General features: G+C 48.4%; 1 protein-coding gene and 2 long non-coding RNA genes across 12 annotated transcripts in view; 2 read left to right on the top strand and 1 right to left on the bottom strand.

The window, feature by feature from the left end:
* Slc39a11 (solute carrier family 39 member 11) overlaps nt 1-13,728 on the top strand; it is a 441,489-nt gene extending 427,761 nt beyond the window's left edge. For all 5 annotated transcript variants that reach the window (XM_076543667.1, XM_015993764.3, XM_006970449.4 and 2 more), the window contains exons 8-10: nt 7,625-7,723; nt 10,225-10,383; nt 12,127-13,728. In XM_076543667.1, the coding sequence (XP_076399782.1) occupies nt 7,625-7,723; nt 10,225-10,383; nt 12,127-12,205 (337 nt within the window). In that variant the 3' untranslated portion in view covers nt 12,206-13,728. The remainder of the gene's footprint in view (nt 1-7,624; nt 7,724-10,224; nt 10,384-12,126) is intronic.
* A 43,245-nt stretch (nt 13,729-56,973) lies between these two features.
* Nucleotides 56,974-220,730, top strand: LOC143267030 (uncharacterized). 6 transcript variants are annotated; one of them, XR_013041957.1, is made up of 4 exons: nt 56,980-57,515; nt 172,600-172,663; nt 189,652-189,697; nt 210,467-220,730. It is a non-coding gene; the product is annotated as an uncharacterized LOC143267030 (long non-coding RNA). The 6 variants fall into 6 exon arrangements; XR_013041953.1 differs by lacking the exon at nt 172,600-172,663 and adding an exon at nt 142,838-142,974; XR_013041954.1 differs by lacking the exons at nt 56,980-57,515; nt 172,600-172,663 and adding exons at nt 126,144-126,531; nt 142,838-142,974.
* LOC143267029 (uncharacterized) lies at nt 111,765-115,951 on the bottom strand. The gene is made up of 2 exons (XR_013041951.1): nt 115,730-115,951; nt 111,765-115,202 (listed from the first exon to the last, which is right to left on the bottom strand). It is a non-coding gene; the product is annotated as an uncharacterized LOC143267029 (long non-coding RNA).
* Nucleotides 220,731-288,358: the final 67,628 nt, after the last annotated feature.

Here is a 288,358-nt window from a genome sequence, read left to right as displayed (position 1 = left end):
CTGGCCTCCAGCCTGAGGCCTTAAAATGATTATCTTCTATCCATTCGAGGACCCTGTAAAGGAAGTTTTCCAGTATTTTACAGATAAAGTAGTGGCTGGTGCTGGGTCACAGTGTCCCTGGGACTTTGAATTAATTACTTTTTCTCATTACTGTGACAAAATGCCCAATGAAAGCAACTTAAGGGAACACAGGCTTATTTTGGCTCCCAGTTTGAGAGGAGACAGGCCATCCTAGCCGGGAAGACATGGCCGTAGGAGCTTGAGGTAGCTGGTCACATTGTATCCATAGTCAGGAAGCAGAGAGCTATGAATCCTGGCGCTCGCTCATTTTCTCCTTTTTATTCAGTCTAGAGCCCCAGCCCACGGGATAATGCTTCCCACCTCAGTCAACCCAGTCTACAGACTCCCTAACAGACATGTTCGGAGAACTGCATCCTGGGTGACCCTGTCAATCTGGTCATCAACTGGCACAGGTTCCCACCCATGTGCATTTGACTCCTTAGGTCATGTGACCTCCAAAGGCAATGAACTTGCCCACATCTCTGTTTTCTACCCTGGTGGTAAAGGCATCAAACAAGGCCCCCTGCGGGGCCTCTGCCACCCGAGTTCTCTGATTTGTAGCGATGAGATGTGAGGCTAGCATTAGGAAGACATGGAGGGTAGAAGGGCAGCCGCCGTTGGGAGGTTGCCGGAGGAGAGCCAGGCTTCTGGCTGTCCCTGGGTTTTTAAGGAAAAGACCAAACAATGGCCAGCCTCTTAGGATGAATGGCCTGTGATGAGAAGGAAATGGAGGCTGTTGTTTGCCTGGCAGCCTGGAAGGACCCAGGCCACTGCCTCTGCACCTCTACCAGGTTGCAGAGCAAAGGATGACAGAGACAAGGTGGAAAAGACGCCCCCTGCAGGGGCAGGGTTTCTTCTGCTATTGCATCCAGACTGAAGAGGCCCAGTCTGTGAATGGGCACCCTCGAGGTTGCCTGCACCTCCTTGGCGCCTTGCATGGGCCTGGCTGTGTCTGCTGAGAGTCAATATTTGTGAGTGAGCCCAGGCCCTTACCTGCCCCCACCCATTCTTCCCACCCCTGGGGGTTTTCAGCAGCCTCCTGGCCCTACGCAGCCTGGATTGTTCCTTTGGACGCCTGCCCAGCCTTGGAGCACAGGATCCATCGCCTCTGCCACTGCCGCTTTGAAGTCCCTGCAGCAGCCCCTGGCTAGCCTGAAAGTGTTGCTCAGCCTGGGTGGAGACAGGAGCCTCCAAGAACTGCTCTGACATCCCCAGGCTGGTGGAAGTTTTAGGGAGCTGGTTGTGTCATGGGAGGTAGCCTGGGCTGGCCTCAAACTTGTACCTCAAACTTAATGACCTTGCACTTCTTATTCCCCTGCCTAAGTGCTAGGATTATGGACATTTATTCATGAGATTTATTTTGGTGTTGGGGCTCAAACCCAGGGCCTTCAGCATGCTGGGTCCCAACTGAGCTATATCCTCAGCCTTTACTTTTTTAAGTATCTGTTCCCCCTTCCAAGGTAAAAGTCCTCTCCTGGGATTTGTCTCTGTTACCTACCCTTCCAGGGTAACCAGCTCACCCCAGAGTGTCCTGGGGTAGTCTGGAGTTTGGTACTGCCAAGTCCTCCATCCCTGAAACCCCTCAGCTCTGGAGTATCCAGATTCCCACTAGGAAAGTTGTGAGTACTCAGGAAATTCCGATGCCTGGGCATTGGCAACACGCACTGGCCAGTGCCTGTGGTTCCATTAGTCCCGCTGCTCACCTCCACCCCCAGGCCAAAGAGTAGACTGTGCTGTTGTCTTCTTGCTTGCCTTTTTTAATTTTTTGTTCCAGGGCTGTAACTTTACTCATTCTCCTCTCTCTCTCTCTCTCTCTCTCTCTCTCTCTCTCTCTCTCTCTCTCTCTCTCTCCTTTTCCCTCCTTCCCTCCCTCCCTTTCTCTCCAAATATAATGTGAAATAAATTTTAAAACAAACCTAATTTTTAAACCCTCCCAAGGCTGGGTTGCAGGCAGCCATTTCTCTGGGTCTGGTCCACCCGGGGAAATCCTGACTCCCCAAGAAAAGGAAAGCAGAAGTTTGGGCACTGAAGCCAAAGCCAACTCCTCTGAGAGGCAGCCCTCCCACACAGAGCCTTGGCTCACCTTTCCCAGCAGCTGCCTCCTCGTGCTGCTCCTGACCCTGCGGTTGCAGCCTGGCTCCCCGGGAGCCACTTACCTGCCCTGGCCTCCAGTGATACCCTATCCTGTAAGCCTTTTCCTGGCCCTCTGGCAAGGTCCCCTCTCTCATACCACCCAGCCAGGCCCTGGTGACTGCTCACTAGGAGGCATGGCTGCTCAGGGAAGGGACACCACTGTCCCCATACTCATGTGGGCTGGTAATTGAGTCTTGGTTTTGGAGAGCAGGAGAAATAAAACCCAGCAACAGCAATTTTGCAGGGCTCTGAAGGGTGTGGTGACAGGGTTAAGTGTGTGTGCCATCCGGTCGTCCGATGCCCCGCCCCCTTTTGAATACTGCTTGCAATTTTGTGGTAGGTCCTGGAAAGGAAACCCCTTGTCTCGGCTTTCCCTTCCCCAAGGTCAGCCAGGCCTGCCGACCCAGGAATGCCTTTGTAGAGTGCTTGGTTAGGTCAGAGATCGTGGATGACTGTTCAGTGGGACTGGGGTGGGAGCCTCCTCTAAGCCATCAGCTCTGCATTAGGCACATTCTCCTCCTCACATTCTCCCATCCCTGCCAGCACGTCTAGGAGTAGGCTCAGAGTTGTCCCCTGAAGACCCTCCCTGACAGCCAAGTCTCTCCCTCCATCCCCTCAGGTGTTCATTAGCCCCCTGCTTCTGATTCTGCTCAGGAATCCCCACTGTGGCCACAGCTGCTTTGTTGGGCCTGCCCTTGTTCCCCGGAATCCCCTCCAGGGCCTCCCATGTCAGAGTCTATGTAGAATGGACACCCAGTCTGCAGAGTCTCCATGCACACACAGCAGCCCCTGGCGCCCATGGCTCCCAGTCTGTGTTGGGAATCAAAGCAGAGGAAAACAGGCTCTGCAATGGAGGTGGGCTCAACCACTACCTCCGTCCGTCTTCACACCTGCTGCTGCTGCTGCTGTTGATCCACAGCCATAGCGTTTTCTTCCGACTTTGAAGGCACAGGTCCCATACCTCGTCAGTCTGCAGAGTGTCCCAGGCAAGGCCTCTGGTAACGCTCCCTGGTGCCTGGAATGGAGAACTGGTTCTGAGAGCTGGAGACTCAGATCTCAGGGCTGATGCCAGTGATAAAGAAGAGACCCCTTCCCTGCCCATCTGGCATCTGCTGTGCTTTGGATATGGAGTGTCTCCTAAAGACTCATGCACTGAAGGCTTTACCCCCAGCTGATCAACCCAGTCATTGACATGTGATCAGACTGTAATGGCGCTGACCTCGTTTTTTACATTATTGATGAATTCATGATTCAATGGCATTTGGGGGAGCTGATGGACACTCACAGGGGTGGGACCTAGTTAGAACTGATCACTAGAGACATGTCCTTGGATGTTGTCTCTTGTCCCAGGACCTTCCTCTGTGTCTCTCTACTTCCTTGATGTCATGTGAACAGCTCTGCCATGTGCTCCCTGCCATGATTCTCTGTCTCACTGTGATTCAGACACAATGGAGTCATGTGACCACAGACTAAACTTTCTGAAACTGTGAGCTTAAGCAAATCCTTCCTTCCTTCATGTGTCTGTTAGGCATTTTGTTAGAGAAATGAGAAATAAACATGATGTACAGCTGGGAATGGGAATACAGCTGGCCTTGTGTGTGTGAATGCATGCGCCTATATAAAGGAGAGCTGGATTTAAAAGGTTGTGTAGGAAGAGGGAAGGCAGAGAGGCTGTAGTCTGAGCCCACACCGTGGTCTCAGGAGCCCAGGAATATTCAGAATAGACTTCCTGATCACACGGCAAAGCAGTACCCTGCAGAGAAAGACCTGGCAGGATCTTGGGGTGTGACTAGAAACCGTGTGCCAGGGCTAGGGCAGGGCATCAACAATGAGTCTTGCCAGGGATGGAAGAATGGGGTTTCTGTCCTGCTTATCAGGGCTCAGCTCTGGGGCAGGATGTGGAGGAGGCTTCCCCAGCCTGACTAGTGGATGTCAGGACTTTGGACAGGAAGTGTCACTTTGGACATGCCAGTGACACTGGGTTGGTGGCTCCATGTTCACTCCTAGGATAGGTCATGCTCCTGCATGGCTTTATGGAAGGGGAGATACTAACAGTGGACTACAAGCTAGCCTCCAAGCTCTGCTTCTGTATCAGAGAAGAGACATAGGTAGGACCTAGTTTGACCCTAGGCCAGTTGTTCTCAACATGTGGGTTGTGACCCCATGGGGGGCGGGGGTGGTCACATATCAGATATTTACATTACAGTTCATAACAGTAGCAAAAAATACAGTAATGAAGTAGCAAAGAAATATTTTTTTGTTTGTTTTATTTTTGTTTTTTGAGACAAGGTTTCTCCATGTAGTTTTGGTGCCTGTCCTGGATCTCCCTCTGTAGACCAGGCTGGCCTCAAACTCACAGAGATCCACTTGGCTCTGCCTCCCGAGTGCTGGGATTAAAGGCATGTGCCACCACCGCCTGGCGGCAAGGAAATAATTTTATGGTTGGGGGTCACCACTACATGAGGAACTGTATTAAAGGGTTGCAGCATTTGGAAGGTTGAGAACCACTGCCCTAGGTTGATCTCTTTGGGAAAAAATCCTTGGTGTTGGGGTCTGTGAAAGGCCAAGAAAACTGGTCTTATTTGACCATGATTTAGGGAGAGGCAAGGAGCCACTGAATGGTGTTGAATGTAAAGGGTGCTATGGAGAAGACAGTGTGGGGAATGCTAGAACATGGGCAGGAACTTGTTCTTAAGGTTTGTTTCTTCCACAGAAATGTATGCCCAGTGTTTCCCACTCCTGGATAGGAGCTCAGGGTCTTCTTGGACATAAAACTGGTAAAAGAAGCTTCTAGAACAAACTGTAGTTGGGTCCTCTGTCTTGATCAGAAATCAACAAAACTTCTATATAAGTTTCTTTTCTATTTCTGAGATAACCATGACCAAGGCAACTTATCAAAGGAAGTGTTCAGTTCAGCTTATGGTTTCAGAGGGTCAGAGTCTGTGATGGCAGAGTAAAGGAACAGCTGAGAGCTCAGATCTCAAACCGAAAGCAGGAGGCAGAGAGCACACTGGGAATGGCACTAGTCTTTTGAAGCCTCAAAACCTGCCCCCAGTGACACCTCCTCCAAGAAGACCACACCTCCTAATTCTTCCCAAATAGTTCTGCCAAATGGGGACCGAGTATTCAAACATGTGAGTTAACTAAATGGAATACATACTAACTAAATGTTCATAAGTTCGATTCTGGTAGGGTTGGTCTTTGTCTAAGAGACTCCCTGAAATGGTCCCAGAACACAGGGCCATTGAGCCTCCTATGAGATACATGTGCATATGTGGTGATGGTGGGTGAAGGTAAGCGTGATGATGAAGAGGAGATGAAGCCCCCCCAGAACAAAATGGAGTCACGATATTTAATACTGAGTGTTATCCCTAGTGCTCTTTGCTAGAGTCCAGACTGGAGGGCCATGGCCAGAGCTGGGCTGGTAGGCTTTGAAGGTGGCAAATTATGTTCTGATCCTGGAACCTGGGCACAAATGTGGAATGGCCCCGGGCTCCAACTGCTGGCTGTAGCCCTCCCTTGTATCTGTCCAGAGCTAAGGGGCAAATTCCTACTGGGAGCAAAGCGGACAGACAGGAGTCAATTGACCGGAAAGCCAAGCACGAGGCAACTTTCCCTTTTGCAGCTAGACCACCTCCAACTCCTTCAGCCACAGGCCAGCACTGCTAGTTGCCTGATGCCCTTGAAGCTGTGTATTCAGAAGGGCCCTCCATGGAGGCTGCCCCAGACCTGTCTAACCAAGGTCAAGTCTTGTCCAGGGAGGTAGTTTCAAATTGCCTTTCTGTTGCCCTCAGACTGGCCCTGTTCCCTCCTGTGGCATCTCTCCTTACTTTGCAAGTTGGCATGAGGGTTCATGTGTGTGCATTATAAATTATAATCGTGTGTGTGCCTCGTCTCCCTTGGTCAATTATGGATTGCCCGTGTGCCTACCTCATTCCAATTCTCCCTTTGCTGTGATCTAGCCTCTGGCTTCTACACAGAGCTGCCTCTCACGGACAGGTCCCTAGCATCTGACTCAGGTGCACAACACAAACTCCTAGGCTCTTGCAGAGGCAGAAGACCAGAGGCTCTCACAGTGAACACCACCCAAGCCCAGAGAAATGCAGCAAGAGTCCGTGGGAAACCTGAGCCTGGAGCCACACCAGTATCACCTTCATTCTGTATATTTCCTTCCTTGTGCTGGTTCTGATGTCCCATCTGGATAAAATGAGACACACCCATCTCTGCACTACAGGAAACAGAAACTCAAGTGCACAGACCATCTCCCTGTGTTAAGAACTTTTCAGGCATTGTTAGGCTGATCTGTGACACATCATTATCTTCATGTTGTGCATTAGACACACATGTGTGAAAGTCCAGTGATTGACACAGACTTGTATAGCAAACTTGGGCCATCCTGAGTTGGAGCCCGCATGTTCTCTGATGCACTGTGGCATACTGGAGACAGAATATGACAAGGGACTCAGGACAGGAGGACAGCAAGGAGGAAGATGTCACTCCCTCCTGTGATGCCACCTACATGTGGGCCCTCTTTCTTCCTTTACCCACAGATCCATGCCTGTCAACTTAACACCAAAGGAGGCCTTGACAAGGGCCTCTTTTTTGATGAGTACATGTGTAATAGGGTTTCTATTGCTGTGAAGAGACACCATGACCACAGCAACTCTTATAAAGGAAAACATTTATTTGGGGCTGGCTTACAGTTTCAGAGGTTTAGTCCATTGTCATCATGGTGGGGAGCATGGTAACATGTAGGCAGACATAGTGTTGGAGACTATGACATAGTGAAGGAACTAAGAGTTCTACATCTCGATACACAGGCAACAGGAAGTGAACTGTGGCACTGGACATAGATTGAGCATAGGAGACCGCAGGGCCCACTCAAGACCACAATGACACACTTCCTCCAACAAGGTTACACCTCTTAATAGTGTCGCCACTCCCTATGCGGGCCATTTTCTTAAAAAAAAAAAAATAGTACATGATTCTAGACAAGACTTTTTACATGTTATTCTAATTTCTTTTCTGTTACTATGATTCAAACACTCTGACCAGAGTAATTTAGGGGAGAAAATGGCTTATTTTGGCTTACAGACTATGCTCCATCACTGAGGGAAGTCAGGCATTACTGAGGGAGGTCAGGAGAGAAAAAGAATCAGGAACTTGAAGCAGGACCATGGAGGAACTCTGCTTGCTGATTCGCTCGCAGGCCCACCCTTAGCTAGCTTTCTTTATATAGCCCAGGACCATCTGCCCAGGAAATAGTGCAGCCCACAGTGGACTGGACCCTCCTAATCAACGTAATAATCAAGACTGCCCCCCAAAGACATTGCCCACAGGCTAGTCTGACCTAAACAATTCCTCTCTAAGATGACTCCAGGACATGTTAAATAGTCAAAGCTAAGTAGGACTTTGCCTTCTTGTTTTGTAGGAATTTGGCCATTGGAATTGGGATCCAGAATTTCCCCGAGGGCCTGGCTGTCAGCCTCCCTCTGCGTGGAGCAGGCTTCTCTACCTGGAGAGCTTTCTGGTGAGTGTACCAGCCCATTGGCTCAGAGGAGAGTGGTGTAGGCTATAAATGACTTGGTGTGAATTCTGTTTTGCAAGGTCAAGCTCATGTTGGAAGCCATTGTGAGGCTTCTGGAAGAACACCACAAAGGTGGGTGAATGTTGTACACACAGTGGAGACCCCCAAGACATAAGCTCATCTCTTGACCTTTGACCTTTCATAGCCAGTTTGAGTGGCTGTGTCCCTTTTCAAAGGCTTCTGTGGAAAGCAACCCATGGCCATCAGCACTAGCCACTTCCTCCATTACATGTCTCCTCTAAATGTCACAATCTGCTCAGCCGAGGCTCACCTGGCCACCACCTGGTTCAGCGGGTCATTATGATAGCTCTTCTTGTATGTCCTCCACTTAGGACACGGGCCTCCCACATGTCATTGCTAAAACAATCACTGCTCTGCAACATAAGGTCACAGCACTCATGCAGACCGCTAATGGGACAATTTTAAAACGCCTTCCATTGTGTAAGGTCCTGTGACTTGCAAGTTTGCGCAGGTACTTAGGTGATTGTGTTTCCACCCTCTACAGATCCCTTTCTCCATTGTTAAAGACCCTCACATAGAGGATTTGGGAGAGAGGGAGGTGGGTGGCCTTAGAGATTTTCATAACCTACCAAAGCCACAGCTGTCATTTCTAATAGTCACGGCACCAGGGAGAAAGGAGGGAGGAGATGAAGAGATTTGTGGTCAGCACCAAGATCGAGAAGGGAAGCTTTGTTCTCCTTCTCAAACTCCAGTCCGGGCTTGATGTCAACGCTACATTTCCCAGAGACAACAAGGCCATAGGGAGGGGGTGGATAAACCAGAGGGCTGTCTGTCCTGCTCACCCGTTTGTGAAAACATAAGGAGCCAGGGCGCGCTATCTACTCTAAAAGATTCCACAGCAAAAGAGGGTCTCCCGGTGCCCACTTCTGAGAGAGCGGCTGAGCTCTCACACACGTTGCCCTCCTTCTGGGAGGCTGGAGGTGGGCGATGTCTCTCACCCCCGTGACACAGATTCGGGAGGACTGAAGCTCCGAGGCTGTGCATCTTCCCAAGCACCCACTTCAAGAAAGGGGCCCAACCCTCCGCTGGTTGGTGCTGTCCTGCAGCAGGGGCTTCCGTCTGCAGGGCCCGCCTTACCACTTGCCTTTGCCGTCCTCAGCGCTCACTCATCTGTGTTGCTCTTTTGATCAGAGCGCATCTGTTCTGGAGCAGCACACACCTCCTCTTCCTAGCTCCAAAAAGGACTTCCTTAAAAGGAGAAATCTCACCTTCAGCCAAGATGGTGCTTCTGAGGGTGGGGAGTAGAGAACGTATAGTCAATACACAAATGTCCAGGTGGGCCCATCTCTGACACAGTGACAGCCTAAACCCCCTAACATGCCTCCCACAACTGTCCTTGGCATACACTGAGACCATTCCTAATCAGTGTCCTGTCATTCAACATAGGAACAGAGATGAGCAGAGAGATGGCCTGTCCAGCCATACAGTGACTGTTATTCATTCTTAGAAAGATATATTCTACATAGGCTGGGACCATAGCTCAGTGGAAAGGAGACTTGCTGTCGAAGCATGCGATCAGATTGGAATCCCCAGCGCTCCTCTAAAAAGCCAGGTGTGACCATGTGTGCCTGCAACCCCAGTATTATGGAGATGGGAGGTTCAGGCACAGGAGGATCACTGGGAATTTGGCTCCCTGCTTAGCTTCAGTGAGAAGCTTGTCTCAAGGGAATAGAACAGAGAGTAAGCGAGCAGGTAACCCCCTTCTTCTTCGGCCTCCTCACAGGTGGGTGCTTGCATGTACATGTGCATGCACACACATACACACACACACACCCGCACATAACACACACACACCACACATAACACACATGTGCACACACACTCCAAACATGCTACAGCATGCTCCAAACATGCTATATGCTACAGCAAGGATACACCTTGAAAACATTATGCTAGGAGAAATCAGCCACCCTCACTGCCCCACACCCCACAAACCATATATGATTCTGTTTGTAGGGAATATCCAGAGGCAGCAAACATAGAGAGAGAAAGAGATGGAGAGATTCATGTTGACAGGGACGGGGAGGAGGAAGAAATAGAACATGGCAGCTAATGGCCATTGGCTCCTTTTTAGGGTGATAAAGATGTCGGAATTGATGGTGTTGTTCACTTAACCTTGTAAATATACTAAAAACAATTGGCTACACAGTGAATGTTACATGGGATGCAAATTATGTCCCAATAATTGTCAGTGTCCAAAGACAACATAGGCAACTCAAAGATCCAAAGGACATAAGAGGTATGAAGCTACCATAACTGCTTCTGGGAGAACTGGGCAAGGATGGAGAAGTGCTTCTTAGAACATGGCCAGACAAGATGCCCACAACGCATGTCTGTTTTCTAGGGTTGGATCAGCAGTCTGGGCAAGTGGCACATCTGCTTGTGTCTCCGTGCATTGGTCAATGTCTCTGTTCCCTCCTTAGGTATGGACAGCTGAGCGGCATGGTGGAGCCCTTGGCTGGGGTCTTCGGAGCCTTTGCTGTGGTGCTGGCTGAGCCTGTCCTGCCCTATGCACTGGCCTTTGCTGCTGGTGCCATGGTCTACGTGGTCATGGATGACATCATCCCCGAAGCCCAGATCAGGTGGGGAGTTGTCCAGCTGTCTACCCCTGCTCCAGGCCTAGTCTGAGACACCCCTCTTCACATCTGTCCTCTCTTCCTTTCTCTTTCCTTTCCTTAGTCTCCAGATCCTTCTGCCCCTTCCCACAATTGTTCCTGTCCCTCCTCTGCTTGCTAAAACTGAAATAAAGAGAAGGAAGGTGACCTCATGCAGTGATATAAAGCAGTGACCCCTGGCCCCTTGATGAACTAGACAGCCACCTTTAGACTCTGTCTCTCTGTTTCTGTCTGTCTCTGTCTCTCTCTCTGTCTCTCTGTCCCTCTGTCTCTCTCTGTCTCTCTGTCTCTCTCTGTCTCTCTCTGTCTCTCTCTCTCTCTCTCTCTCTCTCTCTCTCTCTCTCTCTCTCTCTCTCTCTGCTGGAATGAAGAGAGCAGTGGCCAGACGGTGGGCAGGGTATGGGCCTTGCATGGTTTCATTCAGGTGTTTATAACAGAATAATTGTACAGCTGCTTTATCATGTCAGGTCAGTGTCTTTAAGGATAGTAACCAGGACTGGGGAGATGGCTCGGCCATCACTGTGCTTGTCACTCAACCTTGAGAACCTGAGTTCAGTCTCCAGAACCCACATAAAAAGCCAGGCATGGTGGATGTAGTCCCCACACAGGGGAGGTAGAGACAGGTAGATTCCTGGGGCTGCATAGGGAGGCAGACTAGCCCAATCAGTGAGTCCCAGGCCCAAGACAGTGCCTTCAGAGGAATGACTCCCAAGACTGACCTGTGACCTCCACATATATGTGCACACATGTGTACCTGTGCCCATATACACATGTGCCTATACCCCTCTCCCTATGCACATGAAGAAAACGTAAGAAACAGTCACTAATTTTTAGAAGGAGGTGTGTGTGTGTGTGTGTGTGTGTGTGTGTGTGTGTGTGTGTGTGTGTCCGTCCCCGTATGTGTCTGTAGAGGCCAGTCAGATCCCTGGAACTGTAATCATAGGCAATTGTGAGCCGACTGCTGTGGATGCTGGAAACTGAATTCTGGTCCTCTACAAGAGAAGCAAGTGCTCTTTACTGGTGAGCCATCTCCCCAGACCTCCTGTACTGGATGGTTTTGTGTGTCAACTTGACACAAGCTAGAGTCATCAGAGAGAAAGGAGCCTCAGTTGAGGAAATGCCTCCATGAGATCCAGCTATAAGGCATTTTCTCAATTAGTGATCAGTGGGGGAGGGCCTAGTCCATTGTGGGTGGTGCCATCCCTGGGCTGGTGGTCCTGGGTTTTATAAGAAAGCAGGCTGAGTAAGCCATGAGGAGCAAGCCAGTAAGCAGCACCCCTCCATGGCCTCTGCATCAGCTCCTACCTCCAGGTTCCTGCCCCTTCAAGTACCTGTCTGACCTCCTTCAGTGATGATCACAATGGTGAAGTGTAAAACCAAATAAACCAGTGTTTCATTGCAGTAACAGAAACCCAAGCTAAGACACCTCCTGATCACTACTTTGTTATTCAAGCATGAACTGGAGAGTCATGGTCAAATGATTTCCCTGTGCTGCGACAGCCCCAAGAATCACAGGAAATAATGGGACCAGCCTAACGAGGGCATTGCCTGGGGTTAGGACAGAACAGTCGCTTGGCCTGTGATGCCCACTTGTCAGCGTTGCCACTGTTAGTAGATTACTTCCTGTTGCAGTTGGGTATTTCAGAAGGGGGCCATCAGCCTGGAGAAGCATCAGTTAAGCCTTACCATCTTCCTCTTCTTCCCTCCTAGTGGCAACGGGAAGCTGGCATCCTGGGCCTCCATCCTGGGATTCGTGGTGATGATGTCTTTGGATGTGGGCCTTGGCTAGCTCTGACAACCTTCGGACCCCAGGAAGGCAAATTCCAGGCTTCTGCAGGACCATGAGCCTCTCTCTTCACATTAAAACCCTGTTCTTTTCTCTCCTCCCCATCTCCTTACAGATCAGCTCTGATTACACTTTGACTTTTCATTTTGCTTTGGAGGGAGAAGCTGGTTTTCTTTGTAATCTCAAGGCGTCATAGAACTGTAGATTTGTGTTTGGGCCATTGAGTGGAAGGAATCTTTCCTCGGTGGGATTGTCAAGGCCAGCCATTCCTACTGTCCCACCTCCAGTCTCCCTTACTAGACTCAATTTCAGCTCCTCGAGGTCACCTCCAGAAGTCAGCTCTTGGCACACAAGTCCTGAGCATGTTGGCCTAGGGTCTTAGAGCAGGTGGCCTGAGTCCCTTGTGCTCTATCATCATGGGTCTTCTGTCCACCCAGAATGCCAGGAGAGAAGCATCATGAACACAGAAGGCTGCTCTCCAAGGCTGAGCCAGCTTCAACAGTGTCTGCTTCCTCCAGGGAGGCATGCACGGAACGGCTCCCACATGAAGGGAAGGGGGTCAGCTCATCTTTCTCTTCTGTCCGAAAGCAAAGATTGGCATTACTGAGGTTAGAGAAATTTGGAAATTAGGGTGACTGTGAACACACAGTGTGCCCTGTGGAGAGCGGTGTGAGGATGGTTTTGACCTGAGGCCTCTGCTCTTGGTAGGTCACAAGAACAGAGCACTTGGTCATGGTTCCCAGATCTCCTTAGCTATTAATCTGGATGTGTTTACAGCCATTATTTTTCTGAGACTTATGAATGCTAGCGAAGTGCAGGTACTCAACCCCCTCGTTTACTACAGGAGTTAAGTTAGCTCTAGCGAATGAGTGACCTTTGGAGTCTGCTAAGGCACTTGCTCTGCTGGCCACTTGGAAACATCACCCCATCCAGAGCCCCTGAGCTGTGGTAGGCTTTGTTGGAATCTGGCCAGAGGGCTTCGAATGAGAAAGGAAAGGGGGTAGGAAGATGTATTTTTACGTTTCCTTTCTTTGAAAACTTAAAATTCTGAGATGACCCTGAAGAATGACTGGACCTAGACTATATGCTAACCTGCTCCATCATACACGTAGCCCGCCATCAGCTCTCCCAACACATCTGAGGCCCGAGCCCTCCATGGTCAGAGGAGGTGTGGGACTCAGAGTGGACTCTACCTGGGACCCAGGCATTCAGGTACTGGGTTCTCAGTGTCTGCTCTCTGTGTTCACGTGTTCCATCCCTCTGAGGGTGAATATTGTAGTCTGTGAATGTTCAAGATCCCAGAGGCCAATCTCAGCTGGGCATAAGGCTGTTCTTCTGAAGCACTGGTGAGCAAAATTGAAGACTCCTTCAATTTGATTGGTTGAGGCTAGCTGGGTTGGTGATTGGCACATGTGTATATTTTATCCTTACGTCTTTGTATGTAGTTCTGTTACTGCAAATCGTCCTTTCTGCTGGATAAGACCTGTAACTGTGATTAATATCAATAAAGGGAATTTTGTTGTGCATGTGCTGTGTTATATTTGATCCTCAACACCGCTTCTTTCCAGAATGGGTAATGCCCTCTCTCCCACCCAACACCAGCAGGAGTAATTAGATGCTCACAGCAGAATGACTAGTCAGCTTAGAGGTTGCAAAAAACAGCATCCAACTCCAGCTTGTTTAAACAGAGCAGATTGTTGGATGGTGTTAAGAAACTTGAAGGATCTAGTGGAGAGTTGGGCTTAGATATAGGGTGGATTTAAGACAGCTAGATCTGGGCTGTGGCCTGATGGCATTCAGAAAAGAGCTCCATGAGATGCCATGGCCCCTGGTGCTGGTGACTAAACGCTGGCACCTCTGCTGAAACTCCTGTTCCCGGGTACCGCCAACAGCATCAAGAGAATTAGGCTGTACTGGCCCAATGCTTCAGGTCCTGGAGAGATAGGTCAAGTAGCAGAGGTGCTCACGTGACTTTTACATGCATACACATACAGACCCATGTGTAACACACACACACACACACACACACACACACACACACACACACACACACACACACACACGTGTGCTGGCCAAACATCCATCTAGCACTTTGATCCTGTGCCCATGAACTGGCTGGTCTTACCCCTCCAGGTCTGACATGACAGTTGATTTTTCCAGACTTGGGGTGGGTTCAGATGATAGAGAGCCACATGAAGAGACATGGTTGACTCGGGGTATCACAGACTATTTTGTTGTAACCCTGTTTTCACATTTTGCAGAGGTCATTCATTGTAGAATATTATTTGAAGGTGTGTTACTTTTGTTTATGTTGCATTTGTTTAACTCTGTGAAGCTGTGTTACTGTGCCTTTCCAAAACACCTGATAGCCAAAAGAAGGTTAAATTTGATTGTCAAGGTGACTGGGTTAAAAGATCCCCTAGAGGAGAGGTTCTCAACCTGTGGGTCTCAACCCCTTTGGGGGTTAAATGGCCTTTTCACAGGGGTCACCTAAGACTGTCAAAAACACAGATATTTACATTATAATTCATAACAGTAGCAAAATTACAGTTATAAAGTTGCAACGAAAATAATTTTATGGTTGGAGGTCACCACAACATGAAGAACTGCATTAAAGGGTCACAGCTTTAGGAAGGTTGGGAACCACTGCCCTGGAGCATTAGTGAGATACAACTTTGGGTGTGTCTGTCGGGGGAGGGTCCAAGAGCCAATAAAAGTGGGGCGAGGGGCAAAGGCAGTTGAACATCAGCCTGCCTTTTTTTTAAATGCCTCCTGGCGGGGTCAAATATGAGGAGTCATACATGTTCCCACCATCATGAACCTTGCCATGTCTTCCTTACCAGGTCCTGATAGATACCCCCTCTCAAACAGAGAGCCAGAATAAATCCTTTCCCCACCAGGGCTGCTTGTCAGGCGTGTGGTCACAGGAGAGAAGGGTAAGTAGTACAGGCCGCAGCCTGCGGGCCTCCCCACTCCTGGCACACATTGAGGGGTGTGAAAGACAGAAGCTCATGGGCCTGTGGGGCGGGGGGGGGAGAGTGCTCTTTCCCTTTCCTTTTACATAGAGGCATGTCATCCATGCAGCAAAGACACAAACCTTTATACGTGCTTACATGGATTTTACCCATGCATCCCTGGGACACACCCTGCCTGGGCGTGGGAGTCATCATCCCAACTCACAGACATCTTGGTTCCTTGATCTGGAATCTTCTCCCTCTGGCTAAGGTCCTGGGTGAACAGGCTGCAGGTGTGGGCAGACTCCACGCAGCCGGCCTCAGGCCAGGTGATGTGGACTGCTTTCACCTGCACAAGTTTCAGAGCCCAGCTCTGAAAGCCTTTGGCATGGCTGTCATGGGGGATGAGGGCTGGGTAGAGAAGGACATGTGCAGGGAGAGCCACATGTATGCCCCTGGACCCTACTCCTCCAACCTGCCCAGCTGCTAAAAGATGCAGTGTGCCAACCCCAGCTGTCACCTGCTTGGCTTCGATGAGACAGGACAGATGCCCTGAAGTGACCTCTGGCTCCCCAGGATCCCTGGAGGTCCACTGTGCTGTACTCCCTGACTGTCTTTTCTAGGGGTAAGTCTGGGGAGCCCCAAAGGCAGAGAGTATACAAAGTAGGAGTGCTCTTTGAGGAAAACGGAGACGTGCCAACAAAAATGAAGCTCAAGGCCACTAAGGGGGCCACTGAGTGAGTGCACACTTCCGAGGCTCAAGTATCATTGGCTTTGGGGTGACCTGACCTCTAGTGCAGGACAGGGGGCCCGAGGTGCTTAGGAACATTTAACAGACTGGCTTTCCTGACATCTTCCTATGCACATCCGACCAGTAGCTAGAGAAGAACTGTGTTCAAAGGTGGAAAGAACATTGCTCAACATGCTCCCCTCCCTGCCTGCCTTCCCATATAGGAGGAAGAGTTAAACCTCCCTCCCTCCCTGCTCACCTGAGCAGCCAGAAGTTGCCATTAGAAACAGCAGCCTTGAAGGAAGTTAGGTCACTGGGGATGTCTCTTTAAAGGGGATGTCACAGTTTGTTTTAACTGTCAGCTTGGCACAGCCTAGACTCACCTAAGAGGGGAATCTCAACTGAGGGATGACCCAGATTAGATTAGCCCATGGGCATGTCCATGAGGAATTGTCTGGATTGTTCATTGATGTAGAAGGACTCAGTCCACTGTGGGTAGTACCATTCCCTAAGCTGGTGATCCTGAACTGTATAAGAAAGCTAGGTATAGGCTGGCTTGTGGGCCAGCTAGCAAGCAGCACCCTCTGTGGTTTCTACTGTACTTCTTGTCTATGAAATGAGTTTCTTGGTCAGAGGTGATGTGTAGAATAGCAAGCAGACCTGCCCTGAGCCCCTGCCTTGACTTCCCTTAGTGAATCATGATTTACAAGTATAATCCAAACGGATCTTCCCTTCCCTAAGTTTCTTTTGGTAATGGCGCTTGTCACAGCAATAGAAAGGAAGCTAGAAGAGAGGTTGTTGTGTGACAGTTTCTTTGTCTTTGTCCCTCTTCTGCTCCCCACCATCATGTTCTTTATCACCACAGGCCCAGAGCGACTATGGTCTGAACCCTCTGAAACACGATCAAAAAAATAAACAACAACAACAACAAAAAAAAAAAAACCATTTTCCCCGTATAAATTAATTGTCCCAGGGATAGAAATCTGACACAGTTGGGGGACCGTGACAGCAGAAAGAGCTCCTTAGCCAAAGTTCAGTTTCTGCTTGTGCAGTAAGGGTGTTAGGAATGTACCCCTTTCTCTGGCATTGGCCTTTCAGGGAGAGGACTCAACGCACACCTGTGTCTGCAGCCTGCCTGACTTCCAGCATTTCCTGGAGGGTGTCCCGTGGAAAAGTACAGTGAACCATTGTAAGGTTAATACAGACATGTACATTTTTCCAAGAATTTCTTTGGTGGGGACCTTTACCCTTACCAAGTGTCTTAGTTAGGGTTTCAGTCACTGTGAAGAGACACCATGACCACAGCAACTCTTAGAAAGAAAACATTTAACTGATGGGGCTCGCTTACTGTTTCAGAGGTTCAGTCATTATTGTCATGGCAGGGAGCATGGCGGCGTGCAGGCAGAGGTGGTGCTGGAGCTGAGAGTGCCACATCTTGCAGGCAACAGGAAATCAACTGACTCACAAACCTCAAAGCCCACCCCCACAGTGACACACTTCCTCTAGCAAGGCCACACCCACTCCAACAAAGCCACACCTCCTAATAGTGCCACTCCCTTTGGGGGCCACCGAGATTTTTTTTTTATTAAATTTTTAAATTTATTTTACATACCAACCACAGTTTCCCCTCCCTCTTCTCCTCCTGCTCCCTCCTCCAACCTCTTTTCTAACCCCACCCCCCATCCACTCCTCAGAAAGGGGGAGGCCTCCCATGAGAGTCAACAAAGCATGGCGTATCAAGCTCCTCCCCCTGAATCAAGGTTGAGCAAGACATCCCACCATAGAGAATAGGTCCCCAAAAGCCAGCTCATGCACCAGGGACAGATCCTGCTAGGGATCTCATAAACAGACCAAGCTATACAACTGTCACCCACATGCAGAAGGCCTAGGTCAGTCCCATGCAGGCTCCCTAGCTGTCGATCTAGAGTCTGTGAGCTCCCATGAGCTTTGGTCAGCTGTCTCTGTGGGTTTCCCTGTCATAATCTTGCCCCCCTCTTGCTCATATAATCCCTCCTCCCTCTCTTCAACAGGACTCCCAGAGCTCAGCCCAGTTCTTGGCTGTGGGTCTCTGCATCTGCTTCCATCAGATACTGGATGAAGACTGTATGATGACCATTGGGGTATTCACCAGTGTGATTACAGGATAAGACCAGTTCAGGCACCCTCTCCACTGTTGCTAGGAGTCTTAGCTGGGGTCATCCTTGTGGATTCCTGGGAGTTTCCCTGGCACCAGGTTTCTCCCTAACCTCATAACGGTTCCCTCTATCAAGATCTCCCTTTCATTGCTCTCCCTCTCCACCCCTCCCCCGATTTAGCTACCCCAGTCCCTCATTTCCACCCCCCATCTCCTCCCCTTTACTTCTCCAACCCCACCCCCAGTTTGCCCAGGATATCTCATCTATTTCCCCTTCTTAGGATGATCCATTTATCCCTCTTAGGGTCCTGCTTGTCACCCAGCTTCTCTGGGGGCTGTGGATTGTAGCCTGGTTATCCTTTGCTTTACATCTAATATCCACTTATGAGTGAGTCCACACCATGTTTGTTTTTCTGGGTCTAGGTTACCTCACTCAGGATATTTTCTAGTCCCATCCATTTGCTGACAAATTTCATGGTGTCATTGTTTTTTTTTTTTTTTTATCACTGAGTAATACTTCATTGTGTAAATGGACCACATTTTCTTTATCCATTCTTTGGTTGAAGGGCATCTAGGTTGTTTCCAGGTTCTCGCTATTATGAATAATGCTGCTATGAACATAGTTGAGCAAATGTTCTGGCCACACCGAGATTCTTATGGACTGTCATATGATCACAGAGTGACATTCTATCCCTGTTGCTCATTAAACCAAGGCCACCAAATTTGATTTTCAAAGGTTCAGATCATCACTTTTACTCATCAAGGTAAAGATGACACAACCAAGTACATGTGGTTAGGAGAGAGTTCTGTTCTCTTTGATGTGGACACTTCAGAGTAGAAGAAGAATGGTGGCAGAGACAGGTGGGCAGGTCAGGATAGGTACCAAGGCTACCCTCTGGGATGACTATCTCTGATCCATGAGCCCAAGCCCAATTTTTATGCCCTCCTCTCTGGTTTCCACAGGCTAGTCTCCAAAACTGTGAGTCAGGGGTATAGCCAACACTTGGTCCTTCGGGGATGCTGAGCAGTCAGGGAGTCCTATCCGCACAGATGCATCTCTCACTTCATCTTCTCCCACCTTCTCTGTGAGAACAGTGGTACTGAGTACAAAGGAGCTTCCGATCCAAGTTGCTGTTTCCACAGAGACACACAAGGAGGTCTTAATTTTGGTCACTACGTTTATTGAGGTCCTTTAAAAAAATAAACTCCAAGCCGGGTGGTGGTGGTGCACACCTTTAATCCCAGCACTCGAGAGGCAGAGCCAGGTGAATCTCTGTGAGTTTGAAGCCAGCCTGGGCTACAGAGTGAGTTCCAGGACAGGTTCCAAAGCTACACAGAGAAACCCTGTGTCCAAAAACAAAACAAAAGCCTCAGTTGTGTATTGTCTGTAGCCAGGAAGAGTGGGTAGGAAAAGGACTAAGGGATGCAGGGGTGGGGGGTGGGGTAACCAAAGTGGTGTCATCCCTAGACCTGTGAAGTGTTTTAGCTTACTGTCTATGGCTGTGATAAAACACTGACCAAAACCAACTTGGGGAGGAAACTGTTTGGCTTCTACATCCCAACTGCAGCCTCTCTGAAGGGCAGGCAGGCAAGGCAGGAACTCTATTAGGACAGAAACCTGGAGGCAGAACCCCAGGGAGTGCTTGACTGGCTTTATCTCTAGTCCTTGCTCAACTTGCTTTTGCGTACAACCCATGACCACCTACCTGGGGGTGACACCACCCCCAGTGGGCCAGGCCCTCCCAGGTCAGCCATCAATCAAGAAAATGCCCCTACTGACCCTCCCACAGGCCAATCTTATGGAGGCTGTTCCTCAATAAAGATTATGTCTTCCCAGATGACTCCAGTGTGTATCCAGTTGACAAGAATAAACAAAGCAGCACAGAGGATATAGCCATAAGTGTTTCCCAAGGCTTTAAAAGTATGTGTGCTACTTAATCAAAGCCTGCCTAATAGAAGCAACAAAAATCTTGGAGGTCAAAATGAAGCCTGAACTTTCTCATTTGGGGCTCAGATTTCTGTAGCAAGAAAAACTTGGGCGGAACTGGGTTTCAGGTCCTCTGTTCTGGAAGCCAGCGAAGCCATGAACCCACGTTGCCCTCCTGACTGGAAGCTGGTTCCTTTTTCCAGTAGGTTCTGCTTGTTTGGGAGGAGGGGTGGTGTAGGTGTGTGTGTGTGTGTGTGTGTGTGTGTGTGTTTGTTTAATGCAGAGTTCTTGGCAAACCTATCCAGTTGGCAAGTGCTGACAAGTCAAATCCTCCTTTTTTCCAAACCAGAAAAGAAAAAACCAACTTGAAGGTGTCAGTTTCCCGTCCTCTCCCTCACAGCCCCACAATCCCTCTTTGTTGTGGGTGTGCCTAGACACTGGAAACAGTGACAGTCTCTGGCTGAATGCTACAGCTCTCAAGGTCAAAAAGGTGTTGCTGTTTCTCCTTCACGGTCGCTGTCATCTGGAACATTCCCTCCCCAGCTGTGGAAGGCAAATTTTTGAGTCAAAAATTGAGTCATTTTTGTCACTGTTGTGACACATGGACCTAACACGAGCAACTTTCAAGGCCTATCTCTCAGATGACTCCAGATCCTGACAAGTTAACAGTCACAACAAAATGAAAACAGGTTGACAGCCTCGCCACCACTTAGGGTTTTAGACTGGGGTGGTAGAGATGGGTTTAGCAAAAACAAGGATGGATGTTGACAGGGAAATGCAGACCAGCATCCTGGGAATCCTTGTGGAAGTGTGCCTGCCATAGGCATGCTGAGACCAGCATCGCGAGTAGCCCTATAGAAACGTGTCTGGACTGCAGATAAGCATGGGCATCTCTATGAAAATACAGCTGGACCAAGGATGTCGAGACCACCATTGTGAGCAGTCCTGTAGAAGTGTACCTTTATCATAAACTTTCCTGTGAAAATATATTTGGACCAGGGATGTTGAGACCACCTTTGGGAGTAGTCCTATAGAAGTGTGCCTTTATCATAAACTTTCCTGAGAAAATATACCTGAACCAAGGATGTCGAGACTACCATTATCATAAACTTTTCTGTGAAAATCTATTTGGACCAGGGATGCTGAGGCCAGGTTTGTAGGCATTCTTGTGGAAGTGTGCCTGGATGAACAGGTAACATGGCTTCGGGAAAAGGCAAACTCCTCCAGGGTTCATCCTCAGAACGCACAGCACCCAGTGCATGTCCATGTAAGAGATGACAATGCTGATAACATGGCCGATTGGGATCAGCCTTGGCAGGAGCTCCCAGAAGAGCTTTGTGGTTTGGAAAGTTGCAGCAACAGCCAGGGCACCAGCTGCCTCTCAAACACACCTTTCCCTGATCAGGCCAGCTACCACGCCCACACCCAGGCTTCTCCCGCTGGAAGCTCAGCTTCCATGTCCTGTCTACTTTAAATGGTGTAGGATAATCGTACCCAGGGGGTATTATCCACGAGCATCCAGTACCCTGCCTCTTGTGGGAGTGTGGACTTCCTGTGCTACTTATAGCCCATAGAGATGACCATTATCGATTTAGGATCACTGGGCAAGAGGGTTTAAGCCATCCCAGGGGATTCAGAGCTTGAGTTGAGAAGGAGGTTAGGTTGCTTGCTCAACAAAGGAAAGACTTCCTAAGCAGGTGGATGTGACTGCTTTGCATATTACCTCTCTGATCTTAACCTCCACCAGCCCAGATCTGCTAAGAACAAAACAGCAAGAAAACAATAAAGTGAAGCTGTGGTGTGGTGGCGCACGCCTTTAATCCCAGCCCTCTGGAGGCAGAGGCAGGCAGTTCTCTGAGTTCAAGGCCAACCTGGGCTACACAGAGAGTTCCAGGACAGCCAGGACTACATGGAGAAACCCTGTCTCAAAACAAACAAGCAAACAAAACAAAACAAAAACAACAAAAGAAAAAATAGTGACCTGGGCCTCAGCTATGCACCTGTTAAAAGTAGGATAGCCGTTCTCTTGGACAACATAGTCCATACAGTATCCTTTCGACCATGCCACTGCTTTTTCCCGGGGCTCTAGATGACTACATGGATCATTGTAAGCCATTGTCCAGACCACTCTCCTCTTCTTTCTGCCTGCATAAGTCTTTGTGACAATCTTCTTTGAAATAATAGCTAACACAGAGGCTTGAGGGATGGCCCAGTAGCTAAGAGCACTGGCTGCTCTTCCAGGGTCCCAGGTTCTATTCCCTCACATGGTAGCTCACAACCATTTCTAATTCCAACTCCAGAGAATTCAAAGCCATCTTCTGGCCTCTAAAACCAGGCATATGAGTGGTGCATAGATATACATGCAGACCATGCACATAAGAGAAAACAAAAGTAATAATAGTAGCTGAAGCAGGGATCAAAATGTACCCTGTGTTTAGTGTCTACCTAGAAGTCAAAATTTTCCACCTCTCTAACTTTGTGACATATGTCTGGCAATACCACCAATACCACTCTAGTGTTCTGAGTACATTCTACTACATTCTGCTTTGGAACCTCATCAAAAATAGTGACTGGTTTACCAACCAACGCTGACTGGAACTTACCCACATTTTAAACAATTAAGTGTGTGTGTGTGTGTGTTGTAAATTCATGTGTGTGGAATGGATGTACATGTGTGTGCATGCATGTTGAGGCCAGACAGGTTCTGAGTATCTAACTAAAGTTCCCCTTATGTGGCAAGCACTTTGCTGATAGACCATCTCTCCAGTCCCCATACTCATCTTATTGCCTGGTTATAAAACACAAAACAAAATCTCTCTTAGCTGCTACAAGTTAAAAGCAAAGATAGTTCTGATCACTTACTTCCTAAGGCTCACATGAGTTCATGTACATGGCACTTTAATTTTTACTCCACTTTGCTCTTTAAATTTTATTTTTGTTCAGCTCTTTATTATGAAGAATTTCAAGCCTATGTTCAAGAAAACAGAATGGTATCATGAGCCTCATAGAACCATTACCCATTAGCCTCATAGACACATCACCCATGAGCCTTTATGGACCCATCACCCATGAGCCTTCATAGACCCATCACCTCTGAGCCCCCATGGGCCCATTGCCTATCAGCCCTCACAGGCCCATCACCCTGGTCCAATGACTGTCTAACCCAGCCACATCCTTACTCTGCCTTTCCTCTTCCTACAACTAAAACAATTAAGGTCTGAGGAGATGGCTCAGTGGGAAAGTGCTTTGTTGCACCAACATGAAGGCCTGTGTGTAGACCCTCCACACTCTGTGAAAAGCTAGACATGGTGGTCCATGCTAGTGAGCCCAATACTGAAGGGACAGAGATAGGTGGGACCCTGGGGCTCCTGGCCAGACAATCTAGTAGGAAACAAATGGTGAGCTCTAGACTCAGTGAGAACCCCTGTACCGATCCGCTCTGGCCTCCACGTACACAACACCGGTAAACACACTCTCTAATTAAAAAGATACACTGTCATTTTCTTGTTAAACAGGCCAATATGAATCTCAAAAAGAAAGCCCCAAGACTTTAATATGTCCCCCAAATTTTGTGTGATGGTAACAGTTGTAAGTTAGTTATTTGGGGGTGGGACCTTTGGGTCATGGTTGATTACCAACCTAGCCACTTCTGGCTGCTCGTTTTCCTCGCCCTGTGGTATCTGCTATTGTGTTAGGATGCAGCGTGATGGCCTGCACCAGAAGTCCTAGGGATACTGGCCCCATACCTGGAGCTTCCCAGCCTCCCAAACCGTATCTGCACAGACCTTCATTCCTTACAAATCATCTAGTCTCTGATAGTCTGTTGTAGCAACAGAAAACAGACCCAGGCGTAAATGACCTCTCTTCGATATGACTTTGATGTCATTACCATGCGCATGCAAAGTGACATTATATAATTTGCTATATGACTATAATTTGCTATATAAATTTACTATATAACTATAATTTATAGAAGTTATATATCATATATTCTTTATTGCCTTCCTTTTTTAGTAAGTAGTGGCTTTTGGCTAAAAGCAATAAAATCTTACTTTTTTTTGGCTCAACTGTTCTATATTTTTAAGGGAATTTGGGCTTCTTCTCAAAACTCATTCATTAGCTCATTCCATGACTAACCCTATGAATTCAGTCTAGGAATGGACATAGAGAGAATGGTTCAACCACAGCTAATCTCTGAACCCGCCTTGCCCATGTGGCCTAAGCAAATCAAATCATACCAATGACCCCTACCGCAGGATACTGCAGACTTTGACCACACCCTCCTCTTCTGGCCCCTCCCCGCTTCTGTGTTGAGTGCCAGGAACAATGCAAGTGTAGGCAGAGGGAGACTCTGTTTGCCCAAAGAAAACACTTGTAATGTTCCTGTGCTAGTGGCCGGCGGTGACATGGCTGGAGGGAGGGGAGGAGGGAGGGCCTGACCACTAAGGACACCAGGAGATCCACAGTCCAGGGGCTGGAGGTCTGGGGGTGGCTCGATAGAGGGTGTCTAGCATGTACAAAGCTTAAATTTCAATTCTTAACACCACATAAACTGGGCATGGCCGCTCACCCTTGGAATCCCAGCTCCCTGGAGATAGAGGTTGGAGGCTTAGGAGTTCAGGGCCATCTTCAGCAATATAACAATTTTGAGGCTAGCCTGGGCTATGTGAGCACCTGTTCCTGTCAAAAGAACGAGGGAGAAGAAGGAAGGAAAGAAGGAAGGAAGGAGGAAGAAAAAGAAAAGAGAAAGCAGGCAGGTGAGCGGGAGGGAGGGAGGGAGGGAGGGAGGGTGGGAGGGAGGGAGGGAGGGAGAGAAGAAATGCAAAGAATAATGTGAGCAGCCTCCATGGAATCTACTTCCGGTTTCTGTGGCCACAGCAGCCTCAAACTTCTGCAGAGCCTCCCTACCGGGAGGAAATTCTCTTTTGACTGGGATAGCCTGATAGGACATAATATAATATGACTGGCATTCCCAACCCCCACTCTGTCCTTTAGGCTGCTGACCTCATGAGCCAAATGTGTGCACCACCTGGGCCCACAAACTTGCTCAGTAACCCAGAGCCTCTGCCAGTGCAGAGACATGGTTTTCCTTCACCTAGCCCTGTTGGGCTGTTTTTAAGAAAGAATGCGTCAGGGTTTCAGAGTACTTTCTTTGGCCCTTGGCTTCTGGGAAGGAGAAGCCAGCCTCCCTGCCCCCCTCCTTTGGTGGGTCCCCACCCTTAGCTCTGAGAAGGTGACTGACAAGTTGCGTGTCAGTCAGAGCTGCCCGGGGCTCAGCTGGGGAGTGTGGAATCACAGCTTGCATTGTGTACATCAAGGGCTCTGACAGGTGCTGATGGATTTGGCTTCCTTGAGGCTCCCGAGCTCTGGGAGGGGACAAAGAGGAGCATTGTTTGGCAGGGCAGGCCTCTGCCTGTGAACCCACTCATTTGCCTGATGCTGGAGACAGGTGTATCACGCTGAGTGTGCCAGAACTATGTTGGATGATAAAGATCTCTGCTGCATTCCCTAGCACCAGCTTCATGCCAAGGATGCTGCATGAGGTGCAGCCCCTGGTCCCTCTCTCCCTGCAAGCCAGCCCAGCCTTTCCTTTCCCTGGTTTGCAATTCTGAGCTCTACTCCTAAAAATGAGGACTTGTCAAGAATGGGGAGTGGAATTCTGCCTCAAAGTCCCACCCTTTGGAGCCGAGCTGGCAGTGGGGCACAGGGCACGCTTACCAGTGAAGGCACATTTACTCAATTGTTGAGCGAAGGCTCCAAGGTCAGCTCTTAGCCAAGCTCTCCACTGACACGTAGAGTCTTCCTGGAGACTCATCCAGCCTGATGCATGCCAGCCAAGGGCACCCTGTGGCTTGGCATTTTCATTATCCCTTCTGGGTGGTTGCTATAGACACTCCAACCATGTGCATCATTTTTAAATTAAAAAGATATTTCTTGGGCTATGGGCTCAGTGGTTGAGTGCTTACCTAGCAAATAGGAGGTCCTGTGTTCAATTCCCAGCAAACCTCCCCCAAACCCCACCGCCTGATGTATGTTTCTCTCCTAAAATTTTTTCTTTTTTCTTTTTAGTTCTGTGTACGTATGTGTAGGAGGGTATGTACATGTGAGTGCAGGTGCTTATGGAGACCAGAGGAAGGCATCAGATCCCCCAGAGCTAGAGTTAGAGGTGGATGCTGGGAACCAGCCCTGGTCATCTGCTAGAGACATACATGCTTTTAACGATGGAGCCATCTCTCCAGCCCTCACAGAATATACTTCTTATTAAGTAAATACAACACTGAATAACTTGAACAGGACGGTAATGACTTTAGAGGAAGTCACTCTGCCATCCCGAATCTCCACCTCTCCCATCACCTCTCTGAATTTCAATTAAGATGTTTTGATTGGGACTTATCTCTGACTTCCCAATACAGTTTTTGCCCTGGCTTTTCTCCTTACTTTGGCATAAGATGTGAGCTTTTAACTTCTTAGCTGAAAAGCACCCATCTTCTTAGGCTTGCGTTTAGCTTTTTGCAATCAAAATCTCCCTCCATTGGCTTTGCCTGAGCAGGGTCTGTTCCTCTAGTGAACTCTACAGTATAGGGTTGGCCTGAGATTGGAGCAACTGCCACATGCTGCCATGGGAGTCTCCTGCCGTCTTCCCACTCCACAATCCTGCAGCTGCATGCCTAGCATCACTCTTCCTTTTAGCCTAAGACAAAAACCACCCCGATTTTGCACACAGCTGTCACATGTTCAGGATGAGTAGATGGAATAAGGGCTTCCTGAAGATGTCTGAGGCCCAATCCCCAGCACATGGGAACACGGTGTCACACGGCAAAGGGACTCCAGGTTACAGATGGCAATGGGGTTTTAACAGCCAGCCTGTAAATGAGATTATCTTGGAGTTTCCCGATGGGCCATTGTCATCAAAGGGTCTTTGTTTCTAAGTGGGAAGGGAGGCTGGAGAGGGTGGGTCAGGGTGATTGATGTGAGAAAGACTCACTGCAGATGAGGAAGGGGCCGTGCTGAAATTCCATGGTGCTGTGGTTTGTTTCACTCATTGACCTGGACCTTTGGTAGCTGTTTTTTTACCTGGAAACTTATGTCGTTTTTTGTTACAATCATCCCCTCATTATTTTACTATTGCTCTTTTGGAATTATTTTGTGAGTATATATGTGTAAGTGTGTGTGTGTGTGTGTGTGTGTGTGTGTGTGTGTGTGTGTAAAAGAGAGGGGGGTTGTTCTTGCCTGCTTGTCAAGGGGATATTGAATACACAGATGTGCACAACTGTGTCTGGAGGTCAGAGGTCAGTCTCAGGTATCATTCCTCAAGGCCCTCTACCTCATTTTTTGAGGCAGTCTCCCTGAGACTTGACGGTCCCTTTGCAGCTAGCCTGGCAGACCATCAAGCCCAAAGGATCCACTTGGGATTATGGGAGCCAGCGCTACACCCAGCTTTATACACGGGTGCTGGGGTTCAAACTCAGGTCCTTGTTATGTGCAGCAAGCCCCTTAGCCACAGAGCCCCCCCCCCCCCCCCCCCCGTGAACTCCCGTTGTTGGAATCACTGGTTTGGTCCTCTTTTTCCTGTTCCTCTTTACTTCCCTTTCCTCCTCATGAGCTGACTAACACTGTACCCCATTTCTACCCCCAACTTTTTCTTTGTAATTTCTGATATCATGTTTTCAGTTTCTAAAATCTCTAATCATTATAAAATCCCTTCTCAGGACCTCCTACGGTCCTTCCTTCTCTCCAAGGAAAATCATGGAAGGTGTGGATATATTTTGTTTTGTTTTTTTCCTATTCCATGCACTGTTTCCCCTAGACCTATTGCTCTCCTTCCCTCTTCCCCCTCCTCTTTCCCCTTCTTCTCCCTCTTCCCCCTCCTCTCTCCCCTCTTTCTCTTCTTCTTGGTGTGTGCATGATGCACATCTATGTGTGTTGGGGGGGAGGTCATACATGTGCCATGATGCTCATGTAGAAGTCAACCTTGGGTCCTCATCTTCCACCTTATTTGAGGCAGGGTCTCTTTTCACTGTCTGCTTAGACTCCTGTGCGTTTCCTGGGATTCTCCTGTCTCTGCCTCCCGTACACTGTAAGACTCTGCCTCCCGTACACTGTAAGAGTCTCCGGACAAGCTACCATATCCAGTCGTCCGTGAGTTCTGGGGATTTGAACTCAGATCCTCGTGCTTTCACAGTAAGAACTTCACTGAACCATCTCTCCAGTCTCTCCCCTGGGTCTTTTTCTTTTTTTTCCCCACCCCACAATTTTGTAGTTTGAGTCTCCATTTTTCTTAGGAGGGACTTTCCCCAAATGTATGGTGAACACCCTGAATATTGGGATATGGGGAGAGGTACTGATACGTCACAACTAGTGCCCATCATAATTGTAGGGTTCAGAGACAAAGACTTGGCTTTTAAATGAGCACCTCTGAATGTTACTTTTTTGTTTTTGTTATTTTCTGTTTTGCTTTTTGAAATGAACTGACCTTGAACCTGTAACATAGGGGCATTTGACCTTGAACTTTGGATCCTTCTGCCTCCACCTCCCAAGTGGTAGGATTACAGGTATAAGCTATCTTGTTCCGAAGTTCTAGGGATTGAACACAGGGCTTCGTGGATGCTGGGCAAGCTCGCTATCCACTGAGTTGCACCACCACCCTTCCCAAATATTGCTCTGTGGGGCTTTTATCCCTGGAGACCTATTTTACTGTGGAGGAATAAGATGGTCCTGTTAGATATGAGGAATTAGTTAGTAACATTTAAAGAGCCAGGTAGATGTGGAGGTATGTAGATCTTTTTCTAATGTGTCTGCCTCAGTCTTCTTAATTTACCCTTGACCTCTACCCTCCTGGTTCTGAATGCCTTCACATAATACCCTGCTCCTTCACTGTGGCACTTTGTCAAAGTGCTACCTGAATAAGACTATAGCCAAAGTGTTTAGAGTGGCTTGTGACACAACATAAGGGCTGGTTGTGATTTACCATGCTACACCACCAGACACAGCTCTAGGTGACCTCAGGGCCACATGTCCTCTCCCAGGCCTCTCCTTCACGGCACTCCTCTGCCATTCCCAGCTCTCCAGGGTCTGGTGGTGTTTTATTGCCAGCCCATCTCCCAGCTACACAAAGGGGGTCATTGTCATTGTCCTCTCCAGATGTTGCATGTTTAGAAGACACTCTGGCCAGAAGAACTTGTCCTCTGGATGCCCTTAGAAGAGAGGAAACATCCAGGAACAGATGAAGGAATGGTGGTCCTTGGTCTCAGAGTAGGGGGTTCCCCCAAGGTAACTGAGGGAAGCCATGGGCACTTAAGAGTCTCATGATGCTATAGTCATTAACTTCATCTCCATTGTTCCCTCAGCACTTCCCTGATGGCCAAGGAAAGGCTGCACACCTTGGCCCTACCTTATACCTACACATATATGCTTATGAATTGACTAGGCTTGGTCACCTATCTGATTGGATCCTCCTGAGAACAAATGAGATGTTTAAAACAACACTTATAATTCATACTGGAGTGAGACTTTGGATTAAAGAACATAGGTAACCTTCATTTTCTTCTTCACAAGTTATAGTATATAAGTTATGTGTCTATTTAAAATGTACAAACCTTTATTTTTCTTCCTCATTTTTATTAGCTATTTTGAGAAGTTTGTACAATATATTTTGATTATATTCACCCCTCTTCCAACTCTTCCCATATCCATCCCTTTCCTAACCAGTCAACTCTGTGTGTGTGTGAGAGAGAGAGAGAGAGACAGGGAAGAGAGAGAGAGAGAGAGAGAGAGAGAGAGAGAGAGAGAGAGAGAGAGAGAGAACTCAATTTTAAAACCCACCACATTCAATTTGTATTGCCCATAAACTCTTAAATGTATGGTCATACTCCATCATACCATCTCTGCTCAAGGCTTAGGGATCATCGTGGAAAGAGGGGGTATAAAGGCCAGATATGATGAATACCTACAAGGAAACAGTATCTTCCATACAGAACAGGACAGCTGTTCATATGAACTTACAGCAATTATGACAGCCTGCACATACCTCTGCAGACTCAAACCAGACAAAATCCCAGCATGGAAGAGAGAGGTGGACATGAAGTCCCACCCCTAGCTGAGGAGCTATTGGCAGCTGAGCGCTGCTAGGAGAGGAGGTGTCAGTTTTATTAAAGGGTGTGACTCACAGAAGAGGGGTTAAGCAGCAGATTGGGATTAGAACCCAGGATTCTGCCTCCAAATCTAGTGATCTTCCATGACATGCCATATTATCATTTGCCGGGAAGAGGCAATAATCTGTTACTGTTAGGATTTACCTGCAAGGTGGTTATCTAGAATGGCACCTAGCACTAGGGATTCTCACTCACTCTCTCAATGGTTCAATTGGGAAATCAATAAATCTCAGTCCCATTTATGTTGCTAGGACAAAATGCTCCAAGATGGGTAATTTATGAAGAAAGTGGTTTGTTTAGTTTACAGTTTTGGAGATTTTCAAGTCCAACATCAAGGCTCTGGCAATTAGTAAAATCTTGCTGTTCTAACATAACATGGTAAGTGAAGCTTCACATCCTGAGCCAGACCAAAAATATCAACCCAGGTCTTTTTTCCTCTCCATCTAAAGCCACTAATATCATCATCAGGGCCCCACACTCAAGATCTCATCATGACCTCAGTATCAATCCTAACCATCTTCCAAAGACAATTTCAAAATATTTTGATTGGTGAATTTGAGGCTTAAGTTTCCAACCCATGAACTCTTGAGGGAAACATTCAAGTCATAGAAGTGATCTGTAAATGAAGAGATGGAGATCCAAGGAGGTTGGACTACCTTCCCCAGAATCATACAGTCAATGAGTCTGAGACCAGGGCAGAATTGGGATCCATGGCTACTGAGTGTGGTTATTTTCCCAAGACTCAGAGTCATGGGTTAGCCATCCTCAGCAGAGCCCAGCCAATGACCAAGCCCCATGGAGGCCTCCCAGAGCAACTCTCTCCCTGCCTTTCAAGGCTTTATCCAATTGTGGGCTAGCCCTTCTGCTTCCTACATGTAGGCACTGTTCCAGTCTGAATGGAACACTCAACATCATCATTGGCTAGTGTCCACTTTAACCTCTTCAAGGCTCAATCTCTCTCCTTACAAAGCATTAAATTCCCTCCCTTCTGTGGGGTTATGACAAAGACTGGGGAGAGCCACATGGCATGTGTGGGCTATGTGAGGACAGCTGCTTTGGGGTCCCAGATTTAAATAGTGACTATTCCATGGACTTTCTATGTGGTTGCTAGAAACTTGCTATGAAGTGGAGCTCATCAATGTAATCATCTCCATGGCGGCTGGTGAGAAAGCCAGTCTAACAGAGTAGAGAATCAGAAGCCACACAGAAGAGGGATAAGGAGTCCCAGTAAACATGTAGTACCAACGACTGTGCAGGTGATTAAGGCTCTTGGGACTCAAGCCATAGGAGTGAACCCAGGAAGATTAGCAGAGAGCATCCGAGTGAAGCCAAAGAATTATGAAAAATCAATCACTGGTTGAACCATTGAGTTCTGGATCCAAGCTCAGCTACAGAAAACTGCAAGTTACAGGGCTTGATTGAGAGCCATCCTGGATTGCAAAACCCCAGGCAGCCTAAGTATAGGAATGAATGCCTGCTATTGTGAGCCACAGAGTGTGTGGGTGGTTTATTTGCAATGCTATCCAATAGGTGATTAATACAGGGGATTCAGACCTGACTCCAAAGCTCATTCTCATTCTCTCTCTCTCTCTCTCTCTCTCTCTCTCTCTCTCTCTCTCTCTCTCTCTCTCTCTCTCTCTCTCTCTCGTGTGTGTGTGTGCTGTGTGTGTGTGTGTGTGTGTGTGTGTGAGAGAGAGAGAGAGAGAGAGAGAGAGAGAGAGAGAGAGAGAGAGAGAAAGAGAGAGAGAGAGACTATCTACCAAATGTAGGACAGAGGAGGAGATCAGGAGTTCCACTCTGTCTTCTATACTTTATTCCACTGAGATAAAGTCTCCCATTGAACCCAGAGCTAGGCTGCCATTCACTTTCAGCCATCCCCCTGTTTCTTCCCCATTGTACTGGTTATACAGCCATGCCCAGCTTTTTATTTGAGTGCTGAGAAATTGAAGTCAGGTCCTCATGCTCACAAATAAAGCTCCCATACCACCCCCAGCCATCTCCCAACCCTCAGTGCTCACTTACTGTCTCATTACAATATTGTGTTGTTATCCAACAAAATACATAAGAAACATGAATCTTGGTGCCCAAACACACCTCCAGGCTTCTCAGAGAGGCCAAGAACCCTGTGTTGAACATGGGTCTCATTGTAACAGGCTTTCAGATTGCTTGAAAAAGGAGTGGGGATCTGTGCTAGAACCAGAAGATGGGTGAAGATGAGTTTGTAAACTCTTCAATACTACACAGATAATTTATTCTTAAATGTAAATTAAAACATCTTGGATTATACCCAGGAGTTCTGTGGTGGTGCAAAAGCTCTGTATTGGAAGGGCAGAGAGAAAGCCATAAGGAAATACATTCATGTCTTTGAGGGAGAGAATGTGCAGACTCCGGGTGACACAAGGTCATTTGTATGATGTCCCAATCTATAACTGAGCAACATGTTCTTCAAGGAGACAATTCACAATGAAAATAAAGAAAACAATGAACCAAGTTCAGGGGAGGGAAAGGGTGCCTGTGGAGGGATACACATGAAACTCGAGACTAGTCATGTCCTAGATCTGACACTGATGGATAGGGATGTAGCTCAGTTGGCAGAGTGCTTGAATAGCATGAACAAAGTCCTGGGTTTAATCCCCAGTACCTTGTAAACCATGCATGGTAATCCATGCCTGTAATCCCAGCACTTGGAAGGTGGAGGCAAGAGGATCAGAAGGTCATGGTTATCAGTTTCTATAGTAAGTTTAGAGCCAGCCTTAGCTATATGAGATGCTATCTCAAATAAACAGGCTGTAGACGTGTGCTGAATTCAAATTTGGATTTGCCACTCATCAGAGCCCTGTAATTTCAACTCTCTAAACTTTAATTTCCTTCTTTATAGGATGGTCACTAAGAGAACTTTTTTAAAGCAATGCCTGATGCCTAAGAGCAGTAAGTCCCCAATGCTGTCTCTCAAGTGTCACTATGTAGATATGTTACAAGGCTTGTCCTGTATAGCAGTTATGTTGCAACCACACAGATGGAGATGGGAGAGAGTACAGGCATGCGATCCTTTACTAACCCCACATTGGTCAAGCATGTGTCTTGCCAGGCACTGTTGCTCATAAGACGTGGTGAGTTCGGCAGCATCTAAATAGCACTGAGCAGCTCCCAAGGGCACAAAGTGGCCACGTTGTTATAAAGACCCTTTTTTACCGGTGTCAAGGACAGATGGTGCTAGCTTCTTCTTAGGAAGCAGAGGAAGGTTTTACTTGCTTGCTTCAGGTCTCTCTGGGTGTGGATAGAATGCAGTCTCCAAGCTGGGTGCTCCCTTTGCAGACTTGGGGTCTGCCCAGATGGCAGTCCCACCCCGGTGCTGTGAATGGAAGGGATTGTCATGTTCATGGGAGGGGCTGGCCGTGGAGATCAATAACTTATTTGCCACAATTAAACTAGAGACTTCTGTCTCCAGTGGCAGATAAGCAAGTGGAGAGCTAACAAGGAGGAAGGGAGGGGCAGCTCTGACAAACTGGTTGTGAAGGGCAGGCCAGGCTGATTGAGTGCCTGTCATTGTTTTATGGTGGCAATAACATTGGCAGGTATCTGAGGGAGCTAGGAAAGAAGGAGCCAGCTGTAGGCACAAGGCAGGCACTCTAGCATGGCTTCCTTCAGTCTACTGGAGCCACCAGGGAAGGCTTGGGGTCCCAGGCCCTGTGAGAAACAACGATTGATAACCAGTTCACCGTCACCTCCCCTTCTGGGTCACAAGAACCAGGGAGTGCTGGAGTGAAGTTCAGACATGGGTACAGAAAGAGGACACCTTCTGCTAAGTTGGGGATGGATTCACGGAGAATGGCTGCCCCAGGAGGGCAGAGAATGAAGCAGGCAGTGGTAGGTTAGTCTCCAGGAAGAACTGCTTCAGACATTGTGACCATCTGGAGAACTGTGTATGGGGAGTGCCTGCTCTTCACCAAGGCGCTTTACAAGAATTTGCTAATTCCTGTAACCCACAAGTAGGTACTGTCATTATCCATTTGTAAGACAAGGCAGCTGGGTTCTGCAGAAGTTAAATGCTTTGTCCAGGGTCACAGCTCCTGAGTGGCAGAGCCAGCCTGCTCTTGGAGTCTCTAGGTCGAGTACTAGCTGCTAAAGCTGTCTTCACCCATCAGATGCTGTGGGATGATCTCTCCTGGTCATCTTGCTGTGCCATTGATCAGTTACTGCAGTCATGCATACATGTACTACATACATACATGTACATACTGCATAAATATCCATGCACATCCATGTGTATGCACACACCACATACTTTGCACATATAATGTAATACATAGATCACACATGTGAAACAACACAAAATGCACACATCACATGAAGCATTGATCACACACAATGCACAAATTACATCCATACAATCCACACACAATGTACATATAACATTACAGGCACAATCACACAATGCACATCATACACAATGTACACATGACATCCACAAACAGGTCACACACATGCATACTCACACAATGCACAAATCACATCCATTAACATCTACAAACAATAGATACATAGTGTACAGGCATAGATCACACATATACATCTGCACATAGTGTGCAAAAACACACATATACACATCACACATGTGCACATAGTATATGAACACACATGCATGTGCCACATATTTGCATAGCATCACGTACAAACACATGAATCACCACACACCCCACCTGACAAGATCACACATACACACGTTGTTCTCCCCAATCATCCCCAGTTGGTGTGGCTGGAATAGCCATTGACCTGATTTCCATCCCTTGCTCACCTGCAACATGAATGGATGGAGGGAACTGCAAGGACTGATTGCTCTCTGTCTAATTAGATGCAGTCTGGCCTGCTGCCTGGACCCCATGACTTCTAAGACATGGCTCTCAGGCAAGATATCTGTTTCAGTAACTATGGCATTTGAGGCCAGTTCATTCTACGTTACAGGGCACTGTCCTGTACACCAGATGATACTTACCAGTATCCTAGTCTCTATCCCTGAATGCCAGCACTATCGTAAGGCGACAGCTAAAATTGTCTTCAGACAGTACCCACTGTCTCCTGGTGGAGTACCGATGTGCAAGATTGCCTGGGTTCAGATCTTTTACACTGATCACTTTAAAATTTTGGACTGTGGCCGGGCAGTGGTGGCACACGCCTTTAATCCCAGCACTCGGGAGGCAGAGGCAGGCAGATCTCTGTGAGTTTGAGGCCAGCCTGGGCTACAGAGTGAGTTCCAGGACAGCCAGGGCTACACAGAGAAACCCTGTCTCAAAAAACCAAAAAAAAAAAAAAAAAAAAAAAAAAAAGGACTGTGGAGCTTAGAGCATAGCTTAGTTGGTAGAGTGCTTGCCCAGCATGTATGAAGCCCTGGGTCCAGTTTCTAGTACCACATAAAACTAGATGTGTTGGCGAATGCCTGTGACCCTAGTACTCAGAAGGTGAAGGCAGGAAGATCCAAACTTCAAGGTCATCCTTGGCTACATATTGAATTCAAGGCCAGCTAGCTGCATGAGACTCTCTCTCTCTCTCTCTCTCCATACATATATATGTGTGTGTATGTATGCATGTATGTATGCATATATGTATAATATACATATGCATCTATATTATACTAGATATATTAGATAGGTAGGTAGGTAGACAGACAGATAGATAGATATAGATTAGCTATAGATAGCCAGGCTTCATGCCAGTAGTCCCACCCGCCTCAGTCCCCTACTTACACACCCATTCATATTATTCTTCTCTGTTTTATGGGAGCTGGGGCAGCTGTGGGCAAGACCGTGTTTTGTGCGTGAGGAGGAAGGCGAGATATGGGGCCCTCCATCATCGTTTCTACAACCAGCACTTGAGGCTTTCAAGAAGCAAGCCACACTTCCGAAACTTGGGGCACAACAGCTGGAAAAACAGGCCTTTCTCTCCATCCCCCTCAAGGTCCTAGTTGTCTGCCCAGTCCCCTACGTGGCCATCTGAGACTCTACTCATCTCTGCAGGCAGCGACAAGCACAAACACCCTTCTGTGCTTTCTCCAATGGGAGTTTTCCTCCCTCTCTTCATCTCCTCCTTTAGAAATGCTTGGGGTTTTTATTTGCCTCGTGAATTCATTTGCTGCACACTCCCACCCCCTCCTGTGCAGTGCCCTCCCCTTCCCCTGCTACACCTGACTTATTTATTTATTTATGGCCCGAGTATTTGAGCTGGGGGTTTAGTTTGGTCTATTAAGCTTGCTCCTTTTCCTGCCTGGGAACCCGGGTAATGAGTAACCATAGCGTGCTACAGGCAGCTGTCTCGGACAACCCGAGAGACTCCACGGAGCCGCATAAGGGAGCGTTTGTTCTGTCCCAGCTCAATAGTTCCTTGTGCGGGAGGCAGTGATGGGAGGGAGAGGGAGGCAGGGAGGCAGAAAGGAGACAGACACTAAATCACTGCGTTCTGACAATTCCTCTCTCTTCTCCCACCCCTCCCCTCCCCCACCTGCCCTGGGGATCATGCACTTGGGACTTTCCTAGTCCTCTTACGGAGCCTGTGGACCTGACTAGAAGCTCATGCATATCCCAAGGAAAGTTCTTTGGCCAGTTTAGGTTACATGAAGCCTGAGGGCTAGTTTTTCACATGGGGTGGGGGTGGATTTGGTGGCCTGGATCTCTCATCTTGCTGAGGAACACAATGCCCATTGTCCCCAAGGTCATTTTGTGATCCAGTAAATCTCCAGCCATTGGCCCCCAACCTTGTGTGCCGGGATATGCCATAAAGCTGTTTGAAAAGTGCTTTCATGAAGTCTTTCAAGTGTATTATGGGATTAGTTATATGCCCCACAATCAACACAGGACTCGTTAGGACCTTGTTTGATCTGTGACATTCTGTAGACAGGGGAGTCAGAGACAGATATTGTGCATATGGCCTCTAGAATACTCCCCCGCCCCCAAACTGCAGTCACACCAACACATTCCATGCATGGGGACAGGATACCTCTCCTGAACCAGCTCCTTGGCCAGGTACTGGGAAGGTTCTGGGAATGGCTATCCAAACAAGAAGGGTGTGGCCATGCTCTCAGCTTACAGTGAGGTAAGAAAACCATATCAGAACCAAATTTCAATTATGTAAGGTAAGCCAGGCTATACCATGTGGGGATGGTGCACATTCAACAGCTGGGAGAAAAGAGTAGAAAAGATTAACATGGGGAATTACCAAGGAAGATTCTAGAAGGCAGCCACTCCTCCAGGGAGAAGGGATGTTTTGCAGGGAGTCTGAGGTATCAAGCATTGGGGGCACATTGAGGGAAAAGATGGACAAATGGACAGATGGACAGGGACAGTGAGGGCATAGGCAACTGATTCATAATTCTTAATAAGCTCTGAGCCATTCCTTGGGCTATGGCATGTAAAGTGCCTGGAAATGTGAGGAAGAGATGACAGTGTGGAACCCACCTCAAAGCAGATGCAGTGGGCTGAACAAAAGAACATGACAAAAGACAGAGTGGCCACAGTAATGACACCAAGGCTAGCAGATGGAGGGTCCAGTGATACAATGTGCAATGGTGTGTGGCAGCGAGCAGAGGGGGAGTGCCCTGGGACTCTAAGTCTGGATGACTGGAACACAGATCTAGAGAAATACAAATATTAGAAGGTTCCGGTGTCTGGAGCTGGAGAGATGACTTTGGAGATAGTTCAATCAGTAAAGTGCTTGAGTATAAGCACAAGGACCCAAGTTCGAGTCCCAGAGGCCCTGTAGAAAAGCCAGGCACAGTAGCATGCACTTGTAAGCTCAGCACTGAGGAGGCAGAGGAAGATGGATCCCCAGAACTCACTGGCCAGACTACTAAATATTAGTAACGGGCAAAGGAGAGACTCTGTCTCAAAATCAGGGTAGATGGTGCCCAAGGATTAATATCCAGGATTGATTGTTGGTCTCATACACTCACATAGGCTCATACACTTGGGCTGCACACATATGAATGTGCACATGCATGCACGCACACACTTGTACACACACACACACACACACACACACACACGCCAGTAAACCAACAAAACAAGAGATCAGGGGATGATCAGAGCTAAGCACTGAGATGAGGAGAATGGCTTCAATCTTATGTTTGATAGACAGAGAAGCAAGTGTCCCAAAATTAGCTGGAAATGAAAGTTGGGAGCCAATGGGAGGTCAGAGGCACTGTCTCTCAGAGGCTCCTTCAAATATTCCCATAAGACCAAACATTCCCTTGCCATGGAGCTGGGTCTTCTCTCCAGAGTGGTGTGGTAATGAGGCTGTGTGACAATGTGACAATGGAACCAACAGGAGACGACATAGGTTCAAACCCCAACTTGGCCACCATTGTATGACTCCATCACCACATGACTGGGCACCCACTCAGCACACCTACCTATCTGCATACCCACATAAAAGCAGGTGGGGACAGACAGATCCCAGGGGATTGCTGGCCGGCCAGGCCATCGGAGCCAAAATGGTGACCTTCAGGCTTAGTGAAGAGAGCCTGCCTCAAAAACTACAGTGAATTGCACAAAGGAAGTTATCTCTGGCCTCCACATGCTCATAATCAGGTAAATACACACACACACACACACACACACACACACACACACACACACACACACACATTCGCGCGCGCGCGTATGCATGTATGCAACAGAAGTGGGATGCAGACTCAGATGAGGCGGACTCACACTCTTACCATTTTGTTATGTAGTCTTCCATCCCTGTTGTGGGTACAAAAGTATTTTATTCCTTATATAAAATGCCATAGTATTTACACCCAATCCTTGCACATCCTCCAGAGATCTTTAGATCCTCTCCAGATGATGTCTAATGGCCAATGCAATGGAAATGCTGTATTAATCATTGTTATAGCTGTTGAACTTAGGCATGCAGAACTCATGGGGATGGAGGGTCTGCTTGATATATTTTCACACTTATAATACATGCTGACATGCAGTGTCATGAATTTCAGCAAAATAAAAATGCTGCTATTTAGAGTAACAACAACAAAAAAGAAGGGCTGTGCTTCATTTATTCAATTGTTCCAACCAATATGTAGTTAGTGTCTAGTTTGGGCCAGGCACAGTGCTGGTGCATAGACAGGTCAGAGTAATCTTCTCACACTGGCAAAATAGTAATAATAGCATTAGTGACAAATAATAACTATGAGAAATTAGTAAATGATATCAGCTACTAGGACTATAGAAAAAGAAAGGAGCGCTGGTGGGTGGAGAGACTCTCCATCTCGCAAACAAAGGCCCAGGGCTCTTAAAAATATGGGGACCTGGGGCTGAAGAGATGGCCCAGCAGTCAAGAGTGAAAGGCTACAGAGTCAGGAGGACCCAGCACCCACATAAACAAACCAAGTGTCCCATGCATGCCCGTGACCTTAGTTCATGGGGAGCAGGGACAGGAGGACCTCTGGGGCATGTTAGTGTCCAGCTTGTCAGAGGAAACAAGTCCTAGATTCAAGCCTCGGGCTCAAGGAGAGACTCCCTCAAGAGGAATAGGCAGATTATGACAGAAAAGGGCACCGGATACTTTCTTCAGGCCTCTACACATGCATACCTCTACATGTACACACCCGCACACATGCACTCATACCCATGTATACAAATAAATAAATCTTTAACATTATCAAAACTCAAAACAATTTGAAATGGAGACCTTTGAGCAAATGCTTAAGGCTGTGACATCTCCCTTTCCCCTTTTGTATGCTCTACTGCTATACAAACTCAGCATGATCTTTCCTTAGGTAGGAGGTGTGAAATACATATCATTTAATGATGACAGACCATTATTTCTGACTTCTACTTTGTGGCCATTAAAAGAAATAAAAACCATTTAAGGACACACAGAGAGATGCTTTCATGCTTCATTTACTCTAGATTGCCTGGGTTGGACCAAGTCATAAGTCTTAGAACAGGAAAGGCCATTGCCCCACCCTTTCATTTTATAGGTGAGTTTTGAATGACTGGCTACAAGCCATACTGTGAGCTAGAAATGTAATCGGTGACTAACTTGAGATCTGGTGCCCGTCAGGAAGTATGCTTTAACACCTAATTAGATGGCTGGGACAACAGGACAGATGGTCACTTCTTGGTTCCCTGGCTTGTGATAGAAATCTCTAGATCATTTGCCATTAAGCATTATAGTCCAGCCATTTAGAATGTGTTGTTGATATTGGCACTGCACTGTCCCTTTGGGGCTTCAGGTAGCAGTGAGATGACTCTGTGTTCCAGTTTTGTCTCAGTCGCCACTACAAGATACCTTGACAAAAAGCAGTTTAAGGGAGAAGGAGTTTAGTTCAGTTTATAAATCCAAATTACAGTCTATCATTTTGGGGCAGTCAAGGCAGGAACTTCAAACAGTTGGTCACATCATATCCATAGTCAAGAGCAGAGAGCAAGAAATGCATGAATGCTCACTTGCTTGTGCTTAGCTCCATTTCTCTGCTCTTACACTGCTCAGGATCCTCTCTGCCTAGGGAATGGTGCTACCCATTGTGGGCTGAGTTTTTCCACATAAATTAACTTTAATAATCCACTACATAGAGGACTGTGAGCTAACCCAATGTAAACAATCCCTCACTGAAACACTCTCCTCAGATGATCCTATGCTGTGTTGAGTTGACAAAACTAAACATCACATGACATTTCCTCAAGGTACTTTCATTTTTGAGTTCAGTGAGGGAAAACATCAGAATATGACCATTGCTTAGACATGTAGATTCTCATCGCACAAGAGTGGCTTGTTCTTCACCTCTCTTAAATTCTTGTCTCTGCTTGTCATGTGTGTTACTGTAACTTACAAATGTGTTTTGTTGAGTATCCCCATATCTTAAATTGCAGCTATTCTAAGATAATATGAACATTCTATAAGGTTCACATCTTTAACATTTTTGAGTTTTTTTTATTGTTTATCTATTTACAAAAGTTGTGCATTGATCAACATTATCTAATTCCAAAGTATTTTCACCATGCCCCAATTCACATCCAAGAGGAGTCACATCTCAATGCCCCCATCCTCCATGCTGCAGCACCACTAAATCTACTTCTTGATTCTATGGGTTCATCTGAATGTTTCATACCCATGGAATCATATCATTGGTAGCCTTTATATTTAACTTACTTATTTAGCATGATGTTTTCAAAATTCTTCAATACTGCATTCTATGGGTATATAATAGTTCATAGTATAGCTATATAGTGCCAAATTGTACTCACCCGCTCATCTGCTGATGGCTGTTTGGGTTGTTTCTGTCTTTTGACTGTGATGATCAATGCTGCCCTGAACATTTGTGTTCAATTGTGTGTCTGTGTGTATGAATGTGTGTTTTTAGTTTATTTGAGTATGATCTGGCAACTCTGTGTTTGATCACCTGAGGATTGCTCCCCTATTTTCCAAGGATCTGTAACATTTTATGTTCCCATCCAGAAGTTCATGAGGGTTCCAACTTCTCCTCACTCTAAGATGTGGTGTTTTCATGTTATCTTCCAATAGCTTCCCAGTTTGATGGCTCTATTTAATTTTCTTGTGGCTTTGCCTTCAGTTTAATGGTGGGTTAAAGTGCTGAGTGGGTATCCTTGCGTTATTACTGACAGCCATCCATCTTTCACCTACTCCATATAATGCTCATTGAGGAATTTTTTTCAGAGATTCCACATGTCAGATCAAGAGAATCTTTTTTATTCCTAGCTGGTGGTGATGATTGGTCAGTTACTTTTGCTGTATCAATCAATACAGAGACAACCCTGTAGTTTTATCCTTCATTTGATAGTATGTCACATTGGTATCATATGTTAAGCCTGGGATATGTTGCATGCCTGGGATACATCTCCTTTGCCTGGTGTCTGATCTTTGTATATATTGATGAATTGGTTTTACCAGCACTTTGTTAATGGTTTTAGCATCTATAGCAGAGGCTTGTTGGTCCACAATTTCCTTTTCTCCTGAAATCCTTGTCTTGTTTTCTATCAGGGTAATATTAGCTTCATAAAATGAGTGATGAAGTGTTCTTTTATTTTTCCGAAGGGCTTAAGAAAGATTAGTGTTAATCCTTCTTTAAATGTTTGACAGCATTCATCCATGAAGCCAGCTGGTCCTGGCTTTCCTTTGCAAGTTTTTTTTTTCCTATGTACAACTCTTTACTTGTAAGTCTATTTAGAAATTTGTGTTTCTCCTTGACTCAGATGTTTTTGAAAGTTGGTAAGTTAAAGACCAGTTTGTCACATGATTTAAGAGTTGCTCTTTGCATCTGCAATAGCTGCTGTGGACAGTGTAAAGCTGCCAGTGTGGTTACAAATGGTGAAACTGTGAACCTTTAGTTCCTCAGAAGCTGGCTCTGCTGGTCCTCATCTGTGATGCCAACTCAGTTTCTCCAGCTGCAAAATAGGCTTTCCTACTGTCCTATATTAATTACTTTTCTATACTGTTGCTGTGACAACAACAACTTGAGGGGTTCCTGGTTAGTTTTTTGTCAACTTGACACAAGCTAGTGTCATTTGAGAAGAAAGAACCCCAACTGAGAAAGTGCCCCCACGAGATCAGCCTGTGGGCAAGCAAGCCCGTGGGCAAGCAAGCCTGTAGGCAAGCCTGTGGGGAATTTTCTTGATTAACCATTGGCATGGGAGGGCCCAGTTTATTGTGAGTGGGGCAGCCCCTGAGAAGGTGGACCTGAGTTGTAGAAGAAAGCAGGCTGAGCAAGCCACAGGGAGAAGCCAGCAAGCGGTGATCTTCCATGGTCTCTGCTTCAGTTCCTGCCTTGAGTTCCTGCCTTGGTTTCCCTCAGTGGTCTGTGACCAAGGATATGTAAACCAAATACACCCTTTCTTCCCCAAATTGCTTTTATTTTTTATTTTATTTTACAATACTATTCAGTTCTACATAACAGCCACAGATTCCCTTGTTCTCTCCCTTCCTGCCCCCCTCCCCTTCCCCCAGCCCATCCCCCATTCCCACCACCTCCAGATCAAGGCCATTCCCGAGGACTGAGATTGACCTGATAGACTCAGTTCAGGCAGGTCCAGTCCCCTCCTCCTAGATTGAGCCAAGCATCCCTGCATAAGTCCCAGGTTTCAAACAGCTAACTCATGCAGCGAGTCCAGGACCTGGTACCACTGCCTAGATGCCTCCCAAACAGATCAAGCCAATCAACTGTCTCACCTATTCAGAGAGCCTGATCCAGTTGGGGGCCCCTCAGCCTTTGGTTCATAGTTCATGTGTTTCCATTCGTTTGGCTATTTGTCCCTGTGCTTTATCCAACCTTGGTTTCAACAATTCTTGCTCATATAAACCCTCCTCTTTCTCGCTAATTAGACTCCCAGCGCTCCACCCGGGGCCTAGCCATGGATGTCTGCATCCAGATTCCTCTTTTGTTCATGGTGTTTCATAGCAGTAGAAGCCCTAGCTAAGACAAAGAGTTTATTTTGTCTCGCAGTTCAGGTCAGCAGGCAGTTGATCATGGTGGCGGGAACATGAGGTAGACTGCAGTCAAGAATGTATGTGTGTGTGTGTGTGTGTGTGTGTGTGTGTGTGTGTGAGAGAGAGAGAGAGAGAGAGAGAGAGAGAGAGAGAGAGAGAGAGAGAGAGATGAGTGGTGACGCTCAGCTTGCTTTCTCCTTTAAGAAGTTTACATTTATTTGTTTGTTTGTTTGGGTGTGGGGAGCACATGGAGGTCAAGGATAACTTTCAAGAGTTGGCTCTCTCCTTCTACCCTGTGGGGTCTGGGGATTGACTCAGGTTATCTGTCTTGGCAGTACATACCATCTTGCTGGCCCATTGATGTCACCTTCTATTTGATCTGGAATTCCTGCTCATGAGGTGGTTGCTCTGCAATCAGAGTGGGTCTTCCCACTTTAGTTAATCTTCTCTGAAATCACTCTCATAGGAGTACTTATAGCCAGGGAGTGATGGCGCATGCCTTTAATCCCAGCACTTGGGAGGCAGAGCCAGGCGGATCTCTGTGAGTTCAAGGCCAGCCTGGGCTACAGAGTGAGTTCCAGGTGCAAAGCTACACAGAGAAAACCTGTCTCAAAAAAAAAAAAAAGTGCTTAGAGATATGTCTCCTAGGTTGACTGTAAACAGCGTCAGGTTGACCATTAACTTGATCATCTCAGTCCTCAGGTATGAAAGGATCCAGGATAATCCATCCTGTGCTTAGCACAGTACCTCCTTACATAAGTGTTTATCCATGTGCTCTGTCAGCATCCAGAAAGCACCCACTAGGGGCTGGGGCACTCCCAAGACTAGAGCTACAAAGTAGAGGAAAGCCAGAGACTCTGAAAGTTCCTTCCTTCTGGGGGTGGGGAGGGGAGAAACCAAAACAGACAGCTACTGCTGAGGGGCTGCAGGAGAGCTCTGCCTTGCTACATCACCTGAGGGATGGGCTCTGGCGTCAGACAGGCGCAGCTCCAGAGTTGGAGTGCTAGTTATCAGCGCAGGATTACCAGATCTGACTGATATGGGACCAAGGGCTGGGGGTGACTTGGGCTCTCTGTCCTCACCCCATTCACAGTCTAGTTCTTAGGACAATCGTTCAAGGGGAAGTTTGTACGTGCAGAATAAAATGCGTCTGAGATACAATGCTGGGTCCTTCCCGCCTCTAATGCAGCAGCTACTCCCCCTGGAGAAAGTTGAGCTTGAGGCTCCTGACCACCAGTCAGTTCTAAAGGCAAGGCAGAGAGAGTGGCCAGGAGCAGGGCTCCATGGGGCTTTCATACTCGGCAGGGTCTTTTCTCACAGACTCAGGAGTTGAAGGTGTCTGTGCCTCCTCTAGCTCTCAGTCTTAGGAGGTACCATGACAGTGGGAACCACTTTGCTTCTCCAGGAAGCTAGCCTTCCCTTTGGGAAGAGAATGGAAAGACAGGAAGGATCTAGATGCGAAGGAGACAGATGATGGTCTAGAAAGTGGTCCTCAACCTTCCTAATTCTGTAACCCTTTAGTACAGTTCCTCATGCTGTGCTGACCCCAAACCATAAACTTACTTATCTTCATTGCTACTTCATAACTGTAATTTTGCTACTGTTATGGATAAATATCTGTGTTTTCTGATGGTCTTAGGTGACCCTGTGAAAGGGTCATTCGACCCCTCCTCCCAGAGGGGTTGTGACCCACAGGTTGAGAATCACTAGTGTGGGCAGAAGCAACTGCCCCATGGGTGTGTCTGGGGATCATAAATATCCTTTTTAGTCTCCCTTTCTCCTTGCATGCCATCTTTGTGTGCCTCGTGTAGATTCTATCTTCCTCAGAGCTTCGTGGGGCTTGGAGAAGGCGGACAGGCGATCTCCTCCAGCCTGTAGCTTGTCATAGTTAGTCTTGTATTAGACAGGCTCCATGGCGCCATTTTCATAGCAGTGTGTGGCTCTTTGAGAATGCTCCCCTTTCACTACCCTTTCATGGCTCTCCCTCCCATGACTCTCCCGCATTCCCTAGGCAGACCAGCTTCATTTTCATACCATCTGCACATATATGATTGCATGTGTCTGTAGTTTCTAAGACACACAAATGAGACAAAACTCATGGTATTGTCTTGCTGAAACCAACTTAACATGCGAAAAACACTCTCTCTAGTTTTAGCCATTTTCCTACCAATGACATAACTCCGTTCTTCATGGCTGGAAAAGGATTTCATTGAGTAGATGCACCACATTCTCCTTAGCCATTCCTATGTTGAGATGGGATTAGCCCGAAGACTGTCTTTTCTTTGAATCTAGCTTTCTTCCTGGAATATATGGCTGGACTCTTGTCTTCCCAAGGGCAAGTTGAAAATGAGACAATCAAGACTTCTTTTTAAACCCACTGTTGGGTGACCTCTATCCACTATGGCCACTCAAGGATGCTCACGGGTATTATTGCAGCAGGTGCCCTAGTTTCTGTGCCTGCTGAAACCCTTGGATGCATCACATCATTAGCTTCCAGGAAAAGAAATCAAGTGTCTGCCAGGCCCTGGCATGGCCTGAGCCCCTTGATTTCTGTGTTCCTCTCCTGGCAGTTTCATGTCCAGGGTACTGCCAGCTGGGGGATGGGGAGCGGTGTGGCACTCAGGTAGTGGTCTGTGAGCAGAGGGAATCAGTCAGTCCTTGATACCTCTCCCCCATCCTGTTCTTAGGTAATCAGACCACTGTCTTCAGATTGAAGACCTCACCTATCACGTGACAGATTATCATGGAGATCTGTTGGTGTGCAGCTTCCTGGCATCAGAACTTTAGATGCTGCTGAATTTGGAGAGAGTCATCATCAGCGCTGGGCGTGGAGCCCTGGGCTGGGCAGGAAATGCCTCAACAACCTGGGGGCTCGTCGTTTCTACAGAGCAGTTGACTTCTGCCAAAAGGCCGGAAGTTGATCCCTCACCCCACGGAGACCTGCAGTGGGACCATGTTAGCATACTCTAGCATTCTGGGTTAGCTACGTTAGCTCAGGACTGTCAGGCTGAACTGAATGCCGCCATTTCCTAGCTCTAGAGACCGGGGTGGCAGAGTGACTGTACTATCAGCTGAGCTGCCCTAGCTCTGTCAGGTTCCTGCTGCTCCCCTCTCTGACCTTGAATGAGTCATTTGCCCTGCCATGTGCATGAATTCCCCCAAGAACATGCCCTCTGTTTCCAGGCCGAAGGTCCTAGTCATTGCTTCTCCCTACTCGAATTGAGTGAATGAATGAGTGAGTGGGTATGTTGAATGAATGAAGGAAGACAAGGCAGTTTGTTTTGTGTCGTCTCAGGAGGAGACTTATGGCCTCTGCAGATTTGTGCCCCAGGCTAACCCCTTATTTCCCCACAGGGAAGCCAGGTTCTGTTCTGGCTTGACTGACCCAGACCTTGCATCTGGCCTTCTCCGCCTTCCTCCCTGGACTTTCTTTTACAGAGCATCATCTCTCCAGCCTAGCTGTGGTTTGACCACTGGGGGAGCAGATGAGATCTGCAGGCTTCACCCTTATCAGCACCGAGTTAAAGGCTGGCTCAGGCTTCTCCTCAGCTATAGGAAGCTGAATTTCTCCATCCCTCCAAGCCAGGGTGCTGGTCTGTGGGAAGGTGGGGCTTTAGGGTAGGCAGATAGCCTTGGAGATACATATTAGCCAGTGATAGCTTCTGTTCTGCTATCCCACCCTCCTTTCTCCTCTAGTCCCCCAAAGTCCACGGTGAAGGAGAAGTCAGCCTTTGGGTGTTGGATGAGTAAGTAGGGTGACTGATTTTGGAAGCTCCAGAAAAACAAAGCCTCACTATTCCAGTGTTCCAAGGGGAGTGTCCAATATGTGCCGCCTCCTTTGGGAGTGGGAGGTGGTGGGAGTGGAGGGCAGCCTAGGCATTTGCCCAACACTGCTCACTCACATCTGTACATCTGAGCGGCACCCTGGAGGGAAAAAAATGAACATAGAGAGAAAGGAGGGCACCTGAGGTGAATGACCAGCTCCCATCTTTGATAGTGTTTGCATTAAAAAAGCTTCTTGCAACATCTGGGTGGGGCCTCGAAAGGCATGGCCATATTTTATTTAGCTCACTCACAAAAGGAAGAGGGTGTGGGTCCCAAGTCTTTCGTCTTCTGTGACCGGTATCCCGGGTGCCAGGTGAAAATGTGGGTCTCAGGGACATGGCTGCCACACTCCCAGAGAAGGGTTTGTTTTGTCACATGTGTTCTGCTTCCTCTATCCTCACCTGCCTCCCGTCATCCCCCAGGTATGCACTCCTTTCCCAAATTTTCCTCCCTCCACCCAGTCACTTCCACACCATCCTTTCACCACATGTTCCTGTCTTCTTTTAAAGACCCAAGCTGACTGGCCCTGGATGCTTTCTCTGACTAGAGGACCCACTCAGGTCTCCAAGTCAGATGTGTGGGAGTGTGTGTGTACCTGCTGTGGATGGTCCTGTTTTCATCAACTTTCTAACTTATCTCTTCCTGGGAGAAGCCTTTTTAAGCTGGCGCCTCTTTTCCTGCTGTGTGGTTGTTTCAATAGGAAGTGTCCCCCACAGGCTTAGGCCTATGAACACGTGGCTCCCAGTTAGTGGTGCTGCTTGGGGAGGTTTAGGAGGTAAGGCAGTTAGGAGGTGAGGGCAGGCTGTGAGAGTACACAGTCTCACTCTACTTCTAGTTCATTCTCCATTTCATGCTTACGGCTGAAGATGTGATTTCTCAGCTTCCTGCCTTGGCCTCCCGTTGCTGTGGTTACCTAGTCATTATGGACTCTCCTTTGGGAATCATAAGCCCAAATGAACTCTTTCATAAGTTACTTTGCTCTTGGTATTTTATCAGAGCAACAACAAAGTAAGCAATGCATATTTATAAGTTAGACTTAAGTCTTTTCTTGTTCTTATTGTACTGCACAATTATTTAATCTAGCCATTCACCTGTGTATTCTGACTCCCACTCAAAGAAAGAGAACATACATATCTTTATCATTATATCTCCAGTGACGAACATGGTTCCAAAGTGCTTAGTAGAGCCCGGTAGATGTGTATTAAATGATCACCATTTCTGCTTTTCACAGGAAGAGGTGCCTACTCCCATTTTTCATACAACCTCTAGGAAATATAATCTCTTTTCTATAGGTGGTAGTACAGACAACTTTATCCTCCATGATTCTACGAACGAAAATATTAATTGGTGCATTGATGGTAGCACATAGGCACAAGGTAATGACTTCTATCAGCTTGGGCATTTTGCTGTGACATCTGGCTTTGGGGTGGAGATTTGTGGACATGACATCTGGAGATTCTGTGAAACTTGGGGGAACGAGTGAATTGGTCTACTTCAAAAGCACCGTTCATCTGTTCTTACTTTCTTAGCTATGTGGTCCTGTCAGTCAAGTTAAACCAAACAACGTTGACTGCATCTCCTTTGAGGGGATTTTCAAAAGCAAGCAAGCCTACTATCCAAGTGCACTTAACATCCATTAAAGGAGCCGGAAATGCACATCTGTCTAAGCAATGGTGGAAAACAAAACATTCTAAGTGTCCTGTGAATGCAAAGGATGTCCTGATAAGAGAGCCATCGCCAGGGCAGAGAAGTGACAGAAAGCTCATGTCAGAAGATCCTGAAGGACAAGTCTAGTGAAGTCTGAAGAACATTCCTGAGAGACAGCATGGTGTGAGTGATGATAAGGGATCACCAAGAGAAGAAACAGTGAGGACTTACCCTTGGGTAGGAATCATGAATGGAATCATGGAATCAGCACGCCAGGCATTCGGAACATGCTTCATAAAGACTTCATGGGGTGGGGGAGAGAGGAGAGAGAGAGAGAGAGAGAGAGAGAGAGAGAGAGAGAGAGAGAGAGAGAGAGAGAGAGAGAGAGCAAAAGAGTGAAAAATGTTTCGAAGCTTCCAGCTCTGCTTGGGAAAAAAAAAAAAACAACAACATAGTTTTGACCAAGCCAGGGAAGAGGACACTCTCAGTACAGAATGTGAGAGCAGGCCAGAAAACCGAGTACTGCACGTTCGTAAATACTTAGCTAAGATTTTGGAAGAACTCCTTCACAGCTTTTTGTGGTCCGTGTTTGAGACCTGAAGATGTTGGAAAGGGATCAGAAGAGGCTAGAGAGTACTGTGTCGTGTGGTGTGACAGGAAAGGTCTAGGCTTTCAATGGTGGGGAGACCCATGCTTCAGAGGGGCTGGGCAAATACTTGCTAGCTCAGGAACACTCATTTGAATCATAGCATCCCTGGCTATCCCCTAGATTGTCTCTGAGGCTGTCTGTTTTTCAGTTATTTGAATCTCTGCACCAAGCATGCAAAACCCAGCGATTGACTTCCACAGACTCGCCCTCTTCCCCGGCCCGGCTCTTTCTCTCACTCACCTGCCAGGCCTCTTTGCTTGCGGCTTTCTCCTTGTGCAATCCTCTCTTTGATCTTTTTTTCTTTTCTTTTCTTTTTTGGACACCAGTGCCAAGTTCATCTGCATATTTTAACCAGCCAATATTCATATCCCGAGATCCGAGAGATTCATACAACGTGTGGCCCCAGGCCAGCCACGGATGCTGTTGAGTTTCCTCCATGGCAACCAGTTTCTGAATGCTCTGCCTCCTTTGCTGGTCAGGAAGGTTTTCTGGGACACACTTCTGGCAGAAAGAACATTGCAGGGCGAGATGGAGGCTCCACTTAGTTAAAGCAAACACTCTGCCCAAGAGGTTTTGACTTGCAAAAGGTTTTGATTAGAGCTATATTTGGGTTTATGCCTACTTGCAAAGTTAAAATAAATAAAACCCCACATGCATCAGTAGATGCGGAGTCTGACGCTTGGAGTTCAGTGAAATGATGCCGTCCTCTCCTCTCCCCCTATCTCCTCCCCTCCTTCTTTTCTGCTTCTCTCCCTCTTCCTTCATCTCTTCTGCCCCTTCCTTTTCCTCCTCCTCCCTCCCTTTTCCCCTTTCTTTTCTCATCTCCCATCCTCTCAGCCCCTCCCACCGCCAGTCTCCAGTCTCTTTCTTTTCTGCTTCCCAGTTCTCTATCCCTTTCCCCTTCCGTTCTTTCTCCCCTCTCACCCCCTTCTCACCCTTCTTGCTAGCTCACTCACAGGCCCTCTGCCCTGTCCTCTTTCTCTTTTTGTACTAGAGATTGAACCAGAGCCTGGTGAATGCTAGGCGAACACTCCATCACTGAGCTGTATGCCCAGCTCTCTTGAGTTTTCATTTTAAATATAGGATCTCAGCAAATTCTCTAAGCTGGTCTTGTACCTACTCTCTAGCTTATGTTAGCTTTGAACTTGTGATTTCTCTGCCTCAGTCTCCTGAGTAGCTAAGGCAATAGGCCTATGCCACCAGATCTGACTTGAGTTGGTCTCTGTGTCCCTTTGACACATTCATATTATTATTGGTTGCCTGTAGTATTTACGTACATTGTAGCACTTTCTTACTTTCTAACCCTATAAGATGGTCGAGGCTCTTTCCGTATATTTCTGGCCCTTGTCGCAGATTCAGCCATTTTTCCAAGTTTCCCGGATACCTTACATAGGACAATAGTATTAGAAAGTACCCATGGGCCTGGTACTTCTTGGTCCTGGGGTGTATTGTATCTTGTCTTTCATAGTGGAGTGAGCAGAGGTTTTGTGTGTGTGTGTGCGCGCGTGTGCGTGCACATGCATCTATCTTCATCCACAGCTAAGCAAGAGTTCCTATTTCTACACCTAGAAGTTTTTAAACAAGGACTGTGTGACCCCAGCTTTGCCTGGACACAATCCATTCCACAGCAGTGAGGAGTTACCATCGACTGCACTCTGTTTTTCCAAATTCTTCAGGTGGCAAAGGCTGTTAAGAGAAACTTTAAAGCATTTGAGGAGTGGGGTGAAGAGCGAGTGCAGAAGAACCAGCAGCCAGGCAAGTCCACCCCAGGCTCGGTACCATTTTGAGACGACAGCAATCATTTCACTGCCATGCCTATGTGGCTCTCCAGGAAAGATCTGGAGAAACTGGGCAGGTCCTTGTGACCATGCTGAGGTCTCTCCCTGGGGTTCTGTGCTGCAGACCTGGGGAGGCCAGTTGTCTGTGCATTTGGTCTTCACTCTTGTCCAAATTTTCCTGAAAGCGGTGTGTGTGTGTGTGTGTGTGTGTGTGTGTGTGTGTGTGTGTGTGTCTGTGTGTCTGTGTGTCTGTGTGTCTGTGTGAACTGTGACTGTAAAATGCAAACAGTGACCTAAGCTCTCTGCACTGCCATTGGCAGTCCACAGATGTCACTTGGCACCAGATAGGAGCCAGGTAACCAGGGCCAACTTAGAGCTTGCCTGGAGCCTGTGATTTCAATGGGGCTGGGGGTTAATTAGAGCACTGGGTTAATTTCCATTGGGTGGAAATTTGAAGACTGGGCTTAGGGGAGACCTAGACATCCCCCTATTACCTTCTGTCTTCTCTAACTCCATGTGTTGGTTTGAATGAGAAATCTCCAAAGGCTCACGTGTTCGAACATTTGGTCCCCACTGGTGGTGTTGTTTTGGGGGTTATGGAAACTTAGGAGGTGCAGCCTTGCTAGACAAAGTATATCACTGAAAGTGGTATCTGCTTCCTGCTTGTGGTTGAAATGGGATCAGTTAGTTTCCCATTCCACCATGTCTGCTGCCTTGCCATGCATTCCCCACCGTGAGGACACTATCCCTCTAGAACCATAAGCTAAAATAAATCTTTTCTTCTTTAAGTTGCTTTCGGTCTTGGTATTTTATCACAGCAACAGAATAGTAGCCAATTTACCTCACTGCTCTCATCCAGAAGAACACATGAGTGTCCTGTCACTGTATGTATGCACATACTTACTGGCTTTTTAGACCAGGCTGAGTTTGAACTTGCATCACTCCCTCATGGTTAAGCCTCCTGAGTCTCGGAATTACAGGTCAAAGTCACCACATCTGGCTTTTTCTTGTCGCATTGAACATGTATATTTTGTCTGGGGTGTGATGGTTAGTGCTAAGGAATCTAAAATCAGAATCTAGAGTCCCCTGGGAGACAGGACTCCGGGCATCCTGTGGGGGATTACCTTGATTATGTTAATTGATGTGGGAAGATTCATCTTAATTGGGGGCAGGACCATTCCCTGAGCAGGGGTCCTGGACTGTCTAACGAGGAGAAAGGGTTGAACAGCAGTGTGCATGCACTCTTCCATTCTCTGAGTGTGGATGTGGTGTGAGCAGCAGTGTGCATTCACTCCTCTGTTCTCTGAGTGTGAATGTGGTGTGAGCAGCAGTGTGGATTCACTTTTCCACTCTCTGAGTGTGGATGTGGTGTGAGCAGCAGTGTGGATTCACTCCTCTGTTCTCTGAGTGTGAATGTGGTGTGAGCAGCAGTGTGGATTCACTCCTCTGTTCTCTGAGTGTGAATGTGGTGTGAGCAGCAGTATGGATTCACTCCTCCGCTCTCTGAGTGTGGATGTGGTGTGAGCAGCAGTGTGCATTCACTCCTCTGCTCTCTGAGTGTGGATGTGGTGTGAGCAGCAGTGTGCCTCCGCTCTCTGAGTGTGGATGTGGTGTGAGCAGCAGTGTGCATTCACTCCTCTGCTCTCTGAGTGTGAATGTGGTGTGAGCAGCAGTATGGATTCACTCCTCTGTTCTCTGAGTGTGGATGTGGTGTGAGCAGCAGTGTGCATTCACTCCTCTGCTCTCTGAGTGTGGATGTGGTATGAGCAGCAGTGTGGATTCACTCCTCTGCTCTCTGAGTGTGAATGTGGTGTGAGCAGCAGTATGGATTCACTCCTCCGCTCTCTGAGTGTGGATGTGGTGTGAGCAGCAGTATGGATTCACTCCTCCGCTCTCTGAGTGTGGATGTGGTGTGAGCAGCAGTGTGCATTCACTCCTCCGCTCTCTGAGTGTGGATGTGGTGTGAGCAGCAGTATGGATTCACTCCTCCGCTCTCTGAGTGTGGATGTGGTGTGAGCAGCAGTGTGGATTCACTCCTCTGCTCTCTGAGTGTGAATGTGGTGTGAGCAGCAGTATGGATTCACTCCTCTGTTCTCTGAGTGTGGATGTGGTGTGAGCAGCAGTGTGCATTCACTCCTCTGCTCTCTGAGTGTGGATGTGGTGTGAGCAGCAGTGTGCATTCACTCCTCTGCTCTCTGAGTGTGGATGTGGTGTGAGCAGCAGTGTGGATTCACTCCTCCGTTCTCTGAGTGCAGATGTGGTGTGAGCAGCTGCCTAGAGTTCCTGCTGCCTTGCCTTTCCCACCACAGTGAACTGTACTTGAAAAGTGAGCTAAAAAAACCTTTCTTTAAGCTGCAAGGAAAAGAAAAATACCTTAAACATCATGCACAAGGCTGGGGAGATGGCCCACCATTTAAGAGCACTGGCTGCTCTTTCAGAGGTCTTGAGTGAGTTCAATTCCCAGCACCCACATGATGGCTCACAGCCATCTATAACTGTAGTCCCATGGGATCTGATGCCTTCCTTTGGTGTGCAAATGTACATGCAGACAAAACACCAATAACATAAAGTACATAAACAAATAAATTAAAAAAACAAAAAACTTAAAAAAAATCACACACAGAAATGAATCAGACTTGAAGTCTATACAGCTCAGTAGATGTCTCAACAGTTAGGACAGGCATTCTGAATCGTGGAGACTCACAGTGGAGTTTACACTGCCATGTTCCAACATATTTTTATGCACTTACTGGTCACCCAAAATGAAAAATCTATGACAGCGTTAGAACTTGGAAAGCAATTAGTTTCATATCCTCTTTCATAACTGTGGCCATTACCTGTGCTTGCGCCTTCCTCGTCCCTTTATATTTGGCCTTTCTTGCTCTCTTTTCTTCATGTTATAGGGTTGTACAATATTATTATTATTATTATTATTATTATTATTATTTTGGTTTTTCAAGACAGGGTTTCTCTGTGTAGCTTTGTGCCTTTCCTGGAACTCACTCTGTAGCCCAGGCTGGCCTCGAACTCACAGAGATCCGCCTGCGTCTGCCTCCTGAGTGCTGGGATTAAAGGTGTGTGCCACCACCACCCGGCTGTACAATATTATTTTAAGATGTGTTACATTTGTTTATGCTGTGGAACATTTGTTTAATAATGCAGAGATGTGTTGCATTCTTTTATGTTGCATTTGCTTAACTCTGTGAAGCTGTGTTACTGTGCCTGTCTAAAACACCTGATGGTCTAATAAAGAGCTGAATGGCCAATAGCAAGGCAGGAGAAAGGATAGGTGGGGCTGGCAGGCAGAGAGAATAAACAGAAAGAGAAAGGGGAGAGGGAGATCAAGGAGCAAGAAAAGAAGGGGCCAGCCAGACAGCCACACAGCCACACAGCCACACAGCCACACAGCTAGGCATGGAAAAAGAAAGAAAGAATAGATTTACAGAAACAGAGAAAGGTAAAATCCCAGAGGCAAAAAGTAAACTGTGTAAGTTAGAAGAGTTGGCTAGAAACAAGTAAAGCTAAGGCTGGGGATTCATAAGAAAGAATAAGTCCTGTGTGTGTGTGTGTGTGTGTGTGTGTGTGTGTGTGTGTGTGTGTGTGTGTGTATTTATTTGGGAGTTGGGTGGAGGCCCCCCAAAGAGCCAAAGAGTAAAAAAATACCAACTGCATTACACTGTGCCCACATGTACATTTGTTTCACATATATGCATATATTATTGGCTAGGTTCCTCATATGAGGGAGACTACATGTTTTTTTTCTTTCTGAGATTGTGTGACCTTGCTTAATGTTATATATTCTAAGCCCATCCATTTTCCTGCAATATTTTAATTTCATTTTTCCTTAGAGCTAAATAATATTACATTTTATGTACATACCAAGCTTTCATTATCCATTCATCTGTTGATTGACATCTAGATTGATTCTGGTTCTTTGCTGTAGCCAATAAAAAAAGCCATAAATGTGGGGATGCAAATAACTCTATGGAGGATATGGAGTTCTCTGGGCATATACCCAGGATTGAAGTAGCTGAATCATATGGCAGCTTTATTTTCAACTTTCGGAGAAATCTCCACACTGATTTCCACAATGGTTGTCTTCATTTGCCCTCCCACCAACAATGAATAGGGGCTTTTCTCTCTTCACACCCTCTCCAACATTTCTTCTCCCCTCCCCTCCCCTCCCCTCCCCTCCCCTCCCCTCCCCTCCCCTCCCCTCCCCTCCCCTCCCCTCCCCTTGCCTGCCTTCTTTCTTTCTTTCTTTCTTTCTTTCTTTCTTTCTTTCTTTCTTTCTTTCTTTCTTTCTTTCTTTCTTTCTTTCTTTCTTTCTTTCTTTCTTTCTTTCTTTCTTTCTTTCTTTCTTTCTTTCTTTCGTTGTTTGTTTTTGAGACAGGGTTTCTTTGTGTAACCCTGGCTATCCAGGAACTCTGTAGACCAGGCTGGCCTCAAACTCAGAGATCCACCTGCCTCTGCCTCCTGGGTACTGGGATTAGATGTGTGTGCCACCACTGCCCCCTCCAACATTCTTGTCATACCTGTTGACAATGGCCATCCTGACTGGGGTGAGCTGGTATCTCAACAAGTGAACACTTTTAAAAAACAGTTATTGTCCATTTGTTTCTCTTTCTATCTTTCCACCCTCCCTTCATCTTTCCTTCCTTTCCCCTCCCTCCCCCCACTTTCTCCCTCTTCACACCCTGGGCCTCCCCCCCACTCTGTTTATTCAGTTCATTTGACCATTTGTTGATTGGCAGTTTTACCTCTTTGATATTTAATTTCTGCAATTCTTTGTAAATTCTGGATATTAGTCCCTTGTCTGGAGTGTGGCTGGTACAGATTTTCTATCATTCTGCATGCTATTTATTAACTCTGCAGATGTAGGGAAGTTTTTATTTTCATGAGGTCTCATTGGTTGATACTTGGGGTTAGTTCTTATCTTATTGGTGTCCTATTAAAAAAGATCTTGAAGTATCTTGAAAGGTATCCCATATGTTTTCTTCTAGTAGTTTCAGTGTTTTTTTCTGGTTATAAATTAAGGTCTTTGATCAATTTGAATTGATTTTTGTACGAGGTGAAATATACAAATCTAATTTCACCCTTCTGCAGGCAGAAATCCAGTTTTGCCAGCACGGTATGTTGAATACGCTTACCCTTTTTTCCCCCCCAGTGTATGTTTTTGTCTTCTTTGTCAAAAATTGAGCGGTTGCTTAGTGTTAGTTGCTTTTGACAGAATTTTATCACACCAGAGACTAAGGCAGCTTCCTCTTTTGAAGCTGCAATAAACTCCTCTCTCCTCTCAGTTGCAACAGAAACGAAGCTAGAAAAGGATGGAATCCTTGCCTGTGGAGAAAGGCTTCGAGGGAAGGTAGCCGTGGTGAGCCAACCCTAGCCTTTGACTATCGCTGGATGAGTGTTAAGGAGTAAGAAGACGGAACTACAACTCCCAGGATACCACTCTGCCAATCTATCGCTTTGCCCCACCCCCTGACCACGCCCCTCGCAGTCCGTCCGTATAAAAAGGCGTAGCGTTCCTCCGGCGTGCAGAGCGGTGGTGGCGCAGGACGCCCCCGATTTTCGTCGCTTTGGTGTGGACACTGCGTCTGGGCGCCTCCAGGGCTTTCCTGCCCAGCGAGCGTCCTCCCTGTGCCACCCGATCCTCGTGGACCTACAAACCCGAGGCCTATCTGGATTCGCCAGAGGGATTTTTCCTAGCGCGGATTGTGCGTTTGCGCTGGCGATGCTCACAGAAGAAAGGCTCAGAGCTGAGCGAGGAGGCAGGATGCGCCGGTCAGAGTACTCGGTCGCCCTTGCCCGCAGCTCTTGGTGCGGGTCAGCTCCCGGGGACCGCGCTGCAGCGGCCCGGGAGTCCGGGCGCGTGATCTTTCCGCAACCCACGCGGGTCCCTGGAGCGCTGGCGGCGCTTTGGCTTTGGGCGCTGGATGGACAGGGGAGAAAGGGGTCGGGGCGCCGGATCTCATAACATGGATTACTTGGTGCTTGTCAACTGGATTTAGAAGACCCACGACCTCGTCCCCATCATCCATGGATTGTCTTTCCATCTCCCAGCTGCTTTCCCACATGGAGGTAAGTTTCACTGCGGTGCGGTTGTGGATTTGATTTGCCTACTCCTCCCCATGCGTTGCTTTGAGGTTTCAAGATTGGAATTTTTGTTCTAGTTGACTCTTGGGGGTCGTTTTAGCAGTTCTTTTGCCTTCGGGTGGAACCTGCCAGCTCAAATCTCTGTAGGCAGCGGCCGTTCTGGGTCATCGTCCTTCAGCCTCAGGCGTGGTTAAGCCCTTGGTTACCCCGCGCGCGGGGACAGAGACTTAGCAGAGGAAGCGCCTGCCTTCTTGGCACTTGCCTTTTCTCAGATGGTCCTTCGAGACCCTTTGCTTTGCGAGCCAGACCCATTACACGCAGCGGGTTTCAGGGGCGCAGCGTTTGAAGAAGCCATGGGGTGGGGGTGGGGGCGGCTGGGTAGCGGTGGGGGAGCTTGGTGGATACCGCATTATTTGGAAGATTGGGCTGCTGTGGAGCTGTTGAAGGGTTGATATTAGCCACCCTGAGAGCATGCTTTCTGAATGGAAAGACGGATACATTTGGTTCAGTGTGCACAGCCGCTGCCCTCGGCCTTCTTTTTGTGCAGCTTGGATCATGAAGAGGACTTTTGGCTTAGGTCTTGAGACATTATTTTAAGCGGAATGAATCCGTCTATACCCAATAGCTTTCTCCCCTCCTTGTCCGTTTGTGATTGCGTTGTTGTGGGGACGTTGGTACCTGTCACCATATAGCCCGAGACTAGGTGTTTGTTGAATGAATGACTGAGCTACCCCACCCTAAATAACACCAGGTTCCTCTGTTTCTCTCTCTTTGGCTCTCACCCTTAATTCCAGAACCTTCTCCCTGGAGGTGGTTTCCGGGTGACACTTTCCCAGATATGGGATTCCCTCTCCCCTCCTCCACCCACCCCTGTCAGCCCTGTCAGAAGTCTTTGGGCTTTCTCTTGGACCGTGTATATGGTGACCCATTTCTCACGCAGAACTCTCTCCAACATAGAAAACTACAAAGCCAGGGATTGACTTTGGTAAGTGCCCAGAGATCCTGAGCTCTCAGTCAGCACCTGCTCGGGGAGGGAGGGCTAGGCGGCACAGAAAAAAAAAACATGTTTTTAGAAAGAGGAATTTTGTGAGTCCCTGATTCTTCCTGCAGAAGTTGGGGTCCTGCTGCCTCTGGCTCCATCCAGATCCTTTGCATACTGCCCAAGGATGGTTCCCCGGTGGCCATCCTTCCCCTGCCCGGTTCTCTGCCTCGGTCTGACCCTAGGAGAGGCACTTTGGAAACTTTCTCGATGACCACTGATCCACGGCGTACCTCTTCCCCACCCATTCTCCCCTTCTCTGCATTACAGGAAGCCACAGAAAGCTGCAGTTGGCAGAAAACCATCCAGTTGCCCCAGTGCTGGGAACTGCACCCGGTTCCCACTGCTGTCGCCTGCAGCAGTCATAACTTTGTTTGCTGCTCCTGTGCCCCCGCCCCCATCAAAACTCTGTAGCACTACTATCTTCTCCTGCAACCATTTGCTTGATAATCCAGCCGACTGTTGGACACTCAGGTATTTCCAAACTTACACACAATGATCTTGTGCTGGTGAGGGACCTCTAAGTCTTTCTCTGCATTTGGGAAGATGTTCCTTGAGAAGTGTCTAGAAATTGTCCTCTTTAAGTCGGCCGGTTGACATTAGAAGAGCATGTCAAGTTGGAAGACATTTCGGAGAGGGCTTGGAGGCAAAGGGCGCCACCCTTCTCTTGCACAGCTTTTCTTTCAGGGAGGGGACACAGGCACAGGGCTAAAATCTAAAAACGGCACCTGAGTGGAAGCTAGGCTTGCTCTGTTCCGAGGAGCCGATCAACACAGCCAGGGCAGGACAGTTGAAATTCTCCTGAAAACTGTGACGTCAGTTGCTTTGGTGGCACCAGATCCATGTGTGCGAGGTAGCAAGATTTCAAACGAACTTTTGAATTTAGCATGGACCTAGATTTGTAGGAAAGTTGCAAATACAGTCCCTCCTGCCTCCTTTCCCCACATCTGTTAACATCTGGCACACACCATGGTGCAGCCATCAGGCACTAGGACGCCAGCAAGGATCCAGGGCTTCTGACTCCTTCACAGGCCTTGTGCGGATCCCTCTCAGTTATCCCACGGATGTTCCCCCTTGGGGCCAGGATCTCATCCTAAGTTGCACAAAGCCATCTTGTAAAAATGGAGACTGAGGGGGCACAGGAGACAGGTGGGCCTGTTCCCAGGAGGCCTGAAATTCAGAGGTCCCCTCCACCTCCGATCCATGTCCACTCACCCATCTTGTCTGACATCTACTGAACAGGATCAGAACTCCCCTCCCCAAGGACCTCTCGGGAGGCCCTGGCCCCAAATGGAAGAATCATCTTTCTGTCCCTTACTCCACCAGACTTCCACCAGGCTTGTTGATGAGTGAAAATTGGGTTATTACCAGATCTGTCCCAACATGTTTCTGGAGGCAGGAGATGGATAACATCCGGTGTGCGTGAGAGGAGCTGCTGAGCAACCTACTCCATGGCTGAGAAGTACATGGTGTAGCGCTTGCGCGGGTGACTCACAACACAGGAGTGGCAGGTGTGGCCGGTCCCCGGCTGCAAACCTAGCTGTGGCCACATTTCCTGGTCACCCGGGCAGAGCTAAAGGCAGCCTTGTTCCCACCTGTGAATGGATTGAGGGAGTTCTGGGTAAGGGATTCCGTCTTTCCGTAAGAGAGTTCTTTTTGGTGTGATGGGAGCCGGCATGAAGGACTTTGGGGTTTGGGGGTGAGGGGAGGCAATGTGAAGGACTGACCAAAGGCCTTCACATACAAGAATGCATATGAGAAGAACGTTGACTCTTGACCAGCTGAAGCCAGACCAAGGTCTTTTTCTCTTCCTCCAGAAATTCCCCCCCACCCCCCACCCAGTTTGCTTGCCACACTGGTCTGCACCACCCAGACAGAGACTCCATGAGTCTAAGCCTTGGACCCACAATGTGTGTAGATTAGGGCTGCCTGCTTCCAGCCTCACTCAGCTGTTTCCAGCATGGGGTGGCTGGCTGCACAGATCACGGATGATGTTTGCGTGAGGTTCCTTCGGCCTCCGAAGAACACACTTCTGAGGTCTGGCTACCCAGACTTGACTTTTCTATGAGCACTCTGAACCTCCCCAACACCTGCTGTGTTTGATGGATTGATTTTTGGAGCTAGGGTCTCACTCTGTAGCCTAGGCAGGCCTTGACCTTGAAACAATCCTCCTGCCTTCATTTCCCAGGTGCTTAGATTAAAGATGTGAGCCAGCCTTTAACCTTTAGTTTGTAATCTGAGAAATCTCCAGTCTGTAGTCACTCCTAATCCTTACCGGCCCACTCCAGTGAGGGTCATCTCGGGAAGTGTTAGGGGCTGGGGTGTTGTGACTAAACAGCCTTGAGATGGACCCTGGCTCTCCATACCTGTTTTGTCTCTCTCTTTGGGGACTCATCCTTGAGCCCCACCCTCACCCCACCCCAGTACCCACAGCTCTTCCTGGATCTGCCTGGGTCCGGTTCAGACTGTCCCCTGGCCTTCCACACTCTGCCTTCGGATTGTGGCTTGCTTGAGAACGGTCGGCTTGGAGAACTTGCTTAGCCATGTCCTCTCTTCTCCGGACTTAGTTCCGTTTTGATTTGTCTGGGGCTCACGAGGCAGCCTGGCGGCCTGCCTTTCTAATAAGCTCACCAGGCTATTGTACTGGAGACTCTTGAAGAGACGGGGGCTCCTGATTCTTGGCCAGCTGAAACCCAAATCCAGCCTCTCCCCTGCTGAAGCTTCCTGGCTATGAAACCCACTTGCTCTGCCTCCTCCAGGCAGCCTCTGTGACTTCCCTTCACTTACTCCGGACTCACTTGTTTGTATCTTTGGTTGGTACACGTTTTTTACGGAGGCCTCTCAAATTCAGGTGTCTTTCGTCCTTAGTGAGACAATTGTGCTGTGGTAACAAAGGATGTGCTTCTGTGGGCTGTAGGAATGCATTAGATCTTCAGTCCGTCCTTCTCCCAGGTGTGAGGCCCCGGAAGCTTGGAAGGTGCCCCTAACTAGGCAACTGTGCACGGGCGTGCACACAGACCACTGTGACCTCTGGTTATGAGCACACCATCCTAGTCAACATTAGTATCCTCATGGAACCAGTGCCAAATTATTCTTTTGATGCTGGGACAGGTCCTTGCTGGTGTAGCCCAGGCTGGCCTCGGAGTGCTGAGATTGCAGGCATGAGCCCCCATACCCAGCTAGCAGCCCCGACTCCCACTCTGATACAAGAGGAGGGGGTTTGACCCCCTCATGATTTTGTTCCCCTTCACTTAGGCCACTGGCTACGTACACCATGTTCAGAATCCCTCAAGCTCCTTGGCTTTCTAGACTGAGTTTGTGATGTGGCGGCGGCGGCAGGGGTGGGTGGGGGGTTGGGGGTGGGGGTCCTATACAATACCATTCCTGTTTGAGTCTATGAAAGCTCCAAAGCCCAGAGGAATCCTGCAACCTGCAGGAATGCTGAAGTAGCAAGTTTCCATCCAAGAATTCTTTCTGTACCGTGAATCATCACCCCCTCCCTTATTTGGTTTGTTGCTACAGGTTTTTGCATAGAAATCTCGAAGCCAGGTGCCTTCGTCTGTGGTTAGACAGAAGTGACTGGGTTTGGGGGAACGTGGAAGGGGGCTGTGGTTCTGCAACCCTAGAAACTGATCAAACCCCTTCTGTCTGTGACCCCACCCAGCCCAGCAGCTTAGAAGGAGCTAATCTTTAGCATCTTTTGCATCCATTTATTTTGCCTGACAAGTGGGTCCCTGACCTCATTTAATACGATCAGTTTCTTTTCCTTTGCTTTACCTGGACTGAGAAGCTTGGGTAGGCAAGAATGGGAGGGCTAACCTTGTCTGCCCTCCAGTTCCATCTGGCATGCTCTGTGAGCCATCTATGGAGCATTCCCTTCCCCTAAGTGTAGATGTGTTTCCAGTCATACCACTGTGGGCTTCTTCCCTCCGTTAGGCTTCCAGTACTGAGTGCCTGTGGATGCTTAGACATTGGTGCTGTGCCGTGGTTCCTCTGCCCGTGGCCTCCTGTGGTCTTTGGTGCCGGTGGGAAGCCAACTTGAAGATGTGACAGTCTTCCAAGGAGGAGGGGATCTGCCCTGCTTAACTTACAGAAACAAAGGTGTCTGAGAGGCTGGCTTTTGGAGGTTTCTTCTGTATTTGGAAGGCACTCACACTATTAGGTGACAGTCATTGTGTCTTAACTCAGTAAAAAATATCCAGCCATTATTGTGATAAAATATGCACAAGGAAAGAATGACCGTCCTTGTCATTTTCCTGTGTACAGTTGTGGCCTTTCGTCTTGGCCTTATGCGACTGTCCCCTCCCTCTGCAGACTGCATTTGTCCAGAGACTCCATATGCACGAAGCGGTAACTTCCTACTTCCTGTCTTCCTGGCCCTCCTATCCTGTCTGTGGCTGACTCTCTAGGGACATGGCAGGTGCAGTCCCATGCTAGTCACTTAGATGATGTCCTCAAGTTCATCCTTGCTATAATAACGTGTACACATTGCTCTCCTTCTCGGGTCACCTCATTCATATCCGCCCTCTTGCCACGGCGAATAATGTGTTACGATTCTGGCTGTGTAGATATTCATCTCGGTTCCTGAGTCAGTCCTTCGGGTCTGTAAGCAAAAGTGGAATTACTGGATTGTGTCATGATTTCAAGTTTAATTTTTTTTTTCAAGATCTCCCCTGCCTTCCCCTGCAGCTGCACTCTTCAGGCGTTGCTAGTGACAGTGCACACTTTCCTGCCCACACTTGTACTCCCCTCCCTCCCTCCCTCCCTCCCTCCCTCCCTCCCTCCCTCCCTCCCTCCCTCCCTCCCTCCCTCCCTCCCTCCGGCCCTCCCATGCTCTGGGCCTTGCAGCCTTGAGGAAGCAACCTCCATTAAGAGCCAACTTCCCCAAGGAACCCAGGGAGAGTAGAGTTGCCAGGGGTAGCCCCCAGCTCCGAGGGCACTGCAACTGTCCCTCTCTAATGGAGAAGCTAGGTGGCCTTGTGTACTCCTGAGGTCTTATTAGAGCTGGCTTTCCAGTGCTTTTGTGCCCATGTCCCATTTGACATCACCACCAGCCGGGTGACACAGTCAGGTGTCATCACATCTGACAGAGAAGGGCCCTTCAGGCACAGGAAGTGCAGCCAATGGCCTAGACCCAGTGATCCGAACCCCTAACCCGGCAAAACGTGGGGAAGGGAGGTGTTTTCAGAGCGTTTGGTGTGGAGATGTGGGGTTAGGAGGGTGGAAATTTGTCTCACTCTTTGAGGGGAGGTGCGACTCTGGGGTGAGTCCTCTCGCCCTGCTTGTCCTACAGCCTCACATTTTCACGTAGGGACATTGCTGCGAGTGAGCGTTTTTATTTGCTTTTTATTTGTCAGTCATTTCCTATACAGTTGGGTGATTTAAAGGATGGGTTTAAGCCCTATAGGGAGAAGTCAGATTTTGTGGTAGATCCTGTGGAGAGCCAAGATCATGGCTGGGTTCAGGTGGCCCCATTTCTTCTAGTGGTTTCCGACGTGAGCCCCGAAGGCTCCATCTGTTCTGGGTTGTGACTGGACATCCCACACCTGCGTCCCCCCTCCAGGTGGGATCAGGCGTCTTCAGTGAGTAGCATTATTAGTGCCAGGGGACAGTGGGGGACAGGCTGTGCTTATTTGCCCGGCTTCCTAGCTCTCTGTGCCTCCTCCCTTGTGGTGAGAGGGAGGGAGGGAGGGACATGGCCTTGTGCCCCTGGAGCCACCGTAGATGCTGTTCTTTGCCATTTAAAGTTTTTAAACGTGTTTCTTTTCACTTTTGGAATTAAGCATCAAGAAGTAGGAGCTGCTTCCCTGAAGCCGCTTGGGGGTGATGGAAGGAGTCAGCCCGTGCCTCAGGGTTTACTTCCCTTAGCAGGGGAGCAGATGGCTCCCTGTGACCTCTTCCAAGGGTGAACGCTGCACATGACCTCTCCTTTAGGCTATACTTGTTTAGGCATTCAGCTGAGTCTCAGGGAACCTGTGGTTGCTGGCAAGCCCACCTGGGAGTTCAGGTATTTGGAGTTTTAATTAGATTTCTGAGTGGAAACCAGGGATGTGGTTAACCAGAGACCTGAGCTGGTCCTGGCTTCTCACTCCACCCTGACCACCAGGCTGTTTGGGCCTTTCCAGGGTTGGTTTTTCTCATTCCTGAAGTACCTTTCCTGTATCCTGGCACCCCCTTCTCCTCATTGTTGTGGGGGGATCTGGCTCCTCATGCCTCTTTCCAAACCCTTTCTCTAGGCCCTCGGCTCCACAGCAACGGGTCTGCTTACAGGTAACGGTTTGGAAGAGATGTACCTGTGGCTGCATGTGTGGTTGTCACACTGGCCATTTGATGGTGTCACTTGATCTTGTTAGCTGGACTCAGCCCATGTCCTTTGACTGTATCATTGTGTTGTGGGTTGGTCCATTACCCCTTTCCAGAAGGTATCACTGCCCATCATCATGGTCCTCACAGGAAGAAGAATGAGCCAGCCTCTAGTCCTAGCCAGAGGTTAACTACGTTTCATTTCCATGAATCCCCACATTCTTGGGGCTCTTTGAGGAATAGTCCTCAGGTTTCCATCTTTGAGAATGGAGCTGTAGTTCCATACAGTGTCCTGCCCACCCCTGCTATATCAGTTTTGCTAGGCCTCTGGGCTCAAGTCCTCATTTATAAAGGGAGTGTGTTTACCTTGGTAACTGGCTTTTAGTTGCAGGTTTCAGAGAAACTGGCTTGACCCAGCTTAAAACAACCCTAGGTTTCAAATAACTGAGGGGTTTGGGGGCTGTGCTTTGGGGGTATTTATTGGTTTCCTCCCCCCGATTTTTCACATCATCTGTAGCCACCTTCTTCCTTAAGTTTGCTTCCTAGGATTCTGAAAACGGAAGCACAGCTCCTAGGAAGCAGAAGGAGATGTGGGGCACTGCCCTTCAACACTTGATATGAATAACTTGGGCAGCTGGGCTCACCTGAGTGTGTGTTTCCTTTTGGGCAAGGAGCTCGGGTTTGCTTGTTGTGAACCTGGTGCCAAGGGGGTTCTGGAGTATGCTGATGCCCACGGAAAGCTGGCAGAAGGACATGCTCTAATTGCACCTTCCTCCTCTACCTCCGTGAACCCAAGAGTCTGTTTTTGTTGTTGTTTTCTTATTAGTCTTTCCCCCCTGTACCCAGCTCGGATGACCGATTTCCTTGGCAGGATCACTATGGACCTGCAGCCGAGTTGCCTCTGGCTTCACCCTGCCCAAGCATAGGTCACCATCTTTCAAGTCCTAATGCATGCACTTGTGCTCCACCTTCCCAGCACAGCGGCAGAGTGTCAGGATTACACGGAGAGTGTGTTTTTGTGTGAAGACCTTGCCATGCTCCACCATGGAGCCAGGAGTTTGGCTCTTGGGTTGCTAAATCCAGCCCCACCATGGGGTCGCTTGTGGCTGGCTTCCTGTTCCTCCACACAGTTGTCATAGAGTAGCAACCGGATGCTGTGAATGGCACCTCTTACCTGGGATTTCTTCAAAGAAAAGAAACCAGTTCCCTAACTCAGAGCATCCTCAGGCCCATGCTATTATCCTCCATGTCCCTCCAGGGAGATGCATTCTGTCCTTTTCTGGCATTCACAGCCCGACGCCGGGAGCTGGGGGCGATGGATTTGGGCAGACTTCTTGCCAGACTCGTGTGTTTGGCAGCCTGCAGGGAAGGCGAGAGCCCAGGGAGGCCAGACATGGAGTCAGCGCCAGAGTCGCTGCACAAGTGCCTGTATTGAGATGGCTCTTTTTTGTTCACACGTTCATGTGCCAACTTGGAAGGAGATCTCCCGGGTGCTCTGAGTGAGAGAGGTAGCTTTGATCTCCAGGCTGTGGAGCTGAGGTGCAGGGGGGCAGTTTGCGGGGTGGGATGGGGTGAGGGGGGAGATACTCGGTATTGCTTGCTTTGTCTGCCTACTATACAGGTAGGCTTTGAGGAGCTATGACTCATGCTCATGGGTTGTGTGAGCCCTTGAAGAAAGCTATGCAGCCCTGGCAGGTGCGGCCAGCTGTCCTTATTTACCACGGTGGCGGGGCGAGGGGGGCATCTCACCCTCACAGATAGGTTATTTCTGTCTTGAGTAGGCTTGCTTTGTTAGGGAGTGGAGGGGAGAAGAAGGGGTAATTCTTATGTGTTGAAGAGGTCCAGGAGGGAAGCATGTTGCTGTTGCTGGGGTTGTTCCATTTATTTACCAGATGAGGAAATTGAGGCTGGCTCCTGGAGCTGATGTCACTCATCTGGAGTCACCAGGATGGTCAGGGACAAAGCCTCGAGCTGAAAACTTGGAGGTGTGTTTCCTTTGGGAAGTTCTAGAAGTCACAGATCGAATGGGTTGCATCGTGCGTCTGTGGCTGTCATTTGACCTTCACCTCTGTCTCCTAGTAAGCTACTGTCTAGAACAGAGTTCCCTGGAGGTAGATTCTCTCCTCTGTAGATGAGACAGTATGGTCAGCATCATTAGTCCCAAACCGGAAGGTTCTTTCCTGGAGTACAGCCCCATAAGGAACTCTCATCCAGTACCCCAGAGGTCCAGGCATGCCCCTCACTGCTACTCCGTTCGTTTGCCATCCTCATATCCCCCCTGGTGACATCAGGTTTGGAAAACTATCAGTAAATGCATAGCATTTCCCAGCTCTCGGAGTCTGGACCGGATGTAGACAGGTATGTCTTCAGAACCAGTACCTTCCCCCAGTGCTGTCCTGTCGCTGTTTGCCTTAGACAGTGCACATGCCCCAAAGCATGCCTCGGTAGCATGGGTTTCTCATGGATTTCACTGTGGACACCCAGTAGATGATGGTGAAGCCTGGGCCTGTTGAGTTGAACTTCTCTCCCCTTTAGCATTTGTAATGATTGGCATTTAGAGCGATGATCCTGGGAGCAGGGAGGGATGTCTCAGCATCCTCCATTATGAAGGCTTGTGAGGATGGGTTGTACGTTGCCATGGGATGATGAGAAAGCAGATGATCAATGGCTTCTCATCCTTAGCTCACTCTGACAGTGGTGTGCTGTTTATCCTGGAACTCATAGCTTAGCTTGCAGGGCGGATGGATCCATTGCTGGGCTCTCTCTTTGGATGCTGTGCCTGGAACTAAGGAGAGCTATCCAGCATCACCTTCGGATGGGGTGCTGAGATGTCCTCCCTCGTCTGAGATGCACCCCATCCCGCCATCATGCACCAGGTCTTTTTCACGGAGTACTCTTTGACTGACAGGATTGGGAGGATGGAGGAGAGAAGCCCCTGTGTGACCTTGAGGTTGAGGGAGATGGGGATTGACGTATGCATCATTCATTGGAGTAGGTGCACTTCAATCCTTCCTTCTGCTTATTACAAATATTTAGACCATGGTACACGCACGCACGCATGTGCGCACGCGCGTGCATACACACATGCATGCATATGGAGGTCAGAGGACAACTTTCAGGAGTCTCCTCTCCTTCCACCTTGCTTTTGAGGTGGGATCTCTCTTTTTCTGCCACTGCACTGCTTGTGTGAGCTTCTGTCTCATTTTCCTGTCTCTGTACCCCATCTCACCGTAGGAGTGTTGGGGTGATAGATGTGTACCACAGCATCTGGCTTTTTAAGTGGGTCCAAACTCCAGTTCCCAGACTTGATCAGCTAGTGCTTTTACCAGGGCACCATCTTCCTGACACCTCCCACCCAGATGAACCATCTCCCCAACACCACCAGCTGAACCATCTCCCCAACAGCCCCAAATGAACCATCTCCCTGACACCCCTACCCAGCTGAACCATCCCTCTGATACCCCTACCCAGCTGAACCATCTCCCCAACACCCCCAGATGAATAAGCTCCCCAACATGCCCCCCCACCCCAACCTTAAAGCCTGGGATTTAGATGAAAAAGTCATCCCCATGCTTCTATCTGTTTGAACTGGGGTCCTTCTGTGCTCTCGTGTGGCTGGATTGAACTGGGGAAGAAAGTTTCCATTTTCTAACTAGAATGCCCGATTCCCTTCGGGGTTTTTCTCTAGGAAGTGTAAAATTTGGGCTGTGGTTTCCATGGGCTTATGTGAGATGACTTCCATAAAGGCAGAGTGTAGACTTCTGTATGTGAGGTGGGTAGGATGACTAGCCAGCCTAGGAATGTGTTGGCTTGGGCAGCGGGGGTGAGATGTGGGGAGAGGAGGCTCTGCCTAGCCTCTAGCTCTTACAGCCTGGGGTCTGCAATGGCTGCTGTCAGCCATTATACCTTCCCTGGGTCTCCTCTGGGTTCCATTGGCTGGGCTTGACCTCAGCCTGCTATACCCCAGGTCTCTCCTGGGCGGTGTCTTCCTCCTCTCCTTGGTCCCCTCTCCCATTGCACTCGGTGATTCTCAGCAGTAAGGTAAACTAGCGGCCTATATTTTCATCCCAGGAACAGAATGAACTTCACCCATGAGTTCAGCACTCACTGTATTTTTGCCAGGTTTTCTTCTGCACCCAATACTTCTCTTCTTGAGCTTCTGAGGTGCTGTTGTTTGGTAGCCCTGTGTACCACCACCACCACCACCACCACCACCACCACCACCACCACCACCACCACCACCATCACCATCTCATACGCATTGGCTCCTCTCTTCAGTGGAAGCCTGGGGGCGTGTTCTCTGATTTCACCACCACTGGCCTGATGCCAACCTCAGGTCAACCTAAATCTCTTCAAGGTAAAGGAGTAGGTAAGAGGCCCACGGTGTTCTGATGTTGGGCTGGTGCCTGGCTGTGGCTGAGGTGGGAGCTGGGATGGGGGTGGGAGTGTTCTGAATCCTCATCCTACCGCATAAACGGCTCCATCGTGCTTCCCGAATGTGTTGCTGGTCTCTGGGGCGTGATCCCAGGCTCATCAGGCTGCTTCTGTCTTCCATGTTTGTTTCTATCCACCAAGTCCTGGTCAGTTCTCACCACGCCCTTGTCACTTGTTGTGAGGCTTGTGACATATCACAGCATAAGCGAGGGTCCCATTATCCTCTCGGAGTACCTGGTGACTCTCTGCCTCGGTGGTTAGTCTGATGATGACATCTCTGAAGCAGACGGCACGGACAAGGCAGGGAAGGAGGGAGGGTGGCCGGGGCTGTTCCCAGTGGAAAGACCACTCCCGGCCGTTCCTGGGAGACCCCTCACTTCTTTGGAGATGTGCACAGTCAAATAAATGGAGTCACAATACAAAGCAGCCTCACCTGACAATCTTTCTAACATGTCTGGGGTAGTCTGGGATGGCTTTTTTTAAAGAAATGGTGACCTTGTACTAAACTAAGCACTTGAGAAGCACAGGGATGACTCTCCCCTAAGATTTGGCAGAACACTCTTTGGGGGGTACCGTGTCCACCCTTTTCCTGGGCGGGGGGTAATTTGGACTCTCAGGCCTCTGGAGGATGGATGTTTAGGTCCTCCTCCTGGTAAAAAAGATTCTTTCTGGTGTGCCGGCCTCACATCCTGGATTTAGGAGGCAGATCTTGCGCTGACGGGAGACCCAGATGCCAGTAGAATTCTGCTCTGTGGGGGCTGTTAAGGCCCAGCCATTCAGTTGCTCCTGAGGCATAGAGAGGCCTTGTTACAGCCTGGATTGTTCTGGCCATGAGAAGTACCGCCACCGCCCCCCTCCTTTTCCTCTAACTTCCCTCCCCTCCCCTTAGGAAAAAAATCCCCCCCCCCCTTCAGCATCCCTGTCTTTAAGAATTCCCTCCATTGTAGCCCTGGGACAGAGACCCTTCTGTGAGCGTGCTGGAGGCCTGTCCTGGGGACACCCCGCCCCCCCTATTAAAAGACCATTGGAACAAGCTCCCCATTCTCCTCTGGAGAGGGTCCCTCTGTCCCAGGCCAAGGGACTCTTAAGGGAACGCTTATCCTGGGACATTCAGTTTACAAAGACTCCTGCAATGTCAGATAAACTCACTCAGCCAGCATGGGGAGGGGGACAGGAGAAGGACAAAACCCCCTTTATTTTCACCCCTGCAGGGAGACCAATAAAGACTTTGTGCTGGAGAGAGCCGGGGTCTGAGCAAACAGAAGAAGGGGGTCTGCGCGGGCTTTGATGGGAAGAGCTGGGTGGGTCATTATCATTGCCGTTTGGGGCCGGCTTGGCATGGGATGGTCAACTGCAGCTTTCTCATCAGGTATCTGATCCTGATCCCAAAGTGCTCCCTCCCCCCCTCTCTGGCAAACCAAAAAGACCTTTGGCAAGTTGTCCTTGCTGGCCGGGGACAGGGGAGAAATCCCTAGGTGGGGTGGTTTTATTTTGATTTTCCCCCCCATTATTTGGATAGGGAAAACCTCCCAGTTCAGTAGACTGGCCACCAGCTGTGTGTGTACTTTAGAAGATTCATGGCCTTGGGGACTTTGGGTGGCTCAGTATTGGTGTGGGTGACCATGTATGAGTGGCGTGTGTGTGTGTGTGTGTGTGTGTGTGTGTGTGTGTGTGTGTCCCTCACTATTTGGAGTAGACATGGCTGTTATGACACAGTGATTTCCCTCAATTATGTAAACCAAAAAGTCCTACAACTAGTCATTTTCGAGAGAAGGGTATCCAATGAATGTGGCTGAACATCTACGGAGAGCAACTGGGTCCTGTGAACAGCTTACTGAATCTTCCATCATTCTTGAGATAGTCACATCAGACATGCACCTGGCGAGATTCTGAAAGGGAAACTGCCTTGCCCTGAGTTACTTCCTGAGGCTTAAGGTTCAAGCTCTGATGATTTTGGTGTGTGTGTGTGTGTGTGTGTGTGTGTGTGTGTGTGTGTGTGTGATGAGTGTACACAGGCATTCACTGCAGAGCTAGAGGTTTTACCTAACAGCCCGTGACAGCTGTCTGGGGTGTGATGGGTCTGAGAGGATGAACATCATAACAAAATGGTTGGTGTCACCAGACCCATGTCTTCCGGGAGCTGGGTCTTGTTGGGCTTTATCCCTGGCCTCCCCGATGCTTCCCAGCCTCTGCTTCTGACACTAACTGAGCATTGGCTTCTTAGGGTCAAGAAAGTGAAGGTGTGTGTCTAGGTGGTCTTGTCTCTGGGCTCAGCATGGCGAAGGCATGGTAGAGAGGCTTGAGCCAGCTCACACCACTGGGAGGGAGGGTCCTGGCTTCTTTGACATACAAGCTGGATTTAGGAACCTTGCTATCATATTCTGGCTATGAGGACCCCTCCCTGCCAACATTTCTAGAGAGAGGATTCATCATCCCTCACCTGGGCCCTTCTCTCTCTCTCTCTCTCTCTCTCTCTCTCTCTCTCTCTCTCTCTCTCTCTCTCTCTCTCTCTCTCATTCTCTATTTCTGTTTTTTTTCCTCAAGAGGCATAGTGGGCCCTGAAGTTGGTATGTGTAAGTGTACACATGTATATGTATTGTACATATGCATATGTGTGCATTTTCGTGTGTGTGTGTGTGTGTGTGTGTGTGTGTGTGTGTGTGTGTGTGTGTTGGACTAAGTGCTGCAGAGACAGGAGGCTCTTGAGTCCTGAGCTGTATGCCTCAGCTCTTCCTTTCCTACCCCAGGAGGAGGCAAGGAGCAATGGAGATTGGTGTCAGGGCCCATCCAGGTGGCCTTTGTGCCTGGGTTCAGAGTCCTAGCTCATGTCAGATAGCCGTGAGATCAAACGGGCTCACACTCCGCAGGCACGAGGTCATGAAAGCATTTTTGCATAGCCAAGCCCACTGCACCCACTGTGGGACCTGCAGTCCTAACTCCAGATGCTGCCTGGAGTGTAAACCAAGATCACCTTGGGGCAAGGTGGATGCTGTAATGCCAGGCCACGGAGGAGGGGTGGTGGTGGACCATCCCCTCTTGCAGATGGTGGGGGAATCCTGGGCTTTGCAGATGCATATCCTATAGGAGGTAGGGTATGGCTCTCAGGAAGCATAGCGTGCTGCTGTAGACAGATGGACCCGATAGCAGAGGATGGGCATGGATTTGTTCTCCCAGCCACTCTGTCCATCTTAGTCACCTATGACAGTCACTGCCTCTCCTGGGGTTCCTTGGTCCCTCACTTATCATGCTGAGAATGCCCACCTCTTGCATCTGAGTGTTTAGGGCCACTCACTGCATTATAGAGAGACCAGTTTCATCCCTCAGCCTGGAGCTTGATCAAGTGGAGAAGGAGGAGAGTTATGCCCATCAGGAGTATCTGGGTCTCTCAGTCATAACTCCCCCCCCCCACCCCCGGTAGATAGCTTTCTCTAACTTGCCGGTGCCTCTGTTTTTCCAGAGCAGAACACCAGCCGTGAGTTCTGCCTAGGTCTGTATGTTTGGGGATGTCACGTGTGCAAGGCGTGCTGGGGCTCATCATCTGGGCTCATTATCTCCATGCATTTCTCTGTGACTCAGATCCATCCTGTCCTGGCTCACCAGCCCCTAGACCCTCCTCTCTGCTTGGAGACGGTGGCAGGGTATGAAGGAGCCATGGCGCTGACCTGGTTGGTTTGGTTACCGCATCAGCACTTGGATGTAGCTGGCGAACGTCGGGCCCAAATGAGAGGCTGGAGCTCCGCGTGGGGGCCCGCTCTCTTCCTCACACTTCTCTTCCTTGCTCTGCCGAGATAGAGGCTCTGGAGATTTCTTTGCTGACTCCCGAACCATACCAGGTTGGAACAATCAGTGTGTCACCCTCTGTGCCGGGCAGGGTGACTCGTGTCTGATTTCCGGGTCATCGCTCCTGCATGCGGTTGCACCCTACCTTCCAGTAGCCCAGGAGAGCAAGCCTTGGTGGTAGAAGGTTATGTAGGGGTACGGACAGTCTGCAAACACATCTGCGGAGCCCTCCTGACTTGACTTGTCAGGAGAAGCACCAGCTAGTGTTTGACTTTGTTCCTTTTATACCTGGGCTTTTTTTTTTTTTTTTTTTTTTTTTTTTTTTTTTTTTTTTGAGGGGCCAGAAGAAGCGTACCCCAGTGAATAAGAGCTGTTTTGGAAAACTCACAGAAGGTCACTGTTTTATCATTGGCACCTGCTTGTGAACCAGAGGGAGAGGCTGGGTTAAATGGGCCGGGGACACCTCTGGTCTCTGGACAGTCCTTCCAGAAGCACACAAGGAAGAGGCATGCTTTAGCACAACTCCCCGCTCTGCCCCCTCCCCACCCCGGACATAAGACTCTTGCTCTTCGGCCAGGGTAGGGAGATGCTTTGTACAAGGGGGACTTCAGACAGGGCAAGGCTGGGGGGGTGGGGGGGGTGAGTTAGTGGCAGGAGGTGGTGGTGGGAACGGAGTCATTTATTAGGTCTATGGAAACAATACAGCGTTTGTCTCCTGGGGATGGTGGTGCTGGGGGAGGCAAGCCAAGATGGGCCCGGGCAGAACGAAAACAAGCACAGGTTTGATGAAAATGTGGTGACCCCGAGGAGCAGGGAGAAAGATGCCTTTGTCTTGGGAGGTCAGGGCAAGGAGTGCAGGCAGGGAGGCCTGTGGTATGGGGCAATTGCTGCCTCTCTTCTGGGGTCCTTGGCCCCTAGAAGGGGCTCAAAGGCACCAAGATGCCTAACTTGATGGGAGTTTCAGGAGTGGCCATTCCAAGATCTTTCATCCTGGGGTGTGTTTGTGGGTTATGTTCTTTATTGGCTTTGAGGGTGCTGGGGAGGAGGAAGTACCATGATGGAGTGCACCCCACGCCACAGTTAGGAGGGAAAGGAGATGACAGGTTTGTCCTGGTGGGTACGTTCTTCGTGCCGTGTGTGGCTTGCTCGCTGTGTGGCGTAGCTGGCTGATGTGGTGCCAGGACAGAGATGTCCCTGGGGCTTGGAGCTCTGCCCATGGGACCCAGGGAGAAGGATGTTGGTAGGGACTGTGTGTGTCTAGCGCCGCTTGAAGAAGCAGACCCCTTCCACGGACCACTCCTAGAAGCCTCGCAGTTCACTTCTAGACATGCCTGCGGTTGTGTGCGCTCGCCCTACTGACTCAGTTTCCTTTCTCACACACTGCACTAGAGTTAACACAGAGATTGTGAGCTGCCGTGTGGGTGCTGGGAATTGAACCCGGGTCCTTTGGAAGAGCAGCCAGTGCCCTTAACTGCAGAGTCGTCTCTCCAGGTTTTGTTTTAACTGAGAGGTTTTTAGACCCCTGACTCCTTGGCAGAAGCACTGATCCCCTGGATCCCTTGCTGAATTTATCCTTGTCATGTGTCAGTAGCTGTGGATGCCCTGCAGGACAGTGTGGTGCTGGGTGTGGCCTTTCTCTTCTGACAGACTCAATACTGTGCAGTGGGGAACACACAGGGAGCTCTTTGGGGCCTGGCCAGCTTCTCTGCCACCTCTCACCGGACAGGGTGAGAATACATATTTTGAGAATGTTCTGGAAAGATGGTTGAGGTTGTTAGGATCTGGGCTGCGGCTATCAGCTGTTGTCAAGCGCAGCAACGCATGCATGCTCAAACACACATGTGGGCACACATGTGTTCATGTGCTCTTCACACGGAGTTTAGCAGGTGGACACGGCTGTGACCTCTGTGTGGCTGATGGGGAGACCGGAGCGCAGAGAGGGAAAGTAAATTGTTGCCAATCACACAGCTTTTTAAGAGGTGCCGCCTGGCCCCAGACCAAGCCCTCTGGCTACAGAGACTGTGTTCCAAGTGCTACGCAGTGTTGCATGCCCCGTTGGAGGCTGCTGGGTACCAGGCATCCCATGGTCGCGTCTGCACGGCCAACAGCTCAGTGTGGGTAGCCAGTCTTTATCCTTGCTTCACAGTGGCAGCTCCTGTGGGTGACAGGTTGCACTCAGCCGAGGGACGACGCAAAGTCATCCTGTTACGGTGACACTCCATCCCCAGGTCAAGTGGTGGGGACCTTCTGACCTGTGGGTACAGCAACGGTGCCTTCTGGTCATCAGAGAAGCCAGAAGGTGCAGCTGGGGCGGGAGAAGGTCAGGGCTCACTTACTTCCCCTGTGTGGGGAGGGTGCTCTCTCTCTGCATCCCCACCCCCCGCCCCGCAGGGTAGCCAGGGCACAGCTCAGGCCCCCAGCTGGTCCTGTTGACTCTGGCTTGTCGGCCAGCGCCTCCTGGCGGACTCCACACTATGGGGTGATGCAGTTTTCCTCTTGTGACTTGGATTCACCCTCATTTTTCATTGAGAGTGACCTCGGAGGCTTGCTTTTCACGTCAGTCCAGTGGGGACGTTCACCTGGGAGATGACAGAGGCCTCGTGGTGTCTGTTTTTCCCCTGAAGGAAATGGTTTGTGTTTTCCCCTTTAACTGGTTGGGGTCTTGCCTCTTAGGGGCCTCATTCGTTGTTGGCATGGGGGACCCTGGGCTGAGGAGGAGGCAGACACAGCAGATGGCCCCTAGGCAGGAAGGGAGGTTTTCTTTGGGAGGTTAAGTGAGCGCTGGTTTGCAAGGCTGGTCCTCCAGGCACACCTTACCTTCAATGCTGTGGCTTTTCTCAGGGTCCTGTCCATCCTGCTGTCTGCTCCTGCGGGAGGACACACTGCTTCATCATCCCTGAGTGCCCATCATGTGCCAGCCTCTGCGACATTCTGAGAGGGAGGGAGAGAGAGAGGGAGAGGGAGAGACACAGAGAGGGGAAGAGAGAGACAGAGACAGAGGGAGATAGACATACACACACACACACACACACACACACACACACACACACACACACACACACACACACGGATCTCTCCTTCTCACCCAGACATTGTGAGTGGTCCTTGTTTTGGGTCTGGCATTCCTGGTACAGCCTGAAGTGCTGAGTCTCCTACCTAGCAGGTGTCCTAGCTGTGGACATTTATTTGCTGGTTTGCTTATTATGTGTACATGTATGTGCACAATGCATGTGTGGGTATATGCATGTATTCTTGTAAGGAGGCCAGAGGTCAATGTCAGGCGGTGTCCTCATGAACAGTCCACCTTGTGTTTTGGGACAGGGTCTTTTACTGGAACCCGAGGCTTGCTGATTCAGCCAGACTGGCTGGCTCAGAAGCTTCAGGGTCATGCCTCCCTCCCCTGCTCTGGGATTACAAGTGCTTGCCAAGGCTTTGTCTCTTTCCACAGGTGCTGGGGCACAAACTCAGACCCTCCTGCTCACATGACGAGCACTTAATCCCCTGAGCCATCTTCCCAGCTTGAAGACAGCCAGGATTTGAAACAGGTCTCTTGACTGGGAAACCGTGTGTCCTTCCTAGATGCCCAACTCCCTTCAACGTGACTTACCCTTGGCCCTCTTAGGGACTGACTGGGAACTCCCATCCTGTACCTTGGTTCCCTCTTTGGGCATTGCTCTCCAGAGCCTGACTGCAAGGGTCCTTTGCTACCTTGAGTTGCTTCTGAAGTCTTTACACAAAGGGCAAGGAGGCCGGCGGTGTGCAGAGGTGCCTGGGCAATGGCTGATTTGCTTTGGGCTGTCAGCGTGTCCTTTTGAGAGACCTACAATGATGGTGTTGTCTGCGTCTTGCACGTCTGGCTTCCTTCGGGGGCTCTGAGAGCGAGGGATGCTAACCCTTCATTCTCCAGCACATCCAGTCTGTTGGACTTTTGCGGAACCAAGGATGACCTGGGGGGCTTGGGGTTGCCCTTAGGGGTCAGAGCCTGGTCCTGCACTGCCTGGCCTGCCTTTTTGTGTGCCTCCTACCTTGCCTGCCAGTTTTAGAGACCTGATCTCCTCCTGCCAGGCCCCTGGGGCTTAATTGAATCATAATGGCAGAGGGAGAAGGGCTGTTTCCTGGCAATTAGGATAAGTGGAAGATTGGAACACAGTCCAGCTCTGTTTTCAGCCAGGAAGGACTTGACTCCCCCATGAATTCATTGTTCCTGCCCCTCCAAAAAGGCTTGGGCAGGGGTTGGGGTGGGGCAGATGCCGGTAGCTCCTCCCTCCCCAGGCAGGTGGAGGCTGACAACCCCCTCCCCAGGTGACTTTAAAGGCTGCTGTGTGTGAAAACGGAGGCGGGAGCTGCTCTTATTTCCATCCCCTTCCTCCTCACCGCCCATCCCCGTGCCAACCTGAGGACTCGGGGACGAGGAACCATGTTTCTGTTTCTCAAAAGAGGATTGAATGTCTGAAAATGAAATTGAGGATAGTGCCATAGCCAGAACCCCGGACTGTCTGGGGTGGGGTGGGGGGGCTCCCAGCCAGAATTTAGAAAAGGAAACGTAAGGTGGCTCCAGGCTGTGCAGAAGGAGAGGATGAGCTAGACCATTGACTTGCAGGTGAGGCAAGCCACTGTGTTCTTGGAGTGGTCCACCTGGACTGTGAGGGATGATCTTCCTTGTTGACTTGACTATATTTAGAGTCACCTAGGAAACATACTTGTGTGTAGAAAGCACCCATCCCAAGAACCAACACCGTGGGCACTCTAAAAATGGCCACGCAGAGCTCATGCTTGGAGTAGCCCATGCCATGACCACCCACGTTCTCATGGTCCCAGCACTGAGCTCCAGGTGGGGAGCTGCAGCCACTCCTGGGGGTCCTTGTCCCCAAGCAAGGCCTCAGCCTCAGGAACCACGCCAGGGGGACACTGCAGCTGACCCTGAGAACTGTCAGGGCTATAGAGAAGCCACAGGTAAGGGGCCAGTGCAGTGCAGGGGACCGGGCACTCCTGCCAGGCCAGGCTGACTACCCTGTGTGGCTAGGAGCCACATGCCACAGCCCACAGCACTATCAAGGACCCATAAAGATGTCGATTTTCATTTACACTCGGAATAAAAGAACACACTTTTCAACCACAGAAAATGTTTTGCTCTATTGTGCTCATTTGCTGCTGTCAAATGAACTGCTGTTAGCAAGGCCCTCCACAAGGCAAAAGTGATTCAGGGCAGTTGCATCCAAGTAGCACAGGCTGCCTGGGGAAGAGTCAGAGCTCTGGGAGAAGATCACCCCTCTTAGCATCCAGGAGCCTCTTTTTGACCCTAAGGCTAACACCACTGATATCACTAGCCATGGTAACTGCTGCCTGGAAGCTTCCTGCTGTCAGGGGACCCTTCAAAACTGTCTTGAAGCTAAAAGTGCAAGAGCTCCCTGGGAGAGCCAGGAGAAGACAGAAGGCCACGTGCCGGTGTCCCTTGGTTTATGACAGAGTTCCATCCCCTGAGCACAACGGAAACCAAACATCAAAAGTGCAGTTAATCACTTAATTCAGCTGACTTTCCAAACACCCCAACTTAGGGGTGCAGATCCCCGCCTTGGCTCACAGGGGTTGCAGCTGGCTGCCTTTGCCAGGGGAAGGGGACTGAGGATGAAATCATATTACACCCGACCCAGGAAAAATCCCAGATTCCAACTGGAAGGTGGAGTTTCCACAGAGAGAATTTCACTTTCACACCACAGTAAGGTCCAAACCTTTGTAAGTGGGCTGGAGACAGTACGGTGGAAGGGGGCTTGTGGAGCATGCGTGAGGTGGGGGGGGGCATCTCAGGACTGGGGTGGGGGTCAAAGGTCAAGAGCCACATAGAAGGCAATCTCCGAGCCTCTTAAAGTCCACCACAGAGCTGCCATGGCCCCCACACATGGTCACTTTTTTTTTTTATGTGTATGTGTGTACATGCAGATCCCCTGGTGCTGGAGTTACAGGTGATTGCAAGCCGCTTGATGTGGGTCCTGGGAACCGAACCCAGGTCCTCTGCAAGAACAGTAAGCCGCCTTCATCTCTAAGTCATCTCTCTAGCCCTGCACCCTGCTGTGGTAACTAGTTTTTAAAAATATACAGACCTGTGGCCCCTGTGTATCCATACTGTTGTGTGGCCATCACCACTGTCCAGCTCCAGAAAACTGTCATGCTAATAAAAGGAAATCCTGGACCCTTGGTCAGCCACTGCCCGCTCCCCTCTCCAGCCCTGGCGACTACTATCCACCTTTCTCTCTGGAGTCCCCCTTCTGGGCATTCAGAGAAACAGAGCCCTGCAGTAAGTGGACTCCCCTACTCTGATATCCCCATAGCCCGTGCATGTTAGAGAATGCCAGGACTTCGTTCTTTTTCATGGCTGCATAATCTGCCATTGTGTGCTAGCCATATGTATGTGTGTGTATATATGGATATATTATGACATTTAAAGCACTTATGAGGGGAAGTTGGAGCCTCTATGACCAATGTCACACACAAGTGGTCAATGAGGTAAGAGATGAAGGACCAAAGAGAGACTGGACTCAATTGATGGCAAGCCCCTCCCCCTCACCCGGGGCTCTGATAGACACCGCCCACCAGTGTTGTTCATAATGAAGGCTGAGTAACTGGAAGAGCCCACTAAGAGGACGGTCTGACGGGAGGAGGAGAGCGTGTGGATGAAAGAGGGGCTAAGAGGTGGGGCTGGGAGAAGGGAAAAGAAGATCATCTCCTGGCCTGGGTCCCCAAGCCCAAGACACAGAGGATGGCTTAGAAAAAATGACGACTTTGTCTGGGGTTCAGGGAAATGCACCTGGGAAGGCTGCAGGGCTCCGAGGCTGAGCAGGAAGGCAGTGCCCAACTCCACGAGCTGCCCTCACTTCCTGCCTGGCTGGAGCACCCCTGCCTGAGAGGACCCTTTTCCCTCACCCCCAGCCACATGGGGTCTCAGGGAATTGCCTATGGGTTATCTAGTGGTGCCAGATGGGAGACACAAGTCAGAGCATGTGTTCCCGTTATTTATATTTTTAAAAGGTAACACACACACACACACACACACACACACACACACGCGCGCGCACACACGCACACACACACACACACACACACACACACGCACACTCGCACACACACGTTGCAGTTCAACTTTGCAATCTGTAAGGCAGGGCAATGGGTGGCTCTTGAGGCCAGGCCATGCATGAGCCCGGGGAAGGACAATGCAGCTTTTCTTTTTGCTTAGCAGAAGGCCGAGGAGAAGTGGGTGGGTGTGAAGGGAAGGACAGAGGTTCAGCACCTGGGAGGAATCTCAAAGAAAGCCAGCTGCTCAAGGTCTTCTGCAGGATGGGAGGCATGAACGGAGGGCAGGAAGGCAGACTACATCCAACGTGGAGACAGGGTCCCCAGGGACACCGAGCCTGAAAATCCAGTTAGAGGAACACATGGCCCTTAAGCTACAGTTGTGTGCCAGGATGCTCCAAGATACTTCAAAGACCCTGAGCTGGAAAGTAGAGAAGAAGAGGGTGGGATGTGCGCACACAGCCCCAGGTACATGGTTGGAGAATGTTTCCTGACTGTGCCCTGCTACCTCATCAGGAGCCCCCTCACTGGAGCCCCTCACCCACTGTAAATGCATACGCTACCCACAGCCGCCAGCACAACAGCTTCCATTTAGGTCTCAAAAGACCCAGTCGGGCCAAACGGTAAGACAGAAAGGGAAAGATGCCATAGTATCGTAACACATCAACGTAAATGAAAATCCGGGTGCTGGGGAAATGCTCAGGGGTGAGGGAGTTTGCTGAGAAAACATGAGGACCTGAATTCAGATTCCAACACTGTCATACAAAGCCCAGTGTGTATGTGTGCATGCCTGGAACCCTGGGATGGGGGTGTAGCACCAGGAAGATTGCTGGCGCGGGCTGACTGCCAGGCTAGCTCCAGTGAGAGACACTGTCTTAAAGGAGTCAAGAGAGGGCACCTGACATGCTCCTCTGGCCTCCACATACGCACATGGCTACACACACACCCAGGCATATATACCACACAAATGCCAAAATAAAAGGAAATTAAGGCATCGTGTGCCTCAGTAGTGACAAACGGGAGAAAATGACACTCAGATGTGGCCCAGGGCCAAGAAATGGGACTCAAACCCCACATTCCACAATTTTGCAAAACTTCACACACGGGCCAAGAAGAAAAGAGATCCCTGGGTAAATGCATGAAGATGACTGTGAGTCCCCCATCCCTGCCCACCCTCCCCACCTCCTGTCCCTGATTTCAGGTTGTGAACAGCCACACCCCATGGCCTCTTGATGAGCAATCTACAGACCACTTGCCTCATCACAGATTGTCCTACCTTTTCCCACCATGCCAGTCACAGCCCTACACCATGAGCATGTGACTCCTCACGGCAGCCAGCACCCACAATCCCGTTCTTGTGGTTGACATGGCGTCACTCTCTGCTAGGGAGTCATTTGGGGCAGATTGTTTTTTGTCAAGCTTTAATAGAATTTAATAGAAGGAAATTAAGTCAAGAATATTGGAGAAAGGGCTCTTTGGTCCTAAAGTTCAGCAGTTACCCCCCCGCCCCCCACACACAAATAACTGCTTCTCTGTTATGTTACTTCTGCAGGGCAGGCCCAGTCTGGTGGCATGGATGTCAGCCTTGCCTGGGTGGGTGGGAGAGGGTGTCATGGCTTCCCTAACCCAGGAGCTCTACCAGGAGTTTCCTCCCTGTGTTCTGCTTGCAAGCCAATGCGTGGACTCCTGGCGATGTGCCTCGTGCTGGGAATGGAACCCAAAGCGCACGGGAGAGGAGAGCCTGGCCACTGAGTTGCATTCTCGGTGGTGAGCAATGTCACCCTTGCGTTGCCCCACCAGCACTGCTGGTCAAGAACTGCCAATCAGGTTGGCAATGGATTGGCCACTGGTAGAGGGAAGGATAGGTAGTGACATGGTACCTGGGGCCGAGGGGGGAGGGGGGCATACATGCAGAACACATGTAAGCACATGTAAGCACAGGTGCTCTATGTTGTGGTTTATATACATGGGGCTGAATACTGTCCTTCACAAGTCATAGGCATCTCCAAGAAGATCCAGTGGCAGCATCAGGAGCTGGCAGGGCTGCTCCGGGCTCCCCGAGACCCACCCTAAGCCAGGCAAGCAGCACTGGCAATGTCGGCCCAGTTCTGGGTTATCGGAGGCATTGCTCCTGCAAATAGACTCCTGTTGCATTTACCTTCCGGGAGGTGCTCACCAGAGTGGAAAACACTCTGGTCCTCGATAGTCCTCCCCATCTGTGGACAAATGGCCATGAGAAGCTGCCTCCCAGTCTCTCAGGACGAGAGAGAAAGAGGGGGAGGAGGCAGATATTAAGTGGCTCTATGGGGATGTCACAAAGAGCTGTGTGTAAGAAAATGTATAAGTGTATAAATGTATAAGCGTATGTGGAGCTTGTGGAGCTTGTGGAGCATGTGGTGTGTGGTGCAGGCCCATGACTCCGCTTTGTGGGCCTCCAGGCACCTGCTTATTGGTCACACCGACAGCTGAGAGTTCAGGGATGTGAGCCCGAGGGTTCTACATCCTACAGTTTGTGCAGCTAGGATAGATAGCTGGGATCTTTTATAGCTGGAAGCTCTGTGCTTCCTCATATGGAGCCCATTCAGGGCCAGGGCCAATGCAGCCAGACTCTTGGGCTATGGTGCCATCTAGTGTCCAGGTAGCATTATTGCAGGTGCACCCGTAAATCGACCAGTCTGCTGTACTGAAAAAAACTGAAAATCTGGGTGCTCCCTTTCTCACTGGAGTTGGATAGTGCTTTAGAAAAGACTCAAACTATCAAGTATATTTATGCCTACTATATTACCCAGAGTGGTGTAGACAGTTTTCAAACAATGTTATATTTATGAGCAAAGGCGAAGGGTAGGAGAGGGGATGCATTAAGGAGTAGGGGTGGGGGATGTGGCTGCGAGGTAAAGCACTTGCCTAGCATTATGCAAAACCCTGAGTTCTGGAGGCTGGAGAGATGGCTCAGGGGTTAAGAGCACTGGTTGCTCTTTTAGAGAACCTGGGTTCAATTCCAAGCACACACATGACAGCTTGCAACTGTCTGTAACTCCAGGGGACTCTGACACTCTCACAGAGACATACATGCAAGCAAGAGACCAATGCAGATAAATAAAAATAAATAAATAAAATAAAAATTACCTTAAAAAAAAAAGACCCGAATTCCACCCTCAGTGAGTCAGCAAACAAACAAATAAATTAAAGTAGAAAAACAATAAGAAAAAACCACAGACACAGGGTAAAAAATTCCAATGCAGCCGATATGATGGCTGTTGCCATCCTCTAGAACTTTCCGGATTATCATATTTAGATATCCACGTACCCATCATCACTGCTTTAGATGGGTGTCTGGGGATCCCGAACTTCCTAAGATGTCCCATGGTTGAGGCATCATCTTTTTTTTTTCTTTTTTTTTTTTTTTTACAGATATTTCAAAACTTTAGTGAACTTTAAAAAAAAATCATCAAGGACTGTGACAAGTCCACAAATGCCAAGTACATGTCAGTGGCTGTTGGGGGTGAGATACCTTTAGAATATCTTGAAGCTTGGACTTGACCTCATCATAGCCACCTGGAGGGGACTCCACCTATGAGTTTTGAACTCAGCAGCTGAAGTGCAGGGCCAGGAAGCTGGCATTTATGGAAGCCCCCATCCTCCTGGTACTGCTAGTGGCCATTGGTTTAGTAGACCAGGCAGGAGCCTCTCTTTCTCTCCCCTTTAGGAATGGGGTGTTACTAGCAGGCTTGTGGTGATGATTGTCACTAGTTAGAAGGACGGTCCTGTTCTCCAGATCACTGGAGTGTAGCTACCATTCTCTGCTGAATGGCAAAGGCTGGCATTTGTGAGAAAACTAAGGAGACCCCCAGGGGATACCTTCCAGGACCAAATTTTAGGTCTCAAGGGAGCTCTAGCCTTTTCTTTCAGACCTTAGCTGCAGCACACAGTAGTTGATCACCAAGGCTTCTGTTGTGGTTGCCATGGTGAGCAGCAAGCCTCTTCTGACTCAGGAATCATTAGCTGTTGGCCTGAGTGTGCAGGGTTAGAACAAGACATAAGTGACTTTCACTCATTCATCGGCTCTGTTTCAAGCTCTAGGTTCTCTGTGGGGAGGGGAGGTCACAGCTGAGCGATGTGCAGGGCCACATGAGCAGTAGGAAAAGTTGGCCTTCACACCTGGGCAGTTGGGTTCTGAAGTTGGAGCATTTGAGGTTTAAAAAATGGGGGTCCTAGAACCCGTCTGTCATCCTTCTGTTAATTGCTGGCATGTTCTCAAGACAAATTCACTAAACCCTGTGTGTCCAGGGTGAGCGCAAGAGTTTATCCCAGCGTGTGGCCGAGTGAGGCTGCAGGCCGGTAGAGTTGGGGCAGGAGCTCAAAGCTGTTCAGCAGTTTCTGCAGAAGGCCTGTGGATGAACAGCCACTCATTCCTAAGACATGGAGCCCAGGATTCCCACTGCAGAGGTCCAGGAAGGTGACTTCCTCCTATGCCCACAAATGTCTGGGCTCAGCTAAAGGCACCGGCTGTCTGGCTGGCAGGGAAGACACATTAAAGAAAACCCAAGAGCCAGGCCCTCATCCCTGCCCTGCCCCTCTGCAGGCTCTGTCGCCACCTAGTGGCACCTACTTGTGTCAGCCTCACATGTCCATCCGACCTGGGCTTGCTGCTTAAGAGAGCCACATATGAGCGTGTGTGTGTCTTCTGTAGGCTCAGTCTCTGGAAGGGCACCGGGAGTGTTTGTCAGTGAATGTGCACCGTGGGGTCAGTGCTGGATCACACATACTGTTGAAAATAAGGTGACTTTGTCAGCTTTGCTGTTCTCATGAGAGGTTGATGGTCATGGTAGGTGTGTAGGTGTGCATGTGTCGTATGGTGTGTGTGGTGTGGTGTGTATGGTGTGTGTGGTATGTGGTATATATGTGGTATGTGTCATATGTGATGTGTGTGGTGTGTGTATGTGGTATGTGATGTGTGTGGTGTAGTATGTGTGTATGTGATGTGTGTGGTGTAGTATGTGTGTATGTATGTGGTATGTGGTGTCTTATGTGTTTATGTGGTATGTGGTGTCTTGTGTGGTATGGTGTGTGTATGTGGTGTATGTGTGTGTGTGTGTGTGTGTGTGTGTGTGTGTGTGAAGATCTCTCTCCTCCCCCTCTCTCCTTTCTGCTTTGCCCTTGTTTTGAGGTAAGGTTTCCCTTGCAGCAAGCTGGCCTTGACCTCCTCATATAGTCCAGTCTGCTCACACACTCACAGCTGTTCCTATTTTCTTTCCCATCTCTGTTCTGGTCATTGGAAGAGATTCTCCGTGGTCCTCACAGGAGAGTGATCCCCGTTTCCTGAGGAGGTTGTGGGGCGTGCCCATAGTCATTGTTTACAGTTCTGTAAGGAGGCTTTGCTCCTCCACCCCCTTATGTACCTCCCCATCTTACCCTCACCGGTCCCTGTGGACAAGGCCGCCTGTTCAAGCCTATCACCTTGGCCTTGGTGCTGGACCAGTTCTCAGGCTGGGTGTGGCAGCTGCCGTCAGTGTGGGGTGTGAGTTTGTCACTGGCTACACCTCTAGTGGGCGTGTTTACTCACTGACACTGGGCTTGGCAGGGTCTGTGTGAGGAGGGTGAGGGCTCCTGAAGGGGTCACACTGGGGTCCCCCTGGCAGTATAGCCAAGGACTTTGCTTTGGCAGCAGCAGGGGCCCAGGCTGACCCTGGACGGGGAACTTGAGTGTTTCCTTGGTGGGGTCACCGCCCCCACTAATTCCGGCTTTGTGTTGGTGAGGTGGAGGCTAGCACCGCAGATCACGTGTGCAGACCACCTGATGCCCGGGACAGTGAGGGTGTCTGTGAGGTGACGTTGTTCTCATCTTCTTACTGTCTCTGAGGCCATGGTAGGCTGAGAAGTTACACACATCAGCCGCAATGGCTTCCAGGGTAGGAGCTCCTCATGGGGAGGACCTGTTGACCTGAGATAATGATGGAGCCACACCCACTTCTTCCCCGACTCCTTCCCCGGCCCCCTCATCCCCATGGTTCAGTAGTGGTCAGGCAGGGGTAGGGGACACTGGAGGCTAAGACGTAACGCAGGGGGCCCAGACCTCACCCAGTGACTCCAGTAACCTGATCTTTCTCAGCCTAGGGACTGATCCAAACCTGTCATGGGCAGATGGTTCTTGAGCAGGGTGGTTGGCTACATCAGTTGCCGCCTCGTGAATAAGGAGGAGGCGGGGGGTCACTTTAGAAGGCTGCCTGCTGCACTTGTATTAATCCATTGAGCCCTGAAGACAATGTTAGAGGCAGGTGAGGCCTCCTTCAGTCTGACAGGCGAGGAGGCTGATGTTGAGAGAGCAGAATTAGCTACGTCCCGGAGCTGATGGGAGGGCCAGGAAGCAAACTGAGGCCGCCAGGCTCCAGGCTCCCTGCTGTCATCTATGATAGGAGCCCCGTGTGTCAGCCCCCTTGGCTCAGGCTGTGGTCCTGTATTCTGGACTGGAGCTGATCACACGGGTCACATTTGATAGCCGTGTTCTTGGACAGAGGGGTGGCAGACCTGCCATGGAAGACTTGCCTTGTGTTTGTTTTCAAATAAGAATAGCTGATGTTTGCTGTGCACCAATAAATGTGCTTTGCAAACAGGATATGCGTTCTGCGTGACCTTGGGTGAGTTCTGTAAGCCATCCAGAAAATTGAGAGAACGCAGGGAGATCCTGAGAGCCCAGTTCTCAGGGAGAACTGGGATGCTGGGGTCCTCTGCGGGCTCCCCAAATCCTCCCAGGAAGGTGTCAGAAGAGCAGGGATCTGCACGTGTACTGTGCAGCCAGGGTATAGCTCACATCTAGAGGCAGCTGTGTGCCGGGCACTGGGAGGCCGAAGAACATGAGGTCTGGAGTCAGGCCTGGGCATGCCAGGGTGGTATACGCTGCAGTGGCTCCCTGCATTCAATGGACTGAGGCTTGGCTTTGCACAGGGATGGAAGAACCTTCCAGAATGAAGGCTCCATCCTTAGGACTGACCTAGATCGTCCCAGCAGGCTCCGAGTGGGCAGGTGGGTGCTCCCTGTCCAGTCTCAACATGAAGAGTAGGGCTCGGCCGTCTACAGGACACAGCCTTCCAGAGGGCTTGAGACTTTCTGCTTTGTGGAAACCAAGAGGACATGGGTTGAAAAGTTCCTACCTTCCTCACAAGTGATAGCTCCAGGGTCCCCATCCAGGCATGATATCCTCACAATGTCTAAGGTCTGTGTTTCCTTTTAGTTGGTGGCAAGGGACTACTCTGTGTCCCTTCTATTAGGGTACTTATCCTGTTCCCTGGGGCTCCACCCTCTAATTGCCTCCTCCTCATACCATCACTGTGGGCGTTCAGAGTTCCACATCTGAATTTCAGGGAATGCAGACACAGTGTAGTGTGGTCCTCACCATGGGCTGCACCTGCCATGATGTCATAGAGAAGCAACGTCTGGGGTCAACACCTTATAGTATGTTAACCAGACAGGTACATTCTGTTCATCTGAGCCAAGTAAGATAGTAGTGTGTATGTGTGTGTGTGTGTGTGTGTGTGTGTGTGTGTGTGTGTGTGTGTGTATGTAACCCTGGTTGCTCAGAACTCTCTACAAGGACAGAGGAAGGGGCCCAACGTCTGTCTGCTCACCGAAGCTGGGGAAAACCTTGCACTAAGCAGCCCAGCCCTGAGGTCAAAGTTCCTGGGAGGCTGTGGTTGATTCCAGCCACAGGATATGAAACGGGGCTGCAGACATGGCTCAGTTAGTAGAGTGTATGTCTAGCATGCAAGGGGCCCTGGGTTCTAGTCTCAGCACCATGTAAAAAACCCAGGGTAGTGATCATCCCAGGACTTCAGAGGTGGAGGCAGGAGGATCAAAGTTCAAGGTTACCTTTGACTGCCTAGCAAGATTGAGCTAGCCTGGGCTATCTGAGACCCTGTCTCACAAGGATAGAAATGAAATTAGCAGAGGGGAGAGGCTTGTGGGGCTTAGTCTAGAGGAACCAGGTGTGTGTTCCCAGAGGCCTCATGGGATAGGCTGCCCAGTGACATGACTGTGGGTACCGTGAGCCACGATGCTGTTTGCCCTGCATTTCAGAGCCATGAATACAAAAATAATACAAAAACTAACAGACTCAGGGATGCTTTTTCAAAAGACTGATTGGAAAGATTATGGAATATATATTAAGCTAAATTCCAGCTACTCCCTAAAAAAAATCACAATCACCTAACATATCTGCATGGTACATTCTTTGCCTCTTCTGGCTCACACCAGGCACAATATTGTCACTCCCAGAGCAATTCATCATTACCCCAATAGCATAGGCTTCCAGAGGTGACACAGCTGTACCCACAATTGGTAAAGGACATGTTGGGAGGGTGGGGTATCCCCTGGGGTGGGGTATCCCCTGGGGTGTCTGCATTCCCAAAGTGTTTCCCTTGTAAGAGAGACAGGGAAATCAGTTCTCATAGTGCAGGGTTCAGACATCGCTGTGTTTGAGCCATGTACATCATGGAGGGCTTACACCTTCTGTTTGAGGTTTGGAAGTTGATTGCCCAAAAACAGGGGTTCAATTTCAGATGGTACAACATGTTCAGAAGAGTGTTTGATGCCCTGTTCGGGGAGTTGGGGTGTTTTGGATGACTTGGGGGGGATTCTTCAGGGGGGATGTAAGGTAGATGAAGTGGATATAGGGTAGGGTCTGATGATCTCAGCCTCTGAGTCAGGGCTTGAACTGTAAACTGGGGTGAGGGGAGAGAGAGAGAGAGAGAGAGAGAGAGAGAGAGAGAGAGAGAGAGAGAGAGAGAGAGAGAGAGAGAGAGAGAGAGAGATGGATGACAGACAGACAGGCATGTATACATAAGACTGGGCCAGGTTTTGAGCGGGAAGTGGCAAGATCTAAGAAGTTTGAAGTGGGGTCAACACACAGAGAACCATTCCTGGAGAGGCTGGTCATAGGACCAGGGGCCAGACTAGAACCCTATCAGGGCAGGGAGGGGGTTTCTGGTGCTTTTGGGGGGATCCAGGGAGGTGGCTGGGCCTATGAGTCCTGGCTTTCTTGTCTGGGTGTGGAACAGTCAGTGGAACTGTTCAGAAGCTAGTAGGGAAAGGGAAGAGAGAAGCTGCCAGGGCAGGATCAGCTTTAGAGAAGATGTGTTCTGATGATCTCACTCCATAGGGCAGGAATGGTGGCGTAACCAAGTGCCTAGGATTGAGGACCCAACTCAGGTCTGATGAGAACCCAGCCATTGGGAGCACGGCTCTGTGCCTGGCATCCCGCTGAACCTTGATGTCCCATGTGTGGGGGCTCATTCAGTCCCTCAAATTACTCCTGCTGTATGATCCTGATGATACGGAGGAGGAACAGACCAGAGAGGGTATACATTCAACAGAGGTTCGCCTGGCGCTTCATGAGGGCTTGGATGAAGCCTAGCTTCTAGCTGTCTCTCTGTCACTGTGACTCTCCTGCTGCACACTAGAAATTTAAGGAGCAGATGACTTGTGAGCACAGAATAACCACAAAGTGAGAGGGAGCCAAAAAAATGTTGTGTTGCTGTGTCCGGATGCTCCAGGCACAGCTGTTTCTGGGAGATGGCTCAGTGGGTGAAGTGCTTGCTGCAGAGGCATGATCCCTAAGATCCCTAAGTCAGATCCCTAAGATCCCTAAGTCAGATCCCTAAGATCCCTAAGTCAGATCCCTAAGATCCCTAAGTCAGATCCCTAAGGTCCCTAAGTCAGATCCCTAAGTCAGATCCCTGAGATCCCGAAGATCCACTTCAAAGCTAGGCAAGGCTGGGCTGTGTGCGTGGCTGTTATAATCCCAGCACTGGGGAGGCAAAGACAGTACACACACATACACACACACACACACACACACACACACACACACACACACACGAGCTTACTGGCCAGGCAGCCTAGCAAACTCTGTGAGCAGCAGGTTCCGTGAGAGACCCTGTCTCAACAGCCACAGTGGAGATCAGCAGAAAAAGATGCCCAAAGTGGACTTCTGTCCTCCACACTTGCATGCCCACATGCCCACACACCTATACACACACATGTACACCCACACAGGCATGTGCCGCAAGTGTGAACATCAGGGCTGCGAGCCTCCAGAGGCGGGGGAGGGCTGAGAACAGCGTCTTTGTACTTGGCAGTTGGGGTGTCATTGAGTAACCTTGAGTCCTGGCAGCTTCAAGGGCGAGCTGGGCAAACTGGCCTGGAAGTCAGTTGCAGAAGCCAGAGCAGTGGCTGGGAGGGGCCCACGTAGAAGCTGCTTCCTGAAGGCCAGGTGATAAGGTTGGTTGGTGTGGGGGCGGGGGCGGGGCTAGAGAGGGCAGAGGTGGGTCTGCCAGAGATAAGGAGGCCCCAGCCCCTCACCTGCACAGTCTCTCATGCCCAAACCTAGCTAGGCATTTACAGCCTGCTCTGTACTAAAGATGCCCCTCCCACTAGAAAAATGTGTGAATCTCTGTTTGATAGGACCTGGATCCACCTGGAGGAAGCAAGTATCGAGGTGGAGGGGTGACATCTAGAGGCATCCAGGACAGGGGTCTGCTCCAGCTGTCGCCACCATCCAGGCCTGGCTTTGCCCCCTCCAGCAGGCAGCCGGGCATGTGCAGTGTTTCATTTCTGGGTTCTGCCTTTCTTATAAAACAGAATCATTAAAGGTCCCAGCCCCTAATGTTGTGGCGAAGGTTAAACATATCTCGCGCACAGCGGAATTAGCCCAGAACACGCCACCGTACCATCCTGTTGTCGATGTGACCCTTCACACAGCGCTACCCTCCCCCATCTCTGCAACATCATCTTCTGCTGGAAATCGTGGTTGGAATGTATTAAGTAGAAAAATTCCAGAAATAAAGAATTTGTAAATGTTGAGTGATTTTTAACCACAGTATGTTGTTAAAATTGTTCTGGTTGATTAATAGTTATCGGTAATCTCCTAATTGTTTAATTTGCTTTTCCTATTATAGTCTATCATAGGTGTGATGTGCAGGAAAGAAGTATATGCAATCAAGCCTTCAGCTATGCCCTGGTCTGGAACATTCTTCTATTTGAAGGTTGTGTGTTTTGAGGCCTTCTCGGTCTGTGAGTGGAGATCACATGTCTTCCTCTTGAGTTACTCTGTAATTTGTTCCTGAGGATCAGATCTGTCCCAGGAAGCACTTGGAATTAGATTCTGAGTTCCAGGAGAGAGTGTTAAAGCCATGGATTTGTCAGGGCTGTGGGCTGCAACTCCCAAGGCTCCGTTCCTTCCCTCAGGCTGGGCTCTCCGCTGACGGACTGCCTCGCGGTTTCTGTGTGGCTCTATCCCCTGCAGGATGCACACAGTCTGGCAGGTCTGCTGCGCAGGGGATGTCCTCTCTCCTCTGCCCCAAACCTCTTGGGAACCCTATAGTCTGAGCACATTGCTGGAGGAAAGGGTGGTTCCTAGATTATGACGTCTTCCAGAGTTGGAACGGGATCTCTGAGCGTCCTCCAGGGCAGATTCCAGGCCAGCCCTGGAGGGTGTTGCATGCCTGGACAGATGGTGTCCGTCTCCAGGCTCCTGCCTCAGGTCCTGGAGTGACAGCTTGGCAGCCCTATTTTCTGCGGGGATAGTTGAGGCTGGGAACACTGGACATTGTCCCTGAGCCAGGCTCGCTCATGTTGTGACCATTCACAAAGTAGCCACTTGATGGCGCTGTGGCTCCACCGTGATTGCTTTCGCCTTCAGCCCCTAGTTGGGCTGCGGTGGTCACCCAGGCAGGCGCCTGACTGTGCCCTGGCTGCTGATGGGGTGCAGAGCCGGACGCCTGCCTGCCTGCCTGGTCTGCTTGAGCACAAATGCAGTGCTCAGAGCTACTTTCTCCTGCGGTGAAGGGAGTTTGGGGCATTGGTATTGTGTTCTGGGCCATGTCCCTGCAGTTTCCCCAGCAGCTCCTGAAATGCCCCAGTGTGCTAAAGGGCAGTTTAATGTGCCGTCTGCACCCCGACCTGGGGATCACTCTTTATGTGGGGGAGAAATGACAGGCTAGTCTGAACTCTTGTCAGGAGTTTGTGCTTGGGAGAGAAAGCTGACTAAACGCGGAATGCAAGAGGAGGAGGACGAGGAGGCGGCAGAGAAGGCAGGAGGAGAGATGGGAAACTTCCTAGCCGAGCTTCCTCTGTAGTCACAGTGATTCTGTGTAAACCCCGGCAAAGTGCAGAGGGAACAAAAGAGCCCCTGCGAGTCGGCCCCAGAAGCAGCTTGCAGCTTGCATTCTCTCCGAGGTTGATTCTGGTTGCACAAATGTGTGCTCCGTCCACTCCTGAGCAGGGCCACCTCATTCATTCCGTTTACTGTCCTGCTGCCCGGCTCGCTGCAGAGCGACGGCTCTTCCTCCCAAGCCGGCTTGTAGATGCTGCTTTAAGCAAGCCCTTCTTTGGGGTTTCCGCGGGCAGAGGCAGGGGTTTGGGGTCACAGCGTCTCGCTGAAGCTGTGGTTTTGGGGAGCATTTGGAAGAAGGTGATGGGATTGTAGCTTACAGGGAGAGCTGAATAGGGAGCTGCGCTTCTGTTTGAAAGCTTTTTTTTTTTTTTTTTTTTTTCATTTTGTAACGCAATGTGATCGGCTCCATTTAAGATGGGCTGTTCTCAGGGAAACAGAGAGCAAGGTCCCGGGTTCAGGCCTCTCCATTTGGGGCTCCCCTCCTAGACGCCCTCCGTGTCCCTGTAAAGATCAGAGCCTTTCCAGGCTGCATGGGCTAGTGACTGAGAGGCAGGTCCCAGGGGTCACTGCACCAGACCCTTGTTTCTCCCACCCCCTCCACCCCCACCCTCAAGACCCTGGGACAAATGCAGAAGGCTGGTGGGTGTGGGGGATGGGGGCTAGACCTGCCTGGCCCTAGGGCCAGGCGCAGTGTGGGGCCTGAGCTGGCCCTTCCTGCAGGGAGCACGGTGCCCAGAGGCAGAACTAAGGGAGGTTGTGACCCGACCCCAGCTGGGGAGGGTAGCGGGAGGGGAGGAACCTGGACAGGCTGTCCTTACCCTGCAGCCTAACTCCCAGCTTCTCCTGGGACAGCGGGCCTCCTACAGCCTGGGGAAAAAAAATTATACTTTTATTTGTATGATACCCTGCGGCTGGCTCACCCCTGAGCATACTACATTACTTGGTGCCTTCTGGAGGCTCAGAAGTTGTGTGGCTTCTAAGACTCTGAAAAGAGAGGCAGGAACACAGACAAAAAGGATGCCACCGTTAGTGGTTAGGGACTGTGGATTGTGAGCCCTGTGATAGCCCAGGAAAGCCCAACATGTTGAGGTCTGCCATGTCCACGCCCCCCCCCGCCCCCAGCAGCTCTGTGGGAATGCGGCTCTTCAGCCAGCACCACTGAGTTCTCGACCTCAGGGACTCACAGATACGCTACTATTCTTATCAGTAAGATGGACTAAATCCTGATCCATAGGGTGTGTATGAAGAGCCTGATGGACAGGTCTTTCCCTTTTGTCATAGTCCTTTAGTCCGTTTGGAGTTGATTTTGTCTGCCAGATGGACAATCGTTTCTTAAAAAGCCAGTGCTTACTAACCTGCTTCCTCAGAGCCCAGAGCTGTGCTAGGGTCTTTCTATTTAATCCTCCCAAGATCCCAGAAACTCCTGGATGGTGTGGAACTGCTTAGACGGCAGTTCTCCAGTCACCCACATGTGTCGTCTTAGAAGCAGAATCTGAGGCCCAGAGTGTGACCTGTGACCTTTGTGGGCCTGCCCGTCATCACCTTCCCCACAGCACCCTGCCTTCCGGTGGTCTGACCCAGTGTGGATCTCTGCCGTGTCCAAGGACTCTGACTTGGAGCTGTTGGGCTCTTTCTCCTCTATTCACGGGGTGGACCTCCCCACTCAAACTCTGTGCAAGAAGCTACCCTGGAGATTTGAACAGTGGATATTCCAGGGGAATTTATTAATGAAATCTTAAAGTTGGGGATCTATGGTATACCAAAAGGAGAGACTGTGTCTTCCCTGTGTGAGTAAAGACCATTATTTTCAGGTGTGTTTATGTTTTGTGAGTGATATGGGTGCCTGTGTAGTGTGTGTGTGTGTGTGTGTGTGTGTGTGTCTGTCTGTCTGTCTGTCTGTGTCTCTGTCTCTATATGTGTCGTCTCTGTCTCTCTGTCTGTGTCTATATGTGTGTGTGTCTCTCTTTTTCTCTGTGTCTCTATGTCTCTCTGTGTGTCTGTATCTCTGTATGTGTGTCTGTGTCTCTGTGTGGGTCTCTGTGTGTGTCTCTTTCTATCTCTGTGTCTCTGGGTCTCTGTGTGTGTTTGGAATTCTCTTCTGAGAATTAGCAGCCTGGAGATGTGACCCTAGATAGGCCAGACAGAGCATGGAACACTTTTCCAGGCAGGTGGAGTTATGGGTGGAGAAGGCAGCTGCTAGGTCAGGCCAGGGCAGATGTAGGTCTGGGGTGGCTCGTGGGGCATCCTGCCTGACTGCCCTTGTCTGCTGCGGCTCCTCAGATTCCTTTGAAGAAGAAAAAGCCCTTTCATTGGGGAGGCTTCACAGGGCACTGCCTGAGGTGACACTTGGGTGTGAATGAGCTTCAGTTGAAGTGCCATCCATCAGAGGATCAAGAGTGACTCAGTCCCTTCCACAAGGGGAAGGTGAAGATGGCCCTGAAGGATGACTATGGGTGGGCAGCGAGAGGAAGCAGCCATGCAGCTGCCTGCTTTGGAAGCATGGTGACAGCATTTGCTTTTCTGCTGGACCAAGTGTCCACAGGGAGGGATGTTTGGTAGACTGCTGTCGACCACAGTTGTCCGAGTCCCTCCACTGATACGGTCACTCTTTCAGGATCTGCTAACCGAGGCGTCTTTTTGCTCTGTATGACAAAGCATGGAAAAGTATGGTCTATTTTATAGTTTGATTGTGAACCTACCTTTAATGGCTGAGCCATCCCTCCAGCACTATGGTCTATTTTTGATGGCATGTGCACATGTTATAAGAGTCAGTCTCCATGGAGATGGGAGCAGGGCCTGTGCCTGGGCAGGTGCATCTGATCCCTGAATATCTCTTGGAGCTGGTTTCTGTCATTTCTGCCAGAACAAGAGATGACCCTTGTTTGTTTAGGTCTGCAGATAACTACAGCTATACTTTCAGGAAGCTTGGTGCGAGAGGATGCTCTTGGTCCAAGAGGATGCCAGCATTTCCTGTCTTTCTGGGATGAGGAGCTGAGCTGTTCATTGCTCTGGCTACGCCATCCCATGGAGGCTCCTCGCATGTGCCTAACCATGAGACCGCGGTACATCCTTGGGTGTGCCTTCCTGGGAACAACCTGGCTGTGGGTGGGGCTGGTATTCTTAATAAATCTGTTTAGGGCCAGTTTGTGGGGAGAATAACTCTCTACAAAGAGTCTTGGAAGACTGTCCTTAGGGGACTTTAGGTTGAGACACTGTAAATGACTGTCACTACAGATGTCTCCCTCATCTGCCAGGATATGTTTCAAAACTTCTGTTACCACTTGGAACTATGGACAATGCTGAATGATATTTGTCCGGTATTTTTCCTATGTATGTAGACTCCTGATAAAGTTTGCCCTCTGAGCTAGGCACAGTAAGAAATGAGCATTCGTTTGATCATAGAACAGTTACAGCAATACTATGGTATGGCAGATGTTATGTGGATGTGATCTCTCTCGAAAAGGTCTTTTTATTGTCCTAGAGTGCTCCATCTTCCTATTGATGATCTGGTGTCCACATCTATTGGTGATGTGGGGTGAGATGGAGTGAAATGGGCAGCATGAGTATGTGACGTAGATTAGACATCTGTGGATGGCATTATCAGGAGGAGGAGGGTCTTACAGCCAGGATAGTGCTGTTGATTGAGTGACGGAAACCTTGGAATTCAAAACTGAAGATAAAGAGCTGGCTGTAACAGTTTCTACCTACTGACCACATATGATGCCCAGATGATGTTCCACACAAGATCTTTAGTACCTAGCAGTGGAAGGTAGGGATCATGTGTTTTTTTTTTTTTTTTTTTTTTGATAAAGTAATACGTTAAGAGAAGTGTAGCTAGTTGGCTGAGGCTAGACTGCTTATTGGTGGTGGTGGTGGTAGTGACGGCCTGTCCATGTTCTCCTGGCTCCCCTAGCTGGTAAATGTTTGTTTTTGTTTTTTCTTTTCTTTTCTTTTCTTTTCTTTTCTTTTCTTTTCTTTTCTTTTCTTTTCTTTTCTTTTCTTTCTTTCTTTTCTTTTTTTTCTTTCTTCTTTTTTTTTTTTTTTGATGTGCAGCATGTGACATCTTAGATCTAACAGTGTAAAATCTCACACCCAAATGTGAGGATGACACACAGACATGTCTCAAGAAAAAATGAAGTGGCTGAGTTCCTCTCATTCTCAGTGAGCCTTCGACTGCTGAAGACCTTCTGGGGTGACACAGAGTGTCCGTTGCCCAGCCCTCTGAGGATGCACAGAGGTCCCTGGGTCAGGTTCCAGAAGAGTCTCTGTGTGGCAAAGAGTCCACAGCTCAGCTCCCTACCCCAGATAGACCATTTCCTTGGAATCTATGTACCAAGTTCCCATATAATCATCATAGTCAGGGGTTGAGTGGGAGTTTGGTAAGCTCCCTGGACAGAGAGGCTAGGGGAGCCTTGTCACCTGAGGTTTGATTTGTTTGGATGCTGCTTAGGAAACAGTCCCATAGGTGCTGTGGTCAGCCCTCTCTGATGCATTTGCCCTCCTGCAAACACTAGCCAAGCAGGAAGGTGTCCATGTGATATATGATGGCAGCCACCAGCACACTTGTCTACACCTCTCTGGAACAGGTAAACCAGCACCTGCCTGTGGTTAAACACTGTCAGCCCTCTGACCAGCCTGAGCTCTCCTGTGAGTCCAGCCGGAGGCCCTTTCTTCTCGGGGATGGAAAGAAGCTGTAGTGAACTTCCTGGGTTTGCGACTCCAGCCTCTTGGGAGTCCATCACAGCTCGCAGCCTGCCCTGTCCTGAGGTGCTATCCACCATCTGTGTAGGGTGGGCTCAGGTGCTCTGGGTATATACCTGGGGATATTACCAGTCAGACTCTAACCAAAGCGCCCCTGGGACTTTCATGGTCCTTCAGCAGAGGTGATTATTTTAATGGTCATTCCCCACCTCCGCCGCCATGACATTGAGCAATGTGTTGATTTGGTGAGCGTCATGTGGTCCTCTATGACAGAGACACTTAAAACAAAGTTCTTCAAGTTGATCTGGCATCCAGTAAGGGGACCTTTGGAAGCCCCCAGGCCATGGTTTTTGTTTTCTGAGGCAGATAGCTCTTCAGACACTTGTCTCTCCATAAGAAGGAAGGAACCTTGCTGGTTAGGAACTGTCCAATGCTTCCTTCGAACCCATCTGATGGAGCAAGAACCTGCTAAGCCGTGGTTCTCAGTCTTCCTCATGTTGTGACCCTTTTGTACAATTCTTCATGTTATGGTGACCCCCAACCATGAAATTATTTTTGTTGCTACTTCATAACTATAATTTTACTCCTGCAACGAAACATAATGTAAATATCTCTGTTTTGTGATGGTCTTAGGTGACCCCTGTGAAAGGGTCATTCGACCCCAGAGGCTGAGAACCTCTGCTCGTAAGCCTCCCAAGTCTGGGTTTTTGGCTTGCTCAAGGCAAGGTACTGGTGGGGGTGAGGAGTTGGGGAGACCTCCCTTGGAAGCTAAGCAGGAGGTCCTGGGGACCCTGGACAAGAAGGCCATAAGGTTTTGATATGATTTTTAGGGTGTGTCCTTGTTCAAGTCGCTCTTAGAGGCTCTGTGCTCCTGGTTCAGTTTTCACATGGCAGCTGAATGTCACAACCTGTCACTCCCCTGTCTCAGCCCAGGACCGGCTTGCTCTCACCTGTGGCTGCCTGGGCTTAGATCACAAGGCTTGTCTAGTTGACTGTTGGTGCTCGTTTTGGCTTACTTTCTTCTGCCATATTTCTTTCTCTTTCCATGATAACAGTGGGGTTGTCTGTCTGTTCAGAACCTCCACCTCCTCATCTGTAAAGTGGGCACGTGTACAGTGCACAGCGCAGAGGCAGGAAGGAGAGCCAGATCATTGGCAACTCCCATCTTTGTTCACCAATCCCATCACTTCTCTCTTGCCCCTGCCCAGAGTTTTCCCTTCATTTCATGGTCTTTGGTCACGATAGAATGAGAGCTTTAGGTTGATAATTGTCAGGGGAAGGCCTGACGTCGGTGTTACCCTTGTGAGACTGGGGGTGTTAATTTGAGCATATCTCTATACATCGTTCATTCCAGGGAGGTTTGTAGTTTAGTTTGCACTGGTTGAAACTTGGCTTTGAGCTTTGGATACATAGAAGTATTCCTGAAAACCAGGACGCTGTGTTGTGAGAACAATCATTTAAAACATTTATTTTTATTCCTTCTGTGTTCTTCCATGGACTGAACTGGGGTTAAGAACTCCTTGGAAGCATTCAGCCACACTTGCCTAGGCATATGTGGAGGGCACGTCTGTCTTGGGGAGGCCAGAGTGGTAGGTTTTCTACAGAGAAAAGAGAAGGTAATATCTAACCAAGATCTTTAGGCCATTTTTTCCCCCTTGAAGTCAGCTTTTAAAACTGAAACATCCCTAGTGTGCTACAGGCTGTGAAATGAGCTGATGTACCTTGAAGATGTGTAGTTGGCCTGGACGTGTCTTGGCGATTGAGACATTGCTTAGATGTCCATTGATTTTTGTTTTAAATTCCCAGGAATTTTAAATCCTATTTTGCCCTGAGATGTCAGTGCATCCAGCTACCTGTGAGTTCCACTGTCTCCTTGCTAGTGCTCAGGAAGATGGGCAGTGCATGCCCTCCTACGCCGCCTTTCTCTCTGAACTTGTGGGTCTAGGCCCAAGCCCTGGCTCCAAGAGGACGTGTCCTGGTTCCTCCCCTTGGCTTCTGTGCTTGGCCAGCATTTTCCCATCATTTGGAAAATTCCTGGGCCATGGCTGGCAACATTATTGCGGATTTTGTTCTTCTGTCATGAGCCCCAGATGTCCCTGCAAGGAATTTTTCGTAAGATGCACACGGGGGTGGGTGGGAGGAGAGGACTTGGGGTTCTTTGGTGAAGACAGAGATGGGAGTGACAGAGAAGGGAGAGGCCAGGAGCCCGTGTTCTGGCAGATAACCGAAGAGAAACAAATGGGTTGAGAGATAGTGGCCTGAAGCATTGTAGCAACTATGGTGTTCTTCATTTTTCCCTGCGTGATCTCTTTCAGCTCTTCGGGATGTAATATTTTAAAGTTCAGAGATGGCCTGACATGCCTTGTCCTGGCCTCTTCCATTGCCTCTTGGTCCTTGGCAACCAGGGAACTGTTCTCTGTCCCCATCTCGTCCCTTGGGAGTTATCTCAACATGACTCAGGATCCTCCTAGTAGCTGACCCATTCGTAAGTGAGTTGTGTAGCCAGAAGCCAATTGCCAAGGCACAGGAAGACTCGGGGTGGGGGTGGGGTGGTTTTCATACTGCCAGAGACAGACCACTCTGGGAACCAGAGTGTTTGTTTTCCTAAATAAAAAATTACGTGTATGGATGTTTTGCCTCTATCTGTTTCTATGTACCATGTGTATGCAGTAGCCGAAAGAGGCCAGAAGAGGATATTAGATTCCCCGGAACTGGAGTAAAAGATGGTTGTGAGCCACCATGTGGGTGGTGGGAACTGAACCCGGGTCCTCTGCAAGAGCAGCCTGTGCTCTTAACTGCTGACTCATCTCTGCAGCCTCTTTTTATTATATTATTATTATTATTATTATTATTATTATTATTATTATTATTATTATTTTTAGAGAAGGTCTTGTTCACTTGTCTATGCTAGTCAGGCCTTCAATTCATGATCCTCCTGCCTCTGCTTCCTGAGCATCCGGGAAATACCGCCAGGCTCAGCCAGTGGGGTGGGCGTGGGGTGGATGACACCAGACTTAGAGGTTAAATATGCTCTCAGTTCCTCCTCTGTTTTCCAAATTGTTAGGTTAACTAAGAGCAAAGGGTATGAGCTGAGCACTCTGAGGACTTGGAGTGTGCGCTGTTGTGTGTGACTCTGAAAGTAGATTCGACTGACAAACTCTTTAGAGTGATTTTTGAAACTGAAAAACTGAAAATAGGTTCTTATAGGGTCTGTGAGTAATTGGACTTTCTTTAACTGTGGTCTGTGTACCTACAACTAAATCTTGGGTTTCTGTGTGTGGACATGTGTGCACCCACTTTCGTATCGAGGCCTGCTCTTCTGGCTGGCTTTTGCATTATGTGTGTGCAGCTATATGTGGAACTCTAAACACAAAGCGTAAGCGAATGTCCAGGGCAGAAACACAAGAGTTGCACTTTCTATTCTGCGCAGTAAATGAGGCATGCCGGGAGAAACAGGAGCTCCCGGAAGGGGCCGGTAGAAGTGGCCGAGTTCTCTGGGTTTCAATGCCGTGCGGTGCTGTGGTTAGAGGGGAACCAGGTCGTTGGGGCTGGTGACATACCATTCCTTACTCCAGGGCTCCTCTGGGACTTCCTGCTTCAACTTTCAGGCTGACTCCTGACTCAGTGCTCAGAGGGATGTGATGTAGGACCTGAAGACTTTGTCACTCTTTCCATGTATTTCCTATGGATGACTCTTGGAGTTTTCTACAGCCACCAGAAGGGGTGTGTGTGTGTGTGTGTGTGTGTGTGTGTGTGTGTGTGTGTGTGTGTGTATGCTTGCGTGTGTGTGCGCATGCACGTGGTGGTTTGTGTACATATGTACAGGTATGTGGGGGTAGGAATAAGCTTTGGGACCAGGTGTAGAGATGACATGAATATCGGTTGAATGCCTTCTGTGCCCTGGACCCTGAGCTAAATCCCACAGCCTCCATCACTACTCAGGACGAGTTGCATTGTTATCCTCAGTCTGTAAGTAGGGGGAGGGGCTTCCAGCGGCTCATCTAGATGGAAACAGAGCCAGATGCCGACCCAGAACGGCACATTGCAGAGCCGATATCCACCCATTTTCAGTCCTCTCGCGTTAGTTCTTTTTCTCATGGCTGTGACCAGATACCTGCGGCTTGCTTTGCTCGAGGTCGAGAGGATACAGACCATCACCTCCATGCTGGCTAGACCTCGCCGCTGCTCACATCACGGTGGCAGATGGGAGGCAGAGAGCTCAGACTGGAGGTAGAGTCAGGCTGTAGCCCTGTGTCAGCTCTTAGTGCCCTCTCCTGAGAGGGACATGTCCTGTTGAAACCATAGTCTGCATACAAGTTGGGTAAGTGCCTATCAAATGATGTCATAGAAGATTCTAGAAAGGTCTAAGCACATATGCGTACATGGTCCTCAAGGTGTTTATCATCTTGTCTGTGCCTGTGGGCAAGTTTATTTAAACTCCCTGCCTTGGTTTCTTCATCTGTAAAATGGGAATTTTGTATACAACCCATGCGATTGTGGGAATTGGAGGAGTTAATGATAAAACACTCAGCAGTGGCTGCTGGTACTTGGTGGGTACCAGGGCACCATAGCAATTAGTGAGGCAGTCTTTGTGATCACATGGGCACTGCTAGACGAGACAGAAACCAGTGGCTGCTGGGGTGGCTGGTGTTGGCGCGGCCAGGTTTTCAAGGATGAGCCACAGAATAGGGGACAACAGAGAGAAGCCATAAGGAAATGGGCCTTGGTGGAAAGGGCCTGGTTGCAGCTTCTGAAAGAGTGGGCATCCTGAGGGACTTGTGGGGGTGGGCCTGAGAGACTGCTCCTCTCTGGGTTGTCTGGGAAAGTGCCAGCTGCAGGGAACATAGGATGACTTGGCAGGAACTTGGGCAGGTGTACAGGGAGGAGGCAGAAAAAAGTCTCAAGGCTGGAGAAGTTCAGAATGAGTGACTGGCTCTGAGCTCTTGGTAGTGGCTTGGGCGTTAGGAAGGCAAGTGAAACACAAGGAGAATATTCTAGAAGTACTAAGGACACTCCCTGTAGCACCACGCCCCTTTGTGTGTTGAGCCTGATGCTCTCTTTGGGCCTGAAACAGAGAGAAGGTGGTGCGGAGGCCACCACCCAGGTTACAAAGTCAGTCTGTGTCAAGGACACCCGTCAGCCCGGAGTCATTGAGCCTGGTGGGTCCCATGCCAGCGCCAGCTGGAGCCTGTGTTCTCCAGGTTGAGTGATTCTCAGCTGCCTGCTATTCATGCGCCAACTCCAAGTCTCACCCCAGACTGACTCAGGCAATGGGGGGTCAGGCCTGGGAATCTGTATCAGTCACAGGTTCATAGTGACCTAAGGCAGAGTGACCACTCGAGGATGGTGACTGGGTAAATAAGAGTCAGATTTCTTTCTCAGAAGCCAAAGTGGCAAGACCCACAGGGACTAGAGAGAGAGGGAGGGATGGATCAGAGTGGACAAGACCACCATGCAGCTTCCTCATTGTGCAGGAAATCATTGCTATAGAGAGGGCCATCTGTCTGCCTTGCTCGAATCTTTTATAGTTTTTTAGGCAGTGGCCAGTGCTGTGGATTGAATGCTTGTTGCCATTCCCATTTGATGATAGTCAGAGGTCAAGTCTCGGGGAGATGATTGGGTCCTGAGGGTGGAGCCGTCATGAATGGGGTTAATTCTCTTATAAAATAGCTCTATTTAGGGCTGGGAGATGGCGAAAGTGCTCGCTATGCACCCCCAAAGACCTGAGTTCAGATCCCAAGCATCTGTGTAAAACCAAGGAGCAGGGGCTCATAGCTGAAAGTCCATGTACTTGGAGGCAGAGGGGAGACAGGCAGATCCCAGGGGTGTCACTGGCCAGCTAATATAATCAGTCAGTGAGCTCCAGGTAAGGCAAGAGAACCTGTTTTTAAAAAGAAGGTAGATGGATGTCAATAGAGAATAACACCTGATATTCATTCCTGGCTTCTACACACACACACACACACACACACACACACACACACACACACACACACACAGAGGTGACCATTCCCCAACCTGTTGTCAAACACACACACACACACACACACACACACACACACACACACACACACACACACACACACACACTGTATTTGGAGTAGGGTAGCTCGTGCCCTGAGGGGCTCTGGCAATCATACTGTGTGAGAACTCGTTGTAATATTATGGTCATCTCGTGACTGTCACATATTGAATAAGTGGTTTGGTCACGTGGTCAAGAGGCAGCAGTAGTAGGAACACTGTCTGGTCTGCACACCTGACATTCTGCCATGCTAAGACTCTTCCTTGGTGTAAGAAAGGCTCCAGCCTTCCTGCGACAGCCTGTGGCCCAGTTTGAGGGTAAATCTTCAGTTACACTGTCATTGGCTTTCAAGCTCTGTCTTGCAAAAACTGTCCAAATGAGAAACAAGCTACTTGAAAAGACTGGCTTCCTTTTCTTTTTTCCCTCTCTTCTCCCCTGCAAACCAGCCCCCCGCCCCCCCCCCCCCCCCCCCCCGTTCTTCTCTTCCTTTCCTTTCTCTTCTTTCTTTTCTGGTTCTGAGGATTGAATCTAGGGCCTTCTGCACGCCAGGCAAGTGCCCTATCACCAAGTTACATCCTCGGTCCTCTTTTACTTTGTGAGTTTTTTTCAATGAGCTCTTGTTAAACTGTTCAGGGTGGCCTTCAGCTTCCTTCTGTATCCCAGGCAGGCCTTGAACTTACCGTTTTCTGGCCTTAGCCTCCCAGGATTCCAAGCCTGTGCCACCAAGCTTGGATGGTGTGTCCATGACTTTTCTTCAGGTGCTGCATGGGTGTGGTCTGGTGGGACGGACTTGGATCTGAGTGAGTGACCTGTTGACTGAGACCAGACCCTTGTCAACAAATAGCTTGCACTAGGTGGGCACAAAATAAATCTGTAGTGATTATTTTAAACATCCATGTATGTGCGTGTGTGCTCATTATTAGAAGAACAAATCATAGGAAATACGCACAATGTGTTATGTGTGTACCTCCATGTAGCAGCCATCAAAACCAAGACAGAATTGAGCGTTTCCGGGATTGTGAAGGGCACTGTCTTCTCCCCTCTCAGCTGGCACTTCTCTCCCCTTCCTCTGAGGAAGCCCCTGTCTTGTGACTTAATGTCGCAGGAGGGCAGGGTGACTCTCATAGCTCGGTGGTTCACAGACAAAGCCGGCTGGCAAACCAAGAGGAAATACCTTCTTCCAGAGGCATTTCTAGGTTTGGCATAGGTTAACATGCACCTAGGTGGATCCTAAGGCCTTTCATGTGCTGAAATGCCCCGATGCTCTATGCATTTGCTGGTCTTTATCTGGCCAGGTTGCCCTTCCAAAGGCTTTCTTTTCTGCTTATCTGACAAACCATAAATTTTATTTCCTCTAAGGACAAAACCAACCTTGGAGCTCATTTACAGCCCACGTTTTAAGAGCCTACTGCCCTTCCATCCTGTGAAATATGTTTTCATTTTCTCAGCATAGACTATTCTGAAGAGAGCTGAGATGTGTGCTGTTACCTCTCCAGTAGGAGTGAGCATGCCCAGAAACCTATCTCCATCCTCCCCTGGAAACCAGAACTCAAGCTAGAATTCTCTCTGCTGGTGGGTGGCCTTGGCATCAGAGTCTTACTCTCACCTAGTCTTTAGGGTTCTCTCTCTCTCTCTCTCTCTCTCTCTCTCTCTCTCTCTCTCTCTCTCTCTCTCTCCCCCTCCCTCCCTCACTTCCCCTCTCTCCCCTGCTCTTGTGTGTGTGTGTGTGTGTGTGTGTGTGTGTGTGTGTGTGTGTGTGTTCCCTGCCTCCTTCCAGGAGTGTCTGCTCCTGGATTTTGGGTATCGAATGTGATTCTCTTTGGTTCCTGCTTTCTTGTATGCCACTGCCCAGGCTGATGAGATGGTTTTCTTGAGTTACACTCAAGAAGAAGGCCACAGAATGTGGTGCAGGCTCCCTAGAATACTTAAAGACCCTTGTGTCAGCCTCTAGGCTTGCGTTTATGCTAGAAGGAGAGGCGCCACCATTTTTAAATGATGTCTGGTAAAAGGAGTCTCCTTCCTGGTATTTATTGGGTTGAGGAGAAGATGGTTTAAGAATGAGGGTAGGGGGCTGGAGAGATGGCTCAGGGGTTAAAGAGCACTCACTGGCTGCTCTTCCAGAGGACCTGGGTTCAATTCCCAGCACCCACACCACATGGTGGCTCACAACTGTTTGTAACTCCAAATCCAGGAGTTCCAATACCTTCACACAGATACACATGCAGGCAAAACACCAGTGCACATAAAATAAAAGTAAATAATTTTTTAAAAAAAGAATGAATGTACTTGGGAGATAGCTCAGTCAGTTAAATGCTAGCCTTATAAATATGAGGACCTGAGTTTAATTCTTATAATACATATTGAACAAAATCCAAACAAACTAGTAAGTGTTTATAAGCCCAGCACTGGGGAGGTTGAGACAGGCAGATTCTTGAGGGTCTGTAGCATGAATCTTTAAAGTTCTTATTAATAAAAACAAACCCAGAGCCAGGTATTGGAGTGAATGCTGGAAGATCAGAGAATCAGAACAAGCCACAGCTACCTCACCTTGCCAATTCCTCAGCTGATCCTGTATCCTCAGATTGGATGCCTCTCTGCTGAACTGTGCTGCTCAAAAACTAAAAGCTTAACCAGGATGTAGTTCCTCATCCTCACACCTTAAATACCTTTCTGCTTCCTGTCATCACTTCCTGGGATTAAAGGCTCTTGTTACAACACCTGGCTGTTTCCAGTGTGGCTTTGAACTCACAGAGATCCAGAGGAAAGCTAGGATTAAAGGCGTGTGTGCTGTCATTTTCTGGCCTCTGTATCTAGTGGCTGCTTTGTTCTCTGACCCCAGATAAGTTTATTAGGGTGCACAATATTTTGGGGAACACAATATCACCACATTTCCCCTCTTTTGTCTAAAATTTTTAAAAAGCTTATAACTAATACAAGAAAAACTATATCCAAAAGTATATACAATATACACAGTCAAGAATTACATTAACAATGTCTAGTCCATTAACATTTGACAGATTCAGACAAAAACTCCATTAATATATAACAATGTCCAGTTTCATTTGATAAACTCAGACAAAAAATTTTCATTACTTATCTTATTTAAAACAAGTTGTTCCTTTTTAAAAGTAGATTTGATAATCTCCCTTTTTATCTTACTATATCCGTATTCTCTCTTTTTTCTTTCGTAATAGATTCAATAATCTACCTTTTGTCATTTTTATATCTTCCCCCCCTTTTTTAGAGTAGATTCAATGATCTACCCATTTATCCTATTATTTCTTCATCTTTTTCCTCAGAGTAGATTCAATTATCTACCTCATATCTATATTCTTTTTTTTTCTTTTTCTTTTTCTTAAACAAAAACTCTGAATCTAATCTCCTTGTTCAGCTTTTTTCCTGATCATTAATAACAATTAACAACTTATAACCAACCATCATAAACAATGACAATTATCCATAACTCATTTAACAACCAAAAACCTTCCACCCCACCTCTTGTGAATGTGGGCGTCATTTTCTTATGATTACTTCCTGCTTTCTGGGGGTGAAGACATCTTTAGGGGATCCCAAAAAGAAAACTTTTGGGTTAATTGTCAAGTCCTGTATCATTTGTCCAGTCGCTGCATAATGAGAAAGTGCAGGGCTTGTTTTAGGTCCTTGTTCAAATAGACTGTCAGGCTGGATCATCTCAGCTAGCCATCTCAAATTGTCCTGAGTAGTTTGTAGTCCAAAGTCGATCTTTCGTGTTGTTAATCAGCTTAATGGCTTTACCATAGTCCTTGTGGAATCATCGTTGTGGGGTCCTATCATCCTTTTGAAGATTTCAAAGTTGCTGTTAGGCGTGGCCATGGTTCCCTGCGGATTTTTTTTTTTTTTTTTTTGGTGCCTCCTCTGTGGTTTGGAGCAATCACAGTCTGATGTCTGTCTCTCAGAACTATGAATGTTCTTCCCTAGAAGAGAATATCTTCACAGCAATTTCTTCCCACCATTTTCTCGCCAAACTTTTCCAAACTGACCTTTGCTGATGCTTTCTTGTAACATGATGGTCCAGGTAATTCTTCTCTGAACAAGCAGCAGTAAACCCTTTGTCCCAGGTAGCAGCATCACCGCAGTCACCAACATGATGAGAAGCAGCCAGCAACTTGGAGCAGCAGCCACTGCCTCCATGGTCCCACCACCACGTGTGGCTCTGCCCCCGCCAAAGCTTCTCCTTAGCAAGCCTCCTAGGCTGGCCTCAAACTTGGGATCCTCCTGTCTCTGCCTCCTTCAGTAAATCCAACTGGCATGTATCACCACAACTGGTAATGTGTAGCTCGGGTCTGAGCTGGGGCCCACAAGGCCACAGGCAAGTAGCTTTTTCATGAATTAATACCACGAATGTTGGGCGCCAGATGTAGCATGAATCTTAAAAGTTCTTAGGATTTCTGCCTCAGGAATGCTAGGATTAAAGGCGTGTGTGCCACCATTTTCTGGCCTCTGTATCTAGTGGCTGCTCTGTTCTCTGACCCCAGATAAGTTTATTAGGGTACACAATATTTTGGGGAACACAATATCACCACAAGGGTCTCTGGATAGCCAGCCTAGTCTACCTTGTAAGCCCCAGGCTAGACCCTGTTATAAAAAACAAGGTAGATCGCACCTAAGGAATAGCACACCTCTGTCCTCCATATGTACACATGTGTACATGCACTTGTACACACACATGTACATGCATGCACATACATACAAACACTTGTTTGTGCTTAGTGGTGGCAAAATACAGCACGAAACTTGTCATTTTAACTGCCTGTAAATGCGCAGTGCAATGGTCTCACTACAGTGTTTTCAATAGTGTCATGTGACCTTATCACACCATTCGTCCACAAGATGAATTTTTACCTTATAAAATCAAAACTCTACCTATCAAACCCCAAATTTCCACTCTCCTCTCCCCACTAAGACTCTGTCACCTTCTACTCCACTTTTGTCCCTGAGTTGGTCAGGGACTTCCTGTGAGCAGTCATATCCTCTTTGTTCCTTTGTGATGGTCTCACTGCAGTTAGTTTAACATCCTCAAGGATCTCCATGTTGTAGCAGGTGGCAGATTTTTCTTCCTTTGCAAGGCAGAACGATCCTCTGTTGAACAGACTGACCATGTATAGACAAATGCATCAGCACCTGAAACAATCTTCATTTTGCAACTGTTGAGCACCTACTGTCTTCCCAACTAAGCACCTCACATTCTGTCCGGAGACTTCCAGGTGGAGTTTCAGTATTTAGACGGGGAACAGAAGCTTGCTAAGGAAAAAAGTAGATTTGGTGAAGGCTGTTTTTTGAGGTTGATTATTCCCAGTGTTCACTGCACAGAGAGTTTTGAGGTGTGGCCTAATGCTTCTGCCTTTTGGCAATCCATCTTCCCTGGATTTCTGGAGATGAGATTAGGCTTGCTTAGCCTGGACTTAATGGCCATGGTGGTGACATAGGTTTAGACATCAGCTGCTGGCAAGGCCAAGGGCATATAGGATTAGTTCATCACCTCTCAAGTTAGTAGACTCTGAAAGCTTTAGATGGGATGGGTAAAATGTATTTTTGGAGTGATATTAAGACTCTAAAATACCATTTTAAGAGAATAAAAATTCAAAGGGTGAAGAATAAATTGAGTCTATACTTAAAAAAAACCAATGAAAGCTACGAGAAAACTCTTATGTGTAATAAACACTTACAGTAAATCTGTAGGGTACAAAATCAATATTAAAAGTAGCTTTATTATTCTAACAATGAACTCTCAGAGAGAGAAATTAGGAAAAATATCTCATTAATAATAGCTAAAAAAAATACCTAGTAATAAACCTTCCTAAGGAAGTGAAAGAATTCTTACAAGAAAAATAGCAGCACTTTATTAATTCATCTGGAGCCCCTGAGCAGGCATCTCATTGGCTTGTTCCTTCTCATTGCTCTTTGGTAACGTGTGGTGTACAACACCACACTCATCCTGCTATGGCCCAGAGCTCTTTACATGGAAGGGTAGTTCAGAGCCTTGAACATTCTAGATGGAGGTCTCCTCTCAAGTCTTGGATTTATTTCTAGTCTGTACCACTTCTGTTACATGCACATCTCATTAGTTCCTTTAATTGACTTCCCCTAGAACAGTGCTTCTCAACTTTCCTAATGCTGCAACCCTTTAATACAGTTCCTCATGTTGTGGTGACCCCCAACCATAAAATTATTTTCATTGCTACTTCGTAACTGTAATTTTGCTACTGCCACAAATCATAATGTAAATATCTGTGTTTTCCAATTGTATTAGGTGACCCCTCTGAAAGGGTTGTTTGATCCCCAAGGGGTCTCAACCCACAGATTGAGAACCACTGCTTTATAGGTCCATTTATATGTCCACTCAATACTTTTTGACTATTCTTCCTTTTTTGGACATTGAAGTATGGAGCTATGACAGACATTGAGGGGTAAACAAAATTTCCAACATTATACACATGCTGATTATACTTCCTATTGTAAAATAACTGGGGTGGAATCATGTCATCAGATGGTTAGGTTACATCAGGTGGAGCTTCATAGGTCTCCACTTCCCTGGTGGTACAATGGCGAGGTTGACCAGATGCTCCTGTGATTCTTCACAGTCATCTCTGGTTCCTCCCCCATTGAGCTCTTGAGTATACTGCTCTAGGCCTGTAGCTAGGTCTCTCATATATAAGCCTTTGGGATCAGATTTCATTTCTAATATCTAGCTTTGTTTTCCTTGGCTACCAAAGAGTTGTGTTTGACTCTTCAAGTATTTTTAAAGATTTATTTTATTTCTAATTATGTGTATGTATGTATGTATGTATGTATGTATGTATGTCTGTGTTTGTATGTGAGTGTATATGTGTGTGCCCATGTAGGACTGAGGTACCAGACTCCCTGGAGCAGTGGTTATAAGCAGTTTTGAGTTTCCTGACATGGGTGCTGGGAATGAACGGGGTCCTCTGCAAGAGCACTAAGTGTTTCTTAAGCTCTGAGCCCTCTCTTTAGCCTGTGTTTGACTCTGAACATTTCGTCTTTTGTCTTTGTCAGGTGTGTTCTTGGCACACGTAGCTGTTCAGTTCAAGCTCTTAGATGCAACTTTCCTGTGTATACATATTTTTCTCTGGTACAAGGAATTCCAACAATCCCAGATGCTTAAGGCTTGTTGGTATTGGTGGATGGGAGAAGGAATGAATGGCTTTAGGGAGATGTTGAGTACTGAATCCTCTCTAGAGGATGCTCTTTGCTTTCAGACATCCTCCATGTGTGTTGCAAATGGGACTTTCTAAACCACCACAGCCCTTTTAGGTAAGATTCACATGATGAGAATACAAGACACATTTTTCAAAGTCAGGATAGTGATTGACTCTTAAATGAAGTGGGAAGGGTAGAGGTTCATGGGGATGAAGGCTGCTGTGAGATTGCTGTTGGTACAGCCATTAGGCAACCTTATTAATGTGTTGTGTGCGTCATGGAACTGGAAGAAATGATGGGCTCTCTGGATAACTTGGAGAGCCTCTGCCAAACAGAGCCTAGGGGAAACCTACCTTGTGTTCTGTTTTCCCTGTGGCCAGCTGTGGATGTAAGGCAAGTTTTCAAGTTCCATGGGTCTCTACTTCCCTAATGGCACAACGAAGAGGTCAACCAGATGTCCCTGTGGTTCTTTGCCGGTATCTCTGGTTCCTATCAAGTTCAGTTCTTGTGTGTACCATCCTGGGCTGTAGCCTGGGTCTCTTGTGTAAGCCTTTGGGACCAGTTTCAATAAAGTGTTTAATACACAACCTTGCAGACTCTTGCAAACCTTTCTGGGTAACACTTACTTCATTGCACTTTTAAAAATGAAGAAAAAAGAGAGAAAGAAAACGCAGCTTAGCAGGCTCAGAGTAATTGAGGCTGACAGATGTCACTCAGAATTTTATTATTTAAAGCCACAATGATTTTCCAAATAACCTAAAAATATATAATCCAACCTCAAAATAGTGTTCTGTAACAGAGGCAGGCAAGCCTGTAGGAAATGAAGTCATAATCTTGGCACCCCTCGAGTGCTGGTCCAATGGCTTTGAACACTTTTATGTTCTCTGAGAAATACATGAACATGGAGCCATATCTAGTTACTCGGTGCGCCTGCCAGGGCCTCAGAGAACTGGGGTGTCTTGGGTGTTTTTCCCTGGCTCCTCAGTCAGCACAACACCTCTTCTGGTGCCTGCAAAGAGATTTCTCTCTATTCTGTGAGAGCAGGACTTGAGATGCAACAATGTGCTCAGATTTTAAAAATCAAGTCCATAGGTTGTATTGGTGTATTCAGATCACCCTCCTGCTGGGCAGCAGAGACTTCTAGAAGGAATCTAAGATACATGTGGCACCTCCTGTCATCCATCCATTTTTCTTCCTTTAATCTGCATGCTCTTTAGTCCTCATGATTATTTGCATATTATTTGCACAAGTGACACGAACACATAATAATTAACAACACATTGACCTGGTAGGAGTTATTGTGCTGTTCAGTCGATACAGATATTGAGGTCCATAGACTTTACCCAGCCTATGAGAGTGAGGGGATGGCAGAATGGGGCTTTGGATCTGGGTGAGGTAGAGTGGAATTTCAGAGCTGACATGAATTTCATTGGGTAAATATTATGAGCCCTGGGACAGTGGTGGGGTTAAGTCTCCATTGGTTAGTTGGCTATTATGTTACTTTGAGGTTTTCTTTTTCTTTCTTCCCTTTCTTTCTTCTTTCTTTCTTTCTTTCTTTCTTTCTTTCTTTCTTTCTTTCTTTCTTTCTTTCTTTCTTTCTTTCTTTCTTTCTTTCTTCCTTCCTTCCTTCCTTCCTTCCTTCCTTCCTTCCTTCCTTCCTTCCTTCCTTCCTTTTTTCTTTCCTTTTTTTTTTTCTTTTTGATAGGGTCTTACTATCTAGCTCAAGCTGGCCTCAGTCTACCAGTGCTGAGATCACAGGCCTGGGTCACCAAGCCTGGCATAAGTCTGGCTTTCTAAGAGGAGTTGAGGAGTGGGTTTGTGTTGAAGTGGGAAGGATGCAGGACATGTAGCTCTGGTGGTCTGAAAAGGCAGTTAGAAGCCAGGCTGTGTTCCACGTGGCGGTCCCTGGAAGATCCCGGCTGGAAGTTCTCTCTCAGATGGGTGTCCCGGAAGCATCTCCGGGTGGCTTCCGAGCCGGAGGAGAGGCCACAGGGCTGCCAGCGTGGGCCTGGCTGTATTTGGTTTTCTCTGACTGGATCTTTGTTCGCCTGCAGGCCTCAGCTGCCCGGGCTCTCGTGCCCCAGCTTCCTCTGCGCTGCGTGAAGCGCTAGCCTGGTTAAGTAAACACCGCTGGAATATTACCTGTCTGTTAACTTGTCAAAATTGCTTTACAGCCCCTTTTATCTCTCACCCCCACCCCACCCCCAACAGAATTTCCCCTGGAGTTCTTAGCTCCCTCCCTGGTTCCTTTCTTTCCAGCCTTCCTCCAACCTACAAAGTATCCCCACCCCCAGTCATTAAATATTGTCAGAGTTCTGCCACCGCACCGCCTTGTTCGCCCGCTCCAGATAAATGGTTGTTGACTCTCTAATGCAGACCAAGGACACTGGGCTCCCAGCCTCATGAAAGTAGCCGTGATGCCTGCCAGGTGGGCCAAGGCCAGGGGGCTGCAGGGCATGGGCTGCCTGAGCCCAGGAGGCTGCTCTAGCTCCTGGCCAGCTGCTGGCTGCTGGCGCCCTCCTTCCTTCCCTCGCGCCTGCCCCACCCTCTCTCTAAACATGACTGTATAAACCTTGAGGGTCTTAGGGGAACGTCCAGTTCTGAGCTCAGTGGTCACAGAGCCCGAGCCCTGGCTCCGTGAGTAGGTCTCATGCTTGATTGAATAAGGTCAGAGGCTCTGTAGAGAGTTGCTTCCTTTTAGCTGTGGTAAAATGCATATAATATCAAATCGACCCTTCTAACCATTTCACAGTATAATTCAGCGGCAATAAGGACATTCACAGTGTTGTACAGCCTTGACTACCTCCACTTTTCTTAAGCTATAATTGACATGCAAAAGTTGCATGTATTTAATATCTGCATTTTTGAAGCGTTTGGACAGAGACACATACCATTCCAAAGGAAACTCCATGCCTTGGCAGTTGTTCCCATCCTCACCAGACAGTCTGCCCCACCCACAGCAACCACTGATCTGTGTATATGTGCCTGTCTATGGATTTGCCACACACAGGATCACTGTGTGCCCTGTATGTTTAGCTTCTCTTCCTGAGCAAGATGTCGTCAAGGTCCTGCAATCCATGTTTGCCTTCCGAAGCTCAGGTCTTCCAAGGGACAGCGTGGAAACTGGTAGGAGCTGGTGGGTGGCTTAACTTGTTTCTGGCAGCAGTTCCTTGTGCCTGGCAGCGTGGACTCCTGGTGTCACCATCAATGGCTGACTTCCCCTTGTGTATTCAGCAAGGTCATTTCTAGTTTGCTGAAATGACCAGGTCTCCGTCTCTCAGGTCTTCCCACAGTTACTGCCCATCCAGTTTCCCTTTCCAAACCTGACAACGGTGGAGAGCATTCCTCTCGGACACTGGAGCTGAGCATATCCTGTAGCAGCCCTCTACCCTCAATCAGAGTCAGTATAAAGTTAGGGTGTGGATTTTGGAGTTGTGGCTCTGCCATCACCTGGCTGTGTGGCCTTGGTATGTCCACCCATGTGACGGGATTGACAGTACATCTTCTCTGGGGCCGGGGTGAATGAATTCACTAATAGCAGTCAGTCACTGTGTGTAGTACCTTGTGATTCCGACCGTGGAACCACCAGCGATTGTTAGTAAAATCTGGACTGAAGAAATGATCCGTAAGAGTACCCTCCATCCTCACCCACTGGTGTTTGCCATGTTTGAGCTTTTGGAAAGTTTTAGGAAGTCCATAGGACTTTAGTGTGTCTTTAAATTAGATGCATGTCATGGTTTTCAGGACTCTGAAAGGCCTCCAACTTAGATGTGGGACAAAGAGGAAAACCTTGCTTCTATCCAAATCAGCAGCTAAGTGTCCTCATTTCTTGCCACTTTCCTCTTTTTATTTTGCCATCCCATCTGTACACTTCGTCCCAGTCTGCAGCCACCCTGCATTCACCGATGTTTCGATTCCACCAAGCCAACCTTGCAGGGCCATTGTGACAGGGCGCGTTAATCTTGCGTGACTCTCCGTGGGTTCCAGGAAGTAGGAAAGAGTTAACAGGTCCCCCTGAATGCCTTGCCCCTTTTGATGTTGGCGGAAAACTAACTTTATGGACTCAAGTATGGTTCTGTGAAGTTTATTATTATGTTTATACTGTTTATTGTTATATATTTATAATCTGATTAATCACGGTTGTTTATTTATCATGTGAGCTCACACGAAAGGCTGGGGAGACGTTGGTGGGCTTATGACGTCAGGTCCTGTCTTGGCTCTTGTGTGATGACTGAGTTGTGTAACCTCTTTGTTCATTTGGTTTCATGCCTGGGGATCATTGGCCCTTGGCCGGTGTGTCCTGTGGTGTGAAGAGAGGGGGTGGACTGCCTCCTGGGCGTTGCCCGCTGCCCAGCTGTGGTGCCCATTCTTGGCCAGTGCTTGGTGGCTTTTCAGGGAGTCACACATACCTAGGTCAGGTACCTTCCTGGGGAAGGGCCCTGAGGGGGACTGCGGTTGCCTTGCTTGGCTGTTTGAACTCACTTTTTGAGTCCTAAAGGAGGCTCCTTTTTCTTTTCAATTTAAAAAAGCTAAGGGCTACCCTCAAGCACCTCTGTACCATTGTGAGTATATATGTGTGCAGTTTTCGCTAGAGCACGGGACCCTATGCACTTGCTTTTCAGGTCAGATCTGCTGCAGTGTGGTTTATATACAGTCGTAGTCACCCGTGGTTGGTGTTTGGTGCAGTTTGACTTTTAATTCTGGCTTTTCTGTCTCAGGTCTCCCTGAGAAGCAGGCTTGGAACACTGCAACTCTGATTTCACGGCCGACTCTAGCCAGAACCTCCGATCGCTGCTGTTATTACAGCCCTGGGTTTCTTTAAGCAGCCACTGCCAGGACTGTGCTCAGGGCCTTCAGTACGTTCAGATGTCCAGACTCAGCATGCAGGCCCTGAGCTGCAGTGGCTTTCAAGCAGTGCAGGAATTGCTCTCGGAGACAGACACAGATGAAGGACCACCTTGTGTCCTGCTTTGGGGAAATTGAGGGACAGTTGTTAGATCTTTGCCCTGTGTGTTTTAAGGATGGTCATAACTGTAAGAGAGGCAAAGAGGTCAGACACTCTTGCTCTCCCTTCCCAGTGCACATTCTTGCAGGACCCTTGCATGATCTACACCAGGGATCTGTGGAACAGGAAGGTAGTACGCGGGCAATGTCCTGGCCTGAGCTGCCTGGCCTCAGCCCTGCTCAAATAATCATACCTCACCTTTAAGAGTCTAGATCCCCTCCCTCCCTCCCTCCCTCCCTCCCTCTCTCCCTCCCTCCCCCTTCCGCTTTCCCTCTTTCCTCCCCCTCACTCCCTCCCCCTCTCCTCCCCCTGTCCCCCTTTCCCTGTTCTTTGTCTCATTTCCCATACCTGGGGTTGAATGCGGGGCTTAACACATGCCAAGCAACCTTTCATCACTTAGCTACTGCCCAGCCTCCGTTTCAGTTCCCTAGACAGGGTCACACTAAGTTCCCAGGTCGTCCTTGAACTCACTCCAGCCCAGACAGACCTTGATCTTTTGATCTTTTCTACCACCGTCTCCCGAGTATCCGGGATCCCAGGTCTGCACCACCAGGTCTGGCCTCATTCTCTTCTTCTTGGGGTCACTGTGAGCCCTGGGTAAAGACTGTGCCTTCTTTCTCATTCTGCATGAGCCTCCCCACAGACTTGAGTGTAGGGAGTCTGGGCAGAGAGCTAGCTCTTCAGCGCCTGCCTTCCGGCTCACTGACTCCGTGATAAGGTTCCGATGGATGGATTGCATGTCACGTTGCTTGGAAACAGGGTGGAAGCTGGCCAATGAGTTCTCAAAGCAGTGCTTCTGAGCTCCCAGGACCAGCACATTTGAATAGGGCTGATAACTCTCTTTTCTGCCCCCCTCCCCCCTCCAAAGAGGAGAACATGAGCAGTCTGCTTCCACACAGATAAGCTTCCTGAAGGGAGAATGAAACATGCTTGTTTTTTTTTTTTTTTTTTTTAAATTCTTTTCTTTCCTGTCAGTTGTCTGATTTCTCTGCTGGAACAATTGTCTTGTCTTCAAACCTTCAAGAGAGTGAAGCTAGCCTTAGTCCACCTTGGGGATAGAGGCTGAACAGAATCTGCCTGCCCATCGAACGCAGCGGGGGTCAGGGGGAGCTTGAGAAGGCCCGAGAACAGCTTTGTTTTCTCGCAGCAGCTCGCAGGCTCATGGCCATGTCCTGGCTGAGCGATTGTGTGTCCAGCTCACTGGGCCAGGGCTGAATCACCACGAATCCCCCACAGTCCTGGCAGTGGCTGCTTAAAGAGACCCAGGACTATAATAATGGCAGTGCTCAGAAGTTCTGGCTAGAGTCAGCTGGAAGAAGGCGTCTATCACGGTCTCCTGAGAGATGAGGAAAGCCTGGGTCTGGCTGCTGGGGAAGAGATGAGTGGGATCTCTGGGCTGTGCTGAGAGACATTCTAAGCCTTAGCATTATAAGTGAGAATTAGGTTTAACTTATCGGAAGTCAAGGGCAGATCAACAAGGGTTTCTCTGGCAGGGTCCAGCTCTACCATGGCTCTCTTAAGTTTGTTAGCTATCCTATATTGCAGATTGCCAACTCTTGGAGAGTTCATCCCAATCTGAACTTATATATATATATATTATTATTATTATTAAGACTGGTGTGGGAGCTCTGGGGTACTCAGCTCATACTGTCTGTCGTCTATGGCAGGATGGCCTTGGTGGTGAGGGCAGGCTGCTTCCAGAATAATCTGGCACAGTTGCTCTCTTACCCTGCTCCACTCTCTGCTCACCTCCAGCGTTGGTGGGAGCAACCCAGAAAGTAAGTTACCCCACTTATCCTCTGGTAGGGGAGTAAGAGGGCCATGGAAGGCTAGGAAGCAGCCTTTGGATTGGGGACCACCCACGTGACTTCCTCTGCTTGGCTCTTTCAACACTGTTAGCCTCTTGGGCTGCTTTACTGGTTTTGCCCACTCTTGCGTTTATCTTTGGAAGGGTCTCCTATTCCATAGTGGCCCCTCCCTCTTTCTTCTCCAGTCTATAGGAAATATGGCTGCTGCCCCAGGTCTAGTTTTATGCAACAGGAGAACCTTGGAGAAGGGGAAAGGGTGGGACTTCTTCCTAGAACATGTTCTTGTGTTTAGCACATGTACTTCTTCAGGGTCCCCAGGTAGACCAGATGAACCAAGCAAGCCAGACTGGAAACACTGGGATATTCTCACAGGTATTTACTTTACACTGATAAATATAAATCTGTCTGCTGGTGGTTTACAAATGGCAGCAGCATGGCTCTCTCTAAATAACTCCGCTTGTTCTCTGATTTGGAGGCCCAGACAAGTATCCCCCTGAGAACCCCAGCCATCGTATTATCAGCAGTTGTTCTGAAGCCAGTCCTGGGCTCTTCAACATCCTACCTACCTCCACTGGAGTAGAAAGCCCGAGAGCCTGAGTGTTGGGGACTTGCTTATCCTGTGACGTCATCTCAAGTGGAATTCTGGGTGCTCTGCTGGATCCCGAGCTGACAACATCTTTATGAGGTCCTACTTTTCTAGGGACCTACACAGAGCTTGCTTCAGTTGCTGGCCCCCATCTCCCCTCCCACCATCTGTATCCCCCCCCCCAAGAAGTTTGTCTTTTGGAGTAGAGTTCCATGTTGCTCAGTCACACTGTAGCTATTCTTCAGTGTCCAGCTTTGTCTGCAAGTTGTATTTGATTCCAGTGGCTTGTTTTATTTACAGGTAAGGGGCCTTTTCACAATTGACACCAACAGAAGATACACAACTATTTATAATTAAAATGGTAAACACACACGCACACACGCACGCACCACTGACAGCTGGTGGCTTTGGTCAAGACTCGCATGAGTGAGCAAGGCCCTTGGGTCAGATTCTCCCCATGGCAGAGCTCCCTTCCCCACAAATTCAGAACATTCTAGTCTTGCTTGTATTTCAATATTGGTTGATAAGACTGAATCACATAAATGTCAAAACTGATAGACTCATACAATTTAGACAGGTGTACCATTTCTCCCTAGAAAAGACTGTTGAGAACAGAGCTCTGATTTCTAAGGATTTTACCTCTCTCTGCAGAGACCCATTGAGCTCATACTTGCTAAGCTGAGCATCAGCCAACCAAAAAAAGTATTGTCTTTATTTTTGCTCTTTTTACAGCTTCAATGAAGTACATTTAACAAAAAATCTGTTCAAGGAATACACGTGACATGGCGATATGATATATATCTATATGTGTATCCATAAATATATATTCACATATAATATGCATACATAGTGAAATGAGTAATGTAATTAAAATAACCAACATATTCATTACTTCTCATAGTTACCATTTGTGTGTGTGTGTGTGTGTGTGTGTGTGTGTGTGTGTGTGTGTGTTGGACCCTTTAGCACATTTCAGTCAGGTGAACAATATGTGTGCTTATTATTTCTCTTGATTGATTTTCGTGTGTGTGTGTGTGTGTGTGTGTGTGTGTGTGTGTGTGTGTGTGTGTGTGTTTTGAGATATGGCCACGTAGCCATGTGGCCTTGGACTCATGGCCTTCCTTCCTCAGCCTCTCGAGTGCTGGGATTACAGGTGTACACCTCACACCCAGCTCTACATGTACTCTTTTAAGTATTCTTTACGTCACCTGCTGCATACTAGATCCTGGAGCATTCTTCCTGTGATCTGAAAGCCACTAGACTCTCTGTGTTGTCCCTTATCGGATGTCTTCTCCTCTCTGGTGACCAGAGAACCCTGTAAGGAAGGGCCATGGTTGTCTTTTGGACAGATGTCCTTGTAACCAATTAGCCTTTTCTCTTGAGAAGGCAGATCCTCCTGAGGTTTCTGGGCAGAATTCAGACTTGGAACACATCCTACCAGTCACTATAGCAGACCACAGAGGCCCTGGGAGACAGCCAGCCTTAGCTCATGGGGATTGTTCTTACTGAGGATGTAGAACCCACACCAGTACCCTTGTGCTTCAAAGACATCGCCCTAGTGACTTGAAGATGTGGCCTTGACCAGAGTGACAGGATCACAAACACCAGAGGGAAGAAAATAGCTCGTGTGGCTGCTATTTTCCTTCTAGAACAGTCTCCACTTCCTGATGCTTTTCATCAGTTACGTTTGGAGACTCTTAGTTTAGAGCAGTGTCCCGCTTTAAGAGGTTGTGTTGTGTATTAATTCAAGCTGAGCTTGGCATCAGAGAGCATTCCCTCTGCCCAGTAGCTTGTTTTCTTTCTTTTTTTCTCCCTTCTTTCTTTTTATTTTCCTTTCTGCGGGCCAGAATGGCACATAAGAATTCCCCGGCATGGGGCACGGCTCAGTGGCTCTAAACCCTCCCAGGCACCTCTTTTCCAATCACCCAAATATATAGCGTTGGGTGTATTTCTGAGCATGGGGATGACGTGGTTTGCATGGAACATGAATCTCTGAATAAAAGAGATCTGCCCTGGGAGGAAGACTGTGGTGTGCTGGACAGGTGGTGGTTCACTTTTGACCTTCACCCTTCTCCTTGTCTTCCCACCTCCTTCTTATTGGACATTAAAAAAAAGAAGAAGAAGAAGAAGAACGATATGTTACTTTGCTGCCCATCACGTGCTCTTATCCTTCTTGCCGCTTGCACTGACAGGGCTGGCTCAACGCTTTTCTCCTTCGGGGAGTTTCACTAGACACTACCAAGAGATGAGAAGGAAATTAAACTCAGTAGGGGTAATTCCATGATTGGAATACCAAAACCCCGAAGATGTCTGTCTGTTGGTCCCAGAGAGGAGACCGTGTACCAGTTGGAGTCCACGAGAGTAGAAGTTTAACTTTCAGGCACTGGTTGGAATTGATCAGTCTGGTCTGTGGGGGAAATGGTTGTCCTAGAAGTTCATTAACTCTTCCTATGCTAACTCACTTGAGGAGTGAAGGGAGGGCTGTCTCTTGTCCAAGGTGAATCTATCATCATCATCTGCTGCTGGGAAGGCAAACGGGTCCCAGCTTTCTGGAGGAGACAGTGGTAAAGTAAAGGAGAAGATGTAAACTGGAAACTGTGTGTGTGGTACATACATAAGTGATGGGTCGAGGACACACCCTGATGGGGAGCTTGTCTGTTTTGCATTTATGCAACACTGAGGGATGAAGGCAAGGGAAATAGCACTTAGGAGGAGAGTACCACCCATCCCCAGAGTGGAATATTAGGAAGTCACGCCATGCATTTACATTTTTCAACATAGAAATGTATCTCTGATTCATTCTTCAGTGCAGTCTGCCGGAAAATAGTGGGTGTCAACTCCATTGAATCCCGAACTAGAGTGTGAGATAGGGAGAAGAAATAGGTGGGGGAAATTAGGTTTTGAATAAAATCTGTAGTGTAATTTCACTGTAAAATTTATCTTTAAAAATTTTTTGTGTACGGTGTTTTTCATGCACCCATGTCTGCGGCACGTGTGTATAGTGCCCGAGGAGAGTCCTCTGGAACTGGAGTTACAGGTGGCTGTGATCCACCATAGGTGGCCAGGAACCGAACCCCAGTCCTTAGCAAGACCAGCCAGTGTATTTAACCACTGAGCCATCAGTTTCTGTTTATTTCTTTGTTTGGGCAAATATGCTGTGGTTACGTAAAAAGTTTGCATGAGCCAAAGATAGGTAAAAGCATAGGAACTTCTTTTTAATCTGCAGCTTTTCTTTTAATCCAAAATTATTCCAGAATAAAAAGTTAAGGAAATAAAGGTGTCAAGCACTTCTATTTTGGAAAGATTATTAAGGAAAGATTAGCCAGTTGCCTATGGCTGCCGAGCTTCGTTTTCTAGTTTATAAGTGAGAATTATTTCATGTTAATAAAAGTCAACAAAGTGCATAATTTTGGAAGAAGAGAGTGGCATACAAAATAGAATCTGGTGGTCCTTTAGTTACTAGAACCTGTCTCCATCAGACTTCCTGGGTCCATTAGAGTTAAGCCTATGCTCCTGGGTGCAGCCCGACAGGCCAGATAGGCTGCGATTAAGAACATGGACTTTGGAATGAAGCAGAGAGAGCTGGTCTGAAGCCCTCACTTGCCAGCTGCATGGCCTTGGGCAGTCATTTTGTCTGTGGCTTATTTTCTTTAAAAAAAAAAATCTGTAAAATGTGTTTAATGATCTCATAAGACTATTGCCAGAACTAAATGAGGCAATATAGTGCTTCATACATACGTAAGCTACATAGGGGAAGGCCTGCGACCTTTCTCTGTTACTGCACCTTGTATTTGACATGTCTTACTCGGAACATAGTTTTTCTGAAATCACTGGTCCTATCTCCCAATGTGTGAATTCTATTTTTTGATAATTCCTTTAATAGTTTTTTTTTGGGGGGCGTGAATGTTACTGAACGTAGAGTATTTGAGAGTCATTATCATCCTATTTCAGTACCTATATGGGCCCTGTCCCATGTCCCATGCCCATGTGATCTTCCTGGATTGTGCCTGTGTGGACTGTTTCCCAAATTATGCCACTTAAGGAAAATCCTTCCTAAGTGTTTGACTGTCCCCCTGGGTCTTTGCACAGAAGCTGTTGACTCCACAGGCTCTTGCTGTCCCTTATTTCCAAGGACAGGAGGGGTCACTGAGTGTCCCCAGGGAGGTAGCCATTGTCATCAAATGGGAGCTATTCTCATGAGCTCACACCCTCAGCACAGCTGGTGCCCAGGGTTGCTGAATCCAGTGCCCCATGGTGAGAGCAGAATGCCTTGCAGGTGGACCTGGATCCCAGGCCACCTGTGTTCTGTCCCCAAGTAGGCCACACAGAGCCCATTTGTCACTCTCTCTGGAATCTGTGTTCAGTGATTTTAGGACATTGGACAAGCAAAAGCACCATCTTTACTCATTCCACACTAAACAAAACAAAGCCCCAAACCAACATCAGAGGCCAAAAAGCTTTGAACATACCATTTAAGAAAATGTTTATTTAATACTGGTTAAAAATATACTGCCTTACCTTTGGAGAGAAGAAACAATTAAATAACTTGGAGGGCTTCAAAGGTTTCCTCTCCCTCTGCTTTCCAGGAGGGGAAATATTTTTCAGAGTCATTTGAATATTAAAGAACTGGGCCCAGAAGCCCTGGCTGTCTGTGAAGGAGATCAGCAAGTCAATCACATATCTTCCAAAAGTTCATTTTGTGCGACGGAACAGCAGGACCCTTTCACTGCCACCTCTGAAGCTGCTGTCCTTCTGTCTCTTTTATTTGCTTATTTCAGGCCTGGCTGTGTGCTGAGAAACATTTGTTTCTGATGCATTCACACTTAACTCATCGAGATACTATTTAGTGTGAGTCCTTTCAGGGCCCTGAAGCGCTTGAGCCCTTGGAACTCAAGATGTTGGTCAGGGTAAGTGAATGCAGATGGCCTTGGCTTGAGCTCCATGGTGAATCTCTCCACCTGGCAGTTTGGCTCCAGCCTGGTGAATGCAGGAGTGGCCTCCTCTGCCTCATCGCTCCTCCACCACCTCTGTCTGGAACCTCCAGGCTGGGTCAGTAGCCTGGATAATGCTCCTGACAGCACCAGTCCAAGAGCCTGCTCTGGATGCTCACTTATCTCCTCCATCCCTAATGTTTCTATTTGTTTCTTATGGTTTTTTTTTTTCATTTTTATGTGTGTGTTTGTGTGTGGTATGCATATACATGCGTGTGCATATTTGCAGGTGCACACGAGTGTGTGCGGAAGACCTGAAGTTGATAGTAGGAGCCATCTTCCATCTCTCTTCAATAGTTTAGTCAACAAGTCAGGGTCTTCTAATCAAACCCAGAGCTCACTGATAAGGCTCGTCTCCTTCGTCTGCTTGTTCTGGGGTTCCCCATTCTGTCTTCCACGGCTGGAGTTAGAGGTGGGCACTCCACCCATTTGGTACTCACATCAGTTCTCAGGATCGGCACTCCAGGCCTCAGGCTTGCACAGCAAGGGTCTGAACCACCAAGCCGTCTGCCCAGCCTCCAGGGTTCTAGTTTAGAAAGTACAGACATGTAGAAAAGCTGAAAGAATTTGCGTCTGGCACCCTTACCACATAGATTCCACAAGCGTGTTTCTCTTTTTAATTCTATAATTGGCTCACCCAGCCACTTACCTGGCCTGATCCCCAGGCCCGGCTCTGTCCATTCTAAACCTATGTGATCTCCACTATCTACGTGGCCTGCTTCCACCCACCCATTGCTAGAACTCGAGAGTTGCTCACAGATGTTTTTAAAGGTAAAATTCGCATGCACTGTGCTGCCACAGACCTCGGATCTCTGGTACCTACAGCTGATGCCTCTAGCCTTGGCAGTTTCCATGTGGCTTTTCCTCTTGTGCTGACCTTACTCTTTGGATTTTTTTCCTCCCCATACTAGTTGTACTATTCTGAGGGAATTTCATATCAATGGAGCCAAATCATGTAAATGATAGCCCCCACTCCATTCCACCATTTCACTTTCATGTACTCTGGGTCCATAGCGGTTTGAAAAGATTAAATGGAAAATTTCAGAAATAAATAATTCATAGGTTTGAACAACTTTGATTACTCTTTGGTATAATTTTCCATTTTACTATTAATTACTGTGTTTAGGATCTTACAAGTCTAATTAAATACACTGAGTTGTATCATAGTTAGGCATATGTAGGGGAAAGTGTGGGATAAAAGAGTTTAATGTCACCCACAGTTTTGCACTTCCACCCTGGGCTCCTGGATTCTGCCTGCCTCAGACAGGGAGAGGATTGTGTTTCTCTGTGGCCCTGGTCCACTCTGCAGGAAGCTGTTGAGACTCCACGCCATTTCGCGGCACAGAGGGTGGCCCCTGGCATCTGCTGAGTCATGTTGCATCTCATGACTTGACCCGTTTTCATGTCTGAGCTGTTTTGAATAAAGTCATCTCCAATGTTACTGAACACAACTTCTCTCAGACATGCGTGTGTTCATGGTGCTTGGGTGGATAACTCGGAGTAGACTTGTAAAATGTTCACGCAGCAGTGTGTCTGATTTTTGTAAGAAGCTACCAGACCCCTCTGCAAAACCCCTTGTTCCACTCTGTGCATCCACCAGCAATGTCCAGGAGTTTCAGTTGCAACAACCCCTGGTCATACGTGATGCTGTCACTTCAAAATGACGGTCACTGGCTGGTGTCCCCAAGTATCTCATTGTGTCCTCACTGTGTGCTGTGCATATTAGGTCCAAGCCTGCACAGACAGAGTGGTCCACGTGGTAGGAGGACAGATGCTCTGCAAAGGATGCTCTGAGGCAGGCGGGCTCAAGCTGGACTTGGGAAACCTTGCCCAGAGCTGGGGAGATAGCTCAGCTGGTAGAGTGTCTTGTAATCCCAGTGTGCTAGGAACATGGAAACAAGGGGACCCTTGGGCATCCGTGGCTGGACAGCTTAGCCTGAAAACCTTCAGCCTCAGGTCCTAGTGAGAAAGCCTGTCTCCAAAAGTAAGGTGGCCCCCCTTTTGAGGAATAACCCTGGAGGTTGACCTCTGGTTTTCACATGCATGTACACCCACACACAATGCCTCTACCACACAAATAAATGAGAAAATAAATAAACATATACATGCATACATACACGCATAGTCTTTCTCTTAGAAAACAAGACCGTCTTAATTCCACTTCTTTCCCTCTGGATCTGTTCTTTTTTTTCCTCCTTGCAGAATAAATACCTCCCAGCAGGGCATTTCCAGTGACTGCCTCTGTACATCGCTCTGAGACTTATGTCTGAATCGTACTTTCTTGTGACTCCTCAATCCCCCTCACCTGACTTAGCCTTGTGATCTGGACCCCTCCTCCCTCACCTGAGTCTCCATGTTCAGGAGAGTGAGAGAGACAACAGTAGGCGCTCAGCAAATGTCTTACCAAGACGCCTTGCTGGCCTTCACCTTCTGCAAGTTGTTTTTTTATTCCATACACGTTGACTTGGCATCTGTGGCTCATCAGGTGCTAAACAAGGAGGGTGGAGGGCAGAGGGCAGCTTGGAGGAAGACTTGGTGTCTGCCCTTTGGGAGGCCTGTGTATCAGAGAGAGGACGTAGGCAAAAGTAGGTTGGCTTCTGAGTGTTCCTGCAGGACCGAGGGAACGGAGTACACACCTGGCCCAGGGTCACTGCTGTTACTTTTCAGCTATGTGAGCTGGCAGGTTACTGTCGTCCTCGGCCTTCCCTTCTGTGCAGTGGGATAGTAGAGAGTCTCGTGTGCTGGGCGGGTGTGAGGTTTGATCCTATGCCCAGGATATCATGATCTCCAGGAGGGAGAGATTGCAATTTTAATAAAGCATAATAAATAAATCTGCACTCCAAAGGGATGTTTTCTTAGACAGGGGAAAGGGGCAGGGGCAGATCTTCTAGGGCAGAGGTGCCAATTACTTACTCAACTCTTGAGCTACCTTGCCTAGGTCTGTGGGCTCTCCACTCTTCATGGCCTTCCTAAGTTGGCAGCTGTGAATTGCATGGAGATGAGATGTGGCGGTTAGTGTAAGATTTTAATTTAAAAGTACGTGTTCAGATACACGTGTGTAGAAGGGAACCAGAGTCAACCTTGGGTGCCATTCTTTGGGAGCCGTCCACATTATTTCTTCAGACGGGCCTCTCACTGGGGCCTGGGGTTCGCTGATTAGGTTAGGTGGTCTATCCAGCCAGCCCATGGGTCTGCCTGTCCCTGTTTGCTGAGATTACAACTACTTACCACTGTGCTTGACTTTTCTCATGGGTTCTGGGGGTGGAACTGAGGACCGCATGCTTACACTGCAAACATTCTAAGCCCTTTACAGACTGAGCTATCAGCCTGGGTGTTTTGTTTTTTTGTTTGTTTGTTTGTTTTGTTGTTTTTTTAACAGTTTGGAAAGGAAGCATGAATTCCACTTCAGGTGTTAGCGCTGACTCTGCCCAGGGACCCAGATCATTCCAGACAGTTTTTTTTTTTTTTTTTTTTTTTTTTTTAAATAAATGGTGTTGTCCAGTAACATTACAATATTTGAGAGTTTGCAAGGATTTGATGCCTAGCCTGGTCCTATGTGGCTCATGCTGCTTGCTATGTCTGGTCTCTTCTTAGTGAAGAGTTTGTTAATGATCATCATGCCCCCCAGTGCCTATAGACTTGTTGGCCTATGTGCCAGAGACAGTCCGGGAAAGAGGGAGCTGGCTAGTGGCTAGGAGCCAGGTCACGTGCTGTTGGCCCTGCCCTCCTGCAGTGAGTGCTCAGGTCACTTTCCTCTGGCCTCCTTGGACTCTCCGAGCCAGCCCTCACTTTCCTTTAGGTTTAGGGAAGCGGAGAGCCGTTCTAACAACTGGACCTGGTGTGGAGCCGAGAGCTGTCTGGATTCCCCACCCTAGCCTCCCCTCTAACACCCTCTGGATCCAAGGTTGAGTAAGAGATGTTGGCAAGAGCTGGGGAAGACAACTCAATTGTTTCAACTTGCAGAGAGAGAGAGAGAGAGAGAGAGAGAGAGTTGGTGGGGAAGCAGGCAGATGGTCCTAACCCTAGAATGACTCATGCGCACAGCACCCCACCCTGCTTGTTGAAAGTTCCCTACCTGATGCAAAACCAGAAACAAACCACAAGCAAGTTGCCCCCTTGTCTGTACACACATGTGGAGTTGGAGACACCCTTGGAGCACGTTGCTCAAGATGAGTTCTCTGGGGCTGTGCTTCCCAGCCTTAGCTCTGTTCTGGGGGGTGGGGTGGGGGGGTGCGGGGGGGGGGGGGGTGACTCTATGTCCTGGGCCTGCTGCTAGGAGTTGTTCTCAGGGAGAAGGAGGGGGGCCAGCCTGGTCAAAGCCAGGTTCATTGCACAATCTCGCATGCAGCTTGGTCCCTGTCCCCCATGGAGGTCCCTGCTCAGTGCCTCTGAGAACAGCTTCTGCTCTGCTTCCTGGACTCTGAGTGTGGTAGCTGTAGGCCCCAGCCTACAGGGAGGGGATCTGGTGTAAGTCCTGCCGGCTTCATTCCTATGCAGGACAGGTAGGCTGCAGGCTCTAACACGCCGCCAGCCTGGCTCCACAGAGGCCTCCGCACCAGGGGAAATTTAAAAAAAAAAAAAAAAAAAAAAAAAAAAAAGCCAGCAAGAGGGAGGGAGTGAACAAGCGAGAGAGGGATTATTTTGTTTCGACGTGTTTGAAAGCGGGATCTGTGGCCAGTTGTTTTTTTTTTTTTTCCCTCCTCTTTCCCCCCTTATTTACACAGTCTGTTCAGAGACACACTCGGGCCTGTTTGGATTGGGTGTTTGCTCCGGAGACGGGCCAAGCATTTCAGCACTGTGCGTTGGCACTGCCACCTCGGCGGCACCAGGAGGCCCAGTCGGTCACAAGACCTCGCGGGGCCTCCTCACTCCCTATTTATCCTCCCTTCACCTTCTCTCCTCCGTTTCTTGCTGCTGCGGGTGCTCGACAACGGTGGGCAGCCAGGGAGTGAGGTCGCCATACCTGGCGCTCGTCTTTCCGAATGAGGGCATTGCCACACCAGGGCGAGCGTGGAAAGTCTGTCCACAAGCCTGGGGTGCAGACCTAGAGACTGAGATTTCCCTAGCAGGCTTTGGGGTCCCTGAGGGTCTGGGCTGGAACTGGCAATATGTGGCATCTGGCCAGGTTGGGGAAGGCAAGCAGAAATTTACATAGGGCTGTTCTCCAGGGATGCTGAGCTGGTTCGGGGAGGTGAGGTAGGGCAGAGCCAGCCAACACCATGCTATGCCAACACTATGCTATGTATCCCGGGGTGTGTGTGTGGGGGGGGAGCTTGTTTGAAATGCAGGTCCTCAGGCTCACAAGATCCTCCCTTAGCTGTTGCTAGACTGGGTTGGTGTTTGCGACCCTCAGCTCTGAGCCCGCATTTTACAAAGGGAGTTAGTTTTCTGGACCTCATCCTGTGTCTTGAGATGCATTTGTATGAATGATCCTGTAAGTGCATTTCGAGAATAGTAGAAAATGCAAGACCCTCTTGGAAACTTACCAAGCTTACAAGAGCTTCATTTAACATAAATTAACTCAGATTCGACTCGGGGGGGGGGGGGCATCTCCCACTGTCCCCTGCCACACCCCCAGGTCTCTAGTCTAGTGTCACATGGTTTCTGCTGGAGGGCATTGCTCTCTCGCGGTGAAGCCCTCCTCATGGTCTAAGGTGTTTAGAACCTTCGTTTTAGATCTAGAACATGATAAGATGTGGGCTCTGGAGCTAAACTAACTGGATTCTAATTCAGTTCAGCACCTTACTGGGAGTGTGACTTTTGACAGGCTGTGTGGTTGTCCCATGCCTCAGTTTCTTATTCCATGAAATGAGAATAATATGAGCATTTATTAGAGAGGGCTGTATTTGTATCATTGTGTCATTGATAGTTCTGGAAACAGATTACTGCCCCATCACCCCCCGTAAATATTGTCTAACTGGTGTCTTTCTTTCTCAATCTTCCCATCAGGCTCGCAGCCTCCCATGTATTCTAAATGTATAATCCTGAGTCCAGTCATACGCCAGAGTCGCCCACAGAGTGCTTTGAACAAGTTACCCACAGTTCCATGCCAGCTGAAGCCCACTGCAGGAGTCTCCATCCGGTGGGGAAGCCTCGGGGCTGCATGTTAGCATGTTCCCTGGGTGATTTCATCACAGTTCTCTGACTAGTGGTGGCTGGAGAGCCATGGCTAGAGCTCCAGGTTTCTAAAGCGAAGAAGGACCTGCTGGGGGTGCCATGCTGCTGCGTGGGGGGTCACACATTAGTGGGGAGTCCCCTCTCTGATCCGGGGCTCAGCCTTGAGTGGTAGAACCTTCCTCTAACTGTTCTCACTCCCCTTGTCGTAAAGCAAAGGGAGGAGGAGCCTTGCAAAGTGTGGTCCCTGGGGCAAGGATGGCAGCACCCATATTCGGGAGACTGTTACGATGTAGACTCTCTAGCCTCACGGCAGACCAGCGAGTGGTCTCAGAGTCTGTGTTCTGTCAGGGTCCCCAAGAGATTCTTGGGAAGCAAGAGGAACAACTCTCTAGACGAACTGGAAAATCAAGTTCCTGGTGTCAACTGCAGAGCCTTCTTCCTGGATGGGAAGAGGGATGCTGAGAAAGGTGTGTTAGCCCCAGTGTTGCCATAGTAACCAGCTGTTACCCATCCACACTGAGCGGGAGGAAATGAGCCCCAGGAGCCTGGGGAATGCTGGTCAGATTTCTAAGGACATCTCCAAATGCAGAAGTTTAAGAGTCCTTGGGGCAGCCTGCAGGAATCAGTGAGCTTGGATGGCCCTCGCTAGAGTCCATCAATATCAAATCGGTCACCAAGCATCTTGATGACTGTTTACTTAGCTGTCAGCTGTGTGCCAAGCATGGGGACCTCTAGGTTCTATGTGGCAGTGGTCAATGTCCCTATCATTTCAAGGCTGTTCTTTCCCTGTTTGTTCTTTCTGTGCGGTCCCCATAATAGGGTAGCTTGCTTCTTACACACCTTCTAACTCTCCTCCAGACTGAGAGCCACCACTAGAGGAGGTGAGGACAGTAGGTGTTTGCTTCAGTTCCTGCCACTTGGCTGAAGCAGGAGGACTCCCCTAGGTGATGCGACTGCTTCTAGACGGCAGCCCTCACTTCCCCATTCATGGTTGCTTTGCCTTGGTCTATTGTACGCGATGATGCTCCCCATCTTGAGGTTCGTTTGCAGCGCCATCCATTGCACATCTCTTTATCAGACTGCCATGCAAACACGGTTCAACCCTCCCTCCTTCCTCTGGCTTGTACCATGGCATCCCACCCAATCCAGCACAAGAAAGGGTATTGAGAGGGATTTGGCAGGGCTTGGTGGCTATTTCCGATACCGCTACCTCATGGAGGCTCTTACTCATGCCTGGCTTGTTGAGGGAACTTCTCACCGACTGGCTTGCCCCACCTACCCTCCTGCGGCCTGTCTGCTCCCAAAATCACCACTTCCATCCTTCCCGTCCTCGGTGGCCAGCGATTCCTGCCAACTACAAGACAGGGATGGGACGTCCTCGTGTCTGGAACAGTGGTTCTCAACCTTCCTAATGCTGCGACCATTTAATGTAGTTCCTCATGTTGGAGTGACCCCCAACCATAAAATTATTTCATTGCTCCTTTGTAACTGTAATTTTGCTGCTGCTGTGAATTGTAATGTAAAGATCTGATCTGCAGAATAGCTGATATGGGACCCCCTACAGGAGTCAAGACCCACAAGTTGAGAGCTGCTGGTGTTGATGGAAGGCCTGCTTAGCCCCTCCTGGTCTGCACGAGGTCTGGCTTGATTGCCAGGGTGGCCTCAGCACCCCTGCAATTTGCTGCTGCTTCTCCTCGTCTCTGCGCGTTCGATTCTTCTCCCCACTTTGTTCTTCTTCCTCTCCTATGGATGAGGCTCGTTCGAGCTTTGAACTCCTACCTTCTCCTCGGAGGCTTCTGTGGATATATGTCATGATGATATCCTTGGTGATCAACTCTGACTTTATATGCTATTTATTAGAAACCTGAGGCTTCTCTTGGTTGGATTGATTCTCTTTCTTTGAAGAACTCTACTCTCTATCTCTCTCTGTCTCTGTCTCTTCCCCCTCTCTCTCTCCTCTCTGTTCTCTTTCTCTCTCTCCTCTCTGTCCTCTCTCTCTCTCTCTTTCTCTCTCCTCTCTCTCTCTCTTTTCCTCTCTCTCCCCCCCTCTCTCCTCTCTCGTTTCCAAGTACTTCCCTAGAAAACTGAGTCTGGTGTTTTACCTGTGTGGGTGTTATATCTTAAAGGTTTACTGCTCTGCTAGGGAGGGACTGTATTATGCTTGAGATAGGGATCTGTTCTCTCCATGTTGACATTCTTTTCTTGTAGCACTAAAGTTGGAACTCATAGGACATTGTGCATTCCAGCTCAACACTGCCCCACCAAGCTGCACTCTGGTCCTTGCCCAAAGGGCTGATCAGGAAGCAGTCCACACAGCACTGTTACCAGCACTGACCCTGCTGCATGGAGGCTGAGGGATGGCAGGGCCTCTAGAGGCAAACACCCCGGAGTGCAGGGCTTGGTAAAACACTGGGTGCTGTTGTCGTTGGCCGGTAGAAGTTCTGCCTGGCTCGGCCACTGAGCATCTCTGTCAGCAGTGTCCCGTGTACTGTCACAACTCACTGCGCCCCCACCTGGCCCCACATCCCCACTGAAGCCCTTTGACGGGAACTCAGTCACCTCTTGGGCCATTCCTTAACTGCCCAAGACTCTTCATCGAACCTTACAAGACTGTCTTAAGAACACAGGCATTCATGGTGTTAGGTATCTAGCACACAGCTAATGTCCATTGAGCACTTACAGTACTGATTTATTGAATACTTGTTATAGTCACCAGATGATAGGCTACCCCTGTGGGTGAAGTTGGTATCCTGAGATTCAGAGCTTTGTATCTCTTTTCTCTTAACTTTCAACTACCCTTTGCCCCAGTGACCCTATCACCTTTGTATGCCCGGCTGTCCTTTCTGTGGGAGCATCTGCCTCTGTCTACTGAATGTGTCGGGAGCAGCAGTGTGGCTGCCTGCTGCTTTTCTGTCAGTATCCAGGGGTGGACACATCTGTTTCACGAACTACAGGATTTTTGCCACAGATGTATCCAGATCCTGAATATACCAAACAGCTGGAAAATGGTCAGTGGGCAATGAGGCCCAGGGAAAGCAAATGTAGATTTATTCCCATGCATGTTCGCTGCTAGGTTGTTCAGCCTGGCTGTCAGAACTGCTGCATGCATGCATGTTTGTGTGCATATAGATATTTGTAAGGCGTGTGTGTGTGTGTGTGTGTGTGTGTGTGTGTGTGTGTGTGTGTAAGTGGAGAGAATGAAGGCAATGCAGGAAGATGCTCTTCTAGCTGACTTGTTAGGAAACAGTACAAAAGAAGAGTTAAATGTCCACCCCCACCCATGCCATGGCAGCCAGCTTAGCCTAACATAGTCAGAGAGTTGGCTGATTGGAAGCCATGTGTGTCAAAAGAAAGTTAGCCATATATCTTTATTGTCTAAATTGTCTTCTAATTCCTTGGCCGCTCCAGGTGAAGGGAGTCCACCATTCTGCTGTGCTAAGTAAGGCTGGGGACCAAGCCATGACTTAACAATAATTATAGGGCACACAATTGCCAGACATAAAGAAAAGAACACGGAGATTTGGTTTCCTTCAAGCCGGAGGTACCTTGTCTGTGGTGCTGATGCCTTTGAGAGTCTTGCCTTCAGTGATGAGTGTGTCAGGGTTGCAATAGGGGCTGTAGATGTGGAAGGGTTCACTCGCTCGCTCGCTCGCTCGCTCGCTCGTGTGAGGAGGAAGGAGCTGGGATCCGGTCTCTTGTTCGCTGGAGCTGGCAATCCTTCATTCACATCTGTGCACGCTCTGTGCCATGTAAAAGACCTCTCTTGTAAGTCGAAAGTTCTAGGCCTTTTCAGGTGAGCAGTCCTTGACTAGAGGCTTCTGGGTTAGAAGTCATCTATGCCTGTGTTTCCATTGGCTAATAACAGTCAGTGTTTCACTTTTTTTTTTTAATACAGAGTTTTGAGTTTATTAAAAGACATTTTTAAGGCTAGATCTTAAGCACAGGGGTTAGCGAAGGAGAAGTGCTGGGTGGGGGTGGGGAGTAAAAAGGCTCAGGTGTGAGTAAGGGCATCTCCAGGGACAGTCGCCCGCCCCAGCGTCTCACCTCCTGAAGCCAGCCACCAATATTGCGTTTTGCAATAGATCATTAAAAGTCCAGTTTCCCAGCTTCTCCTGAAAAGTCAGAAAATCTGGCAACAATGAGTTTCTCTTTCCCCATATGGCAAAAATCAGCAGGCTGAGAAATAAATGTCTCCTTAAGACAGGACATTCGCCCTCGATTCGCTCAACCCCTCCCTACCCCCCATCCCTGCTTCCTATGCCTGGGCCTCAGTCTGGCTTAACTGACTTCTGGCCCACAGGCATTTAGGACCGTGATCCTGACTTGAGTGTGAGCCATCTCCTCTAGCAGGCTATGAGTGTGGTATGTGGGTGAATGAGGTAAAACAGGGGTACATAACTGCTGTTTACCTGGGGCCACTGTTTCTGGGAAGAATGTGAGTTTCTGCTGCTGGGTCAGAGGTCAAGAGTTCAGAAGTCTTATTCCAGCTGTGCCCTTAACTTTCAAAGGGACCCACCAGCAATCATTTAGCCCAGGTCAAACTGTTTGCAAAATGCCAAATACCTAGGTCTCCCTAATACATCTGAGGAGGAATTGGTTTGGGAGATAGGGAAAGGCCTCCACATGTAGGTTTGTTCCCCTTTCATCTCCATAGCTCATATCCATAGCTCATAACACCCAGATGGTCAGTTAAAAATTTCTTCTAACGGAAATGGCTACTTTGGAAAACTTTTTGCTTGTGTCTCCTAACATTGATGCGGTTTCTTCGCTCTCACAGGATGCTGCTCTGTGTAAAGTCTGGCTGCGCTGCTGCTTAATAATAAACACCAGGAAACACCTAGCACAGAGCTGGGAAGATGGTGTACTCAGTAGGGTGCTTGACTTGTAAGCATGAAGACGCCCCTCCACCTCTTGTCCGTCTGTCTGTCCATCGTCCAGTCACCAGAACCCAGGGAAAAAACTGAAACAAAATGAGACAAAAATAAAACAAAAAACTAGTGTGGTGCACACTTGTAACCCCAGCACTGGGGAGGTGGAGACAGCTGGATCCCCAGCTAGCCTAGCCTAATTGGTGACATCTTGGCCAATGAGAGACCTGTCTTGTAAAACAAGGTAGAAGGCTCCTGAGGAATAATCCCCTAGGTTGACCTCAGGCCTCCACATGCCTGTACACACATGCACACACATGTATACACACACACACATTTTGCAGATTCATTCACGTTTCACTAAAATACATACTCTGGAATGCTGGAATAGACCTTCTAGCCCTTTTTGTAGTAGCCCCAATTAAAACTTGCTATCAATAGTGGAATGACTAAAAACAACTGTAGGATATTTATTCACTGCAAAATACTATATAGCAATAAAAACAAAGATGTTACAGCTGCATGCAACCCAAGCAGATGAATTTCCTGAGGGTAACCTTGCTCTGAGTGACAGGTAAACAGAGAAGCTCCTAGGCCGGATGAACCTGTGTTACCACACAGGCATTTCAGAGCTGGCAAAGCTGATCTATGATGTCAAAAGTGAGAACTGTGGCTGTATTTGGTGGGTGATAATGACAGGAGGAGATGGGCTTGGGGGAGAATTGGAAGTGGATCTGGTCTTGTATGAGTTCTGTTTGCATAGTTGTTTTTTTTTTTTTTTGAAAATTCAATGAGTTCTCATCTTATGCATTTTCCCATTGTAGATTTTACTGCACTAAAATATTAAAGTTAATTTAGGGAAAACACCACCACCAACAAAGCCCACTGAAGAAGCTTAGCACTGTGAGATGCAGGTTCCAGGGCTGGGAGTTTTGTACAGAATCTACATTCATCTGACTTTTTGTACACATGCAACAGAAACCACCTGTGGCTGATTATGCCAAAGTGAGGTTATAGAAATCAGATGGCACAGCTCAACTTTTCTGGCGGAGTAAGAAAACAAGATTTGGAGGTCCTGCAAGCAGGGACACTACAGACCTGGTCAGGAGATGACGTTGCTTTTGCTGCTGGACATGGCCATCTCACCCTACCTGACTGGCCCTGGGTGTAGCACACTATGATAGACCCACTGCCTCTGCAGTCAGAACATAGCCCCTGCCACTTACCACTGTTAATCAAGCTAGAATGGTTAACTGTGACTTTTGTAATAGCCTCAAATTAGAAGGTCTGCTGCTCTTCCCTACTCACCAGAGTGCGTCTCTTGGGGCTTCTGTTGCTTTGTATTGCTGTTTCAGGCTCAAAGTTGGGCATAGTCATGGCCTCCTGGGAGAATCTGGGCTTGGTGCTCTGTTCTAGCTGCAAGGGAGTCTGGTACTATAAAGACTTTGTGTTTTCATACCCAGCGTGATGGAGTCAGTTCTGGTTCAGAAAATAAGATATTCCCCAAATTCATGTGATTAGCAGATATCCACAAGAAAACATGATCTTCCTGGGAATGGCTAACTGTTCTTCTGCCTACTGGTAGAAAAGCTTACAGCTAAACATATTCTTTTTGCTGCAACCTAAACATTCATAACCAGCAAAGAAGAGCAAATTCAGGGGCTGAGGAGTTGGCTCTGTCAGTACAGTGTTTACCACACAAGCATGAGAACTTGAGTTTAGATCCCACCACCTACATGAAAAGCAAGGCCTGTTGGGGCTTTCCTGTAACCCCAGCACTGGAGAAACAGAGATTGGAGGGTTCCTGCACCTTGACGGCCAGGCATCCCTGCTAAAAAGACCCTGTCTTAAAAAATAAGTGGAAAGCAATTGAGGAAGACACCTGACACTGACTTTTGGGCCTCAACATGCATGTGTATACATGTGCATGTGTGCATACACACAGACACGCAAACATGTACACATGCACAAGCACACAAAGGCATATAAGGGTGAATTCAACCCAACTGCCAAGAGGCAGGATGGGAAGAAGCTTGTGATATGAATTAATGTGTACTAATGCTTCTCTCCCAGATTCTAGGAACAGGCCCCAGGGTCAGCATGGTCAGCCTGGCAGATTGATGTCAACAGGCTTACTCTGCCTTTCTACCCACTACAGGAATTTCGGTGTTTACTTGATCACATTTCATTGTACCAAATATTTCTTCTTGTTTTCAAACATAAATTTGTGTATCCTCAAATTTATCCATAGTGGGAAAATATTTTTCCATGTTTATAATTGATATCCTTTATAATTGAACCAATGTGGTTCATTTTAGTAAATTGTGGCTGCTGCTGCTTCTTCTTCTGGCTCATGAACTGGATTCCTTGGGAATCATTTTCCTCATCTGGAAACTGAAGATGATAAAGCTGGTGAGGGAATTCGGAGTGACGAGGCACAATTGACCATAAGAGCTTCCATGAGCTGCTTGTTCAAATTAGTCCGTAGTGACAAATGGACTAATGATCCTCACCCGGGGGAATTCAGTGATAAAATGAGATAACATATTAAAGCACTTAGCTCCAAGCACATGCTGTGGCAAACACCCCATCAATTATAATAACAATAGCTCTTATTATTTGCAGATCCATGGCGTTCTGATCTTAGCTGTCCTGATGGTTGATTGGCTGATGGATTGGTGGGGAGCATAACTCCATCTTGCCCTCTGTTCACCCCAACCCAGCTGCAGACATTGTACGGATGAGGAAACCTAGGTCTATAGCAGTTAAAAGATGAGGCAACAGCATAAGTGAGCTCCACTGGCCCACAGCCAGTTGAGTACGGCCCGAACCCTTGACTCTTGCAGCCTGTGTATCCCCAGGGGCATTGCTTTGATAACCCTATCTAAGAGAGCAGTGGGAACTAAAAACGTCTGTCCTCAATGTCAGTAAATGCCGTTCAGCCTACACCAATTTTACTTTTATCATTTAAGGTCCAAAGTATTGAAACTGCTCATATCTCCATCGGCTCTTTGGTGGCTGTGCTGACTTTTTCATACTGGCTAGAGCTAGGCGAATCACCTGGCCAGGCTCTTTCATCTGCTGAGCCGGCTCTGGTGTCTAGAGATTGGTTAAGTGGACTGTGCTGGCAGATTGTGATGGCCTGCAGTGTGGGAGCCTGTGGACCTTTGGCTGGAGTTATAAACAGGATGGAAGGCAGGGGGCTTAGGAAACACCATGTGTTGTCCATCTTCCACTGTGTCCCTCCCTCAGTCTCTTACCCTGTTGCTGATGCTACCCCGCAGACAGCCTAGTAGGAGCATAGCCTCCTAGTTCCAGGCACAGGCTCCAGAACAGGAAGATGCCCAAGTGTAAGGAAAGGCTTTGCCAGCGATGGTCCTGGACGTACACCTGAGCCAGGCCCAGCGGGGAAAGCGATGGGCCTGCAAGAGGTTAAAACTCGCCCCTGTGTTTACTTTTTTTGGCTGCCACACTGCATAATAATCTGTCAGCACGTCAGGTGCGGATTTATTTGTGCATTAAAAATGGCCTAGAGCAGGCGGATGCAGACACTCTCCAGCATGCTGGAAAATCAATGTGCCTCCAGCACAGAAACAGCCGCTCCAAATATTTCACCCTTTTTAATAAGTGCATTTAATTAAAGTCATAGAACTTTTTTTATTATGTTTGAAAAAAAAATCCTTTCCCGTGCTGAAGTTGAACGTGCAATTTGGAGCACAAAGGGAGTGTTCCCCTAGTGCCTAGTCCTTAAAATGGAAAGCCCAGCAATGGGTGTGCATCTCTGGCCCTTGGCAGGCTGGCTCAAAGGAGGCATCCCATGGGTTTGGCCGGGAGGAAGGTGTCAGTGTGGCCTGAGAGGAGTGGCCTTGAGCGGCAAGGAGACAGACCTAGAGTGCTTGGTTGTGTGAGTCCTGTTACAGTGTTCGCTTCTGTGAGTTCGTTTCTCAGTAGGCAACTGGCTGCTGTATATTAGTCCGGGGGAGGCTGTGTGTTAGACCCCTGGAGGCAGATGGTCCCCCTAAAGGCAGGGACAAGGACTAAATGACTTTCCAACACCCAACCTTCCAGTGATGAATGTGGCCTGTGGATGGGAAGAGAGGACCACTTCAAGTTGATGAACAGGGATTTCTTGAGCTTCTGAGTTCTCTCTTCCTATCCTGGCTTGGGAAGTCTCTAAATGGGCCGAGACAAAGTTTGGCTCCGAGGTGGTGACAGCGGGGACGGGGGAGGGGGAGGGGGTGCGCCCTGCAACCCACTCTGCCTATGCCAGCAGATTAGGAAACATGTCAGGATGAGGGTGGCCTGGAGTAGAGCTGTAGTGCCGAGTGTGGGGACCCACACTTGGTGAGGTGGCACGGGGGGGGGGGGGAAGGGAGGGGTTGGGGGGCGGAAGGGCGGGATGTGTGCACAGCAGGGCAGAAGTGGCGCCACTGAGAAGGGGGCTGGGGGCAACCACAGCATACCAGGCCTGGTGACTCGAGGCCTGCTAATTATGCAGCCCAAGGGAGTCATGCTGGCCTGCCAGAGCTGCCCAGAGAGGTGGCATGGAAAACCTCATAAGGGGGTCTGTGTGCTTCGGGGCTGACCAGGAAATCGCCTCCAGGTCCTGGAGGCTGGGACTGAGGGGCCCAAGGCTGGATGCTGGGGCTACTTGTATGTCAACAGCAGCGGTTTGCAGGGCTCCTGGAGGCCGTCCAGGCAGGAGAGGACACGGTTTGCAGGGTGTCTCCTCCTGCTAGGTGAGGTCTCTGGAGCATCTGAAATCTCGGATGCCCATTCCAGAAATATTTCAGAGGCAGCCTTCTCCTTCTTTAGCCTTCTGGTTCCCACTGCTCCCCCGGGCATGCTCATTAGCGTCTTTTTATGGCTGTAGAAACAGAAATCCCAGAATTAGTTCGCTCGGGCCACCCAGAGAGAGCAAGGTGACCAAAGACCAAGCAGGCTTGAAAGCTTTTTAAAGAATATTCTTAGCATCTTCTAATGATGCGGGAGCACTGCTGTTAATGACGCTTGTCCCTGCTCACAAAAGGTAAACAAAGTCAAGATTCTCTTCAGTCTTCTTTTTGAAGCAGAGAGGCCTCCCTCCCAGACCAGGCTAAGTTTTCTCACTTGTGCACTTTCCCTGGGGCTTTTCTTTAACGTATTAATCGAAATGATCATACATACATTGTTGTTTGAGAATTTGGTAACTCTTATGCTTTTTAAAAGGAAGTTGCTTCCATTTTTAGGAAACTAGGTTATTATAAACTTCAGTCAAAGGTTTAAAATATTGGCCTTAGCACTGTAGGAGTCAATATGAAATGTAGTTGTTGATTAACTGCTACAGTTGGGTGTATGTGCATGTTCATGTGTCTGTGTTCAGGTAGGGGGTGTTTTAAAGTGTGTGTGTGTGTGTGTGTGTGTGTGTGTGTGTGTGTGTGTGTGTGTGATGCATGTGTTCCTGTGTGAGAGTATAAGCACACATGTGGAGGTCAGAGGACAGCCTTGGATGCCAGTCTGCACCTTCCTTCTGCCTTGTTTGAGACACGATCTCTTGATTGTTTGCAGTCAAACCTCCCTATGGTGTGGTGAGAATGTACTTGTACTAAGTGAACTGGTTACCATAAACAGAGAGCTGCCGTGTGTCGGACCCTATCAGGAGCTGAGTTACAGAGTCTGAGAAGAAAGCTTCAGATATATTGTAATGCATTTTCTACCTATTTGCATGTCTCCTCATCTATAAATATCAGATACAATAGTCTCTGAGTACAAAGAGAGAGTTAGAAATTGGAATTAGAAAAACCTGAAGAAAACAAAAATACTACTTTCCGGGTCTTTTCTAATCTGTTTCCCCAAACTTTAGGAACATCCTGGGGCTCTAGTCCTCCAGTTGTTACTCTTATACAATGGTAGATCTCAAATGCCGAGACTCCCTTACCCTTCTAAGTTAGTAGTGCCACCCCCCCCCCCAACATTGTTTTTAATATGCTGGTTATTACTGATCATCTTTCTTTCATTAGAAATTAGAACTAAACATTAAGAGCTATGTATTCATTAATTTTGAAATGCCAAAAATAAGCCCATTGCACACTAACATTTTTTATGACAATGGCTAAGTTATGGAACTAAAAATTTGTTAGTTAGTCAGCTACCCTTTAAAACACTTTTGTTGGGCTCTGTATTGTCTGGCTTATTAGAAAACGGTGGATCTTTGATCTGTTTCTACCTCATATCTGTAGAGAGATATATGGTAGGATTCTTTTTTTCTTTTAAAGACAGAGTTTCATGCTCAGACTTGCTATGTAGTTATGGATGGCTTCAAACCTCAGGTCTCTCTCTCTCCCCCTGGATGGAGTTGAACCTCAGATCTCCTGTTGGGATTATAGGCATGTGCTCCCACACCTGGTTTATGCAGGGCTGTGGATGGAATCCTGGGCTTTGTGCACCCTAGGCAGACTCTACCACACTAGTTATATCCTCATTCCCAACATGAATTGGAAACTATTTTCATGAACTTTCTTATTCTTATTCCATTAATAGCTTTCGGTCACCCTTGCCTATTGAATGAATCTTCTACTTATGCCAGGTTCTGAAACAGCTCCTCTTGGTCATTTGACAAATATTTATTCCCTACGTTATGCAGGTCTCCCAGACATAGGCACCTTTTACTTCACAGTGCCGATCCCTACCCCATTCTTTAACACTATCCAAAAATGCCCTAGTAGAGCAAAGCTGTGAAGCTCGTGGTGATGGACACGAGTTGTCTAAAAGTCTAATTCTTGATGAAGTTCAGATTGTGTCAGTTGTCAAAGTTACTCTTTCCCTTAAATGACAGTCATTCTTAACTCATTGTGGGAAAGTGTCTCCCAGATAGCCCAAGGATGAACACCCATAGTTTATCTATTTTCTTTAGGTAAAAGTGGCATTTGATGAAACAAAAGTGTAGCTGGTTTTGATGACAACAATCCTTGAGTGTTTTTCTTACCAGCGAAACATTATATCCCACTGGGCACAAGCAATGCCTTATGAATGCTTCTCATTCTGCCATTCATTGTATTAAACATATATCTTTCCATGAGAATATTAAGGTACATACTCATGCACCAAGACAATAAGATTAACAATGGAAATGATATCAACAAACACAATCTTAGGTTAGATTATCTGTATGACATATATGCATATGTATATTCAAGTGTGAATCTGTGGTATAGTATTTGAAGATCACTACCTCTAGTCATAGTAAAATGTTAGTGATGATGCCTGCCACTAAGTATAAACATGAATTCAGGGAGAAGGGTGAGCATCTTGATATATATGCCAGTTTGAATAAGAACGGTCCTCATAGGCTCATATATTTGAATGACTGGTCCCCAGTTGATGGAACTATTTGTGAAGGAACAGGAGATGTGGCTTTGCTGGAGAAGGTTTATCACTGGGGTTGGACTTTAAAGGTTCAAAAGCCCATTCAGAAGTTCATCCCTCTCACAGTGATCCTCCCTTCTCTGCCTCCTGAGTGCTGGGATTAAAGGTGTGTACCACGCCTGCCTCCCACCTCTCTCCAAACATTTAACTCAGTAGTCCCACATGGGAATGAAAAGCAGTTCAATGATTTTAAGCTCCTAGAGAATCTCTCTTTTCCCGGCATGAGAATGCAGCTGTCTTTACAGATGCCACTCTTTCTGACTGTCATGTCAGCACTCTGACTATTACTGAACTAAGGCCGTGAAGATAGGATGAGAGATGGAGCTGGCGATATGAGGTGCATTTCTTTGGGAAGCAGAAGATGTGGTGACAGCTTCCACGTAGGGGACATGCCTCCCACGAGGATGGGGTTCAGTTTGTTCTTTTCTCCATCTTCTGAGGGAAGAGTCTCCCATTCAAACATGGTCTTTGGACACTAATCACACAGTGGTGAATCAGCAGTTTTCAGTGACTGGCTTGAGAAACAGCCTCATCTTGAATAGCTTTCTAAATGAATGTGGACTGAAATACAAAGAATAGCTTTGGCTTTCTTTAGCGAGACAAAGTTTCTTGAAAACCTTCAAATTCTCTTGTTGTTCCACATTTTTCTTCCTATGAATACCCCCTGCATCAGTCTTAGAGACGCCTGCTCATTATGCCAGCCTTAAAGAGCCCTGCGATGCTACTGTCCAGATAAAACCCGGAAACTAGAAAAGAGGAAGGCTCCATGTATGCCTTCATGGAGTCCAGAGCCCACTGACCAAAGGATGTGGCTTCTAGTTTGGTCTCAGTTGCTGTGATAAAACCCTCTCACCGCAACAGCCTGAGGATGAAAGGGTTTCTTTGGCTTACACTTTCAGGTAACAGTTGTTGGTCATCACCTGCATTCACTGTCTTCCCAGGGTTTCAGCATTCATCTGTTCATCTCTACAACTTCTGCACCTTGAGACACCATCTCTACCCTGCTCTTCATCCACTGTGTACTGCAGTCTGCATTTCCTTAAAGAAAGTGCTAGCCATGAGAGATAGCAAACACTATGATTTTTAAAAAAAGACACTTGTTAGAAATTTAGGGACATTTTAGGCAATTGCTTTATTTATTTATTGGGAGTGTAGGGATTTCCCTATGGAAAAAAATTCCCATTTTCCCCCAAAGACAAATCCTAATGTGTTTCTAACTCACAGGGTCACAAGTGTATGTGTGTCAAAGTCCTTGCTAGCCCAGGGAGATTTTACTTGCAGAAAACACTCAAGAATTAGAATATAATAGGGTATTCTTGACTTTCTCTGTTTTGGAACATGAGGAATTACAAGTTTATTCATTTCATCAAATAATCTTAAGAACCAACTTGTGCTGTGTATTTGCCTTACTAAAGTTTTAACAATAAATAAGAAGAATGTACTACTTCATATGTTCAAATGGAAGACAAGGTTAATTAATTATCACGATATAAATAAATACATAGTTTGGGAACAGTGGGGATGTGGAGGGCAAATACAGGCTGAAGAGATGCTAGAGGGGTATACAGGTCAGGTATGCAGGGAATTGAGGATGGATATTTTCATGGGGTTGTTAGGGAGAGTCTCTGAGAGGTGGCATTTAGACAGAACGGATATATAATATATGTGCCAATGAGTCAACTACAAGTCTGGGCTCCATAGTTTTTATACTAAAGGTATGATTGACTAGGGGTGGGGTCGAGTGTGTATGTGAGGGGAGTATTATACTAACTTATCAACCCTCTTAGCAACTAAAGACAGCAAGAGTCTATTCTCTTACAGTTCTGGAAGCCACAAGTCCAAAACCAAGATATTAAGAAGTCAATGCTGTCTCCATGGGCTCCAGGAAGGATCTGTCCCTGCCTCTTCCAGAATCTGCTGCCTCTGCTTTCTGCCTGAATCTTCATGTGGTCTTCTCTGTGAGTCTGTTTCCTCTTCTCTCTCTTATCAGGACATCTGTCAGTGTATTTAAAGCAAACTTGGGTAATCCAGGATAGTCATCTGGAGACCCCGAATTTCATTTGCAAAGACTCCTCTTTTAAATAAGGACGCACCCACAAGTTATGATTGGGGGCTGCCATCCAACCCAGCAAAAATAGAATCTTTGGAGAATCACTTGACTAGCAGTTTGTAAATCAAACTCAAAGGTGTTCCTGTGTAGGGTAGGGATTCTCCTTCTCTCTAGTCACGTGACTGCCGTGTAGCTAGCTCATTTCAGCGATGGGGCGTGGGCAGCCATGATCCCTAGTGAGCTGCCTGGGGCACTCTAGTCAGTATGGTGACTTGATTGCTGTCCCATAAAATCACCAAGTAGCTTGCTCAGCTGCCAGCTCAGACAGCTTTTAGTTAGACTTTACAGTGGCAATTTCAGGAGGGAAGTCATGGTATTAAGGTGCAGGGTTGTGGATCTTCGTGGGAACACCTCATAAAGAGATAGCAGTTCTAGAATTGGGAAATTGAGAAAGCACAGCTGAGCCCAGTGGAACGGAGTCCGGGAGCTGTTAAAGCTGTCTAAGGAGGCGGGACAATAATAGCATTCCATGGGTATTTCATAAGCCACATGACCAGGAGTTCTGGTGGAGGCAGGAGACTGGAAAGCTCCAGAAGGCAGCACCTTGGGAAGCTGAGACCTCAGTCTAAGAGGAAGCTTCATTGCCCTGAGCAGCCCTCTCTTCGGGGGATGTGAGGTGTACAGGTACCCAGAGGTACCTCCTGTCCAGAAAGTGGACACTCTGCACCAAGACTTCATGGTTTAGTCTTTTTCTCAGTCATGTTTCATGCCAGGGGACGGCAGTGAGGAGCAGGATGGCACACCCTGAGCCTGCCTGAGTTGGGGGTGATGTTTGCTCAATTCTGTACACCCCCAGCTGTTGCTCCAGGTGCTAAGTTAGACACTCGGTAATTAGCTGGGCTAATTTATTTAATCATGTTGGTACTGTTCTTCTTCTCCTGGTTGTTCTTGCCCTGATCCTTCAGGTTTTCCTGGATCCACTCCCAGGTGTGTTTGTTGGACTGGGGTGTTGAGGGAAGAGGGATCCTCCTCGATGCCAGAGATTACAGCAGGCTCCAGCTTGGCTTTGGGAAGTGGGGGCATGCCGATCTCGTTCGTAGTCTAGGTCAGAGTTTCTCAAACTGGGCACTAGTAACATTGGAAGCCAGAGAATTCTTGGTGTTTTGGGGGTAGGATGGGTAGGCAGGGGCTTTCTGTGTATTATGGGGTGTTTATCAGCATTCTTGACTTCTGCTAGATGCCAGAAGTGTGCTCCCCCCCCCCCCACTGGTTGTGACAACCAAAATGATTTTCAGAGACTTTAAGAGAAGGTGCCTTTTGGAGGCTCTGAGCTGCCCCTGTGGGGAATCCCTTCAGATCATAACAGTGACCAATGATTTCTTTTATTGGGACTCCCCCCCCCCCCCGAAAAAAAAACAGGGTTTCTCTGTGTAGTTTTGGTGCCTGTCCCGGATCTCGCTCTGTAGACCAGGCTGGCCTCGAACTCACAGAGATCTGCCTGGCTCTGCCTCCTGAGAGCCAGGATTAAAGGCGTGCGCCACCATCGCCTGGCTTCTTGGGACTTTTAAGCTAAAGAATATTCTTCAGGAATCCATGCAGGGAGTTGGGAGATGGCTCAGTGTATAAAATACTTGCTGCACAAGCCCTTCAAGCCAGTGCTGCGGCTCTGTAGCTAGGCAGATACGCCAGGCTGATTGGCCAGCTAGTCAGGGAGCTTTTAGTGCAGTAAGCAACCCGTCTTAAAGCTAAGGTGGAGAACTGCAGGAAGATGCCAGAAGTCAGCCCCTGCCTTCCACATGCTCATGTGCCCTGCCCCCACTCGCTCATACAGACAGACTCTGTGTGGTGGTTTTTTGGTAACGACTGTCCTTCTTTCCCGACCTCCCGTATTGCTGTCTTCTGCGCCTGCCCTAAGTAGAAGTCCTAGGCCAGGGCAAGGGCTGTCTTGGAGTGTAGGATTTGAGAGTCTAGCAAGGGCTCTCCTCCTAGAGACTCCGCTATTGTGTCAGACACGGAAGTAAGAAAGCTGTGCTGTATTGGAGAGCAGCAGGCGGCGGAGTTGGAGTGAGCCATCGGGAAGACATGCTGAACCAGAAAAGCCACTTCTGAGTAGGTGGAAACTGAGCTTCATGGACTGACTGCAGGATGGAACCCGTCCAACATGGCGGTGACCTGGGGGAGGGCGCTGTTGTCTTGATGTTGTTGGATCCCCTGCTCTCTGAGCCATGTCGGATCCAAGATTCTGACTCATTTTGGGGTTTCCCACAGAAGCTAACTTAAGGTTTTTGGTTGTCTCATTTTGTTTTGTTTGTTTGGTGTATGGGGTGTGTGTGTGTGTGTGTGTGTGTGTGTGTGTGTGTGTGTGTGTGTAGAACACCTAAGATTCCAGGTTGTTAGAATCCTGGGAAGGGCCCAGATAATCTAGGAGGGTCTTCAGGGACAAGAGAAGGCAGGGGCTACAGAACAGCTGCCATGAACTCAGCCTACAGCAGCCGCTTCCTTAGAAATACCACGCTGTGCGTTCAACTTCCTGATGGCCATATTCAAAGGAGAGAAACCCATTACGAGGCTCACTAGGTGTTCTAGGCCAGCTTGGGCTGCAGGGGGAGCAGAAGGCCAATCAGGCTGCGTAGCGAGAGTCTGCTCAAAAATACCAAAACAAATAAATAACAACAAAGATTAAAAATAAGAGAAAGGAAATGAGTGAAACCCATGTTACTCTTATTTTTACACACTTGTCTTATATTTATTTATTTACTTATGTGTGTGGGTCATGGGGTAGGCAAACATGTAACTGTGTGTGGAAATTAGAAGACGACTTGTAGGAACCATTTTTTTTTCTTTGTGGGGTTTGAACTCAGATCATCAGGCTTGGTGGCAAGCGCCTTTACCCACCGATCCATCTCACTGGCCCTGAAGCCAACTTTAATAAAGGGTTTGAACATAAAGTCCAGCGTATCCCCACTTGTTTGGGTCTTCACAGATAACCCATACAAAAGTCATTAGTGAGATAATACACAGTTTTTAAGAGTGGTGTCCTCCCCCTGCACACATGTCTGTGCTTGGATTTGTTTGCCTTCAGTATGTCCCTCCTGGAACTTTCTTCCCTGGATAGTGTGGGTCAAGAGAGGAAGGTGAGGAGAGAGTACTTTGTGGAGGTGGACTACTGCTCACAGAAGAGCAGTACAAAATGAACAGGACAAGGTCCACCCCCCTCAACACACATCCATTACACAGATAACCTGTCACCAGGCTCCTCTGGGGTTCCCTGTAGACAGGGTCTGTCTCCTGAATCCAGTGGCTCTTGCTTCCTCTCTCTTTATGGTCCCCCTGCTTGCTTTGGTTTCAAAGAAATGAGCACACAGACTGGAGCCTGCATGCCCCTGGGCAGTCACATGGCATTGAACTTTCTCAGTTCATCAGGAATCGGATGTCCCTCTTTATTGGCTTAGTGTCTTAGTCAAGGTCCCAACTTCACTCCAGAAGTTCTCAAACTTCCTAATGCTGCCATCCTTTAATACAGTTCTCATGTTGTGGTGACCCCGAGCCATACAATCATTTCATGGCTACTTCATAACTGTAATTTTGCTACTGTTATGAATCATAATACAAATATCTAATATGCAGGATATCTGATATGCAGCCCCTGTGAAAGGGTCACTCGACCCTGATGGGGTCATGACCCGTAGGTTGAGAACCACTGCTTTAGAAGCTGTGATGCCACCTGCCCAGGTAAATGCCAGCAGCTCAGGTCTTTGCAGAGTTCTTTTTCTTCTTATCCTGAAGAGAAACCCAAGGAGACCTTTCCTTAGAAGGGACAAAGGGAGACATAGGCTGGCTGAGCGGGAGTTAATGATGCTGGCCAAGAAGGACCCAAGAGCACAAAAGCAGCGCGGACCAGGCCCATCTTATTTAACAGGTGAGGACTTGGAATAGGCTCCTGGCTTCTTAGCAACATTTGAGTTCAGTTTCATTTCCCCAGGATCTCTTTCTTCTGCCTCTGCCAAGGATTGAACTCCAGAAGTTTGATCTTGTCTGGATGTAGGAAGCCATTGTGCTCCCTTGCTGGGTCACCTTGAGGTTTGCAGAACACCCCATTCTCAGACTTGCTGCCCAGGAGGGGTGATCTGATGGGTCCTCTGAAATAGTTCTCTATTTGAGGTTCTTCTTAGCCCACCTCTACCAGCGAGCGGGTCAGTGGCATCAACCAGAATTGGTCAGTACCCCCTCTCCCTCAAGGGACACACAGCAAGGAATGAAAACATTTCTGGCTGCTACCAGTTGTCAGAGAGAGGCCTCGACTGGCATCCGGTGAGCCAGGGGCATCGCTGAGTTTCCTCTAATTCACAAGACAGATCCTCCTCCTGCCGCAGAGCATGGGCAAGCTCAGGTGGAAAGTGCTTGCCTTGCAGACACGAGGACCTGAGTTCTAGCCACAGAACCCACATTTAATAAAGCCAGGCATGGTGATGTGTGTTTATAATCCCAGCATTGGCGATGCAAAAGCACACAGATCCATGGAGCTTGCTAGCCAGCCAACCTGGCCTGCTTAGCAGGCTCCAGACCAGTGAGAGACTCTGAATAAATACAATTTAAAAAGTGGTCGGTGTCTGAGGAACGTCATTTAATGTTGTCCTTACACACACACACACACACACACACACACACACACACACACACACACACACACCTGTACATACACAAAATAACGAGCTCAAAACATCAGAAATAACAAGAACTCTGTTAGAGAACATCTCCTTTGGATGTTCTAGAATTTTCTCTCAAAAAGAGCCTTGCAGAAACCCTTGGGTACACTTAAGCGCATAAGTGATGAAATAGCCACCGTGCATGTCAGTTAGTGCTTCTCATGGCTCTGGGGGCACCCACCTGAGGATAAGAGCTGGTTCCGCACTGGTGCCTCGTGGAGGGTTGGGTGACCCAGGAAGGAGGGAACTAAACTCAGTGGCCAAAGTTAAGTGTCAAGGCTTTCTGATTGTTTCCAAGGAAGGAGCCGTACTTCCCTGGCAGGGTCTGGTTGTTGCTTGTCTGTCTGAGTGATGGATGTGTAGATGTATAAATGTGTGCAGGTTTGCCCATTTGTGTATGCAGAGGCCAGAGGTTAGTATCCAGTGTCTTCTATTGATTTTTTTAAAAAGTATTTACATTTATGTCTTTGTGGGTGAATGGACTCACACACACACACACACACACACACACACACACACACACACACACACACACACACACACACACACACACACATCTGTCACAGCCCAACATATGGAAGTCAGAGGACAGCTCGCCTGAGTTGATTCTTTCCTTCTACCAAATGCGTCCTAGGAATCGAACTCAGGCTGTCAGGCTTGGCAACAAGCCCCTTGACACATGGAGCTATCTTGATGGCCCTATCACTTAGTTTTTGAAACAGGGTTTCTCACTGAATGTGGAGTTTGCTATGTGGTTAGACTGACTGGCCATCAAATCTCCTGGGATCTACCCGTCTCCACAACCCCCCATCCCTGCAGTGACAGATTCCTGTTGCCAAGGTCCTTGTCACCACACATATGAGTGCTGCTGATGCAAACCTGGACTTTGCCTACCAAGCCATCTCTGTAGCCCCAAAGGGTCTCATTTTACTTTCTCCAAGGCCATCGTATGGGTGCATAAAGGCTGGGTGAGATTTAGTTCAAGAATCTCTTCTGCATCTCCTAGGCTGGGATGACGAACCAGCCTTTGCAGATGTGGCAAGGAAATTGCTTGAATGAGTGAAGCAGAAGGGAAAGGGCAGAATCCTCGAGTGCCTCCCGTAGGTGAGCACCAGGCAAGAGCATTTTCATGGGAGGAAAAGTGGGAACAGCAAACCAGCCTATTGGTCTACCAAGCCGGAGGTATCTGCTGGCTTTGTTAAATGTGGGTGGAGTCCCTGTGCCGGAGACTGGGTCTTCCTTGCTTTCCTACAGGCCAAGGCTGGTATAGTCTGATTCTGACTGCAGGCCTATGCCTGGCCTCTTCAAAAATGTTCATTGCACTTCAGTAGACCTGGTCCAGCTTACCAGCGGAGACACACACATGCCCTGGGTCCCAGTGCAGCAATACGCAGACTCTGTCCATGAAGAACCTCTTCTCTGAGCAGGTAGGGGTAGTCCCCTGGCCTAAGGACCCCAGCCCAGCCTTCCCTTTGCCCCTAGCCTTTCTCAAGGAAGCCATCTGGACTAGGGACCTCCAGGGAGCTTGTCCAGAGCTATGGGTGATCTGGAATCTATCATGCCTGACAATCTCTGCATAATGACTCTTCTTGTGGAGTCACTACAATTAAAAGGCATTTGGGGCCCCGAAGGGAAGAGAAGGGACATAATTCTGGGATGCCAAATGGGGGAGGAGCCAGGAGAGCTCTCCTGTTGTTGAAAACAAAATGTCACTTAACAGAATACATGCTTGGCTCTTTCTGTCCCAAGTCATCTGAGATGGACTTTCAGAAATTTCGTTTGACCTTTACAAATTTTTATTTTGGTGTGTGTGTGTGTGTGTGTGTGTGTGTGTGTGTGTGTGTGTGTGTTATTTCCTGTGTGTATATATATGTGTGGTCCAACCTTTTATGTGGGTACTGGTTATCTGAACATAGGTCCTCATGATTTTGTGCAGTAAGTTCTTTATCTACTTTACTGAATATATATATATATATATATATATATATATATATATATATATATTTTAATTTCTCTTTGCTTGGTCTTCTGAATTCAAAAAACCTTGGTAGATGTAGCCAAATAGGACTTGAGTCAAAATTGTCACTACCTAGCTGTAACCTGGGATAAGTCTCTGGGCTTGGGTTCCTCATTTGTCAGCTGAAGCCTGTGGGCGGAGCAGGAGTTGTTGTAAGGCTCAAATGAACAAATGCCAGTCAAAAAGCTTTGTAAAGAATGACAGACAAGTGTTTGTAATTATTTGCACCTAGGGCTTATTTTCCCCCCTCTCCCTAGGAGGGAGGAGATCTTCTAGGCAGAGGCAGGAACCCCATAGGCAGGCAGGCAACTTCTGAGCCCTCCCCTTACTGTCTTAACCTCTTGCCTCCAGGGTTCAGGCAATTGCTTATTGGGGAAGACAAGAATGGGAGGGAGTAAGAAAGGGTAGGAATTTGGAGTAATTGCAGTGGTTGTCTAATTATAGATCCCAGTCTCCATTAGTCCCCAAGCTGTGTGCATGGAGCATAAATCATTTGTGTCTCCCTTGTGGGAACTCATGGCCCCATCCCCAGGGCCCAGCCACACTCTGAGCTACATTCCCATCCCTCACCCAAAGGCCAACCTTATTCCCCGTAATAAGTATTTTTTCCCCAATAAAAGCCAGGTGGGGGTCTGAGACAATCCCATGCCTGCCAGGCCTGGGTTGAAGGCAGCTTCCTCTGGCTTCAAGTTTTTGTTTTTAAGCATTTCTGCACAGTGACGGACTCTGTCCTTCGGAAGAGCAAAGAGGCGGGAGAGGCAGCGAACACACTGAGAGGGGGAGATGAGAGGGAATGGAGAGGCATGGCAGCCCATTAAAGAGAAATAAATTTTGCAGAGGGGAAGCGAGAGGTTCCCTCCCTAGGACTCTGTAAATCACTGTGTTTTATGGGTGGGATAGGAAGGGAAGTAGGAGATGGGCTGGCCCTGATAACTAGGGTCATTTCTCCTGTGTACGCCTGTCTGAATTTTAGGATCTTCAGTCAGAGAATGACTTGAAGCAAGAAACCACTAGAAATTTATTGTCGTCATTATTACTCTCAAATCAGAACCGTGGTTACTTAAGAAGGACACTTGGAGAGTTTTGATAGAGACACCACTGGCTTGTTCATGCTGTCTGTTTTCCCCAGCGTGCCCTGCTGCCAGCCCGTATGTGGCTATGTGGGCATTGTGCATCCAGGAATAGAGGTTTTTGTAGGTGATTTGATATCGCCTCCCAGTCAGAAGTTCCATCTTGTGCCAGAAAAGCTACATTCAGCCCCAAAGTTGTTCCCAATCTCGGGATCTCAGGCGTGCTTCTCTTTGTCTTTGGAATAGATCTTCCAACCAGAAAGACATTCCTGGGGGATGGATTCATAAGCCAGAGTCCCAGAGGCCTGAGTTTGGGTGTGTTTAGTTCTTAACTTATACCTTGTACTAAAGTGGTTTGGGTTGGCTGCTGATATTTAAACGGTGGGGTATTTCATATGAAATCATGCATCTCTAGCTTAGCTTCCGGGACCCTGTAAAGTTAGATTTCATGTGCCACCCCCCTCCAAGCCCCACCCCCACCGCGCTCCCGATAACTGCAGACTTCAGGAATTGCAAAGTACTACCTCCATGGGCCGCTCACAATGTCCTCCCGTTTCATCCTCATCCCTAGCCACATTTATTCATTTCTGTTTCTCTGTAGTCCTTGAAGAGTGTCTTCTGCCTTTGCGGAGCACTTGAATTACCCACTGAAGGACATGAAGGTACAGGATGGACCCATGGTTGGAACTGGGGTGATTCTCTGCAGGGTCCTCTCTTCTGTGTTCATGGGGCCCTTTCTGGAATGTGGGTATACTTGGAGGTAGCCATGCAGTACTGACAGGAAGTAGATTTAACCCCCCGCCCCCGTAGCTGTATGACCTTGACCAAGTGACTTCCTCTCTTTTGCCTTAATTTCCTTCCTAGAAATTTCCTGACAGGCCCAGAGCTTTGTCTCCTAGATGGTTCTAGACCCTGTCAAGTTAGTGATGTTAACCACCACAACCTATGACCAAAGAAAATGACAAGACTGTCATTGTCACTGAGTGAGGTGAGGGCAAAGGGTGGCCCTGGGCAAAGAGGTGGCCCTGTAGGGACTGGGGATATGCATCTATACCCAGTGGAAGGTAACCATTCGGATGGACTCACAGTTGAGAGAATCAGGCGGTTCCTGGATGGAGACAGTGCTGAAGTGGTGGAGGCAGAGAGCCCTGGGTGGGACACACAGGCAGATTTCACACTGATAGAGGAAGGGCGGGTCGATAACAGTTGAATATTGAGTCATTCCTCTACGTCACAGTCACTGCTTGCTTGGGATACTAAGACTTGGGGTAGAGGAACTTTTGGGAAGAATGCATTCAAGCCCAGAGAAGTCGGGGAGGGGAACCTGGCTCCAGGCAGAAAAGTCCCTTGCAGTGCAGATGCTCATATTCCAGAGTGTGTTTCTGAGCTAGGTATGGTTGTACACTTCTCTAGTCCCCAAACTCAGGAAGCTGAGGCAGGAGGACCAGGAACTCCAGGTCATCCTTGGTTATGCAGCAAATTCAGGGCCAGCTTGGGCTACATGAGAGCCTGTTTTTAGAAAGAAAAAAAAATCGTCGTTGTAACAACTAACAAGTCTTTCTGAGGTCTTCAGTGCTGACTGAACCAGAGAGGAGGCAGGAGGGACCTTGAATGGAGATCTTGAATGTAGTCCAGCCTCACCTGTTCACAATCTCTCTTGCCCCTGTCCCACAAAGCCAGGAGAAAGGTGCTGGGCTGATGTCATCTATGTTGTCAGACCTGTAAAGTGCCAGCCATCTCCCCTGTCCAGGCATTCCTTGCCATCCTTCTGTGAAGTGCCTGGTCTCTCTCTGCAGGAGGGGCAGGTGCAGTCCTGCAGGGGTGGTGGCCGGGCTCTTCTGTGTCTTGGGTGTTGCAGGTAATAACACGATTGAGCCCTTCAGCCTGCACATGTGTGGTTGGACAAAAGACAATTGCAGATGTTTCTGGAATTCCCAGACCGGATACAAAATTGCTAGCAGGATGCAGAAAGGGAGGAAGGAGCCAAGTACTTTACATAATGAAAAGCTTGCCTCCTGTCTGCACCATCTCTGTGAGAGAGCAATCGCGTGCCCGGGCGGTCTGGCCTTCTTTTCCTCAAGTCCCAAGGATTAGGAAGCCTGCATGCCTGTCTGGAGGGCAGAGGGCTGCTGTAGCACACAGCTCTCCCTGGCTCTGGTTGGGTTTCTGTCCAGGATCCACAGCCTTCCTCTGGGTGTGGTAGGGCCGGAGGCAGCCAGCCAGTGTGCTCTTCTGCCCAGATGTACCTTGGTGCCCAGGGTGGAAAGGAAATCAGGCAGTGGGCCTAAAACCAAAAGCCACCACCCATTTCTCTTCCCTGGGGGCCCTGTTTTTTTTTTTTTTTTTTAGCCCAATTCTGTCTGGTGGCACCAGGAGGTGGAGCCAATATGGAGGGCATTTTGTACCCAGCCTGGACAGTGGAGGCTAGGGAAGGCTAGACATGGAATATCCTAAGGCCAAGGCTTTGGGGAACACATGGGACAGAACCCTACCAAGGAAACTGGGTCAGCATCTCACCGGGCAGTGGGCCTATGTATCCCTTGGAGTAGAAACTAACACTCCCAGGCTCATGCCCCTGGTGACTCCCTAACCTTCAGCTCTGTGACTCATCATATAGGGTAGCTCTTCACAGATAGTAAAGTGTACCCACCGCTCCCCCACCTAATCCTGAGCAATTCTGGGAGGCCATTGGAACCATGGAATAAATGTTTGGGGGAGGAACATACGGAGAGGAGGGGAATGGGGCTCTTCTGAACGGTGGCTCTCTTGGGAGGGTTCTCCGAGCCCTTCTAGTCACCCACTTCACCCTGACGCACCTGTTAGAGGTGGAGAGCACACGTGGGCTCGTGTCTCTGAAGTCAGACTCCCTGACTTTAAATCCTCCCTACGGGAACTTGGCAAATCCATTGTCGTCTTCTAAGTCTCAGGTCGATGAAATCAGGGACAGTGTTTGCTTATCTCCTGTGTTAATCCAAGAATGCAGAGAGGTTTTCCATGTTGGCATCTGTCCACAGAGCCAAGTGCTATTCCGATTATATTCCTTTCAAAAGAAAACCGTCAGACACCTTCCTTTAACGTGTTTGATTCTTGACCAGTGGTTGGCAGACTGGCTCCTGGGCCAGAACCAACCTGCAACCTGTTCTTGTGAGCTGAGAGTCAATGTCACCTTCTAAATTAAAGGAAAAAAAAATCCTCCATCCCTCAAGAGGCACCGGAGAGGACACTGGTTCCTATACCGTTACTCTGTGCGTTATTCTCTTGAGGCAGGGTCTCTCAGTGAAGCTGGAGCTAGACTGGCAGCCAGCCAACCCCAGGACTCCTCCTGTCTCTGCCTTCGCAGCCCTGGGGTTAAGGGCCCATGGACAGCCACACTCACTTAGCTTTGTGTGAGTGCTGGGATTCAAACAGAGGTCTTCACATGTGTGCAGTGAGTGCACCAAGCTTTTACCCACCCAGCTGTCTCCGCAGCCCCTCTGTTATTTTTGCTCCAATAAGAGACAACTGGGAAGGTCTTACAATGATGCTCATGCATTTTTCCCAGAACCTCCAGATTTCAGTCCTGGTATCACGTAGGTCCCTGGGGCAGGGACCCCACTGGGCTGTTTGAACAGCAAGGGGCAGGGAGTGGAGAGTACAGTCTCTGATTCTCCACCCTCCGTCTTCCTACCAGAAGGCCACCTGTAGAGACACAGCCACGCTTGGGAAACAGGAGTTTAGTCATGGTTGCATGTGTTGGTTGATACTCAGCCTTGTTCTATTTTGTTGTAGAAAGGAGGTAAGGTAGCCAGGACCCTCCAGGAGCACAGTGCTGAGGGCTGTGATGTAGGAGTGAGCACAGGTGTCGTTCTGATTTAAAGGAGGCCACCCGTGTGGTGATTCATGGGTTTCAACAGAGGGAACATTTTTCTTGCCTCTGTCACCCCCACTTGGATTTGTCCTCTCAGTTCTCTACACAGCGTATCGTGTTTTCTCGGGTGTGACAGAGGAGGGAAGTAGGGATGGAGAAGAGGCTGCCCTGAGTGCCCATGGCCGCCCACCAAGTGCAGGGCCTAGAGCAATGGCTGGCAGGTCTGCAGAGCAGCCTGGCATGTGAGCTCTGGACGGAGGCTGAGTAATGGACGGAACAGGGCTGGGAGCAGCACTTATGAATCACCCCCTGAGCAGTTGCTCTTTGCCCCAGGGGACCCACTCACACATTCCCAAGGGAGCCAGTGCCTGGGAGACATGACATCATTGTCACCAGGCAAGGAGTTTCATCCACGTGTGGCCTTGGAGCTCGTTCCCAGGGGTTACACCCAAGCTTCTCAGGATGAGACAGCCAAACCAAAGATGATGGATATCCTCCTCGTGCAGTGTGTGTGTGTGTGTGTGTGTGTGTGTGTGTGTGTGTGTGTGTGTGTGTGTGTAGGTGATATGCATGTACAAATGTGCACATGCAAGGTCATATGTCTATGTAAGGGTTTGTCTATGTTGTTTGCATATGTGTGAGTGTGTGTGTGTGTGTGTGTGTGTGTGTGTGTGTGTGTGTGTGTGTGTGTGAGACTGTCTGTCTGTCTGATCTGGGACCCTCAATATTAGTTTCTGCCTCTGGTTCCTTTCAGGATGGCAGGAACCCATCCCAGAGCAGGAATGAGCTCTCAGGAGCTCATTCATGGGAAGGAGGTGGCGCTGTAGTGAATAGGCTGTCGGTTCATACATTTTTCTCAAAGATGTTCCTTCCACAGAGTCCTGTCCCAAACACACAATTTTCGTGAGACATTCTCTGTGCAACCACCGTGTCTGCTCTTCTGGCACGCGCTCGCCTATCGTGTGGCGAGAGGGCCTGGGCATCCTTAATTGATTTCTGAGAGGCCAGGCCAGCGCCAGGCAGCCTGGGGAGTTTCTCCCAAGCATCAGTCCTAGGGTTCTGACATCCTTTGCCTCCTTAACTGGCACCTCGGCCCGTTTGCTGCATGAGGAGCTCACAGGGCAGGGAGGAGAGCCCTTCCACAGTGTCAGCCGGCAGAGCAAACCCAATCACTACCCACAGCCGAGCAGGCGTTTATCCCCCCATTAACCATCACCGAGTCATTACGCCTTTCTCCTGTGCATATGTTTTGGTTTGGTTTGGTTTTCTTGCTAGTGTTGGGACTGCTTGACAGCTACTGTACCACTGAGCTACATCCCTACACTTGTTTTCTTTGAGATGGGGTCTCACCATATAGCTTAGGCTAGCTTGTCACTTGCTGTATAGCCCAGACTAGTCTCAAACTTTGGATCCTCCTGCCTCAGCACACCTGGCTTTTTTTTTTTTTTTTTTGGTTTTTTTTTTTTTTTTTTGGTTTTTTCAAAACAGGGTTTTTCTGTGTAACAGTTCTGGCTATCCTGGAACTCACTCTGTAGACCAGGCTGGCCTCGAACTCACAGAGATCCACCTGCTTCTGCCTCCCAAGTGCTGGGATTAAAGGCGTGGGCCACCACTGCTTGAATGACTTTCTTCTATAATTTTATGTTTTTCTTCACTCAAATTGCTCTCTTATTGAAAACTTTTTGGCTGTCCCTGATTTCCTGGTTTAATCAGGACCCCAAAACCTTTAAAATATTTCATCTCTATAGATGACTGAGGCAAAAAGAGACTGAATCCAGTGTCCACACCAGGAACAATTAAATGAAAAGATGGGGTAGAGATGAGGTTCACAGACATGGCGAGTGAATTGGGGACATGCTTGGCTGGGGGGGACCATCCATCCGTGATGTTCACCATGTCACCATTGGCAGCATACACTGGAGCATGTTGCTTATTTAAAGAAAACAAACCTTCCTAAACACGACAAGCCACCGTTACAGCTCCTGTTTGTCAACTGTCATTTCAGGGAGTCCATCTCTACCTTGTGGGTCTGTGTTGACAGTCCCCCGTTGCCACCCCAAAGTTCCTCCTGGGAGAGATGGTGGACACTTCCAATGGAGACATCATTTCCTCTTGCTCTGTAAGAGGGCTTCCCGCATTGGGACTGCACCGTTCCTCCTAAGCAGCTGAAATGCTTGTGGACACAGCACTTAAGCTAATATCCAGGAACTGGGCTTGGTTGGGGTTGCTCCACCCACACCTCGGTAGAGGCCCTGATAGGAAGGCCACGTTGTGGGCATAGCAAACAGAAAAGGCCAGCGCTGCCCTGGTAGGAGGCACATGTGCCCTGCGGCTCCTTGGGTCGTGGGGAGTGACCTGAATCACATTCAAAAACCACTTTTCCTTTTTCTTAATCACAGACTCTGCTTTCTGTTTCCTCTCTGCCACGCTCTTTTTGAAAAGGAAAACACACATCAAGCAAATTTCCCAATGCTGGGCAATGTACAGAACCTCCAGGGACGTGCTCCTGGCCGAGTTTCCCTTGTGGATGGTGGTCACGGCTCCAACATCCTCTAGTGGGCTCTTATTTCTTTTATTTCTTTTCTGATTTATGATAGATAGAAAACATTGGCCATGTTTCCCATTTTCCTGGGGAGGGGGCTGCTACTTTCTGACATGCTTTGCTTTAAGGGATTAAGGGTTGACTACAGGTGGGTTTCTTTTCCCCTCCTGCCTCTGTCACCAGGAGGTCCATCGCCATGGTGATAATCCTCCCTGAAACAAAAATAATGGGCAGAACCGGTTGGACAGAAAGTGTGGCCGAACACTCAGCCTGAGAGGCAGGGACCTGGAGGCTGTGAACCCCTGTAGGTCAGGTTCAAAGGAGGGAGGGGTAGAATAACCCGTGGCCTGGATGGAGAGCACTGGTGAAAATGTCCACTGATTTGCACGTTAGGGCAAAGCTCCATCTGAGTCCGCCATGGATTCCGTGAGGGAATGAATTCCCTTTCTGTAGCCATCGACCCTGTCGGGAAGGCCACTGATTTGTGACTCACGAGGAAGAGAGGGGCGCTGGGACTTATAATCTACTCTGTAAAACCTTGTGAGCTGGGCAGGCGGGGGTGGAGCTTTTATTTTTCTTCTCCAAATCCCCGAGGGTCACAACGTTGTGTTTCACTATGTTAGCATGGAGAAACAAGTCTTGTCCTTCCGTTCGGAGAGGGAAAACCCACAGTAGCTTGAGGAAGAAACATTTTTTTTCTTTTTCTTTTATTCTGCTTTAAAAAAATGTATCAGCCACCAAAAACGAGGTGGGAGTGGCTTTTGGTGGGCATTGGCTGGGCTGCCAGAAAAATATTGTTATTGTTTTCTGTCGTACGTTTGGATCTCCTCAAGGAAACATTGGCAGGTTCTGAGAGACAGAGTATCATCAGCTTTTGGAACGGTCTCCTGGCTGCAGAGAGCAATGTCCTGGGCTTCGGGACCAGGGAGCCTTGAGCTTCCAATGTTATACTGCCATGTTTCTCTGGTGATCTGGAGCCAAGAGCAAAGGTCAGACACCTGAGGTCTGTTGTGGATCTGCACACAGCCTCCCTGGGGGCGGGAGGTGGCCTTGTGGCCTGGCCATCATTGAGTCTCCAGCTTCAAAGAATGAGACATGTACATTGAGGAGAGGGAGGGATGTGACCTGGCAGATGGGTAAGACTCATACATTCACTCAACAGCTGTACCTCCAGTGCTTATTAAGCACAGGACAGTTGTGGTAAACCAAGGGGAGAAATTCTTGTTCTCCATCTCTAGAGGGTATAGACAGATTCTCAACAGACAGACGACACGTAGAGACAGAAGTCATAATGCTGTAGAAAACAGAACAAAACCAAGGGCCAGGGCTGGGGAGATGGTTCAGTGGTTAAGAGCATTGGCTGCTCTTCCAGAAGACCCAGGTTGGGTACCCAGCACCCACATGGAGGCTCAACACCATCTGTAACTCCAGTTCCAACACCCTCTTCTGGCCTTGTGTGCCAGGCACACAAGGTGCACAAACATGTATGAGGATAAAACACTCATGCACATAAAATAAATGATTTTGTTTTAAAAGACGGGATCAGTCTTATAAAATCAAAAGAGCAAAGGGATAGAGACCAGTGGAGGGCATCCTTGGAATGTGGCCAGGAAAGGCTTCCTCTGGTGGAAGCATTTGAACAGAGTGCAGGCAGGGACCAGGGGAAAGAATGTTCTAGGGCAGTAGACAGGAGACGGTGGCTTTCAGGCCATATCCTGCCAGTCGATATTTTTGTGAAGAGATTTTATTGAAGGCTGAATTGTGGCAGAGCTGAAGGGTGGTCATGGCTTCCTCATGTGTGACTGTGGGAGTCTAAGACTCTAATCAGGCAAGGGAGCTGCAGAAAACTGTCTCTTGGTGACATCAGTCAAGTACAGAGCATGCCTTACCCAGTCCCGTCTTACCTCACTCTTCTTTGCCTGGCTAGAGGCTCACAGGGACACACGTGTCAAGTGGCTTTGTAGAGGGTCTGTCCTAGGCCTGACTTGTTCCTTCACAGGGATTTGTTTATAATGTCAAAAGGGTCCACATTCCCACAGGCCTTGTTGTGGAGGCAGGATAGGGTAAGGATATATCTAGCCTAACATTTTAGAATTTTTATACTTTCTCAAGGTTCCCGGTCTAGACTGGAAACTTCTTGAGAGTAAATGTCCAGGTCTTATTCATCCTCTGTCCCAGGGCCCAGCAACACATGGTGGCTTCTGTAGAGATCCTGCAGACACCCTTTAATAATGAAAGGCTCACATTCTTGAAACTATGTGCATGTGGGGAAATGCCACAGTGAAATCCGTTACTGTGCCCAGTTGGTATACACCAACCTTGAAAATAAGAGAACAAAAATCATTGATACCCTGAAGCTGGACAGAAACGATGTCAGGTATGAGTGTTAGCATTTTATTTTTCTTTATATGAGGTTGTGTGTGTGTGTGTGTATGTGTGTGTGTGTGTGTGTGTGTGTGTGTGTGTGTGTAGTGTGTGCACAAATGTGTGTGCAAGTACAGGTTATGGAGGTTAGAGTGGGACATCGGTGTCACTGGCCTGTCACTCTCCACTTACTGCCTTGAGACAGGATGTCTCACAGAACCAGAAGCTCACTGTTGTGATCCCTTCTCCCTATCCTGCCCTGTCCCTTCCCAGACTGGTCGGCTAATGAGCCCTAGCAATTCCCCCGTTTCCATCCCCTATCATGCAAGTGTTACAGGTGCGCACATGAGCTTGCCTGGCTTTTCACACGGGTGCAGGGGATCTGAACTCAGGTCTGGACGTTTGAACAACAAATATTCTTACCCACCGAGTCATTTCCCCAGTCTTGCTTTTTGACTTGCTTTTGTATGGGGGTGTCACTGGAACAGGTAGTTGAGAGCTTCCTGAATGTGGTCTCATGATGGAACTGAGCGGGGTCAGCGTCAGGGTTGTGGAAGATAGGAATGGGACACCACATCTATGCTGTGACCTGTGACCTGGGATCCTGTGTCTTGTTCACAATTCCAGGCCCTGCTGGAAAAGCCAGCTCTTCTGTGAGCCACCTTGGTCCCCAGAGGAGTTCGTTCCTTTTAGCATCATAATGTTTCAGAGTGCTGCCATGAATGTGGCAGTGTGTTGCCACCACCCTGTGGCACGTCTCTCAGGGCGTGCTAGAATGTAAGGTTCTCAGATGTCAGATGGTAGCCCACCTACGGCTGGTCCCTGGAGGGCTTGTGCTGGGCTTTTGTGTAGTGGGGCCAGCAAAGTTGACCAGTTGACTGCTGGGAACTCATCGGTAGTCCAGTAATTGTGTGTCCCTATGTGAATGTTTGGTTCGGTGGATTTTAAGATAAGTCCAACCAGGCAACTCCCCAGGGTTTAGACATGGAAGAGCCCATGTCTTCCCACAGCCCATATGAATGTCAGCTCCCTCATACATGGCCTTCAGGTTTCCCACCTACACACTGGGAATGACTGAAGTGGCTACCTAGTATGTCCCCAGGTATGCCCAGGGCATAGTGTGTGTTAACTTCTGCCCCCGCAAAGCTGGGTCAAAGGCACACACATGGCTATGTCTGACATTTTATATGGGTGCTGGAGATCTGAACTCAGGTCTTCTCACATGTGTAGTTGGAAGGTGGACCCTGCGAGACTGAGTACAGCCACCATGTTTCCTTGGGGACCCTATGGATGGCCCTAGAAATTCTATTAATGTGTAAGGTGGGACTGTTTCAGACACCCCATGATGGTTGCTGAGAAGGACATATCTTTTGAGTACCTCTGACATAAGATCTTCAGAATAAGTCTTTATTTTCTCTGGCATCTGTGTGATTGACAGTCTTAACTTTGCATGAACCAGGAAGTTGAGTGGGTTAACTTCTTTGTGATCTCAGGAGGAGGTGAGGGCAGAGAGTGCCAGATAGGATGGGGGCTGGGGGAGATGGGCGGAAAACACACCAAGAAAACCCGGTGATGGCTGAACCTGGCAGAGATCTCCGATGGTGGCTGTCACAGTCCTCCCTGAGGGTCCTGGGGGCCCTGGGTGGTGATCGGTGATGGGCTTTCCTCCTTCCTCCTGGGTGGCTGCCAATGCAGGTTTTAATTCTCTCACAGACGTAGCTTTGCAGCCGTCAGGATTTTAACATGGAAAGCTCCCGTTTATAAGCCTGCGCCTCGTATTTTGAGTATTATGGCAGTGACATTTTCCTTAGCTTGCAGAGTTTAGTCACAGGTGCAGGGCTGGAGAAAATCCATGTCACAGGAGGTCAACTGAGGTCCTCTTCACTGGGAACCATTCCTGAGCCTTCTTTCTGGACCTGTTTGTCTGTAAGGTAGAAGGAAGGGACAGATCATACAGGGATTTCCTGAGCCTTCACTGACCCTGTTGAACGGACACTCTCGTTTCCAGTAGTCCACCTCTGGGCTCTGTTTCTTTGGCTTGGAGGCAGTTGCACTGACCTGATGGGCAGGTGTCAATCATGTCTTCAAGTTCTGATAAGCAGAGCATGACGCCAGGCAAGGTCCCAGAATTAAAATTCCCTCGGGACATTCTTGTTTGTGGTTTCCGGAAATGGTCCCACCCCCTGTTCATTAGCCTGCACTGGCCATCCTGTTTCTGTAAATGGAGTCCCATGGAATGATGGCATTTGGTATGCAGAGGCCTGGAACCCAGATCTGCCTCCAGGAGCCAGAATCATGGTCCTGAAGCTGCGGTAGATACAGACAAGGACTCTTGTCTCTGTTACAGGTGTTTCTGTGACAGAGAAACTGTTACAGGAAAGCTGTAATTCTCAACAGAGATGACAGAGCTCACTGGCTTCCCAGGCACCACTGGGCAACGTCTGAAGATGTTTTGTATTGTTACATCTGGGGGTTTGGGTGTGTGGCCACCAGGTTTCGAGTGAGCAGACACATGAACAGCGGTACTTTTGCTTCTCTTTGATACAGGGTCTCATGTAGCCCAGGCTTGCCTTGAATTTGCTGTGTAGCCAAGGATGACCTTCACCTTTCAGGTGCTGAAATTATAGGCACATACCACCATGCTTTGTTTATACAATGCATCGAAGCCAAGGGTTCATGTTTGCTAGGCAAGCATTCCATGAATGAAGAAGACAGATCTCCAGCCCCCAGCAATGCTTCCTGACTTCCTTCAAGGCCCCCAACAGTCTCTCCCATAAATAATAATCCAGCCAAACATGCCCTCATTGACTGAGGTTGAGAAGCTGATTCAGATACACATTGTTTTTTAAATGAAATTTAATGAACCAGTATTAGACTGTGCACATCCAAAGTCAATGTATGAATAGCCAGTGCAATAAAAACCAAAGAATGTTTGTAAAGGGCACCGAACTGTTGTCTGTGGGCCTCTGAGGAAGAGGTGGTTTTCCTTTAGCAAAAGGAAATTGGCCCATGGAGAGATGATGGTATAACCATGAAGAGATGGTGTAGCCACAGCCATGCCTGAGGCCACACCTAGGGGAGCTTTTCTCCCAAAGTGCAATGGTAGGAATAAAGCAGAATATCATGAGAGTAGGCTGGAGTGATGCCCATCTATCATATTCTCAGTACTTGGAAGGCAGAGGCAGAATTGTCACATTTTCAAGGCCAGCTTGGTCTACGTAAGGAGTTCCAGGCTAGGCAGGACCATGTGTCTCAAAACATCAAACAAAGGAGAATATAAAGGGAAGTTGCTTTATTCCCCATACCAGAATCCAGAAGGGGTACCCCTTGGGCGGTCTCTTCATCAAGGACTCTGGAAGTACTGGCCTTTGCCACAGGCTACAGTAGAAGCCACTAAGTCATGGCTCCAGGATCTCCCTACCCTCTGGCTAATCTTTAGACTCAGGTGGGAAGCCATGGTCTCTGTTTTCACAGGTAGTTATAACAATAATAGCCCCCTTCAGGCACAGGCTTTTTCATCTTCAAAGCGCTTTATAAATGTGAGCTAATCTCTCCGTACCCCGGTGTTTTACTGGATGGAGCCACCAAGGCAGGGGAGCAAAATGAGTCACCTGAAGCCAGCTGGGGCTGGAGTTAGGCGAGGTTGGTTGGGATTGGGACTCAAGTTTATGGTGGCTCCTGCACACGGCCTTTACCAGTCCACACCTTTCTCTTGGCCAGTCCTTTTTTTGGTATTTGTGCCAAGCCTCAATCTGGTCTGTCTGGGTAGAGGGGAAGGGACATTTCTTGTCTCTGTCTCTCTGTAGACTGCTTGTACAGGGACTTCTAAATGCTTTAAGAAATATATTAAACTCTCTGTTTCACTCCTTCCTTCCTCTGCCTGCTCCCCCTCTCCCCTCCTCCCCCTCTCTCCTTTCTTCCTTTCACTTTTCTTCCTCTCTTTCTTCTGTCCCTTTCTTTTCTACTCCCTTTTATGTTTCCTTCTTCCTCTTTTTCTTCTTTTTTCTCCCCTCCACTTCCTCATTCCTCCTCTCCACCTATTCTTCTCTCTCTCCCCTCCCTTCTCATTTCCGATCCTTCTTCCCACTCTTTTTCTTGACCCCTTCCCTCCCTCTCTCTGTTTCTTTTCTTCTGCACCCTCCTCCCCCTTTCTCCCTACCCTCCTCCTATGGCAGTTAACCATCCCATCATTTCCCCCACCCCCACCCCACCCCCCATCAACCACAGAGTTACATTCAGAAAATATTTTCCTTGTGGGCCATGTCGCCCAGGATGGCAGTGGGAGCAGAATGGTTGCAGTGTGCCCCTTCACAAGCTTGTTTGAAGAAGTCTCTGGGTAGCAGAGATGTGGCCATCAAGACCAAGGGTGTTTGGCCACCAGCCGCGATCACTGCCAAAGGGACCACCCTGGCATGTGGAACCTTGGGGAGCCTGTGGGTGTAGGCAGGACATTTCCATATGTGCTCATCTTAGATGCTTCTGACCTTGGCTGGGAGGAGCTGTGGTTGGGTGAGGTGTCCAGGAGGAGCCGGAAAGCGGCTGTGTGGCTCCCTGGAGGTTAAAACAGTGACCATAATCAAGTAAAATTTCAGACTCAGGCAGCGTTTATACCTGCCTGTGAACTGCTGTGTGTCATTGGGTCTCATGACCAGGGACAATGGATCCCATCACAGGTGTGTGGGAGTCCTTTGTTCCTTCATTCCTTCTGCTACTTTGGGTAAACCAAGGCAGACAATGCACTAATAGTTAGAGCATGTTTCAGTTTACATTGGGATTGCCCCCAGGTATAGGCTGAAAGACAAGACTCTAGGGAGCAGAGAGGTACTCATGTGTCCAGCCAAAGATGCTGGCTAATTTGAGTTACCTTGCCTCTTCTCTGTGATACAGCAAGCAGCCTCAGGTTGCAGCTATGCCCATTTTAAAGCCTTTCTCTTCTGTCTTTGTCAATGTGGGCTGTTAGAACAAAGTTGCTGTGGACTGAGCCACTGCCCATCTATTTCTTACAGCCCTGGAGGCTGTGGAACATCTTTGACAAGAGGGTCAGCATAGCTAGACTCCTTCTTGGTTATAGACACTTGGTCTCTGGCCGACGAGGCTGTGGTGGGCCAGGTGAGGGTGTGGGAGAACTTTCATGGACACCGAGTCCCATCACGGAACACTGTCCTTATGGTGTCATTATCTTCCAACGGCATAGCCTCCAAACACCATCCATCCCCTTGGAGCTTAGCCTTTCAAAGATGAATTTGGGGGCCCACAGTACCTTTCTGTAGGATCCTGTCCAACCTTGGACTGCAACAGTGGGGTTCTGGGTTGGGGGAGGAAGACACAGAGCCATTAGCCCCCCAGTATAACCAAAGCAGAGACTCAGTGAGGTTCTTTTGCTCCACAAACGAATCTGCCCACCTTCTGCTTGCAGGAGGAGCGTCGTGGATCACACAAGTGCAGCCTAGAATGTGTGAGTTGTAGAAGGGGCCTCAGCCCAGTACCCCCAGGCTCACTGCTATGCTGGGAACCTAGTCTTAAGGTGTCAGTATCCCTTCCCCACCCCCAACGCTGGCCTAGCTGCAGACAGCTCACTCTCTTGTTCCACAAAGGTCAAATCCGGTTGTCAGAAGCAGCAGCAGCAGCAGCAACAGCCTGCCTGTAATTTCACCCTTTGTTAGTGAAGGATCCAACTCCCTCAGAAAACAGAAGGGCGGCCCCATTGTGCACTGTGTCCTCCTCAGGTTTCAGTCATTTCTTCAGGCTTCCTTGGTTACCTTGGTTTCTAGCTACATGCAGGCAAATGATATGCAGATGGAATGGGGTGAAGACAGAGAAGGGGGACCCCAAGGGGATGAAAATACTGCTGTGAGATGAGCATCTTCTTCCAGCTCTCTCCATTGTGTGTCCTGCCTCAGGCCCTCTTTAGTCTCGGCCTGTCCTCACTCATCCTGCTTAACACTTTCTCTCCCTAAAATCATGAACGAGGACGGGACAGCTCAAAAGCACAACCCTTCGAGTTGTCTCTGCCTGTCTTCGTGAGGGTTTCCATTGCTGCAGTGAAACACCATCACCAAAAGCAAGTTGGGGAGGAAAGGGTTTACACATCCATATCACTGTTCATCACCGAAGGAAGTCAGGACAGGAACTCAAGCAGGGCAGGAACCTGGAGGCAGGAGCTGATGCAGGGCCATGGAGGGGTGCTGCTTACTGGCTTGCTCCCCATGGCTTGCTCAGCCTGCTTTCTTATAGAACTCAGGACCACCAGCCCAGGGGTGATAGCACCTACAATGGGCTGGGCCCTCCCCCATCAATCACTAATTAAGAAAATGCCTAACAGCTGGCTCTCGTGGAAGCATTTTCTCAATTGCGGTTCCTTCTATCAGATAACTCTAGCTTGTGTCAAGGTGACATGAAACTAGCCGGCACACTGCCTCATCTTCACCTAGATCTCTTTGTCTCTTTAAAGGGAACTTGACCCTCCCCCTTCCCTCTCATTCCCCCCCTTCCCTTCCTTCTCTTCTCCTTTGTAGCTTTTGGCTCATGCTATGGAGACTGCAGTTGACCTGCAGCCCAGCTCCTTATTCAGCTTGTAAACGTGTCCACTCCCCTCCCTGCCTCCCGGGTGGGTGGGCTTCACTCTTCTCCAGTCTCCAGCTGAGCCTAAGGATTTGCAACGGAGAAAACCAATATGAATCCCCCCACCTCTGCTCTTCCCTCCAGCTCTGCCTTGTTGGCCCTTCTTAGGTTCAACTTCCCAGACACCACCATTTACCGTCTTTCCTTGTACAGAGAGGCGAGCACTCTGAATCCCCCATTTCATTTGCATATCCCATCCACCCCTTTCTCACAGAAACCCAGCTCTTGCTTTATGACAATGAGGTTTGACTTCCTCCAAAACCCCTGTGATCTAGTTGGTACCCCCCCCCCACTGATCATAGCTAATCAACTCTGACCCCCACTCCCAACCCCCATGAACTCCCTCAAAACTGCCTGCTGCTACATAACAGGAATGAACTTGGGCCTTATGCAAACTGCCCCAAACTTAGCTCTGCATACTTGCTACTCCAGATGTCCATAGCCTCCTTTATGCTCGTCTTCTAGAATTTATAACCTCCCCCCCCCCCAGTCAAAGCCTCCTTTCTTGCCCCAAGCTGGGCTCTTCCCTTTGCCTCTACATTTCTCAGATCTGAAGATCAACATCAGCTTCTCTTTTATTTCCTTTCTCTTTTGGCGAGGACACAGTTGACTCCGAGGACTCCACTGTCTACTTCTTACACTGGCTTCTGGCAACTGAGGGCAGGGCTTGAGTGTCCGCCTTCCACTCTGCCATTTTTAGCAAATGTCTTCTAAATGACCTCTAAGCATTGTCCTCCTGCCTGGGGAGCACTTTTTACACACACACACACACACACACACACACACACACACACACACACACGCACGCACGCGCCGCCCTGTTTTTCCCCTCTTTCCTGGAGCTTTTTGCCCTCTGAAACTCCGAAGATCCATTTCATAGTACTTTTTCTCTCTCCATGGACTTCTATTGACTGAGCCCTGTAAATATTTGGTAAATACAACATGTTTGCATAAGGCCTTGCATATTCAGTCTCCTAACAATGCTCCATGTGTCTGTGGTCTTGTGGGACTCAGATGTTAATTTCGTGGCTTCCCAGGAATTTGTGGCTGACATTTGGTGACCACCCACCTAGATTTTTGTAGCGGTTTCCAACTGCACATCTTACTAGTGCATCCGACATGCCAATAGGTTGTGTACCCCTTTTGTGTGTATCACTTCTACTAGAGAGAGATGCTCTTGCACTAGAGTGCATCCTGAGAGCAAGCCATCAACAGGCAGCTGGAGCCTCACAGGTCCCTGGTTTCTTCAGCCTTTTGATAGATGGAATTCATTCTAAGGAATTAGGACATCCCCCCGCCCCCTCCCCTACCCCCAGGAGGGACTTAGGTTCTGGCAGTTTGATTTTTAGCTTAGGTTGTTTGTTTGTTTGTTTATTTATTTATTTATTTATTTATTTATTCATTTATTTATTTATTTATTTATTTATCTAGAGTGCCAGAAACCCTTATCAAAGAACCACACTCAGTCTTTTTTGAGTTCTCCATCCCAGGGCTCACTTCTCTGAGGGACTTGTCCCAAAGGCTTGTTCTTAAAGTATGTCTTATGCTATCTTTTATACCACATGTGTGCACATGAGAGCATATTTCCAACTTTATATGAAAGTTATTTTAAATATAATAAAAGCAAATAGAAAGAATATTCATAACCTCTCTATCCATAGTGACCTATTTAGAACATTTTATCCCATTGGATTTGTTGTATGTTTTATCTCTCTCTCACACATACACAGTTCTTTTTCCTGGCCCATTTGAAGGTAATTTGCATGCATCATGTACTTTCCCCTTAAATATATCAGCATATGGTGTTCCTGACAGCAGGGATGTGTTTTTACAAAGCTCAGTTCAGTGGTCGCCATTATAAATTTCCATCAGTATGATACTGTAGTCCCCAGGCAAGGCCCAGGTGTGCTAGTCAGCCCTACAGAGTCCTTTAGAACATCACTTCTCTGTAGCCAGCCCATCATCAAATGTGAGATGAACCTTTGCACTGACTGATCCCTTTAGCCTCCTTTAACCTGCAGAATTTCTAGTCTGCCTTTGTTTTCATGACATGGACACTTTCAAAGAACTATTTTTAAGAGGAAAAACCCCTCTATTTGCATTTGGGAGTGGGTGGGGGGGGATTAGTTTATCATTCTAATTTTGTTATTGTATTGCTTTGTTGGGCTCAGGGCCATGCTATGTAGCCCTGGCTGGCCTGATACTTGCTATGTAGCCCATGATGGCCTCCATCTCATGGCAACCCTTCTGCCTTAGCCTCCTGCTTGCTGGGATTGTAGATGTGTATCACCACGCCCAGCTGATGAGGTTGTCTGTTCTTTACTAAGCTCCTGTTGAGTGATGTGTCAATCAACATAACACTTCTAGAGTGATCCCATCTCCATCTGTCTCAGATCGGAGGTTCTGATTTGGTTCTGCTGGGTAAAGTGCTGCCTTGTTTTACTGTTAGACAGTGAATATGTATTTTCGTGTTTTCTCCTTTGTGACGTGGAAGCCATCTGTGACTTGAAGGGCAGGCAAAGCTCCTTCTCCAACCTTTCACTTGGGTTTAGCATCTATTCTCCATGTTTTCTGGTTAGGTCTTCACTGTGTGGCTGCAAATGCTTTCCTAGCCCCATGATTCTTGTCGCCTTCCTCTGGGCTACTGAGATTTACTGTCAGCAAGAAACTTCCTTCTCCTTGTACGTACTTGTTGAGTCCAGTCTCACTCGCTTGCTTGCATGCTCTCTCTGTCTCTCTCTCTCTGTGTATGTCTCTCTGCCTCTGTCTGTCTCTGTCTCTCTACACACACAGACACAGATACACACACACAGACAGACACACAGACACACACACACACACACACACACACACACACACACATACACACACACACACACACACACAGAGTTTAGGTGCTTTGCAAAGATTCCAGACCTCCTTAGAACATATTCCTCTTGTGACTCACCTACGACGGCCACTTAGTTGTGGAGTAAAGAGGAAAGATGTGCCTTTTGGATGTTTCCTTGGGTTCCTTCCTGCTGTTGACAATTCCCACCTTTAATGCAAAGATCTGAGGCCCATTTGTCAAGTTCTTGTGTGGTTAGGAACTGTGAAGTATCACAGTACTCAGTGTTCTGTTGCTGTGTACAGGGAAATCCTAGCGTGTCAATCATTGATGCTGAGTCTTCTCTAGCTGAGCCTCCATTGATGCAAAACCACGTTATGGCTCAGTGTCCATCTTTAACACTCACATGAGAAATATGAAATAAGCATCCTTAAGTAGAAGTACTTAAGTCTCGGCCCTCCAGTTTCTGACCTGCTGCTTTGCTGGAGTACAGCTATGGGGCGGTCAGATCTTCCCATTTTCCAGATTTTTATGTCAAATTTAAAATCTCTCAAACTTTACACCTTGTTGCCTAAATCTGAAAACATTAAAATACACATCAGAACCACGAGCTAAGCCTTATCTGTGTGCCTTACAACCCCCTGCTCATCAAAGTGAGGTTAGAGACTTAAAGGGTGGCTTTTTGTGAATCTTCCTGGATGGTCTTGTGGTTTGTTGTTGTTGTCTAAAAGTGAGAAGCCTTCACATTTCCCCTGATGTTCTTCTGTTCCGAATACAAAGTGAGGGATATAAAGTCTATACTTTAAAAACCCAGTCATTTGCTTTCTACCCGCACCTGAAGTTCATAGCCCTCCTAAGCAGCCGTCCTGATCTGGCCTTCGTGTAGATGGAGTATGCACAGTATTTAGAGAAAATGATGGGTCCCTCCTCTGGGGCTGAACAAGACAGATGGAGGGCCATACCCAGCCCTTGCTGAAAACCCAATCCTCAAATCATGCGAGGTGAGTCAGAAGTTCACTACATTGATACCAGGAAAAGAACCTGCTCTGTGAATTGTTTTGTTTTGTTTTATTGCTTTGCTCGGCAAACACACTCGGAGAGGACACACGGTGTTCCGCTGCAGTCAAATGCTCTGCCTAGCACATGCGCTCTCTCTCAATTCCCTGCCCCCCATCCTTCCGATGAAGGATCATAAGAAATGCCAGCTTGTAACGCACTACACATTTCTCAGACGGCAGGCAGGCTTTCTCTGTACCTCTGTCTCCCATTTCGAATAGTTAAGTTGGACTTCAGGTCTGAAAGTTCCACACATCTTTTGACCTATAAAATCAAATAAAACTTACCAGTTCCTGTTTAGAATAGACTATCAGTTTTCCCTTGACTCTTTGCTTTCCTTCCTGAACAACCTTCTGTCTCCTCTTTCTGTATAAATAGACCCAGAAGCGTGGCCTCCAGATAGGACGTTTCCAATTCTTTCTGCCTTGTAACAGGATTTGGAGAGTGTACAGTGTCACTTACCTGGCCAGGGGACACTGGGTTATGAATGGTGTCTAAATTTCTGCCCTAGATTCTTTGTATTTTTGTTTTATTTATTTATTTTTTTCCAGGTCAGGGTAACATTTAACCAGTCCAAAATAATTAAATTTCAAAATAGTCTGTGAGCTTTGGGCTAGGGGATATCCAGAAGGTAAAATGCATTGGCATATTTATATCTAAATTCATGTTTTTGTTTGTTTTAGCTTATTTTGCTCCTTTTAAACATAATTAAAAGGAAATTTATTTCCTAGTTTTAATCCCAAATCTAGTTAAGCATCCTTATAAAAATAGGCAATAATTCATCTGGAAAATATCCGGTTATTAATATTCAACACAGTCTAATATTCCCTTAGAAAGTATATCACTCATTCACATAACATTATTTCAGTTGAACACTAGTACCCACAATAAACATCTGGATTCTGGGTGGTATTTTTTTTGGGGGGGGGTGTCTTTTTGTTTTGGTGCTGAGGGTGGAAACTAGGGTTTTACACTCAGCTGTACCCAAGTCCATCTGTGCCAGTATTTTAATCCTTGATATTCCAGGGACCTGGGCAGCCCTTCCCCACGGCAAATAGCAACCCCTACTTCAGGCAAAGTGTCCTCTGGTGTATCCTTGCCAAGGGCAAACGAGTCTCCTGTCCTGGTTTTTGCAGACTCAGCCTCCCAGAACACAAACCTGAGGCACAGTGGCTCACGCCCTGTGTTTACTTTCATTTCCAGTCACATCTGGAGGCCAACATTTATAAACTTGTTTCCAAGCCTTACAACAGTTTACTGAGTTTGTACATTCAGGGGAGGGAGGGGGAAACGAGCTCCTGTGACTTGTCCAGTGTGAAATGGATGGTGAGTTCGGTGGGCAGGCCGTAAACTCCAGTCTTGTTTATTAGCATCTGTGGCCTGCCGACAGACGGCAAAGGCGTGAGCGGACTGTGTTTGTCTTGGAGGTTGAGTCCAGAAAGTTCCATGGAGTGTTCTCCATATATATACAGCCAGGCATCTTTTTAACCCACAAGAGGCCCAGGGAGGGAGACAAAGGCTGTTCAGAAGTGGCGGGCCCTGTGTCTCCTGGGGGAGAGCAGGGATGGGCATCCAGCCCTGTTTACAGTTGGGGCACAGCAGCGGGTGGGCCGATTCTTGTGACGTACTTGAGGCTTAAAAAATGGTCATAAATCTGATGTCTGTCAAACAGGGCTGGCGCTTTCTTTTCCTCTCACAACCTAGGTTTTGTGTGCCTAAAATTTTATTTTAGTTTTTTTTTTCCAAGAAGAAGCCCTGGCAGGTAGGGTGGGACCCTCCTCCCAGCGCACACTCTGGAGTGTTGAGGGGAGCAGCGGTACCTCTCTTCCCCACTGGAGAAAGGGGCCCTTCTTCATTATTTCTCAAGTTCGTACTTATGGAGGGCAGGGTCAGCCCCTTCGAAGGGATGGACACCCAGAGTTCCGCTTTCAAGAACTTTGTCTTAACCGGCTGGCATCGGGTCTAATAGAAGGAACCCAGACAAGCCAGGAGCTCCTTCCTGTAGATTCCCCATTCGGCCCTGAGTCCAGCAGGAACCAAGGGGGCCATTCATAGGGCGCCAGTGCGGGGGGGGGGGGGGGGGAAGGACATGCTGTTTGTGGCTGCCAGCCACAGACCCTCCACTGCAGAGAAATGTGCCGGGCATGTCCTTTGAGTGCGTGGTTTGGCTGGATGAGACCTCACGTCTGAGGTGAGTCCGCCAGAGAGAAGGACACTTTTTGTGGTGAGAGCCTGGGGCTTGGATGCAAAGCCTGGACAGAGGGAGTGTGTGCCTGGAGAAGGTGTGGCCCACCAAAGAAGAGAAAAACCCCCATCTGCGAGCAGACTGGATGCCAGGTCTCTGTGTGCAGGGAACAGTGAGTGACTGTTGGGAAGCTTGGCTGGCGCTGGCATCCAGGTGTGCCCTGGCCAGTCAGGTGTGCCATTTCATGTCATGTGAAGAAGTGTGAGGGTCTTAGTATCCACCCCTGGCTCTGTTGCAGCTCACCTCTGCCCACCCACGCGAGAGCCTCCCCATCCACCGGAAGGACAACCCCATCAGAATTGGTATGTGACCCATGAGCCTTCACCCTCTGCCGAGATTCGGCCTAGGTGCAGGCTGCGGTTCCTGTTCCCTCCTCCATCTCCTAGATCTTCATGTTTCATTTTCTGCTGTGTCTCTGCCAAGCTTCGAGCGAGCCCTTGGATCTGAAGAGATCCTTGCTTTTCGGGGCTTTTTTCCTGGCCCCTAGCCACCCTTGACTGCTTGGTTATTTGGACTTGGTTGCTGAAGGGTGTGAAACACATTGGACCAGAGAGGAGAGCTGGAGCTTAACCCTGCTGGGTGGGATTTCCCTGTGGGCTGCGGGTGGGAGGAGGAGATATGTCCCCCAGCGGAGACCCCTGGAAGAAACCCAGCCACTGACAGGCCAGTACTTTTCCGTTGGTGGGTAGGGCAGGGTGGAGGTGGACTTTGAGCTGGGGACCTAGCAGCCCAGGGATTTTCCAAGGTTGCCTTAGGGTAGTTACCCCAACCAGGGCCAAGGAAGCAGGGAACCTTCATTTTATTTATTTTTAAATGTCTCTCATTGTGATAACATGTTGAAGAGAGCATGCTTGAGGGTCCCATCAGTGCCTGCCCAGAATGCTGTGGGCCATGATAGGATGATGAGCATCTGAGAAGATGGCAACTCAGGGCTGGGCTCCTGTCCTCTAGAGCGCTGGTTCTCAACCTTCCTAATGCTGCAACCCTTTCATACAGTTCCTCATGTTGTGGTGACCCCCAACCATAACATTATTTTCATTGCAGCTTCACAACTGTAACTTTGCTACTGTTATGAATGGTAATGTAAATACCTGATCTGCAGGCTAGCTGATATGTGACCCAGAGGGGTCATGGCCCACAGGTTGAGAACTGTTGTTCTAGAACCAGTTTTACATGGCTCAGGGATGGGTGCCAGAGGTGGGCAGGGGTTGATGGGCTCTGTGTCTCTTTCCTTGCCTTACAAAGAAAATCGGTATTCGACAGCCTTGTGTCCTCATGGGTCTTATGTTGTCTCAAGTCCAGGGTCCCCCCCCCCACTTTTCCAGATTTTCTATGTTCCTCAGGGTAGCCTGGAAGCTGGGTCCACACCATTGATTTATACATGGAGTCCCGCAGGCAGTTCCCAGTGGTAGTTTCTATGATTAAGTTGGCTACGTTCTCTCAGTGTTCTTTTGTTAGAGGGGTCATACTGTAATTGCAACCTCGTTCCCACCCGCATAGCTTTCTTCTTTGCAGAAACTTTAGGACTTAGCACAGGACACTTGTGTTTGTTGACCTGAGCCCCTGAGTGGCACACACATGTGCAGAGACTTGATCACAAGCAGACTTGGGCCTCTGATGTGCTGCATGTGCCCCGTCAGTGCTGAGCTGGTAACTTTAAATGAGAGCTGGGTGTAGGGTATACAGTTGCTGGTGGTCAGTGCACCTTCTGGATGCCATTGTCCCTGTGGACTTCTGATACTTGGCCACTTCCAGATAGAGATAAGGCATCCATATGGCCATGTTTAAGTCTGATTATTGATTTCTCAATGTACTGATAGTCAGAGCTGTGGGACTGTGGTGTGTTCATGTTGGCTGAAGAGAAGGTATGCACACAGGCCTGTAGCTTGTGTATTAATTGCTATGATTGCAGGAATCACAACACTGCTTTTTTTCTTAACCAGTCAGACAATTGTGGTCTCCTTGCTCTTTGGCAAGTGGTTGGAAGTGCTGGGTTCTGATTAGACATTGGGATAAGATGAAGTCTCAGTCCCTCCTACTGTTGGCTGTGTGAATGGTTATGTGACTTTGTGCCCTGGTCCCCACAAGGATGCCTATCCTAAGACTGCATCTGCTTGGTACTTTCTGTAGGAGGGCTCTGAGAGTCTGTGTGTTTTGGAGTATCATTTTAAGCTGAGAGTCTGCTTAGATGTTTGGAATTTTGGAGTGTTCCCCAAAGCTTCTGGTTGAATGACCCAGTTGCTGTGAATATCTGCTGGGAGAACTGGGACATTTTGGAGGAAAAAGTATGAATCCTGCAGACATTGAGGTTGCGTTGCTAACACCAAGGCTTGAGGACCTCTACATTCTAGGCCTGCCTCTGGGACTATCCTGGTTGCATGGACTGTATATAACAAGAGAAAAATAATTAACAAGCGTCTGGTCTATGCTGTTTATAAAGATGTAAGTGTGAACACTAAGGGCAAGGAGGCAGACTGGGGTATAGTTCAGCTGGGAGAGGACTCCTCTAGCATAACCCTGAAATCTATTTCCAACACAGCATAAAAATGGACATGGTGACACATGCCTGTAATCCCAACACTGAGAAAATGGAAGTAGAGAGAGCAGATGATCAAGGTCATTCTTAGCTGTATAGCAAGTATGAAGCCAGCCTGGGCTACATGAGATCCTGTCTCCAACCAGCCAACCAACCAAACAAACAAAAAAAACCACAAACAAACAAAAAGGTGCAGAAGGTTTTCTCTCTTTCTTTTGTCATGAGTGCTTGTCTCTAAATAAATATTTAAGCAAGTGTGTCTGTATTGGCAATATAAAATATAGCCAGCGCTGCCTCTGGTTGTCACTGACTAGCAAGCTGACTTAACCTGTGGTGTGATAATAGCTTACCAGTGTTGATGGACTGGGAACGCATCTGAGCCAGAATGGCTTAGAAACCACTAGCAGATTGGGGCTCTGGGAGTCCACACTATCAACAAAGCTGCCATGGAGACTGCTCCACATATCCCCGCAGCTTCTGGTGGATTTCCGGTGGCCTTTGGCACTTCCTGGAATGGAGAATCATTGCTCTAATTTCTGGTTTCATTGTCATATAATACTCCCTCTCTAGGTATGTCTATGTTCTTGTTTCGCCTTTTATGCAGACACCAGCCATATTGAATTCCAACACCACCTTACCTTAGTGTGGCTTCATCTTGACTAACGACATCCGCAGTGACTATTTTTCCAAATAAGAAGACTACATTCTCAGGAGCAGAGGGATGTTGACATATAGTTTTGTGTGACTGGATACAGTTCGCTCCATAACAAATGATAAACGACCAACTGTCACAACAGAGGTATAGATAGAACTCAGATTTAACTTCTCCCAATTAATATCCCATCAAGGCAAGTTCCTTGAGTAAAATTCTATTGTGTGTCCATGAGGAAGTTAGTAAATTTATGGGAGAAGAGCAGACGAACCTTCCCAGGGCTTCCTAGACATGTGCCTTAGCGACCTGCACACTACTATTTCCAAACATTTCTCCTGCATGATTCCACATGGTTTATGTTAAAACTGTGCATGAAGGCCACGCAGTGTCACCATCGTAAGTGAGTCCCAGCATTGCATGACATACAGGATATGATGAAATCATAAAACATTAGAATCTGCGGCTTTTTCAAGACGCTGAGCCTGAGAAGTGTTCTCTCTCTCTCTCCCTCTCCTAAAGCCAGATGGAAGAGTCATTAAGAACTTCCTGATAGCAGATAGAAGTGTTTTTCCTGAGGTAACCAGGGCTGAAAGAGACTAGTGAAGAATAGCCTTCTGATGTGACTCAATGTCACTTGGTGTCATTTCTAACTATGTTGAATACTTATTTCAGGCACCACCGGGTCCCCTTATTTAGGGGAACACCAATCCAATTCAATTTCCTTATTGGGTAGATGAGAGCATAAGGTTTTTTTGAGATCAAAGCCCCCCAATTTGAGTCCCATTGTCAAGCAGTGGCGGGGCTGACTGTAGGCCGGTAGTGAGGGGACATTTGCCAGTGGACAACCATCACTCCTGAGGGACGCTCCTAGAGGTTAGAGATGTCACCACTATCCTCTCGTGCACAGAGCAGTCTCCACCCCACAGCAGGGCCCACCTATGGCAGCAGTGTTGGTGTTGGAAGACCCACCCTAGGAAAAGGCTCCTGGCTCTCTTTCGCTTGATTCTCTTCTAAGGTGTCTGTTTGTAAAAGCCGCAGTACAATAGCATGGTTCGCTCCATAGATGCACAGGGAGGTGTTCTCATCTCTAACCTCTAAGGCTTCCAAACCTACCCAAGGCTGGAGGGCAGCCTCTGGTTCTCTTCACTTTCTTTAGATCACATAATAGTGGATTTTGCCAACCATTCAGCTTGAGTTCCTGGTTATAACACAAGTCTGTTTAAAAAAAAAAAAATCAGCCGAGAAAGTGTCATGAGAAGGGACTTTCTGATTTCAGTTTAGTACTTTAAATACCTGCTTATCCACTCCTGGCTAAGTAACTTCTTTCCCTTTACGGTTTTCTGAGAAGCTTTGGGAGGCCCACAGCCACTGCATACCCATGGCTTCCACTGGTCATGGAAGATCCACCTTTTCGGCTCTCTGCTGGCCTTTCTTCTGACATCCCAGATCTCCAACTTCACCTCATCATTACCTCCCGACTTGGTTCTCGTGTGTCTCCAGATACCCCACGGGAGACAGGAAGGATGAGGAGCATTGGTCCAGATCCAGCTGATGGAGCCAATAAAGCTGCATGAATGCAGGCGCCCATGGTGCTGCCCCTGGGCTTCCCCTGGGTGTCTCTCCCTCCGTTGTCAGGCTCGCCTGCTAGCATCCTTTGATTCTGTATCTGTTAAGTTCCTCTCGTTCTCTTCTTTGTAGCCACCCGGCCATCTGCTGTTGGATGCTTGAGTGCCTAAGGTGGGTTAGCTAGAAAGTTCTTCCCAGCCACATAGGCCCAACAGCCAACTTGGCCATGAGACAAATAGCCTGGCAACTGTCTCTTCCTTACCAGTCAGTCCCCACGTCCCCACATCCCCACATTGTCCCCCAGCCACATCTGCACAAATGAACTTGTGATATGCTAAGTCATGTTATATGCAACGCATATACATTTATGTAACCCATTATTGTCCATGTCACATAATATGAACGTTGGCTGTTTTTGTTGATGGAAGCCAGAGAATTGCACCTGCTAGGAAAATGTTCTACCACTGAGCCATGTCCAACTTAGATTTATGAGATGAAACCTTACTGTGTATTCTAGGCTGGCTTTTCACTCATGTTCTCTCTGCCTCAGCGGGGCATGCTAGGATGACAAGGTATGTGCCATCATGCCAGGCAAACTGGTTATTTCTTTTTTTTGTTATTGTATGTGCATGATTTGGGGGACATGTGTGCCGCTGTGCACCTGTGGTGGTCAGGGGACAGCTTTGTGGAGTAGACTCTCTCGTTTCATCTGTATGTGAGTTCTAGGGCTGGAAGTGAGCTGGCCAGCTGTGTGTGGCAAGTACCTTTCCCCGCTGAGTCATCTCCCACGCTGTCTGGTGGCTGTTTTGATGTCATCATTCTTACTGAGTTTGACCTTGGGATCCTGGGACCTGCCTTCTCTCCTCCGCATTTCTGGAGCCTGGTTTAATACCTGGCGTAGAATAGGTGCTCGGTCAACACTAAAGCAACTTTGTGGTGTGGAGGTGATTTGGGGTAAAGGTTTTGCATGCCCATACCTTGCTTGGTGTCATTTAAAGTTTGCTTGAAGGCTCCCTCCCTCCCTTTCTCCTTCCCTCCTTCCCTCCCTTTCTCCCTCCTTCCCTCCATCTCTCCCTCCCTCCCTCTCAGAGCTGCTGATGAGCTTCACACCTGTTAGGTAAATGACTTACTATTAAGCTATACCCCAGACCTTTGTGATCGATTTCTTTGAGAAAATTCCATCCCCCAGAGAGATATGTTGCCTCTGATTAGTTGTGGTAATTGGGCCATGGGTGGGTGGCAGTGTTATTAGACTAATATGCAGGGTGCTAAGGGTACATGCAAACCTCAGGCCTCCTTATGGATGGCCATCATCATCTCCCAGTCCCTGGGCACAGGCAGGGGCAGGACACCTGGTGAGGGAGCCCGGAGCACTCTCGTCTTTGGGTAAGCTCATAGACGCTGTGACAGAGATCAGATAGAAAGTTGAGCTCAACTTTAGAGTGAGCCCGAACTTTGCAACTACAGCCCTTTCCTCTGCAGTGGTGACCCATCACATACTATCTTAAGTGTTTTACAAGTATTGATTGGAACCTCGAAACAGCTATAAACATAGGAGATACTTTTGTGACCATTCTTGATGGACAAGGAAAAGGAATCACAGAGATGCTCAAGCATTTCCCTCAGGCTTCCAAACATCATAGGTGGCATTCAGACTCCTTGTGCAGCCAGACACTGCAATTTGCTCTTTTCATAATGAGTCTGAAAGTTAAGTGTGGTGGTATATGCCTGTAATCCCAGGTGTGGGATGCTGAAGCAGGATGATTATGAGTTCAAGGCCAGCCTGGACTAAATAGTTAGTACTGGTCACAACAAAACCAAGCATGAGTAAGCCTGAAAGCCGTGAGAGACTTCATCTACTCTAACCCCAGATCTTGACTCCACTAGACGCATTGGGTTCCAGTGTGGAGACTCATCTGTTGGGCACAGTACATACCTGGAGAAATAATTGTGAGGTCACTTGGGTCTAGGGAACATGGTGGGCTGACAGGTAGCAGAAGGGCTGTGACTAGCCTTGCATGCATTCTCTAGACACCAACTCAGGGATGTGGGAGCTACCTCTGTCCTCAGCCTCTCTGTATAGCTGTTAAGTCAGAATTTGCCAATCAGTAAATCAAGACACTTGAAACATGAACCAGGGACCTATGCTGGTGGTTCCCCCTCCTTGATTAAAATGAAGCACACAGCATCTTGAAACGTCAGCCTGTCAGTCATGGGGAAAGCTTGCGGCACAGAAAAGGCAGTCACCCAGATAACTTTATAAAAGCGTGTGAATTTACCTGGCCGAACCTTTTAAAATTAATACTGTGAGTTAACTGAATAACTACTCAGACCTCTGAAAGCTAGGCTTGGGTAATGCTGGCCAAGGCAGATGTTGATCGGGCTTGCTAGGGCACCATTGGCAGCTGGTGGAGGCTTTGGGGACCCATAGAATACACTGATCCGCAATGGTGGGCTCTGTCTAAGATAGCATGGGTTCTTGTAGCATCCCTAAGTATTTCCAGTTAGCAGAAGGGTTTCTCCTGCCAAGGACACGTTCAGATTAAGATCACCTTGTGTTTTCACTCACCCCATGTAGTGAACAAGGCTCTCAGGAATTTTTTTTTTCCTGTGTTGCTTAGGGTCACACTGTTTAAATATACCTCTCTGATTTTCTGTGATCTCATTTTCCCTTAAAATATCACTGGAAAGTGTTTTTGAGTTGAATGTTTTATTTTCCATTTAAACGTGGTGAAACCCAGACACGGGGGCTCCGTCTTGGCACCAGGCTAGTGGACCTGGACCTCGGGTACCTTCTGTGGTTCACAGCCTTTAGGGAACTGGGAGCAGCCTGCAGCCACAATGACATCACAAGCTTGCCCAGGGACTCCGGCCTCCATATAGCTGCTGGATACAGGCACTGTCTTCACCAGGTGTCTCTAGGGACACCAATGTGGTTTGAAAAGAGAAAATGCCATGGTCTTTTAAACTTTTGCTGTTTTCATTTTTATTTTTTAATCCCTTGCACAGAATGTTGGGCTCTGTCGTTACACCCAAGTTCAAGGCTGTTCACGGAAGTTCTTGTTGGGGGAGAAAAGTCAGGCCAAAGTTTGTGACTATAGATGGAGGCAGGCAGGGAACACCTGAGGGATGCATGGACCACAAGAAGCAGCACCCCCAGTGTGACAGGAGAGAAGACTCTGCCATTATGGAAGATGTCTACATGCTGCTGGCCATGTTACGTGGTACACTGTTGATGCCCTCCCTGACTGATGGTCATGTGCTGAGCTGAGCTCTAGATGTTTGTGCATGTGAGGTCACGTGAGGTCAGTTGCCCACCCTGAAAGCATCTAGGTCTCCATAGAGAGAGGGGACAGAATACCTATTGCCATTGTCTTCAGCTCCTCCCAAATGCAGGGCACCTGTTGGAATTCCAGCAAGGTGAAAGTCAGCCCCAGTGAGAGATGACTGCAACAACCACGGGGTCACCCACACCTCACCATCAAAAAGAGGATTCTAGTGCTGTCTCTCACCGCTTACCAGCCAAGTGACTTTGACATACTTAGTGCTTCTGTGGCTAATGCAGCTGCTCTGTCGTACCTGGACTCTCATCTATCCATGTTCAGTCATAAAAGGGCCAGTTTTAGGCACTTTATACAGTGAGAGAAAAGAAATGAAAAAACAAAACCCCAAACCAAACCAAACCAGCCAAGTTGTTTGTAGTCCAGGATCTCACAGTTGCACGGACAAAAAGATACCAACCAAAATGAAACCAACAAGTCTGGTCATTTGAGGATAGCTAAAGTGCAGCGAAGAACACAGGAAACTGCTTGAGGGGAATGGGTCATCATGGAGGGCCTCTCTGAAGAATGCCCTGGGAAGGGAGCCTTGGGATGTCCAAGTCTTTCAGACTAAGGAAATGGTAAGTGCAATGGTACTGGGCTGCTAATGAGCTTGGGGTTTTGCAGCAGGGAAACAGAGCTAGTGAAGGAAAGGATTCATGAACAAGCTAAGAAACAGCACAAGAAGAGTAGAGAGGGTGGGATGTGTGGCCCAGTGAGTAGACTACTCGCCTAGTATGAGTGAAGAGCCACGTTCCATTCCCATTACTGAATACATTGGGCTTGATGGCACATGCCTATAATCCCAACACTGTGGATGTAGAGATAGGAAGATCAAGAGTTCAAGGCCATCCTTGGGTATATAGTGAGTTTGAGGATAGCCTTGGCTACATGAAAGCCTGTCAGAAATGGGGAGGGGGATAAGGAGGGGAGAGGGAAGAAGAAAGGAGTGAATTGTTAGTGGAATTGAGTAATACTTACAAAGGACTGAGGCATGGTAAACACTCAGTAAATGACATCATCATCGTCATCATTATTATTGAAATGCCCCTTACCTGACAAGGGCCTATGCTGTTGGGATAGCCATGGGAACACAAGAGAAGATTCATCATGAGAATGATCAGAAGTTGCCAGACATGGTGAGATGAAGTTGAAGTTAGAAGAGGGATTCCCATGATCAGATGGTGAGAGAGAACAGGGAAGCTCCCCTTTGTCAAGAGGAGCATGATGAGTTTGGATGTGGTGAACTTGAGATTATGACATTCACCTTCTCTCCAGGCAGCTGGCAACCCGAGGCTTAGGAAAGAGACTAGGAGCAGGGATTCAGGGCATCCTGAGGAAGGGGAAAAAGGAAAAGTCCCACCTTGTGATAGAGGGGAAGCTTCAGAGTTGGGGTCCCAAAAGAGGCCCTCTCATCATCCCCTGCATGGCCCTCAGTGACCTGTAGAGTTAGCAGGATGACTCAAGACCTAGGCTCTCCATCTCAGACCTACCTATCTTTTCTGTGTTTGTGTGGGTAGCAAGCCTCTCATTCTTCTGGGGCCCGGCAGCTGTCCGAAGAGCGTGTTCTCGGCTGCCAGCCAGGGCTGTGTGACAGACACAGGGAAGTATGTGTGTTGTAGGTTCTGAATCGAAACACAGGTATCACCAGGGCCTTCTGTCACAGCACAGGAATTTGGAAAATGCCACAGAGCAGGTTGGTTCTATCCTGTGGGGTGTCCGCTAGGTTAGAACCCTCAGGCATTCAAGCCAACACAGACTGATTCACTAGAGATGGCCTTCTCTGTCTCTAATATCCTAACTGCCTCTGAGATGTCAAGTGGCATCTGCCACCAGGTAGCTGACTCCTTGTCTCTCTCTGGGCCATGTCACAGGCCCAACAGTAGGGAGCTCTTGCCATAACTCACCTGAACCCCAAATTTGGACTCCAGCATGCACCTTCCTGACCTTGATTTCCACTCTGTTTCTGATTTTTTTCCAGCAATCTTGCAACTTCTATTTTATATATTTTTAAAGGTACATTTACTATTTTATTTCCAGTTTAGAACAACACATCATTTTTATTATTTTTTAATGTCATACTAGGCTTTATGTTTCTTCACAAAGCAATGTTCATTCACTTTAGACACAAAGAAATGAGAAAACAAGTCACACATCAAGTTTGATACCCAGAGACCAGCACAGGGACCTTTTGCTTTCTCATTCAGTGTTTAATAATCTGTGTATTCCCGAAGTATTTGTAGTAATAGAAACAGATAGCACTTATTGATTACTTATTATGGGCCAGGAGATATGCAAAAACATTGAATATATTGAATTACTACAACAGAGAAATAAGCATGATCCTATCTCACATCTTTACATAGAAAATAACAATTATGGGGCCCGGGGCTGTAGAACTCTTGCCTAGTATGCATGAGGCCCTGGGTTCAATCCCTAGTACTGCAAGCAAAGAAGAAGAAAGAATTATGGTTGTAGAGAGCTTACAGGGAACAGGGATGCTAACATTCATGCCCTCGTGCTTTCATTGAGAACACAATGCCCAGAAGATACCCTCATGACAGGGCTAGCTGGTGGTCACGTGAAGATTTTGCCCTTGAGCTCTCTGCCTCCAGGACTCGGGTATGTGTGATGAGACTGATGGGTTGATAACACGTGGTGATTCCCCTGTGTCTTCAACGCCTTTCTCAGCTCCTTGTGCACCTGCCTGCCCTCCACTCAGACCCTGAAATGACATTCAGCACTTTAGAATGGAGCTGTGTCACTGACTGGCCACCCCTCCCCCTCCATAAGACCCACAATCTTGTTTGGTTCCGTGTTGCTACCTCTTTCCAAAAGAGTACCCGACTTGCCTCCACCATTGTAGAACTGGAGTTGTCTAAGATTTTGCTAGAACCTAGAATGATTGCACTCTGGCTGACACTACCTTTTACATTCTTGTCCTCCTTTTCACTGTTCCTAAATGGGACACTCCTCCTAGCCCAAACACATGAAAGAACATTTTTTACTGTTGTAACTCAGACACATACACTCACACATACACCACAGTACCAATGAATGTATGTTTTAGGTAGGTGATATTGGCCACATACAGTAAAACCTGGTCCAAAATGGAGTGTTTTGTTCTCATGCCACTGTGAAGAGCAAATTGCCATCCCCTCCCCATGCAGACCTGGAAAGGTGTCTTAGTTATGGTTTCTATTGCTGTGTAGAGACACAATGACCAAGGCAACTCTTATAAAGGAAAAACATTGAATTTGGGTGGTTTAAATTTTCAGAGGTTTAGTCCATTATCATTATGGTGCTGGAGAAGGAGCTGAGAGTTCTATGTCTTGTTCCATAGGCAACAGGACGTGAACTGTCTACCACACTGAGTGTAGCTTGAGCAAATGGATACTTCAGAGCCCACCCCCACAGTGACACACTTCCTCCAACAAGGTCACACCCACTCTAACAAAGCCACATCTCCTAATAGTGCCACTCCCTTTGGGGGCCATTTTCTTTGAAACCACCACAAAAAGCATCCTGTCCTTTTAGCCAAGCCAGTTGGCTAAAGGCACATGGAACTAATTTCTTGGGCAGACTTGTAGGCATTAAAGGTAGAGAAAATTGCCTCAGCCCCTACATACACTACAACCTTAGTTTTCTGGCAGTCTTCCATAGAAAACCTAATAGATTGTAAGTGTGAACTCTTTTTCACCAACTAGGGCCTTGTCTTTGAAGCTCTGGACATGTTGTCCTACCTGTGTTGACTGAAGAGTTTGACTAGGAAATTATCTTCCCTAAAAGAGACCCCCAGAAACACACTCACACCACACCACACACACAACACAATAGTGCTTTTTTTTTTTTTTTGTAAGATGAAGGATGGGCTTCAGCATGCCTGTGCATCTGGGTACCAGTTCCTTAGTGATCTAGCCATCTGATGAGAAAAGGACTCAGGTACCAGCTCCTATTAATGACCTATCCTGTGGTGGTGGTGGTGGTGGTGGTGGTGGTGGTGGTGGTGGTGGTGGTGGTGGTGGTGGTGGTGGTGGTGGTGTCTAGAGAAGTGCATATATGTGCTCTCCAAGTAGACTTTCCAGAGATGATTGGAACACATAGGAGGTAAATGGCTACCTGGGAAGGTCAGTTCATTTGTTGACCTTGGGATGTATAGTATATACTAAACCTTTATTTGGAATGCCCCAACTTTTCTTCCCTGTGAAAAATCCTGCATCTTTTTATCCATCTCTGTATCACTGCTTCCCTCCTGATTGTGGCTCCATTTGAGTACACTGGACTGGGCAGGTCGTGGGAAAGATCTCTAGGCAGCTGGCTTGTCTGAAAGCCAGGCCTGGCCAGTATAGGGAGGGCAGGCAAGAGAGGAGGCCTTTCTACCCTCCCCTGGTAGGAAAATAAAAGAGATAAATGAACCCTAATCCTGACCCAGGGGCGAATCCCAATAAAGATCCAAGTTAATTCTTCCTGCTGATCCAACCCTTGAATTCATTGTGAGAATTAGAGAGTTCTGAACACTAATTTGCCAGATCAGATTGTATAATTATCTTTTATAGGCCTGAGTGTGATGTATGCTGGGTGTTTGTGCTCCAGGGGCTGAGTGTCTGCCTCTGTTTGGACTTTAGAAGTCCTTCCTGACAGACTTGAGCATCCCACATGCAGGTGGGGGTGGGAACTACTGTGGTCTCTGTTTATGATCAGACAGACCCAGCAGGGTTCAAAGCCCACCCCCAGGGGATGCTTTCCCATGATAAAACAGGAGTTTTACATGGAACCACAGGGAAAAGGGTGAACCCTATGCAAGGCCATGATAGGGCCCAGGTGCCTGGCTGGAGTGGGCATCTTCCAGAAAGATCCCTCCAGGAAGCAACAATGGGACATTCAACAGGGGGTCTCAGCAAAGCCCACCATGTTTGGGGACTGTGAAGAAGCAGATTGTTTTAGGATCAAACTGTGATGGTCATGCTCTTATGATTTCATAGTTCCCTGCCACCATAAAAACATTAAACTTAAACTTTTATAGCTGCAATGGTAAAGGATGATTAGTGCCTAGGCCGGATCCGTTACCTATGCATTACTGTAACTATCATTACTATGACCATCACTTGCTCTGGTTTTGAAAGACATGAGAACATCTCCGTGGGCCCGTAAAAGTAATTGCAGCATGGTGGATGTGTTGGCCTTGAGGGAAGTTCAGGAAGCGGGACCCAGTGCTGTGGCCTCCAGAGAGCTTCTTGGCCTATTTTGTAGAAGTCACTCCAATGGGATAGTTCTTATCTATTGTAATAAAAAAATCACATTTATGTGATACCTAGTTCTAGCATATGAAGGGATCATGAAGGAACTGATTTGGGTTCAAATACAAGGCGTGGGCAGAAGAGTGATGTGGTGTGGTGAGATCTGATCAGGTGTGCGCTGCTATTTTACCTGCTTCTGAAGGTGTTCCACTCAGTCCCTGTCCATTGTCTCCACAGTAAAGGGCAGCGAGGGCCATACTGACATAGTAGATGTGTAAAGTTCAGCAGAACTCCTAGGACACATTCCAGCCAGTATGCCAGGGACAGACTCACTATCTCTGGGTAGTCAGCTCTCTCTTCGGGAGGTTCGGGTGGCCATGCCACTTTAGAGAACAGAGGGAAACAAATGTTGAGTGGAATGCAGTGATCTCTTGAGATACACAACTGCTTAGAAATGAGTCTCTTGGGCTGTGAGCCCAAACTTCCTGCATACCTAGTACTCCACAGTCCCCAGAAGGGGAGCTGCAGCTGGAGAGAGGTTGTGGATAGCTTGCCTGAGTTTCTGGGGGTGTGGGAGGATGTAAGAGGGGTGTCTCTGAGCTCAAGCTACTTACTTGTATCAAGGACTCCCAGCCTTGGGTTTCCCTGGGAACACATTAAAAATGCAGATTCTAGGTATTGATACTGTACAGTGGGTAAATACTTGTCACACAAACATGAGGACTTGCATTTAAATTCCCAGAACCCATATAAAAGCTGGGTGCAGTAGTGTAGGCCTCTGAAATCCCAGCGCTCTAGTGAGAATTCTTGAAAGCTCCTGGGTCAGCTAGCCTGGTGTCCATAGCAGGTGAACAGTGAGAGATCCTGTCTCAAGCAAGGTGGGAGGTGAGGACCCATGCTTGAAGTTGTACTTCAACCTCTGTAAGCATGCCTTGGCATGCACATCATGGCACATGTGCACCTGTGCGCGTGTGTGCACACACACACACACACACACACACACACACACACACACACACACAGATAATTTTACATGCAGATTTCTCGGGTTGCCACCTATACACTATGAATTCACTTTTAGCCACATCTCCAGCAGATCCTCAGAATTACTAAGGGCTTCCTCCCAGTGCTCAGGCCTCACTGGAGACCAGTCAGGACCACTGGCATGGGATTAGGTCTTAGCGTGATTTTACAAAAACCCCGGGGGAAGGAGATGGTTCCAGAATCCCTCATTCCCCTCTTCATGACACTCCCCAACTCTGTAACTTCAAGAAGACCCCGGCCCAGGGTCCTGACACACTGGCTTCTCTATTCATGGGGCAATGTGAAGACTAAAGATTGCTTCATGTTAAAATTAATTCAGCTCTCTACCAGAAGGAGGGGCAGAGCTAAAACTGTCTCCATTCATCTGGGGTCTAGCTTGAATGAGTTTACGGGGTGTGTCCCACCCAGTAATAAACTGAGAGTAGGTGGACGTGGGCCACTTTGCGGAAAGCAGGGATGGGAGTCTGTTCTAGATGCAGGGGTGTGGAAAGCAGGGATGGGAGTCTGTTCTAGATGCAGGGGTGTGGAAAGCAGGGATGGGAGTCTGTTCTAGATGCAGGGGTGTGGAAAGCAGGGATGGGAGTCTGTTCTAGATGCAGGGGTGGAGGTGGCAGGTCGCCTGCAGTTTCATTTGCTCTCTGGGAGTGAGTTTTCTACTTACTGAAGTTACAGGTATAACACAGTTCTTCTGGTCAATTTGCTTTGTCCCATAGTGTGGTGATACATTGTGTACCCTAATAAACTTGCCTGAGGATCAGAGGACATAGCCAGCCACTAGATTAGACATAGAGGTCAGGCAGTGGTGGCACACACCCTTAATCCTATCACTCAGGAGGCAGAGATCTGTCTAGATCTCTGTGAGTTCAAGGCCACACTGGAAACAGCCACGCAGTGGTGGCACACATCTTTAATCCCAGTATTGGGAAGCACACAAGCCTTTAATCCCAGGTGAAGTGATGTCTGGGCAGTAAGGTATATAAGGCGTGAGGAAACAGGAATTCTCTCTTTAGGCTGAGGATTTCATAGAGGTAAGAACTAGTGGCTGGCTGCTCTGCCTCTCTGATCTTTCAGTTTTCACCCTGATATCTGACTCTGGGTTTTTTATTAAGACCTTTTAAGATTCACATTACACATAGTCAGGAACCTAATGCATGAGGCTGGGAAAATAGCTCAAGTGTAAGCCTGAGGATCTGAGTTCAATCCCCAACACGACCCATGTACAAAGCATTTATTCACCTAGTGCTGGGAAGGTAGAGACAGGAAGTTTCCCTAAGGCTCACTGTTCAGCAGGCTTGCTCCAGTTACCAAGTCCCAAATCCCAGTGAGAGACCCTGTCTCAAAAAATAAGGTGTATAACTCCCTATGAGTGACACCCAAGTTTGATTTCTGGCCTCTACACATGTTCACACATCCATACACACCTGCATCCCCAGGAACTTAAATACACAGAGACTATTGCATTTGAGGCCTGGAGCTGGTCCTTGGGTGAGTTTATGGACATGCTAGTGGGATGCAGGCCTTGTACACATGTCACTGGAGAGGCACTGTAGTGCAAGAGGTCCCCTTCCCCCATCTGACCTAATGGCTGGTGGGGTTGGCTGCAGAGGACCAGCCCCGCCCCGACTTCAGGAACTAAGGGAGCCTGGAGTGGTGATGTGTGGATGTTCACTCAGCCACCCAAACAATCCTTTCTCTTGTGAGTGAAGGTTACCAGTTTTCTGTTTCAAGTCTGATTGTATTCTTTTCCCCTCTTGTCTGTCTTCTCTCTGTTTTCATTTGCCAACCTAGGGGTCTAGAGTGATTTCTTTGAGCCTAATGATGGGGAGGCTTAGAATGGAGCTATTATCTCTAAACACCGTTTGAAATACTACTCTTCCTGGCGTCTGAATGAGATTGAACCGAGGCCGGATTTAAAGATTAAATATCTGTTTTAACAGCAACAACAACAGCAACTCCGCTGATACCTGCACATTTGTTCAGGAATTACCTGCACTAACTCACACCCCAGACACCCACAAGGGAATGCACAGCGCATAGCAGTTAGGGGTATATACCTGGTGTTTATTGGAGTCTGGTGGAGGCCAGCTGTAGAGCCTGATGCTACAGATGCCCTGTTGAATGAGCTCTGACATAAAGTTCAACATAGAAAAATAATGGAATAGGAATCTGTGTAAAAGGACCAGTCACGGACTAGGAAACCAGCTCCTTTGGTAAAATGCTGCCTTGAAAGCTTGGGAACTTGAGTTCAATTCCCCAAATCTGCATAAAGGGGAAAAAAAAGCTAGGAGTTGGAAATAGTGTGTGTGTGTGTGGGGGGGGGGGGTAACTGCATACAGCATGAGCATGCACACACATAAATACATATATGTGCACCTGCATATAGCATGAATATGCACATATATGAATGAATACACATGAATACACACACGAGCACACACATGAAAGGTCCCACTCAAAATAGAACAGCTTAATAGTCAATCATCCATTATTTTGCTATCAATGTCTATTGTTAATAACTTGAAATAAGATCGATATCCATTGTAATATGTTTGTATTTACTTAATTCTAGCTTTAGTTTATTATTTTTTAAAAGTGATATTTCTTTGAATTTTTCATGACCCCAATTGAGTGGATTTCTTCTGAAATGTGGTTTCACTGCATATTAAAGGATGATTAGCAACTGTCAGCCAGATGAGGTGGCTCGTGCTTATAATGTCAGCACTTTGGAGGCTAAGGTAAAAGATGCCTGAGTTCAAGGCTGGTCTGGGCTACATAGCGAAAGCTTGTTTTATGAATGAATAGAAACTGCAACCCTTAAGCCTTTATGCCCCTAAAAGGCCTGACATTCAGCGTCTACCATCACCAGTGGCAAGTCTGATGATGGTGTGTTCAGTCTTGCTCTGCTTCCAGATTTAACCTCCCCTTATTGTTTTAGGTAAAACCAGAGGTTTCTGCTGACGTGGAGCGAGGACAAGAGAAAGGTGAGTTGTGGGTGGATGTCTCAGTGCAGCTGTGTCCCTCTAGTCCTTGTGCTTTTTTGGAGGTGGAGTCATGTTCCTTTGATGCCCCCAGGTGTAGACACATCCCTCACACTCTGCGTGCCTAGCCAGAATGCAGGCAGCAGGCAGGGGCCTTACCGTTGGCTGTGAGCAGGCTTAGACAGTTGAAAACACAGCATGCAGGGAATCCAGGCAAGGCTGTGCTCGCTGCTCTCCTGATTGTCACTCAGGTTAATATAACTGCTCACACCTCCCGAAACTCCAGCAGATAGGTTACAGTATGCCCAAAGACCAGACAAAGAAATTGAGGTAAAGTCACATGCCTACAATGGTGTGGGTGATTTGGGAGGAAGTTAAGACTCAAAGTTGGGTCCCTATCATTGCAGTTCTATATTGCCCTTTTGTGAGACGGAGGGACCCCCTCCCCCAACAAGTTCTTGCTTCCTGCTAGAGTTCACTGCAGGGACAGTCTTGCAGCACAGGAGAAACACCAGGCAGGTGACTCCAAGCCTGCACGCACTGGAGACAGTCAGCAGGTGGACCACACCTGCTGCCCTTCAGGGGTGCAGAGACTACCCGCAGGATTAAACAGGATCTCAGAGCTTTCTGGAAAACTGCCGACTCAAGTCTGGTCCTAATAATGCTGGATGTAGAACACATGGCCTCGCCCCTTATCCAAGACCTGGCTTTGCCTGTAACTGTCTAGATTCCTCCATCCAACGTGGTTACAGCAATCCTGGCCATAAATCTCAGGGGTAGGTCCTGAGTGGGAAGCTCAGAATATGGGCAGCTTTGACTGGAGACGCAGATCATCCCAGTGTCTCCTGCAGAGCCTGGGAAATGAAGTGCTGGGGGTGCAGACAGAGATGGAACCTGGCAGGTCATGAGAGCAGGACAGAGCGGTCCTTTGCCTGTTTCCCGGGACAGATGCAACATTGGACAAGAGGCAGTATTTTTTTTTTCTTGTTTTAATCTTGCCAGTTATGGATTTGATTGCAGATGAATTCCTCTGTAAAATGGTGATGCTAACTCTTGCTCCTTGGGGGACCGGGAATCAAATGAAACAGGACCAAGGTCTGCTAGTGTGCCGAGTCCTGACAGTCCTGGCAAAGAATTCATCTCCCAGCCTTCTCTCCCTTCTTCCAGTCACCTCTCTGGCTTTGGCTTTTGGGGAACCAGCTCGCTTACCCATGGTGTGCTCTAATCTGGGGACTCCAGTCTCTCCTCCTAAAATAATGCTGTTTGCATCTCCCCTAAGCCTCTGTCTTAAAGCCAGTATTCCATGCGTCACTTGATGCCTTTAAGAAACCCGCTGTAACCTGTCATTTATTGTCCCAGCGTCCATGTCTCCTGGGACACTCATCTCGTGTCCCATCATTTCCCAGTTCCCCTGCTTTGCACCTTACCCCCAAGACAAGATTCTTTCTGCTCTCTGCATCCCCACACCCTTCCCTCCTGCACCATCCGTGACCATCACCTTCATAAAGCCCATAAGCACACATGTCCCTCTGGGCTGCTCCTTCACCTGGCCCTCCGGGATGTCACCTGCACAGCTGCTTCTGAATCCCCTTAGGGCTCTAGGCAATAGGTGTGGAAAGGCATCTTGTTCCTGGGTCTATGCATCCTGTTTCCCAACTTTTCCCATCTTCACTTTTCATCTGAGGATCTAAGGAGCACAGAGAAGGCGCTGGATGACGGTGGGCTTCCTGATGAGAGTGAGACCTTGTACCAAGTGACTGTTGTTGAGTTTGATAACTGGAGGGCTGCATGCATACTGGGGACAGGGACGGTTAATCAGTGACTTGAGGGGATTTCCAGGCAAACTGTGGGTACTGCCTTTCTGAAAACAACACTCTTGTCCTTTATCAGTCCTCAGGCTTCCTCCTCAACCCAAATGCCAGAGTGTCGCATAGGATGTAGCTTTTTCCTCAGACCTGAATGGCAGTAATTCCATTCTTTATTCATTCATTTCTGCAGATATTCATTGATGTCTACCATCACAGAGACTACACTAGTCAGAGGATTTAACAGAACAGGACTGATCTTGTTTTCATAGAGCTTGCCTTCTAATAGGGAGAGTGTAGGTAATATGCAGGAAAAAAAAAAGACAAACAACTAAACAGTCTACAAGCAGCTGATGGTATTGCAGAACAATATGGAGCCAGAAAATACAGCTCAACACAGCTGGAGGGAGGAAGGAGGGCAGGTTGCAGCGCTCGTTAAAGGGAGATGGAGACTTGAAGGGAGGGGAACGGAGGATACCCTGCATACTTTGGAAGAACCCTTGGGACAAAGCAGTCACATCAATGGGTCAAAGCAGGAGCATGGAAGCACAAGGTGGATTTGAGAACCAGAGCAGATGTGGTTGGGTCTCAGTGGCAGCTGATTCCCAAGAGGACCAGACCCGGAAGAGCCTGGAGGCTCTAGACCTGGCTGTGGAGGGATTGTAGCAGCCCTGGTGGGGTTTTTGAGTGACCTGTGCTAGGGTCTGGCTTTCCCTCCTAAGGTCCTTTTGCCGGGGCTGGTATAGAAGCTCAGAGGAGCAGGTAGCTGGGAGGAGAGGTTCTAAACTCTCTCTCTCTCTCTCTCTCTCTCTCTCTCTCTCTCTCTCTCTCTCTCTCTCTCTCACTCTCTCTCTCTCTCTCTGTGTGTGTGTGTGTGTGTGTGTGTGTGTGTGTGTGTGTGTGTGTGTGATAGACTGTACCCATCTCCCTCCTTACCTGTCACATACAGAATGGTAGTGATGATGTTGATGAGCTGAAAAGCCCTGGTTGCATTTCAGGAGCTTCCACAACTGCTGAATTTAGAATCATCTCTGGCATTGGGGTCTGGACTTAATAAGAATGTCACCCCCAACACACACACCCCTGAAGGCCTGTTGGCAAAGGAAATGGGAACATGAATAAGAGGAGAGTGACTAAACGCCTGTGTTCTCTTGTTCTGGGTGTGTTCGGGCATGGATAGGTGCTAGGGGCATTTGAGGGACACCTGAGAGTGACACCATTGGGCCTCGGAGCGGCTGACAATGCTGAGGGTGCTCCCGCGTGGGCTCCTCAGATCTCCGAGGGCTGCCCTGGTCTTGCAGCCCCGCATTTTTCTTTCGCTAGACTCTTCCCTCTGAGAGCATGCAGCTTGACAGTTGTCGAGATGTATGGGGTCAGCCATCATGCCACAGCAGCCATCAAGGAGAGGCAGGCTCAGAGTGCCCTCCGCCCAGTTCACACTGGATACAGAGGGTCTTTCTGAGAACGTGTCCATGTGCATCTGGCCTTGGTGGTCGTTAGGAACCGTGTGATGGCAGTTGAGCCTGTAAGACAGTGAATGTCTGGTGTCCATCTTTGGGGCGGGGCCGGGGAGGGCTGTTTCTCCGTAATGGAAGAACTAGACGCATATTCTGGTGAAGCCTTAGAAATGGGTGCTCTGTTGAAAATGCCTGGAGACGGAGAGAGGAATCTTTGCCTGTGTGCTCCTGCCAAGGCCAAGGCCAGGTGTGTTTCTGGGCAACTCCTGAGGGCACCTTCCCACTCCGTGCCTTGCCCTGCTGCCTCAGTAATCTCACAGGATTAGAGTGCTGGCTCTGTCTACTTCCTCTCGAAGAGCTGTGACATCACTGCCTCCTGGCCCCCAAAGGCTCCCTCCCGTGTGGTGTCTGCAGGAGGAAGGACTGTTGTAACTGATGAAAAATCTGACACCCTGGGAGGACATGCCCTTTCCTCGGCTCCATCCATCATGTGTACGTGCGGGGGAGGGGAGATGGCGTGAGGGGGGCGCACGGGGGGGGGGGGGGGGGGGGGGAGCTGCCACTCAGATGACAATTTCCACCGGGCAGGGAGTTGAGAGGGGAAAACTGGGAGCTGGAGCAGGCATCATTAGTGCAGGGGTGAGCTCAGCCAGGGACTAGTGTCATCCCAGGGATTTGTAGATGGAACTTCCCCCACGGGATCCAACTGTGAGTCACTGCGGTTGTTGGTGTCCCTGCATCGAACTTCTTCTCTAGGCCTCCCACTCTCCCCTGGGACCTCATGGTCACAGGTCAGGGCTAGTGACTCACTGGGTACCTGAGCCAGCTCCAGGGGTGGAGTCTCTTAGTGCCTCACCTCCTGGCATGTGGACCCTCGGTGTGATGGCCACAGCTAGGCTGGCTGCTGTGTCAGAAGCTATGTGCAAGATGTGCGGACCAGCGGAGGGCCCTCTCACCCTGGGGAGGTCAAGCAGACGCCACAGCAGTGGCAGATGTATTTCAAAGGGCTATGTGGGGAGTCCGGGGCGCTCCGTGAGACAGCTAGCTACAGCCACTGGGGTGAGCTTGGCAGGGACGCCTGAGAGATGGGGAAGTAGCTCAGAGCCCTGGAGGACGGTGCTGGGTGCTGAGGGGGTAGAACACATGGAGTTTATGCAGAAGGCCAAGCAAGGCTGCTCTGGCCAGGCAACATGATGACGTGGTGCACAGACCGGCTATCACCTCTCCAGCTTGAATTTCAGCTCTGAGTAAAGGAACTATTTCATTGGTTCTCATTGCCAGTTCACAGCTGCCTGGGTCACTGCCCCACCTGAGGGCTACCCATCTGCCCCACAAACCAGACAGCACAAGGCGGGCGTGGTTGTAGGATAAGAGAAAATGAAGGTCCCTTAACTAGTCGGAGGCTGTGTGGTGGCGTTTTTAAAATGCCTGTCTTTTATTTTTATCTGCTCCCTCTTGGGGTCTGCTTTTGGAGAGAAAAAGGGAGGAAGGATGTGAAGTTGGGTGGGTAGGGAGCAGGGAGGATCTGGTAGGCGTTGGAGGGAGGGCAAAAATCATGGTTCAAAGATAATGCATGAAAAAAATTAAACAAACAAAAATTCCATAGGGACGTGTGGAAAGGATCGCCTGGAAAGCATGCATTCTCCTCTCCTCGGGAGGCCTTTATTTGAAGTTTCCCTCATGAAGTTTCCACCAGAGTCACCTCATGAAGCTGAATACCTGACTCTTGGCCTCAGGGCTCACCTGAAACACTGTAGGAAAGCTGCTTGGGTATGGGACTCAGTTTACCTACTGTCAGTCTGTCTTTCCCAGGAGTGATGGAACTGACCTATTTGCCTCATAGGTTCTGGACCTTTACATTCCTTGTCTCCTGTATGTGTTACATGTGTGTGGGACACACATGTTCAAAGATGGGTATAGTTACATGTGTGTGGGACACACATGTTCAAATACAGATATAGAGGTTGTAGACAGACCTTGGGTGTTAGGCCTCGGGTACCTCCCGCCTTCTTATTTTCGTTCTTGTACGTTTTTATATCTTTTGGGAGATACATGGAGGCTGGAGGACAACTTGTTGCTTCTCTCTCCTGCCATGTGGGTCCTGAGCTCATGCCATTAGTTCTGGTCACAAGCACCTTTATAAACCCGTGGGCCATCTCTCCACGACGCTTTTCTATTTTATCTGTCTCCCACCTCTTTCATTGGTCTGGAACTTCGGTCATAGTTCAGGCTGGCTGACCTGGGAGCTCCGGGGATCTACTGGTCTCCACTTCGAGTCTCACCATCTCTGAGATTACAGGCACCCATGGCATCCCTGGGTTTTTACATGGCTTCTGAACTCAGGTCCTCCCATTTGAGAAGCAAGCACTTTATTGACTGAGCCGTACCTCCAGCCCCCATTTCTATCCTCATTCCAAGCAGACAGTCTAGGGGGCTTGAGAGCACTCTTTAGAGTAAAGGCCAAATATGAGACCAACCTCCACAGGCCTCAGGCGTGGCACCCACCAGTTAGGCAGGCCTTGTATTTCTGCAACTCCTTGTGACAGTGAGTCAATGTCCCAGATGAGGGAGCAAGGTGGGGTGGGGTGGGCAGAGAGCTGGTCACTAATGGGGACTATAAGGGTCAGTTCCAGGGGCCCAGCTAACCTAAAAGGAGGTGGGTCTAAGCCATGCATGTGAGTCGGCCAGAGTGAGAGCTTGTGTGGAAGGGTCGGCTTGGTGTGACTCAGTCAGCTAGCAGACTATAAAAAGGGGAAATGACTCACTTCCAACCCTGAACAAGAACTCCTAAGGCCAGGCCGCCAGCACCTGTCTGGGACGTGGTTAGTTATTAACGCTGCCAGTAAGAGTGTCATGGGAACAGAGCTGGGTGGCCGGAGGCAGCTTTCCTTTCTCCAGCATGCAGACAGTTGCCCTCATGTTCTTGGGTCTCCTCTCTACCTTGACCCCAAATGTAGACAAGACCACAGGTGCTTGGCCTCTCTCAAGGTACAGAAGCCACAAAGGATGGGGAAGGACCAATGAATGGGCTGGGCCTGGGAGCCACAGCCCCTCGTTCCAGACCCACCACTAGGATCAGCTCCGACCTTAGCCTTTCCAGCATCAGCTGGGCAGGGGCTGACTCAGCCTCATTCTGCCCAGCAGGCTCTAAACTCCAGAATTCTGCTCCCAGGACTGTAGTCCTGTGAAGGGTTTTGGGCGACATGGGCTGTGTCAAACTAAAGGTCCTATCCACAAGTATCTAACCCAGACACCCCCACCTAAGGGTCAAGCATGATGTGGCCCCAGGAGAGTGGAGTGAGTGTCTCGGCTCCGCTTCTCGGGCTGCTTGAGTTGATCACGGGCAGACAGAGAGCAGTCCTTGCCCTGGGCAAAGCTCTGGTGGGAAGTGAGCAAGGAGTTCAGATCCATTCTGCCCAATTTCTTCTCTCTCCATGCCTGGAAAAGTACAGGATGGAGTGGCTTCTCCTCTCAGGGCCCAAATGACATGCCCGGCCACTCTTGGGGGAGGCCCAGCCTGGGCACCAGCTGTGCCTGTTGCTGCCAGGCCCTTGCTCTCCAAGTCCATACTGCCAGACAGGAGGAGGAAGCCTGGCAGGGAACTTGTAGCTACTCAGGCTCCCCAAGGTCCATAAAGGAAGCCCTGCGTCCAGAGGGAAGAGACATATCCTGGTATTTGCGGCTACCGCTGTAAAGCCCTCAAGAGCTCATGGATGCCACTTTGCCCACCTGGGCTGCTGGAGAAGCACTGGGGCCAGGAACTGGGTCCATGCTTCTGGGTGGCCACGAGCGGTGAGCAACCCATGAACTGCTTGGCTCACCGGTGGAGCTTCGACATCTGTAAAGTGGGAATGATAAGACCTGTCCTGCGTGTTGGCAGGGTGTGTGTGAGGCCTGCTGAGATCACCCAGCCTGTGACAAGGCTGGGGAGTGGCTGAGGGCCACCCAGATGGAGGATGCAGCACTAGGGTGCTTATGGTGATTAGCAGTCAATTTAGCAAGGCCTGAGGTCTGGGCTCCCTGGGAGGGTGGCTTTACCGGCACCCACCTGGGGCTTAAGGGTTTCTTTACCTCCCACGGCAAGTCAGGTGGGTGTGATTTGTCTGAGCCTCTGCAGGAGCAGTCAGCCCGCCATTGGATCCTCTCCTTCCCTTCCGCAGGGGCTGGGCAGTGGGTGAAGTAGATCCCAAGGCCCCCATCTATGAGCAGTTCCTAAGAGACCCTGCAGATGTCACATGAATATTAGTGACTTCCTGTCCCTTTCTTGATCTGCATCATCACTGGGGTGCTGTTTCAAGTTGCTCCTGCCCTCGGAATTGTTTCAATGTGTCACTTTCTCACCGCCAAAGAAGACAGAGACACCTAGGAGCCTCGGATTTCATCCCAGAGCCCAACATACCTGGGAGGTGCTCTATAAATCTCCATCAAATGTAGGAAAAGTCAAATCCTCAGCATTTTCCTTTTCCTGCTTTATTTTACCTTGCGGGGATCCACACGGCCATTGGAGGGGGAAAGCTGGCATCGAAGGGAACCCCGCTGGTAGGGAATAGGCATCACGCTAGTGCTCACATTGTCTAGAGTAGTTTGCATGCTGTCCTTGCTCTCACAGCCATCCAGACCATGGCATCCTTAAAGTCTTCCCAGATAGGTGCTTTCCGCTTGAACAATTTGATGATGGGGGAATTTTAGCCATTCTGAGGCTCCCCACTCAGGTTGCCAACTCCAGTTGAACTAGAAAAACAGAGGGATTCTGGGAGTGTGGCTCAGTGGTAGAGTACTTGCCTACCATGCACAAGGCCCTGGTTTCTGGCCTATGCATTGAAAATAGAAAACTCACTAGAGAGACAGGAGATTGGAGCTGTGGACCAGCTCTAGTGTTTGAGCTCTGCCCCATGCACATCCAGCAGATAGTTCAGTGGGTGAAGGCCCTGCCCCCGGGTCTGTCCATCTGAGTTTTATTCCTGGAGCACACATGGTAGGAAGAGAGAACCAACTCCTGAAAGATGTTCTCTGACTTTCACATGTGTGCATGCACCCCTTCCAAAAAGTAATAATATACTTTTCAAAACCCACGTCCACTTCGAACCTCAGACATGATCTTACTTGGAAAAGAGTCTGAGCAGGTGCAGTCAGTTAAGGATCTTGAGATGTGATCATCCTAAATTTTGGGTGATTCCCATATCCACTGGCCAGTCCTGAGAAGAGGACAAGAGAAGCAGTTGGCAGGAGATGGAGGAGAAGACTAGACATAAACATCTGTAAGCCGAGGGGAGTCAGGGATCCCCTGAGAAACTAGGAAGAGAGATACGGGCCAGGTTCTCTCTCGGAGCATCTAGAACCAGCTCTCTTGAGAACTTGACTTTGGATTTCTAGGCTTGAGAACTGTCAGAGGATGAATCTTAATGTTTGAAGTCACTAGACTGTGGCACTTGGTCATAGCGGACCAGACATAGGTATGCCCTGGCTCTGTCTACCTGACTCATCTCTGCTAAATCCCCACCTCCCAGCCCATTCCTCTTTCCGTGCTTATGGAAAGGGATCCAAACATCCTTAACTTCCTTACCACTCTTCAAACAAGTTTGCAGCACACAGTGGCAGAAGTAGCTGTCTTCAAACCATGCCCTGCACTGTTGTGTCCAGCTTTAGTCAGTAGTAATGTTAGATTCTTGTGATTCATGTTTCATTGTAGGGCTCCAACAGAGCAGTTGTTTTTTGCTCTCTGATGTTTCTGACATGTATTTACTTCTGATGTGGAATAAGACTGTGAAGACAAATCTTTCTTAACTGTATTAATTTTCTGGGCCGATGCAACACATCCCACATATGCTTGATGGTTTAAAACAATACACCCCTTAAAATGATAGAGGCCATTAGTCGGATATGGGACCTCTGGGACTAGGGTGTGGCTCAGTGGTAGACTGTATTACATGAAGCAGCCCCTAGGTTAGATTCCTCAGCACAGCACCAGATGGAGAGTATGAGAGAGCCAGGTTTATGGAGGGGAAGGGAGAGATGAAGGGTCTCATGAAACTGGACCTTGAAGGCTAACATCAAGTTGTGGATGGAGCTCCTTTCTCATGGAACACGGAGGGAGAATTGTTTGTAGCGTCTAGTGATGACCGGCATTTTATGACTTGCAGTTACATCCCCCATGCTTCTGCTCTTGTGGTCCCTTGACTCCTCTCTGTTGTCAAGTCTCCCTCGGCCTCCCTCTTAGAGGGGCACTCAAGATTGTATCCAGGGCCTCCCCACTTAATCTAGGATAATCTCCTCTCAAAATCTTTCGCTTAATTCAGTCTTCCACTTGCCTTCTCTGTGTAAGGCACCACTTAGAAATTCTGGGGCTCAGAACATTATTTTACAGGGGTAGCCAGAACCTGTCAAGTTTAGCACCATAACCGTGACTGTGTCCACACAGTAAATTCCGTGAGTGGGTGTGGAGGGTGAATGGTGGGGACCCAGCTTGTTTACCTTGTTAATGTGAAGCCTCGGTCCTTAGGTCATTTAGGTAGAGAAGACTTACAGAGCTATAGTCACCCATGCTTGTCATTTCTACAGTTATGTTAGTTAAGTTGTCCAGGTTTACGGAAACATATGTCAGGTGGATAGGTAATCTTCAAATACTTCACAGACCTAGGGAATACGGCATTTAAATGGTTTGGTAACTTAGAATTCTGTTGATGTAAGAGAAGATTGCCTGTTCTTTTGAATCCATCCCTTTTGCGCTGTTCCTTTAAAAACATTCTCAGCTCTCCTGGGAGTGAGATTGGTAGGAGGGGGCTGCCCCAGATTGAAATCCCCATTACAGGAATCATTTCAAGTCCCCTCTAGGAAGCTCGGGGCTAATGAGATAATTCCTATTAGAGGAAGGAAATGAAGGTGGCCCGACATCCTTTCTGTCTCTAATTTATATGATTCACTGAACCCTCCCCCTCCTCCCTCCTGGGCCGCCTCCCTCCTTCGGTCGCTCCTTGGGCCGCCCCTTTGAATTCTGGTTCCACTGTCCACCCACTTCTGCCAGCCAGGGCTCCGGTTGCCAGCAAGTCCTAACACGCCAGGCAACCTGGGAAGTTCGCTTTCCAGAGGAGGCATCTGGGCTCTGGGTTTGGCAGCCTTGCCAAGTCATGTCTCTTCAAACCTCCCTCCTTCTCCCTTGTGCCTCGGCCAACTTGCCCACCCCAGCCCTGCCCCACAGGGACCCAAGACGTGAGGAAAGCTGTCAGGAGAAGCCAGATAACCCCAGGAGGATGGAGAAGACAGAGCTCTGGCTATTGTGTTTGTCTTCCCCTTTCTGTGCCTGGACTTTAAGAGGGGGGGAGGGGACAGGAGGGGAGGGGAGAGGAGGGGAGGGGAGAGTCAAGGGAGAGGTCCTTTTTTTCCTGTTTTGTAAGGCTGCCTACACTTTCCATTAAAGTTCCCTGCAAGCATGAAGACCCAGTTTGATATTTCCTTGGAGAATTGTGATGTCACCCAAGCTTCATGGGGTCTGAAGTTCAGATTTCGCCCTGGATGCACATCTGGAGGCTGGAGAGATGGATGGAGCCAGATGGGGAGCTCCATCTCATCTGCTGTGGCACTGTAGACGGCCGCTCATCATTCTGTTTATTTGGTGCCCTCCTCTTTGGCTCAGGCATACTGGGGACAAGGGTAACCACCCATATGTCCCCTTCCCAACAGGGGCTCAAGCACCCAGAAGTGTGGCTGTTATTTGCCCCTGGCTCATTCTCTTTCCTGTCGTCTTGATCCCCAGGGAAGCCATATGGTGGAGTCTTCCGAGTCAAGGCTAAGAGCCAGCATGGCTCCGGCCCTGGGGACAGTCCAGCAGCCCTGATGTGCAGTGTGGGTGGCCTATTCTGTGAACTTGTGCCTGGCCTTGCCTCTGAGAGCCCAGCTGCAGTCTAGAGGAGCAGTGGCCCCATCATGAACAAAGAGTGCATAGGTCCAACTTCCCTTGTCATCGGGGCCCAGGTGCCACCAGGCCGTGTAGGGCTGGGACTGGACAGAGCAGCAGAGCCTTGTGAGTACCATTTCCATTAGGGTTGGCCCACCCTAATTTTGAAGGCTGCTGTGTTCTGATGGAAGAGGGGGAGTTGGAGACAGAAGAAAGGTACAGGGGAACGATGCAAGAGCTGGGTGTCCAGCAAGGGTGTAACTCTGAGGCTGGAGTGCCTACTTAGCATGCCCGAGCCCTGGGTTTGATTCAACCCAGCATGCCAAGAGAAAAGAAAAGAAAACAAAACAAAAACACCAAAACCCTGTGCATTTCAGTGCTCGATAATAACAAAGTTCAAGTTCAGTGTTGACGTTAGCCTTAGCTGGTTTAGAATAATGCTTTTTATCAATAGCTGAGCTTTGTCATTTACCGTGGGGACTCCCTAAGTTCCGTCCCTGCTCAGGACTCCTAGCTTTATCACCTCCCCCATGTACATGGGTCCCAGTTCTCCCGTGTTTTGAGAGTGGCCAAGAGCACGTGGAAGCAGGGCCGTGAGGAGCGGTCTGAATGCTAACAGCAAGTTTAACAATTAATGACAAGGAATACAATAAAAGCAATGACGAACAAACCTGGATTTCTTTAACAAACCTCTCAGGCATGGTCTGTAGGAGAAAGGACTGTGGAAGGGGCTCCATATCATTTCTTGGAAATGCGCTGAGTTTGTTTTGACATAGAGTACACGAAGTAGATAGACTACATGAGTGAAATAGAATACATGAAGTGAAATAGAGTACACAGAGAATACGGAAGGAGTGAACGGGGTCTCACTTCTTCCTTAGTGGCTGCTCCTGTTCTCTTTGGTTTAAGGACGAGTCCAAGAGAAACTAACCTAAGTTGTCCAGGATCCTGTCCCCTGTTAGTGACTGCTCCTGGACTTGAATCCTGATCTGCTTGATTAACCTCGGGTGTCTCTAGAGAGATAGTCTAAATCTGGAGGGGTTTCCCATTGGAAGGAAAGAGTGACCTTACTCTGAGTCCTTTCCATACTTGTAGGATAGCCGCTTCATGTTGCTGGTAATCTAGTTTGTTCATTCACACATCTGTCTATGCATCATCCACTCATCCACCCACCCATCCACCCACCTACCCATCATGTATGTATCCACTCATTCATCCAGTCATCATCCACCTATCGTCTATCTATCCACCCATCTTCTATCCATCCACTCATATAAACCTCCATGATCATCTAGCCATCCATGATCATCCATCCACTCACTACCATCATCTACTCACCCACCTACCAATTACCTACCTATCCACCCATATATTCATTTACCCATCTGTCCATCTACCCATCTACCTATCATCTACCCAGTTACCCAGTCACTCATTTATCTATCATCTACCTATCCATCCATCCATCCATCCATCCATCCATCCATCCATCCATCCATTCATGATCCACCTATCATCCACCCATATGTCCATCTATCCATTGATCCATCTACCCATTCATATGCCTTTTCACTGCAGACAATAATCTTGGCATTCTCAAGAAAAAGATGACTTGGCTGTCCCACTAGTCTACAGATAGCGGCTGACAGCTGTCATACTTGAATAAATAAAGAACACAGTGATCCAGTCCCAGTAAGAGACTTAGTAGAGGAAGAGACTCAGGGAGTCTGGGTGTGGGATACTTATTATCTCCAAAGTCCATCTTTAGGAACAGTCCACTGGGGGATCAACACGGGACCTAGGTTGTGGGTTCGGAAGGGTCTTTGATCTACCTACAAGTTAATGCTGCTTTGCAGCGGTGAACTGCAAAGCAGCCCCACCCGGCCCTGAGATAACAGGCGAGTGCAATCACAAACTAGCCGCCTCTGATAATGCAGGGTTTTATTGAGGTCTGGTTTCTTGCCCAATGGGAACACATCCGGCAGGCATCAAAGGGAGCAGGCATCACCTTGTGCAAAGAATCCTGGGCCCTCAGGTGTGTGCGTGTCAGGAAGGGTACATGTGTGGCTGTGTGTGCACAAGCCAGCCCGTTGGCAATTATCATTCTGTAGGTCAGAGGCCGCCAGCCCCAGAGGGGCTTTGACAAGCAACCAATTCCACTTCCTCTTCTGGCTGGCCCAGCTCCCGAGATTTCCCTTTAGATGTTCAGGTCACATCTTGAAGATGAGGGTTACTCTTGTGTTATTTTGCCCCTGCCCCTTTGTACCAAATACCCTTGATAGGACTGTGATGGAGAAGTGAGGTGGGTGCTCAGTTAAAATGAAGTCAGCTTCATTTCACTGTTTGCGCGTCTGTGAGATTTGCTTCTCTGCAGACGTTGGAAGGCTTTGGCATGACCTCAGAGATACATGTCTCATCCATGATAATGGAAGAAACTGGTTGGGATGGTGAGTGGCAGACTGTGTACCTCTGTGGTGGAAGAGTTAATGGGTGAGCTGGCTGTGCCGTGGCCCTGGTGGGGGGTTCATCTCCTGCTCCCCCAGGCAGAGCCTGGTGGCCTGCTGTTTTTTCAGGATGCTGTGTGTTATGACTCGGTCTCTGGAGGCTAGCACAGAGAAACACCACAATACAAACAGAACATCTGGAAGCTTTCTCACGTTTATTTTTAACATGTTTGCCAGAGTCAGGACATTTGCACAGACTGGAGGGATCCTAGGGATCTGAATCAAATGGGAGAGGTATTCTGGTTAGAATCAGGAGAGGAAATAGGGGCATGGAGAGATAGTGTTGGGGAGCAACAAAGTCCTTGACTCTGAGAGTTCCCTGTTGCACAGAGTGACCTGTTAGAAGTTCCTGGGAACAGCCAGGGCCTGGGCTGGGCTTGGGGTGGGGCTTGGGCCGGGACCCGGATTCCTCGCCTCTGGTTCTGCTGAACCAGAGCAGCTGTGTCCCTTCATCTTTATCCCAGGCAGCTGTAAGAGAGCTAGCTGCGTGGTAGACGGTAGGACCCCTGGGAAAGGACAGAGTGGGTAGGCAGAGGCAATTCCTCTGCAACGCAGTCCCCTAGAGAAACACTGGCTTTCTCTGTGCACTTTATAGACTTACACCTGGTCCCTCATCTTTTCACTTGGACTACCAAGTGGAGTTGAAATAAATAGGTGAGGAACAGGAAAGTCATTCATTCCAGTCCTGCCCTGATGTGGTACACCTAAAACCATGAGCATCTGGTAGCTGCTGCTCCATTGTTGTTGTTGTTGTTGTTATTATTATTATTATTATTATTATTATTATTTTGAGGCAGTGTCTCACGATGTAGAGCTGACTGGCCTGGAACTCACTGTATAGACCAGGCTAGTCTCAAACTCAGAGATACTCCTGCCTCTGCCTCCTGAGTGCTGGGATTAAAGATACACACAACCACACCCAGCTCCTGCACATGCCTCTCTTCTTCCTCTTCCTACTATTCTTCCTGCTCCTTCAGCTCCTCCTTTTCCTCCTCCTCTCCTCCCTTTCTTTCGTCTCTTCTTCCTCCTCCCTCCTCCACATCCCCCTTTTCTTGGACATCTTAGCCTTCAGGATTTGAGCCAAGAGAAATCAAGAGAAGGCTGGCCTTCCAAGTTAGCGTCTCTGTTGACAGCATCCTTGCTCAGGTCCTGTTTGTGTGCCATTTCTGGGAGACACGGTCTGACAGCAGACCTCCAGGTCCTCTGGCTCTGGGAATCTTTTCACCGCCCCTTCCAGGGTATTTCCTGGGCCTTTGCTGCAGGAGTTATGTGAGACGTGTGTGCACTTGGGGCTGGGCTCTCCACAGTGCACTGACCTCTGAACTGTGCCCAGTGGTGGTTTTCTGTAATGGTCTCCACTTGCTGTAAAGAGGAGGTTCTTGGATGAGGGGTGAGGACTATACTTCTCCATGGATATAAGGGAAAGTCTCAGAGTCCCACACCTAAGCACAGGCAGCTAATGGCGCCTGAGACAGGGAGAATTAGCCTCTCTAATTGGCTATCCAATACAAAGTGGTCAGCCCTGAAATTGTATACTCACAAACAACAAAAATGACAGTGGACTGGCTACTCTCCTCCACCACCTCTCTCTCCCTTGTGTGTGTGTGTGTGTGTGTGTGTAACAATAATTGAAAAAAAAGGAAGGTGGGGTGGAGAGCATGGGAAGGGTTGGAGGGAGGAAGGAGGGAAATGATGTAATTACATTTTAATTAAAATCTATTAAATAAAAAAAGTGGGCTCAGCATTCCATCAAGGCAGATTGGGAATGAAGTAATGAGTGACATAGATGTGTCTGCGGAAGAGAGAACGGACACCTCTGGACTTCATCTTTCCTCTTAAGGGCTCAGAACATCGGCGTAGTCAGCCCTTTTATTTGATTCTTCCTCCTCCATCCCAGTCACATATAGACCCACCCATGGTCTAGCTCCTCTTCAGGGAACATTAAAATATGCAGACTCTGCCTGCTCGGGCCATGTCCTGGGTTCAAGGCTAGCCACTGGGAAGGAAGTCTCATCTCCTTCTGAGCAAACCCCACCACCCTGATGCTATCTTTAGTCAATTCCGTCGTTCTGTGGCCAAGTTCACATGTGTTGCTCCTATTGGACTCTGTGTGTTACGGAGGAAGCTGGCACTTTACTTAATTATTCACGTGAGAGACTGAAAGGTGTCCTTACGGGAAGCTCCTGACCAGCCGCCAGGGATTCCACCCCATCTGTCCCCAGGAATGCCTGCTCCCGGGGCTGTCCGCCCCACTCTCAGTTACAGCGTTGTGCCGGGAGCACCTGTGTCTTCCCCGTCAGCCAGACTCAGCACCTCCAGGCAGCCTGCAGCCGCTTTCCCCCGGGGCCCGTGCCAGCTGCAGTGGTGCTGAGCAGGCCACACACTGGATCCACCTGGGTAGCACTGACTCTAGGATCCGCCCCCATCTGCGTTCATTTCATGGGGACTGGGCAAGTCCTGGCCCTTGGAATTTTGGAAAGCTTCCCAAGGGAGTTGTGATGTGGTTTTAGGGTCAAGAAACAACTGTGGGCTGGGGAGAGGCTCTGTGGGTTAAGCATTTGGAACACAAGTGTGAGGACTTGAGTTCTAATCCCCAAAGCCACATTAATCTGGGCATGGGTCTGTAAAGTTCGCATCTGTGATCCCAATATTCCCACTGCAAAGAGGGAGTCGGAAGCAGGCCATCACCCGAAAGCTTGCAGGACAGATATGTGGTGGAGGCCTGGACGGACATGGGCTATCTTCTGCCACCACAAACATGTGTTACTCCCAACAAACACTTATTTTTTTTAATAAGGGAATTGGAGAGATGGTTCAGTACTTAAGAGCACATGCTACCCTTAGAGAGGACCAAATTAGGTTCCCAGCACCCACACTGGGTGGTTTACAAGCACTGTAACTCCAACTCCAGGGGATCCAACAAGTTCTTCTGGCTTTCAGGGGCATCTACATGCACTTGTCATATATATGTATGTACACACACACACCACACATGTAAAATAAAATAAGTCTTTAAAAAAATTGATGAAGTAAGGGAACCTGAAGAACCAGGGCAGAGTCTCTCAACTAGCAAGGCTGTGTCACCAGCTTCTGCTCTATTAATGTGGCAGTGTCTGAGACACTTCTTGTCATCGTCCCTCTGAGACGAGGGTGAAGTGTGATCCTAATTAGTCTTATCAATAAAAACCAGGAGTTAAATATCAGTGTAATAACCTGAGACATCAGAGAAGCAAAGGATCAGCCACCAGTGGCTTCTTACCTCTCTGGATCCTTAGACCCAAAAGGGACTGAGATCCTGTCTCTGCTTTATATTCCTGTCACCAGCTCCCTAGTGCTGGGATCAAAGACATGAGCCTCCCAAGTGCAGGGATCAAAGGCATGAGCCACCACGGCCTGGCCTCTATGGCTAACTAGTGGCTAACTCCACCCTCTGATCTCCAGGCAAGCTTTATTTGTCAGAACACAAACAGAATATCATACAACACGAGGGTGCTAGTGTATAAAGGCCAGGGACACCAGTGAATCCCATGGTGCATAGGAAAGTGGTGGCCTTCACTTGTTCCTGGTAGATCACGGCTCACATACTGGAGAGCACATAGGTGGATTGGAGGGCTTGTTGAAGTGTGTATTGCAGGGGCTGTGGGTGTGGCTTGGTATGTAAAACACTTGTCCCACTTGTACAAAGCCTTGGGTTCCATCCCTAGAGCCTAGGATGTGGGGTTTGCATTTCTAACCAGTTCCCATGTGATCATGAAGCTGTTGGTCCAGGTCTATAGGTTGAGAAATCCATTGCGATGATTAGAAAACGTTACAACCGAGATTTAAGGCAAACAGAAATCATAAAGAAAACCATCCCATGCCAATCAAGCATCACTGGAGTGTGGTCAGAATCCAGCCCCGCCTTCTTTTAACCATTATAGGACATGAATGTCTCTACTAGACCAATGTGGCTGCTGGAGAACCAGCCATCTGACCTTGTAAAAACAGGACTTAAAGATGGACCGGCTTCAGACTCCTTTAGCGCAGCCTGCCCTGAATTACTCCGATAGCTTTAATTGCATCGTATTGGTGAGTTCTCATATAGTTAGGCCTCACCATACAAGAGTCTGAACTTCATCACACCAGCCACAAAAAGAGTTGTATTAGCAAGTAGAAAGGGCAGGGTAGGTACTGGGATGGGCAAGAAGAAGCATCTTCGACTCAATGTCTGAAAAGCGCAAACTGTCCTAAGCAGTATCACTTCTTTGGCATCCGCCATTCACCAGGTGGTTTCCATGTATTTATCTCATTTAATCCCAAGACCTTTGTAAGGGAGATGATAATATTATCTTTATTTTGCAAATGACAAAACAAAGGCTTTTCCCCCCCTCAGAGATTAAGCAACAGCCTTCTTTATGGCTTGGGTTCCCTTCTTGCCTCAGATGCTCTCAGAGGCCTGCCTTTTGCTTAGAGCCTGCAGGCTGTTGCCTAGTCTCTTCTAAGGCTAAATCCTGCTCCACTGCTAGTGATGAATTTGCCTTTCCAGTTACCTGTATTCCTACTCGGGTGCCCTCTTGGAAAATCTTTGGGGATGGAGATTGGGTCTGGGAGGTTGGCTCAGTGGTGTAAGGCTTGCATGGCATATTTGAAGCCCTAGGTTCCATCATTACATGGTTAAAAATGTCTCCGTGGTAGTACGGACAGTCTGAGGCCAGTTTTAGTGTGCTAAGGAGAAGGTATCTACAGAACTGATCCCTTCTAGACACTCCAGGGGGGACACCATTGCCTTTACTGTCCCTTGTCCTCGGGACCCCCTTCTTGAGCTTGCTAAGCTCTCTTTTCCACTCCACACCTCTCTTCCCTGTGTTCCATCTGCTGTGCCTCTGATGATGCTGAGGGCACAGCCTGATGACCCCTTTCATTCCTGGTTATCTCCTGCCTCAGACTGCTGACCTCCTCCCGTGTTCACACAGCTCCTCTTGTCATGCAAGGTTACAGCGACTAGAAGGAGAGCATCTTTCAATATCTCCATTTTTCCCCTTCCACCGACTGCTCCAGAATGTACGTAGACTGTACATGTACTCTACTTATGGATGGAAGTTTTAAAAGAGGCCAGAAACCAGGCCTGGCAATTCATGCTTGTAATCCCAGTACTCAGGAAGCAGAGGCAGGAAGATAGCTGTAAGTTCAAGGCTAGCCTGGACTACGTTGTGATTGCCAGGACAGCCTATACTGCACAGTGGGAGACCCTGTCTCAAAAGTGACAAATAAAAGAGGCGAGAGATGAGGGCCAAGGCAAGGCCGTGTGGTGGATAGCTTGTCTACTCTGTCATAGCAACACATAGAGAGACAGCCCAGCACAATGGGCAAGGGGAGAGGGTTCTGCCCTGGGTGTGACTGTGTCCCCTTGCTGGAGTGCTTTCACACATGGAGAACTGTCATCGGAAGAGGCATTCCGGTAGATACTGTAGTTTTCTACACAGCAAACTTCGTCAACCTTGGCTGCCGTTCCTGGTGACTTCTCAGCTCCTAGACTTTTTTTTTTTAATTTTCAATCCCTGAACCGCTTTCCCTCTTTCCCTTACTCCAGGCTGACAGGAACAGTTTGGTGAGGGTTGGGAGAACTTTCTCATGCTGGAACCCCACTTCCTACTGGGGTGTTAACTCCCTGCCTCCCGCCCCACACCCTCCCTCTGTCTAGTTCTACCCTCCGAGTGTTTGGCTTTGGATTTTGTTTGGTAAATTCCTCATGGCAGCCCCTCTGTGCTGAATGTCCTGCTGTCAGCTGCATGGAGTTGCTGAGCAACAAGAAGGAAGCCCCGTCACTGCCAATTAATTTACCAGCTGCATGGCTTGTCTCCCAGGCGCAAAGGCTTGTGGGGCTCTAGGAGACAGCCCCGAGGCTGGTGCAGAAGGAAAAAGGAAACTGGAGGAAGATTAGAGAACTTTGGGGGTTTGGAGTGTGTTTTTAGGTCCAAATGTGAAGGAGTGTGTGAGGGGGCTGGGCTGTTCCTGGGACGCACTATCCCTATTTTCTTTTGGGCCACCAATCGGAACTCACTTTTTTATTTGTGATTCTGAGGTTGAGGTTGTCCCCTTCCCCAGCTCTCTTGCAGAGATGCCTTCAAGTGCCTTCTGCCCTGGGTGTCCCCATCATTCTACCTATCACACTAGGCCCCATGGTGGCTGCTCCACCCTGCCAAGAAGACATTTCACCTAGCCATTTTCACACGGAGCCTCTAGAATCCAAATCCTCAGGGCACTACCATCAGCTATCGATACCCTGGCTTTTACTGGTCCAGGAAGCCTTGAGCGTGAGATACCTCCTTCTCTGCCATGGCCTATGAGGATGGTACTTAGCTGACTGGCTTATTTGGGGATCTAAGCATCTCTCCTGACAAGGTACTTATGGACGGCCTGCCCACATTTCTCATCCTGGTTTGATGATGGTTGCTGAACCTGAGACCCATAAAGCAGCCACCTTTGTATGCCAACACCATCTCCAGTGGCCAGACTCAGTCATCACTGAAGTGGGGTACTCCCCTGAGGGACTCGGTGATTGGTTGCACAGCATTGTGGGTGATGAGAAATGGGAGGAATCTGTGAGGAGTGTGCATCTGCCCTCACCCATTTGCCCTCAGACTGGGAGGAGAAATGTGCCAGGTGTTCTGTGGAACCCCTATCCATTCTGAGTCCATTATTCTACAGTCGGGATGCATGGGGTCTACTGTGACCATTCTTATGTCATCCTGGGAGGGATTCTTACCCATTCTGTATCAGTTATTCTACAGTCAAGATGCATGGGGTCTACTGGGACCATGTGTATGGAGAACCAGACCCTGTCGTTCTGGGGACACTAGCATGTGCCTGTGAGCTGGGTGGTGTGACACCTTCACACTCATCTGTCAGCTCTGGGTGTGACAGCAGGATGTATGTGCCAGGCTTCTTGCAGGTGCTGCAGTGAACAGGGAGGCCGGGAGCCAGACAGAAGCATCGCTTCTCCTGATCCTTAACTGAAGCACCACTGTGTTCGGATGCAGCAGAACACAGAGCCCTGTGGAAGGGAGTTAGGAAACTGAAGAGCTGTGAAAAGAGCAGATGCCACCATCTAACTCTTACTGTCTTTTGGTCCACAGGCCTAGAGCGGGAGGCTGACCAAGGGCTGTTCCTGCTCACTCACGATGCTCACCAGAAACTCTGTGGAACCGTGGAAGAATGTCCCTGGCCCTCCTTTCAGGACTTGGCTGTGATTAGGCTGCCTCTGGAGAACTAAGAACCTGGATTCAACTGGGGAATATTATTTGGGAAAATATAGAAACATATATATATATATATATATATATATATATATATATATATATCATAACCATGAAGATGTTTGAATGAACAAAGACATACATCTCTGGACATGACCTACTGCTGGGGAAGGCTCGCCATCCCAACTTATCTACTGTCTTCTAGAAGACAAGTCCCCTGATGCCACTTCCCAGGATACTCTTCTCCACCCTGTCCTGATCCCAGACACCACGCCCTTCCCTGCCTGACCCCACCTCATCTTTGGACCCAGAGAGTCTTCTTATTTGCTCTATCCATTCAAGTCGGATGCAGAGTGAATAGTTAACTACACTTGAGTTGAATGGGATCTTGGTTTTTGTTTCTGTTCCTTGTAAAGAGGTCACTCTCTGTTCGTGGCGCACAGCCTGGAAACGGTTTGTGACTCCAGAGAAGCACAAGAGTCAGCATGGAGGTCCTGTGGGCTCAATCAGGGGAGTCCAGTAGGGCTGGCACTTGCTGTGGTCCATTGCTTGGTTCACACGTGTACGCTTGGACACGTAGAGATGAAGCCATTGTCATTCCATCTTCTGTGACACAAATGGGATGAGCTATAAAGACCTTCTTCAAAGGTGGCAGTGGGGGATCAACTTGTCCAGGTGCTTTGTGACTGAGCCGCTGGTTCCATTAGTGGTGCCTCCTGAGGACCTCCTCCCCCTGGTGTATGCTGATGGTACACACAGCTGTCCAGAAGCTGGAGCCTTCTCGGTCCCTCTCCTCTGTGGCCTCCATGTGGGCAGTTGGAAATCCTTTCAAATCATGTCACAAATCCACCTTCTTGATAGCGTACTCAAAGATGTTTGAGGCTTTTTATTTATAAAATGGATGCATAGTTTGTTCATATAAAGCATTCCGAGCTTTCTCTTATTGTAGTTGATATATTTCCATAACTGTTCAGTGACTTTACAGTGGGATATTGACTTTTGCCTCTCAGATTCTCCATGGTAGAATTGAGAGACCTCCTAAAGATGTTTAATGCTGCTGAAATCCAAAGACGGCTTACAGACATTCTTCTCCTTCCTCCCCCCCCCCCACTTCCTCTTTCCTAAGCACACAGTGGCAGCATGTGCTTGAATTGCATGAATTCCTTCAGGTTCTAAGGAATGGTGACCCACTCCTACCATCTCTGGAAATGTGATCTTTTCTAAAGTAACAGTAGATAAAGCAATAGAAATGGGTGGAGGGGCTACCCAGGTGGCCTGCCCCATAATCTGTAGGGGACCTGCCCCCACATTACCCTGGGTACTCTTGAGGAGAGAGGGATAAGAAAATATCAGGTAGGAAGAGAGACCTAGTTGACGAGAAGAAAGGACCTGGGTCAATACCCACCAGCCCAGAACTTTATTCAAAAGGACTTTTTATAACAATGCCAAGGGGCGAGGCAAAAGACCTCCCCTTTGCTAGATACAGCCAAGTGTAGACCCTTCCATACACCTGGTAACCACGTCTATGGTCAAATCATCCCCTTTTGCAGCCCTGCTGGGTAAAGCAAGCTCAGATTCTCTGAGCTGGAGTAATTTGGGCCTCTATAATAATCCCATAGTTAGACCACGTGCTCAAGAGCTACAGGGATGACAAGGACAGTGGCATCCAGATTGTCATGTTCCTCCCTATGCAGTAGGAAATAGGGTTCCTAACTTCCACATTCCACTCTGTGGAGCTGGGGAGATCCAGTCATCTCAGCCTGCCCAGGACAAGGGATTTCTTGGGACAAAAGATTTGAGGGAGCTAAATCTGGGGCTGACTTGAGAAAAGTGTGACAGTTGGTCATCCAGCTGAGTGAACCAGTGACTGTGTCTCTTCTGCTTCTGTAGCAAGGAGAAGCTTCTGGGTTGCTTAGCCAGTCCCCATTCAGGACTGTATGTCTGGTCATTGGCCACAGGGCAGCCTACAGACAGAGTGGATCAGGTGCCCCTCCTGACCAGATCTGTTATTTGTAAGATGGTAGGTTTGTCTTGTGTTGAAGAAAATCTTAAGTGTGGTGGGCCAGATGAGACCATGTCCTTCCGAGGAGTGTTGTGTACAGTGGGCATGGCAGGAATTCAGAGCCCCAGCAATTGCTCTGGGACAGTCCTACATAGGTGACACTGACCTCTTATTAAAAATGGAACTGCCCTCCAAGAAGCAAACCCACAGCCACCAGGATAGTACAGGATGCACAGCACCATGCTCATGCTTGGATATGTGTATATGTGTGCAACACCTGTGCAAACATGTGCTGTATAGAATAAACGAAGATCAAAAATTTACATCTTTGCTAGACAGAGACAAAGAGCTGAAATCTTAGGGACGATATCTGGAAAGCAGGGGACTTGGCTAGGAGACTTCCTGAAAGTCCTTTGAACTGTAGCTTTCATTTAGACTATCAAGGGCATTTCGACTGGGGTAAGTGTGTACTTTCTTTCTTAAGTCCTCCCCGATAACCCTGATAACCTGGGTTCAACTTAGAAAGCATTGAGTGGGACCTCCCAGCTCAGTCTTACCTGCTCAGTCACTAGCATCAGGGAGTGGGTGGAACTTTAAGGAGGTAGGAAAGGGCGGAGTCATGCCAATCCAATTTGGGGTGTTCATGACAAGTAAGAACAATTGAAAGGTAAATTACAGGTTCTTTTGCAGCTTAGAAAAGCTACGTTTTCAGGTTCGCCTGGCACCTGAAGTTGTTGTTGTCTGTCAGGGATTTCAGCTCCCATCTTTCTGCTGAAAGCTAGGCATGAGGGTCCATGATGTTGGAGCAGGGGCCTCCCCCTAATCCTTCTCATCTTCAGTTTCGAGGCCACAGTGGGGGTAATTACATACTAGGGCAGCGATGTGCATCCAGGCATCCAGGGATTTTGGCATTATTCCTAAGAACTCCCATGCATTGGGAAGAATGCAAGCCTGTATCCTTTTCTTTGGATACCATCTTTGAAAAGATAACTATGGGATTGAGGAGATAGCTCCATCAAGAAAGTGCTTGAGGACCCGTGTGTGGGGGGGTATGCATTTATTAACCCAGTGCTTGGGAGACAGAGACCTGGGGTTCACTACTCAGCCATCCCAGCCTACTTGGCAGGTTCCAGGCCAATGAGAGGCCCTGTCTCAAAAAAACAAGGGCACTGGGGAGACGGCTCGGTGCTTAAGAGTGCTTGCTGTTCTTGTAGAGAACCAGAGTTCAGTTCCCAGGACGCACATCGGGCCGCTCACAACTGCCTGTAACTTGAGTTCCAGGGGACCACACACCCTGTTTTGACCTCCACAGGAACCTGTGCCCACATACAAATGCACGCACGCACGCGCGTGCGCGCGCGCACACACTCACAATATTCACTCAAAGATGAACATGTTTCAGCTGCCCCCTTCCTATGTACCCCATATTCACTGTTTGATCCTCGAAGAAGCTTCGCCACCGAGGCAAAGGCAGACCTCTTCCTCTCTCTTCTCATCCACATAGAATCCCAGGATCTCAGTAGCTCAAGCAATCTACCTCATCAGTTTTCTGAACCGATCCAACTCACACAGGAATCTCCCTTTCAAATTCTGACCAGCTGTCATCCAGACCTGGGGAGGCAGCCTTTGGTTGAGAGGGAGTTCTAAGGGAAGGCTGAACATTAGTCACCATGATGGTGAAAAGAGAATTTTAGAGAGGAATGCAGAGGCTGCCGAGTGGCCATGAGTGTCAATTCCTCAAGGAGATTTTGAGCTAATTTATTTTGCCTTTGCCCCTAATCAGTCTCTTACATTTGGATCCTAAGGGTATGTGTATGCTGGTTTAAAATAAGCATCATAGGGCAGTGAAACACTGTAGCTGTGGGTGCTTGGGTCTCCTGTGGGGTGCAGTACTGAAGGGCACACTGCTCCATATAGAGACTCAGTGCTCAGGAGACCTGAGATTTTGATGTCAGAAAGTCCTTCTTTGTATTTAACATGCAGGGCTGGGTACAGGTGCCTAGGACCGTCTCCTGATGCTATACACATTGCTGTCATATTTGGGGCATAAGTCAACAGTTTTCTAGGAGTTGTTGTATTAAAGATCTGCTTATTTTCCATAGTGGAAGAATCCATTAACTGATATCACTGGACGATGGGAATCACCCCAACCCTATGCTGACCACTCTCAACCTGATCATGACTCAGTTATCATAATCATGACTACATTTCAAATTTACTCTGCTCCACACCCCTGGGATCTTATGGATCATTTGAACTTGACTCTAGACCCCAGGAACCCTCTGGTCTACAAATAGACTTGGGGACCTTCCTATGCAGATGTGTGTGGGATTACTAGAGGTGGGAAGACATTCTTATGGTGAGGCATGGCCTCCCGCTCAGGAGACAGCAGTTTGAAGGATGAAGAATGACTTTGGAAATGACCACTGACACTGGATGAGACCATTAAAGACTAGGCTTGTGGAAAGCATGTGGAGGGAGGCCTAAAGAGATCCTTGAACTTGAGGTAGGTTGAGGATACCTGGGATCTAGTCCTTTGCTTCAACTAGCTCAAGGTCATGTGTCAATCATTCAACCCTACCTTCTGTGGCTCAGTTTTTTCTGTCCGCACCAAGGAGCAGGAAAGTAAAGAAGTTGACTGTGTGTCAGGCTGGTCGCCCTGTGTGCCCTGGCCGCTGTCTATTTCCTGATCGGTAGCTCATTGTCTCTTCAGCCGCACAAGTCGGAATGAGGGCTTTCTCATCCCAGGGAAGTCCATTACCAAAGACTACTTCAAAGATGTTTGCACATGTTGTCAGCTGCACTGGGCATGAGTTTGTTGAAGGCAAATAGACACACAGCTGGTGACGGGAGGGGGACCAGGGGCTGTTTAGCCCTGAGAGACTGCAAGGCAAGGCCAGGAGAAAAAAACAAAACAAAACAACACAACTCTGCCTGCCATTTTGATCAGTCAATAAAAGTGGGGAACTCTGAATGGTTAAAACCATAGGGGATTTATTAGTTTGCTTAGTGAAGGGCAAATATTAAGTCTGAAGTTGACCCATCCTGGGACCTGCCTTTTGGCTTTTGTGTTCGGCCAGGCGCCGATCACTGCAGACTCCAAGTTATTAAGTTCTGTTCCTTTTCTTTTTTAGAATTGTTTTCTGTCTCCCTCTTTTCTTCCTCCTTTACCTATCCTTTCCACCTCCTACCCTTGCTAGAAACTCAAGTGTAGATTTTGGAGGAGGTGGGAGACTTTGCCTGATCATAAAATTCTCTGGGCCAAGGGCTCTGGCTGGCCTGGGATCGAGCTGCCTGCAATTGCGGTGGCCTTGGGAAATGTGCTTTCTAGGTTGCCTTATGGATTCTCCATCTTCTGACCTGGACTTCAGAGTGCTAATAGGCAAAGGATTCGTCCCTCATTAAACTTAGAATGAATACAATGGCATGTGTTAAACCGGACCACAGCTATTTCTAAATCATAACCTCGCTGTCCTAGGAGACCATACCTGCCTATCCATGACAGGTAGCTTCAGCAGATGTGTTGAGAGAGCTACTGCCTGAGGAGAGGGCCACAGGACTTATGACTATTAGAACAGAGGGGATGGACAGTCTACCTAGCTTCCAAGAACCAAGTCAAATGTGGACATGTCCAGGGGCAAGCAGTCCACTGTGAAACACTAGCTGTGGGTGCTTGGGTCTCCTGTGGGGCGCAGTACTGAAGGGCACACCGCTCCATATCAGAGACTCAGCGCTCTTATCCAGATCTGCTCCAGGAGACTGCCCAGGAAAGAATGTCTTCCTTCTCTGCCCCAGGCATTACAGACAACTCTCCACCTATTGCTCATGCAGCCCACAGTTGGAAATGTTCTGGAACTGCTTCATGACGAAAGTCCCTCTCATATTCCAGTAATGAGCTTTTATTGAATGGGGTGTGTTAGCTTTCCATAGCTTTAGCAAATACCAGAGATAATCGGCGTTTAAAGAAAAAAGGTTTATTTTGGCTCGTTGTTTTGGAGGTTCCGGTCAGAGCCATTGCTTGGGGACAAACCCAAGCAGGAGCCTACAGCGGAGCAATGCCACTCATTGTGTGGCTGGAGAGAGAAAAAGGGTCCCGAGTCCCACAGTCTCCCCAAGTGCATTTCCCCAATGGTATGAAGACTCCACAGGGACCCAGACTTTAACACATAAGCCTTGGGTGGGGGGCAGGGAGGGTGTACCAGATTCAAACTGCAGCCTGCCATGTGATTTCAAATCCTTTGCCCATCTTTATGGAGAAGTCTGTGTTTTGAAGGATCCATCGTAGGCACCAGAGAAAAAACCTTGTCTCAAATGCTCTCTTTTCTAGGAAGCCTTCTTTGATTTTTCTTTCCCTCTCAATCAGTTGGGACAGCCCTCTTACATATTTTATGAAACATGTTGTAGCATGTATAGACATATATATGGCTGTATGTCTATATATGTCCCTCCTCCCATGACCATATGTTAGTATCGAATTAACCACATCATGGTTGAATTATTCTGAGTGCCTCCTCTCTGCTTTCTTCTGTCTCCTCTTACCTCTTCTGTTAGAACAAGAACTCCAGTTTTTCCTTATTGATTGGAAGGTGACCCCCAACTGCCCCTGGTGCTCAGCTCTTACAACAAGCACTCTGATCTGCTCTTCGCAGACGCTCTCTGGTCATCGGAAGACAGGCCTAGAAGAGTCCAGTGCCTTGTCCAAGCCTTATACAGGCGAGAGCTGGGATTCAGAAGCTGCAGGGTCACTGACATGGCAAATGAGCAAACAAGATGTGGAGTTGCCTTTCCCTGTTTGCAGTCTGTCACGGCGTGTAGCGCCACATCTGCCTGCCTTTTGTTTGCCTTCTAATAATCAATAAAGTGTTATCAGAACAGCAGGGAAAATATGTGAGCTTGACTGTTTGGTTTCCATGAAGAAAGTGGAATGTGGCTGGGGTTTGCCGGTCCAACTGAAAGCGAGGCTCGTGTTTAAGGTGGATATAAATTCAAAGGTTTCGATCAAGAGGCCGGGGACTTGGTTCCTTTGGTAAAGTGATTGCCACACAAGCGTGAGGTTCCCCCCCCCCCAGTTGTGGGGATGCAGAGATGAGAGGATCCCTGGAGCTGCCTAGCTAGCCCCTCTACCTGAATTGGTAAGCTCTAGGTTCAGTGAGCGGGCCTGTCTCAAAATGTTCGTGGAAAGGATTGAGGGAGACACTTTGGCCACAACATACATAAATCCTCACATACCTGTGCATACACACAAACATCCCATATATACCAATAAGATTTAAACCAAATTCCTAGAGAGTTTGACTTTGTCTAGTGGTGAGAAATCAAGAAAAACAAAGTAACAACAAAATCACATCTATGCTTCCCTGCTCTCAGGGACTTCTGTATAACGAGGTAGAATAAGGCTTACGTATGTGAAAATTAGTCTTGTTTGCCCAACGAACTCCTGGTCAGTATTCCCAGAGAGTCTGGGCAGATATCTCTTACTCTGTACTCTAGTATAGACTTCCCCGTGGGTTGCAGGCAGAGAAGTTGGATAGTGTTGGGTGGACCATTTCTCACATGCAGACTCTAAAGCATGCCATCTGGGGCCAAAAACAGAAGAGGTACCACTTAAGGGTCAGCAGCCCCAGAGAGGAAGTGTGTGTGATGCCTGCTGTCCCATCTCTCCCTGGGGGAGGTGGCCACAGCCGAGGGGGGAAGAGACAAAACTATGGAAGACTTTTCACTTCTTTGCGGGAAAAGACTCTTCAAACCTCATCCCTCCTGACCTCTTACAAGCATGGCAAGATCTGGACCAAGAGGGTGTCACCTGTAAACCAGGATCACCAGAGGTGGCTTCAGAGAAGGAAGAAATGTTAGGCTATTCAGTCAAAAAATTGGGCAGTTTAGAAGAAAACGAAGTTTAGAACTTTGCAGTCATAGAGCTCTGGGTGAAATGTCTATGTCTCACTTGAGTCTCTGTGTGTGTGCACGCACGCGCGTGCTCACTCCCCTATATGAATTCATGTAGAGGCCAGGGGTTGACCACTGAGATGTCTTCCTCAACAATAGCTTTTCATCATCATCATCATCATCATCATCTCCTCCTCCTCCTTCTTCTTGAGATAAGGTCTCTCATTGAACCTTATCATTTTTGCTAGATTAACTGGCTATCAAGCTCTGGAGATCCATTTGTCCCTGTCCCCCAGTGCTAAGATTTTAGGTATATACAGCAATGCTTGACTTTTAGGTGGATTCTGGGGATCCAAACTCAGGTCCTCATGCTTGACCAGCAAATACTTTACCCACTGAGCCATACCCCAGCCTTTCATGTTAATTCCTTGACAAAAACCCTACTGAGAGCTATTGTTCTTATAGGTAAGGAAACTAAGACTGAGAGCCAGGGACTTGTCAGAGCACATCACATTAGGCTCCTATCTCTGAGCCCAGAGAGGAGTTTCGATATTATAGCCACCATGGTATTAGTCATTGCTGGCTGCTATAACAAAACACCATCCAATCTCAGTTTCTATCTGAGGTTTTCTTGTCTGCACTCCAGCTGATTGTGAGTTGGTAGCAGGAGAAGCAGGGAAAACTCTTTGCGGAAATGTTGGGACCCAGGCTCCTTCTGTCCCAGGATGCTATTACTCCAGTTCTTTCTTCCTCTTGTGCCAGTGAATTATGTAAGAACATGCCAGTGTCACTTCTGTAGCCTGGAAGAACCATCTTTCTCTCCTGCTTACATTGCATTGGCAGAGATTGGCCAGGATGCTCCAGTTGATACAGGAGATCTGAGACATGCCCAGCTCTGTCACACAAATGCTGGTGAACACCACAAGTTTTTGCCACACACACCCAATGTCCACTGTGACAACTGGGGTGTCCCTTATTGCGTTCATCCTGGTGGCCTTTCAGGTCCATGAATTCTGGCCTCTTGAATGCTCTGCTGGCACAGGCTGGTATATAATGGTTCAAAGGTGTAAAGGAAAACAAGTCAGGGTTGAAGCAAAGCAGAGCCCTGAGCTTCACTTACCTTCAGCAGTGACCTGTGATTCATTTACTCCTTCTGTGCCTTGATTTCCAGTGTATGTGTGATTGTGTGCATGTTGACTATACATAAGCAGGTGCTGATGGACGTGTGCGCATGTGCGTGGAAGCCAGAGGTCAACCTCAGGTGTGCGTAGGAGCTGGCCACCTTTTTTTTTTTTTTTTTTTTTTTTAAACAGGGTCTCTTACTGAACCTGGAACTCACCAGTTTGGCAAGACCAACCAACCTGTCTGTCTGTCTCTGCCTCCTCGGTGCTGGGATTACTAGTGTGTTCATCTCTGCAACGCTTTGTCCATGGGCACCGGGGCTGGAAATCAGGTCTCCATGCTTGTCTGATTTTCCCTATTCACTTTACCATCTGAGTCATCCCCCTGATGGCCCCAGCTTCCTCCTTGGACCTGCTTCTCAGAGAGCTTCCGAAGTCTGACTGAGTTTTGGCCTTTGCAATAGAACTTGGAGCAACAAGTTCTCCTGCCACATATCGTCTTAGCTTTATTTATTCAGGGCGAGTGTTCTGTATGCACATTGCTCGGAAACCAAGGATGATGATTAATTTTAATTGTCAACTTCACCGGAGTGAGACACAACTAGAAGATAGTTTATAAGGCACACCTGTGAGAGCGTCTGCCATGGCTTTTCTAAGGAAGTGTCGATCGCCAGCACTCTAATCTAATCAATGGCTTGATCCCTTGATGGATTTACGGCTGATGACATCACTGAGCGATGGAGTCTAGTTAAAGGATGCAAGTGACTGGCTCATGCTGTTTCCCTGATCACTTCCCGAATCTCTTTCTCTTCACTATCTGTCGTCTGTGAAGAGCAGCCTCTGAGCTGTGTTCCCACCAGCATGACATTTTGTGCTAGTACACCATGGTGCCAAACAAACATGGACTGAACTCTGAAACCGTGAACCAAAATAGATCTGATTATTTTTCCATATTGTCTTACCATTAAAACCAATTGCTCAGTGAGGGAAGGCGTTCACTGCCAATGACCTGAGTTCAAGTCCTGGAATAGCACATGAGTAGTGACCTGACTCAAATTACCTTCTCCCCTTCATGTATGAGTTATATACGACACACGTACGTGTGTACATATACACAGTAAATCAATAAATAAACGGTAACAAACTTAAAGAAGTGTTTGAGATTTTGGAATTTTCAGATTTTGAAATATATTCATCTAAAACCAAGGTATCTTGGAGGTGGGTCCAAGCCTAAACTCAGAACTACCTTGCCTTTCAAACACACCCGTCACACACAACCTGAAGGTTACCTTTTATGGTCGTTTTTGAACATCTGGGTTTTGAGTAGAGCCCATGACATGAGGTCAAGTGTAGAATTTTCCACCTGTGTGTGATGTCATATTAGTTAGTACTCAAAAGGTTTCTGATTAGGTGGCAGGGCCATTGGGGCGGGGGGGGGGGGGGGGCGGCGGCATATTTTGGGATTTGTACTTTTGTATTGAAGAGTCCCGATCCATCGATGCTCTGAACAAGGAAGCGCATGGGTCTAGACAGGAAGAAGTAATTTCCGATGTGCAAAATCTCTGCTGTACATCGTGTGGCAGCCCAGCACAGTGGGTTTTGGGTTCAGTGGTTTTGTCTACGATGGGGAACAGTCAGGACTGTGGACATTGGCCTCAGCAGCCAATCTCAGCACTTCATCTCATCCAGCCTCTAGGGTCGCCAAGGTTTTCTACTGAAGATCAAGATCTCATGGAATCTATCCTTGCCATGCCTGATGCAGTCTTAGGCACACACACTGAGTACTCAAGGCCCTTTCTATGGCCTTTCTCTCTGGGGTCCAGAGACCTTCAACCTTCTCCCTGTGTCCACTAGCCAGATTTAAATCCCCGCCTCCACATACCTCACACTAAGACCCCATCACAGACCCCCACGGACCTGGTGTGGGCTCTCAGAACTATAAGACCTCAGTGGCCAGCTCAGCCTGCTCCATCTTAGGCCCTCCCCTGGCACCACAAGAGAATGGAAAAGCTGGTTTGTTTACAGGGCACGGGGCCAGGAGAGCGTTAAAAAATCAGCAGCAAAGAAAACGTCACGAACAAATTTCCCTTCCAACACAGGAGTGCAGTCTTTCTTGCCTTCTGACACTGACCGCTTTTCTGTGTTTGTATAAACTTTCATCCTTCACAGTTACCATTCCCAGGGCAGGGCTGCGTGTTTCCGCTGGCTATTTATTTTGATTTTGATCATTCCTCTCTATTTGAGCATCACACACCTAATTATAAAGAAAATGGGTTTCCTATGGGCGCCTAGGGAACATCTCCTCCCTGGTCTCTATGCAGCTTCCCTCTTCCTTCTCATTGCCTGGCACCTTTGGACTGGGCTGCTGCTGCTGGCGGTGGCATGGTAGACCTTTGGTGCTGGGTAGAAGCTGCGGCTCTCCGGGAGGGCTCTGAGCACTGGTTGAGTGAGAACCAAGGAAGGAAGGAGGTGAAGCAGGAGAGAGATGTGTTTTCCAAGGAAAACTGGAGCAGACACAAAGGGCTGTGTGGGGTTGAGCATATCTTCCCAAGAGCACTCCGGCCTGAGTTTTTGTGTGAGCTGAAATCCGCAGATCTCACATTTCCTGACCCCAGCAGGTAGCTTATTGTAAAACAGTTCATCCAGAGGGGAAAACATTCCTTCTCTCTGCATTTCAATCTCCTCTTGCTCTGAACCAGACTTGAGAGAGAAATAATGGAGGCTACTGCCTGTGTCCCCCCTCGAAAATACCTGTGACAGAAGGATGGAAACCCAAGCCACAGAGGCACCTTGGAATAAGCAGTCTACTTATCTTTAAAGGCACGATGGTGTAGCCCAGCACCCCTGTGTGCGCATTTTGAGCTATTTCTCCTATCCAATGCTTGGATTCTCCTCAGCCTTGACCTTTCTTCCATGTTGGCGTGGAGGAGGAAAGGACACCCACAGTGGCAGTGATAAGCGTTAGTAATTCTCACATTCTCTCTAAAATTAATTGCCTCTGCCTGCTGAATTCGGAGAGGCTGTGAAGAACAGGGTGGCCCTGACTCATTGACAAGTCATGGAATCTGTTAGGTTTAAGAGTTTACTCAGTGAAGATAGCAGGAAGTGGCTTGGGTGGAGGGTGGGGTTGGCTATGGTGCCGCAGCTTCCAAATGAGCTGAGTGCTCAGGCTTCCCTGTCCTCCCTGTCCTCCAGTTTGATGGAGTCCTTCCGGTGACTCCACAGGTAATCTGCACCATGTGCTCTGGCTGCCATGATGTGCACTAGAGAGTGGGGCGGTTGGGGGCGGAGGGGAAGTAACCATTATCTGAACTCTCTAAAACTGTGAGAAGTCTGTCTTCCTTGACCCAGGCTAGACCTTGGCCCTGTGTTAGAGTTGGTAGCACAGGGACCTTGGCATTGCAGGGGGTCCAAGCGCCTGGTAACAAACCCTCCCTGGCGCTTGATAGACAGTTGGTGAGAGTCAAGCAGTTTGTTGGCAAAACGTTTGCCTGCCTCGCATGTACAGAACCTGGGTTTGAGTCTTAGCATTGCACAGCCCTGGGTGTGGTGGTACACACCTGCAGTTCTCAGTCTTGAGAGATGGAGGCAGGAGGATCAGAAGTTCAAGGTCATTCTTGCTGCATAGAAGGTTCTAAGCCAGCCAGGGTTACATGAGACCCTGTCTCAAAAACAAAACCCAAATGAGTAAAGTACAAAAAAACTAAGGGTCTGCTGTGCCTTGTTTTACACAATACTGTGGGTTCTGTGTTCCTCGGGAATATGCTTTGCCTAGATCCTTCCAGAACCAAGCATGAGACTCTAAGGAACCACCCTGATGAAAGCCCGGGCCCAGTTGAAGGCAATGGAGCACTCTAACATAATAGGAATCATCCTCCGACGATGAAGTGATCTGTGGCCTCTGCTCTCAGACTCCCATCGTGGGAACATGGAGGTTCTTGTGAGCCCACCTCACCTCCAAGCATCACTCAGCAGTCAGTAGTGAGGTTTTGTCTGGAGCCAGGCTCCTAGCCCCTGCTGGCAATAGGCTCCCGAAGTTGTCTTCCTGGACAGACACAGGTCCTGGAGGCTGGAGAAGGAAGGCATCATCTGATCATGGGAGGGAGGAGGAGCCGCCCAAGCAAAATGCTGCAGAAGCAAAATCCACTGGTGGCAGCTTTGTGCCACCGTCAGGGTCCGGTGCTCCTGGGTCAAGAATGCTTTGAGCAAGAGGTGCTGGGGGTAGGCCAGCCACTGTGTGGGGAGCCGAGCTCTCCAGGGAGGGGAAGACTTCATCGGGCTGCAGCCCCATGCTCAGTTCCGCTCTATTTAGAATCCTTTTTTTTTTTTTTTTTTTTTTTTTTTTTTTTTTTAAAGCAGCTTTGAGGATGAAAACCCAAGGCCAGGAAAGCTGAAGTTGATTGTGCAGCATTTTCTGAATTGGAGGTTGTGTGTATGTGTGGGGGGGGCGGTGAGAATGAGAAGGACCAGCCTGGTAACCTCCTGGCTTTTTCTCTGCCTCCCCCCACCATCAGCTTTCACCTCCTGCTTGCAGCTCGTCTCTGTGTAGAACACAATGGTCATGGGCATGTACTAGAAACCTTTAAGACTAACTTTACCTGTGCCAAGTGAGATAGAGGCATAAAGCATGTGATCGTGTGCCTCTCTATGGCATGTGGTGCTGAGTTGGACTAGGGACACACACATCAGGCTGCCAGGTCTTCAGTGGCATATGCCATGAGCCTCTGCTGTGAATGTGACTGTCATGATTGGGGGAGGGGTCCCTGACCATCACAGTGGGCTCATCTTTCACCCTCCTGCACAGACAGAAAGCTTTGGTAAAACAGTGTAGGTCAAGAGAGTTGTGGGTGGCCAAGAATGTCTCAAGTGTCTCTAAAACACTTTTCCAAATCTCCTGCCTTTTCTTCAGTCTTTGTTTTTCCAAAAGAACTTGGGGTCTGAGAAGTGGCTCCTACTGACCCTATGCGGGACTCTCTTTAGAGTCCATTAGGACAGCTGACTCTATCCGTTGGTCCCCAGTTGGCATCCCGGGTGTCCCTTGGCTGCAGGCTTCCTCCTTGAAGTGAATGGTAGCACACTTGACCCTCCTAGTCAAAGCAACTTTGAAGCAAAGGGCAAATGTCTGGGGAGAGCTTTGGGAGCAGGAGAGGGTTGTGTACCTGCTCATTAACAGGTGTGTGTGTGTGTGTGTGTGTGTGTGTGTGTGTGTGTGTGTGTGTGTGTGTGTGTAGGCCAGAGGTCAACCTTGGGTGTCTTTTATTTGGTACCACCACCCACTTTTTTTTTTCTTTCAGATAGAATCTCTCACTGGCCTGGAACTTTCCAATTTGGCTAAGCTGGCTGGCCAGAGAGTCCCAGGGATCCACATGTCTTCCCCTCTTCAACAATTATTACAAGCATGCACCATCACATAGGCTTTGCCTATGTAAAATGCGAAGGAGGGTCCTGTGGATCAAATCCAGGTCCCCATGCTTGTGTGGCAAACACTTTACTGACAGAGCTGCCTCCCAGCCTTCTTTCTGTTGCTTGCCAAGCAGACAAGATCCTGGTTTCTTTGGCGGGTGGGACTCGTGGGGGCATTTTTGTGTAGGTGCTGGCAGCCCACAGCCATCAGTGACCTCAAATTCATCAGACACTATGTCCCTTCCCAGCTGACAATCTACTTGTCCCTTTCCAGCCCTTAAAAAAGACATAGGTGATGCTCCCACTCAGCTCTGGAGAATTCCTTCATGCTTTGCTTGCTGGGAAGGGGAGAGAGGGAGGGAAGGAGAGAGCCTCTAGCTCTCAGCCACAAAGTCTGGGGCACTTCCCTTTGTCACAGCTAAGAAAGGTCATGTAGGCAAAGGCTAGAGGTACCGGGAGAACCCTGCCATAGAGGGGGCAGCCACCGAGCACAGGATGATGTGCCCTTAGCAGTCAGGTGTCCTGGGCCTAACAGGTGTGCAGCAGACCTCTGCCACGGCTCTGTAGGTGAGTCCCAAGAGCGCCTGTTGGAGTGTCCTGGGATATCTGTTGGAGTATCAGGTTCATGTGTCACACAGCAAAGAACTGGACCAAAGGACATTTGGTTAGAAATAGGAAAAGAGGCAGTTACTGAGAAAGGGTCCATCTCCCGAGAATGGGAATGGGCTAGTGAGCAGAGGGAGACACCTGTGTTCAAGTGCCAGGCTACAGGCCTTGTGGCTCTTTGCAGGTGTTCTACATAGCATCTCTCTTCCTCATGTATGCATATTGTGGACATTTTTTTTGAGCATGCTTCACTATTTGTGTGAAGCCCATGTGAGAAAGGGCTTCTTTTCTGTTAGTCTTGATATCACTTTCTTTCAGTCTATACTTCCCTCAACCATGGGCTCCTCACCTCCTCCTTGGCCCCAGCTCTAACCCTGGGCTCCCAACTTCCTCCTTGACCCCTGTTCTAAACTCCGGGTTTCCCACTTACTTCTTGCCCCCCTGGCTCTAACCACAGATATCCTACCTCCTCCTTGCACCCCTCCACCCTACCCCCCACTCTAACTCCAGCCTCCCAACCTCCTCCTGGGCCCCCAGCTCTAACCCCAGGCTCCACACCTCCTCCTGGGCCCCCAGCTCTAACCCCAGGCTCCACACCTCCTCCTTGGGTCCCCAGCTCTAACCCCAGGCTCCCCACCTCCTCCTTGGGCCCCCAGCTTTATCCCTGGGCTCCCCACCTCCTCCTTTGCCCCCCCAGCTTTAACCCCAGCCTCCCCACTTCCTCCTTGGCGCCCAGCTTTAATCCCGGGCTCCCCACTTCCTCCTTGGCCCCCAGCTCTAACCCTGGCTTCCCCACCTCCCCTTCATCTCTTTATTTACTTACAGAGCAGGGGAAATCTGTTATTTTTCCAAGTGTGTCTCCCTCTGTATCTTATCAAGAACCACCAAGTTCAGCACACCCTTGATTAGTCACTTCCATTAACAGTGTTGATTTTGGGGTTTGTGTTTATTTTTGAAATGTGCTCTCCTTTTTCCTCCTTGCTTCCTTATGCACTAGAGGGACCAGCCAGCTTTCCAGCGAAGTCTTGTCTACTCTCTCCTTAGCCACCATAAACCACGAGGCCCACCTCTGAAGACACCTGCTCCCGTCTCTGCCCTCAGAGGGGGCATCTGTAAAACTTCAACAGTCTCTCAAAGGGACAATTGTGGGAAGGTCCCTTTTCCCTTATTTCTCAGGGATTACACACACACACACATACACACACACACACACACACACACACACACACACACACACACACACAAATTAGAGAAGAGGCATTTAGTGTTCAGTCCGTTTAGTATTGTTCCTATGTATGTGCTGAGGGCTTACTGCTTGGCATTTGATAACCTATCGGGGCTCATTGATACTCTACCTCTCAGCAGCCATTTGTTTTTTATTTTTTTTAAGACAGTATCTAGTCTCCAACTCACTGTGTAGGTGAAGATGACCTTGAACTCCTCATCTTCCTTCTTTCTCTGGGATTAGAGATGTGTACCACCAAATCTGTTCATGAAGTCCTGGAGATTGATCCCAGGGCACACAAGGCAAGTCCTCTACCAACTTAGCTACATCCGCAGCCCCTCAGACAGGCTTTAAATCCCCTTTATTACTGACTGTCACACAGCCCATCTCCTACAAAGCCTAGCCGTCCTCATTCCATGGAACCTAGTAGTGATTTTCGTTGCCTTCTCTGAGTCAGAAGGCAGGGAGGCTTTTGACTTAGGCATCCCTCCAGTGTTCTCCCCGCTCTGGGTTCTAGTGAAGTGTTTCTGACTCACCAGTGCTCGCTCTGATCACTACTTCTCTCCACCCTCCGTGGCTCTTGGCTCTCCCTCTGGTAGGAGGTTTCTGGCTGGGTGATGGGAGAGTCACACAGAATCTCTGCACATCTCTTACGTTTCATCTTTGCCTGGAGGACACCCAGCATCTGCCTACAGCCTTGCTCCGGCCCCCTGTGCTGTGCGGTCTCTGTGGGGGGGGGCGGTAGGGAGATGGGGGGGTGGTTCTCACTGTAGCCTGTCTCAAGCCAGTGGCCCAACAGTTACTCAGAAGGACGGGCCAAAGGTGCTTTAAGGCCAGCAAGTGGCAGAGATGGTCCAAGACACCCCCCACACCATTCCTTCCTGGGATTTGGATGCCACCACCACTGGGGAGTGGGGTCCTTTGGGGTATTTATTTGTTTAAACATGGGTGGTTCCTAGAGAGGAGGGTGTCAGGTTTCAAGGTTGGAGACCGGGGCAAACAGAAAGTGGGTGGTCTGGACAAGTGAGCAAGGGGGAGGGGGAGGAAACCCACCCACCTTCTCTTCATGCCTTTGAGGATAGACATGCTGCAGTGTGACCTCCTGCCAGACCCGGTGATCAGGAGTGTGCACATCAAGGGCGCTGAGGCTGCCCCTGGGAGAGGATCATTGGGAACCAGGTGAGCAATAAATGGGATAAACTCATCCCAAGAGCTTTGATGACTATTCTCCAACCTTGGGGAGCAGCAGGTTACCGGCTGGGTAGATCACACTACAGTCCCGCCGCAGGGATTCTAGAAGATCCCAAAGGACCTACCTGTCTGCAGGGACTGAAGAACACCTCAGCCAGGAAAGTGTGTCTTGCGAGTATAAGGACAGGAGCTCCATCCTTGATTCTCATATTAAAAAGCCAGGCTCGGTGGCTCATACCTTTATCCTACTGCAGGGAAGGTGGACAGGCGGGAGCTCTCTGGCCAGGTAGCCTAGCCTAGTTGGCCAGTTCCAGGCCAGAGAAACAAAACCAAATGAAGAACCAGGTGTATGGGGCCTGATGAGGGTTCTCTGACTTTGTTCTTTGGGCCCCACATGCATAGATGTGCATGCATGCATATGCACACACCTACCCACTCGCATACAAACACACACACACACACACACACACACACACACACACACACACACACACCAGAGCCAGTATGATCATGGAATAGCATACCTCTCTCCCCAAAGAACTTTTGTGTGTGTGTTTGTGTGTTTGTGTGTGTGTGTGTGTGTGTGTGTGTGTGTGTGTGTGTGTGTGTGTTTGTATATAGAATGAATGGGCCTTCCTGGTGTCCTTTGGCCAACCTCTTTTCTGAGTACTGGCCAGGAAAAGAATCTTCCTAACCCCGAGTTCACATCAGCTCTTGTTCATGGGACTTAGAGTTTGGCATAAGTCAGGTAACTACTGAGGATCCCAGAACAACAGGAAAATCAGAGATAAAAGTAAAAATATCACTGAAGGTATATTGCCTCTCCAACTACAGTAGAACACTCACCAATGATCATCGTGGACAGACAGAATCCTGACAGACTGTAAGAGACAAGAGGTAATTTTTTTTGAGAGAGAGAGAAAACACCAGGGAAGTTCTGGGAGATATGGTCGAGCAGTCAGTGACTTGGCTAAATAAATACTGAGGGGCACAGCGGAGACAGTGATGAGTGACTCTAAAGAGATGGGCTGAATAGGACAGTGGGAATTAGGTCAAACAGAAGAAACCATCTCCTGTTCCTGACAGCCGTAACACTAAGATAAAATATCTCCCACCCACCGCCCCCGCCCTTTTAAAAGCTCAGAGGGGAAGGGATGCCTCTCTGCTCAGACTTAAATACTGTCCCGTTGAAATAGAGAGACTGTCACTAGGTTAATAACACCTGAGTGTCCAATGTAGGGCTCTGAGTTCACAGCACAGGAGTCACCTGGAGAGACCTAGCTTAAAAAAGAAATAATGATGTGTAAGGCTGGGTAATATCTCAGTGGACTAAAGAGTTTGTCTTGCAAGCATAAGGACCCGAGTTCAATCCCTACAACTCACATTAAAAATAAAAAGGAAGCCAGAGGTGGTGGCACATGCTTATAATCCTAATGCCAGGGAAGCAGAGGCAGGAGGACCCTTGGAGCTCCCTGCAGTCTGCCCAATCTGCCCAATTTGGGGGGGGGGTTCTAGGCCAATGAGAGACTCTGTCTCAAAAACCAAGAAAGGGACTGGAGAGATGCCTCTGTGGCCGAGAGCGTTTCCCTGGTTGTTCAGTTCCAGCATTCACGTGGCAACTCGCAATTGTCTGTAACTTGGGTTCTAGGGGATCCAACACCTTTTTCTGGCCTCTGTGGGCACTTGCTCACACATGGTGCCGTTACATGGAGGCAAATCCTCCCGTAAAAATAAAACGAATATTAAAAATCAAAACAGCTGGGTGGTGGTGGTGCATGCCTTTAATCCCAGCACTCGGGAGGCAGAGCCAGAGCCAGGCAGATCTCTGTGAGTTCGAGGTCAGCCTGGTCTACAGAGTGAGTTCCTGGACAGCCAGGGCTGTTACACAGAGAAACTCTGTCTCAAAAAACAAACAAACTGCATGGCACCTGAGTAATGACACCTCGGGTTGTCCTCTCACCTCTGTGTGCACACAGACATGCACATGTAGGAAAATGTGAGCATGCAAACACACACACACACATACACACACACCATTGTGCATATCTATTGGAGTATTTAGAGATGCAATATCCTGGTGAGCAAAATGAGCTGGATGGATGGAAAACTGAGCAGGTTGGTGGGTGCTCTGTGCAGGAGCAAGTGTGCAAGGTCTTGAGATTCACAGAGTGAGTGATGGGCACAACATGTCTACGACTGTGAAATTTTTCAAAGAAAATGCTGGGGGCAAGTACCAGCCCTCGTCCTTCCCGTGATGATTTTGATTTAGCAAGCTGGTGTTAGCATCTACAATGAAAAGTTATTTATTATTAGTGTGTGTGTTGGGGGGGGGGCGGTATACACATGCCATGGCACGTATGTGGAGATCAGAGGAAAATGTTCAGGAATTTGTTCTCTCCTTCCGCTGCTGGTTCTGGCGACCAAACTCGGGTTGTCAGGCTTGCCTGGAAAATGCTTTTACCTGCTGAGTCACCTCATGGGTCCAGGCTACAGTTTTTAAAAACTGTTTGGTGCTCTGTGGTGTAGACTCTAATTCCTCAAGCTCGAATGTGCACAGGACTCCCAGTGAGGCTCTGTGTAAAAGCCGAGCCTTGATGGGGCCCCAAGATTGCTCATGCCCTGCCAGCTCTCAGGTGAGGTAGATGCTGTTGGCCCGTGGACCACACAGGGTAAGACTGACCTGACTGCCCCTCACCCCCACCCCGTCCCTCTTCTCTCTATAGTCAGGTGATGTCCACTTGGGCTTCACATGGAAATTACCTGGAGCACTTTAAAACATGCTGATGTCTGGGCGTGTCTGGTTCCCAGGGCTTCCCGTGTAAGTGCTCTGGGCTGCAGCCCAGGGAAGGAAGTTGGAAAGCTGTTCTGATGAGTGTAGTGTGTGTAAGAACTGGTTTCATGTAATGAACAAAGTACAAAGGGTGTGTGTGTGTGTGTGTGTGTGTGTGTTCAGAGTCACAGGTACATGTGAAGACAACCTCAAGCATCATCCCTCATCTTTTTTTTTTTTTTTTTTTTGAGATGGTCTCTCACTGGCCTGGAGCTCACCAGGTAAGGTAGGCTGGCCAGGCAGCAAGCCCAGGGATCCACCCATGTCTGCTCCTCCAGCGCTGGGTTACAAGCGGAAGCCACCGTGGGAGGGTGGGCTTCCTGGTCTTCTGTTTGGTTTAACATGGGCTCTGGGGAGAGAGGTTGGGCCCTCGTGCCCTAAGGTAAGCGTTTAGCAACCAAGCCATCTCCCCAGCCCTTCCCCTGAGCTGTTAAACTGTAGGACGTGAAATGTCGCACAGAACACCGTGTCCCCTCCCGATGCAGCTGTTCACAGACTTCCCCAGCGACGACAGCATTTCCAGTGATGGTGAAATGCTCCAGGGCAGCTCCCTCCATCCTGCCTGATTTCTTCCTAATGAGCGTGATTAGTGGGCAGCCTTATTGAGTGCGGTGCATTTTCCATTTATTAGATCATCTAGTCATCAGGGCAGCCTGGTGAGGCAGGCATGTTTATCCCGGTTTACACGTGAAGGAGCTGAGCTTGGTTGGTAACTTGTCCATGATCATGCACTGCTTCTTGGGCAGAGGTCTGAACTAGGACTGCTCCACTTCTATTTCCTATTCTGTGTGTGTGGTGTGTGTGCATGTTCATATGTGTGTATGCTCATATGAGTGCATGTTCATATGGGTGAATGTTCGCATGTGTACATGCTTATGGGTGTGCAAGTTCATATAGTGCATGTTCATGTGTGTATGTGTGTATTCATATATGCATGTGCATGTTCACATGTATGTGAATGTTCATGTGTGTGTGCATGCCTGTGTGTATGTGCAAGCTCACATGTGTATACTTGTTCATGTGTTTATGTGTGTGTTCATATTTGTGCATGTTTGTATATGTGTGTGTTCAGGAGATGTGTGAGTGTTCATGTGTATATTGCATAATCATATGTGTGTGCGTGTTCATGCATGTATGTGCATGTTTATGTGTGGGTGCATATGTGTGCAGAGGCCAGAGATCAACATCAGGTGGCTTCTCAGGTGCTATCCAATTTATTTTTCTTTTTTCTTTCTTTCTGTGTGTGTGTGTGTGTGTGTGTGTGTGTGTGTGTGTGTGTGGTGTGCTTATATGTCTGTGCATGTTTTTGCATGTGTGTGGATGCACAGTGTGTGTGCATGCCTGTGGAGGACTGAGGTTGAAGTCAGGAATCATTCCCTATTGCTATGTTCATGTGTGTGCATATATTCATGGTTACCTTCTTCAGTGAGGCTGAGTCTCTCAGACGCAGAGCTCACTGATAAAGACTGGTCTTCCTCACTAGTTTGCCCTTCTGAAGCTAGGGTACAAGTCGGTGACCACACCCACCCGACTTTCATGTTTCCAGGGGATCCACCTCAGGTCCTCATGCTTGGGTGACAAGCGCTCTAACCGTCAAGCGATCTCCCCGCTCCCGCTCCCCACCTTGTTATTCTGAGACAGGGCCTCTCACCAAAAGCACTAGGACAGTGAGCCCCAGGATTCCGAAATCTGCCTCCCCAGTGCCGGATGTTTGCCTGGGTTCTGGAGTTTGAACTCAGGTCTTCATGCTGGCCTGGCAGGCACTTTACCGACGCAGTCATTCTCCAGCTCTCAAAACCCTTGTTCTTGAATCATCCTATCATCCTCTCAACTTCACAATCTATGTTAGGGATTGACACTGCACACACAGGCCAGATCTGTCTGGTTTATGGCATCTGATTAGACTATCTGTGCTAATTATCCATGCTTTGTTGGTGGCTCCTGTCCCTCTCCCACGGCAGAGGCAATTGGCACAACACAAAGGGCGTGACCCACAGTGCCTGTGACCTTTACTGCCGGCCCTTGGTCCGGTACCCGAACTGTGATGGATGGTTGAGGCACTTACACAGGACAAGAATGCAATTCTCAGCCAAACCCAGAGCAAAAAGAATAGCCCATGGAAGACGAACTTGAACTCACGATCCCCACTTGAATGTTGTAACTCAATCGGTGGCCTGCGTTCACTCAGGGTTACTTATTTCCTCTGCATAGATTTCATTTTGATGCCAGATTTTCTGATCTGTTTTCTTAAGAGCAGAAGGTCTTGATCCCAAAGCCCTGGGGCCATCACACCACTCCCTGTGGAGTGGGCTGAGGGAGGCCAGCTGCAGGCCACCTTCCGCTCCAACACTGTGGGAGGCCTGCGTGGAAAACCTCCAGCCCCCGTTACTCTGGGGAGGTGTCAGAAGCAAGAGGCTTCCGCCCATCCCATCAACCATCCACCAAGAAGCTCTAGCAAGAGGTCAGGAGGGAAGAGAGGGGAAAGGAAATGCCAATCAATTCATCAAAGCCCCGCCTTCCTGTGGCTTCCAGGCCGGGAGCTTAGCTGGAGCATCCTTGACCCAGCCCCAGGGGCCCAGGGAAGGGCAGGCAGGGAAGTGCATTTGGTAATGATTCTGGATTTCCTGCTTTCCTTCAGGGGGCTTTGGGATATGCTAACGCACGTTAGATATGTGCACATGCATGCTACATTCCTTCTTGTCTCTACTCCCTGCTTCTTCCTCTCTCTCTTTCCCTCCCCCCTTTCTTCTCCTCCCCCTTCTCCTCCTTTGCTAGTTTTTCTCTTCTGGGGTTTTTTCATTGTTGTTAATTGGTGTGGCACAGCAGAGAAGCAAGCACTCAGCTCCCCTGCCTTCCTCCCTGGAAAATGCGTGGAAAAGGAAAGGTGAAGGGCCAGGAGAGGCCAGCCAGGCTCCCCCACCTGGAGTTCCTGGGTTTGTCTTGTGAGCCAAGGAGACTCTAGATGTACACAATGGTAAAAATGCTCGAACATTTATTTAGTGCTTACTGTCCACACTGGACAGGAAGCCCCCCCCCAAAAAAAAGTGCAACCTTGGGCTACAAGGTTGAGTGGGTAACCTGTGAGGACCTGATTCCTCAGAACCCATGTCAAGCCAGATGTGGTCGCATGTATCTGTAAGCCAAGTGCTTCTGAGTGGGAGGTAGAGGAGAAGACCAGGAAGCGGTGAGCCCGCTAATCTGCTCTGTGCAGTGGTGGACAGTAAACGACTGTCTCAAACAAGGTGGAAGGGGAGGACCAGTACCTGAGGTTGTCCTCTGACCTCCACATGCATGAGACAGCATGCACCCCCTGCACACATGCATGCACACACATCATACATATGTATGCAGACATAATACATATACATGCAGAGATGAAACAATAAAGAAAGACACCTTGAGAGAGGGAGAGACAAAAGAGGAGAGGGCTGGGAAAAAGAGGATGATGGGAAAGGGAAGAGGGAGAGGGAACAGCGGGAAGAGGGGAAGGATCAGGGGTCAGGAATCCTTTGGCTCAGGTTTCTCTTCCAAGCAGTATTGGGTTGATTGAAACATTCAGGACATCTGTCACTAAATAACCCAGTGAATAATAAACCTGGGCATCACTGCCCAGCCCATTGCATGGTGTCCTGGGTCTGCCGTCTTGTTATCGGGTAGAACTAGACCCTGAAGCAGCCTCTCTCTGCTCCGTGGGTTCAAAAGTCTAGCTTGTGAGGGCATTTGGTCTGCTGGGGCTCCAGGCAGGGGGAACCTGCACCCCACGAGCATAGATGCCATCAGGATCCAAGTGCCCTCTTCAGATTCAGTGAGCACTTTGATCCCTTTGTGGGAGAAGAGAGAGCCTTTCCTGGCAACACCTTCCAATGTCCCCCCCTCCCTAGCCCTGACCCCACTGTCCTTTCCTCTGAAGGAGCAGGATGTTTCTAGTTGGGCCCTTCCTCTTCTGGATTTAGAGTAGGAGTGAGTGGGGCATTCTGGAAGTGGGGTGGCTTGGGGTTGAGCCTTACAGCTCAGGGTCTACCTACCACATGCATGTCCTGTGTCTGGGAGGGAGCTGCAGGATAAACATGAGTAGCTTGTATCTGCTGGTCATGGAGCCTACCTGAGGGGTGGGAGGGGGGGGGTTGTGCTTTTGCTGTGGCTAGTCCTGTGTTCAGGGCTGCAACATGGTCAACCGTACAGACTTTGTGGTTCTGATAGCTCAGTCCAAGGCCAAGCTGCCTGCCTTGGTCTTGGTCCTGCCCAGACCTCTGGAGTTTTAAGCTGGGTTGGAGAGACTAGCAACCTTTGTTGGCCTCCCGTCTCCTCTTATCTATTGTTCTAAGAATGAAGTAGCAAAACTGTGTCAAGATGACGGCAATGTTGGTGATAGCCAGATAAGTGCTGTGCTAACAAGCCGAGTCCCCAGCTCCCTTTTTCTTGTGAATTTTGATGTGGGGGGAGGGGAGTCTCACAACATTGTCTAGACTGATCTTGAACTCACTCTGTAGCTCATCCATGCTTTGGACTTGTTTTTCTGTCCCAGTCTTGTGGCTGGTATTACAGGCCCATAGCACCGGCTCAGTGATACAGGTGTTGTCTATTTGCATGTGAATTCTGCGCCAGCAGGATTTTAGGTGCTGCCACGTGGAGCTAGGGCAGTCCAAGGCTCCTTGAGCTGCAAGGAAGCAGGAAGGCTAACAGCACTCCTAGAAGAGAAATGCTCTGTGGAATCAGAGCTCCCATCAGGCAGGACCATGACCTGGTCCTGGTCCCATCAGGCAGGACCATGACCTGGACTCCTCTGCCCCTCCCTCAAGCCTGACCACATTTCTGCAGACAAATGGCTCCAAAGGAGTCCCGAAGTGCACACTGGAGATTGCAGCTGGGAGGAGCCCAGCCAGGGTGGGTGGGAAGGTATCTCTTCTAAACCCAAGGTCCATGTTTCTCAACCTGAGGGCTGCATATCAGATATTTGCATTATGATACATAACAGTAGCAAAAATTACAGTTATGAAGTAGTAATGCAGATAATTTCATGTTTCGGGGGGGTCACCACAATATGAAGAGCTGTATTAAAGGGTTGCAGCCTTAGGAAGGTTGTGAACCACCACCTAGACTGTCTCCAGAAATAAAGGGATCACTATACTTTTATTACAAATAATATGTGTTGTATACACATGTATGTATGTTTGTGTGTATGTGTGGGGTTAGGGGTGTGCACTCACATGTGTACACATGCTTGTGGTGGCCAGAGGTCAGTGTTGGACATCTTCCTCAACCTTTCTTTTTCTGAGACAGGATCTCGCACTGAACCTGGAGCTCACCGTTTCAGCCAGGCCGGCTGGCCAATAAGCTCTTGGTGACCCTTTGCCTCCCAGTGCTAGGATTACAGGCACATGTCGCCACACCACACCTGTCTTTTAACTGTGCTGGGGATTCAAACTCAGGTCCTCAGGCTTGCCCTTTGCATTCTGAGCATCTCAGCCCCTTCTGGTGCTTTCTAACCTATCCCCTGGTTCTTCTGAATTCTCCATCCACTCAAAGTCCTGCTTAGCCTCTGCTCCAACCTCGCATAAAGGAACATTACATTCGATCATTTCTATCAGGTAAACAATGCTTTTGAAATGAGACTACATCTCAGTTTATCGTGATGCATATATATATATATATATATGCATGCTCATGAATATATGTGTGCACATATGTATAGACTTTTAGCATATATATACATAATGTATAAGGAGTTTTACAGCAGCATGGAGTCTTTACCTCAAATTTCTGGTCCCCTCTGGTAAAATGACCTGCTCATTCCAGTTTACCCAAGACTGTCTCCATTTTAAAATAAACCTTGTCCAGCTCAGACCTAAACACATTGGGAAATCTAATTATCCTGGAGCCAGGCATGGCATCTGTCATCTCCCAACCCCATGATGACACTGTAAATTAGGCACTGTCTTTGCAGATACAGGAATGAGATGTTCAGGGAGCTGTTAGAGGTGACACAGTTGGTTGCTCTTGGGCTAAACGCCATGCCTCTGTGTTTTCCACAAGGACACAGTATGTCTTGCAAATACAAACAGGGACAGCCCTGTTGCTAGCCCAAGTGACTGACAGTGGTTAGCCAAGGTTGGAAACAATCCTCTTCCAAAGGCAAAACAGAGGCCTGGAGGAGAGAATGTTCTAGATAGTTCATCCTGGCTAGGTTCAGGCAGCCCAGGGGTCTCCAGCTTTGGGTTCTAAGCAGGATCAAGGACTTACCCCCAGTCACCTGGCATTCGAGTCCCTCCACATGGTCTAGAGTTCTAGCCTTCTCCCTACCCTCAGCCACATGAAGGTGGGTAGTTGGAACTGGTGTGGGTGGTAGGTAGGTGGGTGGGTGGGTGGGGCGGTAGAAATCCCCTAAAAGTGTCCGTCCAGACTGGAGACTAGGCTGTCTCCCTCCTGCTGGCTCTTCCCACCCCTAGTGTGGCTGCTTCTCCCCAAAAGTTCCAAACAGGTTCTCCTGGTCCATCTGCCAGACCTGCTTAGGGCTGCTGAGCCTGGCCAGGAGCAGACAAACAGAAAGACCACCAACTAATGGCTGTTTTCTCTTTGGATGCCCTTTGAGCCCTGCCAAATGAGGATTCTCATGCTGTAGGAACTCTAATCCTGTACTGATACCTGGAGGTATCCCAGGCACGGACTCCTTCTTGCTCATTATCATGGGCCCGCTTCCAAAACCTGTCCCCTCCCAGAGCTGTCTCAGCCACCTACCCACACCTGTTGCCCTGGGTCTTCTAGCTCAGGTGTCTTGGATGCCACCTAGACAACAAAGGGATGGATGGGGTTTTCACCTGCGGGTTGCCAAAGCTGAAGAGATAGGAAACCAGGCCAGGCCATTCCATCCCCAGAGGGCTGTGAGAGAAGGGGTCCTTTGGGGAGTTTCTCGCTTTCAAAACACAGACCTGGAGTGCAGACTCCCCTGAGGACAGAGGCCTGTCTCCCGGAGCTTCATGCCATGAGCGATAAGTTAGAGTTACTGAGAATATGAAAGCAGTCAGCTTTGAGGGCAATTCTCCCAGGCCACTGGGAGGGGAAGAATTCGGAGGGAGAAAGCATCACCCTGCCTATTTTCTGTGCATGGAACTTGGTTGCTCAGCCCCCCCTGTCCCAGCCCCACTTTGCCCTCCATCCTGTTCCCATTGAAATAATCACTGGGTAGACCCAGCCTGGTTGTGTTGCCATGACAACTGCTCTAATTTCTTTTAATCCCAGTGTTCCTTCCTAAAGGGGACCCCCCCCCCCAACCCCTTGCAATGTGTTTTAATTGTAATGACTCCTGGGTTTTCAATAGGTAATGACCGCGTGTGGGGAGCCAGTGTTGGCCTGGCTCCATCCCCAAAGCTGCTTGCCCAGCGGCGCCAGGCAGGGCTCTGCCCCCCAGCATGAGTCCGGGAGGAACCCAGGGCAGGCTGGAGCAGAGTCTGCCCATGGGGTGTGTGGCCTCAGTGCTAATGAAGACAAGCGGGGGCCTGAGGGGCTGGGCTCTGTGAGGTTCGCGTTCTGAGGCCATTTGATGGCATGTTGCCCCCTACCCCATCTTCTCCCTCAGCTTGAAGGGAATCCATGCACCACTGGCCACACTGGCCCCAGGCAGCTATGTTATAGCCTCAGGGTCGGGGCCCTCCCTCTACTGCTGCTCACCCACCTCCCAGCATTCCTGAGACAGATACAGCTCCCTACAATAAACGTAGGCTGGATACAGCTCCAAGGTAGTCTTTCTGGCAGGACAATGCTTGACAAAACTATTTATTAATAATGTTCATAGGAAGTTTAAAGAAATAAATATAGCTGTAGAGATACAGAAGATACAACTTATCCAAAAATATAGGGAAGGGACTAGGGAGATGGCTCAGTAGATAAGGCTCTTGCCTCCCAACTGTGAGACCAGAGTTCGAATCCCCAGAATGCAACTAATGCTGGGGCAGTGCATGCATCTGTAATCCCAGTGCTACTGTTGAGACAGGAGACAGGAAGCTCCCGGGTCGGTGAACAAGAGACCCTGACTCAAGCAAGGTGAAAGTTGAGGACCAAAACCCAAGGTTGTTCTCTGACCTCCACATGTTCTTCGTGGCGATGGCACAGCGGCGCTCACACAGGTGTAAGTAGACATGTGGATGGATGGACGCAGACACACACACACACACACACACACACACACACACACACACACACACACGACTTAAGAGTGTGAAAGGAAGCCAAGAGAAATTGTCCAGAGTTCCCCCATAATCCCAGAGGTTAACACTCTTGCAGGCTACGTCAGGAAACTCTGAGATGTGCACCCTGAGCAGCCAACAGGCCACAGCCTTTCAGGTGCTTTGGAATCCTCACTCTCAGGTCTTAACTCCATGCAAGCTCTAGCTGGATGTGCAACTTGCTTTTCGAACTGGCTCCGATGCAAGCTGCCTCTCCACTAATCACAGAGCAGTCCAGAGCAGCCCTGTCCTGCCCTGCAGAGCTGTTCTTGGAGATGGAAATGTCTCAGTCTGTGCTACTCAGTGTATTATAGAGCCCTTAGTCCCTAGAAAGGTTATCGAACAGTTGAAATGTGACCAGTGCAATTGAAAAAGGGGGACTTTCAATGATATTTGATGTTTGTAAAGATTTTAGCCGGGTGGGGTTGGGGCACACCTTTAATCCCAGCACTCGGAAGGCAGAGCCAGTCAGATTTCTGCGAGTTCGAGGCCAGCCTGGTCTACAGAGTGAAATCCAGGAAAGGCACCAAAACTACACAGAGAAATTCTGTCTCAAAAAACCAAATAATAATAACAATAACAATAATAATAATAATAATAATAATAATTTAATAGCTGTCTTATGTTTGCAGCTACCATATTGGATAGCAGAACACTCCATTGTGAGATGTAAGCTCAGACTTTGTATGGCCTCTCACTGGGGAGAGAATGCTCAGTTCAGTGTAGATGGCCTCGGATCCCCCTTGCTGGCCCTTCTTCTCCCAGGAGCCTGCGCTCAGGAAGCCCATCTTTATGCTTTATGCATGTGGTATCTCTCTGGTTGCTGTTCTTCATGTGGACTGCTGAGAAGTGAGCCAAAGCTCGAGCAGCTTGCCTATGTCTGGGGGAGATAGTTTAGCCAGAGGGCCTGAGTTCCAACCCAAGAACCCTCATCAGAAAGTGGGGAGCATGTCCAGCCATGGTGGTGTACACTTGTAACCTCAGCAATGAGAAAGTGGGGACAGGAAGATGCCTAAGGGTTCCTGGCTAGGTAGTCTGGCTTACTTGTTGCCAATGAGATGTGCTATCTCAAAAAACCAAGATGGATGATGCCTGAGAAATGGCATCTAAAATTGTCCTGTGACCTTCCATATGCATACAGAAGCATATGTACAACTACCTGTACACGCACGAGCACCTTCCCAAACACACACACACACACACACACACACACACACACACACACACACACACACAGAGAGAGAGAGAGAGAGAGAGAGAGAGAGAGAGAGAGAGAGAGAGAGAGAGAGAGAGAGAGAGAGCCTAAAATCTGATGAAAGCCTGAAAGAGTCCCCATAGCTCTTAGGGAAGTGAGTTCTATTCAAGGTCACACTGAATACACAGGGTCACCATGAGCCATCATGTGCTACCCCAAACTGCTCCTTCCCTCCCAGGGACTCCAGCATACAGGTTTGGGTTGGTGCACCAATGTTGCGGAATCCCTTGGTCCCCATCTGTTCCTACCACAGTTCTCCCAGGCCAAGCTTCCCCTTCGCACACTGAAATATTAGATGTTCAGTTGGGAGTCCAGCAGCAAAATATTTCTGAAATTGTGTGTGCATTTTTTTCTTTCTAATTTAATGTGCCAGACAAGCCTCCCTGTAATTAAAACCAGAAAGGGACCAGACTTACACAGAGATTTGAAGGCTGTAAAATTCTAGGACAGGTTTATGTAAAGCAATTAAAAAGGGAGTTAAAAATTGTTAAAAAATTAAACACTAATTACTTTTTTTCCCCCTCCTCTTATTTCTGCTGAGCTGTTCTGGCCATGGAGCTCGAAGAAAGATATAAAGTGGGGAGGGGGGGCAGTTTCACTCCGCTGCTGTAAATCATGTTCAACCCAAGCTTCTCCAAATTTTGCAGCCGAACCCATCTGCTGTCAATTAGCCTAAATCATGCCTTTTCAATTAGAGTGGTTTAGGGAAGTCTGGTAGCGAAATGTGCATGGTGTGTGTGTCTCTGTGTGTGTGTGTGTCTGTGTGTGTGTGTCTGTGTCTGTCTGTGTGTGTCTGTGTGTGCCTTGAGGTGGTATGGGGGAATGGGAGAGAGGTAAAATATGATTTTAAGCTGCGAAGTGGAAACATCTTTTAAAAGGTGTGATCCTAGTTTAGTGTTTTCCATATAAAATAGGCTATTATTTGCCATGCTGTGGGGAGCAGTGAAGGCTGGAGACAAAGTTGAGAAGGTGAGCCATGGAGCTGGAGGGAAATTCTTGTTGTTTGGAGCCCAGTTCCATCTGAGCTAGCTAGGTCCATGCCCAGTACCCAGGGTGCTGGCTGGGGGCTGACTGGCGGGGATGTTCTGAGACCACCGGGGTGTAAGAATCCAACCAAGTTGGGGCAGGAGGGCTGACTAGAGCAGAAGGATCTTGGGATATCCACATGGGCACACTGTTTCTTGCTTAGAGGCAATATGGGATAAATATTGGAACCTGTGACTTAGAGACAGTCTATACTGTGGTGAGAAAATTATGCATTGTGGTGAAGGCCGACAAGGAATGAAGTAAAGATGCTGTTGTTCAAAATGCTCTTCCAATATCTGAGATGGTCAAGGCATGGTCCCAGCAGGGCTGGAGGGAGGGCGCGGTCTCTGAGGACTGTTATGCGGCCATCAGTGCCTGACTCTCTCCCTTGGCAAAGGTCAGGTTGAGGAGTGGTTCACCCAGAAGCCAACGTAGTTTTGCAGAGGACAGGAGTTCCTGTGGCTCTGTCTTTGCTCCGGGTGCTTCAGCACTCCTGTGGTTCCCCAACCTCTGGTGATCCCGTGCCCTCCAGCTCCTGGCTTCTGGACAGATTCTCAGGTGGGCTACTCCTAATGGACAGATGAAGTCGAGGGTGGTAGTCTGTGCGATAGTATCACTCTTTACTATTTCCTAGCTCTGGTGGAGGAATTTGGGTCATTAGCTGGAGGAGAGGTGGCAGGTAAGCATGTGCTGTGCTAATGCGCACGCTCTTCAGACCCTAAGTCCCTCTTCCCCTGCCCACCCGGAGCCATCAGCTTCTTGCCTGTCACCAAACCTGCTCCTCAGCTGAGGATTAGAGCGGGGACATCAGTGAGGGCATGTCTGGTCATAGCAGCTGGGCCTTTCAGAGTCAGATAGACATTGACATTAATGATAGGAATAAAAGCTATGATTTATGGAACACGTAGGACATCCAAGCCCTGGGCTGAACACTTTACCCAGAATTCCTTTTTTTAGTCACTTGCTCAGGATCATGAGAGTACAGATAGGATCTGAGCTGGCTTGCAAGCTTGGAACCCCCACAGAGAGTTGCCTCCAGTAGTCAGGGGGGCTTGAAGAACGTTCATATGTCTATGGCTACGTGTGATTAATCTTCATTTGGAACATGAGTGGATTTGGAGTTGCCCAGGAGACAGACCTCTGGGTTTCTGTGAGGGTTTTCAGAGAGTTTTAATTGAGGGTGGATGACCTACTGTGAATGGAGGTGGCACCTTCCCATGGCTTGGGGTGCCATACTCAATAAAAAGGAGCGGGCGTGGGGGGTGGGAAGAGCAGAATGCAAATTCACACCAGCTTCCTGACAGTGGACACAATGTGATCAGCCTTCCTCACACCTCTGCCACCACCATGCCTTCCCTGACACGCCTTCTTAAGCCATGAGTGACTAACACACTATGCTTCCACATTCGGCATTGGAAGAGCTGTTGGTGATAGAGAGGCACCCTTGGAATTGTTTAGTGATGGTTTGGGCGGGATCAATGATGTACCTACCAGCTTTGGAGCTGGTGTGTCTGGACACAGATCCTTCCTGTGTGTCTACCATGTCTGTAACCCTCACCTTGGCCCATCTGCAAAAATAGGCTCACCCTAACCTCTCTGGAAGGCTGATGTTTCCCATGTACCATGTGTACCCGGCTGGAGGAGACACTTGGCAGACACTAGGCTCCAGGCATTCCTTGCTGACAGCCTGATTCCATGCAGCTTGACCTGGTTTCTTCCTGGATCAGAGTTTGTGATTTTCTTCAGGAGATGGTGAAAGGTCTTTTGAAGTGGTTCACCCTAAAGAAGCCACGCGTGGGATACCTTCCTTGGAGCAGGCCCACACCACTAAAAGCTGGGCCAGTGTCCCCATCCAGGAACTCCAACTCTTCTGAGCCCCCTCTCCCAGGGAAAGGTCACCCGGGGCCTCTGAGGACTCCTGCCTTTTGCGGTGGTTAGCAGGCAAAGTTGAAGGCAACTCAGCCTGTGTTCTCTGTCCATGGCTCCTTCAGGAAGTCTGGTGGCCTGCTGGATAGCCCAGAGAAAGAAAGCAGGCCTGGCAGTCCCCAAGCAGGACAACCTCATTCTGAGCCCCTTTAATCCGACAGCCCAGTGCAGTGAGCCAGGACCAGGCGTCTGAGGGAGGGGGGCTTTTGTGCCAGGCACTGGTGTTCTCTGTACTCTCTGGGTGGTGGGGAGGTTACCGCCTGGCTCCTCAGAGTTGGCAGGAGATGGGAAATGGAACGTGGAGGCAGAGGCTTCAGTTGGCTGCACAGAGGTGCGTGCTCCTGGCAGGACCTCTGTTGGTCTGAGCCTGTAATGGAAGGACAATCAGGTGAAGGCAGGTAGGAGAAGCTGGGGGAGCGGGCAGTTGTCGGATGTCCTGACTACCATTTGCTGTTCACCGTATCTTTCCATGCACCCTAAGATTGGCATGCCTGAGGCCAACTGCTTGCATTTCAAGCCTTGCCCCAGCTCTTGGCACCCCTCTGTTTCTCCCTAACTCTTGGCACCCCATTTCTCAGCCCTGCCCGTCTGCCCTTAGAATAACTGGGAAAGCTTTTCTTTCCATAGGCGGTGGGGTGGAAGGTGGCCGCGCCGGAGAGGCCGCATTGAGGGCGGATGAACCAGCTACAGTTCTCTCTTCTGTAGCCACTTGGACAGGGCTGGCCCAAGGCGGGTTACCGCCTTCTCTGGGTTTCAGTTTCTTCTTTTGTAGACTGAGGGCAAATCAGTTAACATGCTCCTGAAGAGCTGAAATAATGAACATGAAGCCATAGCCTAGTGCCTAGCACTCCAATCGTTCAAAAAGAAAGACGTGTTGCCCCTGTATCCCATGACCCACTGCCTCCAGGGCCTTCATTCCATGGGGCCACCTTGGAACTGAGTGACCTGACTCTGCCCATTTATTAGAAGAAGCCTGCATAGGCTTGGCTAACTCATGCTGGGGCCATGATGAGTCACAGGATTAGGCTGACAATCAAACTTCTTGCTGTTGACCACTGTTCCTGGCTGTAGCTGGGACCAGAAGGTGACATACTGTCCTGATGCAGACACATTTACTGGAAATAGTTGAGACTTCACATGACCATGGGAAGGATGACCCAGCCAAAAGGGAATCTCACTCTCCACACTCCTGTCTGCCAGTGGTGCCCTTCTGAGCCCACCCTTCTGACTTCCATTCTGCCTTTGTTTGAGGCAAGTGTCCTTGAATGAGACCCTCAAGTGCCAGCCTCCTGGTTCTGGAGAACCCTGCTGCCAGCTCAAGGGACAGGACCAGAAGATCCTGTGATTTCGCAGGGAGAATGCTCCTGCCTGAACTTGTGTGAGAGTTCCTGTCTAGTTGGGCAGCATCAGATGCAGCTAGTGGAGATGAGAGCTGAGTTTTAGCCTCGGCTGCAAGCAACGCCTCCCTTCCAACTGGTGCCTTGGTCTGACGGGGCATTTCGTGGATGGGAGAGTGTGTGTGTGAGTCAAGCTGCTGTATGTCATGCTAGGCTGCCTCGTAGGCTTCTGTAAAGCTTGCCCCTGGGTTTGAAGTCTATGGTATACATTCTCCCATCAATCTGCTTGAATTTTTTAAAATTTAATTATTTGTATGTGTAGGTGCAGATGTGTGCATCTGTGCACAAGTGCAAAGGCCAGAGGAGGAACCTGAATATCCTGCTCTGTCATTCTCTGCTTTGAGGCAGAGTCCTTGCTGGACTAGGAGCCAGCAGCCACTCCCCACAACAACGGGGTTACAGGTGCACACGACTGTGCCTGGGTTTTTATGTGGGTTCTGGGGATTTGAACTCAGGTCCTCATGGTTGTTCAGCAAGTGCTCTTACCCATGGACCCATCTCTCTAGGCCCTGAATTTGTGTGTGTGTATGCGTGGTGTGGGGAACTAGAATCTCATATAGCCCAGGCTGGCCTTAAACTCACTGTCTAACCAAAGATGACTTGGTTATACTTGTAATCCTCCTACTTCCAGCCACTAAGTGTCAGGATTATAGTCATGTGCTGTGGTGACGGTTTTTGTAGTGTTGGGGATTGGACCCAGGCCTTAACACTGAGCAAGCACTGAACCAATGAAACTACATCTCCAGCCCCATCCCACCTGTTCCCCTGACCATTTCACTCACCAGCCCCACAACTCCTTAGAGGCACAGGCTATTTGTCTAAGGTACCTGCAGGATCCTTGGCTGATGGGAGAGGGTCTCTCTAAATGCCCACTGGAAGGATAGGTGGGGGACACTAAGCTGAGAGATTACTTTGGTGGACACAGTAGGGTTTTAAGAGGTGATCCTGGTCTTCTGAATGTCCTCAAGATGCCTAGGTCTGGTACATCCTGATCTTGCTGAGGATGTTCTAGGGTGTCTATGAATTTTGCCTCTGTTGGGAAGCATGAAGTAGGTGGAGCCTTAGCAGTCCTGCTCTGAAAGATGCTCCAGGTGCCCCATGGGAGGTGCCCCAAACTGTCAGAAAGTGAGAAGCCATGTAACAGCTCAAATGGCCACTTTCTAATGTGGAGAGAAAGGGGCTTCATCTGGATTGGAAGCTGTCCTGCCTGGGTGGGGGAGGTGGCTAGCTCAGGAGAAGCCTCAATGGCTGTGGTGGAGGGATGCATGGCAGGGTGCCCACACCTGCTGATACAGCCTGCAAGAGTCAGCACCTGGCTTTGTCAAAGGATGAGAATGAGAAGCATCACTCAATCACCACATGCTGTGCACATAGGCATTACAGGGGAGTCAGAAACCTGCATCATTCATCATTGGGGACCTTCCTCCAGTAGGGTTCACAGCTTCTGGAGTCTTGTATTCCAAAGTGGGAGATTTGAGGTCACTTCTCTTTAGAGGAACAGCCCATGGGGAACCAGAGCAATAGTACAAGTCTAACTATTCTTGGGACTTCAATCCTGGCTCCGCTGAGGGCTTTGCCTCTGCCCCACCATAGACCTTTATGTCGGCCACTCGGGCTCTCTGAATCCCTTCTATTACAACTGGAAAAATTGCCCTTCTCAGACTTTCCAGAGTTGGGATAACAGTGAGGTCTCAGGATGGCCACTCAAAAGTGTCTTCCTCCAAACACTGGGAAAAGGTCAGGTGCTCAGCAGGGCTCATGGGAGCACTGCCCTGAAACTCTCTGCTGCTTCCCTTTAGGCTAGAACGTTCTCTATATCAGAAATGTGTTTTGTTTGTTTGCCTTGGCCTCTGATAGAGAAAAAGGGCCTCGTGAGGATGAAGGGTAGGGAGTCTCCTGATAGCTGGGCAAATGCCCAGCGCTCCTGGCCTAGATGCCACCTCAAGGAAGCTGGGGTTGTGGTGACCAGCACACTCCATGTGACTTCTCTGCAGACAGTGGATGGACACGAGGTTTGGCAAACTTCCTGTACCACTGACCCATCCAGCTCTTCTTGGAACAGCCTGGTCCCTGCCCCCAGGGGTGAGCTGGTCCCTTTGAGCTGTGCCAAGTTCTCACTGAACCTGTGACAGAGTCCAGTCTCCAGTTGGTCCGGCCCTGGTCCCAGCCATTCTGAAATACAATATAAACCAATAACACCATCTCCCTAGGGCATCTGACTTACTCTAAATCCTTAATGTTAGAGTATTGTTGGCTGTTTTTGAAGAAATATGGCTTTATACCTTCAACTTTAGTATATACTACAAGAGAAAGTATGGAAGAGATGGATGAGTAAATTAATATAAAAATAACAAGAACAAAAGGCCTATGTGATGTCACAGGCTATAAGAGTTATTCCCTTGGATCCTGTAATATAGTATAGCAAAGCTCTGAACCAAAGGCTGGTATAGGAAATCAGGAGGCCCTAAGTCTTCTTATTTTTAGGGATCCCTCCCAAGAACATTAAAATGCACCCCACCCCCACATTAAGTATAATTTTATAGGGGGAAAGGGGATTGAAGAGAGAACAATAACTTTTGGTTAGTTTGGGAGTTGAGGAAAAAAGACTTTATTCTTGTGATTTCAGCTTCTTTTGTCTTCGCTGTACCTCTGAGAAGTGACTAATGATTACAGCCGGCAGTGCTATTTTGTAAATAGGTAACTGAAAATTTGGAAGGAGGAGAAAGGTTTTGCAGTTCTCTGTATTTGGGAGCCAATACTTAAAAAAATAAAAGAAAGAGTTTCCAATGTTTCCACTGATCCTTGAAGGCCTACAGTCTTTAGCCACTGCGGGTGTCTTTTCAAAAGTCTTGCTAGAGTCAGGCGGTGGTTTGCAAGGTTTGTACACCATCTGGCTTGTGTGTGTGTGTGTGTGTGTGTGTGTGTGTGTGTGTGTGTGTGTGTGCGCGCGCGCGCGTGTGCATGTGGGTGCCTGTGCACATGTGTGTGAGCATGTGTGAATGAGTCTAGAAGATAACCCTAGGTGTTATTTCTCAAGCACTGGCTACCCTTTCCTGAGGTAGGGTCTCTCACAGGCCTAGAGCTAGGCTGGCTGGCCCACAGGCCTCAGGGAATCCTCCTTTCTCCTACCTCCTCAGCCCTGGGACTACAAGGGTGTACTTTTATAGGTTCTGGGGAGCAAGCACGGGTCATTGTGCTTTTTTGTTGACCTGTCTCTCCAGTTCCCTACTGTATGGTTTCTTTGAGCCTCACCTTCTCCATCTGTAAATGGGGCTAATTTGCTCTCTCTCTATTTCTACAGTTGTGGGCAAGATAGTTGTGATAACGAAGGGAAGTTCATAGCCTGGGGCTGGATTCCACTTATAGAATTATCTGGTTAAACATATTAGCATTAAAAATTCAAATAGAAAAGACAGGTGACTCTAGAAGTTGGGAAACAATCTATTATCTGAATTCGGATGACTCGCCTATTCTCTAGTAAGAGCCTGAAAGCACAAATTTAAATACACACACATCGTAATTAAAAAAAGGATCTCGTTCATTCAGAATTCAGGACAGTTTCACCATGGTTTAGGTTTACCTTTGGATGTTTTGTGAGGAGAGGATGAAGCAAGAATTAATGATGTAAACAAGATTGGATGGAGGTGGGGGAGGCTTTGGGTCTACTTGAAGTAACAAGTTTTTCCAACCTTTAGAAACATCTACTTACCAGCAAATTAGTGTTAATTAGTGCAGCTTCTTATCAGATCCACAGAACCTCTTCTTGGCTACAGCCTCAGAAGGACCTTGGACTTAAAAAACAACTCAGGCAGGCATTTCTGCTTCTGCAGGGGATCTGGAACAAGGGGCTTTACTTACTCTGGGCAGTCTTCCTCACTGAGGGCTGACCTCAGAAGCTGTGAGAGGGAGATGGGGCTTGATGGACGTTCTGGGAATCTGGGACAGGGGTGGGGGTTCCCCGCAAGCACATGATGAGCACAGACCTGCACGTGATGTGAGTCATGCCTGAATGACTCCAAGTAGTTTACCCAACATGGCATTTGGCAGTTGGAGTTCTTGTCTTTCTAATTGGAAGGGCAAGACGGATTGATGGATGGGGTGCTTGCAAGCTGGGAAGTATGTGAGCATTTCAGAGAGAATCTTGCCGGTCACATGGTACCACTCGAGTGCCAGTTTCTATGTCAAGGCCATGTGTCTTGGTACACCGAGTGAACATTACATTCCTGGTTGTGTGGGAAGCCTAGGGGTTCAGGATACCTAAATTCCAACTTGCGTTCTGTTAATAATAAGCTGTGGGACGTTAGATAAGTCGCTCTGGCTATGGATTAGCTGGGTTTATAGCATGCTGAATTCAGTAAGAATGATAGATTGGGGAAATTAGATGCTTTCAAAGAGTAAGCACTAAATGGATGAGGTTTGGTTTGACTGTCTGGTTAAAAGAGTGGACGTGGATTGGATAGTGGTCCTACTCTGCAACTTCCCAGATGCTTAAACAGCCACGTCCAAGATATCAATCAAAGGCTTATTTCAAGTCCAAGTTATACTGTGGGGCCCTATCCCTGTCTCATGTTGTATCAGTGAACTCACTGAAGATCATGACAGTCTAAAGATGACATCAGGCTGAGGAGCAGAGCCGAGATGCATGATGCAAGTGTCAGGGTCCTTGGTAATCTCTACAGCCCCCAGTGCTTTCCCCAAACCCATAAGATGGAAGACTTTCTGCTTTGGTTGTTCAGTTTCATGTGGTTTCAAATTCAGAAGCGCGAGAACTAGATTAGAGAGCCCCGAGTTGGCAGCAGCTCACATGAAAGGGATCTGGAGGTTTCAGTTGACCACAAGCATAATGGGATCCACCAGTGTGACTGTTGCTGAGAACATGAAAATGCTTGTAGGCTGCCTTAATGGACAGATGGGATGCAGATCCGGAAAGGTGACATTGCAGGGTCTTCTGGCTGGAGCGGGCCCTGTCTGGAGGAATATGCCCAGCCCTGAGCATCATGTTGATCAAGAGTTACCCTTGGAGACATGCAGTAAAGGAATGAATGAAGACACCTTGGTGGACTCATGGGTATGCTGGGGACCAACAGGATACTTACCATCCTATAATCTCATCCTAGGCAACCTGGAGGTCAGCACTTCCCAGCCTCCCATGCACTTAGCTGGATTATGTGCTAAGTTCCAGCTGATGGGCCATGAACAAAGTTGACAGCCTCCATCTCAAGCCTGCCCTGCCAGTGTCCTCACGATACCACATTGTGCTCTTTTCCTCTACTGTGCTATGGGTGTGATAAGAATCGACAGAGCTGAATTCTGGGAACCATCCAGAATCGCACTCGGAGGCTCCTTAGGGAACATCCGTTTGGAGCAGGAGAAGAATGAACCATGAATCTTTATTGTATTAAATCAGATGTGGGGGGTGTTTGTTACAGTAGCTAGCCCTGGTAGCTCTGACTACCCACAGGCAGCTGTAGATAGATCAATGGGGAAAAGGATGTTACATATGAATAATGAGTGGTGTGCTAGATTAACCACTGAGAGACCACCCTGCTTTCCCAACTGCAGACCACTTAAGACAATGGAAGATGGTTTTATCCTCCTAGGGAAATGGCTACCGACTCTGTCCCTTGTTGGATGCCCTCTCCAATGGTAGCTTTTGCTTTAAGCTTTCTTTGCTTTTACAGTAGTCTAATTAGGTCTCTTGTCCTTACTAGTCATGTGACCTTGGCCAAGTTACTTGACTGCTCTGGGCCTCTTCGTCTCTGTTTTATGGAATAGTTAGGATGTTAACTCCTCCTAGGGAGAAAAAATGTCTCCTTACCTGCCTGCCTTTGCTTCTTGCTGATGTGTTTGTGGACCCTGTCATAGCCACTTCTGCTACTGTCCCTCATTGACAACAGAATCTAGCTTCTTCTGTCTTCTAACAGAAGCTCTCTGGGAACCTTCCAGGCCTTCAGCTCCAGATTGGGACCACCGGGGCACGTAGCATTTTCAATGTGAAGACAGCCATTGTTGGAATACCTTGTTCTTATCATGTAAGCCTATTGAACAAATCCCCCAAGAAACACTCGTGTATGAAAAAATATATATATTCTTTTCATTCTGTTGGTTTTGTTCCTCTAAATGACCCTGACTGATACAATCATGAAATCAAGGTTTGGCCTGGGCCTTAATACCTTTGATGGAGCTGGAGTGTCTGTGACATCCAAGTTACCTTCCAGGGTGGCTGGGAGTGGGAGCAGGCTAAGGATGTTCATGTATAGAGGGAGTTAGCTTCTGTTTCTAGGAGAGGACCCAGCAGGAGAAGCTACGGTTGACAGCTGGGCAGTTCCAGTGGGCTCAAACAGAAGGTGGATGCTAGCTGGGGATGCAGACAGTCACCTGGATCCCAGCAATTAGATGTTTCAGTGCCGCAGAGACCACATGATCCTGGGGCTTGGGAAGAATTTCCATGGTGGGTGGTATCAACAGAGCGGGGAAATTAGTACAATGTATAGAAAGGCTCTATGCTGTTCAAGAGCCCCGTAAGTCCCCGTGACTCTCAGTCATATTGCTGTGTGGCCTTGGAGGTGCCTAACCTTTCCTTGCTTCAGTTTTTCCTTCTGGAAACTGGGAATGAGACTGCCTACCTCTAAGGTGAGATGAGAGACAAGACAGTGGATACCGAAGACTTTCACAAACTCGCCTGTCCGGTGACCAAGTACAACTCAAGCATAGATATTCCTGGTTTAGTTTGCACTAAGGAGTTAGTTTGCACCGGCCTTTCACCTAGGCTGGAGCTGCTCCATGAGGCAAGGGGTACCTGGGAACCACAAGTGTCTAGCAAGATGCCAAGGGTGCAGGAGAGATAGCCTCATAGGAGTGGAGGTGATGTGGGGGAAGTCCCAGGGGGAACACCCTCAGGACACCAGCCCTCAAATGTGCTGCCCTTACTTTGCCTGTAGGTGGGAAGGTGCTCCCACCCCTTCACCAACAGGGTGGGCAGGCGAGAGAGATGATCGGGAAAAGAGAGTGTAGACACCAAGGATCTCACGTCATAACTCAGGGCTGGCTGTAGCCAGTGAGGAGTTTCACACTCTGCACAGGCGGCTTGTGAGGCATTCTTCCGAAGTGAGAGAATGTGCCTTCCTTTGTGTGTGTGTGTGTGTGTTTTTATTTCTTTTTGCCAATAAAATAATTAACCCAGGGCTTCCGAAGGCTGCCACCCCACCCGCCCTTGCTGTTTCTAGGGGGTGCGGAGAAGCTGGGTTGGCAAGGGGCTTGGCTGGTGACAGAAGGAGTGGACACACAGTGACATGCTGAAAAAGGCGTTGAAGTCCCAGAGGGCACTGGGGAGCACCCCCTCCCCTCTGACTCCTCGTCACCCCAGGTGACATATGACTTAGCACGTCCCCAGGTCTCCTGAGCCACAGCTGGCTGTGTGTTTTCCACATGTGTTCGGTATTATCGGTGTTTCTGCAATAATAACTGTGGTCTTGAAAAGGACTAAAATTAATTAAAATTCAGCACTCTGCCACATTTCACATTATGATCGTCAGAATACTTGGCTGGAAAGGGCCTCCTTAGGAAGGGGGTGGGTCATCTCATTCATCCCCCTGTCTCTGCCTAGGTTTTGTCTCAGTTAGGTCTGTCAGCTGACCTTAGAAAATGACCAGTGAGGGACCATCTATATAGTCTTCTGGTTAAAATTATTTCTGCAAAGGAAATCTTTCTTGGTCTTTGTATTGTAGTGAAAGAGGAATGCACCAATAGTCAGACATTGTATTTGAATGATGTGAGGATGCCCATACAGGCTGTGTTTTCCAAACTCTGCACATCTGGAGATCCTTACCAACCCTTGGAGGGGCTGAAGAGATTGCTCAGTGGTTAGGAGCACATGCTGCTGTTGCTGCAGAGGACCCAGGTTCAGTTCCCAGCATCCACATCTGTCAGCTCACAATTGCTTTTAATTATAGTTCCAGGGAACCTACCTTTTCTGGCCCCTGTGGGCACCTGCACACACATGGTGTACATGTATACATGCACACACACACACACACACACACACACACACACACACACACACACACGCACAGGCACATTAAACTAAAATTAATAAAAGATCACATTCTTTGGGTCGGGGTGAACAACCTGCCTTTTGGTTTAGAGCAGGTTCTCAAACTCAATTTGATATCATTGATGTTTGGGGCTGGGTTTTCCTGTGCAGGAGGTTTTCTGTCCTGTTCTTCATAGAATGCTTAGCAGTGCCCCTATCCTGTACCCACTCAATGCCAGGAGGGATTCCATCATTCCTTTAGCCCAAATTATACCAATGATAAATGTTCCTAGACATTGCTAAATAACCCTTCTCCTCTGGGGAGGGGGGACAAGTCACATCAAACTGAGACCCAAGAATCTTGTCCACGTCCCTGCCACCCTCTGGGACCTCCTACCTTGCTGCATCAAAGCATCCAACTTGGAGTGACATGGGAGTGTGTCATACTCACTCATGAGCCAAGGACTAGGTGACCAGCTCTGAATAACATCCTGAGGTTTGCAGCTGATTCACTTTTTAAAACAAATTACAGTGGGTATGAACATAGCAACATCCCTTTGCCTGCCCACACTCCGATGTGTTTTCCCCAGGGGCAGGAATTGACCGTCACTCCCAGTTTGCGTTTGGTCACAGCCTGTACGAGGTTAGGTACTGCGGCTAGTGGGTCCCAGGGAGTAAAGGGAATACAAATGATCACTCTCAGTTGTTCATGGGGCTGTGCTGTGCACTACACCAGCATTCGTGTGTGTGTGTGTGTGTGTGTGTGTGTGTGTGTGTGTGTGTGTGTGTGTGTGCAAGTGTGCAGTGTGTGAGTTGCTGCAGATGTTGTAATCTATGGCTCCATGCATTCTAGGCAAGTGCTCTACCACTGAGCCACACTCCCAGTCACCTTCAGATTCACTCTCCTTGAACTTGTACTTCAGCTGCAAGAGAATGTGAACTGCAGAGAGTCTGTTGGCTCGACTAGTTAACTTTCTATTGCTGTGAAGAGACACCATGACCAAGGTGACTTACAAAGAGAAGCATTTAATTAGGGGCTTGCTTATAGTTTCAGAGGGTGAATCCGTAACCATCGTGGTGGGAAACATGGCAGCGGGCAGGCAGGCATATTTGCAAATTGGAGGCAGAGAGAAAGACAGAGAGAGACAGAGACAGAGAGACCGCTGACGGGATCTGGCATGAGCTTTTGAAACCTCAAAGCTTATCCCCAGTGACACACCTCCTCCAACAAGGCCCCATCTCCCTCCTGACAGTTCCACCAACTGGGGACCAAGCATTCAAATATATGAGCCCATGGGGCCGTTCTCATACAACAGCCACATGGCCTCAGCTTCACTTCTCTTCTCTTGCTGTTCTACCCACACCCATTATTTCCCCTTCCTCTTCCTATTCTCTGCCTGTTACTCTGAGCGTGGCTGGCTCTTCCCCCACCTCACACCACAGCTCACATGACCCTCTAAGAAAGGGCAAGTCCACCTTACATGGAGCCCATGGGGTCCTCTCCTGCCACAGCAGCCTCTTGTCCTCTTGTCTCTTTCTGCAGCCTAAGTCACACACCTTCAACTCTCTGGATCTTCAGCTTCCCAAAAAGTACGTGTTAAGATGGAGTTTAGAAAAACCCAGAGGAAAGAGAAAGGGGAAGGGGTGGGATGGGGAGGGGGTGGTCATCAGACTGTGAAGTCTTAGAAAATACAACAGGCTGTGGAAGCTTCAGATTGTAGGAGTCTCCTTCCAAGGAAGAGGCTTTCTGCCTTGGACCGCTACCTCCCTTGCTGGAGGATGTTAGGTGGCCATTCTTCTCTCAGCCAAATGTAAGTCCCTTTTTGAAGGCAGAGCTGAGCCCCCCACCCCCACCCCCGCCCACCTCCCGGGCTAGAATCTATGTTCCGCAGCACAGGGACCTGTAGATCTTGCTGTGGTTATCCCATTTCCCCAGAACAGGGCCTGGTGCATGGGAGGTGCTCAAATAAAACTGTGGAAAGGCAAACATGTGTCATGAGAGAGAGAAAGCAGAGTAAATGGCTGTTGCAAGATACCAAACTGTTCCACCCTGTGGTGCTTCCAAGATTTGAACCATTCAGATGTTCGAAACCTGTAGCTTGCTTTTCACAGTTGGCTGGGTAGGATCTTTTAAGCCTTCTATGTCAGTCACGTGGGGCAAGGGGGCAGGTCACCAAATCCCAAGGAATCCCAGAGGAGAAGGAAAAGGACTCCATCAGGTGGGCCCGCCGAACCGGAATGGTTATCTGGTCTGGCAGAGCCAGCATCGTGGGTGGCCAAGCAAACCTCAGATATGGTGTTCCCAGAGACTGGGGGTGGGGATACTTGCCTTTCCCTTCAGTCTGCCAGAGAACCCGGGCAGGAGTGGGCTTGTCACTTGAGTGGCTAGCCTCTCAGGGCACAGATTGGAGCCCGAGATTCTAAGGAAACAGGCCCGTCCATGCCGAAGCCCCTTTGTGCAGCAAGACAGAGGGCTTTTCTGGGAGGCAGAGGCACTGTGGGTGGATGCCCAGGAGCCTTGGGGTATGGAGGGGCATGTATGAGCCCCATGTGTTGTGTGCAAAGAAAGAGGATGGCAGGGCCTGTGTGAGAGAGATAAATGCCTGCCTCTGAGGGCAGGTGTGTGCTTCAGGTTATAGACCCAAGGATGTAGAAAGTAAAACTTCATTTTCTCCCAAGGATGTCGAAAGAAAAACTTCATTTTCTTTCCCTTTTGCTTTTGAGACGGAGTTTCTTGTGTTGCACAGCTGAGGGTATCTTTGAACTTCTGATCCTCCTGCCTCCACCTCCTGGTGGTTGGGATTACAGGGGTGCACCACCACACCCAGTCTGTGTAGTGCTAAGGATTAAACCCAGGGCTGAACACGTGCTGGACAAGCTCTCTAATTACTGAGCTCCATCCCCAGGCCTCCGTGTGTTTGTTTGGAGACAGAGTCTCACTATAAAACCAGTTTAGGTTGGCCTTGAATATGTGGTAATCCTCCCACCCGAGCCTCCAAAGTGCTGGGATTATAGTTGCATACCACGGCTCGGGGATGACCTTCATTGTGTTCAAGCCCAGCTGCACTGGGGCATTCCAGGCTCCTCTCCTCCTCTATGGCTGGATACTGGGATGGGAGGCATCAGGTGTGCGGCCCTGTGTTCCAGTCATTTCTCCACACTGGACTCTTCTGAGGCCATTATTGACTTGGCATGGCTATCCGTCTCTGCCGGTCACTGCTGAGTTGTCATTTACTCCAGAGATGCTCCAGGGTCACAGACACTGTCTCCTTTTTCTGGGTGCCTTACCAACCCCCCTTTACGTTCTCAGATTAGCACCCCGTTCTCTACTCTGTGTCTGATTCTCCCCAGCCTAGCAAATCCCTTTGCCTTTCTCTGGGAGTGGCTTCATTCTCCCAAATCTACTGTTTGCTATCCGTTTCTAAAGTGTTCAGTGATATCCCCAAATCAGAATTGATTTTTACCATACCTGTCTACTCAGTAACGTCTCAAAGTTAACTGGATGAAGAAATGCCACCCATGCATGCAGGGGAAATGAAGATTACATGGCTCATCAGCATTCCTCTGCCACCTTTGCTTTGGGGACTTTAATGTCTAGAACTCTCCAACCTCATGAGACATACTTTCTCAGGTTTGCTTGTCCTGGCTATGAGAACATGCAGTTGCCACCATGTCGCATCCTCGAGAGCCCCAAGAATGTCAACAAGAACCTGTCCGGGCAGACGCATGACTGTTCCTCTCTATTCTTGGTCATGGTCGGACTCCCTCATTGAGAATCAGAAGAAGAAGAAGAAGCAGATGCAGCTTGGAGAGAATCATATGACCCTCCAGACAGAAATGTACCCACTGCCTACCATTGTGGAATGGCCCAAGCCGCTAAACCCAAAGGAAGCCAGTTAGTCGGAGGCGACACCTAGGCAGTGTGGTGTGGTACCGCAAGCTTCAGAGCCATCAGGATTGTGGTTCCCTCTGGTTACTGATTCTTAGACCCACAGCTTGTTCCCTTCTGTCTTTTCTTTATACAGACGCAACAAATGCTAACATAAAATATGTGGATATTCACAATGCCTGCAGAACACTGATTGACCTGTATTTTCAGGCTTAATCACTGTGAATTCTCTTCCTTTCTCTTAGGAACTCCACGGATAAGATCAGCTCTTATCTTGAAGGTCCTGAATATTGACTTTATTCCCTAAGTTCACTCAAATGACCCTCAAGGAACTCAAGTCAAGCAAACATAGAGGGCATACCACCAGGACCCCCCTCCCTTTACCTTCTTAGCTCTGCTCCAGGGAAGGATGGGTAATCAGGTGTCTCATCTTGGCACTGACCCTCGTGTGGTGTGACTCAGTCTCTTGCAATGCCCTGCAAACTTCTTTCATCCATGAGAGTTCTCACTGGTAAGAAATGTTTCCTTATTCAGTATCAATTTCTGAGGTTGATTGGCCCTCTTCCACTGCCGATTGCCGTAGCTGCTCACCTCATTCAAATACAGCTGCAATACTTTAAAAGGAAATGCCCAATAAAATGCCTGCTCCTCAGTGAGCTCACCATCCATCGAAACCAACATTCTGCTGCAAAGATAATAGGGCCGAACTTAAGCCCCGGAGGGAGCACCTCTAATCACAACCGTGTGGCGTCTTCTAGGCAGAAAGCAGAGTTTTGCATCCTTCCAAAGTCAGTTAGTTTCTCAGCCGTCGGGAACTTTGTGGTAAAGGTCACCTGCAAGATCCCTCATTCTCTGGAAGCAAGGCATTCTGGGATTTTAAGGGAAAGGCCAGTTTTAGGAGGAAAAAGTGCTTAGGTCTGAGGTTTGGAAAGACAGAGGCCTAAGAACAGCAGGATTGGGAATCGAAGAGCATTCCCTGCTTGGGGTGGGGCCGTCCAGATGGTATAGAAACTGTATCTCACATTCCTCACAGGTGAGTCTCTGACTGAGGAATGAGGGCAGGGAATGAGGAAGGAGATGGCAGCGCTCCTTGGGAACTGGACTATTTTATCATGGTTCGGAGGTTGGAGCTGACCAGAGCACAGAAGAGAAACTAAGACCTGAAATGGTGGAGATGGCTGTCATTTCTTTTCACTTTCATGGCTTGTCCCTTGCCAGCAGGTGACTGACTGGCCAGTTCTGCCACCTGTGAGCTCAACAATGCAGATTTTGTTTACTGTCCTTGGCCAACCCCAGGGAGGGGCTCAGGCAGAGGACTACCCAAGGACAGCCCCGCTTTTTTATTTTATTTTATTTTATTTTATTTTATTTTATTTTATTTTATTTTATTTTATTTTATTTTATTTTAAAGTTCCTTTACCTTCCTTGTGCTAAGTAGAAGAGGAATGTGTACAAGCTACAAAGCGGCTAGCTGTCACCCATGGTCACCAGTGGTCACCATTGGTGTAAGAGGCTCAGGTAGTGGGGGGCTCCCAGCAGCTGAGCCTAGAAGACTGGCATGTACCTCCGAAATAATGAACCCGACACCCTCATCTTTTAAAAGTAATTTTTAATTAATCTACTTTTAATTTATTTCATATACTATGTTTTGATCATATTCTTCCCCTCCCCCAACTCCTTCTAGATTCTTTCCATCCAACTTTTTGTTCTTTTTCTCTCTCTCAAAAAAAAAAAAGTTAAAACGAACAAACACCCAGTAAGACAAAAATATGAAAAACAAACAAAACAAAACACTCACGAAAAACCATGGAGTCTGTTTTGTCTTGGCCAACTCCTCCTGGGCACGGGGCCTGCTCTGGTGTGTGGTTGATCTACTCAAAGACACTGTTGGGGAAAGCTGGTTTTCCCTTTCTCAGCACATATCAATTTCAAGTAGCTTCTTGAGTACTGGTGGGACTTTGTGTCCCCTCCCTCTTCTCAGGGCTGGCATTTTGTCTGGTTTGAACCAGCACAGGTCTTATGGGTGCAGACACGATCTCTGTCTGTTGTGTCTGGAAGATAGGATATCCTCGGTGTAGTCCACTACCTCTGGCTCTTACGGTCTTTCTGACTCCTCTTCTGCATAGGTTCCTGAGCCTTGTTAAGAGAAATGAAATGATAAACTTTGCCGGTGAACGGATGGAGCTAGAAACTTGCAGGAAGAAGCTTCTCTGATGAGGGCTGATGATGCACTGGTCTATGGGTATAGCAGTATGTCATTGGGAGTCATCTATTGCTATATTCCTTTAGTCGGATAATAGTGGTAGATTTTCCCTTAGGGTCTATGACCTGTCTAGTCTCAGGTTCTTGGCCACTTAAGCAGTGTCAGGTGTGGGTTCCAACTCATGAAGTAGTCCTTGAATCCAATCAAAAAGTTGTTCTTTACTTCCATAACATTTGTGCCACTATTTTGTAAGTATCATAGCCATAGCATCTGGTTTTAGGCTGAGGTCCTTGTTCCATTTGTAGTTGAGTTTTATACAAGATACGGTACTATTTTCATCCCAGATGCAGCTAACCAGTTTGGCCAGGACAATTCCCAGTACCTTCATCTTACAGGCCGAAAAAAATGGAGGCTGGAACTTGACTGTGAGAATACTTCAGGTCACAGAGGTAGTTGGAGGTGGGAGTGGAGTGCAGACTGATAGACAGGTGCATATGCAAATGAGATTCAGACCCCAAACCTTGTCTTTTGAAAAGGGGTGTGATGCCAGAGCTGAGAGTCTAGTTCTGGTTATGTAGCCCCCCTCTCTTTAGAACAGACCCTGCTCCCCGCTTACTGTTCTTCCTTCCTCTGCTCTGGGCCACAAGAGACCAACATATATTAATTGCGTCAAAACTCTCCCAGCAGCTCTGGCTTCTGATTGGCTCTGGTGGGTGTCGCTCCTCCTCCGGCTCTGTCCTTCCAGCCATTCTCAGAAGGGCCCTGCGTGAACCCTAGTGAGGGACACCATTCCTCTGATGACCCACACCTTGAAAAGCAATCCCTTTACCAACTCACCTCAGACTTAGCTCTATTGTGTGTGCCATCTGTTTCTCGCCAGGACCTTGACTGACGCGGTAACCCTCGGTTCAGAGAGCTTTAACGCTACAGTGCCTTTTGCCCAACTGCTTTGTGATGGCATGCCTTAAGTGTGAAGCCTTTGAGAGCCAGCCCTGGGAAGTGTGTACGGACTTCAGAGGATGGACAACTGGCAAAGGTCTCTCCATTTGCTTCTTTGTTCCCTTTCATTGTTATTGCCATCGCTCTTTAAAATGATGTAGATGACCTGGGACTGCCTTCTGTCTACAGACAAAGCAACGCATGGATATGCATGTTGACTAATTTAACCTCGCCTCCCATCACTAATTGTACTCTCTTCCTGGGATAACTCTTGGGAAAAACTAGTACATTTGATTCTAGTCTGTTTCTAGGCATTTTTTGGGGGGGGTTACAAATATCACATACATATAATGTATATATATACAAATGTAGAGCCTGTAAAAATATATATTTGGTTCACAGTATGAGATGGTTTGAATAGCTGTCTTCTTCCAATATTCATAAGTTGAAATTGTAACTCCAAATTGGTAGAAATTAAAGACGTGGTCATAGGGAGGTGACTAAGGCCTGAGGGAACGGCTCTTTTGTTCATGTTGTCAGGACACTGCAAGGAGTCAGCAGTCTGCATCCCAGAATAGGATCATCACCTGATGCTAACCACGTCATCACCTTGATATTGAACTTCCAACCTTCAGAACTCTGATAAACCTCTTTATTTATATGTCACTTAGCCTGTAGCATTTTGTTATAGCTTCCTGAGCTAAGTCACAGGCTATAGTTCTGCTGTTTTCCTATTGGTATATATGAATGCTGTATTCTTTTTTAACTGTAGTATGATATTCCATAGAATGGCTATATGATAAGCTATTTAACTATGCTATTATTACTGGATGGGCAGAGTTGGTTTGCAATTTTTAGTTGATACTGATATGATTGCAATTAAGATTTTATTTAAAGCCTAGTGTAGTGCACACACCTTTATCCTAGTACTCAGGAGACAAAAGCAGATAGATTTTTGTGAGTTTGAGGCCAGCCTGATCTACATCGTTCCAGGCCAGCCAGGGCTACATAGTGAGACTCTGTCTCAAAAAAGAAAAAAAAAAGATTCTATTTAATATACACCTCACAAACATATGTGTATATGTGTGTGTGATGTGTGTATGTATGTACACATTCCTGTGTATGAGTGCAAGTGCATATGTGCCATGGCATGCATGTGGAGGTCTGAGGACAACCTTGGGTATTGTCCTTGCCCTCCACTTTGGTTGAGATAGCGTCTCTTGCGTGCCTTAGGCTAGCTGCCTTCCAGGGATTCTCTTGCCTCTACCTCTCATCTCTCTACAAGAGCATGGGGATTATGGATGAGCACTGACATGTCCAACTTTACAGGTTCTGAGGATCCAAACCTCATGCTTGCATGGTAAGCACTTGACCCCGAGCCGTCTCTCCAGACCAACTTTTCTAATTCAATTGCCCTTCCTCGATATGTATATACCCTAGCAGTGATGGGGGAGGGTAACTTAGAAATGAATATGGCACCACCATCGCCTCAGTGAGGAGAGGTGGGAGAGGGTTACTGTTCTTAGTGGGGGGATGGCAGAGCCTGTACAGCCCCGTTGGAGCCTCTCATCAGTGATACTGGGCTGATGGGTTTTCTGTATTTATATTGCCAATGTGAATCTCGATACGGCTGTGAAGGTATGTTGTAGCTGTAAAGACAACCGCCCTAGATAATGTGGGTGGGCCAATCCAACCAGCTGAAGGCCTTGGAAGCAAAACCTGAGGTTTCTCAGAGACGAAGAAATTCTGTCTCCAGACTGCAGCTCCGATTCCTGCCAGCCAGTCGGCTTGCCTTACGGATTTCAGACATGCTAGGCTCTGCAATTGCACGAGCCATTTCCTTAGAATAAATCTCCTCATATACACAGTCATCCCTCCGTATCTGTGGGCTCCGCATCTGTGAATTCAATCAATGGTGGATGGAAGACGTATTTTTTCTTTAATTCTGGAAAATTCCAAACAATAAAATTTGAGCATACCGCACACTGAGTCCACATTGCCTCCATAGGAACAGAGAGATGCTAAGATGCTGCATCTAGTATTTTAAGTAGCCTAGAGATGATTTATCACATGGAGGGTGGATGGAGGCTTCATGTGGGTACTGTTACTTCGTTTAATGGACTTGAACATCTGTGGATTTGGGTACATATGGGGATCCTGGAACCAGTGTCCCATGGATACTACGAAATAACTGTGTGAGTCTACACTTGCATGTGTACATGCACACATGTATATGCTTATACCACACATACGCACATGCCCCACCCCCCACCACAGGCATGCATGCTCACACATACACATGATTTCTGTTGTTCTGTTTTTCTACAGAACCCTGATTCATATATAAATCTAGTATTCTTTAAAAAATAGTATTTTTAATCTTTGAAATTTTCAAACATTTATTTGATTTTTATATTGTTTCATTTATGTATACATTGATTACATATACATTGATTATATTCATCCACCACTACCTTTCTCCAGCTCCCTCTAGTGCTCTGCATTTATTTCCTTCCCAACTTCAGGACCTCCTTTAAAGAATTACTATGATTTTTAACGCCCTGAGTTCACTTAGTGTTGCTCACATGTGCATGGGTGTGGGGCCAGCCACTGGACAATGAGCAGCCCACCAACAGGTCCATATCCCCAAGAGAGTGATGCTCCCTCCCTCCTTCAGCGGCCATCAGCAGCTAATAGCTTGTTCTATAGAGTGGGCCCTCAGAGGCCGCCTCCCCATCCATGCTGAATGTTGACCAGCTTGATCTTGTGCAGGTCTTGTGTGGATAACCACATCCGCTGTCAGTCAATGTGTGCAAAAGTCACGACACAGCTAGAAGTTTGTATCTCACAGGTATGCTCGCCATCGCTCAGGCTTTATTTTTGCCAATATTCAAACACCAAGAAGAGGAGATTGTAAGATGCACAGGAGTTCAGAACAGAATCACCCAAAACTCTGCTGGCTGAGACCCTGCCTGCTGTTTGCAGAGACACCAGCTGCTCATGGTCCTCTGCTCAGCTGTATTTGGTTTCTGGCTTTTCTAAGTGGCTAGTGGTAGTTCTCCTCTACCAGTGAGAGCAATCTTCTCCACTGCTTCCTGATGGCTGGCTGTGAATATCATCCCCAGGACAAGTCACTTTCATTACTTTGCAATCTTTGTCTGCATAGACACACACCTTCAGGGGTTCCTTCCCAGCTCACTGGCCTCCAGCGCTCACCAGCTGTCTCGATATGGTCTATCACTGACATTCTCCACTGGTAATGGCTCCTTGCAGATGGCTGAGGAAGGCAGGACCTTCTGAGGCTGTGGGTTGGTGCAAGGACACAGAAAAGACCACTCGTGATTGTCAGCTCCCACAGAAGCATCCCCGTTCCCGATCCCGGGATCAGAGTAAGAAAGGCAGGTCAAAGAATAGCTTGGCAGAGATATGCCCCATTTAAAAAAAAAAAAAATCCGTCATAAAAATCAAACCTCTTAGGCTGTGTCACTAGGGGAGGGGGAGGAAGAGGTGGAAAGCTGGCCAGAGCAGGCCTCCGAGTTTCCTGTTTTCAGGCAGGCGGGAAGCAGAGAGCAAACATCCTCCTTCTTCGTTTATGGTCTTTGTTCTTGCTCAGCCAGTGTGTGCTGCAGCAGGGTGGCCTCTCGGGTGCGTGCTCCTGTCTGCGTTATCTCCCTCGGATCAAAAGAGAAAATGCATGAGAACGTGTTCCGGAGGCCCGGAGACCGCACACATGCCAGTTACAATCATGATCAGGAAAGCCGGGGCTGGGACCTGCGGGGAAGCTAGGATTGTGTCCTGAGACCTGTCCCCTCCTTGGAGACTGCCTGTCAACGCACTAGGCACCAAGCTGAACACTGGGGGGGGGGGGGGGGGAGGGGAGAAATCACTCCCCAAGCGGGTTCCTTAATGAACTGAGCTGGAGGAAGGATAACTAACAATGACTGATGCCCACAATACGAATTAGACCACTAACTCCTTCCTGCAGCCTCCTTGAATGTCCCATTCTCTCATGCTTGGAGTGGCTTCTTCTGTTTTCCTCTCCCAAGGTCTGGACAATCCATAGTCATCCCTTCCCATTGGCCCAACACAATCCCATTTTATACCAGCTCATACCAGTTTCTTCCATGGGCTTACTGAGAGCCCCCTTCTTAGGGTGTTCCAGTTTAGTCCAGTTAGGCGTCTCAGTAGATGAGGCAGGAGAATCAGAAGTAAGTTCCAGGCCAACAGGGGCTATAGTACCAGACTAGCCTGGCTTTATCCCAAAGCGCAAAGTAAAAATGGCTGGGGAACGCAGCTCAATGATAAGGCTCACTTGCCTTAACGTGTGGGAGGCATTAGACTCTATCCCCAGAAAACCAAAGTATCCTCGTTCAGTGATGGCCATTGGGTTCTCCCTAGCCATGGTTTCCTAAGCAGAGGGCTTGGTTTCAGCTAGGACCAACTGGGCTGTTCAATCACCTGGAACTTGAGGCCTCTAAAGCCAAGGCTGGGCCACAGTGCCTGTACAGCCTGGGGAATAGTTGAAAAAGGAGGAGGAGGCAGCTAGAATGCATGGACCCAGAGCCTGTGCATCCCATCTCTGGGCAAAGTTAGCCCTGGCTTCTGAACCTGCCATCAGTGATGTGCCGAAGATCCATTCCAGGGCTGCCAGAAAACGGCAGAACCAGAGAATCCAAGTCCAAAAAGAACCAGTCTCCGAGCCTGGTATTTGTGGCAAGATGTTCCCACATGTCTAGTGGGTTGGATAGCTGAGAATACATGTCATCTGTTTAGTGTTTGGCACGGACAGGGGTGGGGGGGGGCAATGTTTGCATGTGATCTGGCTTGGGGCCCCCAGCTATGAGAGGCAGTGAGTTGCCACCCCCATTGTTTTGACTCCTTAGGATGGAGAAAACTTGTCCCAGACTGCACAGCTCAAAAGTGGCAGGATGTGGCATCTCCCAGAGCCCCATACTCTGAGTGTCTTAGTCTTTCACCTCATCTCTATGGCGACAGCTTCAAAGCGGACCAAAAAGTGTTTTGTAGAAGATGAGTGCTCCAATGCCCCCTGCAAAGTGAGCTTGCTCCCCGAGTCCAAGGTTGGAGTTTTGTTCTTGTAATTTGTACCATCAGAAAAAAACAAAACAAACGACAACAACAACAAACGGACCAGGGAAATTCTGATACCTTGGGGATTGGTGCAAAGTCTCCGTCAGAGATCCCATGTGCTAAGCAAAGATATTGCGTGGGCTAATTTCTGTGTCTGACTTGCCCGAGTTCAGCCCTAGCACCAGCCAGGAGTGGGACCCAGCTCTGTAGGCAGCAGCAGCCGTGCGTAGTGTTTGAGAGCCCAGCTGCAGGGCTGCCGTTCTCACTACGTGATTGGGGACATGTGAAGGCAGGGCAATTGAACTGCTGGTGACCCCGAGGAGTAAGGAGGCTAATTAAAGCTTCTCTCCCCACACTTCAGTCAAGCCCCTCCTGCCCTTCCTCCCGATGGAGGGGCTGATAAGGAGGGATTGGATTTATGAAAAGAGATGAAGATGTTTGGATAAGCCGAGGTACCAAGGCAAGCCGGCCAGACGAGTTAGGGCCTGACCAAGGCAGCAGAGTGGCTGACAGAGCCTCACAGGCAAGACAGGAGGAGAGGAAGGGGGAGAATTCATCGCTAACCCTGACGCCCCTTGGGCCTAGTCTCCTGGCAGTTCAGATGGAAATGGAGGCTTGCAAACCCTTCCTACTCCCCCCTTCCTGGCCGCCCCCCATGCCAGCTGCTCCCAGATCTGCCACTCAAGTCCCTTGTGAAGGGGATTCAATAGCAGGACAGGAAGCCCAATGAGTGGGGACCTGGGAAGGAGGGCTTTTCCATCTTCCCATTCAGAGGTGAAGAGGCCAGACTGCCCTCAGGAGCAAACAGCTTTGGCTTTGCAAGTCACCTGTCGTCACTCCAGCCTTTCCTTTGAGTGGTTTGTTATCAGGCCTGTTGGGTTGATGTTTTACATGAAGCTCAGAGATGTTCGGTCACTTCCTTAAGGACACATAGCTAGGAAGTGATTGTCGGGAGAGCAAAGCCAAGAAGCACATTCGGAAACGTCTATGAAGCAGTAAGATTCTAGCCACTGGTTCAAGTGATGCTGATGCCAGCCATTCCCCTGTGTCAAAGTGGGACCACAGGAGAATCTGCTTGTCCTGGGTAGTCCCAACTCACTCTTGGACAGGCAGACCCTATCTGTCCCCCCCCCCCATCAGCCCCTCTGGTAGTTATTGGGAGAAGGCACTAACTGAAGCCTGGGGAAGCTTGAAGCACTCTCTGGGGGAAGGTCCAGCCTCCAAGCTATCTGGAGTAAAACTGTCTAACATGCTCTTTGGATAGACACCCTGTGGTGCCGTGGCTTCCTGCCCTTTAGCTTGGCCCCTGGTTCTGGCTGCCCTAGTGGCATGGCATGGCTGTCCCTGCCTACCTCTTTTCACTCAGTCAGCCACACTGAGCCTGCGGAGCACGGATGGACAGAGGAAGAGGTTCACCTCTAATGTTGGACCACAAGAATGGCTGGTGTGAGTGCTGTGTCCTGGGAGATGGATGTGGACGTCCATAAAGCACTTCTAGATTGAAAGTAGAGCCAGAACCCAGTATGCTGAGAAACCAGAGAGGACACTGGGGTTCATCAGTTCTAGTCTCATAGGAGGTCAAGCTTGTAGACCACACCTCCAGACTTGGCTCCTCCCCTTTGGCAGAGTCAGAATTTCCTCCTTGCTTTTAGCCCACAGCGAAGACTTAGGTGCCTATCACATGGCAGGATCATCCAAGGGGCTGATTCCAAAGCCACGTGTGCTGTCCATCGGCTTGAACAACGAATTTCCTGCACTTCTTCCCATTCTTCAGGAATTTCTTTTCACCAAAAAAGACAAAACCAGGAGTCAGCTCTTTAAGACTGGTCTAGCCTGGTCAGGTCCAGTAGTATGACCTGGGAGGTAGGTAGTATGACAGTCCAAAACCAGGCTGGAGGACTACCCTGTGCACTTGGATAGCAAGTGCCTGGCCTTCTGGTTAAATGCAAAGCACGGTGTATTAATCAGCCAGGTTCCCTGGAGCCCACGGCTCTGACTGGGTTTTAACATTGGTCATGGCACCCAGAACTCACTTCATTAGTGTCAGTTTAACAGTTGGCTACATGGGCCAGGGGTAATATTAATGATTACTTGTAAGTTAAGTGGACACAGAACTCTTATGTAGAAAAATGCCAGCCTTTGCTGGGGTTTGTGGGCAGCACGCTGTGAGAAGGCTGTGATGGGCGGTGGGGAGCTCCTGGCAGATTGTACACTGAAGATCCCAAAGCTTTAGTAGATCTGACTGGGCCTCGGCCTGGTGCTTGGCCCAGAAGCCCCTGGGGAGGTGAGCTGCCTCCCCTTCGGGACTGAGTCATTGTTTCAGCAAGGGCTTTCTCTCTAGAGCTGGAGACCAGTGCAGAAGGCAGCTCCCCAAAGCCCAGAGGTGGAAAGAGCAGGCCCCCAGCCTCCCTCTCTAGAAAGAAGCTGGCGGAGAGGCCTAGGCTGGGTGTTTCCCATGCCAAGAGGGGAATGCCCACCAGTGATTTACACAGACATTTATAGAAAGCATACAGGTTTACTCATTCATAAAATAGAAGAACAGAGTGTTTTCTCCCTGGCTGGGCTCTCGGGTAGTGTGGCTGATCTCAATCATTTCCGGACATGCCCTGATTTGCCCGCAGGGAGAAGGCCAAGGCTGCATGGGAACTGACTGCAAATGGAGCCGCCCAGGTGCAGGCTTCCTGCCCCATGCAGGACTGGAGCTGCACTGAACTGATAGCAAGGTTCGCCTCCCAGTCCTGGGGCAACTGGTCCTCTCCTCAGATGCTCTGTCCCTTAGAGCTTCCCAACTGGTAGGTAGGTCATAAAGGCCATGCCTGAGACCTGGTAATGTGAGGCCTTGAGGGCCACCACGTAAGGTTGCAGGAGTAAAGGGATGCTGCCTGATCCAGGCAGGCTGCGCATTAGTATCAGACAGATTAAAGTGGGCAGCTTGGTGGAAGCCCATTGGGGCCTTCCCTTCCCCAGCAGCCAGTGGCAGCCACTGATGACTCACTGAGCCCAGCCCGTGTCTCCCATGCCTGGACTTGGCAGTCTTTCTGTGGGGCCGGCAAGTGGGTGGGCAGCAAGCGTCAGTTTTGTCAGAAGCCACAGACCCACAAAGAGTGATTTTCTTTCTCTCCATGCTGCGCTGGGTCCTCTAGTTCAGGATGCCAAAGGCTGTGGGCTGAGCTTTGGTGAACAAGAAGCCAGAGCTGAACACAAAGAGGGCATCAAAGAGGTTGGCGGTCTGGACCAGATGTCTCTTCGGCATGCCGTCTCCTCTAGGAGGGGCTCCAGACAGACTCTGCTGTGGGAATCTGTGAGAGCCCTGGGGAACCATGAGTACCATACCACTGAGGAGAGGAAGAGGGAGATGGAGAGGGGAAAGATGGTTGCTATAGTAATTTCTGCCCATCGCTCTAGCCAAACTCTGCACACTGCAGCTTTAACAACAGGCGTTTACCTCTTGCAGTTCTGAATGTTGAGATCAGAGGGTCAGCAGGGTTGGTTTCCTCTGAGGCCTCTCTTCTTCCTTCCTTGATGACAGCCACCTTATCACAGTGTCCCCATACGGTCACCTCCCTGTGCACACATGTCTGCCGCGATCTCTTCTTGTAGGGACAGCAGGTGGCTTGGGTTGGGGCTGGTGCACAGGACTACAGTTTTAGCTTGTACACCTCAGATGGCCGCTCCAAGGTTGACCTCTGGCACACAGGACCAAGACACAAAGCAAGGTGTGTTGTTTGCTTTGGGGTTTAGCATTCATTCATGAGTCCTCATCAGTGGAACTAGCCCAGGGGGAGGTGGGACCCTCTACAGGTGCACTGTGGAATCTCTCAAATAACTAACTAATCTGAGGCCAAAGAGGTGCCTGGAAGTATGGCTTCATTGTTTTCTGAGGGGAGGCAATGTCACCCCACATACTAGAGCCCATGCACACAGGTGGAAGACCTTAGGTAAGTCTGCTGCTGCTGCCTTTCAGAGCCTTGGAGGCAGCATCTATAAGGTGAAGAGGAGACCGCCACCCCCATGGTCTCCATGGGGAGATCCGCATGGGCTTGAGGGAACATGGCAAAGAGCTGGAGCCTCTGCTGCCCAAAATGAGGATGGTAATAAGGACCCTTGTATTGAGGCTGCTAAAAACTGCCTAGAAATCCACAAAAATGTTAAGAATGTGGTGTTTAGAGCTGTGTGTCTCCAGATCCTCGACTCTCAGTTCCAAGAATATTCTCTGAGAGTCCAAGGCACACTCACACGATCTGTAAGTCTCTCTCTAGAGGCTCCTATGTTCCTGATGTCCTTGTGTTTCTTACCTTTTTTTTGTTAGTCCTGCAAAGGGCTCATCATCTCCCATGTGGAGCAGAATCACTTCCCACATGGTAGAGAGAATCACTGGAAACTCCCTCTGTATCCTTCAAATGCGGGCTCTTCCAGATGTGTGGGCCACCTCATGTTCCCATGGGAACTCCCCGGGGTGCTCATAAGATCGTTTGTATTCAAATTACAAGAGTGACATGGAATTTTAAAAGATGAATTTTGATATAAGGATCTGACAAAACCAATATGAAGATGTTACCACTGGCCACATCCAACACACATTTGAACACCAGAGTAACTTAATATGGTATTGATAATAGGAAGTCAAAAGTCCATGTGATTAGATAAATGAATAGGCAGTTAGATGACAGGTGGATGGATAGATGCATAGATAGATGGTAGAAGGTAGGTAGATAGATAGATAGATAGATAGATAGACAGAATGACAGACACATAAAGATAAAGGGTTGATATCGTGACTCGAATGTAAATGTCCCCCATAGGCTCATGTGTTTGAACACTTGGACCTGGCTGGTGGTATCATTTGGGAAGGAGGTGGAGTCTCACTAGGAGAAGTGGATCACCAGAGGGAGATAGGCTCTGCGGTTTTAGAGGCTGATCCCACTTCCTGTTAATACTCCACTTCCTGACTGCAAGCTACAACCCAACAAGCAGCCTCCTGCCTCTGACCACCACATTTTCCCACCCTGATGGTTTTTATCTCTTGAATGGTATGCCCACGTAGACCCTTCCTTCCTCAAGTTGCTTCCTGTCAGGACTTTCTCAATGTAAAGGGCAGATAACCAATATAGTAGGCTTTTGCTGATTGAATTGTGAGGGCTGGAAAGTAGATATAGGAGGAATCCTAGAGTTGGGAAATCATTTGAAATCATTCTGTGAAGATTGAATCGGGTGATGATCCCCATTGGATACAGATCTAGAATCAAGACATCAGTAGTGAGCAAGAGACTCACAGCATCCTAATATGTGTCACCTGGGCTACTTGTTATTTACAATGGATGGTATAGACACTACAAAAGTAGCTATTATAGTAAGGGCATTGGGAAAGTCTTGGGAATCACCATCACCACTGTGGGACAAATAACAGCTTATGCCTCCAGAGGACACAACATTATCTGTGTAGCACAGCACATCAGCAAAGACACATCCATTCCTAAGGACTTGCCAAATCAGACATCCCTGCTCCTCCTAAGATTCTATTAAAAGAGGAGGAGGACAAGTGTGGTGGTATACCCTAATTTCATCACTCAAGAGACCAGAGCAGGGGGCAGTCATGGGTTTAAGGTCTTTTAGGAGAATGAAGGTTAAGGCATCTGAAGAACACAAGACAAATGAGACAACTGAATAAAAGGGACAAATCATCTATCCCAGGAAACAGAGTGAAACGGCATATGGGTATATATTATCTAAAAAATTTTATGTCTTCCTGAATGTTTGTTTCTGCTTTTCTCTAAAAATTTAACACTATTGGTCTTCTAATAGTCCCAGTTCAATTAAAATTTAAAGCTGACTTTGGAGTTGGAGAATGGCTCTCTCCTTTAAACTCAAGCATGTTGTTAAAAGGAAAATGCAAACTCCCTGTATCATGCCAGAATAAAAGAGCCATCTTCTGCTATGGGACAGGACAAAAACCAAATTAATTAAGGGACTATTCTATTACTAATCTCAACTCTTTGATTCTATTCTGATTCTTTAAACTTTTCTTAAAGTATAAATTTTATATCAAAATTTACAAGATTATATATATATATATATATATATATATATATATATATATATATTTTAAACTTTGTTAAGATATGAATGGTCATATAGAGTACTAACTAATTCTAGAAAAAAGGCTTTAATTAGCTGCATATATATGTCTTTGTGTTCGAGTCTCTTATCAGTTTTCTGCAGGAAATCACGGCCAGGCCTAATATCAACTGAAGTCTCCAGGAAGAAGATGGGGCCCCACAACAACAACAATTCCACGTGGACAATAATAATATCACTAAGCTGACAAACATCATCTACAGATCAGCTTTGAATTACAAGGTGCTCAGAGCAAATTTGAGATGACTAGCTGAGATGATCCAGTCTCAAAGACTACTTGAATAAGGACTTGAGATAAACCCTAAACTTTGGCATTATACACAGATTGGATAATAATGAAGGATATAGTTACCTTTCCTGGAATTTGACAATTAACCTAAAATTTTTCTTTCAGGATAAAGATAACTTCGCCCATACCCAGCAGGCAGCAATTTTAAGAATACGCCACCCACATTCCCAAAGAGGTGGTATGGGGCTGGTGGTTTTTTGGCCTTTTTAATGGGTTTTGGGTCTGGGATAATTTTCATTGTTTAGGGGGGTTGGTTACAAGTTGTTGTCAAGGGTTAGGAAAAAGGCTAAGCAAAGGAGATTAGATTTAAGGTTCTTGTTTAAAAAAAGAAAGAAAAGAAAAGAAAAAGACAATTACTAGTTTTAAATACTTTACATTATTATCAACTATTAGGATATAAAGAAATGAAAGTTAGTAGTTAGACATTACAATAGAACTTGTAGTCATATTAGATATGTTTTAAAAATTGAGCAGATATATTTCAGACAGGTCATCTTCAAACCCTTCAGAGATCTACAGAATATGGCATTTAAAATGTTTTAATAACTTAGAAATTTTTCTTTTTTGAGACATGTTGGCTCCTGGCAGTACCAATCTACTTCAGAGAAAATATGGGCATTGAAGAAACTGCATATGGAGTTAACTTTCACTGTGGCAAAAGTTAGCCACTGAACAACAAAGTATCCTCGAATCAACAGGACAAAATGGACAGACAGGACACGAAACAGAGGACTACTGATTGTTGCCAAAACAAGTGTGGTTATGGCTTTATCAAAAGGCATCTTCTGAGGCCAGGACAATATGGCACCATCCCTGAAGTGGCCTTCACAATCTGGAAAAGGTACAGTGCCCTTTTCTTCGAAGGCAGCTGAACAGGCAGTGGGCTGATGGCTTCTGTTGTGCAATGGAACAGCAGCTGAAAGCTCACGCCTCTCAATAGTAGACTGGCATTTAATAGAGGGATGTGGAGAAGAAGGGGATGCTGAGATGAAGCCAAATATACACAGCCAAGAAGAATGGACAGCTGAATTCAAAAACCATCAACAATTTCCAGAATTTAAAATCCTGAATCATGACATAACACTAGTGGAATTCAGGTGTTTCTGGTACATGGACTGCTCTCACCCAATGTGAGGTTGAACTGTTGACCTTGTGTACATCCTACTTCACAAATGAGTCTGCCAGATACGATAAGCCTATAGGCTGAAGATGATGCCCCAACACTGTGGAGAAACCTCAGATGACTGTCCAGGCAGCTGGCTGTTTCTGTCAACTCACAAATTTTTTGGAAGTTGCTTGCATGCACTTCCTGTTTTTATTTTTGTTAGGTAATATTATTTCCTTCTTGGGTCTCTGAGGGAGTTGAAGGTTAGTTAGTTATAGTTGAAGATTAATTATGATAGAAAGTGAATTAGATACATTTTAGACTTACCAAAATAGGATAGATAAGGGAATTATTTTCTCTGATTTGTCAAATACAAATGGACTAGACATCGTTTAGGTATTTGTTACTTGTATATATTGTATATAGTTATTGTACTTTTGTATATAGTTTTTCTTTTGTTAGTTATAACCTTTTGCCTTTTTTCTTTTTATTAAAATAGAAAATGGGAAATATGGTGGTATTTTATTTGTACTGAAATGTGATTTTCATTGTATGTTAATAAATAAAGTTGCCCCAGGGTCAGAGCTATTAGAGCCATAGCAAGAGCGTGGTGGCAGCGGCGCACGCCTTTAATCCCAGCACTTGGTAGAAGAGCTAGGTAGATCTCTGTGTGTTCAGGGATACAGCCAGCATTGGAGACATATGCCTTTAAGACCTGGAGGGCGGTACTTACAGGCAGTGATGAGGCAGTCATGTGTTTGGGTTTTCAACCAATGAGAAGGCAGAACAGAAAGACTATTTAAAGACATACACACAGGAAGTAGCTCTCTTTCAGGGAGGTAGGAGCACTGCAGGAGGTAAGATTTTAGCTCAGAGCTCTGACCTCTTGGCTTTCTCTTTTACATTGGTTCTGTATTTCTTATTTTAATAAGACGGTTGGTTACATCTACAGTGGTATACCCTAATTTCATCACTCAAGAGACCAGAGCAGGGGCAGTCATGGGTTTAAGGCCTGTCTGACTGCATAGTGAAATCCTGCCTCAAGACACAAAACCCAAAGCAAACCCAGACAGCTGTTTTCCTGCTTCTGCCTCCCCTGCCCACTGCCTTGCCATTGCCCCCATGATGGAATGAGCCCCTTGAGTTTTAGTCAGAATAAATACATACCTTAAATGGCTTTTTATAGGGCATTTGGGCATAGCTATTTAAAAAGTAACCAGGACACGGGGTAAAGGACCATGTGGCATGTGACTTGTGCTTAAGTGGTGCAGAGCCACACTGCTCATCCACACAGATAAGTGCTGTGGAATGTTAATAGTGAGCAGATTGGGCCACTGCCTCATCACGTCTCGCTAGATGCTTGCAAAAGTCCCAAATGAAATCTATTTTAAAAACAGCACCACAGAGAACACACAGGGTGTTCAGCCTGGCCTGCTGCTTCAACACACTGCCTGGGTTTTGCTTTATACTGAATGGATGGGTTGCCATCCAGTTGGTAAAATGGCCAAATCCTGTCCCTTCTGGCTTCCCTCTCTGGTCTAGGTCCAAGGTCCCAACTTCATCTCAGTGTCCCAAGGCAAGAGGATCACAAGTTCGAGGCCAGCCTGGGCTGCATAGTAAGAAGAAACAAAGCAAAACCACCAATCAAGTAGTGGGCCTCTGTTCCTTTGTGTCATGGCGTTAGAGTTGTTTATTATATCTCTGTAACTGAATCAGTGTTGTCTGTGTTTAGAGTGACCTCAACTCCTTCCGTTGACAAATTATGCTTATGATTACTGTTCAGTGTATGTATGTGTGCTTGGTAAATATGTATACATCTTCTTGAACATGTGCACACACAGATGCCAGCAGTCAGTGTTGGGTGTCTTCAATTTCTGTCTTATCTTACTTACTGAGACAGTCTCTCGCTGAACCTAGAGTTCCCTTGCTGGCTACCCTGGCTGGCCAGTGAGCCCCAGGGATCCTCTCGTCTTCTCGTCTCAGCACTGGAATTACTGTACACTCAGCTGCACCTGGCTTTTACGTGGGTGCTGGGGATCCAAAGGCCATCCTCACACCTGTGCACCAGGACTTTACTGACTGAGCTGTCTTCCTAGTTCCTACACAGATTAGCATTCATCTTCCTGTTGGCCATCACCCCCTTGTCTTTCCTGAGGTTGGGCAGGAGCTGTAGGATGAAGGTTTACCCTTTGACTCTCTGCCCTCCTGGTTCTTGACCTTGATTCACAGCCCCCTATTGGCCTAGCTGCTCAATGAAGCTTTCATGGCCTGCTCCGCCACACAAGGTGGAGTCTTCCAGTTTACCAAGGAAGTTTCAGATTTCCTCTTGGGGTCATCTACTATTCCCAGCCCTTTGCCTACCATGAATGTGTTAGGGCTATACTTCTTGGCCCTTGGGAGGTTGGGTAGGATCATGTCACCTGTTACGGGGAGAGACTATTAGTAGCTGGGATGTGTCTTGAGTCAAGTATGGTAGCACATGCCTGTGGTTCCAGCTACTTGGAGGCTGGGGCAAGCGGATCACTTTAGCCCAGAAGTTGGGGATCAATCAGCTTGTGCAGAATTAATGGGCCCCATTTCAGCAAGTAATAAAAGAGAAGGTGGGCATGACTTCTCTCCTTTTGTCTCTCTTATTAACCAGCAAGACTGCAGCAGTGGCTGCCTCGGAGGACGGCCAGATCATGCAGCAGAGTCACCAGCTAGCTTAGAACAGAGCATGACCAACACCAAGAAGCAAGCTGGGTGTGGTGGCACACGCTTGTTATCCCAGCATTCAGGACACTGAGACAGGAGGATTGCAAGTTTGAGGCTAGCCCGGGCACACTAAAACCCAGGAAGTGAGCCTTCATTATTTTGTGCCATAGAGATGTTAGGATTGTTTATTATCTTTTTATAATTCTTTTCTATCCTGGTGGTGGAGTATGCATGCATATGTGTGTGCATGCCTGTGGAGGTTCGAGGTCTGTCAGTCTCAGGTGTCATTCCTCAGGTGCATCCACTGTGGCACTCTCTGTCTCTGTCTCTCCGTGTGTGTGTGTGTGTGTGTGTGTGTGTGTGTGTGTGTGTGTGTGTGTGTGTGTGTGTGTTGAAACAGAGTACTGGACTTACCCTGAAACTTACCAACCAGCTAGCTCCAGGGATCTACCCAGGTCTGACTCCTCAGCTCTGGAACTATAAGGGCATGGCTGTAAATCCTCCTAGCTCTGTAAAAACATGGCTTCTGGGGCTTGAACTCCGGTCCTGTGTTTAAGCTGCAAGCACTTTGCTGACAGCTGTCTCCCAGCCCTCTGTCCTCTTCTTGGGCAGCCCATCTTCGTGGATGGTATCCCTGCTTAAACAGCCCCTCTGTCCACAGACTAATTCTCATTTTCCAACCCCCTTTCAACATCCCCTCTTTGCTAGTGCCCTCTATAGTTAGAAACGTCCTCCGAGATGCTACTTGTGTTTACTCACTTGCCGTAGCCTGTTCACTAAATGCTGGGCGCTGTGCTATGTGCCACCAATACAACCAAGTTCTTGCCTTCTTGGGCCTTCAGAAGTATATTTCTTTCAGTCTCAGTCTCCCTCTCTTCACATAAGTGCCATGAGGGCAGACCCCAGGCACAGCCAGGTGTGTATTGCCACGTGGCATAGAAGTTGAACTCCCATTAAACTATAGACAAGCTCTCCTTCCCAGTACTCCTCTATAAAACCTAGGCCATGTGCATGCATCTTCTGATCTCCTGTTTTGTCTGCTGTTAGCATCTGAGCCTGAAATGTCCCCCGAGAGGCATTTTTGAATGGGTGGCCTCTAGTCGGTGTGCTATTTTAGAAGGTTCTGGAAACTGAGAATTAGGACCTAGTTAGCAGAAATAGGCTCCCAGAATGGGTGGTTGAAGGGTATACCCAATACCCTTGCCTCATTCTGATTCTGCTGGGTGGATTCTATTCTTGGTGTGTGTCTGGGCTGAGATCAAGGGGTTGTTGAACATGTGTGTGCGGCACAGGTCTACAGTACTTTTCCCATGTAGGTCATAGGAATGTGGAAGAGATGACCATGAACACACTCTAGCAGTGTGGTTACTTAGTACAGAAGATGATCACCAGAGACTGGTAACTTCCCTCCCTGGGAGCTAGAACTGTGCCCCTGGCTTATCCTGGGTCATGAACAGGAAAATGGAGACAAGCCTTAGATTTCCTGACTGTTACTTCGTGGGCTGGACCCTACTCTGAGTATTGTTATCCACATCTATAAAACAGGAGTAGGTATGAGGGGACATGGGGATTTTGGCTTCATTGTTTCCTCAAAGGCACAAAGATCCAGAAAGATCCTGTTGGAGGAACCAGATTCCTTTGCATGGTTCAAGGCAGAGACGACTCTGGTCTGGTCAGGCCATTGGACGTACTAGCCTGAGCCCTAGATGCCTGGGAACATTTTTTGGCATTTGGGGAAAAGACTTTAGTGTGCCAGTTTCTAGCCAGCCTGGCTTCTGAGCCTCAGCAGAGAAAGCTGGCAGAGGAAGGCCACACACCCTCCCCTGTCCTTGCCTGGTGGTAACACTTCAGTGGGCTCTCTAATGAGCTTACACTCCTCCCCAAAGCCAGGCCTGTTTGCTTCTCCTGGGAGCCTGGCACCGATCCCTAGATGCTGTCATTGTCTTGGGGACAGACTCCCCTCCCCCTGTGCCTTAAGTGGCTCACTCCCCTAGACGAGGCAGCTTTGCCCCAGACCAGGCTCCCACCCGAGGGATCTAGGGTCACAATTCTCCATCCTTGTGGCTACCGAGAGGGGCCCAGAGCAGCTTAGTTGGGGTGTGAGTGAGTGTGTCTGTGAGTGTGTCCGTGTCTGCCTGTTCCATCCGGAAAGTTCTCGGGCTGGGTTTGGGGGTGGCAGTGAACTGCAGACTCTTCATTCACAACTTGTTGTGGGTTCGTATTTCTCTTCCAAGAGAGGCGGGGGTGTGGTTGCAAAATAAATCTTAGTTATTTTTTTTTTCTTCTCCCCAAAGAAATCATTGTGTTGTTATGCAGGAGAGCCAGAGCCGATGACATTTTTATGGGGCTGCCGCTAGTGAAGACTGTCGTGTCTGCCTGGGCCATCCGGAGGGTCCATAGATTTCTTTCTCTCTCCCCATTGCCAACCCCCACCCCTTTCTCTCCCAGCAATACAATTTCAGTTCAATACTTGTCTAGAATTCCCAGTGGGGCTACCTAGGCACAAGGGGGTGGGCCTGGGGAGGGAGATGACATCATATCTTTGCCAGAGGATTGGCTGCTCCCAGGCTTCAGGAATGATATCATCTCTGCTTGGACCTCCCCCCACTTCTTTGCTTCTAGTTCTTTCCTGGCTGTGGAAGGGCCCCCGCCCCAGGATACCCCGTTGCCTTGGAGACCACAAGTTTTCAACCTTGTTGTCTGAAGGGATGGTCATTCATTATATGTGTGACATGGGGGTAAAGGGTGCGGGGAGGGAAGCCCCCAGGCAGGACGGTTTTGAGGGAAGGCTGTGGACAACAAAATAATGAACAAACATATGTTTCACGCATGAGAAGCCGTCAGAGATGGCAGTGAGGGAAAGGTCATGGCAAACGGCACTCAGTACATGGAAAACTGAAGACAGAATTCTAAAGACAGACAAGCAGTGGCCAAAATATTGTGGAAAGTAGCCCCCTCCTCCCTGAGACAGCTCATTAGGAAGGCTGTGGAGTGTGAATCCCAGGAGGTGTGTCGGGAAGGGGGTGGTTGAGGCTCTTTGGACAAGAGGCCAGCTCCTCTGTCCCCTGCTGAATGTGGATACCGAGGCAGCTGTGTCCCGGAACCAGCTTGTCTCAGGCGCAACCAGAAGCTTCTCTGAACACTGAGCTAGATAAGGACCTGTAGCTCCAGAAACTGTGGGTGTCTACAAAAACTGAGAAGCAGCCCCTCGGTGTGTTCCCATAGATGGAGGAGGGCAGAACTGCTCACTGAGGTTGTGTGTAGGGTGTGTCTGTGTCCTGGTTTCTCACTGACTTGTTCATTGCTCTCAAGCATGGGTCTTCTTCACTAGGAGACATTTCAAACACCACTTCCCTGAGGTGTTTTATTTTCATTTATTTATTTTTGGTCTTTTGAGACTAGCCTGGAACATGCTATAGAGACCCAAATGACCTGGAACTTACTATGTAGATCAAGCTAGCCTTAAACTTGTCATGATCCTTTTGCATCTCCCTCCAAAGCATCGGGATTTCAGGTGTGCGCCACTATGTCTGGCTTCCCCTGGAAAATTTAAAGGGAACAGCATTCAAGTTCCGTGTAGTTCTGCTCTGCTTCCTCTTCAGTCCCCACCGCTCTCGCTTCTTCACAAAAGCACTTGACTCCAAGAGAGATGGAGCCTTAGATGATTTTGTCATTGAGCGAACAACATGGAACACCATGACCAGAGCTGGGTTGTCTCACTCTGTGTGACCCCTTGATGCAGTCGGACACAGTCAACCTGGGACCCACGAGGCGATTGCTGCTGTTGATAGCAAGTGTCTCTTTAACAAGGAGTGCATTATAAAGCCACAAGAGGAATATTGTAGGAAACAGATGACCACTAAGAGTTGTTTCTCCCCATCAGGTGTCAGGGACATAGCTGTGTGCGCTGTGGTTTTATACTCCTGGCAAAGCAATAAGCTTGGCTGTGCCCTGTCACTACAAACATGTGACTAACGCATTGCATAATGATGTGTAGGAACTGTGGTGTGACTGCGTGTGGGAATTTTTTAGTTCTGTTATTGTCTGTGGGATTATGGTCATGTGTTCAATCTGTCATTTGTTGAAACATTGCTGTGTGGCACACAACTGCTTATTTATGCATATACACCAGTCGCGTGCAAACACATAGTGTGTCTGCACATATGTGTATGTTTATATGTCTGTATGTAGTCATTCATTGTGTGTGTGTGTGTGTGTTATATGTGTATGCCTGTGAGTGTGCACAAAAGGCCAGAAGAAATATCCTGCTTCATCAGTTTCCACTTTATTTCTGGAGACAAGGTCTCTCACTAAACCTAGAGCTAGGCTAGTGGTCCACAACCCACAACACTGCTGCAGTTCAAGGTGCATGTTCATCCATACTGGCTCGTTCCCTGGGGGCTGGGGATCGGAACTCAGGTCCCCATGCTTGTGCAGAAAGTGCTCATGTCCCCAACCCCTTTTATTTGAATACAGACACAGAGTCGCGCCTCCGTGGGTCCTGATGTGTCTGTGTGTGGTTGCGTTTCCTCACTTCTGTTGTTTGAAATGTCCAAATGTTTTGTCGGAGGTAAGGGAGTAATGGAGGTACGGGAGGCTATTTCAGAACCCAGTCATTAGGGAAGATGTTCCAAAGGGCAAACGGATAAAACTGCGGAGCTGAAGTGACCGGATGTCCGTCATCTCACAGAAAACAGGGTGTGCATTTGTTCCCAGTGGGCAGTGACCTGAATGCTTCTGGAGTCTTGTGGTCCACCTGTGTCCTGCCTTGGTCTCTTTCTTAGATACAGAAAGAGCTCCGAGGCCTCAGAAGGGGAGTGTTCCTGGGAAGCCTCCGATCTACCCTTTGCCATCTAAACCAAGAATGGACATTAATTTAAGATTCGTCCAAGCTTTCGCCTCAGAAAACACATGCTTAAGGCCAAAGTTATTTCCCACAAGAGTGTCTTCTGTTCCTTCCAAAGTTCCTGCATCTCTCCATAGAACGGCTGTTTTGATCCACGCTAGAAAATTTGTAGTCTTCCCACCCCCCTTTTCTATATCCATATGTGTGTGTGTGTGTGTGTGTGTGTGTGTGTGTGTGTAAGAGAGAGAGACAGAGACAGAGAGACAGAGAGAGATGGGGGAGGGAGGAGAGGAGAGATGCGTTTATATATACATGTTTGCATATGTATGGGCATGTATTTGTGTGTGTGGTGTGCATGCTTGCATCTGTGTGTGTGTGTGTGTGTGTGATGTGTATGCTTGTATCTGTGTATGTGTTATGTATGTGTGTGTTTGTGTGTGTGATTTGCATGCTTGTATCTGGGTGGGGTGTGTGTGTGTGTGTGTGTGTGTGTGTGATGTGCGTGCTTGTACCTGTGTGTGTTTGTGTGTCTATGTGTGAGCATATAGAGGCCTGAGGTTGATATTAAGACTCATCTTCCATTACTCTTTTGCTTTATTAATTGAAGCAGGATCTCTCAGTCCCACACAGAGGACACCAATATGGATAGCCTTGTCAGCCAGCTTGCTCTAGGAATCCCCTGTCTCCCTTTTTCTAGGCTGTAATTACAGGTGGGCCACGGTATCTGCCAGGCATTTCTGTAGGTTCTTGGGATCATAGCTCTGATTTTCATATCTGGACAGCAAACTCTTTAACCACTGAGCCATTTCCCCATACCCATGAAGTCGTTTTCACTAATCCTTGCATGTCCCTTTGAGAGACTCACCAAGAAGTCTGTTTTTCCTCCTTTGAGCATGCCACTCTATCCACCCTTCCTGCCTTCAAAGTTAACTGCATTCTAATCAAATAAAATTAGATGCTCAGTTTTTCAGTCACAACAGCTGCTTTTCAAGGGCTCAGTAGCCTTCAGCCACTAGTGCCTACCATACCAGAAGCTATAGTCACAGGGCATGTCTGCCACTGAATAAGGTCAGCAGCGTGGGCCAGATGCAACCTGGCCACTCCACTGGTATAATCTTTAGTGGAGTGTCTGGCTTTCTGGGCCAATTTCCTCATAGTTCCTACCTAATCTTGAGATGTGGGGGCCTTAAATGAGTGAATTCTGGTAAATCTCTTAGCATAGTGTTTGGAACAGCATTACCAATCAGTCGTTGTCATTCCCATCTGCAGGGAAACCTGTTGCTGGCTACTGATGCATGCCTATGACCTGGCTGTGGTTCTATATTGCATTATTTTTGGTAACAGGAGTCTTAGCACCTCTGCCAAGGATCCTCTTTGATCTCCCAGAGAGCACTTATTGTGCCCATCATTTTGTTACCCTCTAAATTCCTTTGGAAAGCTAGAAGTCTCTTGTATGAATAAGAGGGGCTTATGTGGGCGCTAAGAAGGGACTGTGAGGTTAGGGTTGAACCCTTGTGACCTCTAGGCTGAACCCCGACCCTTGGGCTACAGAGGGACCAAGGAAATTCTCTCCTCTCCCTTCCATCTGGAGCAGCAAGCTGAGACTCTGCCATGAGGTTGAATTAGCCTAACATTCCTCTCTGGTGACCTAATGAGCCGGCATAACTAAATGACCATTAGACAGAAAGTTTGTGTGAACTGCAGTAGAAAAGTTCCTCGGAACTTCCTGAAAAGGGAGATAATATATCTAAATAGCTTCCTGTCTTTCTGCTGCCAAGCAGCAGCAGACCAGATTCTCCTACCAGGGAATTATTTAGCATGTGATGATCTAGACCCTCCCTGCTTGGGGGAGTGAGTGGGGCTTTGCAGGGGAAGTGAGTGGGCCATGAGGCTCTCCAGATGCCAGGGGAGTGTGGAGACAACTGTTCCAGCCATCTTGCTGAGCTGGGAGATTAGGAAGGCACAGGGAAGGGGCAGTGAGGGAGGGTCTTGAGGGGCATGGGACAGAGAGGGCAGCTTTTAGGCGGTGTCATCAGAGCCTGGGGCAATCTTTTGCTCTGATTCTTAGAAACCCCAGTTTAGCATCTTAGCGGGAGAGGGGAGAACAGATTGCTTCCTGCCTGCGGGATTGCCTCTTGCAAGCTCCTGTCTCTTTGGAAGACCTTTCCCTGGCTATTAAAAACATGTTTGGGGGCTTTGCTTTATATGGAAACTGCAATTTAACATAAGCAAACCGCAAAATGGAAACCAGAAAGGCCCTGTTCCATTCACTGAGGGCCCCTCCTGGACTACGGGTGAGGCAAGCCCTTTTCAGGTCACATGGTGTCCCCCCCACCCAAACCTTCCTTCCCAAAGGTGTGGGCGGTGGGACCCGGGAGGTGGGGAGGGCCAGGGCTAGGAGGAAGCACAAGGTGTCCCTGTTAGGTGACCTCTAACAGATGAGGCCAGCTCTTATGGTGCTGGAAATGTCTCAGGTGTGAATGTGGCTCTCTCTCTCTCTCTCTCTCTCTCTCTCTCTCTCTCTCTCTCTCTCTCTCTCTCTCCCTCTCTCTCTCTAGCATTCTTCCTCCCCTTTATACTAGTCCCATTGCCACTGTTCTGGGGATGCAGGCCAGAGATATTCTCTGTCTCTCTGTCTCTCTCTCCTCTCTTTCTCTCCCCTCTGTCTTGTTTTTATATTGCATTTTATTAATTATTTGAAAAATCTTTTTATACAACCTGCTTTGATTGTTTTCTTTCTTTCCCCCAAGTCCACCCAGATCCTCTCCACCTCCTTACCCACCCAACTTCATGTTCTCTTTCTCCTCAAAAATCACCCCCAAAACTAAGGTGAAGGTCATGTCAGGCTCTGCTTGCTCTCCTGCATTGGAAGGGGTCACCGGGGGACCTGGCATTTGTTACTGAAGCCTTCATGCAGCCCTGAAGTGCGGCTCTCTAACCTGATAAAAGGGGACACTGAGGCTCAAGTAAAGCAATGCCCAAAGTTACAGAAAGCAGAGGGAGTCACCTTCACACCGAGGCCAGTGTGCTCCCTGAGCTGTCCCATCCTCTGTCCCTCACAAGTCACTGAGATACCTTATTGCTGTACTCTCGGAGGGGTGTTGGCAGGATCTGTGAGTCCCCAAGCCACACTCTCTTCGTGGCTATTATTTCCATTAACGACAATGAAACAGTAAGCCCTGCTGAGTGTCAGGAGCTACATGGGAAGTGCCTAATGGCTCCATGGGCTAGTGGCTACCACACTGGGCATTATGGGTGTGTGTGTGTGTGTGGAAGGAGGGGGGGCACGGCGAGCACATTTCCTTTGCCAGAGAGAGTTGCAGGGGGCAGAGCCAGCACTGGCCTACCACGCCATGCCAGGGAGCTGCAAACGCCTTCTTTTCCTGGCTCTGACAAGTTTTTAGATAGAGCTAGAGAAGAGGAAGAAAGCTCAGCTCTTCTCTACACGAAAGCTGTCTCTTTCTGTGGGAATGTGTCCCTGCCTCTCAGTGTGGTGGAGGCAAGCGGCAGAAGGGACAAAATGGGCCGAGGTGGGGACCTAGTGTTTTCCCCAATATTACTAAGCAACGGAGTCCTAAAATCTTCGGGGCTAGCCACAGAACGTTGTTTACCAGGAAGAAAACACTTGAAAAGGAGAATATTTGGCGGAAATGCGCCCGGGATTAACAGGTTTCACCCACCTCCCATTTTTTTTTCTTCCTTTTTAATGCTGTTTTGTTTTTCTTCTGGGTTGTTCAAGGTACTGACCTAGCATTCGCCCCCTTTGCCAAGAAACTCTTTCCCTGCCTAATTAGCCTGTGGTATTGTTCCAGGGTTCTGGGAAGGGAGGGGAGGGGGAGGGGAAGGCAGAGGGCCGGGCTGGGTCTGGCCAATGGGGAGCCGCAATTAGTTAGCGGGGTTGTGGGGAGCCAGGGCTGGTCATTAGATGCAGAGGTCTTGAAAAATCCCTCTGTAATTAATTTTCTCCTGCATTAATTAGAGCACTGCCAGCATGGGGAGCAGGGGGGATTTGTTGCCCTGGACTGCTTTTCAGGGCGACTTAAGGGAAAGATAGAAAATCGCCTGGAGAGCGGGCTGAGGACAGGGCTGGGTTGTGGGGGGAGTGTGGTCTTAGCTGGAGAGCTCTGCAGAAACAGGAGGATACAGGGAGGCCCATATTTGATCTTAACCTGGACTGGGTGATGGTACATGGATCATAAGAAACCCAGATTTTGTACGTGTGTGCCTATGTGCGTGTGTGCTTACATATGTGTTCTTAGGCACACACTATATGCAGCACAAGGATCTCTGCTTCTCATACATTTGGACACTCCCCACAAAAGCTACAGTCCTCCTCTTTAAAAAAATATGGTGTGTGTGTGTGTGTGTGCCTGTGTGTACCTGTGTGTGTGTGTGTACCTGAGTATGTGTGTACCTCTGTGTATCTGTATGTGTGTGTGTGTTTGTGTGTGTGTGTGGACCCGTGTGTTTTTATGTGTATACCTGTGTGCCTGTGTGGACCTCTGTGTGTGAATATCTGTGTATGTGTGTACGTTTGTGTGTGTGTGTGTGTGTGTGTGTGTGTGTGTAACTGTGTGTATCTGTGTGTGTGTGTGTGTGTGTGTGTGTGTGTGTGTGTGTACATGTTTATGTCTGGAGAGGCCAGGGGTTAATCTCAGGTGTCTTCTCCAGTTGTCAACTCTGTTTTATGAGGCAGGGTCTCTGATTGGTCTAGGATTGGCTGATTTGGATAAATTGAATGGCCAGTGAGCCTCAGGGATCTGACTCTCCAGTGTTGGAATTACATGTGAGCATATCACCAGGCTCGGGGGTTCCTGTGTCCTGAGACTGAACCCAGGTCCTGGGCAAGCATGTTCCCAGCTGAGCCATCTCCCTGGCTCTCTCTCCCTTCTCTCTTCACCCATCTGACAAGTACAGCCCCCGTTACTGTAGATTAGAGCACTGCTCGTTCACATCCCCTCAAACACTCCCATTCGCCCTGAACAGACATGGGTATTTCTCTGTGCCTTTTCTGTATTATGGAGATCGAGTTATGTCTACTCTCTGACATGTGAGCTGTTAACCTTATAGAAGAGGGCCCCAAGAAGATACCTTTTCAAAGAATGTATTTATTCATATATTTTATGTATTTGAGTACTCTGTCTTCGTGCACACCAGAAAAGAGAATCAGATCCTATTACAGATGGTTGTGAGCCGCCATGTGGTTGGTGGGAATTGAACTTGGGTCCTCTGGAAGAGCAGCCAGTGCCTTTAACTACAGAGCTATCTTTCTAGCCCCCGAGAAGATTCTAATAAAAGCAACCGCCAAGCCATGAAGCTCCAGTGTGTTGATAATGACATTTGGAGACAGCAGGTCAACATGCTTCTAGAATTTGCTGCCAATTCCCTGGTCCTGTTAGCCATTTTTATTAAATATTAAAATGAGTCAAATTTCTTCAAGGCTTTTTGTCTCAGACGGATCTTAGTAATTTAATCAGTGACTTAATTGGTCTGTTATGGTAGTTGATGGCCCTTGTCCCATATGCAGTAATTGTGTGTCTTCAAGCCGGGTCCAACACCTGCAGTGTGTTTGCTGGGTGGATTTCTGTCCAAAGAGGGAGAGTTGTTCCGTCTATGTCTGCTGCCACGTCTGAAATAGTCAGTCAAATTGCTGACTCAGATACAGATTTGGGCTCTGGGCTCAAAATGAAGCCTTCTCTTCTCTGATTGTCCACCGGGACAGACTGAGAGCTCCAGGAGGAAGACGTGGCACGGGGTGGGTGAGGGAGTGACTAATGCAGTGAGAGCTGGTGGCCGAAGGGAGACTGAGAGTGGCAGAGGGTGGCCTGGGGGCCAGCCCCACTCCCTGGACTTTTCTATCTGTTCTCCATTGGTTTCCTGACTTATTCCTTTGAGATCAGAGGAGAAAAGACGGAAAGACCCAAAGAGCGTGGATGCACATTCTGTGCAGAAGCAGCATCAGGAATGCAAGTGATGAGAGAGCTACGGAGCCCCTGGAGGCTCTGTCCTGGAGGCTCTGGAAGCCAGTGGTGTCCTGGAGGCTCTGTCCTGGAGGCTCTGGAAGCCAGCGGTGTTCTGGAAGGCTCCTGGTGCCCTCTTCTCCCCGGCCCATCCCTAGCACATTCTTCTCAGCAGCTGTTTCCACTCCTCTCCCTGGCTTTGCAGTCCATCCCCACCATTCACAGGAGATGATCTCACCTCCAGCTCTTGGGAGAGGCCCTGGCTGCCACTCTAAGCTGACTCCAAGTGTCCCATAAGCCCGTGTCCCTGGGCACAAATGGCTTGAAATCCTCGTTTTGCAATTTGATATTTGTTCGTGGATAGTTGACTTGTTTTCTCTTAAATATGATTGCCTTGTGTGCATGTAGAATGGGGGTTATTGTAAGGATTAGTTAACACCATGGGGAATAGGGAACTCGCATGCAAGGAGGAAGTAATTGTCTAGACTAGTATCACCATCATCATCACCACTACCACCATTAATTACCATTACTGCTATCACCATTAATACCACTGTCACCACCACATCACTACCTTCACCATCATCACTACCACCATCATTAATACCACGGTCACCACCACCATCACCATTACTACTGCGGTTACCACCACATCACTACTATCACCATCATCATCATCATCATCATCATCATCATCACTATCACCATTCCCACCACCATCACCATTACCACCCTCATCCCAACCATCGCCAGCACACCACAGTCCACACCCTCACTCATCTTACCATCTACTCAAATCAAGGTTTGAGTGTGTGCTAGCCTTTCCTCTATTGCCTTTTGTCTTATGCTAATGTTGTTCTCTAGCCTCTTTCTCTTGGTGTTCAGACACATTTGAGTCCCACATAACTTTCCAAATGTGGGGCTGGAAAGATGCGTCAGTCAGTAAAGTGCTTACTGTGTGGATGTGAGGACCTGAGTTTGATCTCTGGCATCCACAAAAAAAGCTGAATGCAGCAATGCATTTCTGTGACTCCATCATTTGGCTGGAGAGAGACAGAGCTAGGCAGATCCCTGGAGCTTGCTGGTCAGCCAGTCTAACTGAATTGGTGAGCTCCAGTTTTAGTGAGAGACACTGTCTCAAAAAAAAAAATAAAACAAAATAAATAAAAATAAAAGTGGAGAGGTACTGAAGAAGGCACTTGATATTGACTTCTGACCTACACACACACACACACACACACACACACACACACACACACACACACTCACACACACACACACACACACACACTCACACACGCTCACACCATGTGCATACCATACCCCCTTTTAAATGCCTGTTTTCTTGATTATAACCTCAAATCAGTCTCCCTTCTTTCCTTTTTTCCACTCACAGATTTATCCAGTGTCATCTGTGGTTATTGAACCCACTTCCTCCCCTCCTCCCCATCCCTCTACCCACCACAATTCCCTGCTGTCCCCACTGTCCTGAGGAGATGGGACTTTCCAAAGGTGTTCTAATTGCGTCTTCCAGCCTGCTCAGTCCTCTGGGAGCATCTGGCTCTGTCGATCCAGCCAGCTGTCCTCCACCCTTCCTCCCAGGCACCCTGATTCCGCTCCCTCTTGCACAGAACTGAATCTCACTTGCCTGTGTCCTCCAAGCATCATCTCATCTCCCCTCTTCTTGGGTGATCTCCCACTCTTCCTCTGCAGTCAGGATCTTACCCAGGAGTCCTGCAAGTCCGTGCTTCCAATGCTCATCCATGCTCCATTCTGGGTTCTTAGTGCCAGCTTCTCCATAAGATGTTACGGCAGCATCGTTTCCTGACTTGGCGATCCATGGCCCTTGTGATAACATGTGATCAGCCGTGTCCCTGGCTTCTTAGTGATGGGCTCCCTTTAGTATATTTAGTTCCTGCCACTCTTATACTCTACACTGTCTGTACCTGACTGTCCAGCTGTCCTGTGCACTTCCTGGGAAGCGTTGGTTGCTCCTGTCCCCAGCCCGTGCTCTCAATGACTGGATTTTGCTTGTTTACCAATGGTCTGTGAGTGAGAGATGTGGTCCTTAGTGTGGTGACTGATGGGATCTTTAAGAGGTAGGATGTAGGGAGGTCTTGAAACCATTAGGATCATTGGAAGGGAATAACGGTGTCAAGAATGAGCTGTGAGCAAAGCGTGAGCAGGCCCCTGAATCCCTCTCTGACTTCCTGTCTGCTGGTGGGGTGACGTCTTCTTCCCACCATGGTGTCATGAAGACTGCTGCTCTAGAGCCTGAGCCAATCAGGCTTCCTAATCTTGAACTTTGTATCTCCGGAACAGTGAGCGAATTAAACCATGTTTTTTTCTTTGTAACTTGGATATCTCAGGGATTTTGTTAGGGCAACAGAAAACTAACTGATATCCTCTACCCAGAAGCACTTTCTGCATCTCTGTTTTTGTCCTACATGCTTTAGATCAAACCCTGTCCCTCCCTGAAACATCCCCATACTCACTGTTAGAATG

This window comes from Peromyscus maniculatus, chromosome 8 (genome assembly GCF_049852395.1).
Source record: "Peromyscus maniculatus bairdii isolate BWxNUB_F1_BW_parent chromosome 8, HU_Pman_BW_mat_3.1, whole genome shotgun sequence".
Taxonomy (NCBI): Eukaryota; Metazoa; Chordata; class Mammalia; order Rodentia; family Cricetidae; genus Peromyscus; species Peromyscus maniculatus.
This window is presented reverse-complemented; position numbering and strand designations above follow the sequence as displayed.